The sequence below is a fragment of the Hirundo rustica genome, chromosome 9, assembly GCF_015227805.2.
Source record: "Hirundo rustica isolate bHirRus1 chromosome 9, bHirRus1.pri.v3, whole genome shotgun sequence".
NCBI classification, from domain to species: Eukaryota; Metazoa; Chordata; class Aves; order Passeriformes; family Hirundinidae; genus Hirundo; species Hirundo rustica.
In genome coordinates this window covers 22,748,579-23,036,936 of record NC_053458.1, presented here as the reverse complement: position 1 = coordinate 23,036,936, position 288,358 = coordinate 22,748,579, and the positions used below count along the sequence as shown (strand labels likewise).

At 37.8% G+C, this 288,358-nt stretch overlaps 2 protein-coding genes across 12 annotated transcripts; one reads left to right on the top strand and one right to left on the bottom strand.

Annotated features, from left to right (window-relative positions):
- Positions 1 to 81,665: 81,665 nt before the first annotated feature.
- LOC120756762 (beta-1,3-galactosyltransferase 2-like) lies at positions 81,666 to 161,675 on the top strand. 8 transcript variants are annotated; one of them, XM_058421822.1, is made up of 9 exons: positions 81,682 to 81,770; positions 130,954 to 131,011; positions 145,193 to 145,262; positions 150,192 to 150,293; positions 153,801 to 153,932; positions 154,854 to 155,133; positions 156,035 to 156,125; positions 159,350 to 159,442; positions 160,406 to 161,675. In XM_058421822.1, exon 9 carries the CDS (start codon positions 160,541 to 160,543, stop codon positions 161,627 to 161,629), a length of 1,089 nt encoding a protein of 362 aa, XP_058277805.1. In that variant the 5' UTR covers positions 81,682 to 81,770; positions 130,954 to 131,011; positions 145,193 to 145,262; positions 150,192 to 150,293; positions 153,801 to 153,932; positions 154,854 to 155,133; positions 156,035 to 156,125; positions 159,350 to 159,442; positions 160,406 to 160,540; the 3' UTR covers positions 161,630 to 161,675. The 8 variants fall into 8 exon arrangements, with proteins under 8 accessions (XP_058277807.1, XP_058277808.1, XP_058277805.1 ...); XM_040073405.2 differs by lacking the exons at positions 81,682 to 81,770; positions 130,954 to 131,011 and adding exons at positions 137,273 to 137,466; positions 140,582 to 140,732; XM_058421824.1 differs by lacking the exon at positions 130,954 to 131,011 and having other exon boundaries at positions 81,666 to 81,770.
- A 5,059-nt stretch (positions 161,676 to 166,734) lies between these two features.
- On the bottom strand, positions 166,735 to 286,685 carry KCNT2 (potassium sodium-activated channel subfamily T member 2). 4 transcript variants are annotated; one of them, XM_040072695.2, is made up of 31 exons: positions 286,556 to 286,685; positions 258,454 to 258,533; positions 252,843 to 252,942; positions 250,039 to 250,095; positions 249,304 to 249,352; positions 247,971 to 248,030; positions 244,741 to 244,815; positions 244,168 to 244,251; positions 243,502 to 243,596; positions 223,377 to 223,557; positions 221,104 to 221,268; positions 219,370 to 219,506; positions 217,490 to 217,553; positions 209,735 to 209,843; positions 204,340 to 204,448; positions 202,055 to 202,111; positions 200,849 to 200,998; positions 199,459 to 199,688; positions 198,011 to 198,221; positions 196,642 to 196,747; positions 196,247 to 196,419; positions 194,547 to 194,618; positions 191,266 to 191,400; positions 187,012 to 187,123; positions 183,188 to 183,289; positions 180,414 to 180,497; positions 178,965 to 179,093; positions 176,674 to 176,694; positions 172,302 to 172,602; positions 170,356 to 170,440; positions 166,735 to 170,007 (listed from the first exon to the last, which is right to left on the bottom strand). In XM_040072695.2, the coding sequence occupies exons 1-31, from the start codon at positions 286,648 to 286,650 to the stop codon at positions 169,896 to 169,898; spliced, it is 3,540 nt and encodes a 1,179-aa protein (XP_039928629.2). In that variant the 5' UTR covers positions 286,651 to 286,685; the 3' UTR covers positions 166,735 to 169,895. The 4 variants fall into 4 exon arrangements, with proteins under 4 accessions (XP_039928629.2, XP_039928630.2, XP_039928631.2 ...); XM_040072696.2 differs by lacking the exon at positions 176,674 to 176,694; XM_040072697.2 differs by lacking the exon at positions 194,547 to 194,618.
- Between the last annotated feature and the right edge of the window lie 1,673 nt (positions 286,686 to 288,358).

Below are 288,358 nucleotides of genomic sequence, written 5' to 3'. Positions count from 1 at the left end.
GGCTAGCATTGGGTGTTCTCTGCCAATCTCATTGCATGCAGCTCATGAGTGTAATTAACATATTAATTTATATGCAGATATCCATCTAAATGCCAAAACAGTTTTATACAGCAAGCTCCTTTCTACTCTCAAATTGGTATTGGGGAAAAAAAATGTGAAAGAAGCTTGGTGGGGTCAGAATCAGAATGGGAGGCATTGAGACTCTCATGAATAACACTTTTTTTGACTGTTCTTAGTAGATGCACTTTCAGCTGTCTCAATTTTCAGGATGCTCTGTAGAAAAAAATGCAGATTTAAAAAAAGAAAAACTATGTTTGGAATTTTTTTTTTGCCAGTTCTTCCAACAAAAAATACTTCTCTCAGATATTAGTAGACTTATTTTTGTGTTTGAATAAGGCATTGCTCTTTGTTCTTACCTGAGCCATTCTGTGATTCTGCAATATTATCTCTAAATACCCTTTAAAAGTAATCCCCTGTAAGTGAAACCTGGAAATCTGACTCCAGGCCTTGTACTGTAATGGCAACTGGGGAGCAAAACTTGAATCAGAAAATGCTTTGGGGTTCTATTTATTTTTTAATTAAAATACTAAGTTATCTGCTGATTTCCTTGGAGCTTGTTCAGAAAAGTGGCATCAAGGAACTGCATGTAACCTTTTTGGGAGTTGATTGGGAACGTCTGCCAAATCTGTGGGGTCCAGTTAATACCAGTGGAAAGTGCACCTCTCAGGAATGTATTCCTGGCCATGGAATCTGGCATAGCTGATGATACCTCAGCCTTTTACAGACAAACCAGCTCCAGGAGAGTTACATCAATCCACTTTGCTTTTCTTTAACATGGAAAGACACAGCAGAACATCAACAATCAATGAGAAACTGGGACTAAATGCTTTTGCATTTTTGTTTTAACCAGCATAAGAAAGTTCTGTCATGGGAGGTGAGAGAAAGAACTGGTGAAGAAATTGAAGGTTATGTAAGAGAATTAGTTGTCCTAGTTCCTGAACAAACACTCTTTCTCTCAGAAGATCGATGACCACAGTGAACCAGAGCCGTTTCCCAGGGTGACCTGTTTCCTAAATGTGGGTTATTCAGAATCAGTTTATTACTGAACCTAATGAACTTACTGTACTACTTTTGGGGTTTCTTGGCTGGTTGCTTAGTTATTTTTTTCCTCATCTTTACTACACTGAGTCTGAAATGCAGTATTTTGTTCCACTCAGTAAGTATTTTCCAAAAGCATTTAGTGGATAATATCGAAGAATAAGTAAGTTTGAGCTGCTCAGAGAGCTAATCATTAGCTGCTCCAGAGAGTTCCCAAATGGAAAAGAAATTTGCATTAGAAAGGGAAGATCCAATCATAAAAGTTATGTAATCCAATTATAAACACTTTGTGATTCTGGAGTTCATGGACTGTTTGCCTTATTTACTAATGAGCCTAATTAAAAAAATCCCTGAAGCCAAAAATAATGGAGATGACAACTGTTAAAACACCATACAGTTGCCAAAAAGAAGTGTTAAGCTCCACTTCAAGTCTGCAATTCTGGAAATAGTCCTGACTTTTAGGATCTACTATTCCAGAAGGAGAGTAGTTGCACATTTATGCACCCAGTCTTTATTTCCAGAAGTTTGGAGTTACTGTGATTCTAAACAAATGACAGCAATTTCTTGCTGTCTTGATTTAGCTAAATCAAATGGGTGACTTCATAACTTTGTGACTCTTTACTCTTTAGCCCTTTACGGTTATTAGTTCTTCCTCATCATCATAGTTATATGCCTTGGATTTTTCAATAATTGTTTTTTCACTGTTTTTGACCAGTTCAACCACAGTTAGAATTTTTCCTATTAAGATCAGGGGATATTATTTTTATTAACTCTGTTAAGGGCAATATCCATCATTAAGCAGTGAAGTTTTCTTTTTCATTTTTTTTTTTTTACAGAGAAAAGATCTCTCTCTCTCTCTCTCTCTCTGTCTCTTTCTCTGATATGTAGATTTGTCTATCTGACCCACAGACTGGATAATTTGGGGTCTCACTCTCAGTTCCAGAGAATGGGCATTTAAGTAGTGAATTGTCAGTCAGAATTGAGATCACTATGTGGAATATCAACAGATAAGTTATAGTTGAGTAGCTCAATGACCCTAAGTATAATTACTAAATGTCTGAAAACTAGGGATGCAGTTTCATTTATAGTGTTAAGTTAGAAATCCTATGAATTCCTGAATGTTAGGACTAAAAAATAGTTATCAATAGTTTAGAAACTGCCTTAGGCAGGGCTGGATATAGCCTTGGGCAAAGAAAAAGAGTATTTTCTCCAAAGAGTGTGTTGTAGCAAAAAAAAGAATAATGGATGGTTTTATCTGACTCTGCTCATTTTATTCTTTCACTGTATCTGAAGAAGCTGTGGTGCCTGCAGTCTCACTAATTTAAGGTTCTTATCTATTCCTGCCAAATCTTATCACGGGATAGGATTGAAAAAAAGTATGTGGTAAACGTTGTACTCATTAAATGGATGTGTTAAAAAGCTGATATTTTTAACTTGTCATTCCAAATAAATTTAGGGTTAAAGGAATGAAATAAAAGACCCAGAAGTTGTATAATGATGTACATATGACAGTCAAAGCACCATCAAATTACTGAAAGTGAACACTTCAATATACTCTTTTGGTTTTATTTTATTTTAAAATTTATTTTAATTTTTTTATTATTATTATTCTTTTCCTTTAGATTGCCATGGATTCAGTTTGGTAAATTGATTTGTATGATATATGGGTCTGTAGGATCTATGAGCAAACTCTGGCTTGATGTACAAATCATTCTCAAGCCTGAATTATGAAACAACACTGAATACTGGGCTCATCACTCAGTCTGACACAGCATTGCTGCCCTTTTTTTATTTCCTTGCCATTCCATCCAGAATAATACTGAGAGAAGAAAAGCACTTCATTTCACTGTGCTAAATACAAGCAGATTTTTACTTTATCTCTGTCTACTGAGAAATTAGACTATAGTTCTACAGAATCAACCAGAGAGTTAAATTTCTGAAATGGATATGATTTCCTCTGAATATGTATTTCAGCTCTTTTTTTTCTATAAAGGATTAGAGCAAGGTGGATGAATTTCATTCACTGTTTGCAGTGTTGTCCCAATGTACATGCTTAGAGAAACCTTGAAATTTATTAATCTGTTATAGAAATATTTGTATAAAACTTGTTTCTTCCTGAAAGTGCTGCTAGAGCAAGAAAAAGGGTAATCCTCTTAGGTAGCAATGTGCATTTGAATGGCTTTCCCCGGAAACTGGGTGCCAACAGAGATATATAACTAAATGGCAGAGGTAGTACACATTTTTAAAGATATGTTCAAATTGCCATGCTCTACACTTGGGAGATTTCTGCAAGTTGTCTTCAGAAATCTTTGGTAATGACACTTTTAGAACTGGGGACATTTGCCCTTTATTCCAAGTTGTAATATGAAGACAAAACTCCTGCAGCAGAAACTGTAAATAAAGTTATACTCCTTATTAGTAGAATTAGATTGCTTGAGTAGCATTCCGTGAAGATGCTCAGCATCCAGGGCTCAATACTTGGTGTTCAGGCATCAGTTGGATTTGTATTTGGCACAGTAGAGTGGTTTTCCTTGGGTCAGGGTTATTTGCAGGTTCCAGTACAAACCCTGCTGATGGCACATGTGCTGAGAGCTCTGTGCCATTCTGCTCTGAGAGCACTGGGATCCGAGTGGGGCCCAATCACTCTGTTCTCTAAGGTGCAAATCACCACTCATCTCAATGCTTAGAGTCTTTCATGATTTTGATCAATACTGTGAGAGCTGGAATTGTAAACTCTCTCTTGCTGAAGGATACAAAGTTCCTGAGATGAAGCTCAAGCTTTTATAACCAGAATGGAGCAGCAGTATGGAACGAGCCTGCTGAGTTCAGTTCTAAATACAATATAGAGCTCCACAGTGAAATGCATCTTACAGGCATTATAAATCAATTTGGGTAATGGAAAACAAACTACAGGCAGCTGCTATTTGGAATTTATGCCTTTTTATTCTTTTTGTTGCTGTCTTTACAAACATAATGGGAAAGTCAGAAAAACACATTATGTCAAGAAAACAACACTGAGAGCCTGCAGGGAAGTCATAAAGGTGTTTAAATAACCATCTTGAGTGGTGATTAGTAGAAATAAGTAAAAAAATAGATTGTACTTGTTCTGTGAATGCACTCAAACAAAACTTCTCATCAATCAATATGGCCATTAGTTTTCCGTTCCTAATCTCATTAATATCAGTGAACTGGAAAAACTATTGACATACCCTAATTCTGGCTTTACACTGTGACAGATTCTGTGCCTTTTACCTACAAGCTTTACCATTAGTCTGCAATTTGTGACCCAACTGAATTTCCTTCAGAATTTACAACACTCAGATGTTTGGTATTACTGCTTCTCATTCACATCACGTGAAAGAGAACTGTGTACAAACGCAAACTTTATTTCATCTACTGACTTCACATTTTCAAGAAAAGCTTTCATTGTTATTAAATTTAAATGTGAAATACATATCTGTAGATTATATTTCTCCTTTTCAGGAGAAATAAATTATTGTATTACAGTAGCTGGCTGTATAAGCTACTACATGGTAGGAGGAGGCAAAATGTTCCTAAGTGTCTCTAAAATAAGATATGCTCCCTTATATTATTTTTTTAAGCATTTTCTTGATGCGGGCATTTGATACGAGTAGGACATGGTACAGGAGGGTCTTTAATTTCAGGATTAAGTTCTAAATGCAAGAAAAAGGTAGAGCACACAGATACTAAACAAACAAGGGAGTAGGAAATAGGAAAGAATGTTTTTACAAAATTTCAGTTGTGAAAGGTACTCGTGAACAGACCATCACGTGTACTTCTGCATAAATGCTGCATTCCTACAGGCTGTTCTTGAATGACTGAATTTCACTGTGCATTGAAACAAGCACAGTGATAGAATCATCATCTTGATAGGAATGCTTGACCAAATAGTTCCAAAATAGATGTTTGGTTGTACCTTTATGGTGGATTTTACAATTCATGGTGGGCATGATATGTCAAAACAGAGAGTTAGATCAGAGAGTTAAGGTGACTCTTGCAGCTGTACCACAGAGTCTCTGTGGATTTAAATGTAATGGCCAGTTTCAGAGAGAATCACTTCAGGTTTGTACTCTCTCCATGCAATGATGGTAAGGGAGAAAGAACAGGAAGTACAAAATATTAAAAAGACTGCAAAGTACAGTAATAATGGGAAGCTTCAACTACCTTCATAAATCTTGAATAAATGTCATATCAGGACAGAGCGCTTGCTTTTGACATATCTAGATTTTGAGTCAGTCCTTTTTGGAGAAATCAGGAAATCTTCAAAAGTAGATGTAGCACTCAGTTATTTAGATCTGGCTCAAGGTGTACTAGAAATCATAAGGGACCTACATTTAACTTCTCTATGTAAGAGTGGCATCCAGGAAATTTCATTCCTAAAGCATTTTTAAAGACAAGAAGCTGCTTAAAGGAAAATAGGAAGAAAGAGATAAAAGGTTAACCTGGTTAACCGGGTTATGATTCTGTACGTGAAAGAGCTGTTTTAGAGTAAAGTATTTGACATAATATTGGAGTTAATGTGTACCACAATTTAGCAAAAAATGCTAGAGGGGTGATAGGCCAGAAAAATTCATCCAGCAGCTTAAGGAGAATTTTAAGGCCAAGCTAAGAGAGTGAAAATCATTTGTGGAAAATACGAACAAATCCAGCAGGTTCAAAACAGTCCCAACAGATTATTGAACACTGGTTTTGAGGTTGAAGATGTTAAAGTCATAGCATTTTTTAACAGCAAGTGTTCTAAACAGCAGGAACTCTGCTTGAGGTTTGTGGTGGACACAAACATATTCACAAGTTAAATGTATAACATACGTAATGTAGTAACCTATGTGAGAGAGTTATGAGAGATATAATTTGTTATATATTATGTGTTATATGTTAGATACATAATATATTGCAATTGTTATAAATATGATGTATATAACTATATATAGCATGTTACAGCTACATAAAGCATATATGTAATATATCTAACAGATCCACTGCATGTAGTTCTAGATTATACATTCTAAATTATCTCTAACAATGCTAACGTTAGAAGCCTGTGGCAAGTGCACACAGTTCCTGTGCTTAATCTTGATTGAACTGTTCTGAGCCATTAAGGGCTCAAAAGGGTTCTTTTCAGCTTCAATTCTCATCTATACCTTTTTTAATATTAATAACTTTTTACTTAAGTGAGTAGAGAATCAGATTCTTTATAAGGAAATTGAGATATTCCATTTCTAGAGGATAATCTGAATTTTTTTCATTCTTTGTCATAGAATTTTATACCTTAAGCTTAAGAAGATCCTATTCAATGCCAGTGTATCACCCCATATTTGTTTTATAAGCATCTTTCCATTTTCTGTGTGCTGTATAAACATAATGTCACAGGGAGCAAATAGAAGTCAGAGGAACAGTTATGTAAAGTAATGGGCAGATAGTATTTGCAATCACGGGAGGGATTGCTTGGAACTTCTCCAGAAACTGCTACAATCTTCAGTCATTATTTTTAAAAGCACCAGTTGTTGTTGAATAGTTTTTTTCCTCTTCAACCCACCAAAATCAGCTTTTTTTAATGTATTATTATGATTTTGCATTCAACAACAACCAATACAATCGTTTGAAAAGAGATGAGCCAAAAGAGAGAGAATGAAGAGAAAATGAGAATGAAGAGAGAATGAGAATGAAGAAAACCAAGAATTGTTATCTCAGAGAATGATTTGTGAGGTAACATTAAGAAGATAAATACATGCAATCTGAATAAGTGATGTCTGAGAAAGAGCAACAAGCTGAGAGCAAGGGTGAACTTGGATAAGATGAAATATATTCACAAGAAATGTAATGGCATAATAGAGCAATGGCAGGTAGTGGAATTTTAGTCTGGCTCTTATTGTATTTCTTTGCACACTTCTTTGATAGAATAAAAAATGATGACTTGATTTAGCAATCTCAGGGAGTTCGAGCTGGAAAAGTAATGACCTGCTTTTGTCGACGTCTGAGTTTAGAATGAGTTCTCTAAGTAGTTCCAGAACCTTGGGGTTTTTTCAATTTTTACTGCTATATTTCTTACCACATGTTAAAAACTCCCCACCTGTTATATATTCTTCCCTATGAAGTAAGTAGTTTTCAAAATAACTGGCTCACTATAAATAAGCTTGAAGAATTTGAAAATATTAGTATTTCATTTTAAGATGTCAGTTTTAATTTTTAGAATGATCTGTAAAATTTCAGATTCATATTCTGTTAGAGTGAAGATGGATGGCCACAAGGGACAGTGATAACAGCTCAACCTGGCTTTTGCAGAAAGTATAATACCAGTAGCTTTCTGTACCCTGTTTCTTGCACAAGCCTGATAAGCCCCCCAAAAATACTAAACTAAATTTGAGATTTGTGGTGCACACAAACAAACACACACAAGTTAAATGTATAACATGTGTAATGTAGTAACCTATGTTATATGTTATGAGAGATATAATTTGTTACATAAATTTAGGTTTGTATGTCAGATTAAAAAAAAAAAAAAATATATATATATATATATCTCTGAATCTGTTAGAGCAGGTCCAGAGGTGGCCACAAAGATGCTCAGAGGGCTGGAGCTCCTCTCCTACAGAGACAGGCTGGGGTTGTTCAGCCTGAGGAAGAGAAGGCTCCGGGGAGACCTCAATGACTTCATTTCTTCCAGTACTTAAAGGGCAAAGTGGCTTTTGATGTGGGCAGGCAGTGACAGGACAAGGCAGAATGGTTTCAAACAAAAGCCAAGAAATTTAGGTTAGATGTTGGGAAGAAGTTCTTGGGAAGAGTATGGTGAGGTCCTGGCACAGGTTGCCCAGAGAAGTCGTGGATAACCCATCTCTGGAAGTGTTCACGGCCAGGTTGGATATGGCTCTGGTGGAAGGTGTCCCTGCCCATGGAGGAAGGGTCTGGTGGAATGAGATGATCCTTAAGGTCCCTTCCAACACAGGCCTTTCTATGATTTGTGCACTGAGAATTGTGAGAAAGTGAAAAATTGACTTTTAATCCTGGAAGTAACATGAAGAGAAACTTGCTCAGCATTCCTGTGTATGCATGGGGTTTTGTGATTAAAATCAAAATGGAACAAAAATGTTTCTTTGGAATATTTGCTTTCCCTTTTTCAGTGAGATTGAACACTCTTGTCTAGAAAATCTCCTTACATGCCTTTTTCTGTAGTCAATTTTTACTTAATTATTTATTTACTTATAATGAATACTTTTATTTAATTATGCTTAGTCAGAGCCTCATAAGGCCATTGCAGAGTTTAAGTCACTGTTTGCATATGCTGAGTGATACCTGAAAGAGAATTAGTATGGGTATGCAAAATATTATCATCATACTTTCTAGTATTCCTAGGGTTTGAGTTAGCATATCTTCAGCTAATTTCAGTATGCCTTGAAAAAAATCAGTCTGCTGGGAATTTTTTCCTACTTGTTGTAGGCTGTAAGTAGTCCTTTGCTGTCAGTTGTAGTCTAATTGTTCCAATACCTCTTGTCATTTACCTAAGAGATGCTGGAATTTAAAATTAGTTTTGCAATTGTTTTCAAAAACAATTGGGTGTCAGGTTCATTGCCAGATTTGTAATTAGATCAAAAATGCTCCATTTAGTATATTTAAACTATGGAGCCTCATGCTCTGCTGGGGAAGCGTGGGAAAGACTTGCTCATAATTTATTCTACATTTTGTTTTAAACATAAAATACTAAACCAACTGAACCATAAGCCTTAGGTGAATAGATTTCCCTCCTTGTGGTATTTACAGCTTGGATAAATTAGGTGTACATAATAACCAGCTGTCGACCTCCAGATGCAGTACAGTCAGGCTGCGTAAATTCTGCAGTCCCAGGGACTGTGACTTCCCCTGATGTAGGACATGGAGGGCTGCTGTAAATAATTTCATACTGTGTAACCTAATTTCATGCCAGCTTTGTTTTTATTTTTACTTTTTCTAGTAATTTAATGGAAAGCATGTATGAGTATCAAAGTCTGATCGCAGTGAAACTGTTGGAACTCTACTATTTTAGAACAGGGAAGCAGAAGAACCAGAGAACGTGACATTTCAACTGCAACACCTGCAGCACATGACAGAAAATTAATGACTGTAGAGCCCTCATTTTTAGGAAAATGCTTGCTTATAGTTCCAATATTACAGCACCAGTAACATAGTCTGGGCTGTTCTCCCTTTAATTTTGTTCAGGGTAATGGTGGAGTAAGGTCTTTAATTTCAAAGCTGGTGAATAAATTGGAGTATTTGACTGACTATCAAAACAGCTGTTGTTCTCTAATGAGAAAGTTTCAAAAGCCTGATTTCTGAATAGGTCAAAAATCCCTTAATATGTCACTCATGGGTTTCCATATGTTCTTTGGCAGATTATTTCCTTGTGGTGTCATACTCCCTACATGCCATTCTCCTATGAACTATTTTCCTACTACATGTACTATTGTTCATGTAATGAGTCATTCATTTTCAAGATTTTCATATCTTTCAGGCCTGATGTTGTCTAATTTGGACCTCACTTGTCATTTAATCATGTAGATTTTTGGGCTTCCTCTCTAGACACCTTTCATACTTTTGATTTCTCTTCTACTTCTTATGAAAAAGATTGATCTTATATAAAAAATATTTTATCTTAAGTTCTGGTTAGACTTTAAAACATAGATTAAATACTTTTATTAAAAACTAATTACCATGTAATCTACTAGCGCTTAAGAAAAGCCCGCCAAAGACATTTGTCCTTACCTTGTGCTTCCAAATTTCTTATTACAATCAAATATGATATTTGTTAGTCTAAAACAGCAGTATTGAATCTCTGATTCACTTTCCAAGTAATCAAGTTAGGATTGTGTTCACTCATCTTCATGTCTTAGCCACTTTAAATTTATTACTGTTTTTCAATCTGTCCGTAGTTGTTGTGGAAATAAATGAGGAATTAATTACTGATTTTTAACGGTGCTTGCCCTATTATGTTGTAATGTCTCCAGGTTCTCAAGGGAAGGGGTTTGCTTCTGTGAGTCCCACTTCTCTAAAATGTTTAATTTGATGTATCACTCTTTGCATTTTGCTCTGCAGTTTTTCTAGAGAACTTGTGATCAAGCCTGACTATTCAACATTTTGAAGTAAGACAAGAGTATAAATTCCAACTGGTTGTCAGAGTGATACTAAAATATTGTGGGGAAGAAATTACAGTAAGCATTCTAGAAATCTCTTTTGAAACCTGCTTTTATTGTAAATGCTGTTGATACCACTGGGCTGTAGCCACGCAGTGGCTGTATTGCAGAAGTGAACCAGCATTGATCCATTTTTACAAAAGCCTGTACAGAGTTTACAGTATGAAACTGTGTGAATTCTTAGACTCTTGAGCTGAAACACAAAGATAAGCCAATGCTGGCAGTGTAACCTCACAGCCCACAGTGCTGCAGTTTTACTGTCAGAGCTGGCAAGTAGTACATTTGTATGAAATCCTTTGGTTTGCAGCACATACATGAGCTGGAGTTTCTCATTAACTTCTGGAATGATGCAAATTGCTATGTGCTTCATTCTCTCTGACAAATGGCTCTTCATAACCTCTACATGCTTCACATTTGGAATTGAATCCATCATAATTCTGTGTAAGCTAAAGGGGCTTCAGAAACCTTCGATATACCAGATGTAGTCTGTTTCCTGACAGAAATTTACTGATGCAGCTTCAGTTAGAAGTTTGAAATGAAAGGTATTACTCTAAGTGTTTTGTGCTTTTCTTTCAGATGTTTCTGTGCATTAACAGAAAATTGATCAACAGCTTGCATGCACATGTAACTATGCATACTGGAATAAATTAAGTGTTGTTACATACATGATGATATGATAATAAGTAATCAGTGAGTCTGAAGCTGCTCTGTATTAGACACTCCCTGGGTTTCTTCCATCCAAGGAACCTGGCTCAGTTACTTACATTTGGTAACAATACAGATTCATAACTCTTGTTCTTCTCTAGGTGAAGTAGCAAACATAAAGCTTCTGCAAAGCTGTAGTAGAAAGCTGTGCCACTTGTTGGTGTTTCACATTCTTCTCTGTTCTTAGGTATCCTTGGGTGAACTCATTTCATATTCATTAACCTCTGCCACTGTTTCACTCCAAGGCATTATGTCTTCATGTAATAAGGGACTATTGATTCTTTTTCCCAGTCTAATGAAACAGCAGAGATGAAAAAATATTGTCCCTGTGTCACAATACTTAAAATTGTGTTAGAGATGGATTTCAGTAAGCAGCTGACCAAAAGCACTCAGCAAGTAATGAAAACCTACATTAAGAAGGAAAAAAAATCACTGTTTTTCAAAGAGATAAGATACACACAAAATATTTATAGGATTTTTAAAAACTATATGTATTATCGAAGCCAAAACTCTGTTTTAGCACAACTTTTTGTGTCACAGATTCTGGTCAGCAGGTAGTAGTAAAGTTGTTTTAGGTGAGTAAAGTTAAAATAGTGATGCATAACAGGAGTGCATAGAAAGATAATTTTGAGAACTCAGCAGTATTTCTTGTATTCCTAAAGTTAATCAAGAACCAAAAACAAAAATTGAGTTGTTTTTTTTTTGTTTTGGTTTTTTTTTTTTTTTTTTTTTTTTTTTTTTTTTTGGTATTACGTATTTGATATAACCAGAGGAAATTTCCCCTCCTTTCAGTCTGAGACTGGACAAGGCTGGAAGGTTTATAAGTGTTGTGTACATCTAGACTTAAATTTCAGTTCAACATGGTACATAAGAGGTTTATGAGTGACCCCTTCTCCTGAAGTTGAGAAAATATTTAAATATTTTACTTAACTTTGTTGCATTACCAGGTGCTGTACACCATAAGCGCTGAACAGATCTATGACAGGACCAGCATTCAAATACACTTTGGAGTGGGAAGCAGGCCTTAAGAGCAAACCTCTTGCTTCTCTTATAATACATCCATTAGGTCTGCACCATTAGTTTTATGCAGACTTCTGGCTTTTGGGAGTGTTTTTCACATAACAATATCAGGAAGAGCTGGCTATTAAAGACCTAATCAGCCCCAGTCTTCACACAAGCAGAATGGTCATTGTGCTCCAGCTGTTTTGATTCTATAGCAGCACAGAGCAGATACAAAATCCATTGAATTGGTTAGTTAAATAGATTTATAGTTGTTTGGCAGTGTCAGAATGATGGTATGTGTTCTGCAACACCTGAATACATACTGAAAAGTTCCTTTTCCTGTTTTTGAATTTATTCTGAATTTGACTCCTAATTGATTCTTTCACATGTTTGCAAATCCAGATAGGATTCTTTCAGTGACGACAAAACATTGGTATTTCTGGATTAATTTTAGCTAGTATTTTTGGTTTTGGTGACTTTCAAAGACATTTCACCTTGAAATATAAACTGGTTTTGATCATTTAAGTTTCTGGTTCATTTGGATCATTTAAGTTACTTTGGTTTCTGCTCTGAAAGTCATGTGGGTAGGTCTCAGAGAGTCACTTTAAACCATTATTTGTAGCCCTGTTAAGCAGCAGGAAAGAGGAGAAAGAAGATTAGTAATTGGTCTCTGTCCAGCACAAACTGTTGGAATTGATTTGGCTTCAGGCTGTGAGGTAAAAGCAGCTGATGCATTAGAGAGATGGATCTATGGCACATTGTGTTAACAGACACCAGTGGCTCTTTGTCTTCCCTATTTCACACTCAGCTTTAACCCCCATGATTCTTTTCTAGCAGATTTTTTTAGCATCCTGATTCTTTTCTAGCATATTCCAGTGCACACCAGTGATGGCCCCAGTGCACCCACACGGTTATCAAAGCCCTGCTGCCAGTGATTGTGGCTTGGCAGTCAGGACAGCTAACTGGGATCTTTGCCCCTTTTATACATCTGCAAAGAGGACAGGAAATCCTCTCGGATTTGCACTCATCAGCGAAGAATTCTCTGCTGTTAGTGGACTGTGTCCTTCACAGTGGTTGCAATAAAACAGACAGAGGTTCCTCTTAATATAAAGATGCCATTTAGTCTTACATGAAACAGTAATTTATGGCTGCTAGTCTTGCTCCAATGAAAGTGCTAAAGGCTTTTTAATATGTATTTTAAAACCCATGAAGTCTGGGTTACTTCTGATGGTTGGATCCTTGTGGTCTTCTCTTGGTTTCTGATTGGATCTGGTCAAGCATCCTGTCTGACACATCTCCAGGTATCATTTATGTTTGGCAAATATTTTAAGCTTCTATATTGAGTACACACACTGTCATTACACACAGGGAAAATATCTAGGTTTGATTCAGAGATAAGCTTGTCTGTAGAGCAACCTGTTCCATGAGCTGTATTTTAGTCCAATTGCTTGTTCTGTGCTCTGTCAGACTTCTGTCAGATAAATGTGTCCTGAAACCTCTCACGGAGTCGTGCTGAAGCTGAGATCTGTACTACGTGCCTGCAGCAGAATGAGCAAACACATAGAACAAGAGCTGTCTAACAGTCGCATCCCATTCAACACACCTTGGGTTCCTCTAAATAAGGGATCTGGAGTATTAGAGGCCACATAGTCACTTCAGTAGGGTGTTTTCACCAAACTGATAATACCTGTTTTGTCAGCTCAGAGGAATCCTTCTGTTGTTGAGGTACAGCTGTTTATAACAGGATAGGGTTAGATAGTCCCTGAAGAAAGTTTCAGCTCCCTTAAAGTCTTTCTTCATTCTTGACCATGTGCTCCTTCCTTCCACTTCCCTCCCTTTGTCTGGTCCTCTCCTTGGTGAGCCAAACGAGGGTGTTTGAATGGCAGAAAGCAAACTCCAAGAACAAAATAAAAGTGCTAAGAGAGGGAGAGAAGAAGAGGGGATAAAAGAAAGGGATTACTTCTTTTAAAGGGCAGGGATTATTACATCAATTTAGCTATTTAATCCTTATTAATGTTTATGACTTAAGTTCCAAGACACAAACAGGCTGAAAAAAACCCCAAAATGATTGTGTAGAGCATTTAAACCTTACCATTGATTTTAAGAATTGGATTAGAAGAAGTTACATCCCAGTGAACATTCTGAATAGAGACTTCCTTACCTCTCACAGTGCTCTTTTCCCCTGTATGAGATTATATGGTAATTTCCCAGGGTTCATGGAGACAGGGTTTTCCCCTTAAGATTGTGTTATATGTAGATGCCCACTTGTTCAAGCTGCTGAAGAAGGCTAGAAAGGGTTTCCTCACTGAAGAGCCTCCATCAATTATCACATATATTTTACAGGTAACTTTATGGCCAGAGTGAGCTGACAATGGTCCTCAATCCCAGTTCTTAACATTTTAGAATAACTACAGGTTCAGTGAAACTGCTTTAAATCAGTGACCAGGGATTATCAGCCTTATGGCAAACCATGTGGTGGCTGCTGTTTGTTGCCCTTCTCATTTCACTGCAAACTTTGCCTGTGCTTTGGCTTTGGCCACCTTTTGTTCACGTCATTTGTGACATAACGAAAATTCTGGCTGAATTGTTAATGTTTTACCTTTGGGCAGTAAGATGGATTTGTCTGACAACAGCTTCCTTGCAGCTTTCAGACATTGGTTCCCCATTGCCACTCCCATGGCGTTAAAAGCCATGTTATTAAATATTAATAATATTTAAATCATTTTACAAGTGGTTCAGACATTGCTCAAACACTCCGCTGTCAAAAATCCTTTCCTGTTTGCACATCTCTACAATCTCCTCTTAACCAGCTCATCTTCCACTTTCTAATTAGCTTTAATAAACTTCAAATTCTTCTCCAAGGAGCTCAGCTGGATGAGTTGTCACAATCTCACACAGATGAAGATTGGGTGCTTTTCTATCTAGCTTCCTTGCCCTTCAAGATGGACACAGTATTTGTATCCCAAAACCAGCAAACTCTTTTACTGAAGCAGCAAAGAGTAGAATTTGCAAAGATTTTTCCTTCTCAAGGTCAGGTTAGAGAAAAGAGAAGACAGCAGCTCTTGGTTTTGCACAAGGTAGTTTTTGATCCTGAGACATGTATATTTTACAGGTGCCTGAAGAAGAGTAAAATAAATCATAATGAAATCATACAGAAAACTTCTTGTGTTAGAACAAAGAGCTTTCTGTTAAAACAGTGCCAAATACAACAAGATGAAAATTAAGTAACACGGTCTCTAACTGGCTACTACGAGTTGGAAGTTGTAGGATTAAAGTTGTTAATATATTTGGCAGTATTCATAAAGTTGCATGATTTTAGAACAAGAAGCATGTTATCTACACACTCTTCAAAAAGCAATGTGAGTGAAGAAAAATGGTCCAGAAAACAACAGAGATAATACAAATATTGCCCACACCTGAAATAAATTAACTTTATACTGCCAACTTTATTTGTGTTGGTATCATATAATACAATTTCACTGGTAGATTATCTACTTCTTTTGAAAGTTTGGACATGTCAGACAACTGCAAATAAGAAATAAGAAATCTGGTGATGCTTTTACGGTGCCTGTGGATAAACAACCTGTCTTTGTGCTCCTGCAGTGCTGTATAGCAAGAGAGGGCAGTTCTCTCTTGTCCTCAAAACTCATATTCAAACCATTGCATAAGTGATTTAGTTTCACATTTATTAATCTCATTAGAAATTGTGTGGAATCAAATTGACTCTTTATTTACATGTTCATCCAAATTAATTTCCACTACAGGTGTCTTAATTTCATTGCTTTTAAATCAGATATGTTCTTTCACTCAGAACACTGGGACTGCATCAGAGTGCAGGATTCTTTTATGGACCTTCACTGTCTCATTGGGTCAAGTGTCCTTTTGTAACATTTGGCCAAGATAGAACTGCTTTTGATAACACAACTCAGCAGAGTTTTAAAAACAACATTTTCCAGTATAATTTTGGTAACTGCTTGGACTTCGTGGCATAGTGGGTAATGAATTTGTTAAAAAAAGAAATGGCATCAGATGATTGCTGCTCAGAAACCTGTTTATTAATTGATATTTTATACTTATTTTTTATCTGCAACAAGTCTAGGTACAGGAATATCTTGCTTATGCAGGTTTGTTTAAGTAGTACAACAAGTATGCAATTAATTAATTTCTTAATTTAGGAGAAGAGATTAAAAAAAAAGCTTGCATAGCTGAAAGTTTCAGGGAAACTTGGCAGGAACATGATGAACATGCAGAACTAAAATTAAAGACAGAACTTATGACTTCTCCCAAATGGTTATCCTTTTTCAATGAAAAAAACTATATTTTAGTAAAGAAAGTTTATATAGAGTTTGTGCCCATTTATCAAAACAGCTTAGCACAAGTGAGGATTGTATTATAGAGATCTCTGAATGCAGAGTATTTTAATGTTACACCTCTGCCATTAGTTTAAAATAAGTTCCTCTGGATTTGTTTTTTACAGTTTTACACTTCATCAGACTAAATAAGAAACTTATTGCAAATTAATCATGCTTTACTGTCAAAGAAAAAGGCTGAATTTATTGATTATAAAATAAAAGTACAAGAGAAAGTACAAATACGTGGTAGAAGTGTTTCAATTTTTTCTGGGAGTGTATTTAAGTTCCCCCTCGATTGCACTGGGAATAATTTTCAGATAAGCAAGTGCTTTAAAGGCAGTACATTCCAGAATGTACTGAAACTGTTATTCAAATGCTTTGTCTACATAATAGCTTAGCTATTCTTAATTTGCAATATATGGATCAATTTTGATATAACTACTAACATTTTTAAATGCTGTTTTATTTTTCAGGGGGATGTCCATGTCAGCAGCCTCAGTATTCCAAGGTCAGCTCATGCTCTAAAAGAAATTATTAACTATGGCAGAGATAAAAATAGGATTCACTATTTGATTTTTAGATGAGCTTTTGTTAGGAATAACCTTTTCAGTCATACCCACAGTTGTTCTCTGACAGCATCGCCTTTTCTTGATGAACATGAACAAACTTTTCCTGTCTGCAAGGTAGAATAAAGTTTAGATCTTAATGCAGGATAATACTGAATAACTAAGATCCTACTGAGCTCAAAATGAACATGACTGACCATTTTTAATCTCTGTAGTTGTGTGAAGCACTGCTATTGTTAAGGGTGAGAAGAATGGCATGTTTTAATACCATGCTTCCCAATCCTTGCCATTTTGCTTATTTTAGAAATACTGATGCTTTAAGTACCAAAAGCATCTTCCTTCTGACCTGCTCTAAATTTGCTCAGACCAGGCTTGTCCTTTACCCAGGCAAAGCTGAACAAATCTTGCAGAGCAATTATAATCAGCACAAAGTCATAATCTAAACCAGTAAACTGACTGCCAGCCTGGAATACATTAAACATCACTGGCCAACGCTGTGAAATGTTTGACAGTTTTGTTTCTGGAGGTGCTGTTAGGATGCTGTGGCAAATATGTCACCATCTGAGATGTTTGAGATTCCTTTATTATGTGGAAGAACATAAAATATTTTTAAAAAATAAATATCTTACCATAATCAGCTATAATAAATGGTTTAGCTCTTTAACTTCAAAACAAAGCAGAATAAGAACAGATAAAGATTATCAGAATTTGGATGACTGTATCAAAATATTAAAAGTTTATGTATTAAAGTGGATCATGAAGAGGAAGGATCCTGGGGAGAGAAAATCACTGCTGTGAGGTCAGTCTGGGTGTGCATTTAGAGCCTGTTGTTGGAACCTGCAGTCACAGTCTAGCCAGGTAAAAGCCTGCAGTCAGAGTCTGCAAACTGATCCCTGCAGTCAGAGTTTAGCAGGCAATAACCAGCAGTCAGAGGCTGCCAGGGAAACCTACAGCAGGAGCTCGCTGCAGCCAGGGTCAGTGAATGGTTGGAATCAGGATGGCTGAGCTGTAAAGAGGAAGAAATCAGGACCCTTTTCATGCTGTGGCAAATGAGTTCTGTGTCTCAGCTCATTTCTACCCTCTAACTAGAGGGCTACTGCAACATATAGAGACCTTGGATAAGATGCTGTGTGTGTTAAAATCAATTACACCCATCCACGCTCCCAGCTTTTATCTATAAGGTTAGCTGAGTTACTAATTCTGGCACCCTCAATGCTGTGAGCATAACAAGATACATCTGCTGAGGCTTTCACCCCATGGGCCAAGGGCTCCAAGTGAGTGAAACAGAGCTAAACTTTTAACTAGCTCAGCAAAGGGTGCTTGTTTCTTGAAACAATTAGGAAGCTTACAAAACACCTTATTCCAAGAAATTCACTAATACTAACCCTGCTGAGATAAACACAGGAGTTTAAACAGTAATGGTTTTTATAGTGTTGTGATACTTTGGTGAAATGAGAATGAGAATGAGAATGAGATCTCTTTCTGTATTTGCTTCACATTGTGTGTGATAGGAAATGTTCAGGGTTTCCAGTCTCAGATATTTTCACAAATAAGGAATATGAGCATGCAGCATGAATTAGAGGCTGTCCCACTGAAACGGGAAAATATTTTCACTGAAGTGTGAAAACCAGTATATATGAAGTGGGATTATGCTTTGAGTAACAAAAAAAAAATCTTTCCAAAGAGGCTGTTCCCTTGCAGATAAATATTTTAATTATATTATACTCAGTTAAACATGGGGCAATCTTGCTACCCATTTTCTGTAGTTGTTCCAAATCTTTAGCAACTGACCTCTTAAATATTGTTGTTGAAGAATTTTGCTTTTAACAATTGTACAGTGACTTGGTAATATGAGCTGTGCTGCCAGTAAGCTAAGCACATCGGTGAAGCAATAACTTTCTCCTGGATCACTTCTCTTTCCCTATAAGTAGGTTAGGAATAGATCTGTGTAGAATTTGGTGATGTAAAATATTTTGGATTCGCTTGTTTTGCTTTGTTGTTGTTGGGCTTGTTCACATTTGCTTGGGTTGCCTTTTGTGTTGAAAGAGGTCCAGACAGGATGACTCTAGATATATATTGCTGTTAAGGCCTTTTTTCTAGACAGGTACGTGCTTGTTCTCCCCTTTCCGAAATAGGATGAAAGCTGTGTCTCTACAACTCCAAATGTAAATCCCATGCATTCTGTTTCATTCTGGCATAATTTAACAGGGATCTGGTGCTGTTCTGTCCACGTATCCTTAGTCGCCGCTATTTTTGGATTTTAGACAAACTGAGGATATATGAGGCTGTAGTGTAGTACAAGGTATGACAAAATCCCCCCTGACAGCTCTGCCTCTGACAGTTTTTCCTTGCTTCCTCTCACAGAGAAGGTAGAACTTACTAAACTTTGCTATGCAGGCTATTTCTGATAAATCTATTTTCTATTTAAACTGCATTTTTAATAACAGTATCAGTGTACATCCTTGACATTCATGACATAAAGTGAGCAGTAGATGAATGGCATTATCAAAATTTAGTTTTTCATTGCATATGACTGGATTTATCTCTATTTTGCTGTAACTTTAACGTAAATTCTGTCAGGAAAAAATAAACGTATTTCCATAATACTTTGATGATTTAGGGTCATATGTGACTCAGTGAAGGTCGGATGTTCCTGAGTCAATCAGGTGGGTTGCAGGTATGAATTTTTGAAGGAAAACACAGGAGCAAATCCAGTGCTTGCTCACAGTGTGTCTTCTTAATCTGTGTTGATAGGTTGTTCTAACTGTGTACTAGCATTGTTTTTTGACTGCTGATCTTGTGTTGTCTTAATTGATTTCCTTTTGACTTCTCTGCTTGTTTAACTGTTACTCACTGCTGAAAAGAGAAGTGGGGATTAAAAATATTCTTTTAATCTTTAAAATAGTTGCAAGACTAAATAAGTTACCATATCTACAGATGAAGAAAAGGAAAAACAAAAACCAAAACCAAACAAAAAAAAACCACCACCAAAAAACCAAAAGCCAACAACAACAAAAAACCACTAAATCACTAACATTCTTCAAGAAGGATTAACTGTCCTCCTCTACCTCACAGGAACATTGGTGCATTGATAGAACCATGACTTGCCACTAACAAATGAAAGCTTTAGAGAGCTTTTAGTGTTACCTTTAAAATCAAGAGCTGTTAAGTGGAAATCATTTGCTACCACACGTGAACAAGCAATTTGACAAAACAACGCACATTTTTAGAATAAGGGTTTTTTAGGTGAAATGCTTGGTTCTTTGCTACTGTTCTTAGTGCTGCCTAAGGTTCAGAACCATGAAGAACCAGGATAGCCTCAGTAAACTGAAATAAAGTCTAAAACCAATTGTTAGGTAAATATTTATTCTCATTTTAACATATGTAACTCTTTAGCACTTTCTTTCAATGAAACAAAATGGTTGCAAAGTTTTGGAAATGTGTTCTGGTTTATGACTAGAAGAATATTTGCTGTGAAAATTGTGCTAAATGTAATTCTGTGTTGGTAAGGAGAGTTTTAGAAACCGTAGGGGGAGTATTGATAAATGCAGGCTCATCTGATAGAAATGTATGTTCCAACAAGTATAAAAACTCATGCTTCAATGTTTGATTCTTAAATTTCACTCTGCCTTGCTTTATTTAACAAATATTCTTAATTTAAAAAAAAAGTCAGACCTTGTATATATTTATATGTTAATTACTGATAAAAAATAGTGATTTTCATCACTGCACATTAACTTGATCCCCAATAAAAACACAGTGCATCCTAAACTGTGTTAAATCTCCAAAGTGCATTTAGATACCATTCTCTTCTACAGGTTATATTCAAAGAGAAAAAATTAGCAGCATCACGTAAGAGCACAGATTTGTTTGATATGTGCCATCTTTCAGTGCTGCAAAGAGTGCCAGGAGTAAATATCTGCTTGACGTAGTGCTGGCTCAGTGTGTCCCTCTTTGATCTTTGAATGACGTTTGCTAGCAACCAGTTGTGCTGAATTTAGAAAGGAACTCCCAGGAGGTCTGTTAGGAAGATAGATGTAGAATATTTTCTGACTTAAGATCTCCTTAAAGAAAGGAATAAACTCCACAAGATTTTTATGTTGCAAAACCTAGCTAGGAAACAAATTTGAAATGGCAGTTTTCTAATACAGTCAACTCCAGAATGAAATATGTCCATATATATTCATGTGCATAAAGTAAAGCATTTTTTTATAACTCAAAGGATCCTGTTTGTTGTGTTCGGGTTTTTTACATACACTGAAAGTTGTGAGAAAATACGTTTATGAAACCTCCCGTGTCATACAGCTAGAACTCTTTATATCTACCACACTCGCATTAATAAATAATACTACAGATCTTATTACATGATATCAAATATTAAGCATCTGATTTGGCAGCTCTATCAGGTGGCTGAGGCAGCAAGACAGAAACAGAACACCAATAGAACATATTAAATTAATTAATTTTAAAAGGAAAAAGTAAAATGGCAAATGAACTTCTGTTAGGAAGTTAATTCTTTGTTCGAAATTCCTGCTTGAAAATAAATCTTTCACAAGTTTCTTTTAAAAATTTATTTAGACTGCAGAAATGAAAATATTTGCCTCCAGGGATGAAGGTGTGATAAGAGATCACTAGAACAGCATTCATCTGGGTGCTGCCTGACTTTGGTTCAAATGCTCCTGCTGGGAGAAATGGCTGCACTCCTTGAGCAATGCCAAGGAAATCGTGCTCTGTGAAGGAATGTCTGAATAATTTAACAGCGTGCAGGCAAGTGAGATATCTTAGCCCCACCATTTCCCAGCTCTGAATTTCTTGCTTTTGTGCAGTCGTGGCCTGCTGTTACCCCCAAATGGCACCCAGGTTTCCTCAAATCCCCTGTTCCGTTTATATCCCATCATTCTCCATGTGAGGAACGGCTGGTGGGGCTGCCTCTTCTTGCTGTAGTGAATAAAGGTCCAGTTCTGCGTTATTCTGGGAAGAGATGACTGTGATAATTTCACTGATTAGTCAGGTGTCTCTTCTACTTATCTTTCCAAACCCCGAGCAGTTTCCTGGCAGCCAGTGGCTAACTTCAGGGCTGTAGGGGACTCACAATTTTGTCCTGCAGCAGAAAGGCAACTGGGTCTATTTCTGCCTCTGTTTCTAGAAGCACCAGTTCCATCACATAATAAACCATTTCTGGGCAGAACCCTCCTGTTGTCATCTTTGGAAAAAACATTGTCTCCAGCTGTGTAATCATGTCCTTTAAGGTGTGCTTTACAGGCTTTTCACCATATTAAACAAAAATTAAGGAGTGCCTCATTTTTCAAGAGTTCATTTATCAGATCAGAGTGATTAGCATTGAGCTGGGTAAATGCAGCAGACACAAAAGTAAGAGGAACCTCCCCCCAGTATCAGTATATGTGTGTAATTTTAGTAGTGCTTGCCAAGAAATAGTAATTCAGCAGCTTGATTTCTATAAATCATAAAGATATAGTTTATAGGGAAAAGTGATGGGGGTAGTAGAAGAATATGTGTAGATTTATTTTAGTAAATATTGATTCATCTAAAGACAGAATTACAACATAACCTGATTTATAAGTGGAAATAAACTAAAAATAGTAAATATAAAAGTATATTAATATACTTGCCCTTTTCTATTTCAGAGCAACAGCTCTATTTATTCTGTGACTTCCCTTTCCCCTCTCTACTTTGGAGCTCCTTTTCTTTTTCCTTTGAAGTTTTTGAAAATATTCCCATTGGACTAAATTAAATATTACTATTTAAGAATCCTCTAAACCAAATTAAGCATTTACTCATTTAGACTTCTAAATTACAGAGGAGTCACTTTGAAATGCACACATGTAAAATGCCATGGAATTATTGATATGGACAGCTCAGTAGAATTCCCTTGTTTTCCTCCAAGGGAAAAAAAAAAAAAAAAAAGATAATATTTTAGATCTTATACAAATATGTCCCTTTCGCGAAATTCCACAAGCAGCTTGGACAAAGCGCAATGGGACCGCAGATGTTGTTTTGGTGCTTATATGTGCCACTGACACAATTACTTTTTGGAGTTTTGCCTCCCCGCTGCAGGGTTAAATTCTTGTTTTATGGATGCACTGGGACACGGGCCTGCACTGCCTTTCTTCCACCGTTATTAGACAGGGATGGAAAATGCAGTGGTCTGGATCTAACACTGTATTTTCCTGATAGAATTGTTGGCTCAAATCTGCTGGCTGTTAACTGGTGGAAAAGATGCCTCCTTCTTGTCTGTTTGTATAGGAATAAAAATTTAGAACAGCCTCCTTTTCCTCATTTGGTCTGCAAATGGACATTTCTGATCCACACTTGGCTAGTTTTATACAGCAAAATGCATTCTCCAGTAGGATGTGATGTAGACAAGAGACCTTGCTCTTCATGCTGATATCATATGTAAATAATTTAGACTGAAATGATATAAAAATAAATATAATAGTATGGGAACTGTGCATTTTTGTATATATTTTCATCAGTCCTAGCACTTGACACACTGAAGATCCTACAGAAGTCAATGGACGTACCTAGCATAGGGGTGCAGCACGTGATAGAGTGATCCCTCAATCTCTGTTCATATCAAACACAAAATACAGAAATGTCTGTATTACAAATGAGAATATGCACAGGTGTAGTTGAATTGACCCAGTGAGATATCCTAGATAATTAATACTGCAGTAATTAATTTCTATGACTAGCTTGTTTCTGGTTCAGTGGAATTGCATAGACAGGCTTCTCACTGAATTAAGGAAATCTAGACTGATCTTGTATCCTAGATAAGGCATTTGAAAGCTTCATGACTGTTAATTATCTACTAACCCTTTATCCTAAGAGATAAGGAAATATCATTTCTCTTGCAGACATACGATTAAGTAAGATATAAAAAATACTACTGCAGGGTCATGTAACTGATCAGGTAGAGGCCAGAAAATTGAAAATGGGTTTCAAATATATTAGCAAAAAATATTGTCATTGCATCAGTTAATCCAAATAGACTGTGTTCTGAAATGTGGCTTGCCTATGAAATTACAGACATATCTAATTTAAACTTTTATTAACTACAACAGGATGGCTGGAAGGCAGGGAAACAAAAATCTGCTGTGTAATGTGCTGGATAAACAGGATACCAAAGAGCCTTTAAATTGGCTACAAAGATCTGCAAAAGAACTGATTTTCTGACTTGTACAACATCAGCTCCTGTAAAATCAGGGGTCAATGAAAAGCTGACTTTGTTACAAATCAAAGTTTGGGGTTTTTTTTCTTTTTCTCAAAGCGAAAGCAATCTTCAGTGGGTTTTAGCATTTTGGTTTGGTTGCTGTTTTTGGGGTTTTTTTTTTCATTTCCCCTAAGGAAGAAAGAAATACAGGTTGTAATCTCTCACATGCACAGAATGTGTGTGACTGAAGGAGTGCTAGTGAAACTTAAAATGAAAGCTTGACTGCATATGTTTTTATTGGTTTTCCCTAATTTTTCTGTATTATTACTGTATGGTTAAAAATATGTTAATTGTGGCTTTCTCAGTTCTAAACAAGCTACCATCTTTCTATTTGACATAATTATTTATGCCCACAGAATGCCTTTTAGTAAACAAAACTTCATACAATACTTTGAAAGCTTTACTTCAATAGGTTTATAGAAGGATCACTTGGTATCAAAGTCTGATTTATCTGAATGATGATGCAAGAAGTTTGTTAATTGTGTAAAATTTCCTGAATTAACTGGTAATTTTGAGTTCATTCCAGTAAAAATGCATTTTTATTTTCCTAACTTTCAGGTGTCAGGACATAAAAGGGATATAAATTTAGAAATAACTGTTGACTTCTAGTAGAGAACAGCAGGCGTTAATTAGGTGCTGCTGAGGATAATTGGGACATAAATGGTTCTGAAATATGAGGTACCATGAGGGGTGTTTACAACTGTTGCTCTGAGCAGATAATCAAAATTGTGAACAGAGCATGTCTTTGCTTCCATTTGTTTATGATTCCCTAAACCATTGACTGCATGTAAGATGTTACACTCAAAATCTCATTTAGAGGCGAAGGGAAATATGCATTATATATGATATAATATATATGAAAAGAGAGGTGTGAGCAAAATTGGTGGTAAACACTCAATTAGAGAAACTTGTTACAGCTGCACCAAATGAAGCCCAGACAGGGCACACCTGAGAAGCATCTGTTAGGAGGCCTTGCAACTCTCCATACTGAGCTTACAGAAAATTCTGGGGCTTGCACCTGGCACCACCTTGGGCTTCATGGGGATACTGAGCAGGGAGTCTAAGTGGATGAGATCAACAAAACGGTATTGCACTGCCTCTGAACAGGACTAGGATTTGAGTGGTGATTTGCTATTGCATTCACAAGCTTAACAGAAAGTGAATTCATGTAAGTATTTTGGCATAGTTTTATTCATTTAAATGAACAGTGGAAGGTTTTGTTGTTGTTTTGGTTTGGTTTGGTTTTTTTGTGTGTGTGTCTGTGTGTTTTTGCTGTCAGTGACTGCTTCTCCCTCTTTTAGCTAAGAATATGTGTGATCCCTGCAGAGGAGAAATACAGCCGTGTCCACTGCACGTGATCGGATCTGCCACATATTACGTTTGGTTGTAGGTTGGGGACAGACACATGACTCAAGGCACTGAGGACCATGTGACAAACAGCCTGGGTTATTGTTTGGGGTCCCCTTTCATTGGGGGTTCAGACTTCCTGGGTTTAGACAACTGATTATTCAGGGTCCCAGCACCACCCAGCTCCTTGGCCAGTGATGTGTCTGCATTCAGGATTGAATGGGATTGGCTGGGAGCCCTGTTTGGGTTAAAATTCATCCTGTCATTGCTCACACAAGGACTTGTTTACTTCTAGGATGGTCGAGTTTGGGGGTCTGTTATGGCCAAATTTATCTTTGCAGCTACAGACCAGCTGCAGCTGTGACAGACAAATATGTCTCTGTTGCAGCCTGCCTTTCTCCCACAGGAGCTTTTAGCACACGGTCACTAAGGGGAATCCTGGGCAGAGCTCAGCACCATGATCCTGTAGGGTTGCTTTGTGATGTAGTTCATGCCCTGTCACAGGTGCAAGGGTTTCTGTCAGAAACAGAGTGGCCTCCCTTCTTGGTCTGAAAGGTGCCTTGCACTCTGTCCTGGTTCCTTTACTAAACCCTAGACTGAGCACTCAGACTTTGATGTAGCCTTGGGGGTACACTGACCCATTCTGCAAAACTGCTTTCCATCTTCCATATTTTGCTCTTTTCTTTGCTGTTCCACCTCTCCTCCTCCTGTTTTTCCTCATTATCCTTTCCTTTGGCAGCCTTCTCTGCCCCCTTTTCCAGCTGAACCAGTGAAAATAAGTAAGTAATGCAGAGATCTCTAATGTGCATTAAAGCTCTTCATTTTGATTCTGAGCACCAGAATACCAGGCTTTTGGTTGGATGTTTTGGAACCTGAGCATTTGGGAGTGTTTGTCTGGATAGGGTTGCAACACTTGGTATTTTTTTCTTAATATTAAAAAAAACCCTCCCAAAAACACAGAGGTAATTTTAATGTATGTAAGAATAGAAGATTAATCTTAGTTTCTCCAACTAAGCATCCCCTAGCTCAGTGGTCTTTCTCAGGTAAGTACTACTAATGATTTCCCAGTGAAAAACCTAAGGCCATGGATACATACATTCTTTCTTTTCAGCTTTGTTCCTGCTTTCTAGAGACAGTAAACAGCTCACTTTTTCTGTTTTTATGTTAGGTCTGGGTGGGTTATGCTTCAATATTTGTTTGGAAAACTCTTTGAAGCCATCTAAGCTTTCAGCATTCACAACCTTCTGGTTTTGTTCTTTCTCCTGAGTGGGAGGGACTAAATAATCTTTACGATCTTTTTCACAGCCATTTCTGATTTTATTTCTTCAAGCTGTGTTATGCTGTTCTGTCAGACATTTTTTTCCCAGGCTAATTTATTTCATTTTTTGCTGCACATGGCACTGATTTCCTGCCACTGAGCCTCCACGCCTTTTCTCTTTAGAGCTTCGTTTTCACTGTTTGCCATGTGAGAATCAGAGCCGCCACAGCAGGCAGAATCCAAGTGCTCCGTGGGTTTGCATTATGACATTATTGCACCTAATCTCTTGCCTTTGCTTCTCTGTAAGGAGTGTCAGTGAGTAGTGCTTGGTTTGCTTTCTGAACATGACTGAGATCACTCATTTTCCCCAGTAGAACTATGTATTTCAACTCCTGAGTCTCATTTTTGAATGTTAATGTTCAGGCATCGTGTTCAGGCATAAATTGCCACTATCTTTTTTCTGCATGCATCACCTTAAAATATTCAATTACAGTCAATTTTTTTTCTGTTTTTGTCACCAAATAATTTGTTGTTGTGAAGACCCTGGTGGTCTCTACGAACTTTTTCAAGTCCATTATGTTCCCAATCAAGAAACTGAGTCAGGAACAAAACACAGGGATATGAGCAGATAACATTATCTCCTCTTGCCTTGAACTTTGCATGTGTAAAGTGAGCTAGTCACAATTTGTCTTTCCGTATAATCTGCTCTGTACCTCAATGAACCTTCCTCAGTCCTGTTAAAGCAGTGGTAACTAAAACTTGCCAAGTAAAATAATTGTATGAGCTTGCATGGTGGACTTCTGAGCAGAGTGTCTTCCATCTCTCTCCTGAATGCCTAAAATCCAGAAAGTACAACATTTGTTAACACATTGTAAATTAGCCTGTCATTGCAAATCAGATTCTTAAATGTTGTAGTTTGCTCTAATAGCCAATTGCTGACTGAATAAAAGCTGTGAGACAGACTGAGATATGAAATTCTTCCCACTTGGTCATTAATTTAATAGTATTTCTTCTGGTTTTATACAGAATTGGTGTAAAAATATCCATGTAAATAGAGCTATCTTCAAGAATGTCTCCATCAGCTTTTTATAAAACCTGGAAATTTATAATAGGAAATACCAGCGTGGGTAACTGTGTAAACCACTTGACATCTGTCCATATTTATAAACGCAGTTTTCATTTGCTGCAGTTTATTTACTCTTGGCACGTACAAATGAAATGTGACAGACACCCTATGGCTTCTATTGATGAGAGGATTAATAAAGCTGGTACTTTCATTACGACATCCTAAGCCATCAAGCATGAAGACTTCAACAGTCATTATTGAACATTGACACATATTGCATCAGTAACCAGAAATGACAGAAGACAAGAAGCAGGCAGAAACAGGACTTTCAGCTCGCTCTCAGGAATAGGATTTAATATGGCCTTAATGTATAGCCATACACAGTTGCAAACTCATTTTTAGCTATATTCATTGTTCTTTAAAGGCGTGTTATAAAAAAAATCTGTGTGCCCATTTTACTGAGAGGAAAGTAGTGCATAACACCAACATGTTAATGCAAACCATCAGGGCATTGCATGCTGGAGAGTCTTTTATGGATTTATTCTGGTGTGGAGACTTCATTAAATACCCTTGGCAGGCCTCTATCTTTTCCTGCATGCTAACAAGGAAAATTATAGGAACTTCAGGCAAAGCCCTGTAGAGTTCCACTTACTGATGTGAAGCTGGTGTGTCTCATATGGAGTCTGTGGAATGATTCAAATGTCCTCTCTAGGTCATGTGGAGGTAAGGACTGAACCAAAGCTCAGGAATATTTTAGCATTTAGCCCAGGTGTTGGATTTTCCTTGTTCTGTAGACGAAAGGTTTGGGCAGTATATAGAGGGTTAAAATCCAGCTTTTTCCAGAGTTCTCATCATGGTACTGTCAATATACCTTCATTGTGGCTTTAGTGGCACATATTACATCTCTTTGCAAGGAAGATATCGAGCAATTTTGAACTGTGGAAACAGGGATAGAGTTCTGGAGACTTCTGTTTATGGTCTACATTGTATTTCTCATCTACTGCTGGTTGGTAGTTAGTCTTGTCCAAACCAGTTCACCTCTCTGAGCAGCAAATCCATTCTGTTTTGAACAAACCTCCAAATTAACAGCTTTGAAGCAAATAAGCAAATAAATGAAAGAAAACTAAATAAAGTTTCAAGGGTCAGCTTTCTTAGGAAAAAAAAAAAGGCAGTCCTGTCTCTGTTTAACTCTGTAGAACTTCTGCTACTTTTGTCTATGATTTCTCCTAAAAATGTTTAGATAAATGCAGTTTGTTAAAAGAATCTTAATGAAATAAATGTTATACCAAGGCTTCCTAGTGGCTGTGCAGGGTGTAATTTCTTACAACTTTTAAGAACCATGGAAAAGCTGGAAAAGCTGAAAAGTTACTTTTAATGAATTTCTTCATTTACACAAACCGATGTAGCTGTTCTGAGGTGCTAGCTTTTCATCTTGCGGCTATTCTTCAGTTTCAGTCTTGTGCAGTTTCTATTGCCAACAAGTTTTTTTCTTCTTGAACTTTCTTCTTCTTCTTCTTTTTTTTTTTTTTTTTTTTTTTTTTTTGTTTTTTTGTGCTGTGTCTTCTTGCTTGTAGAGAAACAGGGACTGGGACAGAATTGTTTCAGCCTGTCTTTGGTTTAGCCACTTAGCTTTCTGTGGGCTTTTTTTTTTCCCTTTGATAGGCATTTTTTCCCCTTGGAATATTGACTTCTGCACCTGAGAACAATATCTGTTCAGTTTGTACTGTTTTGTTGGCATGGCAAGGTTTTCCACAGGAGTGGGCAATAAAGCAGTCAAAGCAATCTGTCTTTGGTAGATACGGCTTAGGGGAGGAGGTGTTGGAAAAGCATCGCCGACAAATGCCAGCTGCAATTTAACCTGGATTGAGGGTAGGAAAATAGATGTGACTCAGAGCAGGTTTACAGCCTTTTTCTGCCCTGTGAGGCTGCAAACAGATTGCAAAAGCTGGACATAGGTATACACCTTCAAGTGATGGTCGAATCAGTGACAATGAAGGGTTTTGCTGGAAGATTGAGGCTGCTTGCTCCAAGTGTTTGCTGGGGGATGAGCTGCCAAATTATAGCTGTGTGAAATAATCTGAGCCCTGAGTCTAACATTTCTGAACTGAGGCTTCTTTCCTGAATATAACTACTCTGTTTGCAAATGTCTAGTCCCTAAGTGTCCAAGTTTTCTGAAACAAATCCACACGCACTGTCTGAGAAGTAAATATCTTTGTGCTGTATAAAGGGAGATGAGATTCGCCTCCTCAGCAAGGAAGGGAGGAAAAATAGTATGTGGAAGCTCTCTCTCTCCCAAACACACACAAAAAAAACCCCAATAGCCAAAATGAGGAAAAACTCTATTACATACTTGCTCAAATTACATTGTCTCCAAGTTCTCTCATGCTACCAGATGCTGAAATTTGTTGACTACCTACTTGAATGGCTGCTAAATGATTTCCACTTAGGTACAGCCCATTTTTATAGGTGCTACACATCCTTGTGGTGTGATGGTAGCAGGGCACAATATTACCAATTTCTTCCCAAAGATCATTAAAGAATGCTTCATAATCTGGGAGTTCCTCTGTAAGGGGTGAAGGATGTTCCAGTGAGGTTAAGCTATCCCTCTGTTAAGGTTAAATGTTTTACTCTCAGGAGCTTAATGCAAGGAACTGTCTCTTGTGTCTCTTGGAATGATTTGCTCAGTGAAATACAGATGTATGTGCAGTCTAATCCTATAAATCTGAGGACTTTTATAAGTATAACAAATATTATAATTAATCAAAAATATGGCACTGTTTATTTGATAATGTCCTGTAAATTTTGGGAACCTCTCTGTTCCTCAACCCCTACTTCCCCACCATGCCACTGGCCCTCGATTTTTGAAGGACATGACACTATTTCTGGGAAGAGAAATGGAGGCAAATAGGCAGGGGCTGAGAGACAAAGTAGTGGAGGAAGCTCCTTCTCTGCCTTTGGGTAAACAGTGCAGCTGGCATGGCTCTTGCCTGTTATTGCACAGATGCCTGTAGGATGGAGAACAAGTACTAAGAATTAAAGAACGAAACAGGAATTGAGTATATGTACTGTTGCAAATCTGGATTCCAGCTCTAATTCTAATCCTTGTTTAAATTCATGAATATCACTAATGTGCTAGGAAAAAAAAGTTACTATTTTGTATCAAACTCTGGAGGTTAGGTAATTCTATGGGTGTATCATCTGTGAAACTGGGCTTAAGGAATCAAACAATGCTGAGTTGGAATGATTCTTGCTCTCTAATGAAACAAACTACACTGGAGCTGCTTGTGATACCTTAATAAGTTTGTGTATAAGCAACTCCTGCTCTTCTTTTACATTTCCCCTTTCTGCATGTTTAGTGGTTTACATGTTATAGATAAATGTTATGAAAACTTATTCCTGTTGTATCATTTGTTAGCTCAATCTGAAACTGGTTCTGTTTGTCAGTAGTGTAGTGTTTTCCAAAAATGTGTCCATGTACACAATCATAAATGTAGCTGTACTGAATTTTCCTTTTAATCACATCAACAAGGTATTTTTTGTCATCAGTGGCTGATCAAAGTGAGGTTTCTTTATAGCTGGGTCAAGCTATCCTTCAGTATCTAGTAAGTGTATAAGGAGCTTTTTTGTTCCAGTAATGCACCACAAAGAGTGAAGCCCCTTGCTTCCCTGCAGTTTAAAGTTACCAGAATTGTTCCTTGAAGTTCAATGGAATTTAAATGCAGAGCTCTAATGAATGGCATATCTGGAGGATCTCCTCTTCTGAAGATTATGTTCATAAATCTCTATCTGTTTGCTCGTTTTCATGATTGTTTATTCAATATCTTCTGCAGGGTTTTGTCAGACAAGCACTGAACTTGACAAATGACAAGAGGAGGCCTCACAGGGCTCAGATAGGTTATTACAGCATTCAAAACTGAATTAAGACCAAAATTCGTATGAAGGGATAATACAGGGTGCTATCAGATGCACTTGTCTTTATCTCATTCTTCTTAATTAAGGCTGAATCAATTGAAAATGGGCAGATTTGTTTGCTCTTGCCCTGGTTAATCTCTTCTTGAAGAGTAGAATAAATGCTCAGCTGATGTCAGTCACTGCCATTCTTGTTAAGGTTCACTGAAATCTTCTGGACTCTTGCCAGTGCTTTTGCCTTGCCTTCCTGAGTTGGTGCTGCAAAAATCCAGCAACAGATCAAGTGATTTTATTATTTATATATTTTTGTTGTCTTTTGTTTCTTGGGCAAAAATGGTTCTATTACCAAGCTTTACTTACGAATACTTAAAAGGAGGAAAACGTCAGATGAAAACGGATGGTCTGCATTTGTAGGTGCTTGCCTTGCACTCTGACATGAAGGAGAAAGAAAAAGAATATTTCATTGTTGGCATGTGCTGTCATTGTATAGAATAAATTACACTGAAATATTTTAGCAAGGGATAAGCAAAGGGGTTTCATCATATAAGAGAATCAGGTTTTAAAGATCCTGGCCATTCCTATCTGCACCACAGATTAGAATTCCAGAAAAAGATCAGGTTGAGATTTTTTTTTAATTATTATTTTTTTAATTTTTATTTTTAATTTATGGAACTTTTTTCTGAAACAAATAGTTTGAAATGGAACCAAGGGAAATGCCTTAAGATTTGAAAGTTGATGTGTATGTATTTATAGCACACTCGGGCCAGGTGTCTTTAAACAGGGCAAGTCTATTCACCGTTGTGGGTAGGTTATCTACCAAACAGCTCAGTATCTTCTTTACAGGACAAAGTATCACTGACAGTGACTGGGGCAAGGAGTGTGACTGATCATATTCAGATGCTGTTTATTAAATAAGGTATAGGAGGTAAACTTGGGCTTCTGAGCGCAATCAAGGCTTTGCTGGAGTTATGTTTTAGTTGTTTATGAAGGACTGATACGTCCAATCACTTGATCTTTTAGCAATTGCAGCTCTTGGAACAGAAATTTAGCACAAGAGTGATGGAGTTTGTGTAGGAGAGTTGCATATGAAATAAGCTATTATGAGTTACAGTAATGCACTTTGCTTTTATACCTTGACTAGTCTTACCAAGTATTGAAAGAATCTCTCTTTTGATCACAACAGACTAACCCAGGTAAGATTATTGCTGAGGCAGAGTAGGACAGTCCCTCCCAGGGAAAGCCAGAATGAAGTTGGGTGGTAGAACCCAAGTGCTGTTTTGTTGTGGAGGTAATTCCCAAAGGGACCAAAGAGGGTCTCAGCCAGCTCTTGGCCAGTTTGTGTTTGTCTTGTGTTATTTCAGTGATATTATCAAATTATTTGGGTGGACGTAGACTGTTCAGAGCAGCACTAGAACTTTCAAGGTTCTTTTGTAAACAGTCTTCATGACACTGCTGAGCTTTTTTTGTTTCAAAATACATTGATTGTAAATACAATCAGCAATAAATCATATGTAATGACACTAATATTTCTTTACAATGCAGGTAGCTAAAGTGTCAGTTTATGTCTTGGCGAAAAGTTTAGGATGTGGCCATAGCCACAGTTAACCCTACAAGATTTACATTTAGCTTACCTGTTGAAATCAAATGGGCAGAGAAAAAGTTGTCATTTGCACAGTCACCAAATACATTCTGCGTTAGAGCCACTGATTTCTGTTTATTTTGGGTCAAAAATAACATTTTAGTTATAGCCCGTGATATCTGTGGTTCACCTCTAGTTTTCAAAGACCTTCCATATTCTATTGCTCTCTGTGTCAGTATATTCCTCAGTCTTTGCTTCTTTGTTAAGGTTCAGATTTTTGAAATACAAATCCGATGTGAGCGAGATCAGTTGTCCCCTAATATAGTTCTGTTTTGAATATAAGTGAATGATGATGGTACAGGTTATCAATATTTGATAAACAGTTTCATTCTGGTGTGTCAATGGCTGAGTGTTTTGACAAACACTCACTAAATGATCCTGAGAGTAACCTTTAGACTTGAATGACTTGAATTGATTTTATGCTGCTGCAACGCAATCCTTCCAGAATCACCTTATGCATTATTCTGAGTTCTCTTGTCTCTAGTTCTTGTTAATTTTGATTGTTATAGTCTTTAGGTTGGTATTTTAGTAGTGCTCAAAGTTTTGGTCAAACATTTATGTGTGGGGGGGTAGCTGAGGTCATAAATGCCTGCAGAACAAGCATTCTGTTAACTAATTTCTAATCTGAGGGAAGCACCTCCTCAGCTAATGGCAAGTGAAATCACTGAACAGGGCCATTTCATTTCACCACAAGTCTGAATGGACCCTTTTCTGCACAGCTTTCCATTAAGTGTGTGACAGAAGTACCACTGCCAGCCCCGAATTAACAATACAGCGCTGCAGCAGCTCTGTGCGAGCCTTAATGAGCCTGAGACGTGTTCACAGCAGCACCACTCGAGTCCCGAGGCTGCGTTTACAGTACTTAGGCAGTACAGATTGTTAAAGGGGAAGATTTTGCTCCAGTGCATTGCCAGTCCTTTTGTTGCAGGGGAACTGCACTGCAGTAGGGCCTTCTTGCTGATGATGGAGGAAATTCAGTTGTCAGCCACGCTCAAGTGGCTGTTTTGTACAGTCCATGGGGTTTTTAAAAGCAGCCTTTAATCAGGTGACATAAAATGACAGGTCTATAGCTTAGGATAGCTCTATTGCTGACTGACTGCTTGGAACTGGAGAATATGGTGCTAACACAGAGGCCCTGGGCTGCAGTGAACATTAAAAATGGGATAATTCGGAGGCCTTAGGGTTATTGCTGTGACAACAGAGCCAAGTATAATGTCTGCATCTGAGCTTCCCTGAGTCCATTCAGCATCCGAACTCACTGTCATTGAAAGCACATATAGGAAAATATGAAGTAATCTACAGCTGTAGAATGAGAAAAAAAAACAAGTCCTAATGTGCAGATTGGGTAATGCAGTAAAGAGGAATCAAGAATACCTTACACAGTATTTTTAGGTTTGTGAATGGAGGGTAGACTGCATGAGTTTTGTTGCTATACAAAGCAAAGTTGCAAAAAAACCTGGATTTTGATAGATGTCTAAATATCATTACACACACACAAAAAAGATGAATACTGGAGAGCAGTACAGGCATGAAAAAGACTGAGATTGGGGGACAAAAAAGGTGCACTAGCTGAATGAAGAAAGTAGTTCAGATTAGAGGAAGAGGGATTGGTAAATCATTACATGCAGATACTGCTCAGCTGGGTAGTTATAATTTCTAAGTACACAGACAAGTAGTGACATTTACAATGATTTTAGCTTTCATGTTAAGCATCAAAACAAGTTCCTGAGGATTTCATAATATTTCATAAATGCACCATAGAAATCTAACATCTTAATTAGCAAAACGATTATTTGCCCATTTTCCTTACAAACTCAAGTCCTTGTCTCTTCCATAATACAATCAAAAAAATCTGAAGGCTGAGAGGCGATACCGCTTTTGGGAGGGCTTCTAAGGTGATGAAACCACTGAAGTTGTGAACACCTGGTGGAAGTAAAATGCCTTGAAATACTTTTTCAGCCAGTAGAGTGCTAAATACAGAATTACATCTTTGGAAGGCACAGTAAATTTATTTAAAATGCCAACCCCCCAAAAGCTTCTGGGAATATTTCTTTGGGCTTGCATATATTTGTGTTCTCCACTCTGCGTGGGAGAGGGCAATGAATACGTGATTATTTTCTTAACTTCTTAGTAATATTTAATTCATTGAAAATGTATGTTAGCTTGAACTATGTCTCAACCCCCCACCCCCAAAGTAATATAAAAAATAGCACTTGTCTTTTGAAAGGTATAATTCCAGTGTCTGTAGGACTGAGGCCCATCCTTGCATTGTGCCAGTGAAGTACATACGTGAAAACTGTGACTGAATAAGAAAGTAGATGAGTAGAGGACTAAGAGGAAAACTTGATGTACAGTATGAGAAACGACCAGTTGAAAAAGATGGTTTAAAAAAAAATCTGTACTGTTTACTGTGTCTTTTACAAATACATATAGGAAACAGTGATACAGCAAAGAAATTAAAACATCTGTTATTTTGTATATTGAAAATGCATAGAGATGGTAGAAAAAGGCAGTTGTAGTTTTATACTTGAGTTTGAAACAAATAATTTAAAACTCTACAACCTGAGCAATTTTTTTTAATGATAAAAGTTGTAAAAAAAATTATAAAAATAGCAGAACAGGATGCAGAGTGGGAGAGTTCATGCAGTTTTCCAGTTAACAGACTTCCCCTCAAACTTGTCTGGCTTTTATGCACAGTCTTCATGCTGCACAAATTTATTTTTGTCTCCTAATTTATTCTAACTTTCTCATTATCTAGCCTGTCCTTGCAACACTTTTGAGAAATTATTAAACCCTGTGAAGCACAGACTAGACTCCTAGATCAGGTTATTTTACGGCTTTATTAGACAATCCCATTAGAACCTCACCAGTGGCAAAGGACGGAAATATGATGCCATCAGCACCCTTAGAGTGCTGCACTCTCCTAAAGTTACTGGCATTAGTAAACTCATCTTACTGCCAAAACCTTTTAAAACAGTCTACAAGCTAATTTCATTGACTTATAAAACTATTCTTACTGAGCAATTCATTTTATGTTCTGCATTGAGGAACAAATACCACCTTGGGTTTAAGTTGACCATGTTGCTGAGATACCACCCTGAGCTAACTTTGTATTTTTATGTCCCTGAAGGATTTCATTAAGGTAGTAGAGCAGTCTCTATCAAATATTCATGACCCCTTGTAAACTGAAATCATATCTTCCTATTCATTGCAGTTTGACACTGACACGTGTTTGTAGCTGATAGTTCTTGCACAGATACACAAATTGAGTTTTTGCCCATTGGAGCTCTGCTTCATAATATCGTACATGTTGTTTTTGTTTTCTGAATTTTTGATCAATGTAAATATTCTGCTTTGTTAAAATGAGCATCCTGCCAGACCTGAAGCATCTGATAATTCTTATTCATATATAATTTTTGCAGTTAGCTAGTTTGGGTGTTTTTCTCCCGCCAAGATCTTTGTGGAAATGTAATGTCGTATTACACCAGCTCTAACTCAGGCTGATTCATTACTCAGGAGAAGTCTATGATCTGAGAGGTCCAGAAATGTGCAAATGAAGTGCTTGTAAGAAATAACACTAAATAACCTTGCCTGGGACTGAAGTATAAGGATTTCACATGGCCATAAAGTGTGTGTAATTCCGTTCTGAACCCAGCTACTTTCCAAATACACTTTCAGAAGATATTCTTTGAAGTAGTTGTATCTGATTCTCATTTGCATTTTTATGTAAAGGTGCCATAATGCAAATAAATTGAGCTGGCCTACTTAGATGTTTGAAGTTATGCATGTATTCCTGCATCTTGCTGAATAAGATCCTGACTCTGCAGTTCATTGACTTCAAAGCCTTTCTTCTGAGTCACTGAGTTTTTTCAGCTTTCGTACTGTTTTCAGCTGGAGCTGTCAGATACTCTTTTTTAACTGACCACCAATTGTGAATAACAATAGGCTTTTGGCTTTTGTTCTCTCTTATGTGTGACGTCTCTAATGTTACTTCATTATCATTTTACGTCTTTAATTTATGTCTGTTACACAAAGTAGGAAAGATGGGATTTTCTGGCTCTTACAAGAGGTGGAGCGGAACTTTCTACGAAGTTAGACCTTTTGTGCTACTGCAGTGATTCCATGAAAACAGCAAAAGGGGTGGTTGAAAACAGCCTGAAATGAAAAAAACATGATGCAGCTTTGCTTCCTCAGGTGTAATTGTGGGTTATGCTGTACAAGTGGGTGAAATAGGAAAGAAAAGGAATATTTGAGAATCATGCAGCTGGGAGAGAACACAGACTCTAAATATCTTGTGAGCAGCATGGCAGTTTTGAACAAATAGTACTGACCCTGTTAAGCTTTACCTGCCATGACTCAATGAAAAACATCTGCTGCACCTTGCTGGAATGGCAAGGATATTGCAGGCACGGGATATTGCCCTTGGGTTCAGGATGCTGGGTTGAACAGATGTAACCCGCTATGTGAACTGCTGGCTGAGGGGCTTGCAAGGAGGACTGGCTCGTGAGCAGCAATTCCAGCATTCCAAAGGACCATCAAATCCAGCCAAGCAAACCTGACTTGATATTGATGGAGGGAGGTCAGCCTCAGGGGCCTCCAGTGGATGTGAAATCCATCATCGCCCAACCCTGAGGATCAGGTCTGGCTGGTGATTGATACCAACAGTGGTATGACGGCAGCTGCAGGCTCCTGTCTGAACTGGGGCTCTTGAGTGCCTGGGGCAGGGCTGAGTTTCTGTGCATTGGGCAGAGGTTCTGGGTATGTGCAGTTCTACAAACTCTGCGTAAGTTATGGGGAGTAACTCGACAAGTTAGTTTCATAGTTCCTCAGTTTACCTTTGCGTACTTTATAGATGGTGATTTTTGGCAATTGGATGGTATTTTCATTAATGTAAACCTTTAAGGCAATTGTAGAATCTCCTGCAAGTTTCCAGAAGACTTCCAGTGAAGCCATAACAGGTCTTAAAAGCAGCATGCTGGCCCCACAGTTGCATACAGACATTTATCTCAGGTAATTATGAAATCACTGCCAAGCACCTTTCAGAGAAAAAAGCCTCTGATGCTGAGCTCCTTTGGGAGCTGACTTAACAGCTGAATAGTGCAAATGAGCCGCTAATCCCACTTACAGGAAAAGATCCCTTCTGGAGGGAGCTGGGAGGGCAGTGATGAGGGGTGGCTGTGAGCCTTTGCTGGTGGACGCCACACATTCCAGTTTAACTTCCTCCAGAGCGAGTGTTTTCTTTCAAACCTTGGTTTCCACTGGTCTTCCTTGTGCACTTTCGGCAGCATAAATCACACAGTTTCATCACCACATTTTTCAGGCTGATTGTAAAATCCATATGGAATTTTTTTACAAATATGTTAAATAGATGCATGGGAATTCCTTGACTGCTTTCTTCAGACATGTTTTACTCTGGAGGGTAATGCCAGAAACTGATCTTGTAACGAGTAAGCTAAATAAGATCATAGCTCTTTTCCTGTTCTAATTTCAAAGCAGGGTATCTGCTACAAGTATATCAGTTAGTTAATGTGAGTGTAGGAAAAAATGTGTTCAACTGTTAGAAGATTGGCTTGGATAACTTCTCTGAAAATCCACAGGAAGTTGCAGGATTGGACATCTTCTGAGTTACAGAAATTTAATTTCATTCTGTGAGAGGCAGGAAAGGGAGATGGATCCATTTGACATGATTTTAAAGCACTAGAAATTACTTCCAAATGTGTGACCAGCTGAACAAACAACTGTTGTATTTGAAAAACCGATTCAAATTCTGATTTCAGTTACTGTGATGTGAACTCACAAAAATTGCAGTGTGTTAGAATTGCTCTGGATCAAAAACAGAGTAGGAAAACATTTATCTGACCTGCTTTGTGCGGTGTCCTTTTTAAAGGTAAATGTTATTTTGAAAACTGCTGGAGAAAAAACCCATTTATCATGTGGATGTTAAATGCATGAAAATACTTTGCTCCATTGCTAATAGTAATATTATAAATAATAAATAGTTGTTATCTTATAGATGGAGAATATGGTGGAGGGAAAGGTGAATTCAAACAACCTATCAACAAGCAGACAAAATGTAATTTAGTTCATAATTTCTATGATTACAGAATCCTATTCTACTTATGTGACAAATAAATGCAGAGAGTCTCTCAAAAACTGACAGTACTGTGAATGCCACTGTCCTTATGTTGCCAGATTCCTAAACAAGAATAAATACATTTTTCTGATTTGAATACAAATGATATTTGCCAGATATAATCTGAATTGTAATTACATTCCATCAGGTTTTTGTTGTGACTGAGCTGAACTCCAAATCATGCTAGCACAGAAGTTGAATAAGAAGGGTGAGTGCAGACCATACATTGTCTAAAGAGGTGCTCTGAAATTTTTCGGAGTTTTATATACCATAGCATCCATATCGCAGAAATTCATGATATCATAATTTATATGCACTGATGTTTCCTAATAGCCTTTAGGCTTTTCAAAATTAGGAGTAATAATTTCTTAAATGAGAACTGTGTTGCACCTCAGGCCAGAATCTCAGCTTGGTTTTGTTTGTTGAAGAGATTTTTGTAGGGGAATGATAGGATAACTAGCATCAAGAGAATTTTGTTCCCAAGGATTAATGAAGTTTTTATGTTTTAATAATTCTTAGGTCTCTCTATAACTAATTTACTCTATCTGTTCAAAACCCTGGAGCTGAAACGTAACTCTGGAAATGGTCCAGTAGTCTCTTTCAAGTTACCCAGGAGACCAGTAGTAAAAGTGAAAGAATTCATGGAGGAAGAAGGATTACATGTGTCCTAAGTCATAACAAGCACTACAGTGTCCAAAGAACCTTGGTGCCTGTTAATAGAGGTGTACTTCTAAGCTGTGCTTGTCTTGAGTCCAAGTTGTCAGCATGGAGACTAAGTGGAGCTGATGTCAGAAGGTTTTGATGTCAGGCACAACAATGAAATAACTTCCCTGCTCTGCGAGGGAGGTGCTGTGCTTTGGGAGAAGGCTCCAGTGGGTCAGTACAGTGGTTCCAGCTGTGCTGCACAAAGACAGATGCTCCAGGGCTGTGGGGTACATTCTGGTTCTACTCAGGTGCTCAGGGTCTCTCCCAAAGTTTCTCCTGACCACATTCAGTATAGGATTAGGTAGAAAATGCTGAATACTAACTTGTTCATTCTGAAACTCCCCAGATCTCACTCAAAACCTCTGGCTTGGAGACCTGAGACCTCACTGACAGAGATGGAGATAGTGTTGTTTGTTTAGGTGACATATCTCTGCTAGAAAACAAACCCTCAAACCAACCAATAAAACCCCCAAACTGAGGCAGCGTAAGTGAATTGATCTATCTGGATAATTTCTTGTTCTCACAGGGTCTGTTTCCTTATTTTCTGCCTTGTTCTACACCTTGCCTAAATCCAAACCACTTCAAACCAGCACAGAATTCATAGTTCTGAGTAAACAGTGGAGCCATTTTCAGAGTGCAGCTTTCTGTTTTATGCTGAATTATGAGGTCCTTACCTGAGAAAATGCCTTTTATTTCTCTCAGAAATCAATATTTGGGGAACTTTGCAGAGGACAGTGCTCTCCCTGGTGGGAAGCACAGCTGAAGAGCAGTCAGGCAATGACAGCTGGCACAGTTCTTTCGTGGGTTCTGTCCACTCATCAGCAAACTGCATCATAGTCCTTTTCACAAACTAAAATAGATGGCTTTTTTTTTCCTACTAGCTGTCATATAACTCAAAATGTGTTTTTAAGTATTACAATATTTTTCCTGGTTTCCACCTTGTTTACTCCTACCTGATTTACATGCTCTGATCTTGATTTATGTTCTTTGTCACATAGTTCTCCCTATGTTCCACAGGTTTTGTTCCCTGTATTTCAATACCATCACTTTGCCTCCCTGGATGAAGTAGAATCTTTTTTCCCTTTTCACTTAAGTTCATTACTCTCAGTTCTATTTACTTTTGTTTTCCTCAGCAGCTCATCTGTCTTTATTACTTTTTGGAGAGGAATTCACAGTTCATGTTGCTGAAATACTTGTAAATGTCCTTATTTTTTTTTTTTTATTTTATTTTATTTTTCCCTAAATGGGGTTTATGAAGAAGTATGTTTGCAAGGGGGATTTTTGGTGCTAAAATATATAAATATATTATTATGGGCCAGGGAAATACTTTTTTTCTTGGAACTCACTCCAAGTGGTCTCTGCCATCACTGATTCTTAGAGCCAGAAAATGGGATTAGCAAGGTCTTCTGAGTCTGAACACTGCTAGAAGCTCATTAGGGGCTTTAAATACAAGTCCATATGTTATATTTGAAATGCAGCACATAATTTCCTAAAGCATCCTCATGATTCTCTTCTTTTAAAATCACGGTTATTTGGAATATCTACTGCTTTAATTCTGGTCATTATGATGTCTCATGCTGTTTATTAAACATATTGTGTGTGTAAACAAGACCTGACTGCACAGTGAATTAGAAAATGCTCTGTGGTTGGGCAACACAGCTTTATCTGAAAGTGGGATATGTGCTCTGGCCTTCAGACTCCTTACATTAACAAGAAATCACATTATGTATACATATGTGTGTGTGTGTGTATATATGTATGTATATATGTATGTGTGTGTGTATATATATATATATGAGATACAGAGCAGCTTAGGAGGCCTTCCATAGTACCTTCATTTCACCCTGGCATAGGGGAGAATTAGGAGCATGTAGCAGTGGATCCTGGCATTTCCTCAGGGGTGCAGTGAGTCTGAGTCGCTGTGCAGAAAAGAGAGAGCAGCAGGGTTGATCCTGCAGTGACTTAGTTGGGAGCTGGAATCAGGGCTTGGGCTGGAGGTGTGCTGCTGCAGTGCAGCTGAGAAATGGCTGCACTGCTGCCCCACGGCACGGGAGGAGGAACCTGGCAGAAATAGGGATGGCTTGGATGTTTGGATGAATGAGGACTATATGTGAGGCTATACAAATATCTGAGTGACGCCAAGGAAATAGTCGTGTAGGATATGTGCAATGTGAGGATTTATAAGTGAGATAACTGGAACAGCACGCAGAGGATCAGAATTTACGCTGGACGGGTCTGTGGTACTCAGGAGATCTTTGTGCTGTTGACACCCTGAGTTATGGGGAGGCTTTGTTGATCTAGGCTAAAACCCCACAGCTTTGTGTTCTGTGCCGTAATGCTGGGTTTAATGTGATCTGTTTAAAACACACATGGAAATAATTTCTTTTTGCTTTGAGATTCATTTCAGAAGGATTAAGTCAGAAGTGTGTTTTGTACTGAGTTGTTAGGCTGCTTTTGACCCTCACATCGCTGTGCTCAGGAGGGCGCTGGAGCTGGACCCAGCGCGCTGGCACTGGGTGCGTCCTGCAGAGACATCTCCATTCTGTATCTTGCTACAATGGATCAGTGCTCTCAGTCCAAAGTAGCCCCTAAGTCTGATTCAGCTGGAGATTGGTTTGGTATTCCCACCTCTACTGAAATGAAAACATCCATTTTTGCTTTGTTTCATGGTTTGTTTACTTTGGGCTTTTAAATTGTATTTGTTGTTTTGCATTCATCTTTGTTTTTAAAAGAAAAAAAAGGCAGCAGTAACTTTTTATGCTTTCTTTCCCTAATTTTCCCTTTATCTACTTTTCATAATCTACCACACAAGAAGCTCATCAACAGAGGAAAAAGGTGGAGGAAAATCATGTGTAATGTATATAAAACATTTAAAAGAAAAGCCAATATTTAGCTATGATCCATTAAATTTGCATCTAAATCTGTCGAGAGGTTTACTGGTTTAATTTATATTGATATGCTGTATAAATCAAATAAGTAGTCTGACCCCTTCCCCAACCATTAAAATATTTCATATAATTTCTTTCTCCAGATCAACTAAAAAGAATAGGAGGCACATTATTAATGACTTAAATACTCATACAAGTTGAATTAGAATACTCAGAGTTTCTTATTAGAAACATCTTTCCAAAAGAAGTTCTTATTACTTTCCATCTCTATTATTCCTTAATATTTCTTCCTATTTGAGACAGTAATTTGGTTAGTGCTGTATTATTACATACATTGCTTGTTCAGGTTCTGTTATACTTAAGAGTATTCTTTTTTTGCCAAATATTGTTTATAAGAAAATTTCAGATTCATTCTAATGCTTTACAAGTGAAAACAGTTGTTTCTGTAACATTTCCCCATTTAATTGCTTTTAAGGGACTGCTCAATCCATTGGTGAGGTACAAATTGAGAGGAATTGCAAGAGAAAAGGCAGGATTTATTTTTTTTTTAATACTGCAGTTCAAATTAAAACGTTTTTTTAAATTTAATAGTTGGATTGGAAAAGCATCAGTATAACTTCTTGTGCTATGCCATATTTGCAAAGTAAAAAGATTAATATAACAGTTATTTTTCATGTCTAGTGTACACATTATTGCACTGCTGTTTATGAAGCTACAAATTTAGCTCTCTGTTAATCAACATGTTGAAAAAAAATCAGGTAAATAAATTATTGCTGCTATGAATAATGAAATTTCAATAAGGATATAATATAGAGTGTTATAAGTGTTCTTACATTTAGAATATTTCTAAATTGGCTACATCTATGACATTTAATAATGTTTAGAAACAGGAGAATTACATCATAGACTGCTGTGGGGAAAAAATTGAAACACACAATCATACACTTTAACATGGAAGTTACTAAGTAGTAGGATTTAAATATGAGAAGAAAATGTTTGCTTCTTCTAATAAAATGTTAAACACAACTATTCTAGTGAATATTCTCCCATTCTAGTAACTATGGATATTCTACTCCAGTAAATGTTGTCCTATTCTATTTTTGTGCCATAGCCACAAAAAACCCCTGAGCTGTTGTGGCTTTTGCCCCACCCCTGCCCAGGCTGGGGTTGACCTCAAGACTGGAATGGTGAAAAAGGGATTTCACGTGATAGACCAGTCTGGATCAAAGGGGCTTGAGCCCCAGTTTGTCAGGTTTATTTGTGGAATTTCTTGATGAGTTCATGAAACCAAGTTTAAATCACAGAGTACATTGTCATGTGAATCTGAGATGCAAATGGACCGTGACAGCTTTTCCTGGAAAACAAACAAAAAGAGTGTATTTTTTGGCAGGTTGTCCTTATTGTCAAATTTGTAATAAGACAGGATAATTAAACTCAGTAGGATTCATGTTCTAATTAAAATAGGGCAAGGATTTATTCTGTTATCCCATGATGCTTTTGTGAAATTGCCTTTTAGTTTCATTGAATTTTTCATTAAACAAACAGAAGCCAGAAAACAAAAAAGCAACTGAAGGAAATTTAAAGATGCCAAAATTTGAGAGCCTCCGATAAGATGGAGACATGAGACTGCATTCTAGCAAGGAGTTTTGGAATGAGTTGTTCTGACCCACCTTGGTTTTATTTTTATACTGAAGAGAGGACGAACAGGAAGGCTGGTAAAACAGGCAGCTTGTGATGGAGGAATGAGCACACACATGGTATCAGCAGTGAGGAGCTCTTTGTACGTCATATTTTGGTAGCAAACAAGTTTAGAGAGACAGAGTTTGAAAACAAAACTGGTCTTCAGGATAAAGGTGCAAAAGGTAATGCATAAAATTAAGAGATAAGAGGCTAAATCTTTGGCACATTTATTTGTTTATGCCATGCTTTGTCTGATTTTCACAGGCTTGAACTTTGTTTGTTAAATATTCCCATCTATCTGTGACATGAAAGGCACTGGATCTTGGATTCAGGCAAGAAGTGAGAAAGGAGTAAAAATTAATTTCCCTTGCTATATAAAAATTTAGGTGTAGAAATAGATGTTGGTTGAGGATAGTTGTGTGCAATGCTTCCCACACATCATCTTCCCTGGAGTGATTCAGAAGGAATAGAGCTTAGATCTTAGCTGCTTTTCCTAGCTGGAATAAGTAAATCAGACTGGTGGGGTAGAGCAGAGTTTATAAGTTCCTGTATAAAGGAGAAGGAAGCTGAGAAGGAATGGAGTAGCACGGCTGAACTGCTCTGCTGTGAGAGGGACATGTTTGTAGGCAATGAAAAACAAAGAGAGTGTGAGGAGGACACACTTCCCTTCCCCCCCCCCCCCCCCCCCCCCCCCCCTTCTATTTTCTCTCTTCTGTCACAAGTTTAGGAGTTATAGGGAAGAATAAGGAATAATCTCTCAATCTTTCTGCAGAAAAAGATCTGTAATGTAAAGGCTGCCATCATTAGCACATGGGAGAAAATACCCATGATTGCCAGGAGAAACTGTTTAATTATGGTCAAGTTTCTTTCCTTCTCATTTGGGAGAACAATAATGCTTTCTCTCAGCAGTTTTACATACCTAGAACTGTATATATTTAGATTTCTGGAAGATGAGCAAAATGAATACAATAGTATGTGTGCTTGTTCTTTAGAAGGCTCAAACTGATTAGCAGTGTAATTGTAGTGAAGTCACTCCGTAATACACCTCATTATTACATATATTGGCCATCTTATAAGTATTTTCCAGCCAAAATGTTTCTCTTCTTTCTTAAATAACTGTTGTTCAGTGAGCTGTAATGTTCCACACAGTGACTGAAATACAGTGGAAGAAGTCCAGCTCTGGGGTGAGTATAACAGCAAGAACAGAACTATGTACTCACCTTGTGACGTATCTTACTGCTGGGTGTCCTCTCTGTCCCCATGCACGGGAGGTACTCAGGAATAACAGTGAGGAGAGACATGGAGTGCTGTGCGTGAGAGGTGCATCAGCAGTGACACAGATGTGCCTTGAATAGGACTGAGTCACTAGCAGAAATAACACAGCTGAGCCTTCCTTTGGAAATGAAGGCAATGAAGAAATCTGTATTTCAGAAGGTATAAATCAATCAGGGAATACAGCAGTACAAGGTTAACACTTTTAGTCTCCAGAGTTTCAGCACATGAAATACTCACCTGCCTAAGCACAGCAGTGCTAGTGGGAGAAGGAAAGGTGGCTTCATTGCACCTTGAGGATTGCTTTTGCCATCTTCCATTTAATTTTTTTTCTATGGTATCTTCTATGTTTGTTCCTGCAGCACCAAATGGTGCTAAAACTATAGTCACTTTGAAGACCATCTGAGAGATCAGAATGGTGAAAACAATTTCATAAAAATACGAGTCACTGTTGCAGGAAAATTCCTTCCAGATTACTTTTCAAGAGGTGTGTTTGGAGCAACATCGCAGCTCCCAAACAAGAATGGAACTTGCCATGCACTTTGCCCCTCGTCTCCCCTGCCGTATCTCCCAGTGGCTGGAAATGGTTGGCTTCTTTGGGAAGGTGGCAGTAGGAGTTCCACCTGTTCTGTTTCCAGTGCAGGCTCTTATTACTGATTGAATTGCACTGCAAGGAGCTGTAAAACCAACAGCTTATTCTTCCTTGTCTCCATCAGCATCCCCCTGTGGAAAAATGAGACAGAAAAGGAACAAAGGCAACAGCATGAGACCGTGTGTCAGTTGTACTTTTCCATTCATTGTTACAAGTTTTCCCAAATGTTGTTTTGAAAGGCAGTTGCTGATTATGTAAACTGAGTATAAGCATTTAGGTTTAAAATGCTAGAAATATTTTTTTCCAGTCAGAACTTTGTGTTATGAATTTCAAAATTATCCAAGACAGCCACAGTGAATTCCTTTTCAGTATATTTTCTTCAACACAATCCTACAGAGCCTCCAGAATCACTGGCTTGCTCCAAATCATCTTTAGCATCTGTGGTGCTCAGGTGTTTAACCTAAGTAGTGAGATGCAGCTGTTGTTTTGTTAGCAAACCTCCTGCCCTATACCTTCAGGAATCACATCTCCCAAGCACATGAAGGCCTGTGCAGCCTCAGCTCATCAAAATTAAGTGATGCAGCTCTGTAATTGCTTTAGTCTTAACCCTGTTTGAGGAAAGTGAAGGCAGATTTGTTGCCTATAAGGAAAACAGACAAGCAGATTGTTAATATGCTGTGCTGCCATCTAAAGACCCCAGCAGGTTGTAAAGTATGTTGACACCTTGGAGATTGACTCTGCCTCTGGAAAGCTGAAATCTATAATTTGATAATTCCTATTCTATAGCATGCTCTGATTCCTTTAGGAGCAATAAACAGCATATGAATTCCTATGGCTTAAAGAAAGAAGTACAAACCCCTCAATTTTCCTCCTCTTTTACAAGATACTCAGGACTTAATTTAGCAAATTGTTCTTCCTGGACATGTGAGTCTCCCAAAACGATCATCAGCTCTAGTTATTGCCCTGTATTTTTCCTATATTTTCATTAAAATAGCCTTTTCTATGGTTGTTATAGCTGCACCATGCATAGCTGCAAGATTATGGTACTCATCTCTCTCCCTGGACCAAGCAATTGGCACTTGCAGCACAGTGTCCAGGAGACACCTGTGAGTGGTCCAGCCACCCATGGAGTCTGTGCTTTGTCTTTAGGAGGCTCAGGGCTGATTTGCAGTGTATTTGTAGTGAAGTCACTCTGTAATACACCTCATTATTACATATATGCTTTTATCCCTGCACAAAGTCTCCAATATTATTTTGCTTGTGCACTAATCAGAGAATACCAGGGTGCTTTAATGCAAAGAAGGTAATAATAATGATATAATAGTAGTAATCCCTTTAATTATAGTGTTCTGTCACTGTGCTGACTCTATTCTGAAGACTTGAGACTATCCTCTGGAAAAGACTTGCCAAGTACTTTGTGTATGCAGAAACATCATAGAAGACTCAGAAAACATTTTTTAAATACTTACGATTTTCCTTTACCTTGTGTGTAACCTCTGGCTTTGGTTTGACTCCCAGGGTTTTAGTGTACTTTCTTCCAACTTTTTGTGAAAAACTCAAAAAGGGAACAAAAATCCCTAACATATATAATTCATGGGACTGTATAGTATAGTTATGAGCCAATGAAAGTGGTGATATTCCCTTTACTGTTCTCTCATTATCTTTGCATAATTACATAGTCTTTTACAAAGTTATTTTCCTGGGAAAGCTGTTGGACACAGAAAATGCAACAGAATACTAGAAACTCAGCTGGTATACACTGAGCACCTTTAGCATCCAGTGTAGCTGCTGAAGATGATTTGAATTTGTATCCATTGGAGAAAAATGCTGACTTTGTTCCCTTTAACCTAATTTATATAAAAACTTCATCCACAGTGATTCTTTAAATTCCCTGAGGAATTGTTGCTCATTTGCTACCAGGCGCAGTAAATAGGTTATTTTCCCCCTGTATGTTCCTACACAGTGTGACCCTCCCTGCAGTTCTTGTTGAGATATCCTTTACACTTAGGATGTTACTGGATGTTTGTAAGGCGTTCTGCATGTGAAAGCCACACAATTGCACCATCCAGGAGTATCTGCTATTATCAGCTGCCACTGCCCAGAGAATTATACACTTAAAAAAGCCCCAGACCAAATAATCTAGTTTATTCTTAACACTGAAGTATTTTTCGATAATCACTCTATGTGATGGTACAGAATAGATTGTGTGTCTTTATTGTAATTAATTAAACAGTCTTATTACTTAAACATGACTATATGTAATCTATCCAGACTTGCTCACATAAGTGATTTGTACAGGCCTTTTTAGATAAGACATCTCTGGATAAAAATAAATGTCATTGACTTTTTAAAAAGAAAAAGCTCAGGAAAAAAGTCCACTGATGCTCTTCTGTATTTTACTAAGGTGGTATGGAAGGTACTTTTGCATTCAAATAGGATTGTAGTCTTCTGGCTCTGTGCAGTAATTGATTTAATAACACCAAGTTGTAGTGAGAACAATCGTATTTTGAAGTTGACTGTAAAGAAGTTACCAGTCAAAAGAAATGTCTATTTGTTCAGGTAATTGTAGTATATATTATAAATGCAACCCGAGTTCTTCTGAACTCATCTATTGCAAACAGACTGGATTTATTTGTTTTCCACAGAGGAAAAGTGCAATATAAATAACCCTTAAAAATGCTTGTTGCTTAGACTATGTCTTAGGAGTCATGCTAATACTTCATTTTAAATAGTGCTAATTATGTCACTGCAATTAATCCATTGAAAAACACATTTCCCTAGATGCTTCATGCCTTCTTTAGTGTTAATTGCATCTGAGCATTGGAAAAAAAGGCTATAGTGCAGCAGGTGCCACAAAAAATATTTTAAAGTGACTGGTTTTTCAACAAGTATTGTAATGTTTGAATGGATTTGGGCATTATTAGTAATAAATTTTAACTGAGATGCTAAAAGCATAAGTTATTGATAACAAAGATCAAATTCTGTCTTGAATTACATGTTCATTTACATCTTTACACATCATTTACACATACATATTATTACATATCTTTACATATCTACATCATACACTTTTATTTTTATTCAGGTCTATTTGTTTTATAATAGTACAATTATTATTGCTAGAGATTAGTTTGATTGTAACAAATGAGACCCAGCACCAAAAACCTCCTCCTTCACTACTGACCTCACTGATGTAGGATTGAATCCAGTGTTTGTTAAACAGGGCAAATCTCTTAATTAAACACCATTTTACAATGAACTACCGTATAGGTTTTGCACAGCCTGTTTTTTTGGTAGTGGGGGGCCTTCTCTGTGGGCCCTGTGAGAAGCTGCTGGAAGCTTCCACCATGTCCAGCAGAGCCGATCTGCTGGCTCTGAAGCTGGACGTGCTGCTGGCCAAGGCTGGGCCACTGAGGAGGTTGGTAACACCTCCGAGTGTCCCAGCGAGGACACAGAGGGTTTTGTCTGGGACAAAGCTTTAGGGTCTCCTGACTTCAGGGCACAGGGTGGCAAGAAAATAATAAGGACTGGGAATGACGGTTGGCACCAGAAAAAGAACACTTTAATAACAGATAAAAGAAAATAGGGATGGTGCCCCCAAACTGTGCACAGTATCCAGGAGAACCCCGAGAGAACAACCAAAGACCCGGAATTGCGGAAACATGATGATATATAGGGCAGGTCTGAGGGTAAGGGTCCAGTCAGAAACTCAAACTGGGAACATAACCATATTTGTACAACATAGGTGACCAATCATAAAAATGTAACCCTCTGTGGAACAGCTTCATTAACAGGCAAACTCCCAGGAACCTTTACTACTCACCACAACTAGAAAGGGGTTTCCCACAGCCTTAGCTTTAGAGTTGCTTCAGGTTGGCCAACTCCCACATCTGAGCATTGAAATATATCGCTTTTATACAATTACAGTTCATTTACAATCTCACAGTTTTCCTCAAACCATGGGCAGACTCATCAGATACATTATTTTAATAGATTTTTCTATGGGCTAGAAAAATAAAGTTCTGTTCTTTGTTTTCCTTACTAAATGTGGATGTAGTTTAGACCTTGGAAAGTGCAAAAGAATCTGAGAATTTTCATGCGTGGGAAATGGCTGGAACTGCAAGGATAAATATTAGAGATAAATACAATGCAAGCTCTAATTTGGGTAAATTATTCTTAAATGAGACTGCTTTTAGCTGAAACAACTCAGAGACACGTAAATATACAATGCACTAAAGAGACTAATCGAAGGGAGAGCAAAGACATAGATTAGGTGTCTCGAGTATTGTGCCTTTATGCAATATTTTATAGCCAGCTCTCTGCTTTACTTGCCAAAATCATTGCAGGAGATCGTCACAATATTTCATTTTAAGATATACAGGCGTGACTTTTGATGTTTTCAAAAATATACTCCCTACAGTTCAGGTAGGTTTCTTTCATTTGTTCATCTCAGTCTGATTTTGCTTTCAATTTGTTGGATACATTTCAACTGGTCTCTTTTCACATCGGGCATTACAGAACAAAAAAAGAAAAAGCAGAGAATTTTGTGAACGTTCCCCGCCTATTTAATCTGCAAACTTCAATACGGACATTTTTACAAACCTTTTTCAGACGTGGTCTAATTTTCCTCCTTTAAGCTGGGAAGTGCAAAAGCTGTACCGTTTAGCACGTCACAATATTCTCCAGCAGCACTGAAACAGTCTGTCATACACACTGTCCATATTCCCAGCTCTGAAGGAGTTGCTTATACATTCCCTGTGTTTGTGGCTTTATTGATCTTTTGTCATTCCTACGGAGTGAAACTGATATTTTCTAACAAAATGTAATTTGCTGGAACAAACAAGCAGTCAAGTGCTAATGAAAAGGACTCAAGGAAATGGCCACTGTGCCTCCACAGGAGTTATGTGGGCCAGTTCTGCCTCCTTGATGTCTGCTTTGCATGCACTTTGTCATGCTCACGGTCCTTATTAGCACTCTGCCTTTTAATTAAAAATTACTGCATTTTCACTTATTAGCCTCAGTGTTCCCAAGCTCATTAACTGGAATTTTCCAGAGTTCTGATAGGAATTAGTCATCTAACTTCTACTGAATTTTAATGCCATTTTGATGCATGCTTGCAGCAATAAAATATTTCCTGAAAGAGCCTGTTGGCCAAGGTAGCTGTTTGTGTGCAAGTTTGGTGCTGTGCTAAGGAAACTGGGTTTTCAGAACTGCCCTCAAGACAAAACCTAAACAAATATAAGAGAAGAACATTAATATTATTTTTGATCCTTTGGGGTGTTTCTATTAATCATATTACCATGTTTTGTTTCACCATGTCTTCTACTTCTCAGTCTTTTTGAGACATCTTTGGCATTATTGGTTTCATTTGTGGTGACTCTTGTTTTCTGTTATATTCATATTGCCTTTTTGGTATTTAGCATGAAACACCTGGGATTTTTAGAAATGGCAACTGAGTGGTTCCCCTACTATTTCTTTTCCTTTGTTCTCTTTCAAATCTAACAATATTCTTGTCTCTCTTAAAGGAGTTGAAAGTCTGACAGCAGAAATAAGGCCATTAAGCCTAATCTGTTTGTAACTGCTAGGAAGCTGCTGTAATTGATTAGAAGCCTTGACTTCATGTTAGTTACTCATTAATCTAAGATTAAAGAAGCGATTTTGAACAGGCAAATTCAAGGCTCATTCTACTCAGTAAATTTATAAACTGACTGCTGTCTTCATTTATCACTCTTAGAACTCTATACAATGCTGGAAAAAAAATCTTACTGGGGTGTTTTCTTTTGGTGAGTCTGGGAGACATCTGAGAGAGGTCATTCAGGCTCTTGTTTAAACACAGCCTGTACCCTCTTCTTCCCTCCTGCAGCCATTGCTTTACCTCTCTAAGGGTATGAAGCTAAGACTAAATTCTAGGATTTCTCTCTGTCTGATGTCTTTGTCCCAAGTCCTCCACTGTGATGCTTTGTGTTTACAAAACAAGGCAAAACGTGGAGCTGTTTCTTGCACCGCCCTAAATTGAAAATTCATGAGACGGTATTACTCCATACCAAATAAAAACTAAATAGAAAAGTCTATATTTTTTCATTCTCTCCCTTCTTCAGTTAATATTTATGTTTATGTACTTGTACATGTACGCTGGCAAATAGACATACAGAGTGTTTCCTTAGGAAAAGGTGTTTGGGAAGAGCAATGGAATGAGCTTGTGTTCTTTTCCTATAGATAAATGCATGATTTAAAAATAGGAGACAAACTCCTGACTAAAACAAACTTAGTATTTTGTGAGAACAAGGGCTATGAGACACTTTTTTACCTGATCTTGAATATTTAGATGCTGTCTTTCCTCACTGCATAGACATGTACCATTTAATTTCATACTGTTTGGACATACAGGTAATATTTAGGTTTCTCTGGGACCCCAGATATAAATGGGAACATAAAAATGAAATAACTGCTCATTTGTCTTAGGTAATGTATTCCCAAATTTCCTTAATTTAGATATATATATAGATATAGATATATATTGTTCCAAAGCAGACCGCGAGGGGTTTTTTTGCAATATTCTGATATATTTCTGCAGATTTCTGTATTTGACATGTGAGTTAGACACCATTGCTTCCAAGAAACAAACACACCGTCAGGCAAACTGCAGCAGGAAGAAAAATATCAGCTATGACTTGATTCGATTTTGGGCTTAAGCTAAAAGCTGGAATTTGATTGGCTCCCAGCAGAGCCAACTCAAATCACACAAGGAAAATGTAAAGATTTGGTTGAGTTTTTAGATAAGTGTTATTCACGCAGAAGTGATTTTAATAATCCTCCTTCTCAGAGGTTAAAAGAGTTTTCATTATGCACACACAAAGTGCTCAGAAATGATCTGTGACTATTTACTGTAAAGCCTAATGTCATTCTGTGTGTCAAGTGTGGCTTGTCCAGGCATAAATATTGTCCTCAGTGAGTTCTCCATTAAAGGTGTAGTGGTGTCACTGGGGCATCCCGTCTCTTTCAAAATTTTCAGTCTTGTCTTTACTTCTTAGTTGTGCTTTTTGTGGAATCCAGCCCTCTTGTAGGCTCAACTAACATACAGTATTGATGTATTTACTCAGATCTGAAGTTTAGAATAATAAAAATTAAAAAGCAGAACCAAAAAACCCAAACATCTCAACAATTAAATCAAATTTAGGATTTCTGTCTATGTTGTAATTAAGAATTTCAGGAAAGAGGACAACTGTTTGGTCTGACTTAACAAATGAAGGCAGCAATTTGCCACAGTGATTGTGCTGTGAGATGAAGTAAAATAACACCCAAGAATCATATTGCCAAGATGTGGATAAGAATCATATTGCCAAGACGTGGATAGGCAGTTTTTTGGTGTAAAGCAAAGAGGAAATCGACCATAGCACCTGCTTAATTGCATTTTTAGCAGTATTTTTAAGTTAAGATTATGATTCTGATTTTGAAGTAAAGATGAATAACAGATTAAAAATAATCCAAACCCACCAAAACAAAAAAAAACCCAGAATACCACAGACTTTCAGTAAACCCAAGTTTGAAGAAACTGCTTCAATTGGAGTTTTCTTTAGACTTCTATGAAGCCATCAGTTCATCTTTAACCTTTTTTTTAGGAGAACTCTACAAATGTTCTCAAGTAAGCTCTCTTCCCAGGCTTGTCTTTTGTCCCTAGCTTAAGTGTAGGGAAGTGTGAAGAAAGCAGAGTGAGGGCACAAGGTCTGACTGGAGGATGTGGAGAAAGTGTTCAATAGGAGGAGCCTGAAGGAAATACTTGAGAACAAGAGATGGAATGTTTTATCAGCACCCAGGTCACAAAGGGACAAGGTTCAGTAAAAGCTGTCTGAGTTTTGTGTTGTTCCAGCTTTTCTTGGCCAGAGAGGTTGTTGATTCAGTGAAGGATTTTTTGATAGTATGTTACAAATCCATTAAATTCTCTGCAGGAATTATATCAATGTATTAGATAGGGAGCTCTGTAGGTTTGTTTGTTGTTTGTTTGGTGGTGGGTTGGGGGTTTTTGTTTGTTTGTTTTTGTTTTGGTCTTTGGGGTTTTGTTTGTTTTGCTTTGTGAGTTGTTTTGTTTTGGTTTTTTGTGATGACTACAGATCCAAACTTACTTTTGTTGCTTTGTACAACATCACTTTATTAGGTTCTTCAGCCATCTGCTGTAGGACAGTAATGTCTAAAAACCGTCAGCAAAAAGAGCAGGGTATTGGCTTTGGCATGTTTATGAATTGCAAACACGTGTTCAACTTCAAAGTGGTCAGAAGTTATCTTTTGCAAAGTTAATTAAAAAAAAAAAAAAAAAAAAGCATGCTCCCTAATGAATATGACACAAACCATTAAAGCATTAAATTAAATTTGCATACTTTGTCACAGCTGGCATTCTCCAGACAAGAAGGTGAAGACCAGCATGTGTCTGGAAAGATCCTGACGAGTCTGTCAGCCTGGGCAGGAACAGTTTATACACGGCAGCTTTTGCTGTTCCTGGGTGCAACACCGCTAAACACAGACAAATGAAGTTGTTTGCATCCAGAGCAGTTGGAGTGAAGTCCAAGGTAGTCAGCTAAACTCTCCTCTTGTTAAAGACAGAGAGTACCCTTGGAGCACAATCCCTGCTGGAATTGTGATGGCACGGAGACACTGAAAATGTCATCAAATGAGGTTTTTTCCCCTCTTGTCCTGAGAGAAGGAGCACCCTTGCCAAAAGCCTACCCAGCTAACGTGAACAGAAAAGAAAAATAAGTTTTATTCCAATGTATTAAACAACAACATCAAAACAAGCCTTTTGGGGGGGGGGGGGGGGGGGAAATGTCATTATGCTGTACTTTACCATCAACCCCCAGTACAGATCTGGTTAGCTACATAATAATACAGCTTTGTATGCAATAGGTCTTAATTTTAGAAAATATCTCCAAGTCCCCAAGCCGTTACATCATTCTAGATATTACTTTTTATTGATTTTTTTTTTTTATTTTTTTTTTTATTTTTTTTTTTGGCGGGGCAATATTGTGTCTAATATTTTTGTCATAACACTTTTTTCAACAGTTCAGTGCTTTCTGTATGAACCATTATCTGTTCAGAGCTTAATCTATTTCACTTAGAATACGAAGGAAAAAGAAAAAAAGACTGAAAATTCTAGCTTATCAGTACAGCTTTACAGCCAGAGGAAGGACTAAATCTCCTTAATAAAAAATTGTGTTAGTTAATGCTTGAAATGGTACTTCCTATAAAGGCCGTAGATAATTTGATTGTGTGGGAATGGTTTCTATTTATACACACATACTCAGTGATATTTAGAAAAAAAAAGAGAAAAGCAAAATTGAAGAAGACGGAGTAAATAGAAGAAATTTGTTAGCATATATGCCTTAATATGCATCAAGTTTGCCCCCTATGGAAATGTTGGATGCAGCTGATTAGAAAAGGTTTTGAATATTGGAGGCTTATACAACTGGTGTTTCTGCACTTTGTGTTAGAATTCACAACAGCAGCATCAGCACAAGGATTTCTTGGGGAAGTGGCTGGGTGGTTTCCAATCCTGCGTGCAACAGAGGAAGTGCAGGGATGATGTTGCTTTGAGCAGTATCAGAAAACAGGAGCAATGCCCTAGTGAATCAGCAGCTTGTTCTCTTCGATCCACACATGGGGGTGTCCACTCAATTAAGCACACATTCCTTCAGCAGAAATTTGCAATATCTGAACAGTCCCAATGAAGGTTTGATTAAAAATAGCTTGCTGTTCAATGTAATACATTTAAACCTTTATTTAAACTATACAAACTATATCTTATACTTGAAATATATACAGGTTTTTGTTTATAGTTTAAAACTTGTAATTTTTTTGGTGTGGAATGCAAAGCACCCCATACACTGGTATTACTCATTTGCCTAAGTTAATTGTCTGTTGTTTACTCTTTTGCTTAAGTTGGAATTTTATTTACTTTTTTTTTTTAAAAAAAAAGTTAATTATCAGCATTCTTAATGCTGATTTGTCAGATAGTATTTTTAATGGGGCCTAGATTTTAAAGCACTTGTCAGTCCATGTATTTGGCAGCTTAATGGCTGTTCCTTTGGAATTCTTCATTGAGGTGTAAGATATCAAATATACTTCTCCAAATTTGAATTATAATAATGATATTAGAAATCTGAGTTCAGGTTTCTTAATTATCAAGGTGTGTCATTTACATTCTCAATTTGTGACTGAAAAAACTCCACTCAAAGTGCTTGCAGGATAATTTTCTTCACATTGTAGAGTGAGTTTCCAATGTATGATTGAGCGCCTTACAATGAGAGAGATTTAATTATGAAAATCTGATGAAATGCACTTTCACAGATTTTATAAAAGAATGCCATTAAAAAACCCTATCTTTGAATAGGAATGATTTAGGTAAACCATTTTATCATCTATTGTCAAGCCTTTAATATTCCCTTTTGTTATCTGACTGGAAAAAAATTTCCTTTTTTCCTTGTGATATTCATGAGCCTTACTAAATGTTGGGTCACCCAGGGCAGAACCTTTTTCTGCACTTTGAAGCAAGGATATGAATGCTTTTTTACATGTAATATAGGTAATGATAAAGAGAGAGCTTTATGCCAAAACCTGCAACCCTGCCTTCATAAAAGATGTATGCATTTTTTATAAAGCTGTGACTTTGAGCAAGTTCCTGAGTTTAAACCCATGGAAGTGTGCTACTGTTCCAGGGATTTTCAATCAGCAAAAGCTGCTGTCCTGAAAAAGGTTTCAATTCATTACATTAATGCAAAGAGTATCATAATGATATGATTTCCATATTTCTTTTCCAGAAAAAAAAAAAAAACAACCCAACACCAAACCTGGGCTGTATATTTATATTTTATTGCCTTTAAAATAATAAAAAGATTCTCAGTATTTTTAAGAAACCCACACTTCCCTTTGCATGACTGTGTTGTGCTACATCACATGAATACACATGAAGTGACACCTGGGACAAGTGGGTGATGGAACTATGAAAGTTGTGTAGCATCTCTGTAGCATATTGTGCTGGTATATCAAGATATTAGGGTATGGGTTCATTTGTAACTTATGCAGGAAGGGCTGTAGTTCTAAAAAATAAAAAATATTGTGACTTTGACATTATTTTGACATCTAAAAATGTAATTTCTGTATTGAAATACTTTTTTAAAAGGAATTTTTCAGTGACAGTGGAACAATATCCTGAATTCATAGGTGAAAATGCCCCAAGGCCTCTAATTTCTATGAATACAAGTAAACAGGAAGCTGTCGTTTAAATTTACTCTTTCCTGATTAGTTCCAACAGAAATTATGAAAGACTCCAGGTTTCATGTTGGTTTAGCATTTCGTTAAGCACAGGAATAAGTTCATTGTGTGATGTGTTTCAGAGCCAGCAGCCTGTCCTTTACCCTGCTCTTGATGCTCTCATTTGAGGAGAGCTGAAATCTGTTGGTTATCCTACAGCCAAAACTCTTTAAAGGGTCTGGAAACACAGATGTCATCAAAAAAATTTGGCTTTCCAGCAGAATTTTAAACACATGTGTAGCCCTTTATGAGATTGGTTTGACTATGTTAGTATTATTTATGGGGAAAAAAGGTTCTTGTTAATCCTGATGTAGTGGAACCATGTTCCATTGAACTAAAAGCATGAATTAATTTCTGTTCTTTTTAATTATTACGTGAGTTATATGTTTGATACCATTTTATGTGTTTTACTCCTCTCAAAAAATGGCTTTAATCTGCTTTTCCATTGATGGTTTGGGTTTCAAATCAGCATTTCAATTAATGTATTTACTGGGTTTAGCTGACATCACATCAGTGATAGAAACTCAGCAGTCAATGCAAACACGGTGGCCTAGGCCTAGAGGAATGAGTCCCCCAGAACAACTCATCTAAGGAACAGAGAGATTCTTCAAAACAGATATATTTGGTAAAATTACAAGTGGATAATACATGAAGGCTTCTCTGCACAGAGCCTTTTTGGGTTTTTATGGGTCAAAATGTACAAGATATCGTTTATCTGTATTCATGCACAGAAGAACCGGAAATGGAAAAATATCTATTCCTAAAGCTTAAAAAGTACATCTAATATTTTTCTCCTTAGTTTTGTAGATGGAAAATCCAGTGTAAATCAGCTGATTTCTGTTAATACAATTAAGGTGTTGATTCCTCAAATAATTAAAGGGAAGCATGGGGAAATACTATGATCATTTTACATGGAGGGAGAGATGAGGTGTTGTTTTAGCTGGCAGGATATAAAGTAATTTCTAAAGTTTAAAGGGAAAACAACTTTCACAAGATGAACTTTTTGGTCTGGAAAAACGAGCAATACCATTTAATACCAATCCTGTATTAAATGAGCACATCCCAATGTTGAGATCAGCAATGCTGAGCGTGATACCCCATTTTCTCATGTCCACAGCTCTGGTTTCAGAGAAATGAGATGCCCTGCAGGTTTTGCAGTTCCTCTAGGCTGTGCCTGCATGTGACAGCCCCCAGCAAACAGCTGGAGGTGCTTATGGCGCAGCAGTGCCTTTGCTCTCAAGTTGAGGCTGGAGCCATTTGCTGTTCCTGTGCAAACTGGGCATTTCTCTGTGCCAGGAACATCACCAGCAGTTTGCAACGGGCTGACCGGCTGCTTGTGTGGTAGCAACTCTGCAAAGCTGAGTTCAGTCAAAAGACTGAATGTGTCAGCAGGTCCAGTCTTCCATAGCACTAAAAGTTGTCTCCATTATGTCAGTCTTAGGCGTATGAGTCCTTAAACACCTGCTTACACTGTGGAGCACTCTAGGTTTGAATCCCTTGAGAAAGGATTGAGTGTTAACTCAGCTTTTTGCAGACTTTCACACTTGCTTTGTATTCTCTAATCCACATATGTCTTTTTTATTATCTTAAGGCTCTTAAATTAAAGTGGAGGTGGGGGAAGCCTCTACCTACAGGAAATCAGCTTTTAGACAGCTTGGTAGCATGAGCTTTGTCCTTGAGAGCGGCTGAGGGTTTTTGCAGTGCAAAGGCAGAATTACCTGTAAGGAAGTATTATTTTTAAACACATGTTATTGCAAGGCAGACAGCTGCTCACGGCTGGAGTCCTCCCCTCACCGCTGTGCTCAGCAGCTACCTCGCGCTTCTCAAAGGCAGCAGGGCGTGGAAGGGAGCCTTCAACAAGCTGGCTTTCTATTCCTTCCTCTACACTCAGTGCTATCAAAGTGGCTGTCTTCTGAGAGCAGGAAAATGATAGACGACCCAACAGAATGTAACTGAGTTGAAGTTTAACCTCCAGGAAAACATTCTTAAATTAATGTTAATGTAAAACACAGGGAAATAAAACTCTGAGGGTACTATCTGGAACAAGTACGACCAATTATCTATGGTATGAAATTTTTCCTTTTTTTACCTTGAGTAGTGTCTTCTCTTCTTGAAACTGCTTTTTTGGTTCTGGGGAATGCCAGTGTCTTATTGTAATAATCACTAGTAGATAATTATTTTCAGCAGAATTCCAGCTTAAAATATCTCTGGGTTAACAAGACAAAAGAATTAAATAATTTATATAATAAATTTATATAAATAATGCAAAATATTATTTTTAAATTAAATAGAAAGAAACTTTTAAATGTTAATTTATAAGTTTACCACATACTTATGTAAGCTACTATGCACTCACGAAATATTGTTAAACTGCAGAGGTTAGCAGTCATTTATAATTTCATTCAAAAATCAGAGGTTAAAATTGATTGTAAAAGCATTATCTCAAGGCAGTATTGTTTCCATCTGATCACCTTGCAACATCCACCGTGGTACCATTCAAAAATGTCTCTTATTATCTGTCAGACTGTTGAACTGCATGCTACTCTTCAAGCCTTACACTTGATCACCCAGTTACTAAGTTTGCCAGTTATTTATATTTCTTTGTTTTGTCTTACATCTTCCCTTCAGAAAATTTAATAGATTTTTCAATGCATAAAATAATTCTATAATCAACATGATATTCTAAAATCTACATAAATATTCATGTAATAAATTCTGACTAAGAAGCATGAAAAATTTTTAAGTAATTCATTCCCCAAATGCTGATCTAATGATTCAAAGTTTGAGAAAAGTTTCAATCATTCTGGCAATCCAGAATAGAATTATATCATCTCCCATAAATAAAGATTTATAGCATTATTTCATTAGGTAGAATGGTCTCTTCAAGCTTGTTTATTACAGAAAAACAAACTAATTCTAAACTTTCAAAGACATTTTGTCTCTTAACAGACAAGGAAGAAATGTTGAAAAAATCAGCATCTTTTAAGATTTTTCTTATGCCATCGACTCAGCTTCTGAGATCCTTTCAAACACTTCTGAGGAAATATTAACTTGTTTCTCTTTCCATTTTAGTAGTAATTTTCTGATTGACTAGTACAGAGTGTTCATTAGTAGTGTCTATTAGTCTGTACAGCTTCTCAAGGAAAAGCCAAGCTCAAGAAATTACTTGTTTGCATTTGGTGGTTTCTGCAGTCACTCCTAGGTCTTATGAAATACATGTTATTTTTGCCGACTTTTCATCTCTTTGTGTTTCCTATAAATATTCCATAAAAAGAAGCAGTTCGATAAGTCCCATGGGGTTATGCCTACCAGGAGCTCCTGTTCACACAAAGAGGGAATATTTAGTCTTGCTCAACCCTCTCTAGGAGAGCTGCTTGAGGAGGAGGTTTGGACAGGATGAGCTTTAAAGGTCCCTTCTAACCTCAGCTCTTCTGATTTTGTGATTTTCTATAGAATCCTAGGATAGTTTGGGTTGGAAGGCACCTTTAAAGGTGATACAGTTCAACCCCATGCAATCAACCGGGACATCTTCAACTAGACCTGGTGGCTCAGAGCCCAGTGTCTGATCTGCCCTTTAATGTTTTCAGGAATGGGAAATCTACCACCTCTCTGGGAAATCTTTCAGTGTTTCACCACTCTACATGTAAACAAATGTCCTTTTTCTATCTAGTCTGAATCTACCACTACCCCATGTCCTATTTCCACGGGTACTGCTGAGCTATCTCCATCTGTGTTACAAGCCCCCTTTGAGTATTGGAAATGCTGCATTAAGGTCTTCCCAGAGGCTTCTCCTCTCCAGGCTGAACAACCCCAGCTCTCTCAGCCTGTCCTCATAGGAGAGATGCTCCAGCCCTTGGAGCATCTTTATGGTCCTGCTCTGCAGCCCTCTAACAGATCCATGTCTGTCCCGTACCGAGGACTCCAGGTGGGCTGGAGTGGAGTGGAGGGGAGTAGCTAAAGAGACTTTGGGACAATTTCTGGGGTCACCTCTCCATCAGACAGAGCCCACACTGGAGAAAGGAGCAGCCCAGTGATTCTCCAGGGTGTTTGGTCATCTGATGTGTTCTGATGTAGCAAATGGCTGCAGTGAAAGAGGTGAGATAACCAGCCCCATTCTTATGTGGGCACAAACAGTATGTTCTTCTAGTAATGGGACTTGCCCATGCATTATAAGGAGAGCTCTCTTTAGCCCTGCTTCTCAGGATACAAATTCCCTGTCCCCACAATCTATTCCTGTGTTTCATAGCTTTGTTTATCCCAATAAGACCATGAAGCTTTGGGAGCCTGCACCATCTGTTTCGCACTGTGGAACGCACTGGTGCCAGCAGAAGACAGTGTGGATATAGCCAGAGATAATTATCCCTCCCTAAAGGATAACCAGTCCTTTCCAAGCAATTTGATACAGATTGTTGACTTCCTCTCATTTTTAAATCTACTTTCCTACATCTCCTTTTCTAAATCATAGGATAGGATGTGAAGATTTACAGCACATGCCCTCTTAGCAATGATTTAATGTCTTTCCCTTTAATGATGGTCCTTGTCAAAAGAGAAAAGCAGTTAAATACCTGTTTCATAGTCTGTTTCCTATACTTCTTGCATCATTGTCAGCTGACTGTGCTTCACTTGTCTTTTGTCAATATGTCTTCGGGAAAAGTAAAATAAAAAGCTTAGCTGTGTTCCATTAAAAGGATTTTTTTTCCTCTATGTGTCATTTATAAACTATGGCTTTCATAGATAAAGTCACAAAGAAAATTACAGGGTATCAAATAACAAATTTAAAATAGCAAAAGATCAAAAGTATACGTAAGCGATGCTTATCTAGTACATAAATTTATGAAAGCCTTGTTTATCAATTGCAATAATGGGACTTTTCAAAACCACAGTCAGTGTTTTTAGAAAGCTGCAGGGCAGACAGAGGTTCTTTCCCTGATGTCCAACTCGTAATGCTCTTACCAAATGCTTTTTTTGCTTCGGATTGTGTCTTGTGATGCACTGAAAATACACCGTGCAAGTTGTTTAATGTTTAATGTAACTCTCTCAGGAAAAATCCAGATTTTGCTTGGTTGTCCCCCCCCACAGTAAAGCAGTTACTTTCTTCTCCATTCTACTATTCAAACTGCTCGTGTCTTATTGAATCTCCCTGTTTACGTCTTAGTAGGAGGCTCACATGAGTTGCTTTTCTTCCTTAGACACTGGAATAACGAAGTCTCTCATTCAATAACTGTACTTAGGTTCTGATTCACTTTACAACAGTTACTCTTTTTTTTTTTTTTTTTTTTCCTGATGTTCTTCTGCAATGAGGCAGACATTTCATTTGAAATGAAGAATATTAAATTTGAATATTTAAAGTAAATCATCTGTACTTACAACAGTAAAAATGCAATACACTAAAATGCATTTCTTTGATTCTTCTATTCTTATAATAATGTGAGCTAAATAGTATTTATATGTTCTTAACTTTTTATGCCTGGAGTACAAAGGTTGGACGGGTACTACAAAGAATTGAGCTGGTTGACAATGAAGTTAGATCATGAATCTTGTTTATGTCGAGTAAGCTCAACACTAAAGAAAACATAGAGAATTACTCTTTTCCATTTCTGTGTTTTGACTTTTGGGAGACTGTGAAGTATTTTCTTTACAGAAATTAGAAAAAAAAATCACAGCTTTTACTGTCTCCAAAGTGGAAACCTGAATTGACAGTTAAGGTTGTGTGTATTTTGGAAGTGGCAGATGAAATCTTCAGCTGACCAAGTGCTGTGCACAGCTTGCTCACTGAATAACTGTGAGCAGTGGAAAAGGAGAACAGAACTCTGAAGCCTGGAAAGCTTCAAGCAAGCAATTTGAAATATAAATGTGTTTGGGTTTTGCAAGTAGGAATATGCTTTTTGAGGGTTTTTGTGGGGGTTTTTTGAGTGTGAGATTAATTGGACAATTGAGATTTTAAAGGTAGTCTAAAAACTATAGAAATCTCTAAGCCTCCCCATAATTATACCTAATGATTTTAATTGATGTCATTAAGGGAGTGCTCTCAAAAATACTGATAGTCACCATTTAGAATTCTTTGAAGTTGGACTGATGCACTAGTGAAAAACAGAAGATAATGAATTTTGAGCAGTGAAAGAAAAAATAATTTTGCTAGTTTGTCATAATTTGGCAGTCAGGTTTTACTTTTTTTTTTTTTTTCTGTAGGCTTTATTAATACTAATTGAACTTGATGAATGTTAATAACGACCCCACTCTTAAGTATTTGGTGCTTGCATAACTTCAATTAAAGAACACATCCTCCCCACCCAATAAACAGGCACTCTTATAGCATGTCTTTGAAGTCTAAACACTTGTGAAATTATAAACGAGGTGTAAACTGTCCTTCGCTTATCCTCCTTCTCTTCTCCAAATCACTGTATCTCCAGACTTTTGCAGTGTGAAATTCTTCCAGGCACCTTTCAAGCATCACAGAGTATATTACTTTGAAAAGAGAATCCTTCTCTCACCTTCATCTATAATAGTTTTTGCTTTTACAATTCACTTTGAAATAATTCTTTTTTCTTTGTTTAGTTTCTTTTTTCTAGACCTGTTACCAGCTTCTGTAGACTCATGTCCATATCAGTGTCACAATTTAACTTACTTTTTAACAATTCTTAGTTTGACTAGCGAGGCTGGCATTGACTTTGGGCTAGAAACCAACCATTTTCTGCTTCTCAAGTGTTTGTTTCCATGGCAGGTGTAATGCTCTTGTGCACTGTTTATCTCAGCTCCAGGCTTCCACCTTCCAGGTTTATATAGCATCAGCTTTAAATAACTCTATTTTTTTTTGTGAAACCTATAAAAACTCTATTCTATAGTTGTTCAGTAAGTTCTCTCAACTCCTTTTTTTCCACTGTGAATAATTACTTTTCAGATTCCCATATACATTGACATACATAGATTTTTGTACATAGTACAAATTATGTATTTGCTGCTATCCAATTCACCATCAATGAATGGAGTGATTTAGTGAGGAATAAGTCATGTGATGTTTACAACTACCTTTGGTCAGAACATTGCAAAAGAGTTTGAAGATTCTCAGGAGAACCCAAAACTTCTCAAGGGCTGATTTTATTGAACTCACAGAGTGGGAACTTGTTAAAATAAGAAGTTTATTAGATGTTATGGGCAATTAATAGCCAATTTAATATAAAGTAATTTTATTTTGCCATTTTAAAAATAATGACAATCTGAAATAGCCACAATAAAAGAGACAACTTTGATCCCGGGTTATCAAAGTTGGGTGAACGTAGAGATGGTCACGGATGAACCAGTTCTCCCTCGTTCACGATTGCCTAGACCCAGTGGGCAGGTTTTATACAGTTTTTCTACCCCGAGGCAGTTTTATTGTTAGTTCGTGTCTGCAACACATATTCATGTGTTTTCTTTCTCTGGCCGCTTGGTTCTGAACGCTTCTTCCCGGCAGAATCGGGCACCTGAATGGAGTTCCGAGAAGTCGACATTGGGATACTGATAGCGACATCTCTGTGTCTTCCTCTTCTAGATTGGTACCACGTGTTAATCCCCAGAGGAGGCAGGTGGCTCTTCCTTGATGGATCGGACATCTCCGGCTTGGCCATTCCTTTTGGTTGCCAATCTGGGCTTCGCCCTGCTATTGTCTGGAGTCTCTATGACTGCAAATCAGTCTTGGCAAACAGGAGAGTTTCCACAGTTTGGTGGGAACCCTCTGCTTGTAATACAATTTATAGTTTATAACATATAGAACATGAATTTATCTCAAAATACCCATCACATTAGATAATCTTATGATCCTGGTATGGTGACTTCAGATGGATTGAGCTAAGACTCACTGGACGATTTGTTGTTCTGCTGAATTCTTGTATCCAGCTGGCCTGTGGTTCTGCCTGATGACTGCAATTTATGTGTGATGTTTCCTTCAATTATTTTAGGTTCTGTGCAAAACATCACACTGTTTCACCAGAAGAGAGCCATATGGGACAATTCTTCCATCTGCAGGAGGTCTTTTCTGACAAAGTGTCTTCTCTACTGAAAAAGGGTAGAATTTTGCTTTTAAACCAGGAGCTACCTGAGAAAGCTGCTAAGATACCCCTGTCCTTCTCTCTGATGTCAGAATATTGAAGGATTCAGGAGTGCCTGTCAGGTGGGAAATGTTGAATGTAAGGTGTAAAAGCACAGGCTGCCTGAGGGAATCTGGGAGTGGCTGAAGGTCTCACCTGGAGAATTCCTGTAACAATCGTGCTGTGAAGTCAATTACGGTTTCAGTTAATCACCTCCTCTCAAGCTGTTCCATTTCCTCCCATGGAGGTGGGCTGCTAAACTTCCTAGGTAATATCCTTAATTCCCATGTGTTTGCTGATGGCATTTTCTAGTGCTAGCTCTAGTATTACCTAGTACATTATGGAGTTCTCAAAAACAAACACAAAAAAGCATAAAGAATAATTGTTTACTGCATTGGGATATCGTGTTTCTCTGTGCTTGGATGTGATTCTTTTCACACATACATGCAATGTTGCCATCTGTCACAATATTTTAAGGGGTGATTGATGTCCTTCTCTAATTGAAACAGCTTTACATTCCTCAGCCCACAAAAACGTAGGTAAAAGCAGAAATATTTAATAACATGCTACTGTATTCATTTCTGCTTAGCTGTTCTAAATGAGAAAAAAATAGTGTAGAATGCAAATTCATAGGCTTGCCTGCCTATAGGATTTGGAATTGCTTAATGTGAAAACTGCCATTTTATACTCCATAATCTGAGTTTGTCATCTAATATTACCAGAAAACCCCCATGCAATTATGGATTCCAGGTAAAAAACTGTTTTTAATAATGTATTGAAAGTTTCAGAAAAATCAAACAAAAGTGAGCTGAAAGAAATTGAACTAGCAGGAAATCCTTCAAAGCAAACCAAATAAGGAGATAGGAAAAAAAACCTAAAACATTGTCACTTGGAGTTCTGAAAGTATTTTTAATTTCCAATTGACTTAAAATTTAATGCTTTGAAAAATGAGCTGAATAACCTGAAGAGAAAATGAAACTCTCCCTGTAGTTCAAAACAAAAAATTTCAATTCGGGACTCTTATCAGCACTGGAGATGTTTCCGAACAGACTGTTAGTAAACAACTGCCATGTTTATGATCTATATCGGTAAGGAAACAATGCAATGGTTGGTTCTAAACTGTTTCCAGTCAGTGTTTCTGATTAAATGAATTTCTTTAGTAGGTATTTAGCAGACTTCTCCAAGCATTGGAGTTCTGCAATGCAGCTCTTGCAGCACAGCTCCCAGGCAGGATGCAGCCATCAGGCCGATGAGTGTTTCTCTGGGTGCTCCGTGCCTCAGAGCGCTGCATAGTCACTTTTGGAACTGCTTGATTGTGCGTTTTCTCTGCATGGGGAGGGTGCCTGCCAGAGCAGGGAAATGGAACGTATTTCCTTCACACAGCTGTGTTTGGAGTTGTTTGGATGTGAATCAGAGCATGCTGAGTTGTTGAGATTTGAGTTTTAGTCTTTACAGCTCTGATTGTAAGCTCATGATTTTAATTAATTGCTTCTCTTTTCCTCGTAATTAATTCTTTCTTTTGCTTTTATGATCCCTCAGCCTCATCCTCTATTTTTGGTTTCTGTAATGCACATATCGTTGTATTTTCAGCCTGCATACGCAGTTTGTGATTTTGGTTCTTGTCCAAACCCTCAATTAGGTAAGCCATATGTTCAGAAAAGCAGCTTCAGAGCACAACAGATCAAGAAATCAGAGCCCTGAACTAACGTTCAGCTAACGCATTCATCACTGCCTACCTTCCCTGGTTTGAATATGATCAAGAGCAGAGCATTTGGGGTACCTGATAAACTCTTCTTTGCAGTCCAGAAACTTTAACCATTGGTGAAACTGGTCACTGAGCCAATAAGGATTTCTTGTGCAAATTGTTTTGTTCCTCTTGCAATCCTGAGCCAGTACTCTTTGTGGCCCCCCAATTTTCCATAATGCTTTATGACAATATTAAGCCAGGAGATGAATAAAGGTCTAACTTTAGCCCATAAGAAAGCCAAATGTCTGTCAGGGTTGTGCAGCTGTGGGAGGTAATGTAGATCTTGATTCTAGGAAGAGGAACTGTGATCCTCAGCTACTAATTAGTGTGGTGGGCTGAAGGCAGCTCATACTACCAAAGGAGAACTTTGTTTTCCCAGTGATATCCAGGTCTGAAAAGTGGAATTAATCCATTGCTGCTTCTGTGTGAATAAGTACAATAAAGATCAACTGCACATATGCTAAAAGCTGTTCAGCAATCTGCATCTGTTTGAGCATCATTCCATCAGGTGTACTTTCTCTTAAAAAAAAAAAAAATTAGTAAAGAAAAATTGGGTTGCTCAATGAAAATATGTAGCTAATGGGAGATTTGTAAAATCTCACAGTTAAATAATTGCAGTTCTGGCATAAAGACACACAGAAGTGCAAGAATCAGCTCCCTGGGGTTACCAGTGAAGTAATTTTTAAATTAAAGGCTACATGATTAGCATTCTTAAATAGACAAAGGGGATCAATAAAGGCTATACAAAATATTACAGGACATTTAATTAATAAGGAAATTAGGAGATCTTTAAAGGATCGTTGGTGCATTGAAATACAGCAGGAAAACCTCAGAAAAAGGAACGGAAGTGGACCCCCTCAAGGGGAAACACTCTTAATTTTCCCCCTGGAGTATTGTGGCTGATAATTGCTCTGGGAAATGTCTGAATTATGACAAGAACAAAAAATTAATTTCATTAAAAATATTTTTCTTTTATAATTTTTCCCAGTTTTGTAATAAAAGACTCTAGCTACTCTTGGCTAGAATATAGTAAATTTGTGAGAGATTAAGATGACTGTACAATGTTTGCTATAGTTATGCATCTGCTTCTCTAGAAAATGTCACTAAAGCAATGGGGTTAAAGTAAACTTGGGCAGCCTAAAGCCCACAGCTGTCTTGGAAATCTTATGAAGAGGGAGAAGTGGGTGTGAAGGGCAAAATTTATCAGCAAAGTTGATTTGGGGAATTATAGTCATGAAGTGCCTGGACATAGAAGTATTCTGGTTTTACTTGTCAGTTTTACATCGGTTATTAGGGGAAATATCTTCACCTAGGGGGTGATGTAGCACTGGAACAGGTTTTCCCAGGAGGAGGTTTAGTCACCACTCCTAGAGGTTTTTGAGAGGTTCAGGTGTGGCGCTTAGGGACAAGGTTCAGTGGTGTGTTACGAATGGATGTGGGGGTTTAGAGAAGCCCTTGCCTTTTGCCCAGGCCTCTGGCAGCAGGCAGGAGCTTTGTTGAGGTGGCCAGCGAGCCAAAACCCACTCTCATTCACGAGTCCTTTAATAATGGCTGATTTGGTTTATTATAGCATGAATTATTTATTTAATAGGCACAAAACTAACACACGTAAGACTTAAAACAAACCAATGTTACACGGGAGTAAGGACAAAAAGAAACTACTAGTAAACAAATGCAGCGTGGGGTTAAAGGAACCTATTAATGTTACAGCTAGTGAAGAAATAATATAACTTAGGATTCCATCTTACCATCCAGTTGTTTGTTGGCAGGGCACACATAGAGATCCTTTCCCCCAATCTCCAGGGGAGTAACCACGGAATTTGTGTCCAAACTCAAATGCTTGTTAGGGTGTAAGAGGCTTCTGCCTTTGTGATAACTCAGGTGTCTTTTATAGTTTGTAGAACAGTGTCTCTCAGCCAAGAATATTTCTTTCATCTCTTCCCACATCTGCTCTCCAGACTGAGACGTTGATTCTTAGCTGAGGTCTGAGCCCTTTTGGCACCAGAGATGCCCCTTTTCTGGCCTTTTAGCGCCTGGGATCTCTCTTTATTCACCAATATAGGGTTGGGGTAGACGTCCTGCCACACTGTGCTGGCTTAGCGGTTGGAAGTTGAACTCGATCTTAAGGGGTTTTACAAGCCAAATGATTCTGTGTTTCCCTTCTGTAGGGTCGCAGTCATTGAGTCAGCACAGGATTTTTGTTAGTTGTTGTAATTTGTCTTCTGGGGAATATCCTGCACTGGGCTTGCAATCTGTGTGAATATGACGTTTACGATTGAAGATTTCAACAAACAGGTGTGAGATTCTTCCCAGTACAGCTGGAGAGAGAAGGTTATACAAGATCTTCTTTGTCTAAACAAATAAGTTTTATTTTCCCAGGGAGGTGGGGGGAAAAAGGTTAAAAAGAAGAAATTTTCCCAAAGTTTAGCTCATAGCAGCAAGCCAGAAAAGCTAGAAAGACAGGAGGTTAACTTCTTTATAACACCGAGCACTTCATATTAACTTTTTTTACATCTCTGTAAATTATGCGCTATAAATGATCTATCAAATGATTTTTTTTCAGAAACAGTATTTTATATGTCTTGTTATAATTCGTACCTCTTTTAACCTCATTAAAATCCAAAGAGATCTATTTTTTATGGCCGAGGAAATAGTGAAGGACAAAGTCATGTCTGCCTTTTTAATACAGGAAAGCAAAAGAGTTCTGCAAGTCATTTCTACTGAGAGATATAATTTGTGTAGAGTAAGTCTCATAAATTACCGTTGTTTTGAGAACTAAAGGACATTGGATCAGCCAATTGGGACTTTAAAAAAGTCTTCCTTATATAGCAACCCCAAGAATTAATTAGAAAAATATCTACATGATAATGTTACACCAGTATATTTACAGAGCTTCATTTCATTTGCTTCATTTTTCTTTCTGCTTTCACAGCAAAACTGACAATTTCCTTTTATCCACGCACATGTTGGTGTAGGCTTGTGTGCTGTATTTGAGAAGGGTATATTTTACTGTTAAATTTACTGTTAAAGTTACCAAATGGTAACTTTTATTGTGAAATTATATCCATTGTTAGAGGGGGATTAGCGTTAAGTCACCTAAAGTTCCTCCTGTCCTGGTTCCACTAAAAATGTTTTTGAGCATTAAAGATATATGTGGTAAGGAACTGTGCTTTGGCTTAATTTTTGTATCTGATCACATTATTAAAATTAAACTTTGAATGTGCTCCTGCAGAATTCAAACTGTTATGTCTCTTCTATTTCCTTCATAAAGAACCTATTATTGATAAAAATAAAGCTGCAAGAGAGTTAAAAGTTGCTGAGTGAAAACAGTAACTCTTTTGCAACACATAAGAACTTAAATGCAAGATAATCTTCCATGATCCATTTTTCTTATCAGGTGTCAGGGTGAATACTTTAACAAAGCACAGCAATCTTAACTTCGGCTTGCATTTTGCCACAGTTGTTTATATCATTTTAATACAAGTACGTGGTGTTTGTGGGGTTTTTTTGTAAATGGACTAGTTAGGAAAAGTCAAAGATTCCACTCACATGGGGGTGTGGGGAAAAAAGAGTTTATAAGTTTCTTCAAGAAATTATAAGTGCAGTACTCAGTGTGTCTAATTTTAAGTAGGGGAGAAATAATATATTGAAAATTCCATTTAATGCTTAGGACTATGTCATTGTGTGCTTTTGTAATTTTTTTAGAACAGTTTTTGGATGATTTTTGTGCTGTCAGTATAGCCTGTGATGAATAACGAAAGTGCTATACTTTATTGTATGTCTAAATTGCATTGGTAGTGTAAGAATTATGCATTTAAATGTTAGGAGTATCAGGTTTGTGTTTTTCATGTGCGTGGTGAAGGATTTAAGATGTCAGTAATTTCTCATCTCCTTGCTTTTAAGCATATATGTTTTGTAAATTGTGTTACCTAAATTACTGTCACTAAGTGGCTTTTACTGATTTTTAAAGTGATTTTTTTATTTAGATTTTTTTCAAAATTCTATGGTATTTTATTAGATTGCGTTTGTAGGTTTGGGGCTTTTAGTGGGATTTTGGCTTTTGTTGAGGTTTTTTTCTTGTTTGTTTTTGTAGTGTGTCTTTGGATTTGGAGATTAGATAAACATCTATTAATTAGATTTGTAATGACTGATCAGCAGAGTATCTAAATTTAAATTTGTCTGTCTATATTTAAATCAATGCAGAAGAGAGAGAACAAGAAAAGATTTACTTTATCTGCAGGAAATAGCCAATTTTTGATCTTAAAGGAAGGAACAGATTTTAAACCTTAGTTTTGTACATCAATTTGGTTTGGCATTATTACGGATACTTGACGTGTTATCTTAAAACCATCTAAAGACAAAGTTGCTGCAGAACTTAGTGGCTTTCTTTCCACTAGGTAAGATTACAATTTTGAAGACCTTTAGAAATAGGGAGCAGAACTCAAAATGTATTAAGGGTCTTTTGAAAACTCAGTGCTGAATATATACCCCGAGCAAAAATTAGTATTTTGGGTGTTGGGTTTTTTCTAAACTTTTGATGTTGATCTGGTTTTCTCTGATGGTCCTTGCCTGCCCCTGCTCTCAAATCTGTTTTTATGCTCTTGTCCATAAAGGTATCAAGTGATCCCCAGTGTTCACTCTAAGTTTGAAGAGAGCCGTGAACAAGTTAAGCTCAGGTATTTAACAGCCTCCAGGAAAAGCTTTTGGCTAAGGCAGGTAGTGCCGGATTGGTGATGGCAGCAGTTGTTGAGACTGAGAGAGCATCTCTTGGAATAAATGAGAGAAGCTGATGGGAGCAGTAAAATGAAAGTGCGGACAGTTGTGCTCTGCTCTTGTCGTCATCATCACCTTCCTAAAACACCTCTAGCTTATTAACTTTTATGTCAATTTTAACAGAGAATTCCTGATTTTATTTGTTTCCAGGATTTTTTCTGCTGTGCTCTCAAAGACTATGGCTGCCTGGCCTGCAGGCAGGAGGTGCCTCAGGATTGTCCTCCCTGTGTGACCCCGGATCACTGCGGAGCTGCTGGAAGGCTCAGTGGGATGGGTGAGTGAAGGCAGAAGAGAGGGGAGCTCTCAGTGTGAGGGGCAGCATCTGCTAAAATTGCAGAGAAACCCTGACACATCTCAGATGTGGCTAAACAGGACCGTCCCAGGTTCTTGGACACACTACACTGTTCTGCAGTTCCAGTGTCAAGGAGAAAATCTGAAGGGAAAGTCCTGTTCCATGGCTGCAACACGTTGAGGATGTGCCTCTCCCTTCCCATTTTTGTTTCAAGTTATTTTCTCTAGTCCGTGGTTCATGTCTCTAGTCTGTCATGATGAAACTTAAGCTTTAGATTTTCAGCTTTTGTGGGTCTGATGTCTGTAAGGAAAAAAGTAAAGGCAGAGATATACCAAAGCTGGGGATTGCTGAAGGTTGCATCAGAGAGACTTTCTCTCAAACTGGAAGTAGTCTGGGTGACAGTCTGGCAGACAGGGAGGACTGGAAGCTCTCTTTCTTTGCATAGCTCTGCATATCAGCAAACTGAAACTTGAAAATTGACTGTGTCCACATGGAAAATATTTTAATTCACTTAAAACTTCCAGTAGCTTTATTCAGTAGTTGAGTTTTAATCTTTCTGGAATATTTGGTTAGTGTCAAGCCCAGATTCGAATTCTTTATGGAGTTACAACTGGAGAAAATAATCTGGAGTCTCGAATAGGAACTGAACTGTAGTCAAATCTTGTTCACGTGACAGACAAGTAAATGACTTCTGCCATTCCCTTCAGTATCTGTGACAAATTAAATGAACTGCAAAATAACTTTTCCATCTGTGAGAAGGAAAACAGGTCTATAGCTATTTTTAAAGTTTGTGAGTACTAAAGTAAATTGACTAAATTAGTTTTAAGCATTTGCACAACAGATTAAAATTTTTGCTATCAAATATTCTGGTGATAACTGATAAGGAAATAAATGTCATATGACTGATTCAGAATCAGCTGTTTGGAAGACAATAAAGAAGCAGGAATTGCTTTTTAAAAGCAAGTTGCTCAGTTTCCTGCTACATCATTCTCATGTTAGTGCCAAAGAAGCAAAGTTACTAGGTAGGTATTGCCACACTAACTGTTTTTTCTTGTCAAACTGCTTAAGTCAGATCACCTTGTAAAATCAGCTATTATACTATCAGTTGTGCCTGCCTACTCCACAATGAATCACCTTTCAGGGGATCTTAACAGTGTTGTCAGCAACTCCTTTTCTGTCATCAGGCAGGTTCTGTGTTACGGCATGCTGATACAACCTGTGGAGAAAAGTTGTGCTTAGAATTAAGGACACTCTTTTGCTCCACTTTGAAACTTCTATAATTTCATGGAATAATCTCTAGTTTTTCTAGAGTGACATTTTCATAGTGTCAGAAAAGATGGAGTATTCACTGTTCAGTTTTAACTGGAAACAAGGGCCATTTGTAAATCATCATTTTTACCCCTCCTTCTACCATCTTCCTGGAATACTCATAAGACTTGTGTTGTATTAGGGTGAGTAGCAGCATAGAGGAGGAACACATGTTTTTGGTTAACCAATAAATAAGAATTTCAGTTGGTTTTAGTGTGTATGAAGGGTTTTATCAGCTGCTACACTAAATAAACTTCCTTTTGATGTAGTCCCAATAGCCTTTATTAAAGATTCCAGAACAGTCCTTGCCACTTGCCAGTTGCTCTACCATTATGTTTAAAGAATATTTTCAGGTGATTAAGTGTCCTCCTAATTAATGATCAGTTTGCTCATACATTTAATTTTTATTTTATAACTGGATTAATCTTCTTGCAAATTACCTAGAGTTGTGTTTTTCTGCCTTCCCTTGAAAAAATGTTTTATTTGGTTCTGTTTTCAATGTGTAGATTTACAGAATCAATCTAGGGTGTTAAACTGTGACCTCAGTCCAAAAGTAGAGTCATGCACTTAATTTTAACTGTGTAAGTATGTTTTTAGACTTCAGTGGTAATGAATAGTTGTTTAAAGTTTGCAGTTGGGAATAATTGATGTGGTGTGGTATACGGTTTAAATCTGAGTCAGAAACACATAAATATTATGCGTCTTGAATAAGCAGAAGTTAATTTAACAAAAAAAAAAATCATAGTCAGGAAATTGATTTTGGGGTGTGCTTTATTTATATGTTAAAGCTTATATCAGGGAACCTTACAAAGTATAAAGACTAATATAGTCCAGAAACATGGTGTGGATGAGTTTGGTAAGTAGGAGAAAGAAAAGAAGAAAACAGAAAAATACACTCTCACTTTTGCTGGGGATTAGATTTGTTCCTTTCTGTCTTAAGGAATTTTTCCCTATAAGTTACTAGGAAAGAAAGGGAGACGATCACAGGAAGTTTGGGGGATGGAAAAAGGACAGGGCTGGGGGGAGATGGGTTTCTTTTTCCTGCTCTCAGCATCAGAGAAGCACGGTTGCTAGCTGCATGAGGAGTCCCCTGTTAACGGAGGGTCCAGTCCTGGAAATTCTACCACCATCCATCATCGGCTGGAGTGCCCAGGAATTCGGAGCTCCTTGCCTGCCCTGCTGGAGCTGGGCCAGCCCTGTCCGGCCATCACAGCTCTTCAGCACTGCTCACTTTGCCGGGACACCCCCCCCTTGCCTGCCAGGACACCCCCCTGCCTGCTGGGGACCCCCGCCGGTCCAGCTACCAGCCCGGGAGTTTTCCACTGTTCCAAGTTGGTGCTCTCAGGGTCCCAAGGGATCAGACTGCCCCAGGCTTTGTGAAACAAAGCCCCTCGAGGTTCCTGGTTCTGTTTATTATTAATGCTGTAGTTCTTGTTGTTTGTTCGCCTTGTTATACTTACTAGTAAAGAACTGTTATTCCTTTCCCCATAGCTCTGACTGAAAAGCCCCTTTAATCTTCTAAATTATAATAACTTGGAGGGAAGGGATGGGAATTCCCCATTCCTAGAGAGGCCCTGCCCCTCCCTAGCAGATACCTGTCTTTCAAACCGAGACAACTATTAAGTCCATTAAGCAGACTAAATACCCATAGCTTTCTCACTGGCTCCTTTATTCTAGTTGGTTTATTTTTTTTAATTATTTTTTAAAATTTATCTCCAAGCCTTGTGCTATGGGATTAGTGCCTCTTTCAAATAGAGGTTTACAGCCTAGGCTCTGTCCTGTCTCTTTGAACATTCTCTGCGGTTGGGTCTTTTATTCCAAGCCATTGACTTTGTATTCCAGCAAACGCTTTTTGTTTTAGATGCAGAGCTTTGTTTTGAACATTCTCACTAAATGTTGGTCTCTGCCTTTGCACCAGGCTTGTGTCTCAGCCCTTTGCCAGGTCTTGCTGTAGCTATAGCATCCCACTCTTTGTGACAGTGTGGCCCTGAGCCAAGCTGCAAGCCTCTCCTTGTTCCAAAACTGCTCTCATGACTAAAGGTGACACCCCAAATTTTCTTTGAGTATTATTTCTCAGTCCTTATTAGGCCATTTGTTCTAACATTTCTCCCTGTTGTTTTAAAAGCTAAAACCATCAAAGGTGTTTTTAGGAGTCCAGCGTTCCTGCCTGCCCTTTGAGAGGCAGTTATTCTCTAAGAATCATCCATGCATTTGATTTCTCACAGGACAAAAGGAGTCAATGATCATCTTTAATGGTTCAAGAAATACAAAGCATGACAGCCTCTGAGACCTAAGAAAAGCCCTGTATCAGAGAAACTTGCTATTTTTCAGTTGTGTCGTAGGCATAAAACTTCCTTTTTGTTTGCTGTTTTCGACGTGACCGTGTGTTTGGTGTGTTCTGAAATGCGCAGCAGTTTTTTGCAATAATGCAATGGATGGGGTTTTTTTGCCATCTGGTTTATAAAAGGATTACTGTATGTTCTGTGTGCAGGCTGCCTGTGTTCACAGAATGCTGTAAGAAATTCCAACATTTACTCTCCTGGCAGCTCACTGCTCTGTCACTTGGTGTCAGCTCAGGAGCCATTTTGTGCGCTTGTGACAATTTCATCTGTAATGTTTCACTCGGCAAGAAGTCTTGCTGGGCCCCGTCAATTCCCTTGTGCGTCACCTTGTCATCTTAGAGTACCACATCATAATGTAGCTCTCCACGTTCTTTTCCCCTGACAGCAACTGAAAGTGCCTTTCTTCTGAAACATGACTTCTGCAGTACAAATGGACATCTTAGTCAACAAAACAATCCACGTTTCCTGCAACATCTGGGTTTTTTTCCTACTAATTTAAAAATTATTTTGTGACTTGGCTGGGAGAGTAACACTTAATGGTTTAAAAGGTTTAAACAGTCTCTACCAGAGAACCATATTTTAAGTAAATTCACCAGTTTACATTTGACTGTACCAAAGCAGTCTTGTTCAGTAATACAAGATATTATGCACTGCTTACAAATAAATGCAGGATCTTTAAAGTTTGGAAGCCTCTCCAGGTATCTGTGTAGAGCCTATGGAATGTGCTTCTGGACCCTTTGTGTACAAAAGGAAAGGAGAGCATTGAAGATTAATCTAAGTTGTTCTCAAGCCTAGATATGACAATATGTGATAGTTTGGGGCTGGGTTCTTTTGGTTTGGGTATTTTTTGGTTTTCTTTTGGGGTTTTTTTTGGGTTTTGGGTTTGGGTTTTTTTTGTGGTTGTTGTTGTTATTGTTTTTTTTGATGTCAACAAGTAAAGATTCCAGTGGATAATCTGCAAGTAATATTTAACAGATGGTCATGAGCTTTTAAATTGCTTGATGCTGGAACATCATAGTATTCTTATATCTGGATTAGTATCTAGGGACAAAGGAGGCTCATTTGGTCAGGAAATGCGTCTTCAGATAAAACCAAATTACACTCAACTTGGCTGCTTGAATGCCAGTAACATATGAAACAAAAGACAACAATAATAGATTATTTCTGCACATATTTTTGGTGGATAAGGGAGAAGGTGACAGTCTTGGAATTGTTTTTCATTTTCAGGGTTTCTTTAGCTAAGTGGAAAGCAAAATGAAGTATGGTTTTAAGATAGACTTTGTATTTACTGGTAAAAAATTTATTGAAGATGATCAGACAAAAAGTGCTCATCAAGACATGCAGTTTGTAGGAGAAATGTCCTATACCATTGTATAATGAGTAGTGGGTGGGTTTTTTGTTTGTTTCTTTCTTTTTGTTTGTTTGTTTGTTTATTTCATAAATAAATGTAAATCCAGGTACCAATAACCCTCTGTATTACATTACCCTTCTCTGTCCTAGATACAGGTTCTAGGAAAGAAATTTTTGTAATTTCCCAATTAAGAATTAGGATACAGTGAGGGGAGAGAACAGTGACTTCTCTCCCCTGCCGTAATCACAAAGAAATCACTGTTTTCTTCTCTCAAATGTGAATGTACTGAGACACAGAGGATAATGAATGACACAGTGACATCAAAATTTTTCAGAATTAGTTTAAATTAGTTAAAAATGGAGATTCCTTGAGTTGAGCACCAAATTCTCGCACATTACAACCCAATTGACCAAATAGACCATAATAGCCTTGGCTGTTACTCTGGATTGTTGCAATCAGATCTTAAAATCCCTGAATACTCCTTAGATCTGATACAGATGTGATTTATTGAATGCCTTAACAAGGTTGCAGATTTACATGATAGGCTGTATTAGAGCTAAAGGAGATATTATAGAAAAAATATTTTTTAAGATTGGTAAATAATAATTTCCTCTATAATTGAATGACTGACTATGGTACAAAAAAAGCCAATGTGCCCTGCATATAAAACTTGAAACAAAATCGGGGAAATGAAAGGAACTTTTCTTGTGGGGCTTCAGGCCTTTTAGCTCTGAAACAATATAGAACATTCTGGGTGTGGTTATTTCACAAAATAAACCATGCATAAGCCATTGCCCACCCAGCCCTGAGCTGTCGGGTTTCTTAAGAAGTGACTGCTGTCATGAGCAGAGTCCTCCCTTTCCCAGGGTTCAGAGAGAAAGCAGCCTGGTAGAGCGCATGCTTTCCTCAAAACACATGTAGTGAACCCTGAAGGAGGAAGAAAATACAAGCAGATATATAATGGTTAGGTATGCCCATAACAGAGCACCAATTTTATCAAATTGTACGGTAGTTTCATTCCCTGCATTGCTGTGCACTTGACATTGAGAGGAGATAAAACATCATTTACTTGTTGCCTCAGGCAAATTCATCTAAGCACCGTATCAAGTAAAAATTCAGTACAATATTGCTGTTCATGTGTTTAAAATGTGATGGAATATATTCACCGCTCAGAGTTCCTGTGTGACAGACGAAGTCAACTCAACATTTTCTGTGAAGCTGATGATGCACTGCAAGCATCCATTTCAACAAGCAAGAATTACGGCATACAACATTTTCCCATCCTGTTGAGGCTTTTTCATTTAATATTTACCTATTTCAGTGTATGGATTTTCCTTGATTTTGCCCAGGAGGGGGAAAAATATTTCCACAGTAACTAATGGCTGCTGGTTTTTGTAATTCTACTCAAACTGATGTTTTCTTCAGATTGAAGTAACAAGAAGGACAGGTATTGACAATAGCTACTGGAAAGTAAGACTACGAAAAAGGCAGAAATACGAAGAGAAATAGCACTGATCAAATGAGATCACCTGTTTCTTTCAGGAACAGAGCTAGATTCTAGGGAGTTATGAAAGATGTTCATAAGAATTTTGGGTGTGACCAAGAAAACTTGGCCAAAGTAGGGAGGCAGATGAACTGGTTTGGTTTGGGGAAATAATCCCTCTGAAGTACTGGAATTAGTGGGGGAGATGGGATGTTGTGAACATTGGGGTAAATCTGAGAATAATTTTATGGTTAGAAAATCATTTTCTCATTGTAGTTTTGTCAAGGTTAGGGCGTGTTTCCCTGGCAATGAAAAATATGGTTGCAACCAAAAGGGCAATTTTCACTTTTTTAACTTCTGATGAAATGCTCAACCTCAATTTTCTTAATATCTCTACACAGAAAATAACAAAACAATATAAGTTACCTTGAAGTTGGCTGTTCCCAATGTTCTTAGATTCTCAACTTTCATTTGGGCTATACCACTCTGGGACAATTCATTTAGATCACCAAATACAGTAGCCTGCTCTCTTCTTTCTTCTGCCATAGCACTTTCCAGACTAATTAAACTAAAGATTTGTGAGGGGATAGCTGTTTGTGCTGGTTTTGTGTTAATTGATTTTTGGTGAGGAGGGAAGGAGCCAGCCACGGAAGTGGTTTCCTAAGAGAAGCTGCTAGCAGCTTCCTCCGTGCCTGGCAAAACCGACAGCGGCCAGCTCTGAGAATTGGCGCATTGTGAAACCACTAAGGAAGCTGAATGCACCTCTGTGAACACACATGTTAAAGATGAACAATCCCATGGAATCTCTCTCTTGCTTCAGGCCTTGAACAGGTAATCAGCTGTACTTCACAAGTGGGAGGTGCTGGTTTGTAATCTGAGGATGAATCCATGGCAGAGATTCCAGATCAGCTTCAGCACAGGAAGGCAACTTTGGCAGGCAAGGGATCCCTTGGGGACACTGATCCCTTGGTGGCTGCTGCCATGCATTGAGGAGTCCTGAGGGTTTTCTACCTTGTAAGAAAGACCCTTTGAAGGGGGTTGGTCCACTTAGGTGTCATTTAGGCAAGGAACTCTAATAATAAACAGGAGAGTTCCCTTTCCGGCTTGCGGTACCCAGTGTGTTTTTCACTATGACTTAGATGCAAGAAAGCAATATAGACACCAAGGTAAAGATGCATTTTTCTGTAGTTTATAGTGATTCACGTTTTAAAATGGTGAAAAGACTAGTAAATGAGGGGAATCAGCTGATAGAGACTGCGGGACAAAAGTGCTTAGCAGTATTTCTAGAGTAAGGACAAGGGTGTCAGCAATGTCATTGAGTCATTAAAAAAAATTGCCGCCTTTAATATCAGGGTGTGGGGAAACATGTAAATATACGACTCTAGAATATGATCAGAACCATTGGATTGATAATTCATTTTTTATTCACCAAAGAACATTAATTTCTCTTTTGCAAGGAAAAGCAAGACCTGTTAGTATTGGAAAAACACTAGGGATTATTGAAGTAATGAGAAAAAAATCCTCCTTTTAATCACAAAATCCTCGTTCCTGTAAGAAAAGTCCTTAATGCTGCACAGATCATAATACCTTATCTCTCTTATCGGCAGTGCTGGAACTTTGTGGTCATTGACAGGAAAAGGACTTCCAACACATCTTTATGTTCAAATTAGTATGCCTCAGATCAGCTTGCATACAACCAGCACTGATTCACCCTATCTTTCCCAATCCTGCCTGATTTTTTTTTCTGTTGCTGCTTCTACTGCTCAGCTTAGGAGTATCTTTTGGTCTTTTAAATAATTAGTTTTCTTCAAAAGGTGAACTGTGAATCCAAGGCCCAAAACTCAGGGATTGTTTTCATACCTTGCAGGAGTAAATTTAAAGAAGATTTCTTTGTTACCCATGTACCCTGAATAATGCTCAAGTACAATGAGATCTAAATTAAAATAAGCAGAAGGGAAATAAACATACCTTTGAAATGGAATATATTAATTTGATAACAGTAAATGTCATTTCTAAAGATGTATTTGCAGCAGCCTGAAGAAGGTATCTTTCAAAGGGATCTGGCTACCTTATGTTTGTATTTTTTTCAAAAATAGTATTAATATTGACTTCAAAAGTAGTTTTGATATATTGAGGATATTTAGCTATGAAAACAAATATATATATGTGTGTGTGTATGTATATATATGTATGGGAAGTCAGAGCTAGTGCTGAAGGCAACCTTGCCCCTGATATATTGCAGCTGTGTTAATTACAGAGGGTGGGAACAGCCCTGCCCTCCCAGCTGTGGGTGTGATTAAAGAGTGAGTTAGCTGCTAGGGGCCAGCTGGGGTCTGCTGGCGGTGCTGTGAGGAGGAAGGGACAGGAGGTTGTGTGAGGGACAGACAGGGTCAGGTGGCCATGCTAGGGACAGGAAGGAGCAAGCCAGAACTGCAGAAGGAGGAGAGAAGGAGAGAAACAGCTGCCCATGGGAGGCTGCATAGAAAAGGTATGAGAGACTTTTAGTTAACAAGGTGCTGATGCTTGAAACCTTGTTTGGTGTCAGTTGTATCTCTTCTGTTAAAGCTCAGGGAGGTTATACCTAATCACCTTTTGTATTTTGTTTGTAGATGTGGTTTGAATAATTATTTTTCTTAATAGAAGCAAGCTTTAGCAAATAGGAAGAGAGAAAAGTACTTTCTTTTCTTGTATTTTAGTTTTGTGAGCCGGTTGTTGAAATGCGTTTGTGATCTACAGCATTTGTTGTGGTGGGAAATATTTTATATGAAATGCAAAACACAAAAGTCTCATTATTTTTGAAGCACTCTCAGTGCAGTTCTTAAAGAAGAACCATGGAGGCATAAAGGTTGTCTTTGCATCAAGGTCACTACAGCTACTCTGTGTGAAGGGAAACTTTAGAGAGTCTGTTGACACTGGGAACCTACTAAAGATGTGGTCCAGGAAAGAGGGCAATTGAAAACTGATTTGAAGGCAAAAAAGCAATGAAAGAGAACTCGGATGTGAAGAGTAATAAAGGATTAAATAGAAAATGAATGCTTTACAATTGAACTTCCACAGGAGATGCATAGAAGATTGTGATGAAAGTGGGGTGAGAGAGACTCTGTCAGGATAAAGCAGAGGAACAAGAGTGTTTTTGGAGCCTAGAGTATTTTTGGAGTAAGGACAGAAGAAAAATTATATTTTGAGGGCTTTGGATAATCAGCAGGTGATGGGGATTTTAGTTGGTTGGCTTTGAGGCTGAAAATTCCTGTGTTGCTCAGTCATCATTCCTTGTATCTTAAGCAACGATTTAATGTTATCCCTTTTCTAATATGTCTTCAGACATGTTCAGTCATTTTATTCTGAAAAGAGACTACTAAAATTTTGTTTTGCTCATGGTTTCATCTTGTGTAATATTCAAAGTAGATATGTTCCTGACTGGTACACCCATTTTGTAGCTAAGTTGAAATCAGGTGACGAGCCACAGCTGATTTCAACTGAATGCCTCAGGAGGAAGTGAGCAAGGCAAATAAAAGGATATTGATATGAAAAGTGGCAGTTTAACTGCAAGGGGAAAAATGAGAAGGGTATATTTGCCTTTAATATCTGAAAAGCAAGTTTTAATTTACCTGTTTAATGTTCTTGGGGTTCTTTTGGCCTTATTTAATGTCTCCAGATTTCAGAAAGGCAACTTTCAGAGCATTCAATCCTGGAAGAAGGAAGGTACTGTACTTAGGTTTGGTTCATAAATCTCTGATGAAGAAATATTCTTCAAATGATTAGGAACAAAAAAAGAGAGTTGGAATTGGGGGTTTGGGTGCTTTTTTTCTCCTTCGAAAATGATAATAAATAACTAATGCAGAAAAATACTAATTTCTCAAATAGTTTCTATGTAGGTATGGTAATGGAAATATTTTTTTATTGGATTTTCCTGTTTTGTAAATTCTTTATTTTCTTCATGTTCTTAAAATTCCAGGGTACTCCTGAGAATTAAGTTACAACATCTTAATAAACAAAGAGCATCTGTGACCCAGAAATGATTATAACAAAGAATCTAAGATAATATTTCTTTAAATTATTCATTGTACAGTGAATATTTTACTAATATTTTCTTAATCTATGAGTATTCAGTCTATTACTCCTAGTTTCTATAAATATATTCATTAATTCATGAGGCAATTTGGACAAACATCAGTATAAGATACCCCTGTTACCATTTTCCTCAGCCATCAGTTACCTGTGGCACAAAACTGGGCAGCTGAATCAGGGGATATTGTTCATATAAGCTAAGTAAAAGGCTGATTAGATTTTTAGGAGAATAAAAAAAAAGCCCATGTGTTACATTTAGCAGAGAATTTCCAGATTATGTTATTTATTTGGATAACTGAAAATATTTAAGATGGGAAATTTTTTCAGCTACTGAACAAGACAGTAGTTTTATAGCAAATGCTCTGTTCCCACAATGGTATGCAGCTACGTCTACTGAAGATATTGTTAAAATTGTACTACTTTTCACTAATGAAATCAAAAGTTTAAAAATATCCTGCAACTAATCTCTGCTATCAGCTGAGGAAGGTTAGAAGGTTTTTCCACTGCTTTCTGTTGCCAAGTTTTTTATGCAGTTGTCTGTGAGTGCTATTTCACAATCACTCGGGTGCTGTTCCCTCTGCAGTGGATAATGGTGGATAGCCCAGTTTTCTGCTAAGTTTTCAAGCCAGAGGCAGGAGCAAGGTTGGACTTGCAGGATGTCTTGCTGAAAATAGGATATTTTGCATTGTAAAAAGTGCACTCAAAACAGAGTACTTTGCACAAAGCCGGGAAAGGAAGAGAGGTTTCCAGTAGGCTTCTCTTAAGGAAAAGGGGATTTCTTAGAGGTAAAATTTGAATACATTTATACATATATATTTATATATTTGGAATTTAAATCAATTGTATAAAGATAGACATCTGACCAGGAAACAATGACAAAATATATTGGATTCCATCACAGTGCAGGATTCTTTTTCGCTCTGAAGCAAATCTGTGTTCATCATCATTCAATTTGCTGCTATTTTATTCATGAAAAATAGTAGTGTCTTATGATGAGTCTCAACATTTTGCTGGCTGCACTCTCTGCGTGTCCGCATAATCAGGCAGAGTAGTTACTGAGTGTGCCTAAGCAGATGGAACATTAAAATAATTGCGAGGTTTTGTTGCACATGATTGTAGAAAAAAGGACTCAAATGGACATAAAATCTGATGTGGCTGTAGAGCATTCTACATGGGGCTGAACTTCTTTCTTGGACTGTTATCTCTGGAAGCCTTTAGAGGGTTTTGAGTGATACATTCAGTGCTATAGCGGCTTAAAAATATTTTTTTGTTATTATTATTTTCTAGTAGCTTTCTGCTCCATTCAAAGGCTTGCCTTCTGTGAGTTCTCTCAAAATATATTCTATTTAAAAACAAAAAATGCTACAGTTTTGGCTAAACTGTGGATGCTAGTATTGGTACAAGTTCTCTGCAGCCTGTCTGACCACAGGTGGTTCATATTTGCTCACCTGTCTTGCTTGTGGTGTCTGTGGCTATCACACAGCTGTGTGCTCTGAAGCACTGAAGAGCTTGGAAGAGCCAGAGAGAAAAATTCAGCAACTTCTCCTGTCCTTACAAATGGCCACCAGCTGTATAAACAGATCATCATTTCTGCAAGTAGGACAACCTGAAAGCAAAGATTAAAGTCTGAGTTTGAAGAAGCAGAGGTTCACTAGAGGGGGGGGGGAGGAAAAAAAGCTCAAAAGAGTATATCTTTATCTGGTTTTTTTGTAGTTAGTATTGGAATCATCTGGAAAAGACTCACTCTTGTTGAGAATGCAGATTGTCAAGGATTTTATGTACTGCTTAATTCATGATTCAAAGCTAAGCAACAGTAAGTGCACCATCTGGATAGCTAATGATCTGAGCTCTCTTACATGCTTCCCAGAGTGTATTTTTCTCATTTATGCACCTTTGTCAGTGTTAAATCTGACCAGTCATGTGGTTATTTAGGATTTCATTTTGGTGAGGAATATTATAGATAATGCTGCTTGCAGCAAATTTGATGCTGTGTCTCTTCCATGCACTTTTAACACTTCAGTTTGTGACACTCTAGGTTTTCTAAGGTATTCCAAAAAGTATTGTGAAAATAACTGGGCAACCTATGACTCTTTTGTTGAAAGTAATGGAAATGAGCCATGAGGATTCTGGTGCTGGCTTATGATCCATTGTGTTATGTTCACTTAGTTCAGTTGCAGCGATCTCTCTCTAATTCTCCAGGAGGAAGGGAGAGCTTGTAAATGAGTGAGCACAGCATGCAGAGCATGATGAATTCTGACAGGTTTTCCTTGGCTGGTGGCAGGTTAAACTGGTCTCTCAGCAATGAGAAACAATGCAAGCAGCACAAGTGCCACCCTGAGGAGGTGGGGAGTGTGTAAAGCACAGGTGGAGGAGGAAAAGGTGGCATCTTTACCAGTGCATAAAATAGATCTGGAAGATGAGGTCCATGACTTCTGGATGCTGCATCCATGGCTTTTTGACATTCACAGCTTAAAGTTCCTGAGAAAATCAACCAAAGCGTGCAGAGAAATTGATTGGAACCACAGGTAGAAATTAGTGTGAGGACTTAGGTTCAAGGATTGTCCCAGAGTCAGTTCACATTTAAAGACTTCCTGAAAATGGAATTCTGAAAGCAGGAGTTTTATTTATTTTGCATAGAGAATTTTGTTCTGAGCTGACCTGAGCAAGCCACTGACAGAGTCATTTGGGGAGTCTCTTTTAACTTTCCTTGATTTTAATTTGAGGACTATTTGTGATCTGTTTGTGAGGCATTTTGGCTGCTGTGCAGACATGGAGAATTTCTCATATACAGACTTATTGCACATTACTTGTACACATGGGATTCTGTTGGTCTTTGCTGATTATATGTTTGTGTGTTGCAAACTTTCCTCAATCTCTGCAATGCTTTTACTTGTGTAGTGGATCAGTCTCATAATTCAGGAATTTATGCACCTGAGGATTCAAGAGAATTTAATAGAGAGAAAGGTCTGAGAGTTTGTGTAGTTTTAGCTGGCAGGAAAGCAGCTTGCTCTGTCATTTCAGACCATTAAATAATTTGGATGTTACCTCCGTAGACACTCAAATGGTTTGGATCTGAAAGACTGGAAAAATAAAAGACTCCCTCTGCCTACCAAGAGTAATTTGCTTAGTCTCAACTAAGCCAACTTCATTCAACATTTGAGCTCTCTTTTTATTGTCTGGAAAGAGTCACACATGGAATAATGGATTATCACGGTTTAAAAAAGTAATTCTTTAGCCAACTATCCTTTTACAAAGTGAATACCCTGAATTTGAAACATCAAAGGGTACCTAGTACTTTCAGCATTAATTACTGTTATAGTTTACAGGTCAATAGTTTTCTAGCAGTATCTGATTGGTAAATTGGTAAATATTTATTTCATCTCCTATATCTGTGAACATCATTAAAAAATATGTAAGACCATGAAACATGGAGGGTGTTGTGGAATGAGAGTCTCTCACTGTGTACTGGGCAGTATATATATATATGTACATATACACAGCATTCTGAAGCGTGCCACACCACAGTGAAAAGTCAAGTTTACTTTATGAAAGCCTGAAATGCTGTATCATTTTAGATATTGGAATAGAATTAAATACTATCAAATGTGATCCCCTTAGTTCTGACAGCAAAAATTTGGGTTGTTGGTTAACTGGACAAAACAGATGGTGATTGAGTGTGTCAGCCTTATGTGAGATTTAAACTACTTAGTCATTTTTGTAGCTTGTGTAGTTGGCCTTGCAGGTCTCTGAGGGGAATAGCTAAATCAAAGCCAGACTGAATGAAGTCCATGGAAATATTCTTGTATTGCTGCCATCCCAGACTTGTATAAAAGATAGTTTTATAAGCAAGCTTTCCCCCGGCTCTGAAGAGAGAGAAGCATTGTCCAAACCTGTGTGGATGACCTTGCTTTTCCAATTAAAACCGGTTGTCTTTGTTTGTCCAAACCATTTGACAGCCAGCCTGAGACATCCGCTGCTTTGAATGATTCTTATACTAGTTCCCCTTTGCCTTTAATGTGAAAAAACCTGTCAAAGCTGTTCAAAATAGTAAGTGCTCTTAGAATCGCTGATAAAGATTTCTTTCCACCTAATGGTGTATGCTGTGCAGGCTTAAGCTTGTGAGTGAGGAGATTGCGCGGTGCCATGAGTTACTGAAAGCAGGAACCAGGATCAGGGAAGGGAGGCTATCAGCAGACAGGACAATAGTTTATGTGGCAGACAAGGAGGATGTGGATGTGTACATACATTAAATATATATATGAACAACTGCAAGATTGTTTGGGGTTTTGTTTGGTTTTGGGTTTTTTATGTTAACATGTTCTTGTGTTCCTCCTTTCCTTCTCAGGACCCTCTCCTCCTAGCTAAGTGGCCTTACATAAGTTCAGGATTGAAAACTATCCCAGCCAAGGATCATCATGTCCTCTATACAGCTGTATTCAGGGTTGGCCTTGCCCTTTAGCTTTTAATTTATTTAAATAATTTAATTTATTTAAATAATTTAGCTTTTAATTTATTTAATTTAAAGGTATACATTTAATTCCTTTGTCAAATCTGTACTTCACTACTAATGGGTCTAATTCTCAATTCTTTTGATTAACAAATCAAATCTGTCAGTGATGTCATTATCTCTACTTTGCCTTGCACTTAATAACAAATAATCCTAATTAGTAGCTAAATATTTTTAATTAATGGATGTATAGCCTTTGATTTTGGGTTTTTTTATTTTTTCCTCACCATTTGTGAGCTTTCCTGTGAGGCAGATCATTCTTACCTCTGAGCACACCTACAACTCCTTTATTCTTATCACACACTTAAATTTTCTGTGTTCACATTTCTGCAGACACAGAAATCCAAATAGAGGCCAAAGAAATCAAGCAGATGTTGCAGATGCATTAGATTTGAAAAGTATTCCTAGCAAGGATGCAACTGCTGTACCCCTTTTACTAATAAGTACATTTGGAACCCATCATGGGTTTGTCTCAGCAATATGATTTTTCTTGAAAGAACTACAGCAACTGAATTGTCAATTCCTTGTTCATCTAGGTATGGAACATGGTATATGAGCACCATGTGACCCAGCATCTAAAATATAAAACATGTCTTGAGGCCAAGAATAAAAGCAAAGTAGACTGCAGAAAAAAAGTAGCAGGATTGTATTCGTGGGGTAAATATTACCCTAAAATATGTCCTGATTCCTCACTGGACAGCTCTGACACCAACTGAATTTGGGGCAACAGACACATGCAATTGATTGAAGTGGTGACATACTGAAAACCTAAATTAATTTTGTGATGGTGAAACACGTAGATCGAATTTCTTCAAATGGTGGCGTTCTGATTATGTTCAAACTGCCAGTACATTTTAGCAGTGTTTTCTGTTGTATTTCTGAGCTGCATTCTTCTTTTTGGTGTTGTGTTTATTCCAGAGAAAACTGCTCTAGATTGAGAAGAGGCTTCTTAGGATGCAAAGGCCTGTTGACAGAGGGTAACAGGAGATAGGATGCCGCTCCTGAATAAATCTTGGTAAAATTACTCCAAGGGTCTTAGCAGCCTGATTCAAATGACATGTGAACCATTTGAAATGCCTCCATGAAGTAATTAATGGATTCTGTTGGTTGTGCACTTAGTGAATAGTGCCGTAAGTTTGATTTGCTGTTTTCTGTTGGATGTTTTGGAATGATCTGTGGGGTAAAGACAAATGGAAACACTAAAGGTGGTCTAGAGCATGTCTTAATTTAATGAAATAAGCATAATTTAGTAAATGGAAAAGTTCTGCTGTTTGATAAAACTGACAGTTATTGGAGTAAAGCCATTCAGTTGGGAAAAATCAAATAGTCTATGGTTGCCTCCAGCATTTTTTGTACTGAATTGAAATGGTTCCTCAGAAAATTGTGAAATATATTAATGCATAGAAATGACCACACACAGAAACTGTTTCCCTTGGCATGCTGTTTACAGCCTGAGAAAAAAAGCAAATAATGAGTTTGGTGAGCTAAGTGAACATCTGTATTTTAAATATTGCTAGTTTTGTAATTTTTTTTCACCTGCCACATTCCTTTGTTGCTTAAGAGAAAACAGAAATGAAATACTAATTAGGGGGCTAGTGAATATTTATGTGTACTATTTTTTTCCTTTTAAATCAGCTTTGTAGTTTTTTCTTTCAAGTGTGACACTTTTTCAGAGTGCCTTCTATTGTTTATTCACTAAATAAGTATGGGTGGGAGTTTTTTGACAGTACCTGGCTTAAAAACATGTGTTGTCCTAATGAGCCTCTTAAGCCTTCTTTTATTAGAAGATATTTTATCCTCTGATGGATAGTTGAAGGATCTTAAAACAAACAAAAAAGATCCCAAATCTATATGAGAAATTTGTAAGAAATTCTGTAGTGACAAAGGAAGGGCAACACATTTGGATGAGGTTAATCAACTTCACAGACACAGGGTGGGAAAGAACAACCTAGATAGTTCCGTGTGGGTTTTGGACTCTTCTCAGTAAGAAAAGCCTAAAACATCATAGCAGCTATCACAATGAAAAGAGAGGATAACAGTTTCCATAGTAGTGCAATAGCTGAATTTTGTGTTAATATTTTCATTACAAAACCTGTTTTAAAGATATATTCAGCCATGAAAATATCTTCTACATGCCCTCAGCCTAATAGTATTTAAATTAAAAAATACTAAAAATATCCGTTTAGCAGTATTGAATGTTGTTTCTATAAAGCCACAACAATAATCAAAAGCTCTATTGTAGTATGCACTCAGTGATGTTCCAACATGACTTTGTTAGAGGTTTAATAGTCTGTGAAATAATCTGCTTGGAAGAATGGGGTTCATAGAATTATCCATTTCTGTGCATTCCCGTGGACAAGTGGATTTTTTTGTGCACACTGGCTGCTGAATGAGACTCGTGCAGTATGACAGTAGGAAGGAAGCTGCTGACAGACACACCAAGGTGCAGAAATGAGCTGCTGAGGATCTTGTTCTCTTTAACCTGGGTGGGTGGGAAAATGGAAGAACATCAGCACAGCTTAGAAAGGGCCTAAAACTGCTTTGAGCATTTGGGCCTTCTAATTTTGGTAGTTTGTGATACGTGCCAGAGACGCACAGGTCAGGTTCTGGGGGCTTTCCTCCGTGCCTCCTTTATGAATGAAAGGGAAAAGGGGCCATTCCTCCTTTGATGGAGGCCATTCCTCCTTTCAGATGAAGGGTGATCAGTGTCTATCTCCATTCTGATGTACAGAACTGTGACAGGCAGGGTTGGGGTTATGGTGACCAATAATCACTTTCGAATGCAAGGTAAAATATTAGCATTGACTAATATTCTTATCAGCAATCAAAAAAATTAATTTGAAATAAGGAGGGCTGTTCTTGCCTGATATAGCAGTTATTGCTTGTTTTTAAACTGTGGGATGGGAAAGTTGCAAGTTTTTCTTTAAGAAACAGAAAAAAATAGTGGTGTTGATTCAGTAAATATATTTTGTAGTTGCTGCTTGGCATTTCTCATTGTACCATTGGTACTGGAAATCTTTAATGTTAGCTTTTCCCATTAATTTCTTAAGATATATTTCTGAAGTATTGAAAGCACAGTTTAAGAGACTGGAATCCCAGGACATCTTCATGTATTTTGTCTCACATTAGGACACAGTCTCATATTAAAAGTGACAATTAATGTGGGATTTAACTATTAATTTGCAATCTGCTGCATTAAAAGATCAAGATCAACCACTCTTTTGGTTTTGTTCTGTTTAAAAGGGTGATTATTATTTTTTTTTCCTGCCTACCTTCAATTACATTTTTTTAAACTGAAAATGGAGCTTGAGGATGAACCAAAGTTATTTTTTAGTGGAACCAAATGGTCTGAGATGATAGATACAGTTACACCTTGTATAGTGGAGTTTCACAATTCCCAAAATCTTATCTTTGCAATACAGGGGAATTCAAATTAATTGGCAGAGTTTGAAAAACAAATCCTCAGTATTTTTATCAGCTTGCAGAAGCAAATTTGCAAAAAATACTGGATATGTCACAAAAACCTATTTTGAACAGTGCACAAAAATATTAATTCATACATTTAAATTTAGTCCGACAGATTTTTTTTACGTCAACGATCATATCTAGTACTTTGCACGACCATGCTGAGCAACTAGAGAATGTTTTAAGCTGTTATGTGCAGTTGCATAATATCTTATTGTGACAAAAATAATTATGTTCTACTGTTAAAAAAAGGACTGGAAAGGTGAGTGGTCCTAGTGATAAGATTAAACTGAAAAAGCAAGAAATGTTATAAGCTAAATAATAGTGTTATGCTGTAAAGCACACAGTGTATCCTACAAAATCCTAGGAATACTCCCTGGAAGAAATCAATGACTCTTGAATTATAATCCAGGAAATAATTTAAAATTTGGATGCTTTGGGTTAAGGTTTGGAGGTGTTACAGCTATGGGTAGTTCCTATCGCAATTTTTCTGGTTTCTTTCCACAGGCAGAAAGCCAGGTTTGAGTAAGTCTGTTGGAATGCATTTTTAACTCATGAAAGCAGCATTAAAAGTCACCATGAAGAACTAAATAAACATAGCTTGACTTTCAGTGGGATATATAAATAGAAGCTTTGATGGTCATCATATCTGAACCTCAAGTTCTTTCACTGAAGTGTTTGTAGTGTCCGATGTATAAATTCCCAACAACCTTGGCAGAGGCAAGTGGGGAAATCTGAGCAGGGCAGCCTTGGTCTGCTGTGGGTCCCTGCTTAATTATAGCTCCTAATGAGGATCCCCCACACTGGTTGGTAGGATGTGATAGAGTCTTTTAAAAGTTTGGAATCACACCCTGGGTTGCTGTCACTCCCCGGGGGGACTGAGGGTTTGCGTTAGAACCCTGCAGTTTGAAAGGTTTTATCCATGAATAATCCATCCTTGTCAGACAACAACACGGAGCAAAAGCAAAATGTTGTAAAACTGACTTTAAACCAGACAGGAGCAGCATTATGTGGAGCTGCTGTGCATGTGCTACATCAGCCATGGAGGCCATGTAGAGTGCAGGGTAGAATCAACTCTTCTTCAGGGCAAACTCCCAAGCTTTTTTCTTTCATTGGGTGGTTTTGCTTTGGTTGCCTTAGTTTGGTGGTGTTTTTTGGTTTGTTTCTTTTTTTGGTGGTAGTTATTGCTAATGCTATTGTAGTGCAATACTTATCTCCTTAACCCATGTTCCTCAGTCTATCTTGGTAGTTTAGTTCATCTTAATTTTTTTAAAACAAGTTTATGGATGCCCACTGAGATGCAGTCCTCCCCCGTGAGTCCTTATAAACTCTTACCCTCACAAATAACAATATTGTTTTTTTGCTTTGCTTATGCCAATAAACCTTATCTTATTTTTTTTTAATTTTGCGAAAAATCTGTATCAATTTTTCCTATCTTTTCCCTCAGAAGCTCCTTTCATGCTGATTAAGACCTTGAGATTTTAAACTGTGATGCATTTTTTCATGATGAAGAAGTGTATATTCTCTGTTGATCGCCTTCTTTCTTTGCTGGCAGTTATCAGTAACTGTGGGCTGTTCCCATGAGACGGGGGATTTAGGCTGATAAGAAAAGCTGGTGCTGTAATACTTGCTTAGCTCTTGAAAATAAATGAAGAAAAATTTCAATCACTTCTGTGCTGAAGAGATTCTGTATTCATGTGTATTAATAAAATTGAAAATCAAAAAACATTAAAGCTACTAGGTTTTGTTTTCAGGGTAGGAAAAAAACACTTGAAACTGCATTAGTAGTTATGCAAATCTGAAAGTTTCTTCAGGATGGTGAGCTAATACTAATTTTTCTAGAATGTACAACAAATTCTGTGGAGAAAAGTAACACATTCATTTTCCTGACCAACCAAAAGACTGTTTGGTCATCACACTTGAGAGGAACAGTTCTAAGTTATCTTATCCTTGGCACCATTTTTCTCATTGTGGGCAGTGTCATTTTACCTCACTCCCATCTCTCTGCTCCACAGCGACCCCATAACGATGAAGTTCCACACTGAGGATGATGCTGTGAGCAGTTATTATCCAGGGTCCAGTCGTGTAGCCCTTTGAACATATGGAGCTTTCTTTGCTTCGTGACCAGACTCTCCAGGCTGGTCTCAGTGCAGTTCTCAGGGGAGAGGTGTCTGCAGCTTGGAAATAGCAGTGATAGGGCTTAATAAGCTATCACAACAAATAAAAGTGTTCTTCTTCAGCAAGAAGACTTTATTTAAGACAGATGATGTATTGATTAGTTTGTAGAAACTCAGATGCAATCTTATGATTGTGCTTGATTTGTCCTTTAACTAGGCTTTTTAATTTCCATTTGGGTTTTTCTCATTCCTCTGCAATAACTTTCAGTTTAACCTCTTAATTGGCAGTTGCTTTGCATTTTCAGGACTCAAGAACTTTAAATTAGATAGTGTATGAAACTTTTTAAGATTCTTGTTTTCATGTCATGTGTGAAAGGTGTCTCTTAAAAATGTCTTTCCTTGAAATAAAATTGATTATGAGTATACTCCTCCCCCTACATACACCAACACTAAAATGCGGCATAAACTATTTATATGCCATTGTTCAATGCCTTTAACACCTTGATGGAGGAAAAAAGCACAGGCACAATAATTTTAAAGGTTTTGTGCATATACTTCTCCCCATTTTAGTGATGTGATTCAGTATAGTCTCTACAAATAGTTGCTGGATGTGTGCAATGCTTTGTTCATAATTTTGTGTGTGTATTCAGAAGCACATCTCAGTATTAGTCTGCGACAGATGTCCTCTACAAACAGAAATAGTTTTCTGATTTTAAAGACCATCTCAAATTCATGTGCGAAATATTTTTGATTATTGCTATTATTGTTTAGTGCTCTCAATTTAATTGTTCTGTAGCTTTCCTACTTCAAAAACTGAAATTACTCATACTTTTACGTAAGTGTTCTTATTAAAATCAGTGGGACTTTGAAGATCAAGCTTTTAATTTCTAATGTGTAGAGTAATCAGGTGTGTGATTAAATGTTTGGAAGATGAAATATTGCAATATAAAAAGCTTATCTTGAAAGGGGCTGAAAGTATAAGTTTTCCTAATAAAAAGTATCATTTTAAAATCCTTTATTTCATCCCCAAAAGCAGAATTTTTCTCCTAAAACCATTGTCTAGAGTCATGTAGAGTTTTGGTGTTAGATACTTGCTTTTAAGCAATGCTTTGAAAGTTTGTCCCTGGAGAGTGAAACTGGAATAAAACCCAGTCTTTGTACTGATCAGAAAACCACTGAGGAAGTCTTCATAATTTTGTACTTTCATTTTGAAATGCACTCTGAACCCAGCAGGGTGGCATCTGTTTCCAGCCAAATTTTCAGAGATGTGTCGTGTCACCTGGAACTGACACCTAAAAGCAAGTTTGTTCTTTGAAGGGACTGTAGAAAAGTTACTCTCTTAAGCAATGTGTTTGAAACTTCTCTATGAGATATTGGAGATCAGTTGAACGGCAGTTTTCATCTCTTATGGCTATACACTTTTGAAAAGGGAAAAAATACCCTTCTTTGAGATGGACAGGAAGGAAGTGTACAGTCACAAGTTTTAAATCTAGAGCCTCGTGTTTAAAACCATACCCTGAGAAGTTGCAGAGCTTTGTCCCTATCCCACCTTATTGGATGTTTTATTTAGTGATTGTCTGATGTGAAATACATTGGAAAAAATTGCTATGAGGGGAACCAAATCACAATGTCCTGTCAAAGGTGGGAGCTCGACCTACTGATGCAAAAGAGTCACGAGTGCCTATATTCACCTACTGTCACAACTGCTGTTGATGCTTACAGAAAATGGAGAATGCTTAGGATACACTCATTATTACCCTTGGAGATGTGTGTTTTTCTACACTTCTGCATTGGGGTATATGCATGAATTAGAGGTACTGAGTCCTATTTATTTTGTAGAGTAGATGTGTGAAACAAACAGCTTTTGCCTTGTTCTTTATCTTCCCTTCCTATCCCCAAACTGTGCAATCCTGAGAAAGATTTGAGCACAAGAAAATGCTTGAGCAATTAAGTAATTCTGGAGCTGTTCACTATGATAGGTTGATAGAACCTTGACAGATCTTAAGTGCTGAGTTACTTGCCCATGTCAACATTTAAAAGTTTCCAAAAGGTACTGAGAAAAATTTAATCTGCCAGCAGATATTTAAGGCACATTTCTCAACTAACTAGTTTAGGTATCTCTATGGCTTAAGCAGGAACTTGCAATTTTGTATTTAAGAGTTTAAATTCACTTTTTAAGTGCTAAAATCCCCTTATTGCTTTTAGCAGAATATCTAGATAAGGGCTTCTGTAATGTCTAGTTCTTACATTTATGCATTAACTGTAAAAGTAGTAAAGCAATGATGACTGCATCCCATTCTGCTGGTTGGATAATTTGTCCTTGAGCTGGAAACTATTGGCTTCTTGCTCTAGTAGAAAAAATAATTTGCTTCATTTTTATGGCCCTTTTTTTTTTTTCCCACCAAACTGTGTTCTATTTGTGAAAGCAGAAATCTTGATAATACAGAAATTTATATTCAGTATGTATGATTTAAAATCCAGGGAGGGGGTTTTCATTTGACTTCTGCTGATTGCTTTTGATCTGGTGCCACTCTTAGAAAACACTAACATTAATCAGGATTACATATTGGCAGCATTGAATTTGATAGGATTAGGCTGGTAATCCTAAAACATAAACTGCCAGTTAGGAGATACAGTGTAATGTACAAATTCTCAGCTGAGGGTGACTGTATCAGGCCAACTGCAACAGCACAGGGCACAGCAATATAAATTAGCTCATAATGAGTTTCATGTTGCTCTGACCAGTTTATTGTCAGTGCCTGAAGTAAATAATTGAAAATGTGCTTTCGGTTAAAGCTTCTCTGTGGTTTGCCTGGGTCCCACTGATAATATCTACAACAGACTCACTTGAATTTCTTGAAAAATGCATTTTAAAATACTCTCCCCCAAAATGCTTTGAGTGTGCAGTGTTCAATTCTGGGCCATCTCTGGGAGTTTTGAGGCTCAGCAGTATCGTTTCTGTAGCTGGCACATAAATGGCTATGGCAATTACTTATAGTAAGAATACCCTGACTTTCTCTTCTGCTCTCTCCACACCCAAACTTCTTTAAGTCAGTTCCTTTAATTATTTTTACTATTTGTTCCACTTGATATGTGATACTTGATGTAGGATTTTTTTTACTCCTATGATGCCATTTTTGGGAGGACAAAAAAAATTACAAAAAATGCATTTCTTGCACTGAATTATTTACACCATTTGTCCTGTTTCTTACCCCCTCTTTTGGTTTTTGGTCCCTGGTGGTTGTTCTCACTCTCAGTGACAAAACAAATGCTGATAGCAAGGAGAAAGCATATTCTCTGTTGCCAGTGCTGAAAAGTAATTACACAGCTAAATCAGCAGAGATGAAAACTACAATGTAAAGAATTCTGAAGAATAAGTAGTTCATTAACTATTTGGAACATTGATTATGTGTAAATGCCAGTTTGGGCTCGCTGAGGTACTGGCAGGCTGTGATTGCAGTCTGATTTATAGCAGTGTAAATCAGGAGTAGCTGTGATGCCGGAGTTGGTGGCACTGCAGGAGTGTAAAACAAATGGAACTCGCGTCTGCGCTTTGGGTTATTCCCAGCTTTACCATTAGTCCCACACGACCACGAGTCAGAGCAATCAAAGCAGGATTCTCTGCAGCTGAGGCTTACAGCCCTGCAGACAGCAGCACTGGCTGCCACAGCTGCGCTTCCTATTGCATCACGATGCTGAGGGTGAGAGTAGACCTGCACCCAAATTTTAGCTATTAGCAAGGTAAAACCAAGAGTAAAGATGTAAAACTGAAGGTACCAGGAAAGTATAGTTTTGAAAGAAAGCTACATTCGATGTGGAGGGATAAATACTAAGGTGTTAAAATATCTTGTTGAAAAGGCAATTGTTTAGAGCTTATGGCTTTTAAACTTTAAGGGCTTACGATGAGAGTCAAGCACAGAAAATTGTGAGGGGACAATTATTTAAATGCTATTCCTGTGATTAATTGTACCAGGCTTAGTAACATCACTTACAGTAGAATAAAGGATAAAAGTAACAAATTCACACACATATCAGTTACATAGAAAAATAGTTATTTGACACCTAGGTAATTTTCCTTTTGTTTTTCTTTATAATTACTGGGTTCCTGTAGCTTCCGGAGCTAAATCCCCCTGAAACAGTGTTTTTTCTCACCTTTCTCACCCTGCCCGATGTCAGAGTTTCTTTTCTTGGCAGGCATTTCTGTATTGCGGTGGTTTTTATGTGTACCATGACTCTCTGGTGGTGTACAAGAGATTGCAGCTTGAACCATGTTAAGTGATTATGAGCTCACTGTATTTAGTTGTTCGTACCCCCTCTCTAGCTTTGGAACTAGAAATACTTTGTTCATGGCAGCGTTTATGGAATTCCTGTTTGGTTAAGTTTTTTTTCAGTTGGAGAAGCTTCTCTTGGTTTGCCTGTGGGGATTCACTGGGTACATAAGCTGTACATAACTCTACATTATCAACACCACCAAAATAAAGATGTGAGATGCTTTCTTTTGAAAGTACATACGACTGTATTTTTGTGCTTAAGTGCAACTTTGTTCTCATTAAAATCAGTAGCAATATTTTTTATTATTAGCTAATAATTTCCTTTTATTGCATGCAGTATGTGCACATGCATGCTCAGTTATAAAGACCATAGGCCTCAGTAGCTGTTTTTACCATCATTGATGACCTGAAGCATCAATGCACCAGTTGACTGCTGAGGGCTCTGTTGGATAACATTCCCTGTCCCAGTGTAGTTAAAGTTTAATGCTTTACTGGATCCAATTCAGCAAGAGTTGTTTCATTGGCTGTGTAGAAGCAGATGATTAATTTGTGTTTTAGATCTTGCTGGTGGTTTTTTTCCTAAGGTTATTTTCAGTATCATTCTATAAAAACAACTTACAGCCTTGAACTCTCACACTTTGTTTGCATTTGTTGAGGAGGTGGAAACGTTAGTGCAAACCTCAGGATTGGAATTCAGTTTCAGAAATTGTTCAAACACATGATGCTTACAACTGCAATTAAAGTTATAACCTGAGATTCCATTAAATACAACAAAAGCCTTTCATTTAACCTCAGCCTACCAGCAAAACTTCTCTTTAGGCTCTTTAGGCTGAACCAATTCCCAGCAGGGCTTATGCTGCTAATTTATGAAGAGTGTCCTTTTGAAACCAGAGTAAAATTTTTGTGCTCATTCACTCATGTCCAATTCCATAACAGTCAGGACTTGAAAAGCTTAAACTAATGAAATTCATGTTATCAATTTAAAAGCAGAAAAATAGAATAAAAATGGAGTAACCTGCAGGCATTACTGGCTCTCCTAGTATTTGTCTTTAGCACTATGAACAGGGAAAAAGAACCTACCTGTATTAAGATTTCTTTTAATTTCTTATCTTCTTGTATCTATAAGTCTCATTTGAGGAAGAAAATTAATTAATTCATGTCATAAAATGCCATAGAAGCATGAATAGTTATAGCACTTGACCACAGAAATTGCAGAGGCTTTTCCAAATTCATTATCTTCATAAACAATATTCTATGAGATATTCAATATTCAGGATACAGTGGAAGTATATCTAATATGCCTGTCTTTGAATACTCTCCATTTATCGTAGTTTTCAAAAAGTTGGCGCAATATGGGTGTCATCTGAAATGAGTATTTTCATCTAAAAGCTCGTATTAAAATTCTTATTAATCTGTCATGGAGAGAAGGGAGGCAGAATAAAAAGTGTTGCAAAAGTGCTGGAATTCTGAAGCTGCCTGGGCTTCTGAGGTCATTTTTATAAGTGCAGGCATTACACATCATCTTCCATACATGGGAAATAACTTTTAGGGTTTTTTTCTTCTTTTCATGTAACTTTGATGTCTATGAATGTTTTGTATGTCTTCTCAATGGTGAGAATAACTTTAGATACCACCATTTAATTTAAAATATTATCATGCTCAATTTCATTTGGCATTGCACTTGTAAAATGCTTTATTTTACTTTAGATAATAGCCTCCAATATTTGATTTTTTATTGGAAGGTTACAGTATTTGATTGTTGTTTTAATGGAGGCTTTGGAAGTCCTCTTTAACATGCTTGTGGATTTACCCAGGAAGTAACTTGTAAACAGTGAAAATTTTCTTTTTGATGTTTGGAATGGTTCCAGAACAAATCAGTGCAGTTTTATGAGTAAGAAATTTTTATTTTAAGTGAAGGGTCTGTAAAGATTTTTTGTATATGGAAATGGAGCCAAATTCTCCACTTGCTGTATGAAGAATTTAGAAAATCCTCATCTCCTGAAATAACTGTGAATTTGTCATTAAAATATGTGTAGTGGAAGCTCACCTGCCCTGTAGAACATGATAATATTTGCACAATCCTCGAGATAAAGCTTCCCTTGGTGGGCCTTGTGAACAAAGAAACAAACATAAAAAGAAAATTCCATTTAATGAGCCTTAAGTTTGTGGGTTTTTTGTTGTTGTGGGGGTTTGTTTTGTTTTGTGGTTTTTTTTTTTTAAAGAAAACTATAAAATGGGAACTACATCTGCAAATCCTTGTTGACTGCTGGCATGGTACTGATTCCTTAGACCTGTGAGTTCTCAGTCTGTAACAATATCAGATTGCCAGGCCAACTTTCTTCTTGCCTTTCATTCTTTTGGTTTGTCTGGGCCTGTGAAGATTGGGGAATTCTCCCTGTTTAGAACCTTGTTTATTTTGAGAAGACTTTAGTCAGGTGTCTCTTGCCCTCTCATTTTGTAGAATGAAGTGAGTTGTCTCTGTTGTGCCATAATGCTGCCTGCTGCTCCAAGTGATACATTAAGGCTTTTCTTTCGGTTTGTTTTGATCTTTGCCAACAAATTAAGTGTTTAGTCTCTGTAAGAAGTAAGTGGGATTTTGGCCTGTTTACAAGAATGCAATAGAGGAAGTCTGACAAGATGCATTTTCCACTTTTCTATCTTCTTTATAAGTGGATCAAGATAAATTTAAACTGCAGTGAGGGGGGAAAAAAATGCCTGGAGCTTTTCACGTGACATGAACAGGAGTCAAACTGTTCTCAGGTTTGTAAGAGATGCTGGGAAACCAGAAACTGAACTGTAGACATTGAGCATCATTAGGAACTGACTTCCTCAGATGTAAACACTTAACTAAATTCTTATTTATTGCAACAACAGTGTTGGTCAAGTTCTTCCCCTGGCACTTTGCAGGTTGACATAAGCTGGTGTGTAAAAGATAGACTCACTGTAATAAACCACTTATCCAAAGACACAGCTCCCAGAGATGTCATTTATTTGAGTAGTCCAATAGGGAAAAAACAGAAGGCAATTTTTAATGTTCAGCTGTCCTATTTGTTCCAGCTCTCCCTGTTTCACAGACAAGAAGTTCCAGCCAGGCAGATCCTGGTGTGCCTGGCTAAGAAATGCTTCCACAGGAGGGGATTCACCTCCATCAGGGGAGGAGAAGGACCACTGGGCAGCTGTACAGAGTATTTGTACAAAGAATTGTGTTGGAGAGTCTCCCTGAAGTTCTCTCCTTTTCTTTTGGGTGCCGGTGCTTTGTTTTTCATTCAGTGACAGACTTTTTGGAGCGTGTCTTGACTGGCTATGGAGTTTCTATTAAGATGCAGGTGCTTGTGATTTAAAATACTGGTGCTAGTTGTTATTGGGAATATATTGGGATGATAATTTTGGAATGAGAATGTGTTTTGGCTGTGATTTCCATGTCTGCAGGGCATCATACATTATTTTTAATTCCTAGTTTTGGCAAAGGTGACAATAGAAGGTAAAACTGAGCAATGCTCCCCTTCTGTACAAATGCTGAACCTTTGAAATCCAGTTTTGTAGAGAGCAGCAGTGCATTTTGACTTTTGCCTGTTCATTTTTAGATACCATGAACTTACCTAATTTTGGAAGCAAATTTTAACTGTGAATTATTTTCTTACTTGCTAATGTTTTCAGTTATTCATTTTCTCCTTCTGAGCTTTCCTTCACATGGTGTTTACGTGAGAAAGCATTTTCAAGTAGTCATGTTTTTAAACCCTTTCACTTTCTGGGATGCTGTGGGTCTTTGCTTCCATAGCCTTGAAAATCCTGCATGCTTTGATCATTTCATTTCCCTGCAGGAACATATGAAATGTCTGTTAAGCTCTTTATGACGCTACTGACAAAGGAAGAGAACCCTGGGTCCCCCAGCCTCTTCACACAGGATTTTGTTTGTTAGATTTTTTAAAATTTGTTAAATGTATAATTTAGTTTCAAAAATTGAAGAGGGTGGAATGATGAGCAGTCATTAGAGTAGAAAGGGTCCTTTGACTTAAAGGCGGCTAAGATCTCAATTTTGTTTCTTTTAAGATAACAGCTGCCTGAGTGTCTAGGAAAATGAGATCTGATCTCAGAGCACCCAGTTTTATCATTGTTAGAATGACAGATGTGCCAGAATCTATAGTCTATTAGCTCTGAGATTTTGAAGCTGAAAGTAATTTTTTTTCTGAGACAGACACAATCTGTGCAATTTTTAGAACCTGAGGAAGGTAGATCGCACTGAAACAAAAATGTTACCATCTTTAGACCTTGCAAAACCCTCAAAGTTCAACCTAAATCTATTTTTAGCTGAGTGACTATTGCTTCTGCATTGCTCATCTCCTAGAACCTCAGTTTTGGTTTTGCCATTGATGGGGGGATATGGATAATTATGGTCAGATAATGATTTTGCTGTAGTCACCAGCTCTGCCAGTCTTCCTGAATGCATGCACGCACACAAATAATTAAAAGAAAGTTTCTCAGTGTTTTAATCCCTTCAGAAAAATGTTGTGCTCTCATCTTAATTCCTGATACCGGAAAACTTGGAAAGTAATTTGAAGCATTGAAATTTATGAAAAGTATATAAATCAAACTAAATAACGAGAAAAAAAATTATGTCAATTAAGTATCAATATCTAACATTGCTTTTTAGGATTTGTAGCATAATATTATAATGAACATGAAGTAATGACAGTAATTGTGCTGCTGTTTTAGAGCACTAAATTAGTATTTGTGGTTAGCTCATTATTTCACATCTCTGGTATAACAATAGGTTTGCTTGTCTACCATCAGAAGAAACCTGCAGGGTACAAAATGAAAAAGCTGAATAAACACTGATTGTGCTGACTAGTTTTAAATGCCTTCAGGAGTTGTACTTACTGTGGTGAAATAATTCAGTTTATGGAGGGGTTGTGTGTTAGAAGCAATTCCTGGCTGTGATAGTCTACTAGTTCCTGCTAAGTGCATTGCTTTCCAGTACTGTACTGTACAGATTCCTGCCAGAATTTCCTCTGTTTTAGGACATGGCTATGGCTCAGCTATTTGCTACTCGAGTATCAAATGCTGATAGGTGTGAGAAGCTGGATGCACCAAGTCTGGTTCTCTTTGCTGTTTCTCTGATGAGTACCTTGTAGAGAGCTGTGCTCTGCAAGGGGCAGTTCTGTGGTCAGGATGATACAATGGCAAATCTCTTGTTTTGCTGCTGAAACAGCAGGAAATGGACTTGTGGGTAGCTATAAAAGCCTGACTCTGTGTGGGCCGTCAACTTACTGCTCTTGTGTGCTGCTGATTTAGCCCCTGTCTCATGTGTGCTAAACGTATCGCGGCTAATCCCATTCCTGCTCCTGACACTCTGGGGTGCACCTGCAGTGGCAGCAAGACCCAAACTGCTTTGAAACTCTTTAATACTTAGCCGGCAAAACCTTTTCTGCTCTGGGCACAGTGCAGTGGCCTGTCAGCAGCATCCAGTGCCATTTCAACAGCGCTAGGTTCCTGCTGCACAAGGGCGCGTTCCTGTCGTGTCTGTGAGCTGCACACAGACATCTTTGAGCCCCAAGGCAGTGCTCAGTGCTCGTGTGTGACAGCTGTACCCTGACCCCTGCAGCATCAGGGTTTAGCTGACAAAACGGTGTGCCTGCTTCAGATCGCTTTTGACTGGCGTCTGTGTGACTGAGAACAGCTCTGCATTGCCCCGCTGAGCGTCGGAGCAGCCTGGAAGATTCGTAGCAGAGCAGAATGCATTGGCATGCCATGAGCTGTGCCATGAAAGTAATGTATACACACATGCACCTCCTGCATCTGAGCCAAAAACCAGTGACTCTCAACTGTGCAAGATGGCTTGAATTCTTTACACAACTCTCTTGCTGTACAGTTCAGAAACACACTTTCAGAAAATCTGTGTGCTTGGTTGTGCCCTGGTACTGTCTGGCAGCAGTGAGGTGCATACCTGTCAGCTCCAGAGGAGTTTCCAGCATTAATTAATCCCTTATTTCCTACCACAGAATAGCAAAACTGTTGATGGCTTTCCAATACTGTTTTTGGAGGGACAGCTTCTTTTTGAGATTTAAACGACTTTCTCTTTTTTTGGTTTTTAATTTCATATGAGGACATTCTTAAAAAATTCAACAATGTTACATCAAATTTGTGTTCGTCAACTTCCATGTTGAGGTGCCTTTTTTTTAATAGAGCAAAACCATAGTTTACTTTCTATTTTGTATAGGTTTCATATTCATTCAACCTAAGAACATTTTATTTAAACAATACCAATCAATTTTGTACACAGAATGCCCAATCTAAGGTTATCTTGCCCTTGATAAAGATAGTATAGATCTTAAAGTGGCTTATTTCTGTAGGGCATTCCAATGTCATGTAATTTAAGATCCTTTTGGTTAACTTATTGATTTGGGAGAACAAAGGGTAAACTATTTTTCATTTTCTTGTCTGTTTTTTTTCTGTGAGTTTGCTTTCTTCTTGCAAATAAAAGTAGAAAAAAGAAATTTTCAACATAATTTTTTGCCACTGCTATTAATAGTTGAATGGAGGGGTTTTTTTTTCCTCACCAGCTAAAAATCTTTGGGTAATAACAAATTAGTGAATCCTTAAAAAGCCAGCAAATTAAGTCAATAGAAGTGTTCTTCATAAATACTGAGAATACACAAGCATTGTGCTGTATCAAATATTTTAATGATCTGTTACCAGAAATTATAGATTTTACTCAGAAACAACCCAGTGTTACAGACTTAAGGGTTTTTTAACACGCTGCTGAAAAGCCTCTAATGAAAAGAACTGTTGTATTCCTTTATTTTCTATGGAGAGTACCTCAGTAGGTGGCATTACTGAAAACCAGGGGAGCACTTCAAAGACTGGAGAAACTGTTCAAAATCCTGGCTCAGGATGTGACAGGATTTGTTGTATTAAAATTAATTTTGTAGGGTCCAGACTCCTAGAAAATCTATGATGATAGCTCTGTGTTTTAAACACCATCTTCACAGTTTCTGGATATTGTAACTTCGCTGTAGCACAGATAAATTGCATTAATTTAGCAACTTCATGGAACCTGGAGCAATACAATACAGTAATATTTTATTGTAATTGTTTAATCTGAAGATTGTTTCCCCATACAAAAATTATAATTCAGAATACACTCAGAGTACATCCCAACCAAAGCACTGTTACAGTAGAATATATATGCATAATGATTAACAAGCAGAATAAATATTTCTCAAAGGTTACACTTAACAAAAATTTCCCTGATCATCAGCATACAACAATATAATTCTACTACCCATAACCATGAAAAAACGTGGCATAAATGTGTATAGAAAACAAAGTATTTAAACAAACAAAATAAAGAGTGGGGAGGGGGGTTGTTTTGTTTTAGACAGGACAAACATAAAGTAATTTCTCTAAGGAAGATGGGAGCAGATGTAGGAATGGGCAGCAGTCATTTGTCAACATAAGACAACCATAATGGTAGCATCAAGAAGAAAATTATGCTAATAAAAAAAGTCATGCCTCATGGTACCATTATTAGCTGCCTGTGATACATGAATGATAATGAGAATTACATCACTTCTTGAATTTCTAAATTGCTCTGCAACCTGTTTGTTTATATGTTACATTTTGCTTCACAGTTGGCTGATCATCAGCATTTTCCCAAGATTTTAGATTGTAACATTGTACCTCCTTTGGCTTAATTATACGTGCAGATATTATTTCACATTTCCATAAAACTTATGAACTTTCCCTGAGATTTATCCCCATTTGCTCAGCCACAGGGACTAGGAAACCCACTATTTCTGTGCTTTGGTGTTCATCCTCTGGGAGCCCAGAACTGGCATTTTCTTTCATTTAAATCACAGCAGAAGTAGTGATAAGAGACACGCTTCAAAGCCAGCCTTATAATTCCAAAACTGCACACAAATTATTTTATTTAATCTGACTCAAATCTGTACATTTTCCCACAAAAGTTCCTCTGGATTGTACCACGTGATCCTAAATTTTTGAAGATGACCTGAACAAAAAATAACATTTTGAAAACTGACAGATCCCAAATAAGCACCTGTTTGCTTTAATATGGTAATAATAAACCTTCAGATTTGTTCTATGACCAAATACCTTAATTTAGACTACTTGACTAAGTTCTAGATTTATTTTTAAAATATTTTTTCATTTTAGTTAATCTGCTCCTTAACACTTAGAATACGTACATTGTAGGAGAAAGGCATCCAGGTGACCTTGCCCCTGATAAGTAACAGCTGTGTTAATTACCGAATAGCCTCACCTCTGATGAATCACAGATGTATCCAATAAAGAGATGTGTGATAAAAGGGAGTGCCTTAGCTGCTGAGGGAGGATTATGGAAGAGGAGGAATCTTGAGGAAGAATGAATGAAAGGATCATGAAGGATCCTGGGGAGGGAGAATCACCGCTGTGAGGTCAGTCTGGGTCTGCAGTCAGTGCCTGTTGTTGGAACCCGCAGTCACAGTCTGGCCAGGTAAAAGCCTGCAGTCAGAGTCTGCAAACTGATCCCTGCAGTCAGAGTTTAGCAGGCAATAACCAGCAGTCAGAGGCTGCAAGGGAAACCTACAGCAGGAGCTTGCTGCAGCCAGGGTCAGTGAATGGTTGGAGTCAGGATGGCTGAGCTGTCTTTACAGGACCCTTTTCATGCTGTGCCAAACAAGAAGCCTGTGTCTCAGCTCATTTTGCCCTCTAACAAGAGAGCTGTTGTAGCATGAACGTACCTGACGTAATTCCAGTGAGGTAATTTTAATAATTCACTGTAAATTTAGAGTAGCTGAAGTTCATTTGTAGCATGTCATATGGCATTCCTGGCAATTCCAGAATGAAAGACTTGAGGTGATTTACTCTTTTTCTCCGAAACTGATTTTACAGGGTTGGGGGGAGGGGATGTTAGGTTATTTGGTTGTGTTTTTTTCGTTTCTTTGTTTAGGGTTTTCTTTGTTTCCTTTTCAAGCTATTTTTGTTACCTGCTGGGTGTAGTTCCCATTGCTCTTTCCCCACCCAAGCTGATTCTGACTTGAAGTTATTCCATTACTTTAGTTCCACATTACTGTTTTGCTTTGTTAGTGCTGTCTTTGAAAAATAACATCACTTCAAACTGAATCAATGTCTGTGTTCTGGATTAATGGGGCTGTATCTTGGAGATCTTTGATTTTCTTAATCTGGTGCTTCAGAATCCTGACAAAACTAAAAACCTTTCACACTGAAACTAATCAAATGGTTAATTTCAGTTTTGAATAGTTCATCTCAAATGTATTTAGCATATGCAAACCCTGCCTTAAAACAGGTAAAGTAGTTACTAAACCAAAAGCCTTAAAATGGTTTCTATATGGCTGAGAAATGATAGTATCAAATAGAGGTGACAAGGGAGATTCTTCTCCTGTATGAATTGGCACCGGCCCATTTAGAGTCAGCACAAATTGACTGTAGGTGTCTCATTACCCAAATTTGTGGAAAGCCCTGGACTTGAAACAGTGATTTGGTAATAGGCAGAAAAATACATCCATGTGAGATGGATATACTCAGTTGCAATGAAGGAAGCATCTTAATTTTAAATATACTTTTCCTTATGTTTTTCAAATTATGACATGTTCTTACTAGGACATGCTGCGGATCATGAGGTAACTCCTTTGTTTTCTGTTCCAATGCACAAATTCAGAGAGAAACTTTCTGAGTAATTAGAGTAACTTTGGAACTCTAGATCAAGTGGAGAACTGATTATGAACTGTATGGTTGGCTGTACAGAGTGAACTGTGAAATTAGCATTCACTGCGTGCTCCTCAGTGGTCCCTAGGAAATACTTTGAGTTTTCACCAGGAGTGCATTCCTGTGCTGCAGCTGTCTGCATGAGTGAAGTTAGTTAGTGTGTTCCTAATCCACAGCCTGGCTTGTCCATAGCAAGACAGCCCATGACAAGTCCTGATTTTTATTTTCCCTTTAAAGAACTTTCATCAGTTTGAAAAGAGAAGTCAAACCACTGGACTCTACTGCTGAACATTTTGCAATAAATAATGTCCTTTATCAACCTGATTTATGGATTTCTGTCGTTCAGCTGTGTACAGTTAAGATGATTCCATAAAACACAAATAGAAAAGATTTCTTCTGAGTCACCCTCATGTTAGTTGTAGGCAAAAGCCATATTCAGAAAAATGTTGGTTTTGAAAGAACTTGCCTGTCTTGACGGTGCATGTGAAAGAGTATGTACAACTGTTCAGTTTAATTTAAATTATGAACAGCGAACTTGTCATTACAGCTTTATAAATCTGCAATGTCCTGTTAATTATGTTTTGTGGATCTCTTAGGTATTTCATAATCTTTGCTGCAGCACAATATATTTTTCTTTATTACAATATGTTGCTTAGTAATGCATAAATCTCTCTTAAAAGTGCAGCTGCTTGTGATTTTGATGGGTGTGTGTCTCTGCTTAGAGGATGGCAGCAGTGATGTGCCTGCCCCTCTCTCTGTGATGCACTGAGGGCTGTGGTTTCATATCCTGCCTGTCAAAGTTGCCATCATTTAAAGGGTGATTGCTCTCGTTATGTCTTTTCAGACACTGGGAATTTTTAATTTTAAAAAGCCAATATACACACAGAGAGAGGGGGAGTATTCACATATTATAGGGGGGCACAGGAAATAAAAGAGCAGAGGGCAATCTGCATCTGTCTTTAATGCTTCAGCCACACTTTCAGGCCAACCTCTGGCATTCCAGGATGCAGTTTCCTAGATGGAGCAAAGCTCTGGGTATCAGCAAGCCAAACCCATTAGGGGGATGAGAAAGGACTGTTAGGGTTTTAGAGCTGCTCAGTTCATAGTAAGATTGCTATTTTAAGAAGTCCTGTTAAAGAATGCAAATTATTGCATAAAGCATTATGTGATTTTTGGTTTTTTAGGCCCTTATGAAAAAGTGAAACACAAGCAACACTATCCATGTACAAGCTACTTATGGGAATTGTGGGTGACACTGCTTTTACCTGTACAAATTTACCCATTTTCTTCAAGCTTCTTGAGCTCTTACCTTCTCACTGTCCCAGCATATTGTAATTAGCACCTGCATTGTAGGGGAAATCCAGTTCTTTTGAGGCATAGTCAAACCAGCCATTAACAGGTGAGAACCAGCTCAGCTTTTGAGAATGGGTTTGCATCATCATAACAGTAACTTATGTTTTAAGAATAATATCCCCCTTTGTTCACCTGCTGTTAAATCACACTTGTTACCTTAAACAGAGGTGCTGCAAAATTTCTCAGCCCAGCTGTTTTTCCTAATATTTGCACTTAGAAATTTAGATTGTGGCTGAGAAGGAACAGTGTTTCCAGAACAGTGCTAGAAATCTGTATGGTAGTTTATTGCATAAAATAAAGTTTGATTCTGCTAACAGGTTTGTGACACAAACTTTCCCGTCTGACTGCTGTCACCGAAGCCGTGGTTTACTTCAGTGTAAGAACTGAATTGCTGCTGCTCTGAGTATTTTCTGCAGCAGGGCTGGAGCTCAGTGTGCCACTAGCTTGAAACTCAACTTTTAAGCAAAGTTTGTTGGAAAGGAGCAAAGAATGTAAAAAATTATGGCAAGTTGTGGGAGGAAGGTTGCTGAAATTTGGGATTAGGATAGAGAGCATAAAAGGAAAGGTCTTGAGTTGCTTTGCTCTTTCTCAGGGCAGGTGTAACAGCATGACTGGTCTGTGAAGTTTCTGTGAGGAGGGTCACTATTCCTTGCACCTCCTGACCTGCTCCTGGAGAGTTGTTGTACAAACTATTCATGTCTGAGGAGTTTATGAGGAAAACCATATTTAAAGTTTAGTCGCAGCTCGTAAGAGACTTTGAGAGCAAATACTTGCAGGCAAAGGCCTGAGTTCTAACGGTGATAAGCACCTTTTGGCCTTCACAAAAGGGGAAATATTTCCTTTGTGTCTTGTCAGCTCAAGAAAAGCAAAGATGGTATTTTTGTGCTTCATTCAGTAGTGCAGTATGAGTAGGAACTTGAAACGAATGGATCAAATCTTCTATGCAGAAATACTCAAAGTTTGAAGAGAATCTGTGAACCTGTTCAGACTTTTGGGTTTGTAATGAGATCCATGAAGGTTTGGAGCAGTAGTTTTGTAGTCCTGGTATGCTTTATCCAGTCACAGGCTGCTTTCAGGTGGTCTTCTATGTGAAGTTTGTTTCCAGGATATTTGACGGCAGCATGAACACCGCCACATCTTCTGAGTGTCCTTGCTCCTGGGTAGAGTCATGGAGCGTCACAGAGCTCCATCAGCAAACAGCCCTTTGTAGCCTGCAGAAGCATTTTTAGGACACAGGCCCATGATGCCCAGGGAATGCACAAAACCTTCCCACAGCTGGGGGTTTTCTGCTTTCTCCTCTTTGCAATGAGTAAAACCACATCTCTTGTCTAGTCATGAGCAAGAGAAGAAACGGGTGACAAAAGAAATGTTTCATAATAAAAGACTGTGTTTGAAATGGCTCCCCATTTGCAGGGGTGCAGATTTTGTCCTCCATATGGTAAAAAGAGGGATTACTATTTAAATATTCCTTGAATAAAATTCTATGAAAAATTTACAGAAACCCATATTTTTTCCTTTATAGTTTTTGTATTCATTGGTGAAAATACAAGTAATTAAATGGGAATAATTAAGTTGAATTGAATCACAGGGATTTTTTTCTCTGCTTTGCTTGCAAAAGTGAAGGATTGAGTTTATTTATCCCAAGGAGGATAATAGCAAGAGGAAATCTTCAATTTGGTGCATATTTCTGTAATAATTGCCTGTGTTTGAGAGTAATCTGTGCCTTTCTGTTCATAGGATAAATATTTTCAGACAGAAATGAAACTATTATCTGGAACTTAGAAAATCTTGTTGCCTGTCCTATAGTTTTTTATAAAAATGTGTCTTCTCATGTAGTGTGACAGACTACCTCAAATTCCTCTTTGGGCTAAAATGTTACTTAAAACCAATTACACACACTGATTGCAGTGTGTGTCAGGTGCCATATTTAATTTCAAAACCATTAGAATTATAGGTGATTGTTAATAATTAAAATAACCAGCAGAAAAGCATTGGACCATTTTGAAATTACCTCCTGATGTAAGAAAGCACAAAATTAAATCAATCTCTTTTCACCTTTAAAATTCAGAATAAAAAATATGCAAAATACTTTTAAATCATGTTTAGATGAATTCATGTTGTAGCTCAGTGCAGGCTACAGGCTAAATTGCTAGAACTACATCAAGTTAATTGATATTGAATGAAGGCTCGTTACCTGTTCTCAAAGCCTTTGCATTTACACAGTTCCAATTTGTGCAGCTCAACTTAAATTTGAAAGGACATTATTGTAATTATGAAAAATATTTTCATTTTTAAAGAGTATTTTTTTTAAAAGAGCTATATCCATGGAGTACAGTAACTCTCCAAATTTATGTAATAAAAGTTTTCTCCTCCTACTCCACTGTCATAGTATATGGGAACTGTTAATAGTTTGAGAAGCAGTTTCTGTTCTTTTCTGCCCTACATGAATATTTTATGTTTGACTTCTGTAAAACGGGATTTATTGTGAACCTGTGTATGCAGTTGTTAATGAATGTAGATCACTGTTAATGCAGTTAATAAATTGGGTGAAAACATGAGAAATATATCCAATGAAATTTACTTTTTTTCCTCCTCAACTATAAGGGGGTTTTTTACTGTCTACAAAAAGATTTGCTAAAATGTGTTGGGTTTTGTTGTTGTGGAGGTCGTTTTGAAGTTTTTTAGATGCCTAAAAGCTCAAGATGATTTCTGTCTTGCTCTTCACCACAAACCCTCCTGTACGGCTTGAACACAGTGGTGGGCTTAAAGCACAGCTGAGTGAGAGAACATGACCAGGATAACTGACTTCACTGTTGGAAAGACACCTTGGATAAATTGTTACCAAAATCCTTCTTGGACTCTTCAGTACCTTCTTGGTGTTGCTCTTTGTCCATGAAGTAATTACTGAAGAGTATCTGGCATAAAACCACATTGATGGTAGGGAAGGCAGCTTGAATTAAGATAATGAGGAAAAGGTATCACGTTTTTACACAGTTAGAAGTGTTTGTCACCAAAAATACATATAAAGAGAAGTTATCACTTTCTGCTCTGAGTAAATCACCTGACTCTTTTCAAGGAGGGCCTTGTAATACATTGTCTTTAAATTTGAGAGAAATAATCTATTGGTGTGCAAGTTGGCCAAGGTTTGTTGTCTGTTCCTCTTTCTGTGCATATTATGCTCTTTCTTAAATGTATCTTATTTTCTTTTGTTTACTTTTTAAAAATTCTACTCATACCAAAAGACAACATTTTAAAGATTTCTTTCAGATTCTGGAAATAAGTCTTTCTGCTAGTGACATGTAATGAAAATATCCACAGTAGTGCACCTGATGATTGGTCGCTGTATGGTGAATAGCAAAAATTTATCAGAAGAGATTAATTATGGGAACAAAGATCTCCTCTGATGCCCTAAAAACTCTAGCTTTGTTTGCATTTGATAGTTAATGTTGAGTAATCTGAAGGATAGAAAACTGGCACAAACATTATATTTCTTACACACAAATGCTGATCTGTAGTACAATGAGAGTCTTTTTTTCTAATTATAGATACTTTGTCTAGGTTTTTGGCATATCATGCTGGAGCCAAACTTGTTTAGATTTAAATTCAGCTATTTAAATTTAGATACAGCTGATATAAAGGAAAATCTTGACATTCAGAGGAACTTAACAAATTTATAGCAGGTGAAACTTTGCTCTTCTGCTGGGCACACCACCATATAGAACTTTTTCTGTTAAAAAAGCCTATGTGCTGCTGAACACTATGGTCATTTAGAAGAAGGAATTTTTCAGCTGTTGTGAGTTGAACAAAACAAAATTTTTTTAAAGAGCACTTATGAAGGGAAGGTTGTTGATTTTAGATTTCTTCCTTTCTTTTTGTCTGCTAAAGAAGTTTAAGATACGTATCACTGCAGCGACCTCTCCAAAGTGAAATTTCATCTTGGTAGCTTTCTACCTATACAATGTGTCTTTCTTCGTGGTGATGTAAAGGTGTTCCTTTTTGATCCCAAATTGTCAGGCAGCAGTGCTGTCACAAATAATTGTGATTTTGCATTAATTGCTCCTGGGTCAAATTTCCTTTTTTGTTTAAGTCCATGGGGAAATTGCTACATGGGAGAAGTCTTATCTAAAGAGTGGGATGAGGAAAGGAAGGGAAAAGGTAATCCTTGAGCATTTGAAAGAGTTAGGTTGATACAGGTACAGACTCTGTAGCCCCACTTTGTTATGCTTTTCTGATTCCAAAAGCAGGAGGTTCACCCATGAGATATTTTGCAGCTCCTCCTTCCTCGGAAAGCCTGAACTGTCTGTTCTGCCCTGGCACTGTCAGAGGGAAGATCCGGTCTGAAGTGCACAGGTCACAATCCTCAGCTCCAGATCTTGTGGCAGTCCAGGATCTCCTTTGAGTACTCACCCAGTGCCGGCAGCAGGAGAGGGAGGAACAGATTGCCCACAAAAGGATCAGCTTAGCTTTGGAATATGTAAATACCATCTTTCTTACGGCTTTTCTTATAGCAAGTCAGAACAGCAGGAGATGGAACTGTTGAAAATTGCTTCTGATGAATTCTGGAGAAGGATAAAAAGTAAAATGAACAGCACATTTACTTTGTTGCTTCCCCTTCCATTACATGCTCTCTTATCCAACATTTTTAGGTTTTTCAAAAAATATTCCAAGTAAATCTGAGATCTTCTACTCTTTAGGGAAAAGCTATTTGTTTTTAATAGGATTCAATATTTCTTACACTCACCAAAAGAAATTAGTCATAAATTATAACTTTTCAAAGTAGCCACAGAGAAATCACTTCAGAAGATGTTGGAGCTGCTAAGATCACATCAGAGGAAGTGAGCAAATGGCTGTTAGCCTTTTGTCCTCTTATCCACAGAGCAGCGTGACTGCACTTCATCAGATGAACAAAAGCATAATTGTTTTCCACTAAAAATTGTTTGTTTTCTTCACAGCATTGTGATCTAGGATAATTTTTAAATGAAAATATAGTTTTGAATGCTGCTCAGCTCTGTTTTTCTAAGCTCCAAACTATAAACCTTGGACATGTGTTCGCTATTGCCATAGGTCTCAGTGAATAAAATGCTTTAGGTACATATGAGGGTTTCTGAGGTGTTTGACTAGAAAGACTCAGGGTTTTCTCCAAACCTGAGTCAAATATGGTGGGGTTTTTTTTAGTTTATATCTATTCTTTTTTATTTATCAGTACAAAGCAGAGAAGTGCAAGACCTCTCAAAATCCTAGACTGTTTTTCCATCCTTCCATGAAAGTAAATTCTTGCTTTAGCCAAAGTGACTGAACTTAGGTTCAATATCTGGTGTATTTTAGCTCCAGGATAGTCCCTCAGTTCTTAATGGGAGTTGAACAACCAGTGTGTTTTGCATGATGTTTTAGCATGGGAATATCCAATAATAATGCTTCATTTTCAGCTTCAATAGAAACTTCTAAAATATTTCTAAAATATAATGATTCTTTTTTAATGTAGTGGTAGAACACCATAAATACTTTGGACGCAGGAAAAAAATATTAATTTTATTACTACTCTGCTGATTTTGAAGTAGAATTTGTATTTACAATGAACTCCTGCTACCTAAAATAGTGATCTTAAAAAGTGTATATATTAGAATGCTAATTTCTTAATTTAACATTTTTATATATTAGAACTGTGCACTGCAAGAGCTCTCATTTTTCTAAATAACAGAAAGCCTCTGCTTGCCACCATGTGAAATATAGTTCACAATAAATAATGTCAGAGGTGGTAAGGATTGTGTACTCTGTTAAGTTATCCTTATTCTGTCTCTCAGCAAGTGAGGAATGTGTTTCAGGCTAGTTTCTAGGCCACATCCCACCACATTGGTTAATGGCATAATAAAAACCTTCAGTAACAAGTTTCTCATGTGTTTTCTGAAATTGTACATCAGTTCAGTAGAGGGATTTTAACAGTGCAGTCCAGATCTGAGGTAATAATTAGTATATGCAGCATTTTTAAGGTGCAAGAAGGAATTTTCTTGTGAGGACATGAGGAGTGCTACGCTTAGATATGAGGTATTAGTTAAAGTCTGAGATTACAGGATTAAGGGGCAAAGTGAAATCTAATAAAACAATGTTGGTGTTTTAAGATTAAAGAACTCTAAGAAATGAAAGCATGGTTCAGTCAATAGTGTTTAAGAAGCTGCTTGCTCCAAAGCTTTGAGCAATGATAAGGCTGAGGAAGTGATGGGTAGAAGAGGAGATATGGATGGGGTCTCTGTCCCAGAACTGGAGGAGACTAAACTTTGTAAAGGCTAAAATTTAATTTCCACTTAGAGTAGTGCCAGATGCAACATAATTACAATGAGTTTGTGAGTTGCTGACCTTCCTGTTTGAGATAGGCAGTTGTGTGTGTTTGTTGTGTGATATATAGGTACTTTCATAGACATGCCATTGCAATTGCGTTGCTTCCTGAGAGTATGGGGTTGGGGTATTTCCTCAATTTACAGGCTAATTTTGCAAATCGTCACCTTAATGTATTCCTATTTGTTTCAATGAGATTTGGAGCAAGATATGGGGGGGAAAAACCCACTTTTACTGTTTTTTTTCATTGTCTGTGCTGGAGTAAGTATGAAACATTGATGACCACAGGTTTTCTTGTTACATATGGAGTGCTTCCTCAAAAGACAGCAGAAATCTGATCACTTCTAGGAAAAGATATTTTAGCCTATAAATTTCCTTCTAAAATATGAATTGTTACGGTGGCTGATTGTGAAAACAGATTACTATCTATAGCACGAATAGATTATTTTATGCCCTAAAACATCTTTTGTCTGCATTTTTTTGCTTTTTTGGCAAGTCAGTCCTGCAAGTTTCAAGAAGTCTTAGTTCTAACTCTATTTTAATGTATTTGCACATGTGGTGATGAACCAGATCCAGGCATGCACACTCAATCTGTGACTATTTGGTAGAATTCTTTGTTATTCTACTGTACCCTTCAAGGGTCTTAACTGGTCATGTGCTATAAATCCAGATTAAAAAAAAAACCAAACGAGCAAGTATTTCAATTTATTTTACATCCAGGTATGACATCTCACACTTGTTACAGTGTGTTACAATATCTGAAGTTTTCAAAGCAAATTATCACATGAAAGATCAAGTTATGGAAAATTCAGTAACTTCTAAAGCAAAAATCCTTCTTAGTTTCAGTGGCTAAAGTTGGATAAGTAATGTTATGGCATCATTTCAACTAGAGAGGGTGTTGGGTTGTTTTTTTGTTTTGAAGAGTATTAAGGTATTTGTTACAGATGAGATTTCCAGGTTCAAATTTCTGTATTCCACTTTTGGTAATCCAGATACCTAAACATCTACCTTCCAAGGAAATGCATCTGCCATGTATTCAGTAATGTGGCACACTACAAAAGCCTTTGAAATTCAAAATAAAAAGTCATTATAGTGTAACCTGCTATCATTGCATATGTAAGCAGGTTTTGTAATTGTTCATGAAGCCTTCAGACAGATAACCCTTCAGGAGCTGTGAATTTCAGCAGAGTGTGTGATATTGTTTATTCAGGCTACATATCAGCATTCTTTACACCATTACTTCTTTAAGCATCTGGGACATTGTATAATTGCTTCTGTAAATTTATTTCATTTGTCAGTAAACTTACTTCACTTGCCACGTGGAAATGGTTCTCTTTAATGTATTGCCACATCTCACTATGGGCCGAAGTGGTTGTACAATGCCAGTTTCCTGTGGTTCACACAAGTTTACCTTTGCCATTGCCAGCATGGAAAGTCAGCTTGAAATTCTGAGTGCCAGGAGGGAAGTTCAAACTTACTTTGCTGAGGAAGGTTCTGCTGTTTCAGTGATCGGAAAAGTCCTGTGCATCCCTTGGTGGTTTCACCTAGCACTGAAGTTTGAACACACCCAACTTTATCCTTTCACTTTGTCCTAGGGTGACTTTATGATGTTTGTATCCCCAGCTGTCTTTTCTGTTTATGCTGGATATTAAGGTCTGCACCTTTAAGACTGGTTCTGAGGGTGAAGGAGGGAGAAGAAGTGCACAGATTGTTTCCAGAGCCTGCACTCTCTCCCCTGCATTCCTGCTCCCGAACTCTCCTGTCTGCAGCATGGACAGTGGGGAGAGCTCTCCTTTGCTTTTAAGTAATTTCTGGCTAGCTGAGGCAATGAAGTTCCCCAGACTGTGGCTTTTCTTTTTCTTGGAACTGATGGGCGCTGCTCTGGACTAAAAAAACCAGATAAACTCCAGGAGCTCACACCTGTGGCCTGCCTGGGCCTGGCATTTGCTGAAGCAGGAGAGACTGATCTGAGCTGAGCTACACCCCATGACAAGGTGTCTGTCTCTCTCTCTCTACACTTGCCATCTCTTCAGAGCAGTGAGAGGTTCCATTGTTTAATATGATTAATTTTTTATGCTTGTGGATAATTTGCTTGTTAGACAAACAGGTTTTTTTCCACTTTTCTCCAAGGGAATCTTTTCCCAAACCAGTTGGGAGAGGGGCCACTTGAATCTGCTTTCTAAAGAGACCCCTTCGCGAGCTTTCTCCCAGATTTGCCCTAAACCATGACACATGTAGTAAGAAAATGTTCTAGTGGTCAAGAGTGATTCCCCATCTTTTTAAAGGTTGATGCTGTCAAGTTACTTGTCACCTGTCTTTTGACTGCTTGTAGTTCCCAGCTTTGGAATGATTTTTCTCTTGAAGAAAAAAGGTTGGGTTTTTTTCTTAAAAGCAGTTTACTCAGTTTTTGACCTCTGGAAAGAAATTCACATCTGACAGGCTGTTTATTAAGGACTTTGCATCCCACATGGTAACTCACAAGGAAAAAAAGTGTGCGAGTTTATCTAGATTCAGAAGGTGTCAATTTTAACTTTGAGCATTGTATTTTGAATAAAACTGAATGTGGCACCAACTGGCATGATTATCATGAGGTAATTTGGACCCAAGGGATAAGAAGCATTTGGCTATGTGTACCTGCACAACCCAGAATGTAAATTATAATAATTACTTCACAATAGAAGTCTGCAAAGCTGCACCTTATTTCCCAAGTAGCTTGAAGTTAGCAGAATGCTTTTGGATACTTTCAGCAATTTAATTTCCTTCATGCCCTAAGGTTACTTCTATTAACGTCAGTTTGATGAAGGTGTGAAATGAACAAATGCAAATGTAAATTAATTTGGTTCTACAGATTCAGTGCTGGTTTGTAAAGAAAATGTTTATGCCCAGTGTTGTTTAAATATTTCTATTTTTTTCAAAACTGATTCTGCAGATGCCTTCTGCAAGTGTGCAATTTTTATTATCTGTAAAGTCATATTTCACTGAGAATTTTAAGCAAGCCAAAGGATTTTGATACATTATGGTCAGCAGATGAAGAGGATAGGAGGAATCTACAAGATAGCTTTAAACACTTCAGTCTTTTTGCTGAGCTTTACGTATCTTAGATATTTTACTGTGGTTGATATTCCTCTGCTTGTCATACCAATGTAGCCTCAAGTGCTGACGGCAACGCTTTCTGCACTAGAAGGTCCTCCCATCACTCAGACTGGCCAAATGTGTGGTAGCCTGAAAAGGGAAAGGGGAAAACCTCCAGGGTCATAAAAAATGAGAAGGGTGGTTCATAGCTTATGTGGTGAAGCAGACGGTTCTAGCACTGTTTACATGGTCTAGGAGAAGAAATTAGCAGGTTAAAACTTTGCATATGTTCTCTTCCTTATATCAGAGCTTCCACAGTAGGGAGTTAAGGGGCAAGTGTCTTTAACCTGTATTCAGCTCATAGTTGGTAAGGACTTATGTGTAAGTTCTCTGCATCTTTGGGGCCTAAAATTTTCATTTGTTTTCTGTTAACAAGCAAACTTTAACTCTTTGATTACCCAGAGTGAAAATGAAGAGGCTGCTGTCCCATGGATTGTATGAGTTTGTAAACTGCATCTTCGAGCTGATTTGCCTTTTACTTGTGTGGCCTAGGCTTAGTTAATGTGCAAATCCCAAGCATTTTTTATCTGCAAGTGGTTTGGGGTTTTTTTGTGGTTATTAATTGAAGTATTTCACTTGTTAAGTCATTGGAAAAGTTAGATGCCTGGATTCATACTTCCCTGAGATTTAAGGTTTTGGTGGAGTAAATTATCCTGCTACTGGTGGGGAGGGAAGAAGGGGGGAAAAAAACCCTCCAAACCTTTGATCGTTGTGTTTTCTCTTTGTTTCTTTTAAAGTACTTAAGAACAGCTTCATCCAGTTAATCTCCTTCACAGGGTGCTGTTCAGTTCAGTAGGTGATGGCACAGTTCTGCAGTGGGAGTGTTGAGTGAAGGTACTTCTCTACCTTCATCTTTTCTCTGAAATTAAATACTTCTCTGGCTGTGCTTCTTTATGACTAAAGAAGTAACTGAACCTAATTCTGAAACACATCTGAAAAATAAAAGGGTTTTTTTCTGCCCAGGTATAAAGCCTGTGAATATGCAGGAACTGGAGAGAAGCTTTCTTTGCTACTTTCTGAAAATGTAGGTTGAATTTGACTTAGTCTAACACTTAGCTATGCGTAAAACCGAACAGTGTTTGTCAGTGCAGTGCTAGCCAAAGTTTGCGCTGTCATTAATTATTTCCACCACAGAAATATATTATGCTATTAGAAAAAAAGCAGGCTATCTTTGTAACTCCAGGAAATCAAACATCAGCCACCCAAAAGTAATAGCCTGTCATTACATTTCTGTTTATCAGAGAACAATTTTTTTTTTCTTGCTGACTTGAGAAAGATCCCTGGAGTAAATGCTTCCATAACATACATAAATCATGTTCCCTATCAAGTAACCTAATGATGTTTTGGGGGTGCCATCATTAGTTTTACACACAATATTTTGCCTGACAAGGGATGAAAACTCTGTTCTAATTATCCAGGAGCTGAATAACAGGGGCAAATAAATAATATTGAATTAGATTTTTTTTAATCTTTTCAGGAAAAACAATGAAAAAAACCAAACACCTTTCTGGGGTCTAATTTTTACTAAAACCCCTGTGTCAAGGACAGTGCTCTCATTTTCAGTAAAACTAGATCTAGATTTTTTTTTTTTTCTTTTTTTTTTTTGCTTGCCATTCTTACTGTTTGTTTACAGATAGGGTGGGTAAAATACTTGGGGTATTGTCATTGTGGGTAGACTACTGATTTGTCTTAATGCTTCTCAAAAAACTGTTCAGGATGTTGATCAAAATCTAATTGATTTTGTGTTTACTGTATCTTCAATTTTGTTTCCCCCAAAAAAATCTTGTCTAGGTGAATATGCCCCATCTTTCTTTTAAGAAATTCAGCAAGACACATTCTTTCCATATTTCACCTTTTGTGCTTTGATTTAATTAACTTAAATGCTTTTAAAACCACTAGAACTGCTAATCTGTATAAAATGTATTAATCACATTTATAGTAACCAACTGGTATATAAGTACTACTATGAGAGAACATAAACTAAATTTTGGATGTCATAGAATATGGTACTGTTATCTGTGCCACGGAATTATGCTTACTGGTCTTGCTATTTCTGCTCTAGCAAGAGAGAAGAGTTAAATGTCCCTTGATCACTTTAGGTTGTCCCATTGTGTAGGGGAGGGAATATTTTCTTGTAGGAAGGGTGACTGTGACTTCTGTATCCTTTAAGATCTCCATAGAATCTACCTGCAACTGGAATCCAATGTCCTGTGAAAATAATGACCGAAATACCCATCTTAAGAAAGGAAAAATATGAACAAGTGCATGCCACTGTTTTTCTGACACCACTTTGTATAAGCAGACTGACTCCCTCACATGGAGAAGGTGAAGTTCAGGAAAGATGCAAAGTTTGGACTACTGATAGGAATTTCGTGTCTGAATTGTTAATCTCTAAATTTAATGAATTAGTTTGTCGTTTATGGTCTTCCAAGTTGACCCTAATGTTTCCATTGCTGAATCATATTTCTGCTTGACTGTAGTATCATTGTGAATTTTTGACTCATCGTTTTAATGCCTTGAAGTGCACCCCATGCTTTCCTTTCAGGGTTTGTACAAGCTGAGCATTCTTATTTTCTAAAGTAGATTTTGGATTAAAGTCCTTCTAAAGGCACATGAGGCACTTGCATTGTCATGATAAATCTTTGTGTCCTATCCATAAACCACGGAGTTCAGGCAGCAGAGTCAATAATCACAATATCATGAATCATTTTCTACAGTGGGCCCGACTGGGATGATTTGTGGGTGTTGATAACTTGTACACACGTGTTGCTGTGATTCTGCATGTACCTCAAAACCAACCAGTTTTACAGAATTTTACAGAACCACCCTAGCTCTCTATCAGCCCCTAATGACAGCCATTCATGCTTTGTTACCCTCTGCTCTGCCAGCTCTCAATCTTCTGCTAGAAAATTAATGAAATTGCTGACATTTAAATGTCTTCTCATCCATACTCCAGATAATTACCTGTATATACTTTAATGATTTCCCCACGCACTTCATGCAATTAAAGACACAAGCAATTTGTCTTTCTTCTAAAACACTTTGAGGGAGCATACATCTTGGGGCTATTGGTGTCAAGATATTATTGTCCCCTCTCATTTAGAAAAAATTCCTAATATCTTTAAAATATCTGTGACTAATTTAGCCACTTAAAATATCCAAATGGCTTAAATTTGTCTAATTTAAAATAAATAAGTTAATTAAATTTATAGTAAAACTAAGAAAAGTTTTCTTTTGAATGCTGTTTTTCCTTGAAGCTGCTCATCTATATCAACACAGTGCATATCTTTTCAGGCCTAGAAGAAAAAATTTTGATGCTTGTTGAGAGAAAGTAATTTGATGGATTTTTAGTTACCTTCACCTAGATTTTAGTATTAAATAGAAGTTGGTTAGATATTTTGAGGACTGTAACTTCAGCTATGAGTGGCTGTTCTGCCAGAAAGCAGACATTTTCATGCATTTCTTGTGTGTGGCTCTCTGAGCTCTCTGGACTGACAGACTACCTTGTTATAATTTTATAACTTTCTCCGTTGAGTATCCAGGTTTTATTCATTGCATAGCTCACCCTATTTGTGCTCTTTGTCTTGGCTGTTACTTGCACTCCTCTCTTGCCGTACAAGAGTGGCCATGCGGAAGCAATTCTCATCATAGATGACCACATGATTAAACTATGCCCAAAGTCAGGATAAAGTTTAACTTCCTGTGCTACTGTTTGTCCTTAATATCGGATAGAGCAGTGGCTGTTCTACTGCAGTACTTGGTAATACCATTTCTGTAATAACACTGTTTGGTTTTCATTTCTTCTAGAGAGATGGAGGATCCAGTCTCTAAGAGTCATTAAATCAGATTCAATTTTTTGTCACACTTCTACTTTTGATGGACCATTGTGACTAGGCAGGAATCCAAGTAGATCAAAATGTTTTTGCTTTCATCACAATTTTTTTTTTTTTTCTACAACTTAAGGCTCATGGTTGATAGTCAAAATTGTTAACAGTTTGGGTGTTTTTTCTGGTGAATGCTGTGCAGTAAATTTCATTCCACTGCAAAGAGAAAGCTACGAGTTCTTATTTTATAATTAGTTTTATTTTTAAGTCTTATAAATCAAACCATTGCATATGGTTATACATATATATTTTTGGGTTTTATTTCAAATTTAAATCTCTTTAAACCTGTGTCCATTCTATTAAAAATCAGAACAGGACAAGTGGTAACCAGGTTGTGATATTTAGAAGGAAGAACTGTCTGTTTTCCATCATAAATCAATAGCTAACACCTATTCATTTCACACAGTCCATCAAAGAGCCGCTGCATGATTGTAATGTTTTTCCCTATGAATTTTAAGTAGTGGACTGAACATTTTACATTGAAAATACCTTCACTAGTCCCAGCTTCCTTACGCAAAACAAGTTTTAGTGTCATCCTGTGTTTTGCTACCTGTGTTTGAGTGCCAGCTGACAAACTTTTAAAGCTGGTCAGTTTTCTTGCTCCTTCAAAAGTTGAAGGGATTTGCTTATTCTCAGATATTGGCAGGTATCACAGCAAAGTCCCCCGCTTCCCATTCACATTTGGTTGGCTCACACAGTGCCTTCTGCTAATGCTTCTGAAGTACTTTGGAGTTATAAGATGTTCTCCAAGTGTGTTTGAGCAGGTGGCAAACGCCAGCTGTTTTATCCTGAGGAGCTGGTTTGTACCAGGACAGGCTGGAAGCATGGGCCAAGGTCCGCTCTATCGAGTTCAACGAGACCAAGCACCTGGTCCTGCACCTGGGTCACAACAACCCCATGTGTTGGTCTCCCAGATTTCTGCACCAAAAGGGTCGTAAGCATTGGAGCAGGCTGCCCAGGGATGTGCTGGAGTCACCATCCTGGAGGAGTTGGAAAGAGGCGCAGCTGTGGCACTGAGGAACATGGTTTGATGGGATAATGGTTGGCCTCAATGACCTTAAAGTTCTTTTCTGACCTAAATGTTCCTGTGTTTCTGTGATAGTGTGAGTGAGTCTCACACTAGAGACAATAACACAGCTTTCACTTGGTGAACAGCAGAGTCAAGGTTACAGGATTCCACATCAAAGTCTTTCTATTAATTTGAGAACCAGCAGACCCACATAATGCTGTGCAGCTGGAGCTGCAGCATTTCCTAGCCTGGAGATGTAATGAGCCATTAGCATACTACACTGACTGGAAATTGTTTTTATACTTCAAAAGGAAAATGCAGATGAAAAAGCACGGAGATGAAACACAAGTTTTCCCTATTCCTCAGTTGTTGAAAATACAAAAGGTCACAACTGAAAGCTAAACTTAGGTTGGTTCCTGGTGAGGAAAGGCTGTTTCATCTCTTCTGTCTTAGAGAAGCTTAGATATTTAGGAAAACATTCTGGTACCATCTGGAGCACCAAGTGGGTGAGTGGCAAGCTGTTAAGAAAAGATGTGGATTTCTGTTTTAATGTACGTACATCACTGTTGAAGTTCAGGGAGCCATGCCAAAAGTATTTTGATATAAACATAATGTATTTTTTAAACATTAAATCCTCACTTATTTCAAAAGCAAATTTCCTAGCCATTTGTATAATAAGTTTTTGTTGTTTGTTTTTTTTTCCTGTGTCTTAATCTAAACCTTTAAACACAGGATAACTCAGTTTCCTGTTGCTTGACAGGTTTTAGAAATGTTTGCTGTCCTAAATGAGCATGTTGTGTCAGAAATTTCCATAAACACATGACTATGAGGTAACTTTTTAGTCTATGAAAATAGATGTCAGTTAGGTCTAACTGGGAGACTGCATCAAAATTCAAAGGCAGAAATCCTCACTTTTCCAGATTAAATCAATCTGGCGTTTCAGGCTTTGTTCTGGTTCTGTTCTTATTGCAATTTTTGGGGACCATGTGACAAGAAAATCTAAGTTCAGGTTCTAATTACATCTGGTTATTTGAGACTTAAATATTTAATTTTGTCTTTATGTTGCTTAACTGTTGTATATAACTCTGACTTGGGCATTTCATGGATATGCAGATGGGGATTTTTGAAACAACATGTGATAAGAGCCTACCCTTGGAAATAGGGGACATCTGCAATGAAATAGAATTTTTGAATGGTCTCATTATCCTAAAGATTTTTTTCCTTACTCAGGCCTATGGGAATATGTAATGTAGTAAATGTAATGAAGACACTTATTTTTCATAACCCTATGGCTACATAATAAATGCAAAATGTTGTTGTCCCCTTAGAACAGCAAATCTGGTTTACCTCTCCACAGTTTGCAGGAAACCACTTCATTTCACATTTTGGAAGCGAGATGTTAAGAGGAGTTTTTCTACAATACCTGGGCCTTTGGCTACTGCTTCTCTGAGGTTTTGATATCCACAGTGTGTAAGTTGTTAGGCCTAACTTCATAACATTGTCCTAAGGTCAGTCCTTGGCTGCAGTTAGGGGCAAAAGTTGTAATGCTGAATTTCAGGTGCCCAGAGCTTTAACTTTGGGGGGAGGGGGGTAATTCCCCCCTCACAACAGCCAATAATGCTTTAGACATGTCTTCTGTAGCGCCCAAGTGCACAGTGATGGTCAGAAATGTGTTTATACTTGAACATTTTGTTCTTTGATGAGGATACGGAGCCTGACCCTTCCCCTGTCAGTTAGAAAAAAACAACATTCTTACAAAGCAAGCTAAAATACCAGGAGGATGACATTTGGGAGCTGTGTAATTAATTGGTTCTTGCTCATCCTGGTGTACAGGTTTGCTTTAGCATGTTGTCCTCAGAATTACTTCTAGTGTTTGTCTGAGTTATAAAATTATCTCGTTCAGGAAACAGTTGGGTGAGATGAGCTTAGGTGAAATCTGCTGCAAAGATCCTAAAGTCTTCAGCAGGCTTACAAGTGTAGAGGCTTGCAGGACTGATGCTTTATCATCTGTGTAAAGCATGTGAGATTCAACCTGAAACCTGCTCCAGCTGACCCTGCTTGTGCAGGGGGTTCTTCCAACCTCAACTCTTCTCCAGTTCTGTGTCCTCTTACTGTATTGAGCTTTCTTCCCTTTTTTAAAACTAATAATTCTGTGTAGCTAGTGAGAACGGGCAGTACCAGACTTGGTTCGCTACATTTCTTTCATTACATTTCTTGTGAATTCTGCCTGGGTTCTGAGGAAAACCTTCCTAAACCGTGTTCAGCCACAGCATTAGCTCAAGTCCTTAGAGGAGACAAGCACTAAAAGGAGAAGTTGCTGCTTTCATTCTGTGTCCTTTGTACTATGCAGAAAAGCCTGATTTCCTACAGGGGTGTTTAGCTGTACTGCTGGGAATGTCTGGCTGGAGAGCCTCATATGATCCCTTGGAAAGTGGCGGATTAACAGTGCTGGAGAGGGGTTAAAGAGCTCAGAAATGGCAAAGGCTCTCATTTTACAGACCCTGTCCTTTAACAATGATTAAAGGCCACGTGAGGGAGGGCAAAAAGCTTCTTTAAAACTGACTAAACACATTGAGGCCTGAGGAAACTGTGATTCACCTTTTAGCAGTAAAGTAGAAAATCCAAGAGTATCCCACACAAAGCACTTACAGGCAAATTAAGAGCCTGCAGAATTCGAGTATAAGTGCACGATGCTGTAAATACTAAGTGCTATCACTTAACTCGGCTATTAGGTCTAATTAACTTGACGCAGACTATTTGGTAATAATAACTTAATATTCCTTTGAAATGGAGCATGGCAACATTACACCTCTGTTGATAAAAATGACAGAATTATGTTCAATTACTTGTGGGGAGATACAGTTTTTATTAAATCCTGCTATCTATGAAATGCAAACTCACATGCGTCCTTAGAAATAAATTGCTTCATCAATAACAGCCTCACTGCCCTGTTAGAGCAAGGCTGCTGTGTGTGCTGAGTTGGGTCTTTGCCTTACTTTGATTTTAACGTAACAGATGTGCTGCTTCATCTTATTGTACACAGAGAAATTCCAGAAACCGCTTGATTTTCCTGCTGATAGATAATTTCCACGCTCCTCCAGTTTCAAGTGGACTGCTGAAAAGTCTTCCCTTTTTCTAAACTAGGTGAGATCGAATTCATAGCAAGTATTTGAAAAGAAAGCATTTTTTCAAAATGCCGTGTTCAGACTGTGGGTTTGGTTGTGTTGGATGCAGTGACACAGGCAGAATTACGCTGCTTGCCACTAATAAAGTTGCAAAATAAATTTGCCAAAATGCAAAGATTTAGGGGCAAAGATTTAAGTGTCTTCCAATTTGTGAAACTGCACTTAGTTTGCCCTCTCAGTGATAACAGGTTTGTTGTACACAGCAGAAACTGCGATGGAAATCACATATCACAAAATCATGCTGTGCTTGATAAAATCGACAGTAGTAAATTAAAATTACATGTTGGTGAAGTTGCAGTTATCTATTGCTGTATAAAGATAGCTCTGGTGAAAATCAATTTTTTGCCATCTTTAATTAGCCTTGTTCTATATTATAAATGTAATTAAAATGCCATTAGTGGCATATTTCTAAAGAAATCAATTCTATTCATAAAATATTTCTTACAGGAAAAAAACAAAAACTAAACAAAACAAAAACCCAAGCTAAAAAAACAAACCAGAAAATAACTGCATGAGGTGGATTTTAGGAGGTTATGCTTTGAAATACAATCGTATTCTCCCATTTTTTTTTCTATTTTTCGAGTTAGTTTAGAAATGTCAGAAGGCTATCAGAGCTGTTTGAATGCCTAATCAAAATAGAGCTGAATTTCTACATTAAAAAGAAGATGCAAACTGTTTTTCATTATATCCTTTATCTTTCTCAGTTCTTGCTCAATTAGATTCTTATTGCCTAGCTGAACCTAATCTTTCAGGTTTTCTAGGTAGGATTTTTTTTTTTTTTTAATTGGGAGATTTTCATACCAGCACCTAGAAAAACAGACTCTAAAGAGGTGATCTGAATTATAGCCACTTATGCATGTAGAATTCCAATAATGCTACTGGAACTGCTCAGATAAAGGCTGCTCATAGGGCTGCTGGGAACATCAGCCTGTGTTTTGTGGGGAGATTAAAAATATCACTTTGTCAGGGTTGCTTAATATGTAAACCACATTATGCAAACCCCAGTGCTCGGGGAAAGAGCGTACATTTTGCTTCTGTATTCCCGTTATGCCAGGAGCTTTGCGAACTCATAAGAGAAAATACTATTTTCTATGTTCTTTGAATGTAAAACAGGCAGTAGACATGAAAAAAAAAGCGTCTCTAGAGTTGTGTGTCCTATTATGTTGAGTGTTTTAATTAATGAAAGAATTTGTGAAAGGCAAAAGAATCCTCCATTCCTCTTAAGGCTGGACATCTTTATTAGGATCTGGAATGTCTGAGATTTCTTTTGCATTCAGAACTGGTGATTCAGTTAGTTTTCCTGACCCACTCCAGATCTGTGATGCTGTATTCAGAAATAAAATTGCATTGGTGAAAAATAAGGTGGTATTTTCACAGTCAGATCACTGGGACCTGATTAGCAAGAGAGAGAAAATGAATGGGGAAAAAGATCCAGAAAGTAGCATTTCCCGCCTCTTTCATCTTCTGAATGTATAAAACTACAGATAAAAAAGATGCATATCTATGGACATGCATATAAAGGAGTTTATATATCCACAAATATACTCGAGCCTGATTTACAGTTTGTTGAAACTGATGAGAATTTTTTTTCAATTATCTGTGGATCATTGCTAGGAGATTTGTTGTTCTGAATCCAGATTTATGGACTTTGGGTTTTCTACCACCATTTTAAAATATTCTTTAGATAAGGATATGAAAATTAAGGTTCTTGTTGTTTAATACTAATAAATTTCCTCTGTCATGGATCTCATGTTCTTTCAACCTTAAACTTTGTGGTACAGTATGAAGAATTCTCAGTGGATTGTGAAAGATCCAAAGAAACTGAATTTGTTTTATCTCACCTGGGGTTTTGTAAGTCTGCAAGTGCACAACTGGACAGTTATGTGGCCTTAGGTCTAAAATCTCAATATTCAGTGACATGCAATATAAAGTTTGTTTGCACTCCAGAATGAAAACAGCAATTCCTGCTTTATGGCACTCCCTTATCACAGAATTTTTAGTATTACCATCAGTCTTGCTTTTCTATCTGACCAGTTTCTTTCTGGAGTTGTTTGGGGTGGTTTTTTGTTTGTTTTGTGAGTTTGGGTTGTTGGTTGGTTGGGTTGTTTTGTTTTGTTTTTCCCTACTCTGAGCTTTTTGTGTTTTGGGTGGGGTTTTGTTGGTTGTTTGTTTTTAAAGCAATCCAAAGATGCTATTGTGATTGTGTGAAACCAGTAGTTTTCCTCTCAGGGTTGTCAGATGTGAGTTAAGCAGTGTTTGGATGCTGAGGGACGCAGCACTCATGGAATGGTCACACGGTATTTTGGTGTTAAGCTGACTAAATATGATATGAAGCCAGTTAGTGACCAAGTCACTGCAGCAGGGGGCTGTCAGTGCTAGGCTTGGCCCATCAGGAACACAGAGCAGGTTTTCGTGGCAGCACCACTTTAAACTCTGGTCTCCACTTAGTTAAATCCCTTCCCACATTGGTGTAGTTCTGTTTGTATCTCTGTAGGTGTTGGTGGGGGTTAGGAACCTATCCCATGAAGTCACAGACAGAGTCAGCATTACTGAAAAACATCCAACACTAATACCCATATTTTAAAAATGGGCCTCATGGTTTCTTTTGTAGTTAAAGGTTTGGGGTTTGCTTTAATGTTTGGCTGATAGGCAAAGTTTTCACTCCTTGTCCTATATTGATTGTAATTCCTTGTAAGTGTGCTATGTCTTAAAAAATTAATATCAGCACTGCCCTGTATAAAAGCAGCTGTTGGCAGTGCTGGAGCTTGGTCTGAGGCAAGGATAGCTGTTGCGTGGGACTCCTTTCCCCAGCTTTCAGCAATTCACTGTTCCCCACTCCCTCCCATTTGGAATGGTGGTGCTCGGTTTTTTCACTCCCTCACTGGCAGATGCTCCTCGTGCTGGGGACAGTGGGGTGCACTCCTCTGCTGCAGCTTTGCTGCTCAGATTAGAAGATCCAGTGCTTGTCCTCAACTTTACTACCCTGTAAAACACTCCTGTAGAGCACTAGCAGTGCAAGAGTGGGAATCCACCGGGGTGTGCTGTTACTCTGGGTTTCCCTTCCTGGGCTTTCTGTTCAGCTCCTTACCCTATTTTCTCTGAAATTTGCATGGAGTCTTTTTTTATGACAGTGACTCGTCTTGTGGAAACCCTTGGCTCTGAGTATTCCAAGCAGCACTGAATCCTTGCTGCTTTGTACTCTGGAATATTTATAATGCAAAAAAAATATTCCTGTCTGGAAACAAAGGGGGTTCCTGCCTTGGAAGCTGCTATCATGAACCCTTCTAAAAGAACAGGATTCTTTTATTGTGTTTTATGTCTGTTCACATTGTATCTGACGAAGCCCATGTATCAGTTGTTAATATGTTTTCTAGTGCTTCTGGTAGTGAATGGCAGTGTGTTCACCCCACCTTCCTGTTTAGAGGAAGAAAGAAAATCTAAGCCTGACTCGGGTACTACTATGTGCCAAATTATACCACTAAAAACAAAGTCATCGTACTGCTGTACTTTATCCTCCATGCTTCCCAGGCTAGTGGGTGTTTCTCTACATTACACACTTTTCTGTTAATTTTTAAAAGCTCTCTCTGTTCTAACGTACAAAAATACTTCAGTCTCTTACTTGTTGGGATTTGAAGAGAATGGCAGGTTCTGAAGCTCTTGCCTGTTGAGATGCTGAAGTCTTAGTGATGCCTTTGACTTGTGGATGTGAGTTGCAGCTCAGCTGCTTTTTTTTTCTCAAGGAACTGTTTGCATTCAACTGTCTTTTAAAACAAGGTCACACAGTTAATTATCCAGGCAGGAGGTGGAAAAGTTGTGGATGGAACCCAGTCCATCCTGTCAGCTAAAGGATCATGAAATAGTGGCATGTTTTCCCTTGACTGTCTCATTAATTTTTTCCAATACTGCATTGCATAATGTGGTAAATTACAGAAATAATAACTGAATCCTGCATGATCCAGTGTGGGGGGAAAGAAATCCTTTTATGTTATAACGCTTCTCATGGAAGGATCCTCAAATATTATTTGCATCTCAGAAGAGTTAATATGGCTCAGCTGGGACAGAGCTGACCTACCTCAGCCATGAAGGACTTGTTTCACTTCTATAGTTTCTGATTATATGTGATATTTGAATCAATTACATAGAAACATAACGAGGGATGTGACACTAGTTTGCAGATTTCACATTAGCTATGTCTAATGCACATTAGGAAAAAAGAATTTTTTTTTAAAAAAGACTTTATTGAACACAATTTTACATAATGCAATAACCCTTGTGAATTTTTTTGTGGAAGTGGTGACCAGGAAAGGAAACAGCAAAATTCCCTCCACTGCTATGAACAATTAACACTGTGCCCTCATGATGTGCTAAATATATCATACAGCTTTCAGCTGTGGAGAGTCTGTATACTAATGAGTTGGTTTGACAGAAAGTTTTGGGGTTTGATTTCAAAGTGAAAAGAGTTTACAAAATTTCCAAGTGCTGCTCTTGCAAGTGTCTGGTATAAGAGGAAGTAGGGGGAGAGATGGCATTTAATGTGTTGTGATGTTAGGCACTGGTTAGTGTTCAAAAAATACTTCTAAGAAGCTTCTGCAACTGTTTCATTTGTTTTCCAAATGTTTTTCAGGTTCTTGTTTGATAATAGAAGTGAGGAATGGCTTCTCCGCTGCGTTGGCTCAGCAAAGGTAGTTCAACTGGGGAACAAAGTGAACTGGAGTCTCTTTCAGCCTGTGCATCAAAGGCTTGCCAGTGTGAGGTGTAGTTCTAAAGTTCTGGTCAAGGTCATTACCTTTGATATGATTTAACCAGAATATTCTTCAGTTTTGTAGGCACTTGTAAAATAATTTGACATGATTACACTGATTAACTCATGAGCACAGCCTGCTTGAGGCCAAATTCATCTGTAGGGCACAGATAAGGTCTCTGCTTGCTAAATGAGGAGTACTGCATATAAAAGGGGGACCTACAGTATTCAGCTTTGAATTTTAAACTTGCAAAACCCAGACTTTTTATGACAGCAGCTGGTTTGAGCTATTTATTTTTTTTTAAGTCACTAGCTAGGTGTAAAGTCCCATGACTCTTCAACAAAGTGGTAGAAAATGTTTTTCTCTATGACTGCATATTTGTAGAAAGTGGTAGTAGTAGAGCTTATAAGGCACAGGAAGTGTCTTTCTGTTGGAATCTGCCTCGAATAGTCAGCAATTAATAATGCTGCATCATTCAGACATAACCTTTCCACATCCTGCCTTGACATGCTCTCTAATTTTAGAACACATTACTCATTATATGTAGTAGGTCAGAGGATAATGTTACACTCTAAATCAGCTTCTTCTCTAATCTTTCTAAACCTTTAATGCCTTCTTTCACACAGAAATGCAGTTGTCAGCCATTCAGTGTCACGATCTGCAGCAACAGGATGAGCAGTATATTTTCACCCTTTTTCCTTGTAATCATGAAAGAAGAAGCACCTGTTACCATTCTTTTTCCCAGTGAGAAGTGAGGGATGGATGTTGGGACCTCATTAGAACTGCTTCCAACAACTGCACTTTTCTTAGCACCAGCTTCTTAAGGACAGAGGTTCATTAGCAGCTTTCATCTGTGGATCTTTAAGAGGTTTAATAACTTAGTAATAGTTATGCATTAAATTAATTAGTTAACCCACATTAGATACATTTGAGAAAGACCCAAAACATTTTTCATCTTAGATAGGGAGAAATACTGTCAGAGAGATTGCCATTATCTCACAAAGCATGTATGATCAACTGAGACAGGGGCACTGCAGACAACTGACCTGATTTTCATGGATGTTGTGTATGTGAAATCTAAATTGGTGGTCTAATTTAATGACTTGGAGAAGGCTGCTCTAAATGATTTGCCCACAGCTACTCAATGACCCTGATCATTTAACTCAGTCCCATGCCTTAATGATACAGCATGCTTTGCTCTAATGTGAAAAAAATATGGTTTTCATTGCCATTAAGACATTTTTGTCACATAGAGAAGAATCCAGCAGTTCTCTTTGTAGAAGAGAATCCACCAATATTTGGATAGAAAATCCTGTGTATCATGTTTCATTCGTGAAAATTAATGAATATAATGTAAATTTTTTAAAGTATGACTTTTAAATGCTGGAAAACATATTGTTGGAAGAGAATGAGCCAAATGACAGGAAAAGGAACTGGTTTTTTTCAAGTCTTTCTCAGTTAAAATAGAGGTGAATTTGGCAGGTTATTTCAGTAAAATCTGCTTTAGAATAAAAGCACTGCCACTGAAGCTAAATGAAAAAACCCTCATATTTTCACCAGAGCTAATGAAAAACCCTTTAACTCAGTCAGTGTGCTCTTATTTTATCTGCAGTTTTTGCACAGTGTTTGTACTACTTTATCTGTGGTTTTCCCACTTTTTTTTGTGTTTTTCTTTTCCTGTAAAAGAAAGGGTTGACAAATGGCTGCACCTGTAAGATCTTGAGCAGATGACACAGAGAGGCATGGCTGATACTGGTGGTAGTATCAACCCAGGGCAGCTCGCTCTGTTAATTATTGGGCCTGGCTTACAGGAGAAAATCTCTTACCATATCTTGAGAGGCCTTTTCAGTAATAGATAATGAATTAACTTAGAGGGAGGTTAACAAAATAGTACACAGCAAAACATAAACCTCTTCCATTAAGCACCAACTGCATGAATTGCCCCGTCTCTTTTTCTTTTAGAGATAAGAATAGATTCATTAAAGTAGTTCTAAATATTTTATCGCCTTTAATGTACTCCTACAGACAAGATTTTGTGATACAGCCTCAGACATAATTCCTAAATGAGCTCTCTCCTTCATAAAACCTCTCATTAATCTGTCTAAAAGAAGATGTGTGTCTGTCTGCTCAATACAACCACTGTCAAACCTGTGATGTGTTGGTTTATGTGTAATAAAATAAAGCAGCCTAAACTCTGTAGATAAAAAAACCATTAATGACAGGATTATAATTCCTGAGGCTTGCCTTGTTTTCTGTGGAGAAATAAGATTCTTGGGGTTTTGAAGCAATGAGTGCCTCTCATAATTAAGATGAGTGGTCATGGAGTGCACTTGTCCTTCTGAAATAGAGGGAAATTCTCCTCCCAAGCAGTGGAAAACTGGACCTTTTTAAAACCATTCTGAATTTGCCTGATGTAAGTGATCAGCCAGGATGTAAGTGATGAGCCATTCTCTTTGGAGTGCCTAATCATTTAATGTTTAGATTACAGGTGTTACCTTGATAACTGAAAGCAATCTTCACTTTGGCAGGACTCCTCACGTTGTGAAATCTTGTGGAACAAATCATTCCTAGTACAGTTGGTTGCATCTTCTACCCAGCAAATGGCTTCTGTTTTGTGACAGACGTGAGGATGCCACACAGAGAGACCTGTTTCAAAGGGTCCTAATCTTTCACTTTGGGACAGCACTACAGTATCAAAACTTGTTCTCATGGCATAACAGAGCACTTTGCAAAAATCCAAGATGTTTCAGGCAGAATGGAGAACATTCCCAAAGTTCAGTGCAGCAGCCAAATGAAAAAGCACCTTTTATTTCTGGAGAAGGGGTAGACAGGCATGTGAGGAAAATTACATGGACAGATGGAAGTGCACTATGTAGAAATAGGGATTTTAATGAAAGAAAAAATGTCTTGGAAGAACAGTGGAAGTAGAGAATGTGACCCTGGGACTAAAATTCTCATCTTTATCAGAAGCCCGTGCATGGAAACATAGTATCCTCTATTTCCAAGCTGTTGTGGATAAAGAAGTAAACATTTAAAAGCTGTCAAGAGGAGCTGTACCTTTATAAACTGTCTCCATTCTCTTTAGTGTCCCATTATAAATCTTTACTTTATGTGAAGGGTTGTGAAGGAACGAAAGGTTTTCCTGATTTATGGTAGAATCTCCAAGTATTTAACGTTTCCAGGATGGTTCTTATCCTCTCCTGGTGTAAAGATTTTGCCCTAAGAAGCAGAAAAACTGATAGTACCCAAGTTCCAATGTCTTAAGAAAAACCAAAGCAGTAAAATAATTAAGCTGGATTTCCTGTTGGCACTCCGTGCATGGCCAGCTGCAGACTGGCCTGAAGCAGGGCACGAGGTCACTGCTGCAATTTGTAAGGTTTGGTGTATGGCACTGAGAGAACTGTGATCTTGAAATATTCCCATGGGCAGGTTGCACATAGTTAGTGAGCAGTTCCTGGAAGAAGGAGGATGCTTAATCATTATTGGGGGAAGGGGGAAATAGGGTGGTTGTTGTTTTATTCCAAATTTGTAACTTTTCACAATTCCCTTCCCATGTATAATTCTAAGGCGAACAGATGAGTGTGTTATTGCACAGAACATGCATTTTATTTCCCTGTGTTGTTGGATAAGGGCCTGAGCTGGTGCTTTTGCACAGAACCAAACTCTGTTTCATACAGTCCTTTTTTCTGAACTACTGAGTTTGCACAAGGTTTGCAAATAAATAAAGAGTGTAGCATACCTGAATGCAGTGGTGGTGGAGCACAGTAAATAAATATCAGTGTATATACATCACTGTCTGATGCTCCCTGAATAACAGTCAAAGGATCCAAATGCTTTTTGAAAGGGTAAGTATAGATATTTTTAGAATATCTAGTTTATATATAAATATTGATAACAAAACATTAGAAATGCTTTAAATGCATTAAGATATCTCACTGAAAAGCCATTCCCACTATCAATACCTTGGTGCTGGCTATGCTTTTGTATTAGGACAAACAAGGAACTTTGTGAGGGAGATGGACTTGTCACTTGTGATATTTGAAACAGGAAGGACTTTAGGTGATTTCCAAAACAGAGGAAATTGGGGGGGGTGGGAAATCAGTGTCATAACAGCATTGTGTGGAATAGACAAACGTTTTTCTTGTTGCACTTTGCTTTGACATTCACACAGTGATACCTTCAGAATATTTAAGAGTCACTGGGAAGAACTAACAGTAACTTTGTCCGCGTGAAGCTTGTCAGGCTGGTTCTGAAATCCTCTCCCATACTTGGGAATTCTTGCGGGACATCTGAATTCAGCCAGAGTTTAGCCACCAAAGAATGAGGGGTTTTTTTAAGGTTACACCCAGGTTTCCCATAGGAAATCTGGAAATCAGCCCAATCTGGCAGGGGACAACTGCACCTCTGGTGTCTGTACAGGACACCCTGAACTGGGCACTGCACCAAGCCCAAAGTGGCAAGAGTTCCTCACTGAGGCAGGTAGGAAATGCATCACAGCTGCTTCTGTGAGGCTCAAATCAAAATCCTCAATGAAAAGCAGGAGTTTACTCTTAGAAATGTGTTTCAAGAAAAAATAAACATCTGAAAATAGGAGAAGGGCCTGGAAACCTTAATTATTCTATGTTAAAACATGTTACAAACAGTATAACATTTTTTAGAATAAGTTTTGATTTTAATTTTTTAGCTTATAATACCAATATTATATGTTTGCTATATTATATATATATTATAATATTATGTAAGATATATTTGGTGTTATAATATGAAATATAAAGTTAAAAAATAATCTGCTTGGAGCAAATCAAATTGTCTTTGGGTACATGTATTTCCTTTATGGAGTTTATAGTGTTTTCTTTTAGAATCAGAGCAAAACCTTATTTTAAATTCTCAGAATCTTAGTCAAGTAGAATTCTTGTCCTGCAAACAGCTCTGAGGAAAAATCTGGAAATATGAATTATCATTTGGAGAGGAAGATGGGATACAGCTCTTAAAGTAATCATGAGAAAGACAAAGGTGCTCCTCCAGAAAAAAAAAAAGTTTGCTGCCAGAAATTGAAAACTCTTAACCAAAGGCTGAGGCTTTTTAAAAATCTTTATATTGATTTGGGATTTTTTTTTTTTTTCAATCTCTGAATATCATTCAAAAAGTAATTGTTGCAAATGTTTAGCAGTAATGGCTGTTTCAGTGCTGCATCTGAGACTGAGTAATTTCAGTGTTTTAGACAAAATGTGTACTGAAGTGCCTGTTGCATCTAGGAGACAGTGAAAGCTCTTTCTTTCATAAATTATGAGTAAGCTGAGAATGAAGCTATGTGCCAGGAGAATGTCTGCTCCTTGCATAACTTTTTTCCATAGGTTTGTATTGATGAGTTTATGGAGCTGAACACACAGGTATTTTTGTTCTAGTTGGAGGAAAATGGGAAGAAATGCAAAATAACTTTTTTCATCTTTTAAAACTTTACATTTAAAAATTTTTAAATGAAAATTTTAGTGTCAGTTACTCATGATGGTTTTTATAATAAAGTGGATTGAAAGCCTTACAATATTACAAAAAGAACCTTTATTTTGAGCAGATAGTTTAAGCAGTTGTTTTTTAATTTCCTTCAATTTTATATCTGGACAAGTACGTGGTACCAAGTGGAGGCCAATCTGAACTGCTTTGGATTGTTTAATGTAACAAAAAGGTAGAAAATGGAACAGAAAATAAAAATAACTTGATTATAAACATTCCCTTGCACCTGGACAGGACAGCAGCACACATTTCCCTGCCTAGAACTACTCTTCTAAATATTTACATGTCTTTTGCAGAAATTAGAAACTTCCAAGAGAAGTAACTTAATTACATCTACACCACAGATTGGAGAGTGGATTTAAATCTGTGATTTGGTGTAAGGACAGAGTAGATTTGGAGAGGAAAGGCAGCACCACCTCTGAGGAGGCTTTGATGTGTCAGACTTGTCCCTGGAGCCCAGGTACGTGCTGTTTGTGGAGCGATCCCTATTCCACAGGCTTGGTAAATGGGAACCGGGGGTCGCTGTCAGCCAAGTAGGCTGAAGTTTATTTGATCATCCTGTAGCAGGCCACAGAGGACACCTTTTTTTTAAAGGATTTCTTGAGGAAGGAATCCAAAGCGCATCCCTTCTTCCTTGGTTGTGTTTCCTACAGCCCTAGCTCGAGGTACTGCAGCCAGAAGTGTCACTGAAGTGACTTCCAGGGGATATTCCCCCCGCTGGATCCCTTGGCAGCTGGCTTCTGCCTCGTTCGCAATAAAAAACCCCAAACCTCTCATGTACTGGGCAATCAAACCATTAACTCCTAGAAACCACAGGAACTTTTTGAAATTATCCTCAAAGATGATCAGTGAACCAGTGAAGGATTTAATGGATCAGTGAGGAGGTAAGCAGAGATTTCCACTTCCATCCACAGCCCCCTGAAACAGGAGCCCTAATAGGAGCTGTGCTATCAGACCTCCATCTCCCCACCTTAAGATCACTCAGTGGCTCACAGGGAAAACTCAGCTCTCCCTGTTGCTGCTTCAGAGCAGTGCTTTGCTGTTGCAGCAAATCTTTACAAGATTTTCTCAAGAATGAGAACAAGGTATACAAGGTATATTTTTCCCCTCGCTATTGCCGCAGCTATGATGAAATACCTTGAGCAGATCCTCTTGCTAGTGAATCTTGAATAGAGAATTCCAGTTTCCTGACCCCTGCCCCTTACAAAGTTAATTTCCTTCAGGGTTTGTATAGGAATTCATCATTTTCTCTCTTTGCAAAAAAAAAAAAAAAAGTATCCAAACACAGAATGAAATTCAGTCTCTGAGGATTTTTTTGAAGAATATAATTCCTTCTGCTTGAAATCTTTATCAGGCCATCTCATTAGGTGGCTCAATCTACTGCTGAACTTATCTTTAACCAGCTGCTACACAGACTGAGGGAGCGCATTGCAAGATTTCAAACGCTTTGCTTAATCATGTCTCGTAATGAGTGCTTAATGATGGAAGAGGGAAGCAGAGAGGCATTCATATTCTATTTCCTCTTTGAAATTGTTTCACCTGACCTTTCCTAAATGACGCTCAGATTAGGTTCCTAATAACTTCTAATTAATACTTTCCAGATGCTGCTCTACGTAGGAAATCTGCTGTCTTAGTCCTTTCCAACGCCCAGCAATTCTTGTATTCGGTCACAACCGTGACGCGGTCTTGACATTGGCAGTGTCTGTGAGGTCATACCAAACTAATTTTTTTAGGATGTGCAATACAGGTGCAAAATATGACTCTAGAAAAAATTATAAATTGATGTTAGATGTGCGAAGTGTATTTAAAATATTCTTTTCTACGACAGAATAATTTTTAGCAGATTTTTGTTGGAGAGAATTAAAGGTTATTATGAATGAGTCACGCTGCAAAATCTGTAGGGATAAATCTCATGCTGTCTTTCATAATCATTGCATGTTGAGTAAAAAAAAAGCTTTTTTTTACATTGGCAAAGCCTGTATTATTTATCAGTAGTAATGCTGTTTATTCTACAGTCATAATCATAATTTTGTCTAGATTTTACATCTAAAAGAAGGTAACTATAATAGCAAATTTCTTTTTCAAGGTTTAAGAAAGAGATCCTCATATCTGGGTATAAAAGGGGCTTTTCCCTGAAATTATTTTATGTGAGTGCAAGAGTTCCCTTCTTAACAGGCAAATCTATGATTTCATCTACTCTTTTTCTGATGAATCTTTTATTCTGCAATCCATTATATATGTAAGTAGTGGATGGCTGAGATGTAGTGATAGATCATTTTCCTGAGATCCAAGAAGCAATGACATGCAGAAGCCTTCTCAGCAAGAACTGTGTCTTTGGACCAAAAAAAAAAAAAAGACACTAGACTTCATAAATTTGAAAGTGTGAGCTGCAAAAAAGTGACACTCATAAAATGTGAATAGAGAAGGACTTAGAAGAGGAATTTTTAGCATGGTGAGAGATTTTACAGAAATTCCTTCCTACAATTCAGGCATTAGGAGATTATAGTTCATGACACAGGGAGCTGGTAAGTTTGGCTTTGTGATAAATGTTACAAAATGGTACCGCTACAATTCAGGGACAGCCATAGTAAGGCAATGGTTACCTTTTTCGGCAACATTTACAGGATGCATTAATTCACCAAAACACTAAAATTTCTCTACAGAATTACCCAGTGGCCTGCTACTGAGATGTTCCTCCATGTGCTAAAAATACTTCTGAGGTTTTTGTAATATTTATTTTTGAACTGATTTCACTGTTCTTATCTAAATGCAGCACGACTTTGAGAGTTCAGGGACCCCCAGCGCTCACCACCGTTAACGCTTATATCTCATTGGAGCTATAAATGGCGAACTGCTCAAAGGCTTCCTTTCCTCTTGCAAAATTATCAGTATTATATTGGTGCTCCTAGGTGTGTGTGCCAGTAGTGTCACAATTCACACCATTCCAGCAGCAAGCTGCTGTGTTCCTTGCATGACAGTAATGAACAGATGGCAGTCTCTGCAACAAAGTGCTGACTTCAGACTTTGATCAAACAACTCATTTCACCACTTATCAATTGTTGGGAGTTTTTAAATTGTGATCAAGATGCCTTAGGAGCTGAGTGAAGTCATTTAAACCTTAGGTTGAGGCAAGTGTAAATTACTTTCTTGTTCTATGTTCTGTATTGCCCCTTTTTTCTGGAAGTGAGGAATTAATCTATTGAGTCATGAATGGAGTAGGAAGGAGCTGTGCATCCAGGCAAGAAAATATCTTTTTTATGTTTTTGCAGAAACTCAGTGACTTAAACCACAACTCTCACATGAGCTCACACTGAAGTGATTGTCTGGGACAGGTTCTGAGTGTATTTCAGACTTCCTAGGATATACTTATCCAAAGACATAATTTGTTTTCTCATCCTAGGAGTATTAAAACACAAGTTGTGAGTTTAAGACCATTTGAACAAAATTAAAACTGTCCTGTGGCAGTGAGCTGTCAGTCACTTTTTCCAGTGTCACCAGTTCTCTATGAAATTTTATGTTGTTGCAACAAATGTGTCTCACATACATTAGATACCTTTTCTGGGATTAGTAATGCTTCATTTTGGAAGAAGCTGTCCACTGTCTCTTGTACTACCTATAATAAAGTTTTCATCCCCACAACTTCCCAGAGGATGGCTGGTTCTTCCTGCTTTTATTTCAAATGCAGCACACAGAAAAACTGTGACTGTTCTTGCCTTTGTGGCACTATCACTGCAGTTAAGTCTGCACTGCCTTGACTTACTTTATCAAGTACCTACATGTAATATGCTAGTTTTTATTTCTCTTTTTTCTACTCATGGTGATTTGTTGGCTAACTATTAATTGTTTAGCTGGTTTTTAGTTCTACTGCTTCTGGTTATTGTAGCTTCACGTATCATGCATCTTTAGATGGAATTGTTTTAGTGGTGAGGAATGGTTTAGTATCTGTCTTACTAGAAAATCTAAAGACCTTGACATTCTGTGTCCAATTCCAATTTCTAGGCAGTATAAACTAAACTGGTGCATTCTCCTCAATTCTTGAAGTCTGGGGATTAAAACTGCGTGATTCTGCTGGGATACAAATGCATAGGCTCATGAGAAAAGGAAGAGGTATTCTTTCTAGAGGAGGATCCTTCCTCAAATTTCATGACAGGTAGGTTAAGATAGCACCTTCAAATGTCAAAACACCTCTTGAAGTTATGATAGAATTCAAATGTCTTCAAAGTGATTCTGGTAATCTTTTTTAAATATCAGCAAAATCCATTTTTCTCTAGCTGTGTTTTGGGAATGGTTCATTAAATGCCAATGTGTACCTGTGAAGATATACCAGAAATACTGTTGTGGAAATATTCACAAAATCTACTTCCTAGGCAAAAACCCTAATAGTGGGAAAGCCTTTAGGTTTGTCAGTACAAACAGATTCAGTTCCAAATAATAATGAAAATTTCCACATTTTCAGTTTAAGCTGTTTATCGTTTGTTGCTAAAGTAGGTCATTAGCAAAATCAAATCCCAAGCATCAGGTTAGAAAAGGAATGATATTTCTGAGTCCGACTCACAGACAGAAAATCTGTGACCTTTGAAGTCTTCAATTACTTCCTAGAACCTGAATTTTCACCTCCAAATTTCTTTACTGAGCTTACTAAAGAACTTAGAGCAATCCCTCAGCTAAAGGTCACGGTGTTGTGTGGTGTTACCTGGGGTTTTATTATTTCCTCATAAACTATGACATTTATAAAATGTCAGGAGCTGAAGAAATCAGGGCTATATGAACATGGAGGAAGAGGGGAAAAAAACCCAAAAAAACAAAAACAAACCAAACTTGTTTACTTTGGCAATTCCATTAGTAATGGTTCAGAGTTATGAATGTAATCAAAACAATTAATACTGTTTACAGATGCTAGTTACAGTCTTGGCTTGCCAGACATTCACATTGGTACACTTAGGAATAAAAATTAGGTCATATCATACTTTATTTAATAGAGTGCTTGTGCCGTTTTCAGCAGCCACATAAAGCTCTCTCCTGTCAGAACTAACAGCACATTCCACTTTCTAATCCAGCCACAACCAGGCTACTCATTAGGAGAAAAGTAGATCTTCCTCGTATTCAGGTAACGCAGAGATTATTTTGGGGTACAAGAGTGATAGTCATAGTGACAGATGCAAATAATGAAGATAGCAGGGGGCAGTCTGTGAGATGATAAAAAAGAGACAGCAGAGGGGGAGCACTCCAACTGCAGCGAGCTGCTTCTTTTTCTTCCTGCTGTCATCAGTTCCCCTGGGGCTCTCACCCTACTGACCTGTGGGGGCCAAGGGCCAGCCAGCTCTTGCTTATGTGAGTCAGGAATAAATTCAAGGCCAGGGGGATCCTTCCTTGAAGTTAGGTTGTTATGTTAATTAGCCAAAGTTCTGTTTTCCTTTTGGCCAGTTGTGTTCCTTATATGGCTGTGGAGCTAGGATGTTCCTTCCCTAAGGTTTTGTGTATTGCTGTACCCTCCATTGTTCTGGCCTTTGGTTGGTTACTCCCGTGGAGTTCTCCTGGATCCTGTGCATGGCTTTGGGACGCTGTCCCTACCTTCTTTTATCCGTTATTAAAGTGTTCTTTTTCTGGTGCCAACCGTCATTCCCACTCCTAATTATTTTCTCGCCGCCCTCTGCCCTGAAGTCAGGGGACCTAAAGATTTGCCACAGATAGTCTCACTGCAGCATTGACCATCCCTCCCAAATGCCAAATTATGTTTCTGTGAGGTGAAACAAAACCCTTGTGTTTCCCAGTCTCTGTACATATCTCCGTAGGCATGAAGTGATCACACACTGTGATACCAGTGAGGCACTGAGTGCTTGAGGCCAAATCCACCCCTGTACAGCAATGGAAATCCTCTGTCTTCAGTTTTATTTGTTTGGTTTGATTTACAGCAAGATTTGGATCAGCTCAGGTAACAAGCCTGTAACTGGTTTTCGTACTTCAACCTGGTTAATTTACAGTAATGCTTTGTTGTGAATCCTTTAACACCTGATAAATACCTGCTGAAATCAGAGGGATAGAGGGAAAAAAAAAGTATATTTTTAAATTTTTTATAATCAGTGTTTAATCACTGCAGTGAGCCAGGGCAAGGAACAGCAGTTTTATATCCATAGTCCTTATTTCTGGATTTTGGATAGAGGCACTGTCTGCATGCCTCGAGCAAGGCAGGAGGATAAAAGGCTTTGTTTAGAACCAGGCAGAGACCTGGGCACAGCTGAGGGGAAGCTCCTGACAGAAAGATTTACATTTCCTTGAAACTATTGATTTTCATGTTTTTCTGTTGAAGTTACAAGTGAAATCTGGCAGCCCCCCTTGTAAGAGCAGGTACACTCCTTCCCCCAGGTGCATTCCGTGCCAGGCAGGAGGAGACACAATCCTGGGGTATCTGATTTGAAATTTTGGAAAGAGATTTGTAATCTGATTGAGAATCAAGAGTTTCTAGTGGCCTTTACCAGAGGCAGAAGCTGATTAAAAATTAGGAGACAGAGTGGATAAAAAGGTGGAAGGGCAAAAAGGTAGCTGATAGTAGGGATGGGGAAGTTGAAAAGTAGAGGAGGGAAAATGAGGGGTTACAGGAATCCTACGGGGCAAATGTGGCCACTGTCTGATAATGATTCAGCTAGCAGAAATGGAATTCAAACAAATCAGGATTAGGCTTGTTGGAGCATCTGGAGTCCTATTGGCACCAGGGTTTTTGGTGGACTGGGGGTTATCTAGCTAGCTGAAAAACCCAAGGACTTGTGATGCATTTTCAAACAATTTTTTTTTTTTTTTTTTTTAATACATAGGATTCTTCTGTCACCTACAATTCAAGTAATAACTAATAATAACTAGAAAAAAACCACAGACCTTAGGCTTATCCTCCTGTAAGTTTTTTGATGACTCGTCTGTTACTTGAATTCCAAAGAATTTTTCTGTTCACATATGTTCATTATGCATATATATGTGTAAGTTCCTTCTGGTCTCGCCCTCCCCCCAAAAATTATCATATTGATAAACAAAAAAAATTCCTCTATAACTCAACTATTTTCAGTTAAAATCAGACCTGTGCCTTACATGCAGCAATGTAACTGATACTTCAGTGGTATTAATGCAATTTAACATCTCAGTGGACATTCTTGCTTATTTCTGGGTATCACTGTGTTATATGGAATTAAACTGTTACTTGACATTAAATAAAAGGTGGAAGTATGGTCATTAAAAAGGATGGAAATATTTAAGTATTTATTACTAATACCTATGATCACAGCCTTTTTTATTAATCTGGTTGCACTATTCTTGAATTTGCAGTTTACATCTGTAAACCCTCTTAGGGTCCAAAGTCAGGCGTAACCTATAGGATCAAGGGCTGATTTTGTGTTATGTAGTTCATAGCATTCATCATACAATGCTGGTTTTGCTCTCTGCTTCAGAACTTTTAAAACTGGAAAATAATATAATATTCAGCAATTCATGACACTTTGAAGAGATGATTTATATCACCAGGTTTAAACATTCATTACATAATTCTATAAATCACACTAAAAAAGATTGGTTCACTGAGTCAACCCTTGTCAAATGCTCTTTGAACTGAGAATAAAGGGTTAGAAAAATAAAACCTTCGTGGCCTCACAAAGAAAAAAATGAATTAATATCAGTTTTGTGCCTTCAGCTGTACTGTCCCTTCATTCCTAGGAAGTTGTACAGCTGCCTCTGTCAGCACTTTTTCATCTGTGTCCCATTCTTGCTCACACTGCTTCACCTGTGAGCTGAATACTCATGAGCATGGTGTTAAAGGACTAATTTCTGCAAAGGCAGAAACACTTTGAGATCTGTTTGTCCAGCTTTTTAAAAACAGGCAAATATTTATTAGCTTTTTTCAAACTTTGTCAAGTGTCACTGAAATAATTCTTTGATTCATCTGGATGCTGCTGGAATTTGCTAAGATAGAGAAAGTCATCCCAGATAAATGCAGTGTCACAGAATGATCAGGAAATTACAAAAAAAAATTACATTGAAGTCAAAAGTTTTGGAGCATAGACTATGTTGTGGGCACAGCCCTTTTCTCAAGACAAGAAATGCATCCTATTAAGTATGAATCATATGAAAGTCAATATAATAACACGATCACCTTCCCATGAAAAATAATCAAATAAGACTTGACTGAATCCAAAAGAGGGTGCAACTAAGAAGATGAAGCAGTGTTTGTACAAGCTAAGTCTCCACTTTCAGAGCTCCACTTTCATTATAAAACTGCATCTTAGCTAGAAGATGAAGCTAAGATGCAGCTTTGTAATGAAAGTGGAACTTTGAAAAGGGAAGTGAGAGTAGGCAGCCAGCTGAACGCTTTGAGTCAGACTGACTTTCCCCCAGAACATCATAAGCTTGGTATGATTAAAGAAAATGACAGGTGAAGTTTGGCTTTCAACAATGTGCCAAAAGAGGACATGTACTAAGTTTTTGGAATTAATTCTTACTGTGCTGTTTGAAACCTTTTACACAGCCCTAGACTTTCCTCAGCCCTCTACGAAGGTAAATTGTGAATATCTTTTTATGATTTTCATTAATGAAAGGCACAATCCCTCATATACCTGTTTCCCTCTCTTCCAGGATGGTACTTGAACAGAATACTGTTACCACAGGCTCAGAAGAGAGGCAGAGGAGATCAGCCCAGGTCAAGGTAGTCGTGGACTTGAATTCTCTTTCTTTCCCCTCTCCTGCCTCATCACTCCTTGTAGCTTACCCCAAACCTGTGTTGCTGTTCTTTGGGCATAGCCTATGTGACAAAGCCTTGGATATAAAATACTATTTTCAGCCTCCTTTTGGCTACTTCATCAATTATTGTATTATTCATATTATGTCGCTGCTGTTACACCAGTCATTGATATCGTTACATAAATTATTTCAAACATGGGTTTTTTTCCTTTTCCAAACTTGAGCAATAGAGACGAAATCTAGTGCTTCTTGAAGACAGAGTCCCTCTTGACATCATTCCTTATCCCTGCTGACCTCCAGCACACTTAAGCCTGTAAAGTGCAAATAACAGCATAACACTGACCACTGTCCCCATAGCAAGGGAGAAATAAACAGTGGCAGCAACACTCAAACCCAGCGACCTACTGTGAATTCAAGTGGAATTGTTTTGGACCCTATGATCCCTCTGTCCTTAGGTGTTGGGAGAGGGATGCCTTTGATATATAGCTCTGATAAGAGGCTTATTCCATTAAGCTGTAGTGATTCTCACTTTCATGCATCGTTTGACAGGGAAAATGAGAATTTGCAGAAATAATAGCTAATGTAAAGTATATCATGTTGCAATGCAGTTAGACAGGTAGGAAATAAAGTTTATGTATTATTTTATAGAGTGATTTGCACATTTTATCGTATGTGCACGGAAGAGATCCTTTGGGGTTGTTTTTGTTCCACACCAAATTTAAAACTAAGAACATTTGGTTTGGATCAGGATGTATCCTCTTAACAGAGGCTAGGGTTTCAGTTTCACATAAATATTCTTACACAAGTCATAAAGGTTAAATTGAAACTGGATGTAGAAGAGGGAAGCTGGAAACAGAAGCATGAGGAAAATAAAATGGTGGTTGGCTTAAATAACAGCTTCATAGTTCCACAGCCCACCTTGTATCTTCAGACACACACAGCCACCACCTTGAAGCTGAAGTAACGTTTCTGTGGCATTTTCTGGGGGCTATTTCAAAAGCTTCTCAAACTAGCTCTCACCCTGCTCGCTGAAGTTCACACTGAAGAGGGATTTCTTCTCCATGCATTTCTACTTATAGGAGGGAAGGCATTGTAAATATCAAGAAAGTAAATTTTAATCAATGCCTTTGATTCTCAAGAACAGATTGGCAATGGTTAAATCATTTGTTGCACAGTGAGTTGTGAAAGTCACTTGCAGTGGCAAAATATATCACAGCCTACTAAAATATTCAAGATTTTTGGACACATCATAAGCTCTAAGGTGGTAGATATTTTATTCCTGCTGCACTTTAGTGCATCCATAACTTGATGGCCCTTGTGAGCAATAATCTGAATTGCCTAGCAGAAGAACCATTTACTGTTATTTACAAAAAAGGGAATAAATAACTTATGATGTAACTGTTTCTATAAGGAAATGAAGTGACTATGGCAGCTTCTGTAATGAAGGAAATCACAAGCACTATTTTAAATTGTGGTAGTTGCACAGTTGTGCCTAAGAAATTAGGGGAATTTGATTATTTCCCACACTTCAGGAACAAGATATGAAAGAAAGGAGGGACAAAAGCTGCATTCCTGCACACCATGCTCTTAAGGAAGGAAATTTAGCTTAACAGCATTTCATGAACACATCTCAAGTATTTTTCTAATGCTGACAGTTTCCTGGAAACATTTCCTATACTCAGAATGTTTTAACTCCACAAATAAACAATCAAAACCTTTTAAATTTATTTGAAATTTGATAGTTTTCCCCTCTGCAGCCTTTAAGTAGGAGATGTAAAGGAGAAAAAATTAGGACTGTGTGTATATTGGTTCAGTAAGTGAAGCAACATCCTGGGATGTGTGAAACCCAGGTGCATTTCACTGGTCCGTTTGGTTTGAAGGGAAAAGTTCTTTTCTAAGACCATGGAGATAGCACCAAGACAGGCAAATGAAGAGACTCTCTTACATGCACTGGCCAAGTGAACAGCCAGCTTGTAAAAAGGACATGCTTTATTAATCAAAATTTAGTTAGGAGCTTCCAACTGATTGTTATTTTTGCCATCTATAAAACAACAGAATACTTTATTACTTCTATAAGGCTTTCTTTACCTCAATCCTAAAGAATCCTAATTCATAAAGAATTAGCAAGTTTATATTAAAATATCTTCAGATTTTCCAAAGATCTTGCACCTTTGTTTATGATGACCTGCTTATTTTGACGTGATATGTTTTGTTATAGCTTTCAATTCTCTGTTCCCCTTCCTAGTACCATGCTCTGTTATATTTCAGATAGTCATGCACGGGCTGAAAATATCTCATTGCTTTCACAGTAAGAACGAAATTTGTGAGTGGTCACGGAGTTCTAGAGTTGGAGCCTTTGCTTTTAGATGACTCGATCCTCTGAGGATAGCAGACAGCAGCTGTTCTTTCTCCCTTTGGAAGCTTTTGATTATGAGAGAAATACCGAACAAAGTGCTGTTCTGAGAACTGGGAAAGTCTCTGTGAAGAATCACTAATTTTCCTTCCCACTGCCTTGCTGCTGACTGTAGCTTTCCTTTTTCTGCTGCTTCCATATTATGACAAATAACTCCTACATTTCAAAACTATGGCTCTCATTATATGGCAGTGATCTGCAGTACAAAACTGATTTATAGACCATGTAAACAAAATACAGGAGCTCAAGATGTGAAGAGCATTAGAACTCAGTGAAAAAAAAATAATATGAATGTTTAAATACTTCTTCCTGTACTTGACTTGAGGCAATTTTTAACTACTTTTTTTCAGCTACTACATTATTTGGTATAGCAGAAACCACTAAGAGAAATAGGGAGAGAATAACTGAAGAAGAATGCAAGTCATCAGAGAAGTCATAGGTTTTTACTCCTTTGTATACTAATTTTAGAACATGGCAGACATCATTGCCTTCCTAGGTCAGCCATATACATCAAATATGCTGTAATAATTTTTTCATAACTTCCAGTTCTGTTTCTTACATAATTTCCTAGTAGCCATCACAATCTTGTCTCTAAAACACAGCAGTATAATCCAGAACTGTGATGAAAATGTTCCGGGTCTTTAACAGGGAAGTAACAGTTTAACTTCATGTTTGAAAGTGAAATATTTGTAGTGGCTCATCTGATCTTTTTTTACAGTGTTTGAGAAAACTATAGATTAAACCCATTGTAGACAAATTACGTGAACTAACTCTGCTTGTACAGACAAGTTGACACAGTTCCTGTGACGTGAGTTCCAATCCAGTCAAGAGGATCTGTGCTAGGAACCTACTCCATTGTAAATACCATGACATAAGGAAAAAGGTATATATTATCCTTCATGTCAGAATCCAGCCTGAGAGGTGGAGATGATCAAAGAACTGAAAAATATCTCCTTATGTTAAGTACAATGGACTGAATACAGTCTTGATAAAGGTTCAGTCTATTCCTGCGCTCTCCTTAATGACCAGAAAAGTGCACTTTCTTCAAGCTTTGTAGAAGTGATTTTGAAAATTGAGTTTTCTAACTCAGGAACTCTGTACCCAGCAAGTGAAACTTCTCTTGAATCAGAAATGCCCATTAAATCATTTCAATGCAATCAGCTCAGTCATCACAACCCATTGCTTAATACAGAAGACATGCATTTTTCTTGGAACAGTTTACACATAAATTCATTCTAAACTAATGAAGTTTATTGGTAAATACTCCAAATTTATTTTCTTGTTCTGCTTTTGATGTTTAAAGTACTACAAAAGTATGTACTGTAAAGACTGCATGATACGTTCTAAGAACTTGTAGCTGCAAGGCCACCTTTTAAAAGATAAAAGTAATGTTTGTTTAGGCACCAGATTAAAAAGACTTTTTTTTTTTTTTTTTTTTTTTTTTTTTTTTTTTTTTTTTTTTTTTTTTTTTTCCCTACAGGAATATAAAAAATCTCTTATTTTATTACAGTGGAGCAATCTGTTTGAGGAAATAATGATTTGGCTGTTGTAGACAATGAGAAAGCAAACTCACATGCTGTAAACCAGACATTTTTCCAGTAAAACCTGAACTGGTACTACCAGCTGGTTTTATGGAGGCTGATAACATGGATTTTATGACTGCTCTGTAACGTGAGCTGGGTATTGGCCAGTGACAAAAGTGAATATCAGTAGTCTGCTATTATTATCAGTGATGTTACAGCACCATCTATAGGTCCAGCTAAGACTAAGCCACCAGCGACGCCCACAGACTCGCTTTAATTCCTCTTCGAACTAGTGCATGCAAATACTTTAAACTAGTTATGTATAACCAAGGTACAGCTTGAAGAGCATTTCATCCCAGTGAAAACTCTTCTTGCTACTGTGTAACCTCAACATTTGCATGAGTATCAGAAAAGTGAGTCCTGTTTATGCTCACCCTTCAGTCCAGTATGATTAATATGATCATTTCAGTGCATATTTATTTTTAGCCTAATGGAGGATTTAAGACATAGTACAAAACCTTATTTCCCCTTGCAATGTAAAGTCAAAATATAAGGAAAATCTTCCTTCCCAGGATTTCTTAAACAAATCAGCTCAGAAGGCATTTGGGGTTTAAGAATACTTGTGAGAAGTTCCTGTTTTGAAGTACCTTTTGCCTATCAAAATATTGCCCTTTTTTACAACCTATTTTGCTGAAAGCTGTCCAAATGAGACACTGCTACTGTCTGACAAATGGCAAATAGATGGTAACTTGCTAAATATCTCCTTAATGAGTCAATGAATTCTTCTTGACTGTCGGGACTGAGGGTAAATCCCTGGGGGTCTAGCAGAAAAGTGGAGGGTTTGTCAGCAAGGGTATAGTTTAGAGGAAGGCTATAGTTTAGATACTCTCACTCAAGAAAGTAAAAGTGCTTTTAAACTTTATTCAACTCTGCTCTTTTCATATTCTCTTTATTTTAGAAATGGAACACGATGGTGTGGTTTTGAAATAGTTATGCCAGAGGACCAAACACCTTCACATCTGGATTTACAAAAGCCTTTTGCCAAGTTTGATGATGAGAGGTAAGTAGATCACTATGCTGGTATTTCTTTGGAATTGTCTAAAAATGAGGATTTAATCTGTGGGGAATTCATGGTATAGTTCGCTCAGTAAGATATAATTCTTCGCGTATTTTTTTACAAGCCCTGAATGAAGAGGATTTCTCCCCTCATTTACGGCAGCTTATCTTTAAATGTTTAGAAAAGAACCCCAAACCTAAAAATAGATGGTAAAACCTGTGTCTGGATCAGGTTGCTTTCAACAGCCCTGGGAGCTCCAGTGGTCAGCATCACCTTAGGTCTCCTTGAAATATAGTGTAGCTTTAGACAGTGAAATTATTTACCAAAGACAACAGCGCATGGGCTGGAATTCAGATGTATGCAGTTAAAACTGAAAGTCTCAACTGAACTCCAACCTATCCCCACAGCACCCAAAAACCCACTGGTGCCTGTGTTTTCACTGGTAGGATTTCTCAGGGTCTCAGCGTAGTGCCTCTGCACATGCTCACAGTGGCAACTGTGCGGGGAAAGGCTGCCAGCTTCTCCCCATCTCCCCATAAACTCACCTCTGAGTCAGAATAGTCAATCGAGGTGACATTTTGATTTCATCTTCTGGAGGTCTGAGGGGCATTCATTGCCCATGCCTGGTGCGTAAGAGTGACATTAAAATACGTAGCAGCAACCACAGGGAGATGAAGGTAGCACTCTATCCAGGAGAGAGAGTTGGTTGAGCGCCTTTCCCAGCCAGGGAGGGTTCTGGTTTTCCTCTCCTGTCTTTTGACTTCCTGTGGTGAGTCCATGCATGGAGGAACATGAGACCCACGCAGTTCCACTGGTGAAGGAACATTCCCGGTCCCTGCAGTGAACAAGCCCATGGAATTATTGCCAGTGGCAGGATGAACGAAAACACCTGGGACTTTTCATATGCATATCCCCTGTGGAGACAAAACTAGGAGCTCATGTTCTGGCAAATAATGAAGCTTTATAAATGTAATTTTTAACTGAATTAAATTACACAAGTTCATGTTTAACCAAGAGATGAGGCAAGAAAGGCTTCAGCATCCTGCAGCTTTTATAGGACTCTGCATAAGGCATTAGGAGACACTAATCCTAATGCAGACTAGTTGTTTATGAATTACCCACACATAAACATCCATAATTAAATTTATGTTAATTTTTGTTGTAACCGATCTAAGTAACTCCTTTTTGGCAGAATTTTAATTATAGAATATAAATTATCTGAACAGTCTAATGCAAATAGCTATTCTAATTTATCCCAATTCCAATAAAAACCTAGCCAAGTACTAAAGTTAAGAAAAGTGATGCAGTCCTGGTTCTCGTGCCCATGATAAATTTAGTTAAGAATCCAGACACAGCTGCAGCAAACAAATATTGAATCTCATGTTTCCAGCATCTGTCTGTGCTACTTTTTTTTTGTTCATGTTAAAATATAAACTCTCTCCTTGCTGATTCCAGACCTTAAACTGAATTTTTCACACTGCCCTATCTACATGTTAATTACAGTAAAATGCAGATACTTAAGGTGGCTATGTATAGTGAAATTATATCCTTGCAAAGTGTCAGATCCGCTAATACAAGCGGAGGGGTCGTGATGCTTCGCTTAGTGATCTCAGAGTACAAAAGACACAGCAGGGGACAACAGCAGTTTACTCAACAGCAATGCGCTTTTATTGAGTGCCATCACGGTATGCATAGAGGGAGAGGGAGAGAGAAGAGGGGGTTATAGCTACCAGCAAAGAGGAACGGAGTCCTCCTGGCGATGCCAAGAGACGTGTCTTCCCGTGGGGTGATCATGAGTTGGTTAACTTCAGGAGTCTTCTTTATAGTCTTTTCCAAAGCGACAGGCAATTGGCCAAAGGGTGGGGAGATCCTTTGAGAGAACAGGTGCAGGACAGACCAGTCCTCTGCAGCAAGCACAGCCAGTCCACAGTGACCTGCCCATTGTTCCTGCACAGGTTCCCATGGGAATGCGTACCAGTTTTTTGGTTCAGCAAACACTCCTGCAGGCAACACTTGGCAGACATCCCACCTCAGCCAGGCCAGAGCTCCTGTGTTGGAGTTTCAGGGTTTCAATCTCTGTCCTTGGTGACGGTCGTGAGGCAGGTGAAGGATCTTCAGACCATCTCTTACACAAAGTCCCACTTTTTCTGTTAAAATGGTATGTTTAATTCCTAAATAAATCTGGATAGAAGGTTCTGTATGAGGTATATTTTTCAAAGAAAATTCTAGAGCCAGTTCCATTTATGCAGCAACCCCTGAGTTTGTGGGGGTTTTAATACTCATAAGCGATGGGAAGTTGTGTTTGGCACCTTCTGTTTGGATTATCTGTTGAAGATCCATGTGATGAAAACCTAACCATGGGGAAACAGTTTTGGGTCAAGCAAAGAAATGGGACAAAAGCTGGTATGTGATGCCATCAGTTTGGTGTGCTGACACTGTCCACTCACTGCCTGAGCCTAAAGTAGCTAAAATGAAACATTGCTCTGTTTGTACACAGCATCATTTCGGCCATGATCCCAGGACAGCATCATTACAAAACCCTTCCCATCAACTCCCCCCCCCCCCCTTCATCTATGTTTCCTTTGCTTAGATGTAGAAGATTTATAGCTTAGAATACAAGCACCTCTTTCTGCCTTTAAATTATTACAAGCAAATAATTTAATTAAGCTATTTAATTATTACATTATGATTTAATTAATGCACTTCTAAAAATCTTTCAAGAGTCAAATATCTTCAGTGATGTAGTATATAGATAAGAAATAATTCAACAGGGTGGTCAGAGCTCTGTCTGCAGTGATAATGGCTGACACAGTGGTTATACAGCTTTCTAAAGCCAAACTTAGGAAAGGGGTTAAAGTAATTTTAATGGAAAGTACAACAGTTCCAAAATCTATGTAAAAGGCAGTGTAAGCTCACTGAAGCTGCTTATTGCTTTGCCAGAAATAAGAGGATCAACATAACAGTACTGACATTTTTGGACAAGTAGCCAAGGATCTGATGATAGGGTGCTTGTTGCAGTGGGGCAGAATCCCTGGCTAAGGAGCTACAGTGCAGATGAAACTGCCACAAGGGGATTGTAAAAATGTCTGAAAGCCGGAGTCAGAGACTGCCTGGCACTGGCTTCTTATGAACATGGAATTCTGTATTGACCAGGGCTTTCCAAGGTGCTTTGAATCATGCACTAAAGAAATGAGGTGGTGAATGGGCAGGGAAAATGGAAATTGCCGGAGACAATGATAAACAAAGGCAGTCTGTTGGCTAAGCTGGCCAGCCATGTGGAAGTGTATCTCAGTATGGAGCAGGTCATGAGTGCTACTGGTTACTGATACAGCAGATCATGTGGATCAACATCTAATAGTTAAAAAAAAAATAAAATAAAAATAAAGGTCTCTCGAAGTGTACAAACAGGGAGAAAGCCTGGAGAAGAAAAGTAATCCTTCTAGTCTCCTTCCATTCTCCTCCCCCAACAGAGAAAGGCAATGAGACAATGAGTGCCCTTTGTCCTTTCAGGGAGATAAGAATCCACTGGAGAGAATTGAGAAGGAGGAATGAGAGTGGTTGGAGTGGTTCAGCAAACATGTCAAGTAATGTCTGAGAAGGGACAAGAGAAAAGTTATCACAGAGAAAACTATTCTTCAAGAGGTAATTAATTCAAGTAGTGTGGAATATCAGTTTGGATTCAGGAAAGAGTAATGAGGCATTTCATTAAATAGATGCTTTGGAAGGTCGGGTCACAGGGCTTAAATTATTTAAATACAGATTAGAAAGGTACATGCAGCCATTTGTCAGAAATGATATGGTTAAAACTGATACTGTTTTGGGGTGACTTGTGGCCTAAAAGGCATGCTAAGGTCTCTATGTAGCTCTCTACAGACAGCTGTAGACTGTCCAACAGTTCAGCAAACTTTCATTCTCAATCTTACACTTTGCTTATCTAGATGAATACTTATATTCTGTATATGCATCTGCCAAACAACCTAAAACTGTGGAGGATGTCTTCCCTCAGAATTACTGGTCCACAATGCTCAGTGTCTTTGCTGGTAGAAAACAGTGTCACTCTAGTGCCTCTAGAATGGCATTTTCAGAATGTAATTTTCTAAGGCAGACTGATCAGAATGGCATTTTCTAAGGCACCTTTCCTAAATTCCCCTGTGACCCCTTAGATACAAATCAATGCAAACACAAACTCAGATACAAGGCAGCAAATTGATATAGCATTATTAGATTATTCTCTGTACTATGCTCCCAAGCACTCCTCTTTTTCATGTAGACACTGTGATCACATCAGTTAACAAGATAGGAGCTGGAATTTTTTTCTACCTCTAAACCTGGAACAGCAAACTGTGTAGTGAATTAGTTCCTGCTATTCAAGTACTTTGCACTTTGGCTTTCCACAACCATGTGGCCCAACACCTGCTAGTTATTTGTCTTTATTTCTGCAGCAAATAGCTATTTCTGTTGAGTACGTTTTTATGGCCCTGAAATAGAAGTATAGAGAAATGTAGATATGGTATGACAATTGAGGAAAAGTGTGATCAGTAACTAATTACTCTTTGCTGTGAGAATGCACTGTTGGCAGCTGGATAAAGCCGGGTTCAGTCACAGTCATACAGTCAAAGAACACAAGAAGGAAATACCCAAAGTCAACACAGCACATGTAGGAAGATCAGGCTTCACATGAAGCTGAAAACCAAGAAGGAAAGAGGAAAGTGTTGGCTTGCAAAACACATGGAAATGTGTCACAATGGTGATCGGCCATAAACTCCTCTCCTTGTCCATCTCCTTCTTGAGAAAAGCTGCTGCCACTGACTCATAGGACCCCAGCACAGGAGCATTAAAGAAGGTAAATGTGACATGAGAGAAGAGAGAGGGGATAGCAGGGACTGTGTGTAGAACTGTTTTCCCTTCTTCACTCCCCCTTCTGCTGATTACAAATTAAACTAGTAACTATTTTCTGATAGGACGCTTTTGTTAAACTAACAAAACTAACTAATTCTTGGCTCCTTGCAGACAGTGTGCTCCCCTTCTGTCCATGATAAATTTTATTGCACTTCCCTTCCATTAAAACAGAGGGAATTGTGCTGTTTATCTGCGATTAATTATTTGGCAGCCATATTTCTGTATGTACTTTAAGAAAAAAAATTATATAGCAGCTAACTAGGGATGAGCAAATTCTAGGATAGCTGTTGCTGTTCACTTCTCTTTGGAGAATATTTTTAAATCCAAAATGCACTTATGTAAAGAAAAAACCCCAAAACTAAAACTCTTCTTCAATTTTTCACATATTTCTGGCTTTTCAAAAAAAAAAAAGAAAAAAAAATTCCAGTGAAAAAGAAAAACAAAAAGTACTATTCTGTGTAGAATTAGCATTTTGATTAGATTAGCTCAGTCTAGGCATCATTTAAATATCAGAAAAGGACATATACAAAGATTTTACAGAAACCTAGCAGATAAATACTTTATATATTTCTTAAATGAATTCCATATGCTCCTTAAATATGTGTAATTATTATTAATATCCTTCTTCAGTGCTTTATGCAAAGTGCTTAATTCTCTTTGTAGTTAATTAAGCCCTTTGCTGTTCAAATTTCTGTAATCATTGTAGCAGACAGTGGTTTTATGGATCACGTATCACGTCTTCTACTCATAAAAAAAAACTTGTTTCAAATTTTGAGAAACTGCATGTAGATCTTTCCAACAATACATATCAAGATAATTTTATTTCCTCGCTCTCTTCTGTCCAGCCCTGCTCCATGTCACACCTCAGCAGCACCTGTTTAGATGAGCTTCCACGGAAGGGTTGCCTGTGTTCTCTGGGAAGCCAAGTGTTGCAAGGTAAGAGGGAGACCAAGGTGCTCCACCTGCTTCTTAAGATAGCTTTTGTTCACTTGTAACCCAATAACAAACTAGTACAGACAGAAACTGCAATATCTCTGCTTCTCTTTGCAACCACCGAGAGCAAGTGTCACTGAGATGCCCGAGTTCATCCTCCAAATACTGTGGCACGTGGGATTGAAATTCAATAGCAGTTTCAAAAATGAGGGCTGGAGCAGTTATTGGTCCATCTCACTGACTCCAGGGCCACCCCTGGGAGCTCCCACAGAGCCAGCAGGAGGTGGGGCTGGGACATAGTACAGTTCTTCCCAAGGGACTGGTGAGTCCGTGCTGAGCCGCCAGGGCTGCAGGACACGGCAGAGCCCTGACGGAGCTTCTCTCCAGGAGACACTGCCTTTAGTCTAGGTGGGTGCATCTCCTGCTCTTCCCTCGCTTCCCAGCTCATCCTTTTATGGACATTTAGCCAACATGCCTAAGAGCCGGCTTACCTAAGCCAAGGCTAAGCAGCAGAGACGCTGTGATATCTTTGCCAGCTGGCAGTTTGGGATCAAATCAACCCTACCTCGTGCTGTATGGCAGCCTTCAAACACAGAAGAAAATTGCCATTTGTAGGAGCGCCCTCAATGGCCTGCACTTCAAAACTCATTACTTCAAAAGTTGGGAAAATATCAAAGCATTGCTACAATGTGATAGGTTGGTTTTCTAAGTTTCATGTCCTTCCAAAATCTGTGATGGGATAGGGTAGAACTGGAACACGGTAAGGTAGATTTTCACTCATTAGCTCTCAAATCTGATTTTTTTTTTCCTAATAAATAAGGAAAAGAACATAAACAGGAGTGTAGAGAAACAGTACCATATTAATTTTACCTTTTTGATAATTCTTTTCCTGCTTTTCTCTACTCCTTTGCAGTAATCTTCTTCCTTTTTATTATTTTAATAAGGTCTAATTATGGGGGGGGAGGGAAGTTTAGCACATATGAAGTAATTTTAAAATCTGAATGTAGTTAAATGCATGTGCATCTGAATAATCAGTGTATCCTAAGGCAACCTAATATACACTGCATTTTTCTACACAGTTTGTTTTAGAAAAATAATTTTCATAATTATAATTGTTTTGGTTTAATGATATGGGCAACTGTCAGGGATAAGCGTTTATTTCTAAAGTATTTTTAGTTTTTTCTGTGAAAAAATTAATAAAAAGGGAGTATTGTATTTTGAGAGCTTCTTGGCATTTTAGAAAGTCATAAGCAAGATAAACTATAATTATTTTTGAAGACATAAGTACTCTTTGCTCTTTAGCAGCAAGAATTTTCTACTAATCTTGTAATAACTCAATCAATGTGAAACAATAAATATTCTAGCTGCCTTTCTTAGAAGTTTCTGTTTTTTCCACAGTTGGAACCAGGATTTCATCTAATGGAATTTCACTGTCAAAACTAAAAGCAGTCAAAAACTTTGACAAAATATTATTAGCTTCACTGAGAAAACTGCAGCACAGAAGTACACTTAGAACATTGAAAATTACCTTCTGTTCTTTTATTTTCATGTGCTGAAATCCCTATATTTCAATTAACAGTAAAGCAGTTAATGGGTGCAGAAATGTCTCTCGACTTCTGATGTCATAGCAACTTTGTTTTTTCTTACGTTACTTTGTTTTTTTGGATCCTGGATGTTTAATATGCTATGATGCCAAAATATACAGTTTCTAAAGAGCTAAAAATGCAAGCATGAAGATTGCTAGAGCTAAGCTATTATTTGCTGTGTTCTTAATCTTGTATATAGGTGCGTGGTACACGTGATCTGCATTAAACTACTGACCAGTTTATAACAGAATATCCTTATGCCCTTTTTCTCTCAACTCCAGCAGCTGGATATTCCCTGCAGGTACTGTGGCCCTTGGAGAGCTCTCACTGGAGCAGATTTTTTTTAAGAGGAATAGGGAGGGACCTTAATCCCCAAGCCCCTTCTGCTGCTGAAGGGGCAGGAAAAGAAGTTGAGTTGAGCCCAGGAAAAGATGGAGAGGAACTACTGGGTTTTATTTTTGTTTCTGTTTCTCACTATCTTGGCTAGCTCTGTTCTGTCCTAGATGGTATCCAGTAAGTGATCTTCCTGTCCTTTACCTTGACACATGAACGCCTTCATCCTATTTTCTCCCCTTGTCCTCCTGAGGGGAAGTGGAGTGAGCATGTGGGTGAGTGTTTGGATGCTGGCCTGTCAGTGTCCAATTAATTCCTTTAGTTGCCCTGGAGGGTCAGAGACTTGGACAGGGGGGTCTGGGACCCTGGTACAGAGCCCAGAAAGACACTGGCTTTGATCCCAGTCCATGGGAGAGGCTTCCTACATTGCAAGATGAATTACAGGCCACAAGAGTGTGAAAGATAGTAGTTTAGCTTATCACAGGGTGAAAAATCCTAGTTTTGGGTTCTTCAGTATGGAAGTGGATGGGAGAAAGATGGAGGACTTTGGGCATTGTCTCTTGCTTCTTCTTTCTTCTTCATTCACTCCATTTTCTGCAGTGACAGTGGCACAAAGTAGTTCAAGGAGATTGGGTCAAAGTACAGATGACCTGTTTAGTATAGGTAGTAGGTATTGGCGAATAACTATAAATAAAGAACACACAACAATTAGTATAAGAGGCAGCGACAGCCCAGTGCGGGAGGAATGGCCAGATGCCCAAGCAGCTGCACAGACCTTTGCTGGGCACAGAAAGAATTGTCAGATGAGAAATAAGAAACAAAGTGTGCAACCTTGAAAAATCAGAACCTGAAGACTCAGTCTCTTTCTTGCGTCTGGCTCAGGGCTTTTCAGAAGGCAAAGGACTCTAAAACCACCTGAATCTCAAGACAAAAAACCAAGACTGGCAAAGGGTTACCCACCACACATTTTCATTTAGCTTAAACAATATCTATTTTATCCAGATTAAATTATAGTTGACCATAAATTAATTTCTTACTTTGCATATTCTATTTCATATTCTAAAATTAATAAATCCAATCTCTTTTTATAGACTCTCTTCATTGCTACACGTGACAGAGTATTTTTACCTTGTCAAATAGAAAGGTGAATGTCCTGCTGCACTTTCCTTCGTGTTAATACACAATTCCTCTGGAAAAAAACTTAAAACAGAAAGTCAGGGACCTGTGAGCTTTTCCTCAGGTTCTCCATGGGACAGAGCTAGGATTCCCGATTATTTCAGTCCTCCTATGTCTGTCATTTCTTTGTAGAGCAAGAAACTACTAAAGAAGAAACTACTAAAGAATCCACCAAAAAAATACCACGGTTGTATGACTGGGATGAATGTAGTTTCAAAGATGATGGTAAGAAGTGTTCAATTTTGCTGTGTGATTGTGAGCTACACACTGCATCTGCTAAACAGTGTTTTGGCGCAAAAACTCTGAAAAAATCCTGATTTACTATATTTTTCATCTCCTTTTCAAATACATGTAGAGAACCCTTCAGAGACCAGAAAAACACTTTAGCACAGTTAACTTGCCCTTTTCTCCAGTGGCATTCTTGGGTGTTTTCAGTTCATGGTGTGAGGGATACACGTGATTATCTTCTCCCTGCAAACTGTGGAGCACCTCCAAGGCTTAGATAAATTTCTGTATTGTTTCATTGAAGAAAGCCAAAATCTGAAACTGGCTACTAAGAAAATCACAAAGAACTACCCAAAGCTACAGCATGTGCACAGTACCAGTATTGATACTTTACCTGTCTGCAGTCTGGGAGGATGGGTTCCTTCAGGTGAAGCTATTTGAAATGCATGGATCTAGATTAAGACAGTTGTTTCAAGCATTCTTTACAGAGGTAGTTGCTGGCCGGGGGCACTTCATCCCAAAGTCTGTCTGCATTAATGCTTTATAGAGCCTAGACAATCACTTTCAGCCATGCATCAAATTTTTGATTTATTGTAATAGCCTCCAATGCTATGAATCCATAATCATTCATAATATTTCATTAGCTTTGGATGATTCAATTATGCGATAAATTATAATATAGGCTTTTTGTAAAGCCTATAGGAAGTTAAGCTGTCTTTGTATTTTACATGTACTTCAACATTTAAATATAGATCTGAATAATTTCTGCTCTCTCTGATGAAATTTTAACTTTTAATAGTTTATTTATCTTCATTTACTTCTTAGTGTTTCTATCATACTTTATTTCTCTTAAGAAGAAAAGCCTGAAAATTTAAAAAGAATTTTTCAGGGTTTTTTTTTGTCTGTGATAAAAATTTTTGCAACTGATTCTAAATTGAAATAACAGGATTCTTTTAACAATAGCAAAATGAAAGGAATCCTGAAGAATCGGAAGCCTGAAGGCAGCTTTTATCTTCCTGTGTCACAGAAGAAAACAATTACAAATTAGCTGCTCTTCTGACATCTGTGCTTCCTGTGCATCCTCTCACGGCTGCCAACATGAGCTACTGTAGTGGATTCTTCTCTCCTACAGAATGCACCAAGAGACATTTTTTTCTGGTTTCCACCATCTCTTTTACAGCAATATATTTGATTTCCTATTTTTATACTTCTTATTACCTTGCTGCTCTACCTAAAAGTGATGATCCTCACGTGGAAAGTGAAAAGAGTTTACTTGGCAAAATATTAACAAATTTCAAACAACTCTCAGGGAAAGAAAATGGAGAACTACCACCTGAAAATGAGCAATCAGGGAATAAAACACCCGCACCTACTACAACACAGTCATTTACGTTCATTATTAACGAAGAAGAGAAGTGTAAAGATAAAACCCCTTTCCTGGTATTGCTGATATCAACAACAGCAGCTGAACTGCAGCACAGAAATGCCATCCGAAAGAGCTGGGGGAACGAAACTGCGGTTCCAGGCGCTGACATTGTTCGGCTGTTCATGCTTGGCATCGAGACCAAGGGTGCCAACGAGGGCGTGCTGCTGAGAGAAAGCGAGCAGTATCGCGATATTATCCAACAGGACTTCCTGGACACTTACAACAACTTAACTCTTAAAACTATGATGGGCATGAGGTGGGTGGCCTCTTACTGCAGTGGCACGAGGTTTGCTATGAAGACAGACAGCGATGTTTTTGTCAACACGATGTACCTGATTGAAAAGCTCCTCAGGCCTCTCCCACCTCCCACACAGAATTATTTCACAGGCCATTTAATGAAAGGGCACAGCCCTATTCGGAATAAAGGCAGTAAATGGTACATATCAGAAGAAGAATTCCCAGGTAACAAATTCCACCCTTTCTGTTCAGGAACTGGCTATGTCTTTTCTGGAGACCTGGCTGCAAAAATTGTCAATGCCTCTTTAATGATTAAATATATACACTTGGAGGATGTTTACGTAGGGTTTTGCCTTAATGCAAAGGGAGTAGAAATAGTACCACCTCCTGATTCACTGTTTAACATACACAAGGTCCCATTTTCTCCTTGTGTGTACAATCGTATTATTACATCTCATCACATTCAGCCACATGAGCACATATTCTATTGGGAAATACTTCAGGAGAAGAAACACACATGTTAGAAAGAGAAAGGTCCATCCTGGAACATCCTAGGAACTTTCTCTAACAATGGGCAAAGCAGCAGATGTTTTCTTAGTAGGAACAGAATATCTGTGTAATAACTTTCAAGGTCCATGGACATCCTGAATCAGATGTCTAGGTTTTGTATTTGGTTGAATTCAAAGAATTTTTCTTCCATAAAGAAGCCTTTCTCTGTTGAGTGAATACTGATTGGCATCTTGTTTAGATTTGGATGAAGCATCAATTAATTTTTAAAGTGTTTTAAAATACGGCAAGAGACCATATCAACCCTACTAAAGAAAAAGCAAAGACGATGCAATGAAACTTGTTCTTTCATTAACAACTAATAGGTTAATGTGTTAATTTTGTAATACTTGGATGTAATTTGCCCATGTACCACTAAATGTACTTGTGTGGCATTCCAGTGTGACTGAAGAAGAATGCATATGTGATATCCTGTGCTGGGGAATTAGCGCCAGAAATGTGGTCAGAAACTGCCTCTTCAGAAAATCTAACATTAGCATTTCCCAGATCTCAGTTAGTGCCCACAGTGGCTACTACTCTCTGTGGTCACATATACAAAGAACACCTCACACACAAGAACTTATAATTTTTATTATATCTCCATGATAACTTATTTGTTATCATGGAAATGTAATAAAAAGAGGAAAATGAAATGCTGATAGACTGTTCTGCTAGCGATATATTAAATTATGTTTTTGAGTATTCAGCTGTGTACAAAATATCCTCATAGTTAAGTGAAAAGTAAGATGATGCTTACTAACCTCAGAAGATAAAAGTTTCCGTCCGAATCTATATCAGATGCACATGGGAATCAAAATGTCAATCACATGAACACCAAACACTTCAGCTGAAGGTGAAGTGGGAAAGTGAGTATACGTTATACACATCCCTGATGATGTTTTATAAACGTGCATTATGGTGTTTAGTAAAGAAACCCCTGATTCCTGCAGTGCAATCTTTCTGTGCTCTGTGCAGCTCCATTCCACCCAGGATGGACAGGTAGTGGGAACCTGTGCTGCAGCCACTGAACGCAATGCATTTCTCCCTTACGGGAATTTGGTCTTAAACCTTTTGATTAAGGAATATTATTACTCCTCTAATACCTACACAGGACACTTTTTCTATCTCAAGTGGGTACCTGTTGTAATGCATTTTCTCTGTATCATGTGGTCTGTCCTCGCCCAGCAGTGCCCTTCCCCCACACTGAAATGTAACCTAACTCTCTTCCCCTCCCGCTTCTCCCTTACTGGGTGGTGCCTTGTCCCTGCCTCTGGGCCCTGCCCCCTGGGGAAAAGGCCCCCACACGGGCATAGCCAGCTCTCTGTGGCACCAGGGAGCCATCAGGACAGGCTCCCGCCAAGCAAGGCAGGACTCGAGAATAAAAGCTGCAATATCCCGCCCAGTGAGAGAGAGCAGGCTCTTTTCCTTTTGCCATCAGCGGTCATCTAGTCTTGTAAAGAAATACAACAGGTACCTGTTAACCTGCAATTTCCAGACCTTTTTGCATGTACCTCAGGAAAGATTCAGCTAACAAGGGCAACACTTCCTCAGGGCTTTCCTGGGTCTCCCAATATTTTCTAAAATTTTAAAAGTTTCACAGGATGTTGCGTTTTGAAAATGGGTCTTCTTGGACATAATATTTTGATTACTTCATAGTAGCCATGACATGTTGTATAGCTGACACCTTTACCTTACATTAAACAATGCAGTGAGCTCATCTCTGGAGTCTTTTCCCTTTACCTGGGTGGGGAACACCATGTCATGCATGGTTGTGCCGGAACAACCCATGAAGGTGAGTAAAACCAAACAAACTCGACCCTCATCACGTGTTCTCCTATTACTTGGATAGTAATAAAGTTCTCCAGGTTATTCAGGAATTCCTGAAGATGGGGGCCTGGCAGAAAATGACCTGGGGGTGCTGGCTGACAGTGGCAGACTAGCGTTGTGGCCAAGAAGGCCAAGGGCACCTGTGGGAATACACAGGACAGAGAGTAAGACAGACTTAATTAGCATGGCTAGTTTTGATAACTAAGATGCCATGGCAGGAACAAGCAGAGCCTTGAGGATTACAGAAGAGGGGATTCAATCAAAACATGCAAGCAAATGCAAGCAAAACATGTTGTAAATGTATGAGTTGTAGTGGAAAATTATTAACCTTCCTGAAATAGTATATAAGCTTTTGGGAAACCTGAGTAAAATTGAATTCTGATCACTGAATCAGTCTTCCCATCTCTCCATCAATTGTTAATAGGCACCCTGGCTTTTATTAGGGGTAGTGTGGCCAGTAGGACCAGGGAAGGACTTGTCCCATTGTACCCAGCACTGGTGAGGCCTTACCTCAAATCCTGTGCTCAGTTCTGAGCCCCCTAGTCCAAGGAAGACTTCAAGGTGCTGTAGTGAGACCAGAGAAAGACAACCAAGCTGGTGAAGGGCCTGGAGCACAGGTCTGATGAGGAGTCTGGAGGAAAGGAGGCTCAGGGGAGACCTCATCACACTCTACAGCTGCCTAGAAGGAGGTTATAGAAAGGTGCTTGGTTTCTTCTCCCAGGCAGCTAGAGACAGGATGAGAGGAAATGGCCTCAAGCTACAGCAGGGGAGGTTCAGGTTGACCATCAGGAAGAATTTCTTCATTAAAAGAGCTGTGAAGCTTTTGAACAGGCTGTCCAGGGAAGTCATGGAGTCACTGTTGCTGGACGTGTCCCAAGAAATGACAGGACATGGCACTCACTGCTGTGGTTTAGTTGACATGGAGGTGCTTGGTAAAAGCTTGGACTAAATGATCTTAGAGGCATTTTCCAACCCTAATGATTCCATAATTGTATAAAATAGGGTATTGAAGGCTTCACCACAGCCTGAAGCTGAGTGCACAACAACGCTATTGGTTGCATTGATACTTGCCAGCTGTACAAATAAGAGGCTGTAAAGATACTAATTCCTTGCTTTTGTTTGGAGTCTGGAACCTGCCACACCACTGTACAGTTATGGAAGAAGTGAGAGTTTATAACTCCTAGTGGGAATAAATACCAAAGCTAGAACTATTAAAAGCTATAGACTTGCCAGCAAAGTGAACCAGTTCATTAGTGTCTTGGTTTGGAAGACAGGTATTTGCAAGGGCGGGGTGGGGCCTCTCTAGGAATGGGGAATTCCAATCCCCTTCCCCCAAGTTATTATAATTTAGAAAATTAAAGGGGGCTTTTCAGTCAGAGCTGTGGGGAAAGGAATAACAGTTCTTTACTAGTATGTATAACAAGGCAAACAAACAGCAACAACTGCAGCAATAATAATAAACAGAACCAGGAACTCTGAGGGGCTTTGTTTCACAAAGCCTGGGGCAGTCTGATCCCTTGGGACCCTAAGAGCACCAAGCTGGAGCCATGGAAATGCCGGGCTGGTGGCTGGAAAGGCAGGATGTCCCCATCAGGCAGGGGATGATGTCCCGGCAGGCAAGGGGGTGCGGGGCTACAGTGTAGCACAAAGAGCAGCGCAGAAGAAGCTGCGACTCCTGGGCAGGGCTGGCCCAGCTCCTGCAGGGCAGGTAAAGGAGCTCAGAATTCCTGGGCACACGAGAGCAGATAGATGATGGTAGATCTCCCGGGACCGGACTTTCTGCTGATTGTGGACTTCTCCCGCGGCAAAGAGCAACCTGATCGTCCTCTCCAATGCCCAGAGCAAGCAGAACACGCAGCTCCCCCAGCCCTGTCCTTCTCCCTCCCCCAAAACTCGTGTGATCTTCCCCCTCCTGACTTTTGGCCACCTCTTTTGTGTTGGTGAAGCACCATCTAAGCACCAGCACTTAGTCTCTTAGCAGCTTATGGGGAAAAATTCTTTAAGACAAAAAGGAACAAACCTAAGCCCCAACAATCAGCCAGCTAATACTGGTAAAAGGATAAAAGAAATAGGAAGTGATCCAGAAAAGTTTCCTTATTAGTAGTAATTGGTAGTGTGGGTATTAGTGATTAGTCAAGTCATTAATATTGTACCTGTGTGCTTTAAAGGTACCGGAGCCCTGTGCAGAACCCCATTCAGGATGCCCCAATTTGTCTGAGTTACCTCATGCACATGAAATAGTATTTACTCTTTCATTTCCAAACTTTGCCTCCCAGTTTCTCTCCTGGTTGGCATGGGCCAGTTCCAAACCATAACAGTTTAAAATCTATATTTTGTAGCAAATTTAGTTGGCAGGAATGTCAAATGCTTGTTTTTAACATAATGAAGTAGAAATATTTGCCTTTTTACGCTTCTCGGGAGTTCATACTTCTGTTGAATTATCATTACTGACATCCTTGCATTGCCAGTGGAGGCAATAATTAAGTATACAACAACATTATCATTAATATTTTCAATTAGCTTCAAGAAGCAAAGTCTGGGTCATCTCTCATAACTTAATATGAATAATTAACATTTTTCCTGTATCCCTGCAGGATGTATTCTGTACCAAGCACAAAGAACAGTGGCTGAAACTTTGAAGTGCCACTCTTCAGACATTTATTCATTGTACATCTGTTTCAAGGTGGGTAGGGTTGCTTCTAATAGCATATTAAGAATATGCAACCATATTTTATGCATATTGCTTTGTTTTATAAATTCTACATTTATAGCCCTGCCTTGAAGAAGTATTTTTCTAACCTTGATGTACAAATTGATGTGCGTGCATAGAGCTGCGTCATGTTATTAATTCATTTCCAGATTTTAGTGGCTGGTTTCCATTGGATATCAAACAGAATTCAATGCTAAAAAAATCTCATATCAGTGTTCCAAAATTACAGAATGGTTGCTCCCAGCCCTAATTCTCTAGAAACTAGAGAACTGTGTGTTACCTCTGCTGCATTTGATGTCATTTCAGTTTTCCTCCACTGCTGGAGCCTAAAATTTATTTGTTCTTTAGCTTTTTGGTGCATCAGTAAGTAAAGATGTGTAATATTCAGTAATATGTATTTGTATACTTGAAGTTGTTGAAGCATAGTTGTGGTATAAAGTTGTTAGTGAGAGAGAAAATATTAATGCTGGGAAATAACAGCTCTTTTAATTTCTGAGACAAAATGTCACAACTTCCCTAATTCATTCCACTGCAGGTTTTAAAAACTCAAGAACTTTATGCTTTTTACGTAGTATGTGAATTCACATGTCTTGTGGAATTGGAGTGAAAGTTAAGGGAACACGCTGTATGCCATTGAAAGAGTTCTTGTGACTTTTTTATTGCAGATTGGGTAACACATTTTCATAGGGAGGTCTTGGTTTGCTGGACACTTCCTTGAGAATGAAGCAATTATTATCAGCTAGCACTTCCCTCTCTGGGTCTGTGACTCTGGGTACCAAACTGGCTGTGCTAAGGCAGTGTTGGGGAAGAGCAGGATCTTTGGGCTGTTGATAGAAGTGAGCCAGGAGGAAAAATACATACAGTTAAGCACAGATAGAAATATTCTTTTTTTTCACAGCTCCATATTTCTCTCTTCACTGCGTGAACTGTTGCCTGCTCAAACTCCTCTGTTCAACAGTCATTTGACCTTGCTCATTCTAGAACTACATCATCCCTTCTCCAGCACTGGGCCTTGAGATTCCTGTTCCTCAGTCTGGTCTCCGGTCTAGTTAGGTTTGTGCTACATTTCTGATAATCATGATGAGAAGAAAGTATGTGAACATAAGATTGCCTGTAGGATGACTATTAAAGAATCACCTCTCTGGTCATTGAGGGACTGTGCATGCTGTCTCATTCAGGGTTAATGTATGGTGCTTATGCTGGTCTTGGAAGATCAAAATCCCACTAGAAGTAAGTCTGTATGTGAAGAAATTGCAGAGAAAGTAAACCTGTTCTGCTTTCAACATGAAAGACAGCATTATTCCGAATAGCTGAACTTTGTGGTATATTATTCATGGGTTATTAGAACTTCTGCTTCATCAGAAGCTGTTGTTAGTTTTTACTACCTTGCTTGTCTTCCAGCAGATTTTGAAGAGAGCTAAGTGTTTTGTTCACAAAGATTGACTTGCATTCATTTTAGGGACTCCAAGTGCTTCCAGCTGTCTTTGTGTTTGTTTTAGCAAATCTTCTGGGGCTAATGAGCAATTAGAAATTCATTAAGCCTGGAGAAATACCAGGTCACATTAGATGCTATTATTCCAATCTAGCTAAGCAGCAGTTCTGCTGAGTTAAGTGGGCAAATGGACACACCTCACTGCTTGTTTCTGCTGCTTTATGGGCTGTTAAATGGGAGGACTCAAGCCCTTGAGCTATGGATCCTTTTGCCAGAGAGTCCTTAAATCAGTGTGTGCTACACAGAGGGAATTCCTGTGAACTGTGACCCACACTAAAAGCAGAGTATCCAGCGTGCCTGCTGAAGGATAGCCATGGGTCTGGAAGCCTCTCTGCCTCTCTGAGACTCCATTAGAGAAGCCTTCAGTATGAAACAACAGATCCTCCTAATATTTTGGAATGAACATTTTTAAGAAACTTGTATTTAAAAAAAAAAAAAATCAACTGGAATAGAGTTTTCTCCTTGAAGGTATTAAAAATAGGAAAGTTATTCACACTGTATATGCGAATCTGGGTAACTTCTATGATAGGTCTTGGACAAGATCCCGTACCATATACTGTTTTGAATAAATGTAGACTTCAGTCTGTGTAGCTGTTTCAATTGTTCCTTTGTTTCCCACAGAGCCCATTTAAAGTACTTTACCTGTGAATAAACTCATGAGTGACTTAAGTGTGGAAAAGCACTGAGCAATAATGGACTCTAAGCAGAATCACTGAATTGTTAAACCTTGGAATCATTAAGAGGAAGACAGGAAGTAAAAGCAGATTGGCTGTCATTCCTAATGCGGGTGTGACCTGATTTCAGTATCCTTACAATGCTGATAAACACACTCACATCCTGAGCTGCTTACTGGGCAACCTGGTTGTGCTTTCTGTTTCAGAAATAGAATGTACTTCTACCAATTAATATAGAAGAGAATATAAACAGTTTTGAGTGATTTTTTTGTACAAGTAGGGAGTTCAGAGAATAATCAATTTTTCCATATCAGACTACCTGCAAAATTACTTGTACTAGTTCCATGTAGATACATACACAAGGGGGTTTAAAATCTTGGGTATGTTCTTCCCCATTTGTGACAGTGATCTTGGAAGATCATGTCAGAAGACAGACATGCTTAATTCTGTAGAAAGCTTTACCAATTGTAGTTGTTTCTTACAAAAGCAGATGCTTTCTTGTGTACATCATGCCAAAGCAGAGGTTTTAGATCCATAATGCTTTTTCACACCATGTAGAACTACATTCGTTTTGAGAAATGGGTTATAAATTTCTTTAATTTTCAATGAGATACATAATTTCATGTGAAAATGTATCACTTTTGGGTAATGTGGATCACTAGGCATGAAATGCTTTGGACATCTGTAGTTCTAGCATACTCATGAAAATATGAAGAGCTTGTTGTAGGAATCATTCCCTAGAGGGATGCTCTCGCTATTGTGTTGTAATCTACTCGGGCTTCTATAGACAAACTCACCAAGGCTCAAAGGGTTATGTTTCACCTGAGCTACCATTGTATGCAGCTTCACACAGTAACTTCCCAGTTTTTTGCCACTATGGGGGGCCTGCCTGTGTGAGATGAGAGGGACTTTCCTGCAGCTGGGCTCTTCTTTCATTGATATGTCTCAGCCTCTGCGGTGTGATGAGGTTGCTACGTTCAGCCTGATCTGTGTAAGCCCAAGAAACAAAACCCCAGGTCCTGAAGGCTAAAATGGGACTGAAATTAATCTCTACTAATAAAAATGGGTGACAGGCTGAGATTGAAAATTATTTCAAAGACTGAATTCTTGACATGAAAAGCCTTGTTGTCAGCTTTAGATATTAACGTATTTGCTACTACAAATCGGGCGTTGTCTCTCTATGGGCATCAGATAATCTAATGTTGGTCAGGAGCTCAGTCACTGACATGCTGCCAGCTGCATAAATACGCTTAGGAGCATCTAAGCAAACCGTGGTGGAATCTGACATTTGTTCATATGGGTTAAATAGCAATGGGTGTCATCGTTCTGTTACGCTGACAAAGTTCAACTACCATACTGAACAGGCCACATACCTGACAATCCCTGAAATCAGAGGTTCTAGGCACCACATTTCTGCATTTGGTCACTTACTGTCATTTTGTTTCCAAAATCTGAATAAAATGTACCCCTCAGTTTGCAAAACAGTTAGTGGAAACAACATGCATATAAAATTGTCTCTGAATTTTGTGGTGAGTTATATATCAAAGTTGTGTCTCCTCCCTGGTGTCCTGTCCCACTGTATTGCAGAAGCTGTCCTTTCGGCTGGGTCCAGCATTTGGAACATAAGTCAATGGATCAGGTCGGATCAAGTATCTACAAAAAGAAATTACAGCTGTTACAAAAACAACGTGCTGCAAGCCAAGGTAAGTGCAGAGAGTTGTAATGTTGAAAAGACCTAAGCAAGACTTAGAGACTTACTTTGAAGGTTCTTGGTTTAGTTCCCATGGTAGCATTGATTAAGTTTTTTTCAATTTAAAATACAAAGTAAGGGGAGTTTACAAACAGGTTTGTAACATTACAAATTTATGCATTATATATTTATATGTGTATTTTCAGTCTATATATATATAGTCTAATTAGATGTCTCTTTAAATGGAAGTCTCTTTTTTTTTTTTTTTAACAGATTTGTGACTATTTTTTAATATGTGTGCTTTAACTTACACTATATCATTCAGCTCTAATCTTGTATCTGGAGAAGGGTTGATCAGGATGTAAGAAAGGGTGTTCTGATGATCATTCATTTCATCTAGAGGACAGGGGAAAAAAAGTACCAAATAAATTACATATACAAATTAACTGTGAGAAGTATTACTTCTGACATATTAATTTGATGAAATTTCATAGAGCTGCAAAAAAGCGTCTGGTGTCAGAGTGATTTCACGTAAGTTTAGCAATTTCTTTTCAAATGTACTCATATTGAAACTACCTGATGTTATTATCTTTTGAGTTGTCAGCTCTAAAAACATCCTGTTTTCAAATGTAATGTTTTAAAAACCTTCTGGTTTTTTTCAGTCATAGCAATTTGAATGTAACCCCATTTCAGTGGATTTACCAATCTGTCCTGCAGCTTTGGGAAGTTGGTGTTGAGCAAGGACTCCTGCTGGCTGGCATCAAGTTCAAATGATGACCAAGATTAAATGCAGGTGTATGGCATTCTCATCCATTTTCAGATTTGGTCAAAATAAACCTTTTTTTTTCCTTTTTCTATTTATCCAGGAAGAACTTCCCTTTTATCACCTATGCTAAGGGCTTTAAATATGAAGGCTGTATAAATGGAAATCGGTATGTCTCTTGCATTCTTAAGTGTTCTCCTAATGATGGGTTGAAATGAAGGCTGATAATTTTAAGGTTTAAGCTACACTTTTGTAGCTGCCATTGCAGTATCTTTTGTATCATTTTTTCTTGGCACACTCCTTGGGCTGCTGCAGTAAGACTGGTTTTAATCTTATCAGACTGAAGAGGAGAGGCAAAAGGAGAGGTAGTGCATCTGTGTTAAATCCTCTTTAGCTTTTTAGGAAAACGTATAACTCGGAATTAGATAAATATAATCAGGTAAAGCATTTAACAACCAAGATTTTCCTGCTTTGTAGATGGTATCTTACAGTCCTAAATTTGAGTAATGAAATGAATATTTACTTTTGGCTTTTAACTAGGATTTGAAAAGAATAGCAGGAATACAACAAAGTATTCTTGTTACTAATATTAATTAAATTTACAAAACATTTTTGTGTTTGATCCAATGATCAAACACATTGTGGCCTGTGAAACCCCTGGAAGTATTTAACCCTGAATCTTTCTGCAAAGACTTGTATAGAAACATCTAAGAAAGAAGGCACAGAAATTATCCAGATGGGGTGTGGAATAAAGAGCCTGTATTTACATATTTAGAAATTCCTGGTGTTTCTAGGAAATTAGAACCCATAGCCCCAGGGCTTCCACCCAACATGCTACAGGGCCAAGGCCAGAGAAAGGCAACCTAGCCAGCTGTGGTTCATGTGTTAGAAAGTGTTACGGAGCTCTTGTCCATAGCTTAAAAACCCAAAACAATCCTACAGACTAAAAAGCAACCTGACATCAGCCTTGCTGGAGAATGATTTGATGGATAAAAATGGCATCTAAAGACCTAGTAAAACATGCCTTCTAAAAATGACTTTCATGTGATACTTGGGCGTTATTTTTGAAAATTGCGGGGAAAAGGCAATATCCTTCACATATAAACAACTCCCTGCCTTGACATATGAGTGAACTTCGCAACAGCCCTGTCTTCATCTTTATTTCAAGAGGTTTGTGGAAATATGGTGCAGCTCTTCAATGTTTATAAATGCAGCATACACATTTAATCTACTAAATATAAATGTGACTGACATGCTGCCTTCTGAGCCTTCCATCTCAGCATAGGAATGATTGATAATGGAATGCATTAAAAACGCTCCAAGTTACTCTTGGTAAATGAAAACAAAAAACAACAAACAACCCAAACCTAAACCAACAACAAAAAAAAGCATTATCATAAACTTAGTATTTTGTTTTAGGCTCCTTAATTTCTTACAAATAAGTCCACTTCACACCATGCTAATGTTGCTACTCAAGTACTGTAATAGTGGTACCATATCCTGCTGGAGAAAGGCCCAGGTGCTTCATTCTGTTCTTCACGAGTTCAGCAAGCTCCTGCCTTTCTGACCTCCTGTAGAGGTTCATTCTCTGCTGGTTGATCTTCTCAGCAGTTTTAGCAGAGTGCCTAGGGGCCCTCCTGCTCAGGCGCCGTGCCCATTGCATGCTCTTCCTCCGCAGCAGCGGGTGGTCGGATTGGTCACTGGATGTGGAGTTCCGGTGATTACCGCGGCAGCTGAGCTGCTCTTTGGTGTCTTTGGTGTCCTCCCATTCCTCCACGCTGATGGAGATTTGAGACTTGAAAGAAAAATGACAAGAGAGATGAAGAGCTGTATTAAAAGGAGGCAGATGAAGACGTTCTCTCCTCCTTCCAACAGTGCCGTTGGACATGGGGTTTGCCTCCGATGGAGCTGAGGGGATTGCTGAGCTTTGTACTTAGCAAGTGTTCCTGAACTGGGCACCCTTTACTACACTTTGACTTTTCATGTAAAAAGCTCATTTATAGTATGAATACTTTTATCAAATGCAAAAGCAGGTAAGTGTTATTTTGTGCCCAATTGCACTGGGATTCTGAGAAGAACAAATTTTAGCCTTCTGATATTGCCCTTCCTGAATCTAGGAATCAGTTCTGAACGACTTCTCCACTTTCTTCCCCCTCTGCATACTTTCAGAAATCTAAGCTGTGTAACTGCTTTTAACATGAGTGTTCATTAAGTAATGGTTCAACTTTGGCTGTACTTCAGTACGCTCTTGAGACCACAGGTAGAACACACCTGTTAACTATATCTCAAATTCTCAGGTCTTCTCGACCTTCCAGCATGCTTGAAATTAGGAAGCAGTAACCTTCAGTGTCATTTAGGGCACCTCTTGTGAAAGTGGTAATTGATTCCTACCTTAAAGAATAGTGATAGAATAGTTACTCATATAGTGACACCCCTGCCCCCCCCCCATAATTATGAGACAAAATCTGTTGCTCTGTTGCTGTGTTTACCTTATGCCAAATAACACCCATGGTATGTGCATGTACGAGTACTGAAATAACACAGGTGGATGGACTACAGGTGCATTTCTAACATACAAAAGTTACTAGAGAATATAAGAGGAAGCATTTCAAAAGATGACTTTCATTAAGATAAATTGTTTCAATGTGTATTTTAGACTTAATGAGCAGTTTTAGTTTCTAGTTTCAAAACTACTTGCTTAACAATCCTGAGTTCCTCTTGTGCTATTTGAACGTCTTTTACTGACATTGAAATAGCGAAGCCCTTGCTGTACCTGCACATCAGTACCTGCACATCACCAAGTTACTGGTCACAGATTTCAGTGCAGTGAGTGTTTAAAATAAATACATGAAGTATAAAACAAAGATGATGTAAATGAACAGGCTGAGTTTGTGTGAATCCTCTCAAACAGACTATGCTGGTAATGATCAGCAAACAAAGCAAATTTAATGGAGGATATACTAACATGAAATCTGAAAGCAAGATTCTGTTGACCTCATCAACACCTTTCTGTAAGGGGCTCACCACAGAATCTGTGAGGTTTCTGGAGTCCATAAAATAGTATTTGATATGAGTAAGCTGGATACAGTGTAAAAGATACTTATATTTTTCACTTTTGCACAAATTAGATTTTATCTGTGTAAAACAAAAAAGCAACAAACCAACCCAATCAAAGAGCAAAACAATCAAACGCCATAATTAAAAAGAACGCTACTGTTAATGTTGTAGCACTTCAAATGTTAATGTTGTAGCACTTCAAATAAAATCACATTTTTAATATTCTAGACTAGGATCTTGCAATAAGCCTCAAGTAAAGACCAGCTAATTTATTGAGGCTCTTCAGCTTACTCTGCAATAGAAAAAGGGGGTTTGGTTTTGGGGTGTTTGTTTGTTTGTTTGTTTTTGTGTGTGTGGTTTTGTTGTTGTTGTTTTGGGGGGTTTTTTGTTTGTTTGGCTTGTTTTTGTTTTGTTTGTGTGTTTGGTGGGGGTTTTTTGGGTTTTTTTTTTGGTTTTTTTTTTTCTTCCTTAACAACCTGATTTTTTGAAGGTTTGTTACTTACTGCTGATGTTAGGGCAGAAGAGAGAACCTGGATCCCTTTGAACAAGAATGCAATTTGATTTTGTTTTTTGTTAGACTGTCATTTTGGGTTTGTGTGCATTTTACAGCAAGGACTAAAGTAGGCAGAGTACATTCCACAGGAAAAGGTGCTATTTATGGGTTGAAAGGAGCCGTTTGGTAAGAACGAATCTGATACTAACTGAGTGTAGAGGGTGGTCTTGTTTTGCCTTTCTTCCTGCCTGCATTGGCAGCTCTCCTTGTCAAGCTCTTGACAAAACAAATACCCAGACCTGCTGACAGCAGAAGTGTAAAGGCAGAGACCAATCATCATCACTGCAGGAGGGTTAGTCACTTTTTGAGCCACGGACTAAATGGAGAGGCCAAGTGAAAGAACAAGTTTTTTGTTTCTGTTAATGTGTAAATCCTTGAAGTTTTTAAAAACTGGCATAAGTGAGCTGAAAGCATAAAGGAAGGTCATAAAGCTAAATATTTACTTCAGCAATGAGGAAGTTTTTATCATGCCTTGTTGATAAAGCTGTGCAGAATGGCCCTTTGCTGTATGCAAGAGGAAAAAAATCAGCTTTAAAAACAAAGCGACATCAAAGCCCAAAATCTCTTTCAAAAGCAGCACAAAAGTGTGTCTGCCAGTGGCAGCTGTTAAACACACAGAAGATAAAACTCCAGTGCAAAGTACTGTGTGTTCCCCTCTGTTTTAACCAGTCTTGAACTTCATTTAAAATACTTTTGTATTGTAACTATCATTATTTTGAAGTTTGATTGTTTTCATTGAATTTCAATTCCTAGTTCCTAATTCCTAGAAGGTAAATCTGTTACATGAGAAGCGTAACTGATGACCTGGTGTCATTCCTGTGCCACACAGTGAAGAAATATTTGCCTTTAGATCCTTGGTTTTGTTTGCTTTTTGTTTTTTAAAGGCAGGTTCCTGTCCCACATATCCCACTGTGTACCCTGAAGGGTGTGATTGCTCACTTGTGCTGCTAGACAGCTGTGACCTACTCAAGCATGGTGTTCTAATAGAATGTTTCATGCCCTAAATCTAAACATTAGGCTGGTCTACACATGGCAGGAATGGGAATGTAGTCATGGACACACCAGTGTGCATATTTGAGATGATGGTGACTGAGATATCTGTGGTGATAACGCCAGACATTGATTAACTTTAGATTTTTGCTCCCTTGCCTTGCTGCTCCCTGGGAGCTGTGTAAAAGGTGAAATAGTTTGAAGGTGTAGTTTCATCTGTTCCATTCTGAAGCAGTGCCTTATTTTTTATCTTACTGCAAGTTCTACACTAACTAAATTTTACTGCTCTGCCTACCAAGAATGATACTTGCATCCAGGGTTCTAGAAATGCTTTTCTGCTCCAAAAACTGTCTAAACCACTGCTAAGTACAACCACATTTTCCTTTTGCGATAAGCTTGGGGATTTTGTTCCACTGGCATTTAATATGTTTAACCTTAAGGCTTTCAGCGGATGATCTTTTCACTGTAAAGATGATTTGTTACCTTCAGAATTTAACAGGAGTAGGCCCAAAAATGAACCAGAATTCCACTGGGCTTCTTTGAAATTCCCAGTCTGTCAGCTTTCAGATTTTTAGCAAGCTGTTTGTGTCCAGAACAATGTTGCTTTAAGATCCATTTACTCAAGGATGATCCATTGCATAGTTCCATTTTCTGTGAGGATTTTACTCCCACCATGGAACGGAACATACAGTTTCTGGCTGGGATTGAGTTACACTTCTTCACAGCAGCCTGTATGGGACTATGTTTTGGATTTGTGATGATAATGGGGATGTTTTCATTACTGCTGTGTGGTGCTGACACTGACCTAAGGCATTTTCTGCTTCACATCCAGCCCAGCAGCAAGTGGGCTGGGGGAGAGCACAAGAAGTTGAGCGGGGACACAGCCAGGATGCCTGATCCCAACTGACCAAAGTGATATCCCTTATCCATGGTGCTGTGCTCCACAGGAACAGCTGCAGGAAGCTGAAGGAATGAGAGGACTTAAGACATTTGTCTTCCTAGCTGTGCTTGATGGAGCCCTGCATTCCTGGAGATGGCCAAACACCCCCTGCCCATCAGACGTATGAGCAAACTCTTTGCTTTGCTTTCACACAGCTTTTGCTTAAGTAATTGAACTGCTTTTACCATAGGCCAAGAGATTTCTCCCTTTCAGCCTTTCAGTTTTCTCCCCATCCCACCTTGGGGGAAGCAAGCAAGCCAGCAGCTGTGTGGGGCTTGCTTCAGCCAGGACACCCAGAAAAAGGCAGACAGTGAGCAAATACTTACTTGTGAAGCCATTTCTCGTGACTGACAAAGAAAGGGAAAAAGAAAACAAAAGACAATTTAAACAGAACTGAATCTAAAGAAACAATTATGGACTATTAAACAGGAGCCACAGAAAAGCAGCCATACAGGTAATGAAAAAAGATTTCATATCTCTCTTTTATATTTTTGGAGTGCAGTGGAAATAGTTTGGGTCATAGGTGTGATAGTCATTGAGAGGCAGGCTAGATTCACTTGTTATTTAGTTACTGGGTCACTGAAAACTTGCTTTATTTTTAAAGAAATTATGAGTATCTGTCAGTGACATGAGGGCTTCTCATTTGCATAGTGAAAAAGGGAGTGCCAAAGGATAAAGTTTACATATTAAATATTGGCATATTTTGTTCTCATGACTCAAGTTACCCATCTTACTACCTGACAACACCCAGGTATGTGCAGTACAAATTTAGTTTCTTATGTCTGTTTAAACTCAAGTTAATAACCATGTTGAAGGTTCTCTGAGTTATAAACCTTCAAATTTATGGTTAGAAGTTCATAGTTCCTGAGTAAAGAGTGAACTTCTTTTATCTTATTTTCATTTTAAAGATCTTACCAAGGACATTTTTCTGGTTTAATGAATTGAAAATCTAAAATGATAACCCATGCTAATATTTCATTAGTGAAATAAGTAAAAAAATCAATTAACTTCAAAATAAACATTTGCAGAAAGATTAGAGCTTTCAGCATCTCTGTGTCTGTAGCTCTCTATCCATAAAGGCCACAGATGCAGAGCTAGATGTTGCTCTTTTGTATTCTGGGGAAGAGGTAGGTGAGGGGAGATTTCCCTGTCTCTCTCTAGCTGGGAAAGGTTGTACAAATTCGAAGTCACTAAACAAGAAATTGCAAAAGTCTTTGTGTGAAAAAAACACTGGGGGCCTGCATTCAGAGCCTTCAGCTTAAAAAGAACAACAACTACTTTTTCTTCACTTAATAAAGGAGGAGTGCCATTCTCCCACATTTGTCCAACACCTGACAACTTGAAAATTTAACTAGGAGGTTTCTCCTTCCTTAATCCTCTACCTGATTTATCTCAAATTCTTTGTGAGATTACCTGTGAATGTTGGTAGGAAGTAATAGCAGAACTACTCATTCTCTTTTTTTGGACCTGAAGTTAAATAACGAATGTGAGAATAAAGCATTGCCATGAATTTTATCTTATCCTTATTTAATGAATTCTTAAAATCCTGTATGTCTTCACTTTTGTGGAAAGTTGTGACAGACCTTTTTTTCATATTAGCAATGAGGCTGACTACATTCTTCTCCAAGGAATGATTTTGATGGTTTATTTTAAGGCTTCTATAGTTCAAAAGACATTACTGCCGTGACAAGACTCCACTGGCTAAGCTGTAAAAGCCACCTGCAGAGATAGCACTGGTCCACAAAGATATATTCCCATATATCTCTTGGAATCTTGCACGGTTTTTTGTCACCCTTTTTTAAAAATTAACTTCAGCTGAATGTACTTCCTCAAGAGCAAATCTTGCCTTTAAGCATTATATGCCTGAATGTATTCTGATATTTTTCTGAAATATGGAAAAGAAAATATAAATCACCTATCTTGGAAACAGTGTAAGCTATGAGTATTTCAGAAGAAAGGAGGAGAGAGTTGCTCACTTTTGCATTGTAAAACCATGGTTTAATGAGATGGTAGTGTTAATGGCCACGTAAACAAATGGATAATACATGACAGAAATAAAGCTGCCCAAACAACAAAAGTATGTTAAATAGTCAGGAAAAAGTATATTTTTGCCAGTTTTTAAAACAGAGAAATGGAGAACAGAGAATGTGGCAAGCACAGAAATACACATACAAAATATTACCACTGTTCGGCAGCTAAATTTAGAGAGATCCCACAATACTCGGAATAACACTAACAAGAAATGGGCAACAAGAGAATGAATCAGAAGTTCATGGGAGCACTGAAATGCTGCCTGCTTTGAGACACAATGCTGGCATTGTTGACACAAGTGCCAGAGGGCTTGGTTTTACAGGGTTTGTTACAAACACTGCCCTTAGTGAGCACAGCGAGGCAGGAGCAGGGCTCACTCCAGAGCCCTGGCCGTGCCTGGCTGCCCCTTGTTTCCATCCATCCATTCCCTGCAGGCCAGCACAGGAATCACAGGCCAGGTGTCCACTGGCTGCGGGCACTGCTGGAGCTCAGGGCTCAGCCTGGGCTAGTGTGACCAGCCACGGTCAGCAGAGGCTTCGTGCACTCTGCAGTCAAACCCACAGAAAGGCACGCTGAACTGACCCACCTCAGACGTCGTGAGCTTCTGGGATTCTGTCCTGTACACTCCAATTGGAATGTCTCCTGTAGAGGAACAAAGCTTCTGATACAGTCTGGCATATGTCCTAATCCACAGATCCTCTTCCGTGATTTTCATCTGTACAAATAATAATAGGAGGGGAGGGCTTTTAACTCCTGAGGGTTTATCACTTGTTCACTATGCTACTCATGAAAACAAAACAAACAAAAAACCCCCAAAAAACTAAACACTAGCTGGTAATTATCCCTTTGTAGTGGAGCACCTTTGCTCCACAACAAATCTGCAACTTGTACTGAATTTGTCAGACTGTTTCTTTTGCTTTCTCCCTGTGTGGAAGCAGTTTAGCATTATGAACTCCTGGTCTTGGTTTAAGATTACTTAAAATTTACATGGCAGCCTTCACCCAGTGTCTATATTTGACTAAAATACAAATGACTAAACTAAATATTGTCATCAGTAAGAAGCTGGTGTGGACAGACTGGAGTACATGAGTATTTTGAATTTGAATTGTGTCCACCAGACTGCAGGCTGACTATGTGGGGAGGAAGTAATACATTAAGCATGAGTGGCATAAGAAGTCTTACACAAAGCTCACTTATTTCATCACTAGCTTTATTTTGAGATGTATATGATCCTTTTTAGAGATTTAATTGTACTTTCAAATTCTTATATTTACTGTAATGAAGCTTAATGATTGACCAAGAAATCCATAATTTTTATTTAAACATTTAAAACCATCATACCTCACAACTGTTCTTTATAGATCCCGACAAAGCAACTTTTAATAACTCAACCTGTAATGATCTGTTTGCTACCCAGGGTATGATGGGTGTGGGAGAAAACAAAAAGGTGGGGTTTATTTTAGTAAAAATTACTGCAGTTGTTTAAGGTTTTATGTGTGTTTACACACAGTTCAACTGCATTGGAGAATACTGACATATATAACAACAAGATGACTTCTTAACTCTAACTCCTAGTCATTTAATACATCTGATCTTTATGTATAAACTACTTATGCACTTTATTGCCCATAGGAATGGGGACTGGGAGATATTCCTGGCTAGGCTGCACAATGCAGGTTGCACTTCCTGGTTTTTGTATACTTAATTTTTAAATTGGTTGCTGAACTGCCATTGGTATTTCATATAAAATGTGCTATTCCTGTGTTTTCCAAACTTTCCAATTTTCTGCTGAATAGAATGCATTGTGTTTTCTTGGGGAGATGTTTTTTTGCTATGGAACTAAAAATGGGCATGTTTTCTGTTTCATTTCCTCATCTTCTCCCTGATGAAAAAGGAAACAGATGGCCTTCCTTGAACTTTCACAAAAGGAAATGCCATACAAAGAAAGTTGAAGTATTTTGCAGACAGTACAGAATCTTCTCTGGTACTCTGTACTGATTTTTTTTTTTTTTTTTTTTTTTTTTAAATAACTTACAGAACAAAGAAATCCAGATCCTGGTGTGGTGTCAAGTCCCAGCAGAAGTCTTGTGATAGAAATCATATAATCCTTCACAAATGACTGCAAGATTTTTTAACATGACAGACAGAAAAGAAAGAAAAAAGCTTTAATGAACAAGTGAGTAGGCAGCCATTAGCACACCATGTGTGAATTTCAAAGAAATTATACATCTGTGTTTACAGTCCATCTCTTTAAGTATCTCAGTCACTGTACGAATATCGATCCCTTTTTTTTTTTGCTGAATTTACTTATATAAAGTAAGTTTTTCTAAACTGGTTCTGCATGTTCATGCAATGTACGTACCAGATTCAAGGGACTAAGGCATACCAAGGCACAGTAAAAGCAAAGATGGATGTGTCAGTGGAAGCGAGGTGTTAGCCCTACCAGGTGTGAAATTATAATGAACTCTTCTGTGCAAAAGAAATGCTGGCATATGTTAGATGGGTCTGCAGTCCTCACTGGGTCCCTCTGAGGTGAAACTGCTACTATTTTTTCAAATGAGTAATCTGAAGTGCTTTTAAGGGTTGATATGCCTTGTTGCTCTGCTGAACAGTGTGTTGCTATTGGTTAAAAGGTAAGTGTAGACTAAGGCCAGGAACAGACTGAAATTACATCAGCTAAAATCACAAACATTTCTCCTCCTGGGTTGGGCTGCTGGAATGAGAGAGCCATGTGGATGCTTTTCTAGCTGTTCTTTGAGCTGTTCTTTGCCACCTGTACTCAGGTGTAGCAGGGCAGCATTGCAGTCCTTGGAACACAGCACACACCACAGCTCTGCTGGCTTCATGCTAATGCATGGCTAACCAAAAGGCTTTCACAAAGAAATACCTCACAAAAGTATTACAGAAATCCTTTAGAGCTATAGAAATCTGGATTTGTCCAAACTCAGAAGCTAGATGGATTTCATTTGATACATTGGTAATTCAGCTATTTTAATTTTTGTGTTGGTACTCTTCCAGTTGTGATGGGCTAAATGCCAAGGAGCATCTCGAATAAAATTTGTTTGCAAATTAAACCTATTTGTTATCTTGGCTGCATCCTTTCTACCATGGAGTTTTCATTAGATTAAGGGGTTTATTCAGCAGGAATTGCAAGACCAAGTTTTCATTTTTCAGTCACTGTCCTGAAGATAATTCAAATACCTCTCATTCAGCCTGCAATGGGAAACACCAGCTGAACCCCAATGTTCCCCATGTCATTTGTTCTGCTTCTTATAGAAGAAGAAGACAGAAAATGGGACCATGAAAAAGAACAAAGAGCTGCTATTACAGAATTTCTACCTTGGAGTAAGAAAGGTAATTCTGGAAAAATGACAGTTCACCTACGAGCAGTAGCAGTTCAAAGGAAGGACAGGTGGAATTAGAGTGAGAATGAGCATGTGAGGCTTTTTGTTTTAAACACTTTCTGGTGAATGGTGGTACTCTGTCAAGTCATAGCATGATTATTCATGTCTAGGAGCAAACATAAAATATCAAAGTTAGCTATGTGCTGGCAGGAGCTGTTGATGATTGACAGATCTGTTTCTATATATGTGTTTTTGGTATTTTTATTTATTTTTAATATTGTGGTATGCGATGCTGATATTTTGGGGCACGATTATGAAGATGTTTTATATACAAATACATTTATTTCTAGAACCTTAAAATTTATATGTCCATATACATGACTGGTTTACATATTAATGACTTCTTGAGACAAGTTTAGCTCCAGGAATTTTTCTATTGATTGGATTTGCTTTCAGGAAATTTATTTGGAAGTAGAATTGCGATGAAAGAACACCTTTCATGCACCAAATTACCAAGTAAATTAATTTCCCTGCAAGGAAGCTTTCCACCTGAGTACTAAAGCATCCACAGGCTATCCCTGGGTAGAGACAAAGCAGGAGGCTGCTCAGGTGAGTGGATGATGTGGGCCATGGTGATGTTCCTGCTTATGCTGTGTGCCTTGATCCTTGAAGGGTGGCGCTGGGGGCTGCTCCTTGGGCATCCCTGTGTGTCAGAGCGTGCAGAAACACAAGCACTGCTGAAGAGTGAGCAATATTGGCCTATTTTCCACCCCGAAGCTAGCAACTACTGCCTCCATTTGCCCTGACTGTATTTTCTGATATTTTTTCTTCAACTCTCTGAAGCTGTGCTCTTCCCTGATTCTGTGTCATCACTACTTCCTGGCTTCTGAGCCACAAGGTTGAATTGCTCCCTTTTCCTCCCCCACTGGCTCTTTGTAACCACTGAATGCATTCCTTTCAAGGGCAAGCATGGCATACTTTACAATGTTATGATTGGGCCTCTGTAGGTCTGGTTAACATGAGTGAGAGGAGGGGACACTATGAAGTAATCGAAGCCTTTATCAGCAAATGCAGGAGATTAATAAATTACATATGAAAGTAATTCTGTTCTTTTCTGTTAGGACATGATGCCATGGGAATGGGCACTGCCTTTTTTGTTGCAGAGTACAAGCATTACAATTCTGTATAACCTGTAATTTATGTAGGCCTTATTGAAGCTATTTGTGGAGAGGTACAAAAACTGTATTAAATTATGTAACATCAGATTTTGTGCAGTCACAGGGTGCTTTTGAGATTGATACCTCAACTAACACATGGAGCACGCTCCGTTATCTTTTGCCATTGATTGGTCCCAGTATAGATGCACTTTACTGGATCCTGTGTCAGAAAATAGGGTCATCCAGCAATTAAGCACAATAAAATGAGTGGCAATATTTGTGTTAAGTCACATTACTATTCACAGTACCTGATAAAGCAGTGTGTCCAACATGCTGATGCTGAAAACCCTGCCAGCAGCAAAGGGCAGTCGAAACATAAATGCCAGATTAGATCCCTTCTCCCGCTCTTTCTGTTAAGGAATTAAAAAATAGAAAACATTTTTAATGCTGGTTTTGAAAGTAACAAAACATGTAACAAAAACATGAAATAGTTATTATCCTGTAAGAAATTAAAAGTGTAAAGCCCCTTTCCTCTCAACATAGTTTCTTCCTACAAGTATGGAGAGCATTTTTGTTCAGCAGGTACAGTTTTTCAGTTTGAAAGACATTGATCAATGCATATGTTCTTTCAGTCATCACATCCCAAACTGCACGGGCATATTCCACTAGATCAGTTTTAAAGAGATGGAGCGATATTAACTGTGCTTAGCTCCTGTTAACCTGCTCCAGTTCCTTGGTGCTGGCAGTGGACTGTCATCCTGGTCCAGGAAGTCTCCTAGGAACAGGAAAGGTGAACACAATCTGGTACAGAAGAGAAGAAATGGCACAGGGGTCAATCAGTGCCCTGGTGCTGCTGGCCACACACGCTGGCTTAGGCTGCACACCAGCACCCCCAGCCTTGAGCAGCTTTCCAGCCTCTCAGGTGATTGGGACCCGAGGGCAGGACCCAGCCCCTGACCTTGCTGACCCTCATCCAACTGGACCAGGCCAGTTTAGCTTCCTTCCACCTCATCTGCAGCCTTGCTTTCCCTTTATTCTTGCTTCAAAGAGATCTGTGAGAAATATAATCCTACTTTCTTGGCAAGAACAAATTAATTTTCTGGTGTTGATCTGGAACAACTTCCTTAAAACCTGTCAGTTCAACAGCCAAATTTGTATGCTAATTGCTTGTACAATTTTAGAATTTATGTAAATTGTTAGAGATCTGTATAAAAAAAGACACCAATAATAAGAGGTACCAATCTCTTTTTGTAACTCATATGTCATTATTGTTTTTTATTGCTTAATGTTAATTCAAATCTGCTTAATACCTGAATTATATTAAAGGAAAAAAAGATGGAGACAGGAAATAAGAGGCCCCATCCTGAAGGTTAAAAAAGCAGCCTAGCCCTGTGTAAATCACTGTAAATATACTGGGCCATCCCAGATAGATTTCTGCTCACCTAACATCTGTGTGCTTATCCATGGAAGATGCAAAACCACAGGATTTGGTTCGATTAAAAGAGAAAGGAATTTGTACTTATTTCAAAATCATCACTTACAGCTTTAAACTTTTTATCAATAACATCTACAATATTTACTTGGAAAAAAAACATAGCAAACTAAAGTCTGACTCCTATCTAAAGCATTAGAAACCCTCTCTTTCAAGAAAGAGGGAGTGGTTACCTCATTTGTTTTCTTATGCAAGACAAATGGAGAACACAGATTTTAAGTTTAAAGCGTGGGTGTTTTGTTTTTCCTTTTCTCTGTTGCATAAAGGCCACTGCTTTCTCCTATGTCAGTGCTGAGTTTACTGTCAGATTTATTTATCTCTAAAATGAGAAAAGTTGCAGCTGCAACAGCAGATGGACATCTGATTTGTGTATCTGTCTTCTGCAGCCCATTAGGCTGAAAAGCCAATTTTGCAAGTGTGTTTCACTGCTACCTCAAGGCAACTTGCCTGACATTCTCAGTCTTTCTGAAAATGAGGTGCTTAATGCAGAAATAACAAGCAACTGTATGTTTGACTGCTTTAGGTAATTTTTACTGGAGTTTTTAATTGCCTTTCATTTTGCATGAGGGAGTTCTGAAACATCAAATGAACTACTGCACCACCTGTGAAGTCCCCCCTGCAAATGTTAAGGTGAAGTAACTGGGAAATATCAACAGCAGGCAACTGCAAGAGCAATGAAGAAAATGTTCTTTCTTTAAGACAACATTTCTTCATCTTATCTCTGTTTCAGCAGAGCGTAGTTTGGATAGGAAGTTCATTAAATGTTCAGCTTCCAACCTATCTTCACAACTTTTGCACAATAGAGTAATAAAGATAGTCAAGGAGTTAAAATATTTTAAAGTATTTCTAGAATATTAGCTTGAAAAATTAAGGAGCATATGTAAATAAAGAAAGAACTGAGATAAAAATCCTGGTTTCACTGCATGGAAGTAGACAGCCCAAAGAGAATTCCAGAATCCAACTGGAATCAGAATAAGGGAATATGTGAACAACTAATTTCAAAAACCGTATCTGTCATAGTACACCAAGACATTAAATTAGGTTGAGCCACAGTGCTGAAGGCCCCAGCCAGCTGTTGGCCCTTGTTGCCCTGGAAGAACGGGCGATGCAGATTCCACCCAGTTTTAGCTTATCCTTCATGGATTTACCGAAGGGGGAGGAAGTGCCACAATGGAGGAGCCATAGGTGCAAGCACTAAAGAGTAGTGGGGGTGATGAGCTTCCTGCTGCACACAGTTCCTCTCTTGGTGAAACAACTTTTGTCTGGCTTCCTCACAGCTCTCCAGGTTGTGTCTCTGTCAGAACACCAGCTAAGTAGAAGCTCAAGCCTTCATGCTGCTACAGGCAAACATAACAAGTCACTAAAGGCCACGCAGATATTTACATCTCGTGGTCGACATGTGAGTGTGATATTCAGGAGTAACAGATTTACTTCTGGTCCTTATCCTGTCTCATCCACACAGGCTGAATTTTTGCAGCATTCAATTCCTCTGTAAGAAACCAGACTGGAAAGGTAAGTTGCTATGGAAAGGCTCTTTTCCATTACGTACCTATTAAAATGACCTGCCTGAGTATTATACAGTAAATAGTGAACTCTGAAATCCTCAAAATCTAGGAAATTTACGGTACAACTAGGAAATGGAAATTATGTGTTAAATCTGTATAATGGTAATGATGTTGGCATGAATTCAAATTCACCAAGATATGTAAGATATCTGAGGTGCACCGATTGGGAGGGTACATGAGAAAACCCGGCAGTCATGCTGATTGATAGACTGATGGGGAGAAAGAGAAGAATGTAGTGAAGGATTTCTGCCCTTGAAGACTGTCAAAGTGATATTATTTGTCTCACAAACTCAGAATATGGCCTGAAAGATCAGGAAGGTAATACTAATACTGTAAAATTTGGGGAGTGTCGAGGTGGGCAGGTCAGATCACCAATGAAGGTTTGTGAGAAAGAGGATTGTCCTTGAGTTTACTGAGTTAAACAGATGCACAGAATTACTTGCCATGCTCCACCTGTTTTAAGTAGCAGATTAAATTTATTTCCATACAGCCACAGTTCCACAGTTTGAAAATGCCAAATATACATATAGAATACGAAGGTTTAATCTAACATTTAAGTAGCGTTGCTGTCCCTCTCATCATTCTGACAGAGAACAATTGCTTTTCTCAAACTGTCCCAGTAATGCCATTATCCCCCACAAATACAGAGAAATGTGTACAGAAGACATGATTATAGTGCCTTTAAAATGAAGTGGAATTAAAAAATACATGATAATGAAAACTGTATGTTTTAAGCATTTAGTCAGTTAAAAGACGTGCTATGTTAATTGCCTGTGTCCGCCTCTTGGACAACTACATTAGCTCAAAATATTTAATTATCCAAGAATATTTCATTTTCCTTGAGCAAATTCCACCAGAGAGTTGGTTGATTAATAGTATATTGCAAATTGATTAAATCAAATCAAACTTTCTACTTAAATGAGGGTAGAATTTTGAAAAAAAATCTTTTACACTAGCTCTACAACCATAAATCATTTCACTGTTTTGACTGTTTTGAAATCATCGTTACAAAACGGGAAAAAGTAATAAAAATCTAACATTTAAACTGAGAGTGAAGGGAGGCAAATCTCCTTACCTTTTCCAATTTGGACAAAGCAAGAGAATAGCAGTCTTTGGCTCTGAACTGCATGAATCTCATGTTGGCTGGGTGAGTTAGTTCTGTGATGATGCTTAGGCTGGAGAACAACCTGCATTTTAAAAGAATGTGGTGGTTATACTTCTAATTATAACATTTCTAATTCACAAATATAAGGCTCTACATAAAGCTACAGCTTGTGCTCATGTCCATGTTTATAATGAAGTCTTGAAACCTGTAGTGTGCCTGGGCCCAGTGAAATGCTGGTCCAGCAGCAGAGGAAACTACAACACATTCTCTGTAGAATTCACAAAGAAGCACACACTGAGCTCACAAAATACTTAAATGCTCGGAAGAAACAATTTTATTATCAAAGGTTGTATTTAATGATTGGTACAATATCACAAATCTGCAGGAAACAACAAAAAAATGCAAAAGTTTAAAGCTTGTGCTTAGTACCTGGTTGCATGTAAAGTACTACTGATTTATGCACCCTTTCCAGTTGGTTTTTCTTTCTTGAGGTCTGTTTGCATGCTGTGACTACAGTCTGAGCAATATAGATGAAAAGTGACACTTGTGGGAGTTGCTGAGAAAATGTATGTTTATGTATACTTATGTTCTCACTTTGAAGTATTTACATATACAAAATATTTATGACTTCACACCAATTCAGGCTTCCAGTCAGTAAAAGCAGTGAAGAAAGCTCAACCATGAACTGGCTGAATTACACAGATATTCTAGCATCAGGCTAAAGAGCCCCTCCTCAGCACTCAGGGCTCCAAGAAACAGAAAGAAAACCATAGTTTATGCTCTTTAAATACTAAACAAGTAGGAATAGAACACATATTATTATTTAAATCTTTCCCCTACAGATTCATGTCAGAAAATGAGATTACATTTGTAGCCTCTTTCACTGATCCTGAGGCTGCTTATCTACACTTAACAATAGGTAATTGTACTAATTACATCATTGATGTGGCTTTTGTCTCGCTTTTCATGGAAGGGGATTTGTAAATTAGTCAAATGGAATTCAATGCACCTTTTTGCAAGTCTTGTCGTTTTCCCTCACTTTTGCAGGGAGAAACATCACTGAAATGGCAGTTCAAGCAGAGCCTAAATGTGGGGAAATGTATAACCAGACTATCTGCCAATATGTGTTAATCCCACATTGTATTTGAAAACTAACACTATAGAATTCAGAATTAGGAGTAATAGGAAAGTAAAAGCTGATCTCATGATAAAATACACACAGCAGGAAAAAATGCAGGCTGCTATGTTTCTCTTAAAGGTGGTGTAGTTTATCACCAAGATTTTTATTAGGAAATCAGTTTCAAAATTGGCATTGGTAAAATATTTTACTTACGAGTGCATTTTAGCCAAATTAGGGGAAATTACTCTCCAGGTAGTCAGAGACAGATTGCATCTTGCCCTGGGTGTAAGGCACGCTGCCTGCCAGCTTTTAGCACTGGAGCAGGCTTCTTCTGGGCAAAGATTCCTCTCTTCTACCCCATCCTAATGAGAAAGGACTGGATGGGGAAGAGAAAGCCCCCACCAGCCTGATGGAAGGCATGGCTTGCTGTTGAACTCGTATTTGGAAATCAGACAACCAAGAGAGACCTGTAGTTCTTTCCCAAACCACAGTGATAAACCCAGAAAATAATGCACTGCCATCATAGCACCTCATTTGGTTTATCTCTAAACTGGCACTGAGAGCTAGGTACCAGCAAAAACACTGATCTGTTACGTGCACTGCTGGCAATAGGCATCCTGCAGGATTTGAAACACAGCCTTGAAGAGGTTAACTAATAAAACTTTACAGCAGTACAGATCTACTGCCTGAGAAAATGCGCTGTTTTTTCTGAGGTGGGTGTCTACAAGTTGGTGTCTACAAGGACTCAGTTGTTGGCTTCCTATTTAATTTCAAAAAAGTGAAAAGCACCTTAAGGTATAGTCCAAGACTGTTAATTTCCCCTTTTATTTTTAAGCTGTGATAACTTGTTCTTTCTTAGTGTGCCCATTTGAGTCACACTTCTGTACTCCCTCTACGTCAGGTAAGTCAGTGCCGCATCAGTTTTAATTGGTGGCACAGCTTCTAGCCCTAAAGGTGCTAATAATAACCCTGTCCTTATAAACAATGCATCTGCCTTCCAGGCTGGGGAGCACACTCTCCTGGCAAAGCAGGATTGCTAGTTTATGTAAATCGGGGAATAATGACCCAACTGGTGTATGAGAACTGCCAGCCTAGGCTGAACGCTGCTGCAGCACCCTCACATGGCGTTTTCAGGCCTGAGGAACTCCCAGCAGGGGCGTTCAGATCAGCCTGTATCCTCTGAACGGTTCCACCTGGTGAGACTAAAGTGGAATCTTCGTCAGTGATGTGATAGCATTGAAAACAGCATGTGAAATCCAATGGTTTAAAATCCCTTTTTATCACAACAGTTGGCATTGAGTGATATTGCTCTCTACCGTGTCTAGTCTTTTCTTCATTACTTTCTGATATTATTAGCTATTAATAAGTAACAAAAAAGCTTTCAATACATTTTAAAAAATATATTGAAATATATTTACAAAACTATTTACCTTAGTGCAATGAATGTAGAACAGGTAAATGCTACTATCTTATGCCTCTTCCTAAATCTTACTGATTTCTACAGCTTCTATATAATATAAAAATGCAGTGAAATTATTATAAGTGTTCTAGGGGGAAAAATAGGGAAAAAAATTATATAATACACTACTTGTGAAAGTTTACAAAGTTTTATGAAAAAGTGTTGTTAACACTTAAACCAAGGTATTTATTTTAATTTACTTGGATTGTAACTATGCAGTGTTAAAACAATACTGAACAAGACACAAAATTTGTAAATTAGTTAAAGCTGCCATCTAGCTGCAAACAATGTGCAACACAACTGAAGGAGTGTACAGTAAGATCTAATGGTATATGTATCGTATGTAGTTTCGCTTTTACAAAGTAGAACACAGCTAGAGGAAAAAACAATTGGGATTTTGCAAGTTTTTCTTTTGATACTGCTCTTTTTTCCATCTGGGGGTAAACTGTATTTCTGAAAAACTGATGTATGTAAAAGACCTCAGTGAGATGCCCTAGCACTGTACGGTTAGGAGTAGATCTGAGCGATGGATAGAAAAAGCTCAATTAGAGTTTCAACCCAAATTTCATAGGTGTGAGTATGAAACATACACCTGTGCAAGTATCAGGTACCAATTCAGAAACTAAAATGTTAGAAAAAGACAGAATTAACGATTTTTGTGCAGTGCAGATTTTGCTTCCTTTGAGCACATGAGGAAATGCAAAGAGCATTTAACTGCATTCTCACAGAGCTGCATTTACCAAAAAAAAAAGCTCCACTGTATTTTAAGGAGTTCAGTTTTCAAAACCACTGAAGGGATGCAAAAAACTTTCACTATGCATTTCTCTCTGGTCTTTTGCGGAAGGTTTGACACAGAAAACAGGTAATTGCAACAAAAATATTAGAATGAACACTAGGAAGTGCTAGGCTTAAGCCCCAAATCAGGGAGGCGCTTCATAGCTGACCGTGTAGTGTGTTTTGTTTTGTGTGAGATTTTTTGGGTGTTTTTATTAAGCAAACAATATTTTTCTTAGCTCAAAGCAACACGTTTTTTCATACCTATTGAACACAAAGGCTTTAACGCAGAGAGTTCTCAAAAGGAACAGCAAATCTCAGTGTTTTGCTTTTCATCACAGCTTCCTTACTAGACTGATTGTATTATACTCATGACACTTGCCATGTTGCTGTCATATGTAACCTTGTATATATGTGCTTAAAACCTAAGTTTTGTGCAAAACTAGATACACAAAATGTGAACACTTACTACTAACTTCATAGTGATGCACTGCTTACCTTTCAGAATTAGAAGCATCTGCTTTTCATCATATGGGCTTTAGCATTATCGTGAATTTTCTTTTCTCAACTATCTTTCATCCTAAGTCTTCAAGAGTAACTTTAACTTCCTTCCTGTAAACATGACAGCTAACTTTCTAAATTATTATCTGACTTTGGGATGCAAAGTATTTCATCTGAGCTTTCAGGAGAATACCTCAGGATTCTAAGTGAATTGCTGAGCAGGGTGGGAAAAAGTTTGCCCATGTAAGACACAAATTCATGCAAGGGAAAAATTAAGTAAAATAAAAAAAAGAGTAAGTTCCTGGCACAAGAGGCATCAAGTATTTCACAATTAATGAGGATGTGTAGATAGACTGCAAAAATGCCTTACCTGAAGAGGGTTTGAACATTCACAATAGTCTTGGCATCTGCCATGTAGTCTTCCTCAGCACTCATCGTGCTCTCTTTGTCCACCACCACCATATTAGCTGCAAAGGTGACCCCACACCTTAATAAGTCATCTAGGCTTTTGTGAAGAGAAAGAGGGAGAAAGAAACAAGCAACTTAAATATGGAACACCTGAAAGAATAGCCATGGTTGGCATCTGCAGATCGGCTACATAACAACTTCTGATATCATCTAGGATAACATCTCAATTCATTGGTAGAATAGAAGGTAGAATCTACTTCAGTAGGTTGTCACAGTCCCTATCTTTTGTTAATGATAATTTCAATTTTTTTTTAATAAGTCTTTAACAGTTACTTGGAAAGATTTTGGTCTTATCCACTGCAACAACTTGCTCCATTGCAGTTACTTCTGACAAGAGAAAAACTCAAATAAATGCTCCAGGTTGCTCCTTCCCCCAGTTTTATTTTGGTTTCAAAATGTTAATAAGTGAGCCGGAGTGTTCTCAGGATGCTTTTAGGAGCAGCTGCAGAGCAGCAGAACTCTGTGCACAGCTGGACAATGTTTGTGTGAAGCCCAACCACAGAAAACACTCACAGACAGCTGAGTTACAGTTCTCATCATGCCTTGTAGCTTTGTCTCCAAAATGAAGCATGTTTCAGCTGTTTTAACAACATTTTGCATAGATCCTAAGCACTTTTTGACAAATGTGGTGAGTTTTTTAAACAACTTATTTTGGAAAAATATATATCACTACTTTTGAAATTGCAATATCACTGATGGTTGACTACAACAAAAGAAAAACTGATTTTATGTGATCTTTGAACAATTTGCAGTGCACAAGTGGAAGTCCATACATTTCTTCTGAGTAACTTGTATTTCTGCTTTTTTAGACTTTCAGTTGATCCCTGAAAATAGCAGCATATTCTGAAATACCCAGATTTTCTGCATTTCAGTGTTTCATAATCTCAACAGCTATTCTTATTTTAGCAGTTACATTCAGCTGGCTTGTGGAGAATTTCAAAAATGCTAATGTTGGAAGTATTCTAATTCTAGTTCTCAGGTACCTCTAGCTAAAGGTTTCTCAAGATTGACTAGATTTCTACACAGCTGTGAAATCTGTTCAGTTACAGATCTTAAATCCTACCTGAGGACTGGAGGACAGGTATCTACTACTTGACATATTTTGACAAAGTGCATCTCTGCTATGAATTTTGGTAAAGCTGTTTTACTGTGAGCCATCTACTTTTATCAAAAAAAAAAAAAAAAAGCTAAATGAAATTAATTCCTTTGGTGGTTTTCTGTCTGAGATGATGACACTTCATTGATGGTGAACATATGATAAATATTTTAGATACTTATTGATAGTAGGTGGTACTTAGAAAACATATTTTATACCCTTAAATAAGGGAAAATTTATATATTTTACAATGTATTTCTTATCTACAGATGATCAGATCTATTAGTTGTACATGATTTAAAAACATGGTGAGGAAAACACAGGGAATATGTAGGAACTGTATTTTTTAAAGAATTCTTATTGATGCTAACAGATGTCAAAAAACTTCTCAACAAACTCTAGTTGCTTATTGCACCAGGAATTAAAGGGATTTTAGTGTCAGAAAAGATGCAGAAGTTCAGGCTGGTATTACTGTGACATTCTGAATTCTGAATAATCTCTTATTCCAAAGACTACGTGCATCATTTATTTAAAAATGCATTTAATTCTGAAAGAACAATAAAAGACCATTAGGGAGGGACTTGGCAATTTCCATTTTGGAATAAACTCAGTAAATTTAAACAAAGTTTAATTTTCTACATTAGTAAAACAGGTTAAGATCCGAGTTATTAATTACTTTGAATACTTCAAGTATTCCTTATTGAGTATACATTTTGATGCCATTTGGGTTTTGCCTGTTTCCTTTTATCTGTATCCTTCACACGTCTATTTTAGCTCTGTAGCCTGTTGTATTAGTAATTAGTTTTCCCAGTAATTTTCCATGGCCTCTCCCTAGGCAGAAAATCAAAACAAATTCCAGAGCTCCAAGCCCCAGGAGGTACAAGACCCCAACGCTATCTTGGTTCTTCCTGGGAAGCAAGGCTGAGAATCACTCTTCCAGATACATCCTCATGGACAAAGCACAGCTAGTGCTGAGGAGGGGACTCCAGAGAAGGGGCTTGACCTGGGGGGATATCGCATCACCACTTCTCCTCCTAACTGGTGCTTTTTATCAATTATGCTAATTTCCTAAAAGCTATAAAATTGTATTCACTCCTGGATGAGTGGGCTTTTTTGGACATGTTTCCATAACTGCCTCTGAAGGCCTTCAAATGAAGATCCCCTTTTATATTAGCTCCTTACTAAAATTACCTCGAGTTCCAGGTTGGGAAAAGGCAACAATTTAATTATTCTGCCATTATGAGTTGTTTTTATAACTATTATGTAATTAAGAGTTAAGAAAGTCGTAGATATTAATAACCTATGAACTTTTCTTCCTTTATAGGAAAATGTGAAGTACACAATATTTCTGTGGGCTTTTTGTTAACATCGCAAGGATTCGGTATCACCAAGGTAAATCTGTAACTGTATCACTATTATAAGCAGGAAATAAGTTTTTTGATTTTTACAGGGGGAATTAATATTGTGGGCTTGTAGCTGCAATTCAGTATTCACTATGTAGTGAAGCAAACAGTTTTCTTTAAATTTACAATCTACACAAATGAGTTTTCTAAAATGAGTCCTCGCTCTTCTCTTGTTTCTGCCTGATTTTCACATTAAAGTTCTGTTGCTAAACCTATATCCATAAATATATATTAGCAGAGGTGAAGACAGAAATGTAGGAGTAAGTGGTAATTTAAGTAGTGGAAGATGAAGACTTTTGGACACATTCAAGACTGTTTACATTCTGTAGCTATCTTTACAAAACCTGAGTCAATGAATTCCAACAAATTATAACTCAGTACAGACCGACACTAGAATCAGGGATATAATCTGTTTATTTGTAGAAACATATGAACTCACATAAATAAGTGTTAATCTTATGTTTTTGAAAATACTAGCTTGTGCTCCCTGTCGTGCTTTTCAATAATGAGCTCCTTTACAAATCAGAAATGTGAAATCCCAAATTACAGCACACAGACACAGACAATGCATGCAAAAAGCTCATCTCCAACTACAACACGCACACACTGAAACATGCAATGACGATACACACAACAAACCACTGAGACTACAAAGGTAAGTTTTCTAACAGTTATTTCACCTACTTGTCGATAGAGCCCACCATGTAGTAAACCATTGGAAACCAACAGATTGCATCCAGAAAATGCATATCTGGCCTAAGCAGCAGATGGAATTACAAAATGAAACACAGTATCACAACAGCAGCATCTCTTCAAAAATATTTCAATCAACTGGTAGTTTGGGGTTGTTTAAAAACGTAACTTTCTTAAACTTTGGCATTATAATGTCAGTTTAAGCAGGAAATAGGTTTTCAGAAAGCTGTTAATCAACAGTTTGCTGTGATCATAAAGAATGATCAGAATTAACATGCTTCTATTAATAAATGCACCTCTAAAATCAGAACTGTTATGGCACAGGACAAATCCAAATATAAGAACGAAATCAGTGATGTCAAAGACACACTACCAAGTTATACTCCAATGTATGTCTTAGGAGGACTTAAAATAAGCATCAACAATTCTTAATTAAAATGTAAAGTGGAAATCAAATCATCCTTTGGGTTTAGTGACACCTACTGCTTTCAAGCCTACTCCCACAGAGAGAGACAACACTAAGGGTGTTGATTTAATTAGCAAGCAGAGCTTTTACTTCACATTAATCAATCAAAAGTGGGTTTAGCTAAAGTGTCACAGCAGCACTGAAGTGTGTGAAGTTGGGCACTGTGATGGCAAAAGGAGGTGGCACTAGAGGGCCCCCTGTGCCCACAGCTCTCATACTGCCAGTGGAAGTGATTTAGCTTCATTTAGGCTTCTCAATTTGTGTAATTCACTGAATGCCATAGTACCTACATAAAAACCTGCTGTTTTGCAAACACAGGTGACTAAGAAGATGCCTGAGTGAAAGTGGGACACTTCACAGCAGGCTTTTGTAGGAAAAAAAAAAAAAAAATCACTTAAACTGCAACAGATCTACGCGAAGGGAAGTATCAGCCCTGGAATCACAATCTACAAGACATTTTTGCTTTCTTAGCTTGTTCTACTTTTCTGTGTACAGCTAACCTCCATTTCTGTGTCTTTCAAACTGTGATTTTAAGTAGCTGAGCTGTACCAAAGTGTTGCAAAAAACCCCCCCCAAAAACTAATTCATTATCAGATTATAAATGAACCAGTCTTGACACAGGCAAATTTATCTGAAATATTAAAAGCAAGAAATGCAAAAAATTCCAGCAGTCACCAGAGAGATATAAAAGTAACAACAATACTGCAGATTTTAATTTTCATCCATGGCTTTAAATAATTTTAGATAAAGTGTGTCTGTGGGTGTCCTTTTGGCTCAAAGAACTGTTTATTTTTGAGTGCAGAGTTATTAAAAGTATACCTAACTGGTCCAGGTCAATAAGTGCATTGTGTTAAGTAGGTTAGTGCTGTCACATAACTGTGAAACTGTTACACAGCTTGCTTTTTACAGTGTTTATTAAGCTATTTAATTTTAGAAGTAACGTTCACATTTTGGGGGGTAATTTTAAGAAAAACTTATCTAAAACATTGGCCAGGAAGAACAAGAACATTTAAGTTTACTGTGGCTGTTAACAGTCAATAAAAGGTCAATTTTGTATATGATAGTAAACATCGAGTATGATTTTTGTCACTAACTTTTCTCAAAGGTGAGTGTGCCATAATATTTTTGATTTTCAGCTGGCCACATGAAAAGGGGTCACCTCTTGAAGTAATGGTAAAATGATTTAAAAACTTATGAGAAAGGGGGAAAAGAAAAGTCTCCTTACGGGTTATCCAGCAGTAATACAATGGGGTTAAGTTCTTTCTTTGGTCGGTAATAAGCTCTGAGTGGGACAATAAAGTTATATAAGCCATTTCCAGCAGTTTCTGCTGCAACTATAATCAATTTATTTTTGAATCCATAGGCTTTGGCATCTTCATAGTAGTTATGCTGGCATCCCTAAAATCAAAGTGAGAAATAAGTTCAGTGCATGTCAATATTGTATCAGATGACCCAACAGAGATCTCGTTAGACATAAACACTTGGTGATGAAAAAGAGGAGAAAATACAGTATTATAGTAAACACTGCACAAACTTCATCTCAAAGGAGGAGCCAGAATTTCGCTCTGCTCAGAGACAAATGAGAATGCAGGGTTATCTAGTAAGAGAAACCCCCTTTACCTTATCTAGTCTTAGACAACAGAAGGGTACTTTTTCATGCAGAAGATGACAAAAGGTGGGAGAACTTCCAATATAAGGTGAGTATGGAGGATAGCCTTTGGCATACCTAAAATAGAAAAAAAACATCTTTCAGTACAGCAAATTACCAAAACACAGCTGCCTACACAAGTGTTTAATGGGATGTTTATATCCATATGTCCAAGTTTTACAGTCAAGTCCACAAAATTAACTGTACAGTAGAGGTCAAAAGAATGCATTTTGCAGCCAGTTCAATAGAACTTAGTGAAAGCTACCATGCTTTTGGGGACTGAAAGAGTTTTGCTTGGGTTTTTGAAAATACTCTGTTGTATCATAGTGTGCAATCATAGCATTTTGGACTGGAAACTTCTAAGTTAAGAAAGGAAGGAAAGAAAACAGAAATAACTGTACTTCTGCTCTTCCTTCTCCAATTTTTTTTTCAAACGTTTACCAAGAATGACTGAAGTCACTACCTTTTAGCTTTAATAATGTACTTTCAAAATAGCTGAAATAAATTCTAAATGGCAAATCCCCTTTCAGATGAGGTGAAATATCTAATTGGCCTTAGTGGTTTTTTACAAGAGGCCTTTTAAATCCTGGTGCTTCAGTCTGCACATTTAAGATGACTTGTCCTACTAATTTTTTCTCTGGAGCTTGATAATCTTCTCTGGGGCTTCTCATGCTTGCCACTGGTGGAGATGGGAAACTCTGCCAGTTGAGGCACTGGCTTAATTGTGTATTTCAGTTTTAACACCCCTGTCAGCAGTCCCAGTAGATATAATTGCTCATCTGCACAGCAGGATTGAATCGTCTCGGTTTTTCTGAGTGATGCATGTGTTTGCTTTCAGTAACACACTAACAAGCATTTTGAATTTAATATGATAATTTGTCCCATACTGCTTTTTTGTCATTCCTGCATTTTGAAGTCACACACCAAGCCCCAGCATTGAAAAGCCTGTTGGATGATCTGATTATCACTGCATTCTCATGACAGGAATACTTATCTGTTTACAAATTTGCTGAGTGGTCACTTAGTAATTATAGAAAGTAAAAAAAAACAAAAACAAAACCAAAAAACAACCCCCTAAAATATGCTATGAATGCATTGCAATACGACTACAACTTTTATAACTGCAAAGAAAGAACCTCCAGCAAATAGAAGAGTTAATCTTTTGGGCGGTTTTGTATTTCAAAGTAGGCTAGCATTTCCCCAGTGGCAATAATTCCATAATTGGGCTTCATGGGACTTGTTTCCTAGAAGTCCTCAGACTGATCTGCATTTCAAGAAAGATTATCGATGCTTTTTATATTGTATTCACTCTTCACTTCATTTTACACTTAATATACGTACTCTAAACCTGCAGAGACTTCATCATCCGATGGGGTGGTTTCATCCTCTGACTGGTCACTGAGCAGGTCACAGGTGTGGAGGGAGGAGGAGTCTGCAACCTCCAGCACTGGGGCGATGCTGGGCCTCCTGCCCTCCTTGCCGCCCTCGGCAGGAAGGGCCAGGGTGGCCCCGCTGCGGCACCCCGTGTCCTGTAAATCGATGGCCACGGTCCCTAGGGGCAGGGAAAACATCTCCTCAGTGCTTCCTTTGAACGAGATACCCGGATTCAGTGGGGATTGACAGCAACACTACGCTGATTGTGTTTATTCCATTAAAATAAAACAAATATTTAAAGTGTACTCAAGGAAAGTAACACTTCCTGACAATTATTCTGTGTTTTCTTGTTGACTATCTCTTTAAAATCATATCTTACAAAATCAGTCCATATTGATATGCATCAGCAACCTGCAGATTTTACTTAAGGTGTTTTTTAAATTGGAGAAGCTCATGAAAACTTCTTACAAACAATCAGGTATGAATGACAAAGAAGTACTCATATGCTTTACCCCCTTGTTTCACTTTGCATACTGTCCTAGGTTACAATGTAAGATGTGCCCAAAATATGTACTCTATCACCATCTACATGAGATGTTGAAACCAGGTCGGGCAGTGTTTCCCTTGCCCCTTCCCTCCAGACTATCTTCTGTTGATGGCCCATCAGTGCCCTGCTGCATGACTCATAGGTAACTCCCTCCAGGAGCTGTCTGTGATTAATGGGCAATCAAGGACCCATTGCAAGACTCATAGAATGATATCAACCCATTGTGAGATGCTCCGCCCAGGGGGAGGAGCCAAGCATTCCCACCTGGATATAATCTGGGATTTGGGACAGCACAGGCAGCCTTACCCACTGGATTCCCAGAGGACAAGAGCTGCCAGACCTTTCTGTGGGATCACTGCTTCAACAAGACCACTTCATCTGGACTGCTACCACCATGGTGTCAGGTTGTATTCTGACTCTGTCAGTGATCTTTTGTACCATTGCATGTGTTTTATTTTATTTTATTTTACTTTTTTTTTCCCCTCCTATTAAATTGTTTTTTCTGACTTGGATTCTCTTGCTGGTTTTGCCTTCAAGACAGCACACATACTCTTCATTATTACTTTTTTATACCACAGTCTTAAGTAGTTGAATTCCTTATTGTCAAAGAGATTCAAATTCCATTTGTTTGTTTGGGGGTTTTGGTTTGCCTGCTTGTTTGTTTTTGTCTGGGTTTTTCTTTGGTTTGGTTTTTGTTGTTTATTTGTCTGTGGGTTTTTTTAAAATATGAGGGTAAATGTTTAAAGTTCTTATATTAATTCTTTCTATTCATATTTATAGTTTCTTAAAAGTTTAGAAAGATGTTTTAAAATGTAATACTAAATAAATAAGAATATGTTGTGGTGCTTTGTTTTGTTTTTTTACTTACCCATGCTGGCTATTATACTGTGTACTGGTAACCTAGAAGCTCCATGATAAGATAATTTTGATTCATGGTTTTTTCTATGCTTTTCTTGCTTCTTAAAAGCAGAATTCTCTTCTTTGGTGATATTTATATAAAAGCATATATCAGTAGAACTCATGATATATCGAGGACCTGGATTCAGCAAAATGTTTTTGTTATCTTCCTTTCTAACACCAATCAGACAGACTCCAAACCTTAATTAGAAAAGGAAAGGCATGGTTCATTTTGCATAGTCCTGAAAACACCAGAATTTCCATTGTCAAAAATGAACCTCAGGTATATTTTTATTCTTTGCACATTATGAATATTTGCAGCTTTCTGGATGACAAAGATGTTTGAAAAATGTGTTCTGCTAAATAGGCCACATCAAATCAAGCAGATTTTATGAGCTCATGAATTCCTAGGCAGTTCAGTGTTTTTCATATTGCCCATAATATTCTCCTAATGTTGTTCTAGTTGATTTTTTCTGTCAGACGAATAGTTCTTTTTGGGAAAATATTGGTAGAAAAATGGATACATTATATGAAAAATTACTAATCATGTTAAATTGTTCCATTATTTGTAGGTAATGGAAACCATTTTCGTAATTCATTTTTACAATTCAGTCTTAAAAATGTATTTGATTAGTGATAGAAAATAAGGATTTACAGAAAAAAACCCTCTTTCTCTCCTTCATTAAATATGAGAATAAAGCCAGCATTAAGGGTTTGATAAATGCTTATTTTATCAAATATATACAAAGATACATAATTTGTGTTTATTTTGCATGTTTATCTCACAGAGCAGCACTGGAAAAGTGATGCATTATCTGGACCTTAAAGTAGGTATGTTATCATCTCACAGAAAGAAGAGTTTTATGTTTGAACAATCACCAGAATGTACCATGTGACATGTACCATGACACCTTTAAATAGAACATTTTCCATAATATGAACATGCCACAAAAGAAGCCAGATTTCCAGCTGAGTCCTTTAAAAAAAAAAACAAAAAAAAACCACCGAACAAGAAACTCCCACCCTTCCACCCATTCGTTTCTAGATTGTTTTGGACTTGGAAAAGGATTGGTGTTCTTGAAAAACCTTTGAAAGGTGCCTTTCTTTTCTGGTTGTCTAGCTTATCCTTTATATCTTTCACGTTCTATTCTCTTAGGCTGATATGGGCTGTACAGAATGAACATAAGCTTTTACCTGACCAGCTCCAACTCACAGAAATATATCCATATTAGTGGCCAGATACTTAAAACCAGGAAAAGATTAACATGCAGTCCTGTGCCTGTAGTGCAGAGCTATGTTGCAGGCAAAACAAATTACTATTTCTTTGAACTTTTGATAGTTGATAAGAAAAAGAAACATACTTTTTATGTGCATGGAAAGAAGCATATGTGAAGCTCTTCCCCTCATACTCTGCAAAAAATGTACTTTCTTCCAGGTTAATGTGATATACTTCATTACCAGAGCATCTGCCATACATTTTCTGCCATTGTTCTGGTGATTGCTGACTCTCCCTGAAACATAAAGAGAATAATTTAACATTTAGTGCAAAATTCTTCTTAATCAGAATGGTATTTCATGTCAATAGAAACTACAAATGTCTACTGAAAAGATCCAACAGGCTAATCTGAAAGGAGTATCTCAGATCAAATCTTGGTAATATTTTAAGTACAGAGATTATTTTAATGTATTAAAGAGCATTTTCTGCTAAGTAATAGACATATAAGGGTATGTATTTTAATATCAGGAGAGAGGTGGCTCAATTACTTTAAAATCACACCATAATAACTAGATCCGTGGCAATTTGAAGGTGACAGGTAAAACCAGCAGCATTCTCATTATATTCATAAAGACCGTTTCTGCACATGCTTTGTGGCAGACTCTCTGGTTCCTGTCTGAATATCATTAATAACAATTTATGTAGGAAAGAGTCATTTGTCGTCATTTGATCTGGAAGAGAGATTTTTCTGCATTTGCTTATCAGTGATCTTCACCCCCTGGGCATTTTTGGTTCCTGTGTCTTGTAGACTATTACAAGTTCTTTTATTACAGACTATTACAGCTTCTTTTCTCTAGTGCAAGAAAGTAAACGACAAAGCAGATAGTCCTTCACGCTATGCAGCTGCTGCCCTTAATGCAAACAGTTTAGTGGAAATGTTCCAGACCTCAGCAACCCCAACACTTGTAGGCCTGGAGCTCCTGGGAACTTCTAGATTAAGTTTCACGTGGAAACAAGGTTCTGCCTGCATGATCTTTGCTGGAGGTAACTGATGCAGATACCTGCAGACAGGTCATGAAACCGACAAGTGTGCTCTGTGTTTCAACACTTGGAGAGAAGATCTCAGGATACTGGGACATGCTCCTTTTATGCTCATTTGCACACTTTTTCTTCAATTTATTGTGTTTCTTCATTCTCATCATGAAAACATTGTGTTTCAAGACGAAAAGTAGTAAAGCATTTTTGTTGCAACACCATAAATAGTGTACTAGGTACAGAACAGCAGAACTAGCAATGTTATTTCAGAACATTTTCCCTTATTTCACTTTTCCCCCTAAAATAAAATGGTCACCTGTTTAATGTCTGCTTGGTTCCAGTGAGTTGTCTGAAAGCTTCCCATGGGGCTGTACTGTAAAGATCACATTAACTTCGAGTCAGAAAAGTTATTTTCTTCCAGTATTTTGTATCATCAAACCAACCCTAATAGAGTTGTATTACTAGTTTAGATAATCAGATAACAGTTAAAGATAAATGCTAAGATTATTAATTAAGATTGATAATGAGATTCAAAGTAGAATTTGTGTCTCACAGACTAAGTTTTGAATTCCATAAACAGCTGAGAAGACAACTGGATGATTTATACCTCCTTAACAGGTATCTAAAACTCGAGTCCTACATAAGGTTTAATGCAGGTGTTAATAGCAACCATGATAATAAAAGGGTAATTAAACAGGAATTAATTTAAAGGAAAGCAGTTCACTATTAACATTGGAAGTCTATTTAACAAATTATTTTCATTATGTAGATCTAATTTAGTATTTGGTTTGGTTTATAAATACAGGTCTATGAATATTTTATTTGTAGTTTAAATAATCTGCTTTCACCTAATCTTTTTACCTAGCCAAACTCAACTGCTTATCTGATTTCATCTTTCATATTCATAAATAAAGGTAATTTCACCTATTTTAACAACCAGTAGTTAATCTACCTCTTGCTCAACAACAGAAAACATCTAGAAAAGCAAAAAAAACCCCTCTGAACTATAAACTGGTCAAATCTGAAGCAGTTTTATGTCTGCAGTACAATGAAAAATGTTCGTATTTTGGAGTCTGTCTGAGAAGAAATGCTCTGAAGAGTGCTGACTACAGATAAATATTAACTAGACATTTTCACTTTTTCAGTCTTTCTGTGTAAATACAGAAGAGCATTCTTACAGTAACATATAGTGTACACTGTTACAGAAACACACATTTATTTAATCCTTCTGGATTCAAAGTAATGCTACAGGTATTTGTGGAAAAAAAAAAAAAAAAAAAAAAAAATTTTTTTTTTTTTCCTAGTATATACAATGACCAGACTAGAAAACAGTTACTTTTATTATGATGGTTGCATCTATTAATTCTAATTGCAAAATAAACCTTAAGCACTTTTGAATTCTGTGACAGATGCAAATCTGTAAATGATCAATGTGACTGTGTTAAACAATGAAATGCTGACATTCCTCAGAAAACCTTTCCATTTTGTGTGTTTGGTTTTGTGCTGATGGAAAATTCCTGGCAGCTGTTAGGAACACTGCTCTTCTTTTACGTGCATACAATATGAAATACCTGGAAAAGGCTCTGGATTCTGTGCACGTCACAGAATGAAAGGTAAGCAGATAAAAAATGTATAAAGAATGTATTTCACCATGGTGCTCAGCAGGTATCAAAACAGTGTTTTGTTGTCTTCCTACTAGGAGATTCTAGTGCAGACAGTGCCATTAAAATCTTGACATTCATTGTTCTCAGTAGTAACAGTTCCAGGAAGAATTTCTGTTTTCCCCATTCTGAGCAAAGGGGAACACTAGATATGCCTTACAGAAGGTTAAATAACTCTGCTTATAAATATTTATCTACTGGGTTCATGGTTACTTGAAAAAGAAGTTAGCATGTTACAAGATTTACGTAGTGCATATGCAGCTATTCCATTTCTACAAATATATTTAGAGATTCACTCTTTATTGCATCTGTGTGCCCACAGCATTTCAATCAAGAACACCTTATTATTCCAAGAATACAGCATAAAAGAGATGCACCAGATGTGGTAAAATTATTTTAGTAAATTCAGAGTTGTTCTACTGTGACGATGCAGTCTTCAGAGACACCATAATTCTGCACCCCTTCCAGCAGTGTGGTCATGTTAAAAATTGTTTGTTTGTTTGCCCCTTAACATACACACACAGAAGAGCATATGTCATAAAAACCCCCATATTTTTTAGTTCATTGAAACAGAGCATCAAATTAACCTGTTAGAATAAGTATTCTTAGGAGTTTTTAGTGCTCCTAAGTAGAACCTTGTGACAGATAGAGGCACTTCTATCTACTAAACTAGAAATACAATTGTTTTGTATTTTATATTGTGGAAGTGGCACAACAGCATGCAACAAACTCTTAAATATGGGGGGAGGGGGAGGGTGTTCTCTTCAAAACTATACTGCCTTGAGTAAGGCATTTTGATGCTTTTATTGTGCAGAAAGTTCCATTTTCTTTTTTAAAACTTAATAGTTGTGTGGGAATTCAGGGTAAGCTGTTTTCCAAAAAATATCAGCTATGACTTTTCCAAGTTGTTTGGGCATTTTTTATGGTAGAATATACTTACTGTCCCCTAGATGTATGGACCAGCAGAGTGATTAATGTAGAAGTAGCTGGACATATACAATTTAGAGCTAGCATAGCATATTTGAATTCCTCTTCACATACAACATGATCTGTAGGTGGGGGAAAAAAGAGGATACAAATTGTTTTACAAAAATACTTTCAATGGAACAAAATTATCACTTCCTTCTCTAGGAAAATGGTGAAGATGGATCAATCAAAAGTTGGCCCAAGATCTTCATCTTCTGCCTGAACCATGGAAATCAGCTGTGTATGATTTTCCTTATCTGTGCTATCTAACATGGATTGCTACTGTTTTAAATCCAGATCAGTTAAATGTTCTACACTGCTTGCTGGTGACATGAAAAGGAAATAAAAATTATTCTTTAATGTAATTCCCATATACCTGTGACAGTATTGAAATGGCTGTAAAAAGGGACAAATACAAAACTTCTTGTCAGAAAAGAAACATAAAAGTCAGAGAGGTTTTTTTAAATCATGAAGGCATTTAATACTAAGTCAGTTTTTTCCCATCAGATTTTAGTGTTTGGGTTTTTTTTCAATGGGAGCAGAATTTGCTTCTAATCAGAAAGAGTATTACAAGTAGTACAGCTGACAATCAAAATACAGACACATGAAAATTGCTGAGTGAAGGTAGGAAAATAACCTCCCCACCCAGACCTGAACTATGTGCATCTGCTTCTGGTTTTGCCAACGCATCCCTGAAATCCTTAGAACCACCTTGGCTCTCTAAGCTGCTTTCCTGACAGAATTTATAGCTCAGCTATAAGCATGACACTTCCTGAAAATGAAAGTGAAGGCATATTTTGTGTGCCTACTCTGTTCCTTTTATTTTGAAATATCTAGAGGCTTTTCAGTAACAGAATCATTTACTACTGAATTGAGTAATTAATTCTCCCATCTTCTGAAGATCAGAGCCTATTTAAATGTCATAGGGAAGGGATGAATTTAGTTATATAAAGACTCTGTCAAATGTAGGACAAAATGAGATTTTTCTTCCTGTAAATATATTTCAGCTATGGCAATTAAATATTTCCTGAAGAAAATATTTCAGATATAAATACGTTCTTTTAGTTGTCCATATGCCATTAATAAACTTAACTTGAATTTCAAACCAGGGATTTTGAGAGGGCAAGGCATAGTCTGTGGCTTGAATGGAATATCTGCAGTCCATTACCATTGGTCAGATGGCAAAGATTTATGGAAGTGAATACCAACTGACACTGAAATAAAGAGAATTCTCCCTATTTTTTAATTTGTGCAGGATTTTGCCAAATAGCCTTCCCTTATTTCTTGTTTGAAATGCTGTCATATTATAGCTAAACATTTTGAAAATATGAGAAAGAAAAAATACACAGGATAATGATTTAATCATCTGTTATTTCAGATCTTGTCCTTGAACCCAATTTTACCTGCTGGCCTAAATATACACAAATGGAAGTTAATAAATCACGGATGGCGCAATGCAGATGAAAATTGTAGCTTAAATCCTCCAGATGCACTCCACTCTCTGACATATATGGTGAAATTTCTTGGTTTATGTAAAACATTACGTTACCAAAGAATACAGCATGCAGCAAACAGAGATTGCTGTCCTACAACAGCCTCTTAATCATATCAGGACAATCAGGAGCCTGGGAGCTGGACTTGTGGACTGTTTCTGTACCTGTTGGAGACTTTGACCTTCTGCAGTTAAGTTCCTGTATTAGACACAGACCAGGTCAAAAATGCCATGCTCATTTTTCTAATTATTTGACAGTTTATAGCTTTCTTATAACGTTACTGTGTTTTCTCTCTATTCTCAGGACTTGCATTGTGGAGGATTACGCAGAACTTTAGCTGCTGCTTGCTTTCTGAAGCGAGCAGGGAGGAAGCTGGATGACAGCTCTCCCACTCCTCAGGTCTGGGACATCAGTCATGTCCCCTTGACAGCAGGTATCAGAATCAGCAAATTACTCATCCAGTGTGACAGCAAAGCAACCCAGGAAACTGCAGTTTATCTTGAAGTGAATATTAAATATGTCACATCAGCTTCCCAGAAAAAGAAGTATTTTGACTGAGTTTACACTAAAGGAATACTACATTTAGAATTTCTGTAAGTTGCTGTTTCTGTTGAAAATATATTTTGACAGAAGTTTTGTTGCTAAGTCTGTCTCAAATGGATGTAGAAATGCAGTGGGGTGAATTATGGTTTCTGTGATGTTACTGAGGATAAAGCAGACTCAAAATACTGATTTATGCCTGTAGCAGCAGCCACGTGGTAAGAATGCCCTAGACCTGGCGCAATGATTCTGAGAAACCTTACTTTTGTCAATTTGATAAGTTAACGTGACCACTGCCAGATCTGATAGAGAAAAATGCCCATCCATTACCTCTAGACTATTTTTATCTGTAATTGGAGAGATTAATCATCTGATGCATTCAATATCCATTTCGGTGAATCTGGACTATGTTTCTTTGAAACAAACTACTGAAGCTTTGTTGTCAGACTTCAACAATCTGTGCTAATTCATGGGTGCATTTTGAATAAATAGAGAATGTCAAAATGTATCTCCATTTCCTGGAATTATAATTATATGTAATTTCAAAATAGTCAAAGTAAAGGGTATATATACATACATACACACATAAAAATTACAAAAGTTTGAAGTTCAGCTCAGAAAATATTGAATTTAGTAGTCTACGAATTACATAAATATATTGCTCTGCTGTGGAAAATCTTCACTTTATTTCCTATTTGTGCAAGGCCAGGAGCTTGCACCAAGGGTACACGGCCTTTAGCAGCCTTGTGTGATTGAAAGAAAAGTGGGAATATTAAGGATGTAACTGCCAGCATTATTGAAAGAAAAACTGGGCATGTCAAGGCATTTTTATATTGGAAAATACTAGGGAGAAAGCAAAGCATTCCAGCTTAAGAGAGCTGCCCATCTGATCACTGCAATGTTAAGAGTAGCTGTGTATTTAAAGTGTTCACACCTGAAACTTGCAAAGGGCTTTGCTGGGACAAGCATCTATGCCACTGTAGCAAGTAGGTTAATATTTTAATCAAAGTACTTAAAACCCACTGTAAAAAAAACATCAGAAGGCACAGAATGCAAGGATACGTGTATGTGTGGCATCAGGTGGAAAGTCAAGAAACCTGACTTTCTGACATGTCATGTGAGCCTGGCCAAGATGCCTCCATTTTCTTGCTTTGAGGATGAAAGTAAGTTCTCATTCTCTCATTAAAGACAGGAAGGATGTTTAAGTCTTGTTTACTGGATGGGAATACATTATAACAATTACTTTTCCCATATACTGTTTCTGCCTGAGACAGAAAGCCTCCAGGATGCAGAAAACCTCCAGGCAGAAAACCAGGCTTTTCCCTCCTACAGGAACACGCAGTCTGTGTCTCAATTTCAGGACTGCCTCATGCACTCTAGGAAGACTGATCAACCTAATATAAGCTAGTGAGAAACTGGGCTTCTAGTGCTTTATACATTTTCAGTGTAGTTAAAAGTTAAACTTTAGTTAGGAGGACTATTTGGTTGTATTTCTTCTAAATTCAAAAACTTCATTTTTAACAGCTGTATTCTCTAAACCTGTGTGTAAAGAAAAAAAAATAAATAAAAGGAAGAAGAAATCCTATTCCTGAATATTTCAAGTTCATAAAAATGCCCAGTATTGTTTTGGGAAACCTCTAGAAGAAGAGAGTCATTTTTTCAAGGAATATCAGATTTAAAAGAAGCTTTTACATTAAGGCAGTAATAAAGCCCTGAATCATAATAGGGAAAGCACTTAAAAGATGTTCCAGATGGTTGTGACAAATTTCACTTGTAAACACTCTGGACAGGTCTGTAGTCTGCAGCCCCCACTGGAGACATGTTTCAGGATGATGAAGTGTTGGATGATATTAATACCAAAGGGGGATCCTCTTAGGAAAATGTGTACCAACAAATATTGTTCTCATGGCTCCAGCAGTGTCTTAACCATTTACAGCAGGTGTGCAGCCAGTGGTGATGCTGAAGTTCAGTTGAAGGAAATTTTACCAAAAGAGGTTTTCTGGGGTTTTTGGTTGTTGTTTTGGGTTTTTTTTTTTAAAAAAAATCTCTAACACTTTGAACAGACACAAAAAATTGTTTCTGTTTTACAAGTCTAGTTATATATAAGCTCCTCCAGAGACAAGCCATTAGGAATAATGAAACTCTCTTAAAAACACAATTTGGAACAACAAATTAACACAGTTACTGATAAAGAAAAGCAGCCATAGCTAAGGGAGCAGGAATTATGTTTGTGCTGAGTGGTTTTAAGGGGAGATGAAAAAGTACCATCGTTCTCATCACAGCATGATGCCTTATTCCCCTCTGTGCCATCTCATAGCTTGAGATTATACTTTTATAACTTCAGAACTGCTACTGATGGGGTTTTTTCTTCTTCCTAACCCAGTGGTAAAATCTGTAGCTTTTAAAATTACAGAATTACAGCTTTAACTGTTGCTCTGGAGCCGTTCTACTGGAATTTTCTTTTTCATCCATTCTGGGATGATGGAGGAGACTAATATTTTTCCATAGTTTTTTTTTTGTTTGTTTGTTTGTTTTTTTTGTTTTTTTGCATGAATCAGCAATCTTTTTTCCTTGGAATATCATTCAAGAAAATTGAATTTTCAAAATTGCATCTGAAAAGGTAAGCTTCTATTCTACTTCAGAACTGTTTCTCCAAAAGTATTTGTGTCTTTTTGAACATGAGCATATGTATGTCTGTGTACTTACATATGTGACTGTTTGGGTATGGACAGAAAGAAAAACATATAATGCAGAGAAATAGTTTGTCATCTAAAAGATGGTAATCTCTTCTTATAGGAGTGTATTTTTTTCAGATTTCTTAACATTATTTAGCATTTTATGCCATGGTTTCTAAGGCACAAATTTTACTGGATATAGATAAATTATAAGTCTCTTTCCAAAATATTTGCAAGTAATTAAAATGTTTTCCATACCACTTGGTAAAAAAAAAATGTCCAATGAGAAGATTTTTCCCTCAGTCATTTGTTGAATTAAATCTGAATATATGCTCTTATACACCCCTTAGTAACTGTTTTAGTAGACAGAAATGACTTACAGACATGGGTACAGTAAGCTGGAGACCTACCTGGATCTGTAATTAAGGAGTAGTTATACATCAAATAATTTTACTCTCTATATTATGCAGCATAAGACTATTAATTCTTAAAAGTGCTTGCAAGTAAGTCTTTGCCATTGCTAGAATGTGTTTTATTTTACAAAACTGCACATTTAATCAGTTTCAAGTAGTAAATATGCCCAGGGATTCTCACTTTGTGTTCATGAAACGAACTGTCAAACACTAACGAGTGCTTCAAATGACTGCAATCTTCCACTTACCTGCAAACTTGATGTGGAATTTATTCTCAGGCTTCAGTATCTGAACATACAAAGGACAATTTGGAGCAAAGTCTTTAACTGCCCATGCTCTTAAAATGGTTTGGTGATCCTAGAAGAAAGAATACAACGGGATGCTAATAAAATACAAATAACTATGTCAGATTAGAAAAAGATTCTATTATCAGACTTGTTCCATTGAAGAAAACTCTTTTTAAGACCATGTGGCACCAGCTGGTATGGATGTTTATGTGCAAGTTATATAATTACTTATTATATTTTTTATATATATATAAAATTACTTAATAATTTCCAGAAATATTTCACTAATAAGGTATTTTGAACCTATCCTATCTTTCTGCAAATGCTAAGGATTGTGTCATTTGGAAAGGGGTAGTATTTGGATGTGGAATGATTGTGTGAAAACTTAAAATGGCAGTGATTAGTCATGTCTAATTAATCAAGAATTATGTAGCATAGATGTCCTTCCAAAGAGACTCCTAATTAAAATAGCATTAAATGATGACTTCAGGAACTAAGAGTTTAAAATTGTGGGACATTCTAAAAATATTAGTTTAATTAAAAGAAATCTGAATTTTTGTGGAACTAAAACATTTGCACAACTGATGTCAGGATTTAGCCAGCTATTAACCAAAGATTCCAAGAGATTTTTCAGGCTGTTAGTTTTTGTTCTTGTGGCAAGCACGAGTTAACTGCAGGGTGAATACTGCTGTCCATAAAAGTTATCTATGTGATAACACATTCATGTTCTGAATTTTGTAAAGTAAGACTAATTCTAGCGTATCATCTATCAGTTTTTATTTATTTCAAAACAAAAAGAAATATTTCAGAGCACTATCTAGGAAGCCATGCCTACACTGAAATGCCCTGCCTAGTCTTGAAATTGGTGGTATTTAAAGAGAAAATATAAAGAATGATTCATTACATTTGCAGCATCAGCAGTAAGGAAAGGTTTCAGACTCGTGAACACATGGGAAAGATCTCTGCCTGGAACAGAGTGTAACTGACATTTTCAAACCATAATATTTTATTGTCAATTGAGATGTTAGCAAGTACTTTTTCTACTAGAAAAACTAGAATGGAGTCATAAGAGGATGGCAAAGTATCTTATTCCACATTTTTCTTATTGGTAGTTTTATAGGTGTAGGATGGCTGTGCCCAGTCAGGAGATTTAAGAGCTTGGGTATAACCTGCTGTAGGTTTTCCTTGTATGTAGCCCTTTTTTTTTTTTTTTTTAACTTTTCTATGACATTTGGCAAATCACCTTCCTCAGGATTTTTGTGTGTGTGGTGTTGGGTTTTTTGCTCTTTTGTCTTAAGGTAATGACATGCCAACACAGCTTAGAAGCAGTAAATGATTGGGTAACGTGCTAGATGGCCATCACACAGATATGTTACATGCCTAGAAATATAGTTATCTCTATGTTGGATATTTTCTTGGATTTTTTTAAATTCTTATTTTGTCTAAAAATCGTGGTTTTATCAGAATGTGTAATGACTGTTAAATGTAAAAATGATGATTTCATTATAAAATGATTCAAATTACACTATTTTGTTAAAAACTCGAACAAACCTATACCAGTAGAAATAAGAGTTGTAAACCTAAAAGTATGAATCTCAAAATGAAATATTTTTAGTATTATTTTATAGAAAAGGGACTCTTTAAAATTAAAATCTCTTGATGATTATTTGGCACATTGGCAGTTTTAACACTGCAAAATATGCCTCACTTTCCATTTCCAGTTTTCCTTTAAACCAGCAGTCCACAAATATGTAATATATATATATGTATATATAATGAGTACTTAAATGCTCTAAAATAGCTTCATAAGATCAAATCAGTGGTATGCACTGTTAATCTAATAACCTTGCATTATTCTTTTTTTCTCTCTCCACTTGATATATCCATGTGTTTGTGTACAGAAGCTTAGTTATTCTCCCAAGTTCCACTCTGAAGAAGCACTCCAGAGGAGAGAAAGAAAAAACACAGGTAGGCACCTTAAGTGATTTCTCAGATTCAGTCTCTTCATACAGTATTGTTGCTCTCTGCTTTAAAAATGTCGTAATTTCTATGCTACACTGTAGTTACTTTAAAAAACCTTCACCCTTCTCCCAATATATGGTATATATGTATACACAACAAACAGAGGCAACAAAATTATATTTCTGTTCCCATTATTAAATATGTTTCTTTGGAAGGTGAGTGAAAGAATATATTCTCTCCCATGTGATCTCCACACAATGAACTGCAGTCAGTGATCAAAAAATTACCACACGTGATAGGTAAGTTCATATATGAAAAGCTGGAGGTTTGAAAATGTGTGTATTTAAATCATAAGAACTCAAGGAAATGCATTTAATGCATATTTTAAAGTAGTTCTGTTAACTGAATCTCTTTCTTGCTGCACTTAACTTGATAAAGCAGTCATATCCTGCTATGTATACATCCCTACTGTGATGCCGTTAAGGCAGTGTAATTTAGATTACCAGGACAGCAGAGTCACACGTTTTGATTCATGAAAAGGGGGGAAAAAAAGGTGCAAGCTTGAATTGGACCATCTCTGAATTTTCAGAAAGCCTCAGAACAAAGTTGTCAGTAACAGCAGAAGCGTTGTCACTAGAAGTTATTAACTAACAAAATAGCAAGCAATGAACAGCCAGGGGCATCCATGGCAAATGAGTAAATCCTCTGCTTGAGGATGGTAGCTGGGGGAATAAAGGCACTCATGGGCTTCAAAAAAATCACTTGAGTAACAACAGCTGCTCTGGTCAGGAATCTCCTCCTTTTATTTTGACAGCTGTCATGCATAGGAGAGGATCCAAAGTTCTTTTAGCAGTTTGTCAGCTTCTCAACAACAGCAGTGGAAAATCAGTGGTACTTATAAAGATTGATACTGGGATGACAGCTGAACTTCCTTCAGCCCAGTGACAAATGAACCTTCTCTATACTAATGTGGGGCCGGAGCAGTGTAGGAAATTCAATACATTTCATTTCACAGCCCTAGGGGGCAGCAAGACAAAATAGTTTTTAAAAAAATTAAGACTTTTCAACCTGCAGTATAAATAATTGCATTCTATGTGAATAGGTAATCTGACAGCAAAAGAGAAAACAAGGCAGAGAGGTGACACCTTGTTTAAAAGCTTCAGATCCCACTGACCCTGAGATATCATTGCGGCCCAGGGGAAGGTACCAGGAGAGTGTCTTTGGTGAGATGTGCCTGTTGGTGTGCTCCAGGTACAAAGAGAAATGAGATTTGATAAAAGTCTGTAGTGGTAGCTGAAGCGTGCCAGGTACTGCTTTGATGTTTCCTGAGTGCAGAAAGAAGAGCTGCAGTGGGCCATGGCTCCAGAGCCAAACCTGCACCGCACTGGCCACAATGGATGGGAGCTCCACGCAGAGTCCACTGCCTGCCCTACAGCACAGGCCAGCAGAGCTGAAAATTGTCTTTTGCTTGCAAAAATTCTGAAGCAGCTATGAGCAGAGATGAACAGAGATGACTGGTGGTGTTGCTGTCCTTAATGCTGCATAAACCTTCCCAGTGCAGTGTTAAGCCACACACTGATTTATGGGATTTTTCATTTGTAACCACTCTGCAACGCTCAAGTACATTATGTGAAATGAGATGTAGCCGATTAATTCTGAATTCATGGCTGATTTAGATAAGACACTTGGGCTATTTTGGAAATTTTCAGTCTCCCAGAAGTTACAGGTATTTTTCCAGATATTTGCAAGAACTCTTGCTTGTTCTTGCCTTTAAATACCCCAGACCCTCTGTAACTTCCGAGCAGTAGGTCCGCCTTGCTTGACTACTCTGGGGTTGTTTACTGCCAGTTCAGTGGCTTTCACTGCTGTATTTTCAGGAGCCTATTGCTGATGAATCAAATTCAAAGTCCTTAGCTCAGTAGGTTTAAATGTTATAGTAGGAGCACAGGTTTATTCCTCAGGGAGCTCAGTGACTTTCTGAAAGGGATGGGTCCAGAACAGGATCTTTAGCTAAGATCTTTTAACTAAGTTCTGATGGCAGATGAAGTAATAAGTGATAGCGAATATATTAAGTAATGCTACAGATATAATGCAAATCTCTCATTTCCCATTTTTTACTATATCTGTTTTCAACATTTAGAAAAATAATTCTGAGGTGCACGTACACTAATGTAGCACGGGTAACAAATGAGGAGCTGGAAGCCATGGCAGAGCAGAAAAGCTATGATGTAGTTGCCGTCATGGAAATGTGGTGGGATGAGTCACACAGCTGGAGCACTCACTTGATGGCTACAAGCTTTTCAGAAGAGACAGGAGAGGGAGAAGAGGTGGAGGGGCAGCTTTTGATGCCACAGGTATTGAAACTAATAACGATGAATCCCTATGGGTAAGAATTAAGGGGAAGGCCAACAAGGCTGACATCCTTCTAGGAGTCTGTTATTGTCCACCCAGCCAGGAAGAAGAGGTGGACAGCTTATTCTATAAGCAGCTGGAGAATGTTTCAGGATCATCAGCCCTTGCTCTTGTAGGGGACTTCAACCTGTCAGACAGAATACAGCAGAATAACACAGCAGAAAAGAGGCAGTCCAGGAAGTTCTTAGAGTGCATGGTGGAGGATAATTTTTTGTTGCAGCTGGAGGGTGAGCCCACCAGGGGAGGGGCTGTGTTAGACCTGCTGCTTGCAAGTAGAGAGGGGCTGGTGGGAGATGTGGTGGTTGGAGGCCGCTTGGGGCACAGTGATCATGAAATTATTATAGAGTTCTTGATATTTGGTGAAATTGGGAGGAACGTTAATATGACTCTTACATTGGGCTTCAGGAAGGCAGACTTTGGCCTGTTTAGGAGAGTTCCTTGGGACGCAGCTCTCAGAAACAAAGGAGTCCAGGAAAGGTGGGCGTGCTTCTAAACAGAGATCTTGAGGGCACAGGAACAGACTGGCCCTGTGTGCCAAAAGAGAATCAATGAGGCAAGCATCCAGCCTGAATGGGCAAGGAGGTTTTGAAGGAACTTAGGAATAAAAAGAAGATTTATCATCTTTGGAAGGAGGGTCAGGTCTTTCAGAAAGTATTTAAGGGGGTTGCTAGGGCATGTAGGAAAAAAAATAAGGGAGGCCAAAGCTCAGCTTGAACTTAATTTGGCAACTTCTGTAAAGGATAATAAAAAATGTTTTTACAAATATATTAATGGCAAAAGGAAGGATAAGGCCAACCTTAGTTCTCTACTGGATGTGGGAGGGAACTTAGTAACTGCAGGTGAGGAGAAGGTGGAAGTGCTTAATGCCTTCTTTGCCTCAGTCTTTAGTGGGAAGACGGCTTGTCCTCAGGACAGCTGTCCTCCTGGGCTGGTAGATGTGTCAGGGAGCAGATTGGTCCCCTGTTATCCAGGAAGAGGCAGTCAGAGAACTGCTGAGATGCTTGGATGTTCATAAATCTATGGAACCAAATGGGATCCATCCCAGGGTGATGAGGGAGCTGGAAGATGAGCTTGTGAAGGCTTCATCATTTGCCAACAGTCCTGGCTCACTGGTGAGGTTCCAGGTGACTGGAAGCTGGCCAGTGTGATGGCCATTCACAAAAAGGGTGGGAAGGAGGATCCTGGTAACTGTAGGGCAGTTAGCCTGACCTCAGTACCCTGTAAGGTCATGGAACAGTTTGTACTGAGTGTCATCACACAGAATTAACAGGATGGCCAGGGTCTCAGACCCAGCCAGCATGGATTCAGAAAGGGTAGGCCTGACCAACCTGGTCTCCTTTTATGACCAGGTGACCCACCTGGTGGATGCAGGAAGGGCTGTGGATGTTGTCTACCTGGATTTCAGCAAGGCTTTTGGCACTGTCTCCCACAGGACACTCCTGGAGAAGCTGGCAGCCCGTGGCGTGGACAGGAGCACCCTTTGCTGGTTAGGAACTGGCTGGATGGCCGGGCACAGAGAGGGTGGTGAGCGGTGCAGCATCCAGCTGGCAGCCAGGCACCAGTGGTGTCCCTCAGGGGTCTGTGCTGGGGCCAGCTCTGCTCAATGTTTTTATTGATGACATAGATGAGGGTATTGAATCTTTCATTAGTAAATTTGCAGATGACACTAAGTTAGGAGCGTGTGTCAATCTTTTGGAAGGTAGGAGGGTTCTGCAGAGAGACCTGTAATGGTTGGATGGACGGGCAGAGTCTAACAAGATGAAGTTTAATAAGTTGAAGTGCCAAGTCCTGCATTTTGGCCACAACAACCCCTGCAGTGCCACAGGCTGGGGACAGAGTGGCTGGACAGTGCCCAGGAGGAAAGGGACCTGGGGGTACAGGTGACAGCAGCTGAGCATGAGCCAGCAGCGTGCCCAGGTGGCCAAGAGGGCCAGTGGCATCCTGGCCTGGATCAGGAATGGTGTGGCCAGCAGGAGCAGGGAGGTCATTCTTCCCTGTACTGGGCACTGGTGAGGCCACACCTCGAGTGCTGTGTCCAGTTCTGGGCCCCTCAGTTTGGGAAGGACGTTGAGCGCGTCCAGAGGAGGCAACGAGGCTGGTGAAAGGCTTGGAACACAAACCCTGTGAGGAACGGCTGAGGGAGCTGGGGTTGTTTATTCTGGAGAAAAGGAGACTCAGAGGTGACCTCATCACTCTCTACAGCCTCATGGAAGGTGGCTGTAAAGCTGTAGTCAGCTGGGGGCTGGTCTCTTTCTCCAGGCAGCAACTGGCAGAACAAGAGGACATAGTCTCAAGCTGCACCAAAGGAAATATAGGTTGGAAATTAGGAAAAAGTTTTTTATGGAAATAGCGATAAAGTACTTGAATGGCCTACTCAGGAAGTGGTGGAGTCACCATCCCTGGCTGTGTTTAAAAAAAGACTGGATGTGCCACTTGGTGCCATGGTTTAGTTGAGGTGTTAGGGCTGGGTTGGACTTGATGATCTTGAAGGTCCTTTCCAACCTTGTGATTCTGTAATTGCTATTTCTTACAGTGTAGCACCAAAACAGTATTTTTAGTTGAGATCGCTTAACACATAATTACTGAATTATAAATACTGGTTGTCTTGTTAGGCAATTTGTAACCATCTTCAGGGATATTCTGACTAATACTGAACTCCTTTGAAGTTCAAGATTGAACTGAATGAAGCAAGACTGCAATAATTTTTTGTAGTGCACATGATGAAAAATTTTATGTTCATAAATCCATCCTCAGTAGACTTTTTTCTGGATATTTGTGATCAGTAGATAGTTTCATTATCTGGAAGAGTTCTAGTTCATACAGTTTTATTCTTTTATCACATGCGCACTGCACAGAGGTTTGTAATGTTAGCAGTGTTCCTTTGTGGACAGTAACTTACCTGACTGCAAATAATTACCAGTATGAGCAAACCCATAGAAACTTATTTAAAGATTCTTGCCGTTTTTGTTAAAATTGGCCAATATGAAAAATGGTCAAACAATCGCATATATATTGGTTACTTGTATTAGTCACAAACTTATTTATAAAGTTGAATTCAGGCTTTACTTAATTAGTTCTAAGTATACCAGTCAGCTGATACCTGTCTCTTTTCTGATTTAATAAATACAACTGATTAAACTGAATATCTAGAGCAGTTCAGGTACTTTGAATATTGACAGAATACCATTCTTGGAAGTGCTTAATGACCAATTATCAATGTATCTATAAGGTACTACGAGAGTACTTGTATGCTATTCTGTCCTTGTTGCATAAAAAAAGAACTGAGGGGGAGTAAGGGCAGTAAAACCTGTACATGCTCTTGTTTCTCCTTCCCCAACTTACAGCTGCTGTCCTGTCCACCTCACAGCGGCTGCTCAGGATGAAACAGGCTTCAGCATTGTCCATCCTGGAAGAGAGGAGACAAACCTGTCACACCCCAAGCAGGTACTCACTGGACTTGTGTCTCACAGTCTTGCACAGAGAAACAGAACACAGACAGAGTGTGTTCTCATTTCCTACCCTGGTAAAAGCTGTACCAAAGTAAGCAGAGTGGCCTCAAACTTAATTTGCAAAGTATTTATCTGCCATGAGTATGGAAGGCAAATAAATAGCACCAGTCTGCCTGCTGTGTAAGAGTGCAATATGTGCAAGTTATTACTGGTAAGAATGAAAATGAGGGGACAGATAATAGAATTGTCTTGCCTAGTGAGAGCAGAAAGTTGGGTGGATGTACAAGAATAATGTGTTTGGGATAAATAAGAGACATTTCTGTGCATATATGCATTAAATGAACTATTTCCAGTTCAGGGTGTCTTTGATTAGGAAGAAATCATGGGAGGTCTATGAGTAATTTCAGCTAAGCATGGGAGCAGTACAGGGAAGACTAGGTCTTTACCAAAGTTATAGAAAAGAAAATTCAGTTAAATTAGAAGAGATTTTTTTTTTGCAAAAATACAGTCTTTTGTTAATGGCTATTCACTACCGATGCAGTCACCCAAATTTGGTATTCCTTTACTTTTTGGTGTGACCTGTATCAATGTTATTCTGACATTGGGTTCACATATAATATATGGATAAATTTTGATAATGAGACCCTTCTTGATTATTTTGTTGGTGGTGATAACCACTACTTTATTTATTAGAAGAATTTTATCATGTGCCTTGTTATCTCCTCAGTACATTATGTTCTCATTAAAAAGAAATACACCAAACATCTTGGGTACTGGGTTATATTTCATACCAAATGTTCTATTAAATTCCCACTACGCTTCTTCCCTCAGGAGAGCTTGAAAATTATTCTGTGACAGGTACATTCAATTACATGTTCTGCAGGAAAAAGCACAGTTCCACAGTTGACTACCTCCAGGTTATTATAAGTTAAATTCAAGATTATATTTGGGGAACAGCCTAGTTTTAATTTTTGTAATGTGTAGAACAAATGTTAGCTGAATCCACACATGAATTCCTTCTTGAAATCAGCAAGAACACAAAAAAGAAAAAGAAAGAAAAAAGGATCTTTCCAAAAGAAAATTTCTAATCCTGAAAAAAGCTTTCTTGTCTTGTCAAATTTTAAACAGCTATAGAACTAGTTTCTTCAGTGGCAGAAGTCTGAGAAGATAACACTGATGAAGCTTCTCACAGATGAGACTCTTGGAAATAACTCCCCTCAGGTAAAGAAAGACACAAATAGCCAGACAGGTATTCGCTTAATTTTAGTTCTCTACAACACAGAGCAATGCAGATGAATTAAATCAGTTATTTGCTAAGAATCACCTTTCTCTCTCTTTGGAGAGTTTAAAGAGATGATCATTCTACATTAATTCCACTGTGAATTCCTTTGCAGCCCAGCTGACTGAGCACTGGGGGGAGGTGTGTGTGAGAAACTGTGCTTGACTGATGTGTTTAGATAAATGTCATTCACTATTAATTGGCAGAGAGCATCTCTTAGAAGTGGTGGAAGTATGTGGTAAGAGGAGGGCCCTGAAGAGTTCACGTATATACAGCAAAATAGTTGCTTAATGTTACCAGGCTGAACTTAAGAAAAAAAAACATACAGTGGGTTCAAAATTTCAGATACTAAGACAAACAAATAATATCAAAGAGCTTCTTTTAAATAAACATGACTTTCCTTCTAGCACAGCTTTTGTTGCTTGTTAAACTTATTTATCAATATAAGTATGAATGAAAAAAAAAGTAAAAAAGAATGGTCAATATTTGCCTACTTAGCTCTCAACAGATCTTGATCTTTTAAGGCTGAGCCTTGAAGGTAGATGACTCTTTGGGACCACATTGGGATTTGTAACACCCTTCGGACCTGAGCATCCATCTCCGTAGGACACAAAATAACCACGTAATAGTCCTGTCAAAATACGAAAAAAAAGGGGAAATAGTCATGGTTATTGTTGCTGGAGAGTGAGTCAACGGTGACTTGGGATGGCAAAATGTCTCACATAAGATGCTGACAGACAGAAGTCATTTCCTCAAAATTTTTTCCTTTGCATTAACGGGCGAATCCAAATTGCTTCCTGTACTACTTGGAAGAGGAAAAGTAAGGATGGTTTAAAGGATCCATAAGTGCACAAATGAAAAGGATGGATAAATGGAACATGGGAGAGGAGAGTGAGAGCTTAGGCCAGGCTGGTAATAGAAACCTTCCTTTCTGCAACACAGATTTTTGCAGAAAGCAAAACGGCATTGGATGCAGTGCACCATCTGCATCCTTCAGCTTCCCAGTGCACAGCATCATTAAGGTTGGAAAAGATCTCCAAGACCATTGAGTCCGACTCAATTTCAGCTATGAAGGGAATGTATATAAGCCCTTTTAAGCTACCTGTGTAGTGTTACAGCTTTTCTTCTTTGTCTCCAGCGTATCGCAGAGCTTGACTCATTCTTCAGCTTAGTTAACTAAATATTGTGTTTCAATTTGTGTTTGTATCTATAAAGAACTGGATTTCTTTGTACAATTGCTTATGCTTCTTACTAGCTAATTGTTTTGGGGAAGATTTGGGATTTGGCAAATTTCTGCTCAGCCATTTGAGGGTTGTATTTGCATGATTCTTGCACTAGGTAATGAAGCATGATACCACAGGTAACTTAGTAAAAGGCACAGAGAAGGTTTACTAAAAGGGAGAGTCTGTAGCAAAGGCAATGATAATAAATCTAAATTGATATCTCATGGAAATAAGCTTCTAGATGTTCCAAATAAGCCATATGACAAATTTGCATTACCTAGGGAATATGTGTACACTAACAAAATCTGTGTATTCTGTCAAGGTCTTTGTCCTTCAAAGTACATGTATTTATTTCTTAATTTCCACAATTCCAGAAGGATCTAATCTTTGCAATCCTGTAAAATGTGCTCTAGCATGACTCTGCCTGAGCAGGAAGGTTGGACCAGATGACCCTCAGTGGACCCTTCCAACTTGTCCCATTCTGTGATACTTAACACTGGCAAAAAACAAAGCAAAATGTGAAAACCAAAGGATGTTTTTACTTGTGAAGATGTTTGGATCCAGTCGCAAAACAATGGAAAAAATAAATTGAGTAGCTTTGATATATTTTCTGTTTTAGGGTAGAATGTAAGAATTTGCATGGAAATACCTGTTTCTAAAAAGACTAGCATAATTCAACAAGGCACTAATTCTACCTATTTAGTGTATTCACCTCAATAACTCAGTTTAAAATGCCTCCAAACTCTGCACCTCAGCTTCTTATTGCAGGCATAGCTTCCCAATTCGCCTATCTATTCCTCAAATCAGTTTTATGAATTAAAAACCATTTCAGGAACTTTTCTTAAAAAAACCCCACAAACCCAACAGAAAAAAAAAAAACAACAAAAAAAACCCAAAACCCAACAAACAAACTGTTTTGAGTGGGGTTTTTTGTTTGGTTGGGGGTTTTTGGGCGGGGGAGGCGGGGGGGATTTGGTTTTGGTTTTTTTTTCCCATTCTCAGTACCTGTAGTCTGGGGTGGGCATAGAATTCATTTAAGAAATCCATGAGTAAGTCAATCTTCAGAGAGCTCACACACAGCACAACGTGTTTTTCCGTCTGAGCTCTGTATCGACTGTAATTTCCTCCGGACTTTTGCCTCTCCATCCACAAATATGCCAGCTGTTCAAACTGCAAGAGATGCTGATTGTCAGTGAAGCAGAGACCAGCAGGTGAGCGCTACAACTTGGCAATGTTGCATCATTCATCTCAAGCCTCTATAAAAAGCTGCCCTTAGCCCACAGTATCTTTTAGTCTGTAAAATGTTCTCTAATTAGGTGATCACAAACCACGGCAATAGTGCCAGAATCTAACACAAACAGCAGTGAGAATTCATTAAAATACCATGAGAATACACTAAATCACAGGAGTTTAATAAAGAATGGAGGCTGGTACCTTATTCCCCTAAGTATTTTAATCCTCTAAGCGCTCTTTTTTCTAGTATTGTGACATAATTGCTTCCCTCGTATGAAAGGTTAAGTTTTCACACACAAACTGTGAATATACTTGGGGAGAGGCACCATTTTTTCTTAGTTTGGGCAGTAATTCTTCCCAGAGATTTTATAATGTTCTGAAGGTGATGTTCTGTAAACTCTCTTATCTGCTGTGCAATTTCAGATACATCTTAAATACACAGCAGCTGCTAATACAGCAAGTTTGCCTTTGTCAGCTGAACAATGCATGCAGATTAACAACTAACATTACTACTCTAAATCCTCCAGACCTATGAGAATACTGTAACAGTCTGTAAAGAAACATACAAATACCAGTTTAAAGCTTCTTGTAAGTAACATGTTTGACGCTGAGCTCAATTTAACTGTATGGCTGTGTGATAGTATCTTTTTCTAATCCACATTCCACTGATGGAGAGGCTGGATCGTCTATAATAACTAATAATAATTTCATTCCATTGCAGGGCAAAAGCTCAGGAGAGAATGCCTCCCACTCCATTATGTGTATGGAAGACTACATGAAGCCCCATTATCACTACAAAGGTATAAAACAAAGTAGCTAATAATAGGTAAATTTATGTGAAATTCCAGTAGATTCTAGGTTATTTACTGCTCCTGTGGAGCTCTCGGGCCTGAAGTATGTATCAGAACTACGTTAAGAATGAAATTTCTATTTCCTAGGAAATTCCAAATTTCTTAAACAGAGCATGTTCTAGTTTTCAACAGAATATGTATTTTACTAATTTTTCACTGAGTGAGAATATAATTGCATTAGTGCATACAGCTATGAATACATACACTCAATATTTAATTAGAGTGTTAAATTACTTCAAGAAAATTAATGCTAAAAGCTTGAGCTTCTACCCTCCCAGGGCTTGTATGTTGTCTGCCCACACTGAGCTTTAGTTCTCTGCCAAAGCAGCAGAGTCTGGAAACTATGGCTGTGTGAGAAACTTTGGAGCTTCATGGTCTAGCAGGTCTACTGTAAGGTTTGATAAAAACACAGTGTGTCCCCACATCCTCCTTTTTCTGGAACAAGGGCTGGGTGATCACCATGTGTGGAACAGTGAGCATCTTGGCAGGGTTTCCCATGTAACTTCGGGGTTTCTGTCATCCAGCCTCACCTAATGAGCTGGGAAACACTTGGTACAAATTAATAAAGCTGATCTGATTGACTCCCAGAAATACTTGGATTTTCATAAATTGCTCTTTCCTGTTGCAACTGTTAGAAGTCCTAAACTTAGGTAGACATGAAAAATTCCTAACTGTGCTGCTCGCTCTGTGTGCATGTGTTCCATACACAGCTGTGAACCCAATTTGCTTGAGCTGCAGATTTAATGAGATTTTTTTCAAGTTAGCACTGAGCTGGAAGAGTAAGAGAGGAAGTGGAGAGAACCAAGATTAGAAACAGGGAGAGCCTGCAGAGGAAAAGCTGTATTCATAAAGAAAGTGCTGGCTACTGTTGTGTGGGTTTTTTGTAATTGCTCCATTAATAACAAACCCATACCTTGGGATAAAGGAAGTCCTCTGCAGTACATGACTGGCACAGAAAACTTCCATCAGCACTTGAGAACTGTTATCAGTGCCCTGTTTTTTTAATACAAATCTAGAGTACAGGAGAACATACAGGAAAAAGGGGGAAAAAAAAAAAAAACCACAATAGGAGAGCTAGATGGTTCTTTTTTTCTGACATTTTCTGTGCAATAATAATAGTAATAATAAATTAGATTAGTTACTGTTCCTTCATTTCAAAAACAATTCTAAAGAGAAAAGAAAATCCACATTTACCTGTATGGGCAACACCACAAGAGCAACACAGATCATAATGACAACAAGCAGCTTTGAAGGCCATATCTTGGGTGTAACATCCCCAAAGCCCACAGTGGAAAATGTCACTATGCAGAAATAAAGGGAGTCAAAGAGAGTCAACCTGTTTCCTGCTCGTTCCAGATGCTGAATTCCACAAATACTACGTAGAAAAGAATGAATAAAGACATGAAAAATAAAAACTGTTCAAGCTTGATGATTATATGTGCAGAGAACTATTTTCAGAATTCATAAATTGCTTAGCAAAAACATTTTTTTAAAGAAAAGTAAAAATTAGTATCAAACCAGAAGTGCTATATTGTTACAATTTTCAAATGTCATTTGTCATAAAAGAAACACATTCTTATTATTCTAATATGACAGGCACAACTGTTGCTAGGTTTTGCTTAGTGGCTGTTGTGAAGGAGAGGTGGTATATAGAACATCATGGATTGATGCAATTCCTTTCTAAACCAGAACAAAACAGATGGTATAGAGCTGCCACCATTCAACATTTTTTATAGATATGTTTCAGCTTTTTCAGGGAGGGTTTGCTGCCGTGGCCAAGAAAACTGCACATACAGCTTCCTTTAAATCTGTGTCTCTTTGTGTTGGTCCCTGGCCCTTCCTGTGGAGAACGTTACTGATGTGAACCAGTTATGAGAGCACATGTTGCAAATTGGGAGGTTTCTGTTGGTACAAATGGGTACTGACTGCAATAAACTCAACGTGAAAACTGCAGACTACTGAATTATCAGAGGAAAGAGCACCCAGGGTCAGCCTTCAGGTAGGAAGTGGAAGATGGCAATTGGTAAGGTTCTGCTCACTAAAAGTACCCAGCAGAAGTACGGGGCTTGGCTGGGTCTGTAAGAGCAGAGCTAGTGGAGTTCACCCCTTCCAGTCACACATTCCTGAGGAGATGTAAATGGCAGCCCAAGTTAACTGGTAATTATTTTTCTTGGAATCAGCATCACATGCTTTTGGTTTTGAGGCTGTAACAGAATCCCTCCACAGGTCATTCTGCTATTTCAAACATTGCAGATTTCAAAAATATTTTACTTTGTAAATATATACCATGGCAAAGAGCTTCCTAAGCTTAAAATGTGATGTTCTCTAATACAGCAGAATTACTTGGATCAGTTTAGACTCTTAAATTATATTCACCTATATGAAAAAAAAAAAAAAAACCCAATGTGTGAACCACCCTGTACAGCGCTTTCTTCACCCTTGGAGCTAGCAGGATGATTTCTCCTCAGAGAATTAGATAAATAATTAATAAATCATATAATCTTCCTCAGTAATTATTCTGGAACATACTAAATATTATTTCTTCATGCATGGTATGCAGAAGCTAAGAGTCCCTTGTTAATATCTGCCACGGGAAGACCTTTGCATCACCAGGGAGACCCTGTGTTTATAACAGTGTTAGCAGTTGTTCTTCTGTTCTCTGTTCTGTTCTCCAAATATAATTTAGCTGTGGGCACTGGCATTTCCAGAACATATGGATCAAATTCCCAGTTTCCTTTTCACAGTTCTAGCATTTGTAGTTTTCACACATCTCAAAATGTTCTAAAAAGGGTGGGGTTTTTTCCCTGTTGTTTGCCTAAGTTTCATGCTTCAGTCAGAAATGGTATTTATATTCCTATCCAGTTCATCCCACATTTTTCACTGGAGTTGTAATCCAGATCTTCCATTATTTCACTATGTTCACAGTTTCTCTGGGGTTTTTATGGTTTTTTTTTAGTATAAAGATAATTATATTTTTGTCCCTGAAAATACTAACAGAAGGACTGTAAGTAATTATGCTAATGAAGCTTTCTTTTGGTCTCAGACAAGGAGGTTTCTCAGCTAAAGCCTTTTCTAGTTTTAATATGAAATAATGGAGGATATTGTAAAGGCACTGAAGCATGGAAAAAGAAGCTATTTTAATATCAATATTCACATACGTTACATGCAATTTTAAAAGCAGAATGGAGATGGATTTTTTCATTCTTTATTTTTATTATTCCTAATCACCTGTGTGCATTTTCTTCTCTCTAGTTACCTTCTGTGGATATATCCCAGAAACATTTAACTTTGATTTAAGGAATTAAGCTCATAATGGCCAGGAAAGCAACAGTTACAGTGAGCCAGGGATATGGTTCTCCTGTAACAGGACAATTACACCACTGCCCTCAGCAGATTAAATAGCTGCAGATGAGGCTGTATTGAATCATAATGCATGAGCCTATCATTGGTAGAAATGTATTTTTTCTGCTGCTCATGCCTGTGAAATTGTTTGGTGTTTGTAAATGCAAAAGGGTCAGTTTTACTCCTTGTATCTGACAGGATGGATTAAAACATAAAAATTTGGTACTGTCAGGCTGATTTTTTTCTCATTTTGAAGGAATTAGAATTGCTTATTTATTTCTTGCTCTTTTTGTAAAACCTTAACATTTTTTAATAGCTTCATGATAGGAAAACTCAGGCCTTGAATTATTATTGCTGTTGTTGGGATTTCTATAGCCAGCCCACCCAATCAAACTTCAGCTGAATTGCAGTAAGGTAATATACCATGAACCATTTCAGCCTATTCTAAGTGAACAGTAGAATTCCCATTGAATTTAGTGAGATCAAGATTTCATTTTATCAGCTCTAACCCCTTACAGTTCTATGTATTCCTGTTCCTTGAAGCCATCAAAATAATGTGTCTGATCCAAAAAGTTGTGGATTCGAGACGTTTCTCATGGAACTTAGTGGGAATGAGGCAGAGCTTCCCACATTTAGTTAACAGTATTAAAGTCAGTAAGACAAGGGAGCTGCTGCTTTGCTGAAGAAGAAATTCAGCCCTTCTAGCAACTTGTTGATCAAACTCATTTCTTTCCTCAAAATTATTTGCACCTCATTTGCAGTTCTACCAAATTGCACTTGAAGCCCTCACCCGGCACACAAGGGAATGATAAATCCAGAATCAGGTTACCAAGTCTGGGTGTTTTGGTGCTCTGCTGTTTGCTTTTACTGGAGCCAGAGAGCACAAAACTGCAGGAAAAAAAATTATTTTCTAAGAGACAGCTTTATGGGAGTCTAATTAAAAAATAAAATAATACCTCTGTGACTACTCCCCTAAGAATATTACACTTTCATCTCACCGACAGTGCCTTCAGAGAAATGTTACTCAGCATTGACAGCATATTCCCATCTGTCTGGGAATTACCTGATTACACTGCAGAGAGTGCAGTGGAACATCAGTGGATGCCCAAGAAGCCAAATCCAGGTGGATTATTATTCCATTCCCCACATCACTGACATCTTTCAATACATCCCAATTCCTTAGATTAAAAGTAGTATCAGATTTTTTTTTCAGAAATGAAGTGTTAATCATTACTTTTAGCATAAATTCTGCATGTAAAAACGCACATCTTCTTGTCTGCTTTCTTATGTTTCCTGACATAATGAAATGTGCAGTTATTCGGGCTTCATATTTTGCCTGTTTTGATATTTTTGGTGGTATTTTTATCTCCTTGTTTGCTTCCTCTTCCTCTTTCATCTCCTGAAGATTAAGTATTTTATTTAGTCATCCTTGGATAAACAAAATTATTTCAAGCAGGAAAGGAATGTACAGTAAAGGCAGTGCTAACACCTACTGGTTTTTGTGGAGAAAATAAACCACTGTAATAATCAGTACATAGAGAGTCCCTAGCTAAACATAAGGCAAATTCAGCACCTTCTATGCCAATTTTAAGACTCCTGAAAATTCAGGAAGACTGTCTTTTCATAGTGGAACTAAGGGAGGCAGTTACAACACAACAAAATTGTCTCAATGCAGAGGAGCTTTAGTATTTCTAAAAAACCCCACAGAAAGCCAAACTAAGTGGCTGCTGAAGCAAAAGTAGAGAAAATGTATTACAAACATCCAGAGGACAGAAGTATGATTCCAAACACTCTGCTACCACTGCACTAGAAAAACAAAAAGTAAAGAGAATAACATGTAATCCCTGAAGATTGGTAATGTTTGGTTTGGGTATTATTTGAACTTTTGAGAGTTCAGTCTCTGTTTTACTGGAAGCTTTCTTTCTAGTTCCAGGAATCTTTGTTTGCTTGAGCATCTCATGTGCCAAAACTAACTCCTGTTTGTAAATAAGCTGTCTCTACATGCACTACAGAAATAAATACTGCAGGCTAAAATAATCCCGAGACTGTCAGTTTATTATGATGCTACAGAAGCATGTCACAGAAATGGATGTAACAAGAATCATTTGGATAGTATTTTGCAATTAACTGTACATTAACTATCCTTATTTATGGCCAATTTTTTAGAGTCTCTTTGATATTAGTTTATATTTTCCTTAGTCAGTGTTGACAAATTAATCTGATTTCTACATTTTCACTTCTAGAGAAAATTATTGTTTACACATACAACCCGGTCTAATATTATGCACCAGAGGCTGAGCCAAAAGTCAGAGCTGCTTCAGTGTGCTGAGGATTAGGCAGCAATTACCAGCACTGTTTTTTTTGGACCTGTAACTTTGAGCTCCACCTTGTGTAATCATTTTGCCATGTTTACAGCATCTGGCTGAAGGGACTAGCTAATGAATGTATTGAAATCAGCATGGATTCATTTTATCAGATTCAATGTGATTCTGTGGCAAAGACTCAGTGCTTCTGTGCTACAGAAGTTACACCTGAAGTAACTCACAAGAGTAGCAATCCTGCTTAAGCAAATGTCCTCGGTAGTTTCTCACATCTGTAAGTCTTTACAGTTTCCTCATATCCTACCAGAGAAGGGTGATGCTAGAACAAATTAGAAATTAAACTCTCATCATTTGATTGTCCTATGCTGCCAATTGCTGTTCACGTTATTTTAACAATTTCTGAGCCTACTACCACAGATTTTTTTCTTTTTTCTTTATGAGAAAAATTGAAATGAACTATCAGTCAACAAAATTGTTGATAGACCCCTAACTGTAGCAAATATTCATGGGTAAAGTACAAATACAGTGAAATAGTAAAGAAAAGGATGATGTTGACTTTCCAGGAAATACAGATAAGCATTTGAGACATATTTTACCACTATAGTGACTGTAACTGTTTATGGAAACTCCCTCAATCTCTACACCAAAATAAAATGCACCTATAGAACAGTTTGTTCTTCAGTCTCATTCCAGATGTAATATCTCATAGAAGTCTGATAAAAGTATAGAGGCCTTGCTTAAAATTGGCAAACAGTGTTCACTACTTGCCAAAGATGTTAATATTAAGCTGGTGCCAGTCTTAATCGCTTGAAATGAAAGTGGTGTTGGGACTAATGCTGCATTTGGAGAATGCCCTGCTTTTTACAGAGAAAAACAGCTTTTCATACTAGAAATTGTCTCTGTGGGGTGTTCCGTCTTCTCTTAGAACGTCATGTAGAAGCAGATGTAGTTTTGTCCCATATTTTAAAATTAGACATTATGGAACTGCAATTCTCAGTGTGGAGAATTAGTATTCATATAATCATTAGATATGAAATTTTCAAAAACTCTGGGTTGAATACTAATATAACTGGAGTGCCTATATCAGATGCAAATGGAAATATTGTCTGTTGACTTCTGAGTGAGAATACATGCAGAATGTGAAGGTTTTGGTAATCATCCTACCTGTGACCTAAAAACCTGATGTTTTCTGACAGAAATTATGACTCATATAAATAATGAAGAGGCAAACAAAAAGAACAAGGGATGAGCAGAAACTGCAGCAAGTAAAAGAGCGAAGCAACAATCACAAAATACTGTGACCAATAATAAAATGTTAATCCCATCCAAAAGCCCTGAAGATGAGGTTTTAACTTGCTAGAAATGAAATGCTTCAATTTTTTCCAAGCCTTGTGCCTTTTCTCAGGTCTTTTCTAAAAACTGGATTTTTTTTCTAATTTATTTTCTAAAAGCAATTTTATATAAACAATGTTAAAATAGAAAAAAAAAATCCCTACTAGTTTAAGTAGATGTACAATTTTAATAAAGTTAACATGACAGAATCTGGTACAATATATCATGGAATGTATATCAAATTTAAGCATTATAAATGAGAAGATGCTATTTTCACCTTTCATACCACATAAAAGGGTTAAAAGCTGTAGGAATTACTGAATTTCAGGACACAGAAAATATTAATTGCATACAAGACGGTGAAAGAAATGAGGGAGAACTGCTGACTGGAAAGATGAAGGTTGTCATGCTGCCTTTAAAGTAAATCAGTAGAGAAATAACCTTGCTGTTCTTAGCTGGTGACAACTGATCTAAAATGCAGTACATAACTGCGAGGTACTCACTGACTGGACAAAACAGATACTGGACACTGTGGTTTCTTAATATTAAAGAACAAAAGTTGTAACAATCTCAGATGTTTTTGCAACTCTAATGTCACTTAATCAGACAGTTCAACACAAATCTTTCTATTTTTCCAGACAGTTTTTTTTCAGACCAGCATTTATGTTCATACAAAACTGTCCCTCTTTTTCTTTTTTTTTTTTTTTTTTTTTTTTTCCAGAATTACAACAGAGAAGGGGAAGACTTGGATTAATTCAATCGGCTTTGAACCAAACTTTTCAGTTCTGTGGGACTTTGAACACAAGTGGAGGTAAGGGCGATGAATTTGCTTTCACTACACAACAATGCCAACATGTCAGAAATTAATTTGGACCTTCTCTTCAAATGGAAAGGCAGTTTTTGTTTGTATTCCAATGTTATCTTCATCCCAAATGATGGTGTTTGATGATATGATTATTACTTACTCATGGTGTCCTTAATAAGCATTTTCCTTCCCCAAAGATTAGAACATTTATATGCAGCAAAAGAACATTCTTATATATAAATAAAAAAACCCCCAACATTTATATGATTGCAAAAGCTCAACTTATAAAAATAAACTCTTCCCATAGGAACTCATGTGACTTCCAGCAACTGCAGAACATCTTGTTAAGCAGAATAGGGTATTATGAAATGACCAAGTGTATATAAATATTTGTTGAATCTGAGTGAGAACCTTTCTACTCCTGCTGCTGCCTTTAGTGGGATAAGAAGTGGAGCTGCAATTAAAGAGCTGTGGTCATTGAGACTGCACAAGCAGGGTCCCTGTGTGGGCAGCCCTCGGCTCAGTGTGTTTCCACAGGCAGGTCTGTCCACACTTCAGCCTCTAAGCCCAAAGGACCACCTGTATTTGTGTGTGCTTTCAGTCTGCCCCAGAGCTTTGATGGTAAACAAAGTAAATTTTGGCAGCCCAGCTTCCGTGTGTCAACACTGTAGCACCCAAGATCCTGCTGGAGCCTGAGGTTTTGGACTGCTCACACCAGGAGACAGGAACTACTCAGGAAACAGAATCATGCAGTCACTACTTAACCACCAGATACTCCTCACCTGCAGGGTGCTGCAGAATTAGGTGACACTCTATACCTGTCCTTCCTTGGGAAGAATAATTAGGTAATCTATTTATAGTATTTAAGAATGATGTGTTGTGCTGGGAAATTCAAATGCAAACCTCTAATTTAATACACCCAATATGTTATGCTTTAGAACATCATGTTTAATGTTTCTTGCAATAGTTTTGAAACACTCTTAGGGTGTAACAGTTGTTATGCAAACCACCCACACTCCCTCAATCAAACTGAACTAACAATTGAAAGATTCATTATCTGAGTATTTGTTAAATGTGCATAAGAAAAAGCTAACCCAGCGTGCAGAATATTCTATTAGCTACTGACAGAAACCTTTTGTTAATTTTTAACCTAACTCGAGTCATGGCATATTTTAATGACAAATGAATTTAATTTTATTATTAAGTCAAAATTTTCTCCTTATCAGATTTTGCATTTTCACTTGATTTTTAAAGATATTCATGGATCTTCCTTACACTTACATCCATTTTTACATCTCCTTGACAGCCTTTCATCTGTCTGCACTTTGAATTTAACTTCTTTTTGCTGCTCTCATTGCTGCTATTGAAACGACTGCTTCAGGACAAGCTGAGTTACCTTACTCTAGTTGCAACACTTTATGGTTGCTAACGCCATAAACAAAAAAGAATTTCTTAGAAAGCAACAGATAAGTAATATTCAGGAAGAATGGACTTATCCTGCTGTGAAACTCAAACCAGTAACAAATACAGGCTAGAATGGTCTAAACCTTGCAAGTGACTCAAACCAAATGCCTCTTGTCTTTAACTGAAGCCGTGGGGCATGCAGCCCGTTGGAAAACTCACATGTGGTATTTTCCTTTCCAGCTTAAATTTCCATAGACTCTGGGTAATGGGAAACTTTCTATTGTCCTCCTTTCTGAAAAATGTAAGTATAGATTGTGTAAAATAAAAGGCTGTAGTCAGATCATATGAGGACAGTGGTGTACAACTCTTGCATTTCAAGCTGCCCTGTGAAAACACTGACTCATTAATGGTCTCTGTTCTCATGGTGAGTGTTTCCCTTCAATATTTTGGCTGTTATAGGCACATTTGCACAATTTTGGCATCACTTAAGCTTCTTTCATATGCATAGGTGTTGTAAGTGTTGGTACCTCTGTCAGTGAGGTCAGCTGTACAGGAAAGATCAAAGGCCACCAGTTACTGTCAGCTCTATAACCTCCCTGTCAATATAAGAAATAGAAAATCTGGCCAGTAATTACAGAGAGAGCTCTGCAGCTTGCCAGCAAGGTTTGCTGGATCTGGGCTACAAAAGTAAACCTTGTGCACATGCGTTTAGTTTGTCCTCAGTGTAGCTGATACATTCCATGACAGTGTCAAGGCAAAGACAGTTCCAACGGGCAGTGAGCTAAATGGAAGCATTTGCTGTGCTGCTGCTCTACAAGGGGAGCTGCTTAAAGGGGTGCCTACACGGGCAGACCCAAGAAGAGTGCACTGATACATCCAGTCTGTCTGTTTAGAACACTGTCTGCAGATTCATGATGAGCAGAAAGTTCACTGCAGAGTGCAAGATACAAAGGGGTGTATTGAAACTGCAACGTGATCTAAAATACAGCCTGGGGCTTTTTAAAATACTCTGTATGGTATGCTTTGGCTCTTTTGTTTCATAACAAATTGTTATTATAAAACCAATAGCACACGTGAAAATGTGTGCCACATAAATAAATTTTCCTTGTTTGTGTTCCTTCTGGAAAGGTAGTTTTACTTCAGAATCACCTCCTTGTGGACCTACAGTCTTAGCTAGAGATAACCTTTTGGACATTGACCAAGGAAACAACTGGCCTGTGAAAAAGATATAATTAAGCACCAGACTTAATGCTTAGGTTTGCTAAAACAACAGAAAGGGGGGAAGTGTTAAATAGAGGTTGTGTAATGGTGTGAAAATTACGGGAGTAATCTGTGAGGAGATAAAAGCAATATATTCTATCATGCATTACAGGATAGGCTGCTTTATGGTTTGAGGTCCTGCTTGGAAACCCGGGAATTTTTTTAGCTATGAGCCAGAGGGCTTGGATACCTTGAGCTCTCTGTGTATTGTTTGGGTTGATCGACAAGCTCTGGGATTTCATCTTCACCATCTTCCTCCTGCTTCTCACTACTGTTAACACTGGTTTCCATTGAACCCTGGTGATTTCAATGAAATGTTTTAGTTGAGTGAAAAATCCTGAACTTATAATACTTAAAGAGTTTTCTGAAAGTCAGAGAAATTTTCTTTGGGACACCTGTTTTGACAATGTGCTTGCTAAAACAAAAACTTTTACATCTAATAATGTCTTTGGCTGGAATTCAAATGGATCTGTACATACTACTCTTTTTAAAAATCTTTGAAATCCAGAACCTCACAGGACTCTTGAAATGTGAGATCTGACTGATTAGCAAACACAAGCATGTTTAGGAAAAAAAAATAGTGTAGATGATTAATACACATCATCTAAAGCAAGGGTGCAAGTGGTGTCATAATGACCAAAAAGCAGGAGACATGTGAGTGAAAAGGGGGACTTCCTCAAACAGCCAGGAAAATGGGATTAATGATCACAGCACCAGAGAGATGAAGGCAGCGAGGAAGAGGAAGGAAGATCACTGTGCCCACCACAACTGACAGCATATTCTGTAATCTCTGCGATGTTTTGTCTGGCATGTTTTCCCCTTGATTCCTTAGCCCATGAAGAATATTCAGTAAGATTTTATTCTTACTACACATGCACTATAACTTGTAAAATTAGACTTTCCCTTTGAATATTCAAGAGGAAGCATTTCATATTTGCCTTAAAGTTGGCTGAATATTTTGTGGGTTTTTTTTTTTCTTTTATAGTTTTAGAATATCAGTGACGTGAAGTGAACAAAAGAGATGAAGTGAAGGAGTACAGTTAAAAGATGACCGGCAATCATTCTTTTTGCCACAGGGGAAGTTAAAATAGATTTCTTTACTGAGGGTGTTTGGGCAGTGCAACAGGCTCCCCTAGGAAGTGGTCCTGGCACAAAGCCTGTCAGAGTTCAAGAACCATCTGGACAAAGCTTTTAGTCATATGATTTAGTTTTAGGTAAATCTGTTAGGAGCAGGGAGTTAGACTTGATGATGGGTTCCTTCCAACTTGAAATATTCAGTGATTTATCCAATTTTAGTAAATGCAAGTACATGCCCATATGTAGCTGTGCCCTCATATCAGTAACTTTATTTTTAACTTTTTTGCAGAAGATATTTGCATTTACTTGTTTTTCCTCTGCTCATCTCTAATGAAAAGAAACTTGCAAAATATAGGACTGTATTTAAACCAAAAAGCAGATTAAGTGCTCATTCTCAGCAGTTAGACTAAGGCTTGTCATGTACGAAAGCCAATGGTAATAATCACGTAAAATATAAAGAAAAACCGAAACGGAATGCCACAAAGAGTTTTGTTCTGAGCAATGCGCACAGTTACATCAGACCGTAATGTATTGGGTCTTTAAAGAGCCTTGTCTCTTGTGTGATCCCCTGCTCGCTCAGCACGAGTGAACACCCTGCCTGCTCTGCAGTGCCATTACTGCGGCGCTCCGTGCCCAAAGGAACTGACAATGGCATCTCATGCCTGTGGTTACCTTTGCAGCCTACAAAGTCATCCCATGGCTTGTTCTTCAGTTTGCACTAATGAACACTGATTATTTTTAGTTCCTTATCGCTGTGATTCAGGCACTTCCGCCCTGTATATATAATATACACTTATGCATGGCAGAAATGCACAACTTCCAGAAACGTAAAAAACTACAGCTGTGTTTGTGCAAAGAATGGGAGCATATGTTCAGCTTTAGGCATATATTTGAGTGCCTTTTTAAGGTCACAGTTAGCTGTTTTACTGAGGTTGAGATAACGCAACTCAAGTAATCTTCTACTTTTAATTTTTTTTAGATGGTTTTAATTGCCAATGGAAGTACAGAGCTCACTAATCAGAGTGCTGTTTATTTGGATTATACCCTAAAGGGTCTATATTTACAGACTACTGTTTTATGTGTATATCACCCAAGTGTGACACTCTATGGCTGACTGTGCCTCTACTCTTCTCTTCTTTGAAAAACATCTGTCTAAACATTATAGTAATTTCTAACGGAATACCAACTATATGGAATAGATTTTTTAATGAATTTTAGATGTGATTTTTTTTTTCTTTTAAAAACCATTTTAAGTGCACTAAAATACTCCTTTTAAGATGATCTTGTATCACAACCTGATCTCTGCCAAAGCCTCTGAGATGTGCTTTCAACATGCCAAAAAGTTACACTTAATACAGACACAGAGTGAGTGAATAGCTCCTGGAGGCTGGTGTCAAGTTCTGTTTGTATGGCCGAAGTTATATCAAACTTTTTAAACTCTTTACTTTCTGATTTGAGAAATATGAACTTTGCTAAAGTTCACGCCCTTAAAATATAGTTGAAATGTGAAACAGACAACAAAAGTGAACAAAGCACTGAAGAGTTATGCTGATCCCAAATCACCATACTGAGTTACTGCTCACTGGAAAACCTGATGGCATCAGATAATACAGTTAAATGTATTAGCACAAACCACCACAAACACCAAATCTTTGTAAAGTAAAATAAATGGTCTGTCAGCCTAATAAATCAGTCAATGAAAGATATATATATATTTTTTTTTAATCTGCATGCTAATGGCAACTTCATTTTTGAGCCAGGAATTGTGAGTGATGATGGTTTGATGCCAGCTACTGAATGGTGAAGTAACATTCTCAACATAGTTACTCACCATTGTTACACTTGGCATTCTATTTGCAACTGTCTAAAATGATAGAACATTTTCAAAGACAGCATGTGAGTATCAGGTTTTTCTTTTTACTGCAAAGACAAAATGAAGCTTGTGAAATGTAATGCTTTCCTGTAAAGAAAGAGACAGAAGACTGAGGGTTCTAACACTTTTTCGGTATATCAAATTGACCCTTTAAGGGGAACTTTACCCCCCTTGCTTTTATTTAAGTCTTCCCAAAACCAAACCAAAACCTAAGATTTATTTTGCCAGTATGATCACATCTGGCTGGATATTTCACATCCTGCAGACTTTGGTTACACTCCAGATCAACTTTCATTGCAGCATTTTATTTTCCTGAAGTTATTCTTGTCACCCTTGTTCTGAAGGTAACAAACATCTTTTGCATATGTAACATTTATATTTTCACACAAGGGATCTGCTTACAAGCCTATGTGTTTGTAAACCAAGAGAAAGCTTACTAGAAAACCTACATCCTAATAATCTGCATGCCTGCTCATTTCACTTCCCTGGCTCCCTACGTCAAATCTTTTTATCTGACTGCATTTTTCCTGTGAATCTTTGTCAAGTGTTGATAATTTTGAAGACATGCACGTTTCAAATGCATATTGCACATATTAAAATACTGTAATTGTTTGGGGGTTTTTTATGGAATATGGCATCCTATTTTTCTTTGTTATTCCTTATTTATCCTTGCTCTTTGGACAGTCGCTTCTAGATTTCTCCAAACCCCATTTTATGACACAGAAAGAACACTTTGTTAATTTAATTTTTTAATTTTACCAAGACATTACATATTCCTCACAGTCACTCTATTTTGTGCTTTGTTCCTGCAAAGGAACAAGGATACGAATGCATTTAGACCAAGTTTGAGGAATTTTGTATGTTGCTTTACATGTGTTGGCAAGCCATAATTAGCAATAAGCTTGATTTTATTATCTCTAACAAAATTCAAAACACGATTGCTGGAGAAAGGACACCATGGAGATGCAATCTTAGAATTGTATTTTCAACAGTCCAAATGTTATATGACTCAAAATCATTTGCTTTTTTTCCTCCATTTGTAATGGTAATTGGTCTCTGCTGCCAGAACAAGCTCTGCTTGTCATGGTATCTGGTAATATTATTACTCTATTGCAAGATGTCATGATAATAAAAGCTGAAATTCTCCCAATGGCATATTCTGAGTGCATAATGTTTTCCAAAATATACCTCCTAATATTCTCAATGCATCTTTAATGAAAAGTTGTTATTGATGTAAATATTAACAGCACTTGGTATTTGAGAGACATTTTTTACATCCCGTGGAAGTTATTGGGGAAAATATTGAGAAAGAATCTGAGTAACATTTTATCTCCTTCTTGGTCAGGGGTTTGGTTTTGAATATACGATTTGCACTCTCCTTAAATATGCATATTCTGATTACTGAAGTTTCAGTACCTTCACATGGCATTAAAAATTTGTTAGAAGATAAAAATGCTTCAGAGTTTAGAAGCGGGAACTTTCAGAATGGTAAGTAAGTACTTCAATCTCTAAACTAACCTTTCCTCTTGTCCCACCAAGAGGAAAGGCCTTGCAAGACAGGCTGAAAATTCTTCCCCATGTCAATTTAAAATATCGATTTATAGAATATAGTACTAGACTGTGAAATTGAAATCACACTAATTGTCAAAGGATGATTTACCTGACCTATAATGTAGAGGTACACACTGTATTGAAATACTGAAATATTGTGAGCTACAACAGAGAATAAAAAATGTGGATAAGTTAATTTTATCTTTCAAATTTATACAAACTTAACTATTTATACAAACTTAACTTGCCCACCTTTATCTACATTCAGTTTGGAACTACTGATTTTCAGATTAATAAATGGCCTGCAACCTGTGCTAGAAATCAGCAAAGTTGTAACTTGGAAAGATCAAAAGTAGATGAAGCTGACTCATTTTCCAGGATGAAATAAAAGAACAGAAATCTCTCAATCACACTGTTTAATTGCTTAATTTAATATTTCTACATATATTCCAAATAGGAGAATTGGATTATAAATAATGTTGTTGATACACCATTTTAGAGAGTCTTTGTGAAGGCAGCTTTCTGAGCTATCATTTAGTCTGATTATTTTTTATTTTAAGCAAACAAGATGACTCCAAATGTATCTCTCACACTAAGAAGATAATTGAGATTGAACCTTCTAACCTTTATTACTTTTTTCCACAGACCACAGTAAATAGACTATTCAAATTGTTATTAATTTTGTTGGTGTCTGTGTCTAGTTTTAAATATTCCATTACATCAGTAGCACAGAGAATTCCCTGCACGAGCCATGGGAAAGATGCTGACCTAATTATTTTAGAAATAACTATGTAGAAACATCTAAGAAGATTAACAAAGGAAATATTATGTCACTACCAAATTAATAACTAAAATAGCATGAAAATCTCTGTATAATTATCTGGGTTTCCATAGAAACTGTCTTTGATGGGTAGCCAAAAAGACTTCTGATTGAGCTTCAATACTTCTGCTCTTTCTATAATACAGATTTCTGATCTGCCTTTCACAAACTAACCAGCATACATCCTTATCCTACAATCTTTAAGCAACACTCCTCAACAGCACTGATCACCCACATGCTATTTTCAGAACTGAACTCTTGAACTTAAATATGCAAAAATATTTTTAAAGTGTATTATTACAAATACTGAGCTATCAACAAAGAAAATTGTATATGTTAATATTTCTGTGTTTTCATAAATCAATAGTTGCATAAAAATATGAAAAGGCATTAATCAAAGAAACAGTTGTGGGGTTTATTACATTTTTTCATGGTAATTTTCCATCACATTTGCTCATCTTTTGAAAAGTCTTGGCCATTTAAGTACTAATCATAGGCATGTAAGCAAATGGATCCCAGTTCTAGCAAAGGTGAAAGAAGTGTGGCTATCCCATAAATCTGTATTCCAGAAGAAACTCTAAGAGTTTTACCTGAAGTTGTTTCATTTAAATAATCTAAACTGGCAACTATTTTTAGCAATACTGTTTACACATGTGTCTTATATAGGAGATTTCAGCAAAGCCACCTTAGAAATTTCTGTACCTAAAAAAGTTAAACTCTGTATTCAATATGTGTTTCTCCTACCAAAGCTCATGAGAATGTTGGCCTTGAGTTCATGCACACAGTTTTTCCCAGAAGGAAGTATTTCACATAAACTGTAGTTGAATTTATAGATTATTTGCTCACAAATAATAAGTGGATATTTTAGGAAATGTTTTGCTGTTGACCTCCCAGGAGCCGCACAGCCTTTTCATCGTCCCCTCACTTAAGGAAGTGTTAAAACAGTATCTGAATTCAACCTCAATTTTCATTGCCCACATGCACAGAGAAAACACCCATCCACACTGCCCTGGTTCCAGGAATTTAGGAGCAGGACAAGGGGAGGGTGTGAGGTGGTACGGTGGATGTGGAAGGTACTGCATGTGCTACTGGCCTACTTCTAGATCTGCTTGCTGATGTCTGGAGAGCCCTGCACAGGAACAGTTCAAAACAGAAAACAGAGATCCCCTGTTTGAAACAAGCAGGTTCCTGACAGATCTGCTTTGTTTTAGAGAAAGAAAACTACCACTGCTATTACTTTAGTGCTTTGTGTGTGGGATTCTTGGAATAGCTGAATAATTTATTTTGTATTATTTACAGTTCCTTAGAACTTTCAATTATTGTTGAACAATATTCTGTCATTTAAATTCTGCAACTCTTCTTTATTCCACTAGCCCCTGAAACTTCACATCCTTTATTAGTATAATTGGATTCTAAAAGACAGAAGCACAGTCTTATCTTGTGCTGTCCTGGTATGCAGAAAATCTCTCTAAATCAAACTGAGATTGGTCCTGAACACTGAGACTGCTGTACAGTGAAACACAACATCACAGAAAGAACTGCAGGCCCAAAAATCCCCTTTTTATTTTACATTACATAATCCACTGACACTTTTCAACCTACTTAAGGCTAGGCATCTTTCTTGGATAACTGACATTGTAGGCTCCTGTGTAAATCAACACAGAAAGGTAAAATCAAGACCTCCATGGGATAATTTTGTTTCCTTCAGATCACGTTCTGGGGTGTTTATATCTACTTACTGATAATAAAGGGAACTGGAGCACTGAGATACCTTTTTCTCTCTAAAATTTTCTGTGATTAATCCTTTCTTTGTTGGGTGGGGTTTTTTTTCTCTGACACACTGCTCCAAATCATAAGGTCTTGTCTTGTCTTGTTTGGACTAGATCATCATTGGGATTTGTCTTCATCCTTTCAAGCAACTTACTCCTACTGCTTCCTCTGGATGAGAAGCGTGAGTGGATAATTGCCATTGAGGCTACGGTACTGGCATTCCACAGGTATTCTGTAAGTAACTGTGTGGAATCATCCTTATTTTCTGATGCTGAAAGCACTGAAGTGTAAAAAATGTCAAGATTGACCTCAGTGAGCTTTCCATGAAAGCATAAGCAAAGTTTGTGCAGGTTTGAGTACGAAAAAATAACTGTCCATCTCAAAGAATTAGTAGCCACCTCCTTCACAAGCTAGTTACTCTACACTGGTGATATATGACTAACACTGCTTTAAAATTCAAAATAACTTTTAATAGCTGATTCACTGTGTCACAGAAAGATGCCTGAAATACTCATTCACTGTTATTTGTCTTCTTGTACAGTTTACAGAAATAATTAGTATTCCATTTGACAAACAAGTGCAAACATCCATTAGCTTAATGACACAACACATATTATGATTAGGTCTGTACATCTCGCTAGAACTCTCTGACAGTAACTGCTGAACAGTCTGTCACATCGAAGCATGCATGTTTTAGTAGATGTAAAATTGCTCTGGTTACAAGGCCACTGAGAAGTTTAAAGAAAGAAGAATCACTGGACAGCCTTATCTGTCTTTGAAGTCTGAAAAAAGGGGGGAAAAAATATCCTTGTATGTACTCTATAAATTAGAGATACGTGAAAATGATCTTCCAGATTTACTGACCTGCAAAATGATTTCCACCCCCAGATCCATAAACAATTATCACCAAAGAGCAAAGAGTGGAGTAGAGCATAAATTTTGTTGTGATTACTGTTTGTTCTATAATAACATTGAAAATTGTCAGAAGGAGCCTTTTTCTACTATACTCTGAGTGCAAAAGACAGCCTTTGGTATCTAAAAAGTGTGAAATCAGCCAATCAGTTGTAACCTGAGATATTTTATTTTTTTACTTTTCATTGGAAAGCTTCCACCTGAGTTGTAAGACATACGCTTGAATGTGCCTGTGTAATCACCACTTATAAGATTCTGATGTGGAGATGTAAATGATGGCTTTACAGATGATGCACGAGGTAAAATTCATTTTCTGTGGGTTTCCTGCTAGTTATGGTGAAGTTATTTTGAAAATACTTATTATATGCAGACAGGAACAAAGCCAATGAGGAATCTTTCTGGGCTTCATACCATCTTGGACTTCCTACAAAATCGTGTAATTCCATAAAAAGCTCCATTCCATCTCTGCCTATGTGTCTGCCAAAAAAAAAAAACGGTGGCTTTGAACAGAAAACCCTGTGTTTTAAAGCTATATTAGCTTCCCAAGTGCTGATGTTGCTCTTGCAGCAGATGGCACAAGCCTGGAGCCAAGGGCGCTGTGTGGTTTCAACTGAACCCAGGGAGGCTCGATGAGAGCAGGTATCAGTGGTGCCAAGAGCACACCATGAGCATGTCCTCCATCCTCTAGGGGAAAGTGCTCTGCAGCTGAAGGCACTGCACTCAAGATATTAATCCAGGCTTAGTAATTTTGCTGTACTGAAGCCATGGTACTACATGGAGCTCGGCAGGGTTTCTAAATGGAACCAAAACAGGCTTAATGAAAACAGACTGGCGATGCCTGAAAAGTTTTGTGTGTTGTGCAAGTGCTGGCTCCCAAAAGTGTTTGGGCGTATTGACCTGGGTACTGCTTGCCTTTGCAGAAAACAGGAAAGATCAGTCTGGTGAAAGGCAGCCTTAAGTGGACAGAGTCCAGCTTGGAATGGTCTTGGGTCCTCCTTCAGCAGGAAGGAACTCATATAAACTCTAAATGATGTCTATAAAATAAAATGCACTCTTGAATTCGCCATAGATGTAACACAATCAAAGACGCTAAGTTAATTGATTTGAACTGTTGTTTGGACTGTTTTCTGGGGTATTTTAAATACATAATCAGTAGTATAAGGAAAGAATGTGTAAAAATGCCGTTATCTGTGTACACACAGACAAGAGTAACAATCAGTTGAACACAACTCTAGTCTTAGAGAAGCTGCAGATGTTTGAACTACTATTCTCAGTCAAAAAGTGCTTTTTTACTTAGTTACTGCATTTCTGGGTGTCTTCATCTTATTTAGCTTATTTTCAAGTCTAACAAGGTCAGTCCTAGGTCAGCAAATAATGAACTATAATGAAGTAGTATCTGCAGCTGTTGAGCCCAGCCTTAATTACAGGTGAGCTGGCCACTTCCTGCATATTTTACTGTCAGTTATCACAATGCCTGCTGGTGAGCAAGGTGCATAATTTGTGCAGCATTTCAGTAAAATATCGAAGTAGGTAGGTAAAAAAAAAAGTGAAGGAATATTTACTCATAGCACCTTGTACTGTAAAAAATTTAAAAGCACAATTAAAAATGTCCAAGTCCTTATCCATACAAAATTACATAATGTTCAACAGGAGATTAAATATCACAAAAATTCATTACTGTCTGGAACAGGCAGCGATTGTCATTACCAGTGTGTGGCCCGAAGACAGAATAAAATGGGACCATTCTTTTAGCCACTGACTAGAGCAAACTCCTCTTCTAAAAAGCCATGTGCTATGTTACACTTATTACCAAAAGGGTTAGGCAGCACATAACAGTGACTATCTGCAGTCACTCATACTAGAGACTATCAGAAAAGCAAGCTAGAGAAATAAAGTAAGAGAAAATCTAATTACTGTCTCCAAAATGACACACCAAACTTTATCAATGTGCTGACCTAATGGCATTTTGTCTGGCAAAACAAATATAGGTGATTTAGCCTTCCCACACAGAACCATCTTCTCTCTTCACTGTCCTCTTGTACACCAGCTTGTATCACACTGTACGTGGCTCTGTATTCCCCTGAGTATGATTCTCAATCCTCAGGCACTACTGATGAGAAAATTCTGTATGTTAAGTAAGCTACAGAGCTACTGTATAGCCAGATTAATCATGTAGTGTCCTTCAGCTGCCTCCAGCCCTGGCTAACACCATATTGTTCTGGCACAACACAAACATAGGGCAATCGAGTGGTGCTTCCTGTGGATGTAAATTTAAGTTTTTCAGGTCCTGCAGCAAAACATTCTTCAGAGTAATACATTTTGGTTGCTCGAACCTACCATCCAGCACTGCCAATACTCAAAATTAATACATTCTACACTGTATGTAATCTGTACTATTAACAGCTATCCCTGTAATCCTTAGGGGAACCTGACTCGGTCAAAGTCTTAAGGCTAAGATACTGCACATTCTTCTCTGTCCCAGCAGTCAGAGGAAGGTGACCTTGGTGTGGGTCAATATACTTCTTGGTGCTCTTCACATGTGAGTGACTTCTCTGCTGAGGTTGCACTCTTGGTACATATGCAAAGCTCCCCCTGCTTTATCCTGTGTTTTCGCATCATCTGTATTTCCTTTCTCAGAGTGAGAAGGATTCTTTTTCCCATGCATGCACATTCAGTTTCCAAACCCAGTGCATCCAGACCCCAGTAGTGCAGGTGCTAGTTAACACTTCCAATGAAGGGTTTCACCCTTCTTATTTCACTGTAGGGTTTCCACCAGGCCTGTTTTATCACCACGTAGAAGAGAAAGAGAAGCCAATGTGTATAATAAAAACAGAGGGGATTTGGCCACTTACCAAGTGAAGATGAGACATAATAAGGTAGATATTAAAATGAGGACTTGGTTAAACATTGCAGACTGTGTGCGCTGGATGGCTCGGTGAAGATCATTCTGTATCAATGGAAAATAGGTGTTATTTTTGGGTTTGAACCAATAATTCAGGATCTGATTCTGTAGAGGAATTATGCAGTACCCTGATAGCAATGCAGTCACTCGAATGCACTTATGAGTTTGCTGATAATATAGACGGTGCAGAAGCACCAGCTGTGATTCTGTGATTATTTAAGTAGTCCTTTGTTCATCCCAGCACAGTTCTGATCCTATTGCAAGCTGCCTTGAGGTCTGCTCATGTCTAGCTTACAAATTACATGCTGCAAGGCCCAATTATGGCCTAACAGTTGAGTTGCCTGCAATTGTGTATGAATGGCAGAGTAGCAAAAGAACCATCCACTGCCATTTCCTTTATTGGCACAGTAACAATTTATACTAATTGAGATCTCATGTCTTACTTTTTTCTAATTTTGATGCAGAAAGCAGTTTAGTAATGCTTGACCATTTGTATCATCTAAATACAGATCTGGTTAGCTTCCTATTAGGGTTGGACTATACTGCCAAAATCCCACTAAAGACAATATACTAAAAAAATACAACTCTAGAATATTTATTTCCTTTGCATACTTACAATCATATTTTCTAAAGCATGCTTTGCCAGCCAACAATTTAAAAACACAGGAATAAACAGGTTTCTTAGGACTGGCCAGAAAATCTGAAAGAAAAATTAACAAGTTCATTAGAAGCTTTTCTGATGAGGAATAGAGCTTTACTATTCAAGCAGCAATGAAATACTTGGGAAAAATACTTACTATTAATGTGTTCCTAGTGTGAGATTTGGCTTTAAATAACATTTTTGTCTTCCTTTGTGATTAACCACATGCAAAATAATTAGATAAAATAGGAACACAGTCAGTTTTCACTACAGACATGAGTGTTTCTTACATTTTTATAACCAGCTGGTTTATTTTATTGATTGTGCTGTAGTTGGAGGGGGTTGGGTTTGTTTTGTTCCATGGAAGATGAAGTGGAAAGTTACCTGTATGACTTCACTCTAGTACTATCATCTTACTGTTGGCAAATTTCTGTTCCCATAGTCACAAACTCAACATCCACATAAGAATAAAAATTACTTTAAAAAATAGGAGTATTTGTGCAGCTATAAAAGTGCAATGTGCAAATGTATTAATTCAAATATGATTACCGTGATGATGAAAGGAACAGCATTAATTATTTCCAGGAGAAAGGGTATTCTCAGGATTTGTTCCCAGATATTTCCCTTCAAAGAAAAGGAAAAAAAACCACCACAATGTCACAGCCAGCTTATAAACAGTTCTGACAAGAAATACATGTGATATTCCAATGAAACATAGGGAGTCTCTCCCATACCTGAAATTCAGGAATATCACTCATCTCAGATTTAAACATGTGACAAATGTGAATATAGACTATAGATCGCTCTGGATCCTTTTTCCTACAGTTTATCATAATGTACTTCCCAAGTAAAAGATATATACTTTCAAATCTCCTTCCTTTCATCCTTTGCATTAATCTTTTATCTTTACTTTGTATTTTTTCTTTCCTAACTGTTTTGGAGAGTGAAGTAAGGAAGAAGTCAAGTGTTTAATATTAGAATTAGGACTACAATATCAAGTTCTCTATTTCTACCACCAACACTTCAGAACACTTCAGGGCTTTCTGGAACTTGATCTTGCTTCCATGAAATAAGAGGTCTTCCCACATATTTCAGTGAAGTGGTATTGATCTTTTAATTTGCTTACTGCAAGCAACAGGATGGGGATAATTCTACTTTTTTTCCAAAACTGCGCATTCACTGGCTGTGAATGATTAAATGTTGAGATGAAAATCCACATATTAAAAAAGGAAGGTAGTTGAACTTCAGTGACTTACAGCTTTACTAATGCTGTGTATCAGGACTCCATCATAGGTAATGGAATAATAGTGTAGCACACACCATGGCAATATTTACAAGAATTTGCAGTAGAGCGTTATATTTTCAGTTACAGTGACATGTTCGTCTTCCCTGAAAAAATAACCACCTGATACACCCACCGAAAATTAAATACAAACTCCATATAATATAAAATTCTTTCTCCCGTTTTAACTCTACACATCTGGAAGCCACTATACCTCAGGGACAGGGATTACTGTCTGCTGTGTGGGAGTCAGACATACACTTGAAATTATGAGGCTGTAAACTGAGGGTGTTTTGTATGAAGAGAAAAATCAAAATCAAATCTGATTTTTCAAACTGAACCATTTTCTGATTTCACAAATGTCCTCATTTTTAACATTAGGAGTTTCCTCCTCTGTCTTATAGAGAAGAAATGTCACATAATTCACTTGTGCAGGCAAAATGCCGGTATGGATGGGCTCCAGGTAATTAGGGATGTGTGCAGCTGTAGGATTCTGGCTTCCACATGGAAATGCATCATGAGTTCTGCAAAACTGCCTTCTGCAGTGAGAAAGTATGGTGCCGCTCAAAGCCCTGAGAGTGTCTGAGCACCAGGATTGCCAGATGTCTGTGGCAAGTTTTGACAATGGAGATTTTTGATGTAGACATCTTTCAGAATTCTGGCCAAGGACAAACCCTCATGTAACACTTTAGGCTGTGAGAATGCAGACTGTAAACCTTCCATTCCTGGATCCAAGTGATCAGCACCACTACACAGTGCTACATCCTTTGCATTCCTCTCCATTTAAAAGCCATTAAAAAATGCAAATTCACGGTATTATAGTAGCATGATATGCTACTCTGCCCTCGCTATTCTGCATGTCGAATCATTTCTCATATGTCATGAACCAGGTATCAGAAAGGTCAATCTCTTGGAGTATTTTCTCAAGTGACTGCTTTATTCATTTTACAGGTTATTTGTGAAATCCTAGTAATGTGTACTCCAATGCAAACACAATCATCTTATTCTTGTTTTCTCACTCCCCAATTCCCTGACTTGTAGAAGTTACCTAAATTGTGAAAGTTTTGAAAATTATTCCATAAAATAATAAATAATAAAGTAATCTGTCACAGATTTACATGAACCAAAGCCCCTTTGGTCACCTTGGCTGTGCAGAAAAGCCTTACAGTGGGTGAGATAACACCATTCTTAGCTTCAAGAGAATGTTGTAAAACTAGGAAAATAGGACCAGAGGGAAGGAGGTGTTTGCATCAAGTGGACTGATGTGAGTGACAAATTTTGTTGTTCTTTAGATAAGTCCTTTAGTTCTTATGGGGAGTGGAATCACAAACTTGCCTCAACCTCTGTGACAGGTGTATGCAGCAAATCAGGGTAGTGGAGCTTTCCATCCATCACAAACTAATGAGTAATTTCTCATGGAAGCTGATTTGCCAAGAATTCATCTTTTGTACCCACTGAAATTGATGCAAATCACAAGCAGAATGGATGAGAATAAAATGCTGCCCAATAAACTGAGGAACAGCACAAACAATGATTGCCCTTTGCTGTTTTGCCACCAGGATATAAATTTTGGACTATTTCTGCCCATAACTGATTTGCACTTGTAACCCCCAAGCCTTAAATAATATATGCTCCAAGGATCAAGAATAATAATTTTTAGACAGCAGACAACTGCAAGCCTCTTAGCATTATTGGGCACTAAGGAAAACATTTATGCCATAATCACTCGATAAGCACACTAAAATACAAGTCTCTAAATTCAGTGGTGGCTCTGATAGCTACTGAATGTCAGTAATACAAAATTTAATACAAAAAAAAAAATTATCCCTCAAGATATTTTCAGCTTTAGAAACCAAATTTTTTTGTATTTTCTTTGGTAAATGATTTCAAATGCTTTTAGTATTTTTCTCCTAAAGATACTAATAATGCAGAGACAGAGCAGAACAAAATGGAATTAAGAAAACAGAACAATTACATTAGAATAACTTTTAAAGGAGAATGCAAATGCGAAAATACATTGTACTCACATCAAATGATTTCAAGACATTTTGAAAAGATATTCCAATAGCATCACACAAATGGATAACACAAGCAAGTAGATACATTTTTGTTGTTTTCTAAGTATTGTCTCGGTTTTTCTGTGCACAGTTTCAGAGGACTAAATCTTGAATTGTATGTATTGAGTAGCTACAGCTTTGACATCAATGACAATTGTGTCCAATACAACTGAAAAACCAGTGCAAAAAATCCAGGTCACTTTTGAGAATGTGTTTTCAAATTACGGTGTGCCAGTGGACAATGGAAAATAATGAGCATTTAATTGTCTGACTTCCACTCTTTAGAGATTAGTTTGCTCATATATTTGGGAAACAGGGCTGACTGTGTGACAATATGCCATGCCTGCACACCAGCATGGGCATGGGTACATAAACTTGATATTGAAATATTTATCGCAGTTTTTAATGAATTCTGCCTAAAACTAACAAAGAGTACTTACCTTGTAGCTTAGATAACTTAGCAGCAGAGTTTCAAAGAGACTTATAACTGCCACAGACACCTTAAGTGAAAAAATATGTGTATTAATACCAACTTCTAGAGAATAGATATTAACATTACAATGAAAATAAAAGATTATATAAAACAGCCTTTCCACAAATCCTCTGAAACCCTCTCAGCTAAGAGCACTTTGCTTGAAGCTTAGATATTGTTATTTTTCTGAGTTTCATTTATTCTTAAACAGTACCAAAATCTTCCCACATAACAGAGAGAAGGAAGCTGTAAATAAGTCAGTCAGCTCTTTATTTTCTTGTGAAGATGTTATGAATGTGTGGAAAAGCAAATGTTTTTCTTACTGTGTATAATGCAAAAAGTTAAAAGCAGCAAAAAATTATGCAGATGAATAATTATTGATTTTAAGATTTAAATGCAGCTGAGCTCGATTTACCAGCCTCCAATTAGATTATATGTAGTTAGTTTATGTATTAAATAGTTAAAAATATCTAAGTAGTCAAATAACAAAATAGTAAAACAAAATACTTAAATCTATATAGATATTTACTTAAGTCCTTTGCACAGAAAGTATTTGTATTTTAATGTGTATCATGGGACTATTCCATCAAGATGGATCCTATCAGGCTGGAGCTTGAAGTCAAACCTCAGGATTTTAAATTTTAAATTAATGCTCCTTACAGCTGAAAACTGAAGGGTGCACAGTGTCTTTACCTAGAAGTTAAAAGATGCTAAGAATTGGGAAATTATTAAAATATACAAAATTGTTAAAATCGGTAATCAAAATATATCTGCTTCTCCACATAATTATTACTTTCAGATAAACTCAGGCTTTATTTTCAAATAAATTCCTACCCTTACCAATAGATCTATTAGAAAAGGACTGTATCCATAGGCAAATAAATTTCTCAGTATTTTTAAATTAAATTTAAGAAAGTAACACAAGTGCTAGGTCAAAAATCATTCAAACTGCATATTCCAAAGGTATTTTCAAGGGCTTCTTCCCTTAGAAAATTGTGAATTATGTAGAAGTACAATCATTGCATTGGCATTGCAACAACCATGGTGAGACAATATAACGGGATAACCAATCTGGGAACTTAACTAGTAAGTTTTTTCTTAGTAAAAAAAACATTTCACAGAAAGAATCAGTACAGATCAGCTGATCTTTATGCTTTTGCTGTACTTGGTGTTCAAGATTTCCTTGCTGACATCAACATTTCCAAGTATCTTTTAATACTGCTGTACTTTACTGCTACTGTAAATCAGTATCATCTGCAGTTGTTACACGGAAATTATTGAATTGGACATTTACATATTACCTGTAATCCCCATAAAGGTAAGCTTCGATTCACCCAAATAATAGGGGACCTGTTCATTACAGTAAGGAAATAAATATGAAATTAATCATAATCTGGTGTTTCAAACAAACAAAAAGTTGCACATGTGAATGGAAATTAGAGCAGGCTTACTGAAAAAAAATCTCAGTAATAAAAACTTTAAATCAGTAGTTCTCTACTGAGTATTGACACGTCTAGTATTTCAGCAAATCATTAGGTTCCTGTGGGAAACTGACAATCCTTTTGTGTGAACATTTTGCTATCTGTCTAATGATATAAATGGTATCTAGCTCTTAGGGGTTGTCGTATCTTGGAAGAATCCTATCAATGCTAATAGGCACTTGACACAGCACCACTGGAATGGGACACTCTCAATGACACAATAATTTCCGGTTAATCGTTTACTGCCACTCAGATTTTTTTTTTTTTTTAAATTAAGGGTACCCTTTTTTATTTCTGCAAGGTATCAGCATTGATGGAACCCAGATCTCACACCAGCATCCAGTCCAGCAGTTCACTTTGCAATCAAGAGAAAGAATTAAAATATTAAATGCAGTTTGAACATTCAGAAATATAAATAATGGCTAGAGTTTTATAGAAACATCCCTACTATATGTCAAAATGCCACCATTCCAGATAGAAATGGATTTATCTTCCTGTCTTCCCTTCCCACCATTCTGTGGACTTCTGGTTTGCTGTTTTAATTTAGGAACTCACCAATCTATTGCACCAGGTGTGTAGTTTTGATTGGAACAACTCCGGTTTAATTCCTTACTGGTAGTTGCCACACCATCCATGTAAAGTCCATTTCCATTAGCAAATGTGTATGGGGACACAGTCATAAAAACATATGGGAGGAAAGGGATATTAATTAAATCATTAAGTGGTCCATGAAATGCATGCAATAGTTTGAAACCCAAGGTAATCAATACAGACATTTTTAAAGTAACTTTTAGAAAGCACTGCTGTATGTATTCCATATCTGTAGATAAAGGACTATGAAGCTTTCCAGGTTACATTTTTTTAAAGATTTCTTTTCAAATTCAAAAACAAGACAACTAAAAAGTTACTTTGTAAAGCTGAAGTAAGTACACAAAATATAAGTACACAACATATAGTGAAGATCGAGAGACCCCAGAAATCCTATCCCATGGATAGGCTGTGATACAAAGAGCACATCTCAACAGGACAGACTGCAGCAAACTACACTTGATAACCTCTTTTGAGGATGTGAGGAGGGCTTGAGATGCATGCAGCATTATTTCAAGTACAAAACTGGTGATACCCAAGTAAAAATATTGGCCATTATACACATGATGTTATCTTGCCTTTAATTGCTGGCACAAATCTTCCTTTTTAATGGTCATATAAGGATGTGGGAATATATAATCTGCAAATGATGACAAATATCCTTGCTCATCCTTGGCAAGCAAGGTCAGCAGAAAAGAAAGAGATCTGTAGCCCACAGATTAGCAACAACTGTATTTGTACTGTGAGTGGGACAGTGCTAAACTGTACCCATTAATACGGATGCGTTATGTCTTAAGCTCCTTCCTGTACACCCGCTGTGCCTGAAGGAGTAAATGAATGACACCAACTTGTGCAGGCATTTCTGAAAAACAGGAAAAAAATCGGACAAAAAGAATTCCTCCCAGATCTGTCACTTTAAAACCAACCAGGTGAAAACATTTTCTCAGCCATGCTCTCAGCACGCTGAGTAGTTTCTTTCATCGGGCTGTGACACTGTACCTAGAAATTATTTTTTCTTTCCTATCACCACATCTTTAAGAATGCATTCAAGCAGCAGTTTTGGTATCAAGCCCTCAGGATCTCTAGGGCATTAATGGGGTGCTATTTGTTTGTCTGGCACAACTTCTAAGATTAGGGCCTTAGTGAGTAGGCAGAAGGACTTACCTGAATCTTCTCAGGCAGACAAATGTTGTTCAGAGACAGAACACACCAACTACTCTCTTAGATGTACCACACCACCATGTAAGGGAATAACATGTATAGAAAATATAAATACACTCTCTGGTGAATTGTAAAACACTTGGATTGAAGAACATGCCAGGAAAGGTGCAAGGCATTCAGCTGTCTGCAGATGTATGTGAATATACATCTTTGCATATAAATACAGAAGTCTATTTGACACACGGTCTGATATTCTAACCTGTCCTGCACACCCAGACAGAACCATGCGGTACAATGCACTCATTTGTGCTCACTAGAGGTCTCATAATGAATGAATTGCAGCATGCCAGAAGCCATGATTATATGGAAAATGTTAAGTTGCTAATATGCCTAAATTTTTAAGGATGAGTTTCCTCTCCTCCACAACTTTTCATAAAAACATTCCTGCTTGTTTCCTCTTATTGAAGAGACATTCTAAGGTGTATGTAGAGCTAAAAGTAGCTTTTTATGGGTCTTGTTTTTCAGGGAAATTTCTTCATGGCCCTTTTCAGATCTTACAATTTCTCACGATAAATCTTGACAAAAAAAACCCCTCAAATGCATCTTCCGTACTTCCTATTCACGTATCCTTCTCTCACGCACTGCTGAACAAAGCAAATATTCTTTACCTCTCTTTGCTTTGGATTTTATTCTTGTAAAGTAGAGTATTTCTCCTAACTTTTTTTGGTCTTACTCTTACTAGATTTAACTGATATCCAAATATTAAAATTAGATATCCAACCCTGTGCCTTGCCTAACATTGTGTGAAGATTGCTGGTTCTGTCATCCTAAGCTTAGTATTTTATGTGCTTTGTTTCTTTCGGCATTTAAGGACAAAAGAATCAAATCAAGTGTAATGAAGTACATTAATAAAATGTGATGCTTATTAGCATTAAGAATTGAGGAGATTCAATATTCCCAGGATACAAATACAATAGAAGTACAGGATTAAATAAATTATAATTTCTTCTACATTTGGTGATTAATTGTGTAACACATTAAAAAAAAAAAAAATAAGGTCGTATAGAATACTATGCTGGCAATTCCAGGTGTGCTAAATCACACATTATATCCGTAAATCATTGTGAGTATAGAATGTACTTTTGGTCTCGTTCTTCTGAAGTGTTTAAAGAAAGCAGAAGGCTAGAAAACGATCATCAATATCATCTGCATGGAAGCTCAGTTTCATGTATTTATCTGTTTCTGGGACCTGGGGTATAAAGTAATATCGTTTAAGCAGAATCCAAAAAGAATTGTTGCATAAACTGGTAATCAGACATTTGCAATTTTACATAGAAATGTTATGTAATAATACATCTAAAATATATGTTCGCACAATTACATCTGATGCGCAGTATCCTAAGGAAAGAGCCAGAATTATTTTAGTGGTAAAGGAGAAAAATAATGTTATTTTAGTTCTTATTTCTATTCACAATGTAAGACCAGCTTTGTAATTCTTTCAAAATATCTGGAAGACATAAACCAAATCCTTCATGTATTCATTTATTTATTTCTTATAACTTAAATAATACTTTGAGAGCAGAAATGAGGAAAAAACCCTCAAAGGTTACCATCCAAGTCCTTGTGTAGGATCATCCAGGAGCACACGAACTATGTATAGGAAACAGCTTAGTAGCTTGAGAGAGAAATTGAATAATCGTATTCTCAGACCTAGTTTGAAAAGAAAAGAAAATACTGAAGTTCAGGGGTTTTAAAGTTTCACCAACCTTCAAGATAAAACTAAAAGAAACTAGAATAGTCATGTAGTAAAAAGAGAATGTTTATATATCCAGTCTGGGTTAAGACTCAGCTGTTTTAATGTAAAGAACCATGCAGTCACTTGTTTGGAAGCTATTCTATGCTGTTAATCCTTACTGATGCAATTCTTTGGGTCTTTGGTAGTTTGAAAAGTTCACTTTCTTGGGAGGGATACCAGAACTATGCAATGCTTTTTGAGATATAGGATACAGCAACATGAAAGCACATACTTTCAACCATAATGCAGTGGCAAGCATTTAAATATTAATATCTAAAAATGTCTTCATGCAGTAGCTTCACATACAGAATATATTACTAATACCCCAACTTTTAAAATATTAAACTAGAGTTATTTAATGCTGAAGCTGAATAACTATACATTCAAGAATCAGGACATCTAAAAGTCATGCTGAATGCACAACTGAATGGAATGAACAACTTGTTCTACAGACAATGTAAATATTCAGATGTTCTAGCTGAAGAGATATGCCCCAAATGCTATCACAAAGTATTACAATATTTCCCATACTAAACATAGGTTTAATGCACAAGGACAGGATTCCTTCAAAGGGATCCACATGGACATTTACGTCTATCACATGGGCAATTTATTTCACTGCCAACTGGAGTCATTATCTACTGAAGTGGAACTTTTTTGTATTTTTATGTGGGACTAAGGTTTAAATTTTCAGTACTGCTATTGAATTCAGCAGACTTTTTTGCTAGTGTGAATATTTGCATCTGACTCTTAGATGTAAGCATTCATTTACTAATGAAGTTAAAACTGTTAGCTGACTAATGTTAAGTGACTGGAGGTCACTTTAGCAATAACTTTTTTTTAGTATTGCAAACTAACAGTCCAGTTCTGCATGGCTGAGCCCTTCTATCCGAAACAGAACACTCTGAGTCTTACCCAGATGCGACTTCCCTTGCCCCAGTCACAGCAAGGACACTGTGCTTTGTTATTGTGTTGCAAATACTTCAGCAGGTCTGCTGAATTCAATGTAATTACTTCTGTTGTATAAGAACTACCCAAATAAAAGAGCTGTGTGCATAAATTTCCCTTCTAAGAAGAATAATTTTATGGTAATACTATTTTTTTTTTAACTTTACTCAGTCCTAAGTTCAAAATCAGCACCTTACAGATAAAACTGATAAATCAGTTTTTATGTCTTCTAGTTCTGATAAATCAGTTTTTATGTCTTCTAGTTCCTTTCCCATTAAAAGTCCATCTACTACAAACACAGAAAAATAGAAAATGGCTTCTTAAATATTTTACCATGCAATTTCTGAGCAAAATCTTTAGGTTTATTACATTAAAATGCTTATTACTTTTAAGTGTGAAGTTGCAGTTATCACATAAGAACTGGATGGACTTTTACAGCAACTTTTTTCTCTGAACTCAGGGTAAAAGATCCTGTGGTCCGTGAGAAGTCCCACAGCTGTTACTAGGCAATTGGGATTGAGAAACATTAACCTGAGGATTCCTGCTCCCCTAGCAAGAATAATTAGCCACAGACCTATTTATTCCCAATGGGAGAGAGGAAAGGAAAGCAAGGACAGAAATGAAAGGAAAGGAAAGGAAAGGAAAAGGAAAGGAAGGAAAAAATGACAGAAAGGAAATTCCATTGACCGTCACCTCCCTTAAGTTCCATGTCGCCGGCGCGTTAGCAAAGAACATGCAAGGTCGAAAGGAAAGGAGACAGGAGAAATGAAGAGGGAAAGCACAGGAAGGGTGAGTGCCTGTGTGTCATCCTATTAATTGACTTGGGCAAAACTATGATCCTCATCTGTAGCTTTTTTTAACTGTTGCTGACGAAACATGAATTATATTTTTTGTCCAAAGCCTCTGTAGAATATGCTGTAATAAATGAATGGTTGCCCCTAACAACCGGGCTATTACAACTAGAAAACGCAGATAATGGTTAAAAAAACCCTCTATTCTAAACAAACAAAAAAAGGCTTACTGATTTTGTATTGTCTAACTTTCTTGGACAAGTACAGAAGTCTGTTACTTTTCTCCTGCTTTTTAGCTTTGTAAATGTTATTCTCGGTGAGAAACACTTGTTTTCTGCATTGATAACAGCCTGGTTTCTAATCATCCTTTAAAATTATATGTTGGTTTAAATGTCAAAAAAACCCACTTCTTTTCTGATTAAAAGCTAAATCATAAAGCAGACTGATGCTCCAGCCTGCTGCCCTAAATCCTTAACTCTCGAATCCAGTCAGCATCTCTAGAGAGTGCACTTCGTGGCTGGGGTTGTTTATAAAGCAAGGCAAAGTACAGGTTCTGTAGCATAGGTGATTGGGCCAGTTATTAAAATATAAATATGGAAGAAGTCTATTCAAGTCTATCCTGGGTCACCTCTCCTTGTTCTGTGTGCCTCAGCCGTTAGTAACATACGCAGTCACCCTTGTTTGGATAATTAATGCAGCCTTACAGATGCCTTTTTTTTCTGGTAGAAAGATTCAGCAGCCTCCTAGCTGGGGATTCACGTGTGAGTTGGAAGCAATGCATGCATCATGGAGATGTAGGATTTCAAATGTGGGAAGGAGGGGCACAAACACAACAAGTTTTCAATTATTATTCTGGTACAGAGGAAGCATTTCATATTTGTTTGCTTCCTGCCTATTTTTGTTCTGCATTTCACATGCTGTCAATGGATCAACATGGTCTGCTTGACTTAATTTCTTGTTCTTCATTCAGAGCCAGATTGCTTAAGTAGCAAGGTCATTGGTGCACAGTATCTCTATGTTTTGAATACAAGTGGTGCCTGAAACTTGTATTCAGCTCCACTCAGTTACATACTGTTTAATGGGAATGGAATTTCACTGCGTCTATGTATTATATACTCTGTCTTATTTAAAAGAAGAATTGATAATAACATTTCAAAATCTATTTGTTTCGTGAACTAAATATAATTATGTCAAATCTTAACATTTCCTTCTCAGTTTAAACCAGTGTTTGCTATTTTTGCAGGCATTTTTAAGTATAGAGTGATACGTTATATTTTACCACTTCTGACTGTGACTTTCACTTTTATTACAAATTTTTGATGCTCTCCTTGCAAGCATTTTCGTAGATTAAGTGTCAGATTTAGAGAGTTGTTCTAAACAGAGTGACAGATACCAGGTGAGGATTTTAGAATTACCTCCCATTATTCCTTTCCCATAAATTACTAATATATTTTTGATTTTTAGCGAAATCATTTCAATGGCAGTTGGCTTTAGGAGCTGGACCAAAATATACTCTTAACAGTTTATATCCTAGTGATAGATATAACAGTTATCCTTTACTCTCTCCTCACTGACTTGAAACCTCACTTATTTTCTTCCTTTGAGACCTACTGTTGGCTGTGATAATGCAGTGCTTGGTCCTGGCAAGTACAAGCAAGTCATGCTTGTATGACTGTCATTTTTTCTTTCTCCCTTTTTCCCCTTTTCTTGGGGGAGGGTGCTGAGTGACACCTTTGTAAGATATTTTCTTATACGTTAAATTTGATTAGACATTTGCTTGCAGAAGATTGAGTGGAAACTAGGTTGACATGATACACAGATGAAGGCCTGTTTTATCAGTTTATCAGTTTAAAAAAGGATAATAATTAATAAAACAGTTAATATTTCAAGTTACTGGCCCATATGTGATTCAGATCAGGATAGTATTCTATAGAAAATCCTTATAAATTCTAGACCTGACTGCTCTGGTTGGTAAAACCATGTGATATTATCAAAAACTCTTTGGTGAACAGGTTTGATTGAGATACACTATGCAAAAAAAATTGCTGATCCTACTGATATTTTTTTTCTCAATGACAGCAATTCCATCTTTAATATATGAAGGAAGGATTTTAGTGCTCTTAGTGAATAGTGCCTAAAATCCATTATCTTTGTTTATCAGCTCCCTGGTACCTCTGGGCAAGAGACTCCTCCTGTTTCAACTGGGGGCATGTGACTGAGAGACAGGTAACTGTGTCAGCAGCAGCTTTTTGGACACTATTTTTGGGAAGATTCTGGTTCTGAGTATTTGGACAAGAACCAAGATCTGCATAAACAGAAGGAGTGCTTGAACTTCCTAATACTGACTGCTTTGGCTTAGGGATTTTTCTTGTTTAATTCAGTGCTCTGATTGCTATCCACATCATTCCTATGCTATTTAGGCACCTGAATTATGATGAATTTCCCATGTGTGTCTAGGTAAGTGTAGTAAGTAATGCATTCCCCATGGATAAACCTCCAGAAGCTTTGTTAAACCTGATTCTCTAGCTAAAAAACAGCAATTAATTCCAAAGCCCATACTGAAAATATCAGATATTCACAGCCCAGTGCCTTTTTTTATTTTTTCTTTCCTTTTAGAGGAATATTTTTCTTCCTACACTTGGAAAGTAAAAGAAGTTTAGCCAATAAAAATATCAAGTTCCGTGCTGTAAAGCTAGTATTTATTTAATTCTAGCTCTAACCAATACAAGATTTTTTGGTATGTCTTATTTTTATAAGTTTGATCTAGTCCACCCAAATTTGTTTGTCTGGGTATTTTCAGACTGGGACATCAAAAAATTTTTCTCTTCTTTTTTTCTGTCTTTTTCCAGACACAAAACCATGAAACAATTTCAGCTGTACAAAGGACAAAGTGTAGTCTCTGTAGTCTAAAAGCTTTATGTATAAAGCTATTGTAATGTTAGTTCTTTACATATGAAAGGCAAAGAGAACAGCCTGCTACACAGAAGAAAACTGAGGTCAGTTACTGCCCTTCTGACCTATGAACTCCACTGTTCTACCCAAGATTGGAAAAATATTCCATGTTTCCACCCCTGTGAACCAGCTGCATGGATGTATTTAAAAAGATTAATATCTTAGTTCCTTCACATTATTCTCTTCCATGATGGCTGACGACTTTAAGCACATATGTCAATGAAGATATATTTAGGTTAGACTATATTGTTAAGACTGTAAGTTAAGTTAGACTATGGGCAAATGACAAGGACTACATTTCTGAAGTACCATATCCCCAATAGTCTCTTTTCCAATTTTTTTTTTTTTTTTTTTTTTCGGTGCAGATAAAGTTTGAAATTTTAGGAATACTTAATGAAATAGAACACTTCAAAAACCTGGGTACTTTTGCAGATTTTTTCCTTTACCATGTTAAGTGCCTTTGCTCTCTAAGTCACAAGGTCACGACTTCTCAATGAGCATTGCTGCCAGGTCAATGCAAATTAGTCAACTTGATCATGGCACAGAAATAAAATATTTTATTTAACAACTCATGACATCACTAATTGTTTGATCCTGCACAAGCACATTATTTTCAAGTTTAAATATTTTAACTCAGAAGAAAATTAATAATAACTTCACTATTTCCTTCAACTGAATTTGATCTAACTTAAAGTATCACAAATATGCTTAACAGAAATTAATCCAACTGCTTACTTGATCTTTGGTTTTTGATGAAGAAGAGCTTGAGTCTCTCTTTAAATGTATTTTCATTCATATAGAATTCAACTTGCACCCTGAAATAATAAAAAAGAAAGTATTAGGATTGGCTCTGAAATGTAATAAATCAATATTTCTAAGTAATTTGTTTCTCTAATCATCTCTTCTTAATGGAGGGACTTACAGTGAGTATTCAGCCAAAAGCTCACTTGGCTTTGAATGACTAATGTTGAAAGTTTAAAAACAACCAAACGAACCAAACGAAAAAAACCCCACCACCAAGCAGACCTTTCATTGATCCCCTTTACATGTAGAATCATTTTCATATTACTTAGACAGTCTACATTGCAAAATAAGAAGGCCCTATGCTTTTGGCTGAATACTATTCTCCTATTTGCATGTCAGTAAGGAAGATTTCCTTGATGTCCACGTTAAGCGTCCCATCTCAGTTTAACTCCCTTCCTGTAAAAGAGACATTTTAATGTTCCTTCTTTTTTTTCTGTCTTGTTCACATTTCTGTTACATGTTCATGTCTCAGTCCACTTGTTTGTACTCACCTATAATCAAACACTCACATACCAAACAAAACCACCCTCTCTGAACTTGTTTTTGTCACCATGAAATACTGAGACATGAAAGCAAAATTGTGCTGCAATCACACAATATTGTACAGAAAATAACCCTCCTCCTGATTATATTAAAGCAACAGGGGCATCTTTCCTCCATTCCCTTAGATCTGTCTAGATGTATTTCATCTTTCTGTCCCTCAGTTCAGCCTGAGTACCACTCATGCAATACTTATACAGACTAGAAGAGAGAACTGTTGCAAGGGACTGGCCAGGAAGGAAGGTGTGTATTAGTTCTGCAGAAAAACTCAGGCTGTTCAGAGCTGTGCTTGCTGGAAGATGAGAGCACCATTAGTCCCATTCTCACTGAAGTCCCTGCTCTACCCAACTGACTGAATCTCCCTTCCCAATCCAGTTCTCCCCTAGCAATGAATGTCTACCCCAGCACATCTGTGCCTTCCTGAGAAGTCAGAGCTCAGCTGGAGAAGATCTATTATTGCTAAAGAATAAAGTAACACCACTTAAGTGAGTTACTTCCCTACATCTCCCTTTCTCTGTAGATCATCATGTTTTGCACAGCTGCATGTATGTTTTCTGTTCATAAGCATGCTTGAACTTTTTTTCAGCATTTCTTCTCAGCAGTCTTTCATCAAATAACTGTACTTCAACTACTTGGTTTTATATGTAGTCATAATTTTCTAGCAGAATCCTGACTAGTTTTTCGCTTTCTAAGCCTTTTGCTGAAACAATTTTTGTACAATACACTGTTATCTGTAGTGTCTCTCAAACAGTTGTCTACACCAGATATTTCCATACACTTATGGAATTGGAGCATTATTTTCTTATGGGCTTAGAATGGGTGGCATCTCAGGCAATGTGACTTTTCATGCCTGCCTATTACCAGAAGTTTAGGCATATCACTTTGTAGGACAGGGTCATAAAAAGAAGGCTATGTGATTCACTCAGTGAAGTCAGTCAACTTTAACTAGTCTTTGCCTTTGGTGTGTTTATTGTAGTATTCCTTGTAGGATGGGTAATTACACTATTTCCTATTCAGAGGAAGCACAAACATAACCTTATTTTTAAGAATCTATTTTCCAAGATACTTACTGTCATTAATGCAGTGACAGTTTTAGTGGGAAACATCTCCCATGGTTTGGCAGCTGCCACATGCTAAGTGTACATACTTAATCTTCAAGGATATATTTCAGGAGGTAAACAAAGTGGCACAAGCTATTGAAGTAAGGGATGTTATTGAAAGGATGCATGGTGGTTTGTTGTTAGGGGTTTTTTTTAACACATTCTGAATTAATCTATCAGAGTTTTGGTAAGAAAATGTCAGTAATCGCTTACCGTGAAAAAGCAACATGTTAACAGTGGGCCATGATTTACTGATAAAGAGGGAAGGGGATGTGGGAGCTAATCACCCTCCTATCACCAGCATTATGAATTGCTCTGATAGCCTTCTAACAGCTGTCTACTTGGCTTTTCTTAGAAACCTGTGCTCACAGCACACTGGGATTCCACAGTGCAGCAGTTTCCATGGCAAAATGGATTACGAATGCTGCTAATGCCACTTCAGTGGATCCTTCTCCTTCCCCTGACTTTTTTAAACTTTAGTAAAAGCTGTAGTGGCCTTCTATATTTGAAAAAATACATTATCGCACTCTCCTGATACTCTGGTTACCAGAGAATATTTCACTTTGTTTCTTGAAGGTTGCTATTTACTAGAGTAAAGTATGACTGGCTGAAGGAGCCCCTGGCAAGGACAGAAATTTCTAGATACTGCTCTTTCCCAAGACCGCTTTTTATTTCTAAGAACACTCATTCTACTTGAATGTTTCTCACAATCTTTTAATGGTTAATATTTTACCTCAAGTATTTGCTCTTCCCTGTATTTTTCCCACTATGAAGTGTAGCCTAGAAAAGGAGTTTTTTGGGAACCTACAAAAAATAAATTCTGATCCCCCACTGAAATACTGAGAGCATTTTGTAGTAGTAGTGGTAAAGGGCTTGAACAAGATTTTTCTGGGCTAAATTAGTACAAGTTATAAGGATATTTCAAGCGAGGGAGTGAAATTCTTGTGACACGCTTATATAAAACTTGACTACCTTGTTGCAGGACATTTGAAATTTGATTCCAAGCAAATGGTTTTGATAAAATGCCCACCATGCAGATCAGGGTGATAGTACACATACATGCAGATCACCTGGCCGACAGAACAGATTTGGGTTTATTCTGTGTTTATAGCGTAACTTGAAAGTGTAGTTTCAACAATCTGTGCTTCATGTTTATCTTTCTGTAAAAGACAGTTGCACCCTAACCAGAAAGAAGTCAAGTTGAAGGATTAAAATGCTATTCCTTGATGGTTACAGGGAGAGAAACGGTTGATGAATGTAAGGATTTTGTTTTTGCGGTCAGTTAATAGCTTCAGAGTGTTTTAGTGCATGTAGTTGGCATTGAATATTCCATGAAAAGCTGCTTTTGGAAGTGAAAAGAACAGGACTTGTGCTTTACTGACTCTTACTTCAGCTGCATTGAAAATGTACAAATACCTGATGCGCCTGTGGCAGCGTAACCACGGAAGCTGTATTACTGTCGTGAAAACACAGCGTGGTGTGTTAAAACTCAATACTATTGGTAGTAGTCTTCAGCAGTTTAAACCCAAAGAACAGTGACATTACTGAAATAATTTCAAATCTTTCAAACTGTAAGAATCATCTTGAATTACCCCAAGTCCAAGTACGCTGCATTGTTATCATTCAGTTAAGATGCAATTTGAGAAGTACATTTTAATGTAATACAAAGTATAGCAGGAAAATCCTAATTCCTGTCAAGGACAGTGATGCAGAGCACTGCTGGTGGCTGTAAAACACTGGGACCAACCTGGCTGCGCTCTAGCTACTTAATTCATTTTTCCTGCATTTTGCCATTGCTATTTACAATGTCATTCTAACCCCATAGCCACACTTTACTATAGTAACAGTATCATCTTGCACCCTCAAAGCTACAAATTGTCTTTCTTTCATGTTAAAAACCAGATTTGGCAGAAATAATCACTTCACAAATGAAAGTATGAGCTGGATTTCTCACTATGTGCGTGCCAAGAGCTGTAAATGTTTATACTTACTATTTATTGATGATGGAATCAAGAAAAGGTATTAAGTGTACAAACAGAGCCAGTCTGAAGAAAAACACATTTATTTAAATCCATCGTTTTAGAAAAGGACATCTCATATTTTTCCTACAAAGAAAGCCTTGTAACTGATAAAGAATATGGGGGGTTTTATTGGGATTTGCCAATTCAATAGATGTGAAATCCTGTTAGATTTCAGACCTCAAAGCCTATTATGTAGGGTATAGACGGGTGCTTAAAAATGAAGCACCTAAACTGCTAAAGTGAACTATTATCAGATCTTATTTTACTGCAATAAAAAAGGAAATAGGAATTTTTTTTCCTTTTAGCTTTCATTAAAAGGATTAGTATATTTTAAGGATGACTGTCATGGGTGACACTTCTATTTGAAGTTTTGCACGTTCTGAAACTCTCAGAACTCTGTTTTAAAAATACAGTAAGTGTGCTTACTGAAGATGTTTGCCATGCACTGTGCTGATGAAATCTAACTTTTGCAATATGGTCCAGCACTTTTCTTAAACATTATTCTAATAAACGCAGAGTACTTAAAACTGACAGGTATGAGGTCATTTTCTGATGGGGATTTTTACTTAGAATCTCCCTTTCATATCAGTGAATCTGAGTTAAACTCTTTAGTGATGTTTTTCCAGACATATCTATATTGACTTGATTATGTAATTGGATGTTAGCATAACTAATATAGATACCAGGTGTTACCAGTGTCACTGTAAATAATTCTCTGCATTAATGAAAGAGAAATAGCATAAGATGAGTTAATAACAAGCAGTAAAATAAAGGATTAAGGATGCATAAATAATCTTAAGAGATTGGAACTGTATCTTGTGCTCAAATCCTTTTTAGTGCCTCCTTTCCATATGTCCTGCTTTGATGGAAACAAAACTAAGACAGCATCAGAAAACTGGTGTAAGCAAATTTTCCAGGTTGCACGAAGTAAAAATTTGTATCTGCAACCACAAAAAAATACCTTCTATGTCAAGGCAAACTTTTCCTTTACTTAACTATTCAAACATCAAAATGCTAAAAAATTCAACGCTTAATTAAAATTATAATCCTTACACTTTAAATAGTATGTGTGTTTATATTTTTATGGATATAAATAGAAATGTATCTTAAAATCTGATTGTAGCCAGCTTCATGCTCCTTTTTGTAATCAGCTGGCCTCAGTTACGTAAAACTGTCGTTGTGAAACTGATACAGGTCTATGGCAGCAATTCTAATATTACAGCAACAGAAAGAGGGAATGACTTTATCAAATAATTCTGTGAAAAAAAATCATAATTTTTTTCATTCCTTTGAGGGAAAGATTTTTAAGAGAAAACTAATAGCAAGAGATGAGACTCAGCAGAAGGTACTATGCATGCTTTTCAATCTATTAATTTTTTTTTTTTATCTCTTATTCACAGACTTGCACATTCAAGTACAAGTAATAAAAAGAATTAATTTGCAAACTGTATTAACTGTCATTAGAAATTTTCTTAAAGAGTAGATACTTTACTATGGGAAAAAGAAATCTCTAAGTAGTTTCCCTCACACACTTGACTTTTTACTGCAAATATACTTTTCTGTTGCAAGTCTATTAGCTACGGTGAGAAAGTTAATAAAACAAATGTGAATGATGCATTAAGAAATAGTGCACTTTGAAGCTAAAGTTTGAAAGAAAACCATTGAAGGAAGATGCTTGATAAATTTAGTAGATTTTTTAAAAAAACTTTTTTTTCTCGTACAAGGTGAGGAAATGGATATTTTAAAATGTTTTTATTGCATGTAAAAATAGCTCTTTTTTAACTTCTGGGAAAAAATACTTCACATGTAGGATACATACAGCACAGAACTGCTGCAATGAAAATCGATTATGCAAGGCTTTTTTACTGGGTAAGTCTGAGTAATGGGATATGCTCCATGAGATTGATTCCAGGCACTGTTCAGTTTTATGGAGTTGTGCCAATTATCCAGACCTGAAGAGCAAGAAGGTTAATTTGTTGCTTTTTTCCTTTTTCTAATGGTGGCAACTACTTGTCAAAAAGAGACTTGAAAGGAACTCATGGAAATCAAGCTTTCTGCGGTAAGTCCTTTCTGTCAGCCCGCCTCTGTGTTAGGGCATTAGGATCAAAATACAAAGTAACCCATTGCTATTTTTTTTGTACTCTCTTCCGCTGCATCACAACTGCTTGCCCCTTATCAGTTGTTGATCCTTCCCCTGCAATTCCAGCGCTCTCCCTTGTCCCCTCAGTGGTAGGTGAGGCACACACGGGGTCAGGCAATTTCCATGAGCATCTCACACACGGAAATTGCTGTTCTTAAACTAACAACACGTCTCAAGTTGTTGATTTAAAACTTAACAGTACTTCTACTACAGGATTTAAATGCTGATCACCGCACACCTTTCATTTGAAGCTATTTATTTTTGCTTACCAAACTTCTGTATGTTGCAATGTTGCCAATTAATTATTACCTCAGTAAGACTCTTGCTCTATCAAAAAAAACCCCTTAGTTATTTTCCCAAGTGGACACACCTGTGTCTACCCTGAAGACAGTCTGCAGGGTCAGGGGTAGTTCAGGATTTTTTAGCCCTCCATCTATTTGCTTTCTTGCCCGCAGTCAGTCTTCGGTCCTCTGAAACCTTTTCCCTGCTCCTTCACCCATGCTATGTCCACAATTTACTGTCCAGGGTCCTCTCATTCCACCTCCTCCTTATTCCTGTTGTTTCATTCAAATTTTAAGAAAACTTCCAGTCCCTTCTTCTCCCCAGTTCCTTTTCTCTAGTTCCTTGCAGATTTCACCCTTTCTTCTTTCTTCCTCTGTGGAATACACAGTTTCACTATTTGACTTGAAACCATTGAGGAAATGGCTCATTGTCCCACCCATGGGGTTTTTTTCTTTGCTTTAATTCCCTACACAGACCTTTGCTTTTAATGTATCTTTCTTCTTTACATGCTCACCATCTGGACTTTACTACTTCTAAAGTTATCACTTCATGACTTTGAGAAACCTATCTTTTGAGATGTTTACCTTTTCTCTCCTCTTGAAGTATTCCATCAACTTTCAGTCTACTTCCACTACTGCATATTAGGGTGGCCAACAAATATCAAGGCTTTAATAAATAAACTCTGCAGAACTGCCTAAATACCACATGGGCATCTCAGTTTTGGTGCTATGGCCCTTAAAAATCCCTTTTCCCCAAACCCAACAGAAACTTAATGGTGACCAATTGTGAAAATATCCACTCTATGTCCAAAATGGATGGTAGTGATGGAGTTGAGTCACTCCTACCCGAACACTTAACACGTGATGTCATTTCTCTGTAGATTTTCTTTTAATAAGTTTTGATTCAATTTGCTCCCCATTTAACACTTTACTCTTACAAAGCAAGCAGTAAACATGATGAGGGACATTGTCATGGAGATTATCCAGATAAAGATAGAAACTGGTGTTCAGAGAAATAACAGCCTTAAACTCTTCTGGTAGATTTTGTTATGTCTAAAGAATTACATGAAAAAAAATGTTAAGAGACTCGTTGCTTACTTTAGATATAGCAGTTTACAAGCCCATACATCTTTCTTACTAATATAAAGAAATACCCACAAATGAAACGTGCCATCTTTGCTTGTTTTTTGGTTTGGTTGGTTTGAGGTTTTTTTTGGCGTAGACGTAATAGTCCAGAGCTTAAACCAGCAAAAGACACTGTGTGAACTTTGGTCTCCCATTAATGAGAGAAAGGATAAACCCATGTTTTGACCTTAAGGAAATGCTGAGCAAGCTCTTCTCTATTTCATCCCTTGCAAGTGACTTGAGTTAGCCCCTGATTACCACAGAAATTCAAATCACTATTTACTTAAACTCTAGTTCTAATCTCCCAATCTCTGTCTGTTCTCTTATTCTCTTCTGTATGTTATCTTTTACTTCTCATCTTTTCAAAAACACCAAGTAGGACAAGACTGAGAGCTTTGGTATCCTCACAGATTAGCTTTGGTATCCTCCCAGCTTTATTTTTACTTCAAAATTAAGAGATTTAATTTTCTGAAATTGCAGCAGAAGGAAGAAGTAAAAAAAGCAAATGGATATAAAAAATCAAAAAAGGAACAAAACCCCTTCGTGTGTGAATCCCAATCTGTCATTTTTTTGTGTCACATGATCAAGTGTAAAATATAATTTTCAATATGACTGGTTAATATGTTACCTGAAAACAGAACTAATAGAATTGATCCAAAGCACACTGAGATTAATGGAATATTCTATTCACTTAAAGCTGAGTAAAATAATCTAATACTAAAAATATTCAAGCTAGATATGACCCTATTGCTTTAAGCATTTAATTAGTATTTTTCTCTCAAAATAAAGGTAATTTTCCTTATATGTCAACTGTACAATGTATTTTACAAATAACTGGGAGGTCAGTGTGAGATTCAATAGAGCGTATCTATATATTGATTCTAATATAATTCCACAGCTTTTTATTGTCATCCTGTTCTATTATTACTTCTATTTGATAGCTTTTCTTCTTTTGTTCTTTTTTACTGTATTGTGCTAGTTATAATTGGCAGGTTTCAATTATAGACAACAATTTATTCAGTGTTTCCTGAAACAAATGCACAGTATAATTATACCAAGTCAGAAGAACAAATTTCAAAGGCTTTGGGGTTTTTTTCAAATGCAAATATTGGGATTTAGTAAGTTAATCTACATTTTTACCAATGAAATAGTAAATTATAGGGGAATATCACCTGCACCTACCCAAAAGGAAATGCAACTTTATGAAAAATTGTCTTAAACTACAGCATTCAATGTGAATTTACATGATATTATATGGAGACTTACTCACTGATTAACATTTCATAAGGAGAGAAGTTTCAGAAATGCAATGTTCTAAGATAGAAACGTCAACATGTCATGTCAAAAACATGTCCTTTTTCTCCCCTCTGAAAATTGTTTTGTTCAATAAGGTAATTATGTTTTATATTTTCTTTACTGTTCTTTAAGTAGAAAATAGACTCAATTTTTCCAAGGAAAATGCATTCATCAACTAAGGTATTGTTTTGTTTTCATTTCAATTTCATACTACCTAGGATTTTTGACCCAATTAAAACAGAATGTGCCTTCTCTATTTCCTGTGATGTGATAATAACAGGATGCCTCAAAACCTGACTCACATCATTCTCTCAAAAGCTATTCACTCTGCTGCAGGAAAAATCTTGCAGGTAAAGTTTATCTCTAGTGCAAGTTTGGTACTCAGTCTACAATTCACACATGCCCATTCTGCAAAGACAATCCAGGTATGAGCTAGATTTTCAGTAAGTGGGCTTACTGCCAAGTCACAGGGAAGTAGCAGTGAAATTCCTAAGACACAATAACCTTCACATATTTAGATTTGACTTAACCAGAATGAAGTTTTAGTCTTCAGTGAGTCAGTGCTCTCATCTGTAGTCTGTGTGTGCATCCCCACACCTGTGATACACACATCTTTGATTCCAATTATTTGGCCTCTTGGCTGTTTCCTTTAGCTCAGGAGATGCGAAGGAAGAAAAGTGTTCAATTTCACTCCCTGTTACCACATTTGCCACATATTCCTTTCCTCCCATCCCTAATCCTCACAACTTCCTCTTGCCACCCCCCAGCTGTCAGCACAGTGTGCTTTGTCACCTCATCCCCTCCGGAGAGGGATATGATGAGTGTGGAATAAGTGCCAAAGCTGTTCTCCAGGGCCCTCTGCAGCAGAGTCGCTCAGAGCAGCTCACATAGCACAAACGAGGCTGGCTGATATGTGCAAGGTAAATCCTTGTGCATATCTACCTTGCAATGTAAACATGTTTGTTTATATAGGACTGACATGATTATTGTACTTCCACAGAAATTGCCTGAAAACTGTGCTTGACAGGTGCCTTGTAGTGCAGCTAAGTGTAAATAAAAGTCTGATGGTCCAAATCACTATTGCAACAGTAATCCACAAAGGCCAAAATAATAGCACTTATTATTTCACCAGTTGCATCTAGTTGTGTCTTCAAAAAAAACCCCACAACTAGAAGATAAACAGACAGAAACATAAAAGCATGAGAAAAACTGTTACAAAGGAGTCACAGTAAGCAGCCACCACAAAAAGGCTTAAGCACAGGTTGGTGGAAGCAGTAGCAAAGCCTTATGATGTGGCAAATAAAAGCAGCTTCCCAGGATTTCAGTGTCTGTAACAGCAAGTACACAGTGTCATTGGGCTCAGGCTGCTGGAACAGAGGGGCACAAGGTTCCCTTTCTCTTGCAGCCCGCAGAGCAGCAAACAGCAGCCCTGAAAGGAGGACAGGGCCAAGCCTTGGGCTTTAGTTTTAGCTCACTATTAGAGAGCTGCTGCCAGAGTCTGGCAATGCAGAGGGGTTCGTGGTGTGAACATGAGGTGTATGACTGTTAAACTTGCAGTCAAGGGTATACAAAACTTGGGAAATACTTGTGTGTATGTGTTCAGCATGGACTCTTTTATAAGTGTAGATTTAGGATCTCTGCAGAAGCAGCAAAATCATTAAGGAATAGTCAGCTGCATGCCTTCATTTAATCATCTGTTTGATGCTTATCAGGCTTTCAGGACAGTCATCTAGGCAGTTTTTAGTTTACATTTGTTTGATTTACATTTGGAACTAGACAGTTGTTTATTTATGAACACGTAGTTCACTGCTCTCAACAATGCAATTGCTTGCCAGCTATCATTAAATCTATCAGTACAGACCAACCAACACTTGATTTGCTTATTACCAAATAAACCACCACTAGCGATTCATGTACAAACCAGATATAAATTCCAAACCACCCAAATCAGGTTGTGCTGACTGTTGGCAGACAGCAGTGGGCACATTGTCAGGTTAGGATGTTGTTTTATGACCAGTGGAAGAAGCTGCTATATGTACAAGTGAGGGAGGGTCTCTGCTCACACTCCTACAAATAGGTCAATACAACAACAACTACAAATAGTCAGACTAAATCAGTCTGACTGGGATTTTGCCGTAATCGGAGACTGTGTATATTCCTTCCTTTGGTGATTTTTAGTCAGATGAGTTTGTTGATCAGACGTATCTTCATCATTGTGATTCTTACACCTAATTCAAAGGTACAGCAGGAGGCACTCTGGGACAGTGGCAAAGCCAGGCTCCTACTGCACTTGCAGTGTTTGACTTACAGAGGTTGCAGTCACTTTGTATCAGTGTAAAAGACAGCAGAAATTTGCTGCCACAAGTTAATGGACCAATTCTTAGATGTCCAAGTGAACAAAATAATGGGAAGAAAGGATGGGTGGGGAGACAACAACCAAAAGCTTTGCTCTACGATTGTACAGGGTGACGTTCATTCCTAACTGTGATCACAGAGGTAGTTTATGCAGAACACATCACCTTGTTACTTGACCATGTAATAATCATCCATTCAAAGCCCTTTTCACAAACACAACTCCTGTCTGAGATGCTACAGATGCTTCTCTGAAACCTTTCCTTAATGACACTGCCTGTAAATGTTAACTAATAGAAAAGCCCCAGAGCACATTTTAGCACTTTAGAACACAGCATCTGGACCACTTGGGTGTCACTGGGAAAATGCTGAAGACTTGTTTCAATAATAACTATATTGATGGTAAGAACAAAATTAAGATAAAATGGAAATGTGTGGAAATGAGATAAGTGTTGATGGAGGGAAATGTTCAAAAAGGGAGTATACCAGAATGAGGCTATATTAAAATAAGCAACAGTGTGTTACTTGCTCTTACATTATTTCCTCTTATCACTTACCAATGTCTGCTAAATAAATGACCAGTTCATTCTGTTATGTAACAGACTAAGTCTGCCTTCATGCAGACTCTACAATTTTAAAAGAAACCTAATTGAGCAAAGACAAACATGGCCGGAAAAAAAAAAAAAAAAAAAAAATTGTAAGAGCTTTCAGCCTTTTAACAATGACATTTAGAAAACTTAGAATCTTAAATTTCAGCTGTGTAAATTTACAACATCAACTGAAACAGCATTATACACTGTTAGCTTACTAAAATAAAGCATTCTATAATTCTCTATTTCAACTCATAGTGTTTATAAAATCAAAATTGATCCTTTAACAGGCATAGTCAGAAGTGCAAGTCAGACGCACAAGTAAGAAGATGCACAAACACAGTATTCCCAAAAGGAGGCTTTTACAGGTCATATTTTTGTGCTAAACTGATTCTGGAGAAGCTGCTGTTACCCAGAGTCCATAGCTAAATCCCCTGTCCCACGTTACTGCACAAAAACAAATCTACACCTGAAGGCTATCGAGCCACTGTTCTGCCCAGAGGAAGGCTGTGTTCCATTTATTGCTGTAAACCTGGCCATTTTTCCTGCATTTATTCTTTCATTTTCATGTTTGCTGACTTCAAATGTCTTTCAAAAACCAAGCCAACCCCAAAACCCTCTAACAGTGTCTCTCAAGTGTCATATATCTTCCAGAGTATGGGTAGTTCAGTACCCTGAATTTTTCGTTGTTCAATTCATATTTGATCTATACATCCTGGTCCTGTGCTCCATCTACTCAGTGCACATGGCTTGACTTCTGCCTCACTCTTTTTGAGAGGGGAATCCTGTGCTGCTCTGTTTCTCTACAGTGACTAGGCTCCAATGCCAGACACCGAGTTGATGTATTTTGTAACCACAGTATTACAGATAAGAGTAATGTTAAAAATAGCAGGTAAATAAAACCACGGCAAAAGGCGAACCAAAATATTCTCATAATGTGCATCGAGAATGACAAAAATATAAGTACTAGTTAGCATGTCAACAAGAGATGAAAAAGGAATAAATGGCACCCATGCCAAGATCTACAAGTTGGATTAGCCTGGGAACAAACTAAGAATGAAGCAAATGACAGATATAAATAGACTGTGAGCTGTAGCACTCTGCTCCATTATGAGATAATTGGAAGAGATAGATAAGGGGGAAGTCTAAAGTGAACATCATGTACTAAAATTTTTATAAGGCATTTCAAAGGGTTCTCTAGAGATTGATACTGAAGGTAAAAAAATCACATGCTCATACAAAGGAAAAGAAGTAAACAACACAAAAAAGTAAAATAAACATGTTATGATATAAAGTGAGTGCCTATCCTCAGTAAAAATACCATAGAAACTGTAGAAACATACAATTTTTTTTCATATTTTTAATATAATAAATCAGCTTAAAAGTCACAGAGGAAAAGAACCTACTGAATAAGAAGGTAACAACTTGAAAAAAAAATATAGCACAAGCCCCTGTTTCATAAAGGAATGTACAGATAGAACAAAAAGCCTTCTAACAGAACAAAACAGGTAATTTCTTATTGACAGAGCAAAGCAGGGGCTAGTTGCACTTATAAAGCAGAAATAAAGCAAAGCAAAATTAATTTATTTGCCTTGAAACCAGACAATAAGAACACTAAATCAACAGCATTTACTATTTTTTCAAATTGTATACATCCACTTAATTGAACTCAAAGGAATTACAAATCCATATACTTTACTCTCTTTCTATGGTGTGGATATATTAATGTTTAGGTAAAAATGTCTTCATCAATATTTATTAACAAGACTGACCTCTGTGCATCTGGTCACAGAGATGCTAAAAAGACCCATATACATTTCCCCCCCTTAAGAAGACATATATCCTGCTCCAGTAAATGAGATTTTTGCTGTTTGTCTCACCACAGGCTAAGAATTCATCTTCATAAGCAGGAGCAGAGGTAAGAACTTTGATTCTTGCTCACTTTTCAATCTTCATCCCTTTGTTTTAAGGAAATTAGTCGACTTCAGTAACTTTTCAAGCTCAGGTTTCCTGATATTCTACTGCACGCACCCTTTCCTAGGATTTTATCTTGTAATGCAAGTGGAGGGTATATATATTTTAACAAGGAAAGGGAAAAGAAGTATGAACAATTTCCAGGATTTGCACAACTTGGAAAATCAAACAGTTCCAAGGCCTTTAATAATTTTACTTCCCTTTCTAATAGCTCTATCCATCTTCCCCTCCTGGTATCTCTGTGACTGAACTAAGGGTCTGAAATTGCATTGTTACAGCTGGGAGTCTGAAAAATTACCTGAAAGGCAATGCAAAGCTTAGGACCTGTAGTTTACCACCTTCACTTGCAGAGCACGAAGACCATGGTTATGCTGCTACCTACATTTTACACATCTAATCCACTCATTTCATCATAGGTACTAAGTGCAAACATGCCCTTCTCCTGCATGTCTTTGACTCAAATCCCTGCTGTAGACTGGGCTTCTCGCGTTGTCTGTGGTCACTTGCTTATTTCAGCACTCTACTCTTCAGCTCTAAAAGGTTTCCGCAAAAACTACAAATACATAAAAGTTATAAAATCCTGCTCTCATACCTCAGAGTGCTGTGAAATGTACATCATAATCACTAAAATGGGAATGAAACAGTCTCAGTTAAAATGATGGAGTGTAAAATGCCTTGTCTTCAAAACGCTCCGAATTCTTATCACTAATGAAGCCGTGCAATAATGGCTGACTTGGGGGAATTTGATGAGAAAGCTGTACCCAATTCAGTCTAGACTCAGAGATTAAATAAATTAGTCTACCTGGAGTTTTGGTTTTGTTTTTCTCAGAATACTTTTTTATTTTTCAATTCTGCACAGCTGAAAGGGAAATTAGCATAATTTATCAATAGAACAATTTTATTCCAGTTGACTGTATGGAACTATTTCTCCTCTGGAAATGGAAAAGTGTATCTCAGATATATTCAAATATACTGTTAAATAGCATTCCTACTGTATTTATGGAGTCTATTTATGCCAGTATTTCAGCATTTATCTAGCAATCCCACTTACGCTGCCATATAATAGGTGAGATGATCAAATACCAATGCAAAAGTTTCTATACCACTCTGGCTTCTCTCTATCATGCCTTTAAAAATCACCAATTTTTCAATGAAGCTACTGAATTCAGTTTAAACACATATGACTACATTTTTTTTATTCTGAAGATCAACTTGACACGTAACTTTACTTTTTATGCTTATCTATGTAACATCTTATCAAAATCTCAGCCAGACTTCAGAGTAAGATTTAGATCTTGTGTCTACGGTTAGAGAGCTATACAGCAAGTTATGAGAGGCTTCCTTGAATTACCACCTACTTAATTGCTGGCTTATCTCTGATGATAAATTACATTTTAAAGCAAAGCTTTACACACAAAAGAAAGAATATTTCAGTTTATTATTTGGCACTCTAAACTTCAGCCTGGGGTACTTTCCAAATTTAAATAAGTGAAATTAATGAAATACCGGTCATGCTTTGGTTCTTAATATAATTAGTTTCCCAGACTCCTGATTCTCCAAATTACCCAGTTTGCATTCTCCTGAAATAATACTTGAAATGGGACCTGATACTAAGATTTACAAGAAAGCCAAGTGCTACAGTACGCAGTGATCATTTTTGTAGCTGCTTGTTGTTTAGCATTGGACTTGTAGAGAAGTCGTATTTACAGAAGCACCCAAAGCATCTCCATCCTTAAAATACTGAATAACAACAAATTAGCATATTCTTTTCAACATTTTGACTGATACATGTCTTATCTGTGAACCTCTCGATCTCCTAGAATATTTTTAGAGTTTCAGACACTGGTTGCTAAGCTGTCACCTGAAATATTCTGTGTAGGAACTGACAGTATGCATTGCCATGCAAAACATATAAAATAAGAGCGGTACACTGGTGGAATGCTCCATGAATCTCAATATAGGGTAGCACAGGATGGTTTCCAACAATTACTAGTTACAGATACATCCCAACTCTGTAGGGGCTGAAAATGTAGTCATACATTTATCATGACTCACTTATCAAACTCAGACTTAAGAGAAATAAATTATCATTTCACATTTGATAGTGAAAAATTCAGCACAGAATTTACAGAATCAAAACTTTTGTTTTGATTGTGTTTCAATTTTACCTATTATGCCTATATTTATTCTAGTGGTAAGGACAATTGAAGCTAGCTTTGAGTTTTCCATATATTGGAAAATCTCTGCAGTTGTATTTGCTGCCTTAATAAGTTCCACTGGATCAAGGTGCAATAAATGAAGTCGATTAGAAGTCATGATACTGCACCAATGGAAAAAAACCTCTTCTACTAACACTGGGACCCATGAAATGAACTCCTTTTTATAAGAATCTGGTACTCAACACGAAAAGATGGAAATCTGCAAATTACTTAAAGAGAAGTTTATATGGGTCCCAATCCTCCATAACTGGAGGACCCTTTCAGGCTAACGTTCCTCATGGAGATTTAGTAGGTGTACAGTATTTAAATGACACGTAGGGAATACAACTCTGGCCAAAACAATAGCATATACTAGTGATGGAGAATTTGTACAAATGCACTTTAGGTGCAGATAAAACACTGGTGTTTGGCTTTTGGTTTTGGTATAGTTTCAACTATAAATCTGCTGGAGGTGGAGTGAATAGGAAAAGAGGAGAGCATGGCAAATAAGGAACAGAGCTGCTATTTGGGTTTTTTATTTATCTGTAAGGAAAAACAGCCAAAACAATACACAATGAAGCTTAATTTTTATAGCTCTTTCTTGATTCCAGTCATAACCAGCAGTATTCCCAAAGGGGAAATATCACTAGTTAATAATAGCACTCTTAAAGGTAATGATACTGTATTTTTACTATTTTTAAAGTTTTTAGTAACTAAAAATATTGCATCATTATCTTTTGGATCATATTCCAAAATTATGTACTGATCATTGTCACAAAACACACAGGAGCATGGAATAACATTACATTAGATCACTTAAATTTTTCTCCTGTGTTTATTTCTTCCCCAAGCTACATTTTTTCCTTCTAGTTGTAAAGGATTAGGTAGGATGCAAGACAATGACATCAAAGGCAAAAAAAAAGTTGAAGTTAAAAAAAATAAAGTTAGTTTAAAAGCTTATGTTTTGGGGTTTTTTTTCTGTACTCTGCTTGATTCTCTACCTGTCCTCAGGTTTACTTAGATTAACAATATTTGGTTATTACAGGCCACGAAATTATGGGAACCATGCCTGATCTTGAAGGGAGAAAGTCATAAGAAGTCAAATAAAATTTGTCAGGAACTTCCCACAGACACCTTAACAAGCCTAGAAAGAACTTTTCTGAGACTCCATTTATAGCTGAAGTGTTAAAAAGTGAAAAAGAAAAAAAAAATATACCACATATGCTTTTTACACATGCCCAGGAGCAGGGTAACTTTATAAAAAGGAGTGTCTTTTTAAAGTTACATATTGAGACAGTCCACATATGCAATCTGGAAACACTTAGACAACGCCCCAAAATATGGCATTAGAATGCCAACAACTCTGAGAAGTAATACAGGGCTGAACATCAAATTACAGCAATTTTCCTGAAATGATGGGAGCTGTGTACACTTGCAGTCTCCCACACGCATGTGTTTACCAGCTACACAAAAGGTGAGTATTTAACAGATAAATACAAGGAGAAGGAGCATTCAGGCACACTCAGGAAAAGACATAAACCAAAAGCCCAGTACTTGACAGGAGGTGTCTCTCCTGACGCTTCCCACAGAGGAATGGTTGTGGAGACTCCATTTCCTCTACCAAATCATCAGGAGAAGAGTGCTGATGATGTTTCCTGCTGATGACTCCTTCCAAAAAAATTGCACCTTGATACATATCTGTATTGAAGAAACTGTAATAGAATTTTCATTCTCTAGTATTATGCTTTGGCTCCAGTGATGACACCCAGGTGGAGGATAAAATATGTAGGATTTCTGAAGTAATAGTTGCAGCTTAACATACGTATACCCTGCAATATATCTTAACAGTGGATTGGAATTGAGTCCTTCCTTTCAAATGCAGCCTGATGCACAGATATGATTATTGTTTTACACAGAAAAAAAATTACAAAATTTTCATATAAATTATAAATGTCTCATTAAGGAGTGGCAATGATTCAAGAACTCTGAACGCATAATTGAACAAGTGCTTTAAAAGTCATTATTATCTCTAAAATGTCACCTGCCTGATACTGTTCTCTCCACAGCTAACAGGGTACGTATAATTACTGACTTCATATAAATCTTAGTCTCCTTACTCAGAGTGAGCTATTACACTTCCTGATTAATCATATGGCATGGTTTTAATTACCTCTTCATTACTTTAAGAAAAATTTAAAATATCAAATTTCACAATATTTTAGAAGTTTAATTCTGTCATCTTTATTCATATTAAATAACACTTAGTACTCTCTGAAGTAAAATGCTGTTCATCAGTTTTATAGCTGGCAGAATAGTTTGCCCAGTATTAAATTTTTCAGAATAATGACATTAAACTTTCAAAATGTGCCTTGTGTGTGCTTAGAAAATCATTTAGCAAGTGCCTACAGAATACTGGCCTAGTCAATGTAAATACTATTTTTCCTCCTTAAATATAACTTCTAAAATGAATGCATAAATTTCAGATTTTGATAGCTTTTTTGACAGTCAAGTTATTTAAAATCTCTTTAGCCAACTGCATCAGTGAGGTGGGTCAGGATGGGTGTTGTTGTGTCATCTTGTTTTCAGGTCTGACGTAAACCTTAGCACTGATCAGATTTAGGTGGGACATATGAATACAGTGCCAGGAAGTCTGATTCACCATTGTCCAGGGTGATACAAGAAAGCACAGTAATATTCCCAGTACTCCCAGCTCTCTCCATCTAGCCACTTTTGTCACTGTAAAGTGGCTCTGACATCTTAGAAAGGAAAAGAATTTCTAAATGCTCAGTTCAGCTTAGCCTGAAGTCAAGTAGCAGCAGGGTGTCCCCACTCATCTGCCCTAGAAGAAGACATTCACCTCATAACGATGATAATAGTGATCTTCTAACAGCTTGTTCTTATCTGAAATTAGGAGCAAAACCTGAGGTCTTCCACAACAGTCTCACACTAGCCCATACTATCCCAGCAGACTGCCTTTTAGAGGGTCCTGAAATTTTCCTCTCTCCTACACGCTCAGAGGAACTTCCTCCATACTCTGAAACATTCCCAGGAGCCAGCCTTGTTCTTCCTACATGAAATGCTCTGCCAACAACACTGAAATCCCAACATTCTGAATCACCAGTTGAGCTGGTCACAGTGACTGCCACAATTAATTGTCTTAAATGGATTCATTATGTCAGCATGAATTTAACTCACTTTGTTGTTCTTTTCTAAACTCACACTGTGATCTGTGAACTGCCAAAAAATAGAAGAAAATGAAGGAAAAGATAATCAAGACTTTAAAATTAATCCAGTGCACTCTGAATGTTGTTTATACCATTTTAGATAAATTGTAATTTTAATCCAATCTGCGGTCAGTGCCGGTACAAAAATAAATGATCATGTGGGTCACTGTTTGGATGCAGTCCTCGGTGTCAATGAGACACACAGTAACTGCAACAGCTCTTGTGAGATTAGCTTCTCTTTTATGGTAATTTTAGGTGGGTGAAAAATCTACTTAGATTTTGATGGTCTTCATAAAATCAGGTTGACTAATCAACATCTACACATTACAGAGTAGTTTGCTCCACTTTTTGTGTTTGTATTATGTTCTTTGAATTACTACTGAGAGAGCATAACAGTAATTAAAGACTGGAGATTATCTACAAAAATGGCTTTTTGAAAGATATTTGTTGAACTGAAACCCCTTTGAACAATATCAAATCTAGATCGCTGTACACAGTGAAAACATAGCTTGCTCACTTCTCAAAAGGGTACATACAGCTAAATATAGAGCTCGGCCTTTAGTCCTTCTGTTAGAGCTGTCTCTGCTCCATGGTGAGAACTACAGGGCAACAGTGGTTAAGTGACCAGTGCCCTCAGCTTCTTTTGAATTTGATGTGAAGATGAGAAACTAAATCCCATTCCAGGTTCAGGGAATGTTGTGTATCAACAGGTGTTATTCATAAGTGACAAACATAACCATAGTTTTCCTTTTGCAGCAGAGGTTGATGAGTTTTTTTTTCCCCTTGGCATTTGGTTCAGGTTAGGTTTGGTACCCTGGTTTTGTCTGTACTGCAGTTTTCTTGAGCCACGAGGGCAAGAGAAAACAAAGTGAGAAAAACATATCTCTAGAACATTTTTAGTTATTTGGAACAATAAATGAGCGAGGCTGTTTTATAATGTTTACTCCTTATTACATATTTTAACAATCACTATGCTGTGAAAGGAGCTCTGTAACTTTAAGCTACAAATACAGCAAATGCTATTAACTTTAACAACATAGAAAGCTAAAGGGCAAAACTCTTTTCTTTACAAAATGCCAAAGGGGTGTGACTCAGGGTACAGAAACTAGGAGGGAGGGCCAGGCTTTCCTGGCAGAGCTAACCCACAGTGATGACTTTTGCTCAAACTGCGTGTCATTGTCCCTACCAGGCACATGACTCTTGTGGTAGTGGCTGTTGGAGATGCAGTTAATAATGGCTAAATCTGGCAAGAGACTTGTCACACCCAGGCACAGAGGTAGGCAGTGTAGGAGAAGGGAATCCAGGTGACCGCACCCCTGATAAGTAACAGCTGTGTTAATTACCCAATAGCCTCACCCCTGATGAGTAACACCTACATCCCATAGGGATGAGTGAGATAAAAGAGAGGGGTGAGCTGATAAGTGGAGGATCATCATGGAAGAGGAACCTTGAGGAGTATGAAGGAAGGAATCATGAGGCAGGATCCTGGGGAGAGAGAATGATTTGCTGCAAGGTCAGTCTGGGTCTGCAGTTAGAGCCTGTTGTTGGAACCCACAGTCACAGTCTGGCTCAGTAAAAGCCTGCAGTCAGAGTTTAGCACGAAATAACCAGCAGTCAGAGGCTGCAAGGGAAACCTACAGCAGGAGCCTGCTGCAGCCAGAGTCAGTGAATAGTTGAAGTTAAGATGACCAGGCCATAAAGAGGAATAAATCAGGACCCTTTTTATGCTCTGTTTAACAAGAAGTCTGTCTTGGCTCTTTTTTTAACGTCTAATAAGAGGGCTGCTGCAACAGGCAGAGTCTTCTCTTTTTTGCTACCTCAGTAGGTAACTTGTACGGATCTTAACCTAATGCCTTCCTTCCACATCTCCCATAGCTTGGTACTTGCCAAGGCAGGCACAGAGGTGACGGATTTGGCAACCTGCTTTCCAGCACAAAAATATGGCATTTTCCACAAGGTATGTCTCTAAGTGGAGGTAGGATTTGTCCCTCAAGACACTTTTGAGTAAATAATAATATCACTGTTTTTATCTGTGAGGATAAACACTGGGTTTTGTCTCCTAATGTCTGTTTCTGTTTTATTGCTACTTCTCACCAGGAAGTTGACTGCTAACATAATTAGCAGATGATTGCATGGGGGAGGCTGAAATCTTTAACAGCTGTTTTAAGGCATTCTGCACTAAATCCTCCATGCTGCAGACCACCTCCAGCTCTTGAATAGCATTCTTTCCAATAGCACAGATTATGGGACCATGGAGTAGAGGCCTCCAGGAAGGACTGAACTTTTTCTTTTACTCAGGAAAAAAGGTGAAGAATCCACATTAAAAGTGTTTATGGGTTAGTATAAGCATTTGGGCGTACTGTGTCAGAATTCAGGTAAGATAAAGATGACCTTTGATTGTGAAGTCTAGAAACTGAATGTATACTGCAGAAATGGTTAGCAGATTTAACAGCTTTATTCTTTCTGTAAAAGAAAGTGCAGACATTTCTGATGCTCCAAGTGATCTATTTCTTTGTTACAGGATAAAGGGAAGACAATATGAAATATGCTACCATATGTTATAGGAGAGTCATTATGAAAGAAAGGCAGAGTGCAGCACAGAGCTTACTATTATAAAATAAATAGTCTTAATCATTGGATGTGATAGAATATTAATCATAAAATTAGGAGGGAAAGAACTGCTTTAACTCCCCATGGAGCATTATAGAGTCTGCCAGATGTAAAGTAGTATGTGTCAAGTTGTAGATGGAAAAATAAGAGCTTTAGCAATAAGTCTATAATTAAGTAATGACTGAAGTACCAAGTACATTTACAAACTGCGCATCATGTTGTCCCAGAGGAGGAAAACTAGGGTATTCCCTAGGGTCTGTGAGAGTTTTCAAGATGAGGTATTTAAGTGGTTTGTGCAGTATAAAACTTCTGCTGGGATGTGCTACCAGCATCTTCTTTGGCCAGATGCAGTCATAGCAGCACTGAAAATACTCTTTTCTTTCCATGTCCTTTCCCAATTGCACACTGTGTGCTAGTTTAAGCGGAATATAGAAACACAGAAACAACACATCTTGGCCTCTGTTGTTGCTAAAAAATATGGTAAAACACAAAATGAGGCTAATGGTACTGCCTACTACAAAAAATTACTTCCTCTCCCTTACACACAGGTGTTTTATCTGTAATAGGGATCCAGTCAAGACAAATTTAGGATGGTGAGTATGGAAATATATTAACAGTTTACTTTCCTGGGACTGTGCTCCTAAGCCTACCACAAGAACGTAAACTTGGGCCTCTTGCTGTGGTAAATGCAGCAGTTTTACAAATGACTTTTTTTTTTTTTTTTTTTTTTTAAAGCAGTGAGAAAGGGCTTGGCCTATACACACAGCAAGTTTTTTCAGGGTTTAAGGCAATTCAAACTTCTTAGTTACTACTATGCAGAGTCTCATGGCAAGACATGAAAACACTTGCTCTCAGAGAATTAGGCTGTTAAGATATTGAGCAATTTCAATCAACATCAAGTTTTTACATTAGAGTTCAGGCTTCTAAATCTCTTTATGGGTATTGAAAATTTAGTTACAAGGGCAAATCAAGATAAAGAAGACAATGTCTGCTGAAGTCCTTTTATTTGCAGCCTCTGTTAAATGAAAGAATTCATGTAAATTAACATGTTTTCTAAAATGAGGCCAAATTGACTGAAGTATTTCTTGAAGGAAAGAGGAGGATTATAACAAAGAAACTGTAATACAATTTTCTTTTGAGGAAATTATAATAGAATTTTTATACAAGTTGAATCTAGACTCAGTTATTTTAAATCACTTGAATCAGAAACATGCTGGCTTTTTATCCCCTTTTAGTTTAACAATCTCAGGTGATTTCCAAAAGGAAAGGCAAAGGGAGGGCTTTACACACTAATTCACACCATGACAAATGACTGTTAAAGTGCCTTCTGAGATTTGCAGTGGGGAGTTGTTCCTTGAAAGTCACCAGTCGACATGACAGCCAGCAGGATACAATTGTCCAAGTGATGTGTGGAGGTGTTCTGTATTATGTGAATCTCCTTCCTTTCCAGATAGGTGGTAATGTGCATTTATGCAGAAAGCACACCAGAATGGAGGGCTGATTTTAATTTAATCCTATAAGTACTCAATGTAATAACAGTTCTTTCACAAAGGTAAAATTTAGCTCTGTAGTTTTAAAATTAAAATATATACTGTAGCAAAATGACTCAAATTTTAATCTCAATACAGAAGCAGGATTTGAAATGAATTTCCAGTACCAGTTAGTGTTCTTGTTATATCTGTACAGAATAGAAAAAAAACCCCTACAGAATTGGAAAATGTAAATTTTTGTTCCATGACTGAAATTGTAAAAATATCTTGCAGCAGCATATAGAAAAGTTATGAAATCGGATGCTTTGAAGGTGGGGGTTGGACTACCCACAAGTTATCTGTTCATATTGCTTCCTTGGACACTCCAACTGCTGAACCATTCCTGCACAGTTCAAGACAACTTTGTCAGAGCATGCAGAGGGGAATTTGAATAGTTCATCAGAATAAGCAATCATGCTTCAATGGTGGAAAACATTCCTGTCTTGCTAGAATTCACTAAACCAAATGTAGTTTTTATCTCTTCAAAAGCTTCCTAAGAAAAGATTAAACGTCTGGACATAAATGATTTAAGAAACGTGATGTAAACTATGCTCTGCAAGATGCTTAAAGGCTTTAATAAAAAGGCACTAACATGGACAGAATGTAAATGCTTTTGAATTTTAACTCAAAATTCTTTCTTTACACCTCTAGTGTGCTGTGGTTTGGCTGTTTTGAAGCACATGGTAATTATCTATGTACACAAAAACCTCTTCATTGTAGCTTTCCCAAACTTAGATGGGAACCTAACATAAACATCCTCTTCTCTCCCTTCCTCTGCAGCAAATGATTTACCAACTTTGAACATGTCACCTCTTCACCAGGTAGGGTTTTTTCCTAATTTTATTTGTGTAGCTTTTCAACACAGCTAGTAAGAATAAGGACTGATGATCAGTAGTGTTATGAAACATTTAATTACATAGTTTACTATTACAATCAGAATTTAGTGAAATCTGGCTGAATTAGCAGGTGAATAATTGTGCTAATCACTGAGTTCCCCCTTTATTTCTGCTCACTTCCCAGCAGCCAAACCAAAAGGTAAATGGCATTATGATGGTCATTAAACATCTCAGAATATCTAGCAAATCAAAACAGTCTGTTTAATTTTCAGATACTTTCAATAATGAAAGCAAAATGTAAGATTCACAAAGGAATATTTACAGAACAAGTGAAAAAGTTAAGGATCCAATCTTCTCTTTACCCTCAGCCCAGTGCCTGGGATGTTCCCATGGCCAGAGGAAAGGAAACCCAATCCACTGCCCCATTTGCCACAGAATTCACCCACTTGACACACGCACGTGTTCTAACTGGGCTGATCTGTTACATGCTGCCTTGTAGAAGCACTCTCCATGTAAAATGAATGTAGTGTAAGCATCAAGCTTCATCTCCAGTTTTCAAAGGGAACCAGGTTCCTTTGAAAATCTAGTTTTGCAAAAACCAAAACTGGTTTTAATATCCCTTTTTGGGAGAAAAAACAAAAACAAAAAATACCACACCACAAACCACTCAGCAAATTCAAGAATGCCAATGAATTTTTTGAAGTCGCTTTCTTACTGAACAAAATCATTTGTCAAAGATTCAGCATATTCTTCTGCACACAGCAACTTCTTTTATGAAAAATAATATACAATCCAATTTGGCGGTTTGTAGAAAATGACAGCCCAGAATCCATCTGTTACTGAAGCCAACTGCAAGGCTGGCTATGAATCTAAGCTGTGAAAGCAGAATTTTTGAAGGGAGGGAAAAGAAATGCAAAAGCAGTGGGATGGATGCTACTGTTTTGGAGAAATACAGGTAAGGAATGGATCATGAACTAGATAGCAAAAAAAAAAAAGTCTGAGTGAGGCTCCACTATAGAAGTCACCAAGGGGTGGGGGGAGGGAAAATCTATCCTCAAACAGGTAGAGATTTAAGAACAAAATTCCTGAGAGTCCTGTTACAATCAGCTAAGCATTTCAGCACATGTTTATTTTATAAATTTACAGGAACATTTAAAAGAAATAGGTGACCAAACTCTCACCCTAAAGAAACATAAGGTTTCAAAATTGAACTTTGATTAGGTCAGAAATATATCTTTCAACAAAAAAGGAGAGGTCACGTAATTTCAGTCATATTTACTATTATATACTACCACATGACATATAATGCAAACTATGCTATTAAAACTGATTTGGTGACATAGAATCTTGGGTTGGTTGTGGCAGATGAGAGGAATAATTCCAACTCCTCTCCACTCTAAAAAAAACCAACAAGCATCTGAAAACCAGGAGATGGACCCTATCAGCAAAAAGCCAGCATTTTTCCAGAAAGGTTGTAAGGGAAGGAGAAAAGAGATCCCCCACGAATGAACAGACTGGGAAGGTTAAAAAGAGAATGGAATTAAGACAAGACAGAGTTTGGCTGGTAACAGACCTGAAGTTCACAGATCACACAGATGGAAAACCCTTGGTCTATATCACACTGCTGGAGTTGAGAGCAAGTGGAATTAAAAAGTTGCAGTGAACTGGAAATAGGCAGAAAAATATTTGCAACATCTCAGCCAAAGTCCAGTATGTAAAATGAGCTATCTTGATCATGTGCACCCAGCCTGTAAGGCTACTTTAACTGTGTTTCAATATTCAGATATTACATTCACGGTTAACATCCATTCAACAGAAGGGGTTACAAACAACACCTCCAGCAATATCTATCTGTATTTCACACTGCTTAGAATAGAATACAAAGGATGTACTTCACCAAAACCAACCAAGAACCATTTACCTGAGAGTGCAAAGACAAGACAATACAGCAGACAAAAATAAAACGTACTTGTGTAATACCAATCATTGCAAACTAATAAGAAGCTGTTCTCAGGGTCCCCATAGGTCTGCAGTCTTTCTCATTCAGTAGTTCCTGGATGTCTCATATTCTGCTTTACACTATTTCTATGCAGAGCATGCATGCTTTTTTAATAATGGATAGCAGCAATACTCCAGCAACATAGGAAGGAATGAATATTTCAGTATTACACATGATAGCCTCCATTCAGGAAAGTAAGAATCTGGACAAACAACAGATAATACTCAAGATCTTTGTAAGAATGGCTCTTGTTCAGTTACCGGAAAGCTGGTATCCAAAAACACTGCTATGGTAACTTGCAGAGCTGGAGGAGAGAGTGCTATCACAGCCTCGTGCAAAACACAATCTTGCTTGCATTGTGGGGAATCCCCTGCACACCTTCACACCACTGCGCAGCTGTGCCCAGCTTCAGCACAGGACAGTGCATAAAGATCTAGAAAGCCATTTACATTTTTATATTTCAAACTGTGCCAGAGATCTTTCCTGTAATGCTTGTTTGAATATTAATGAAATAATTAAAATAGACTAATATTTTTTCACCAGTTCTTTGCTGCAGTTTTCAAACAGTAACCATGCTCCGGAAGACTTTTGTGCTATAATTCTGCTATCAAGATTGTTTTAAGGATTATTTACTTTGATTTTGTTAAGTGCACATAGACCTGAAATAAACAAGAGCTAAAACAATGCTCTGGGTTGTGCCGTTAACACTATTTGCTATTTGAGACCAAATCATGCTTCATCTGTAGAAGATAACTTCATGAAGTGCAAGTCAACTGGCATCAGGGAAGTGCTTGACAGAAGTTTAAACTAGAGGTGGAAAAAGTGTTAAGCTGCAGAGTAACGCAAAAAGGTATACAAAGCATATTTTGTAAATTTTAGCCATCAACCCAAAACAAGCAAATAAAGTTGTTAAAATAAGAAAGGTTGTGGAGTTTTTTTCCTATTCCAGTAGGAAATAAGATGCAGGTATAAGATGCTAAGATGACATTTTCTAAAATATCAAAGAATCAGAAGTAATGACATTACAATATACTTAAATTTTTTTAAACAGTAAAACCGTGGTTTGATAAACATAGTATTTAACTCTCCATTATGTAGTTACAATGTTGTCATTTCCAATCAACAGCAGTCATTTCTTGTGGCTATATTAAGATGTCATTAACCCTTTCATAACTGTCTGAATAAACACCATTTGTTTACCTGCTTCAATGTAGAGCCTATTCTCCTAAACAAAGGTAATATTTAGTTACATATTTGCATGATCTTGTGATTATCAATCAATAAGGATCCATATTTCCTTGGGAAGGTAGTGAAAATCTGAACAATGTAGAACAGTATTAAAATCAAAGTTTCTGACTGCCAAGTTAAAGACATACTCTGACAGTGCAAATATTTTGAATTAAAATCTATACAAGATGTTGCTGATTTTGCTTTTCTGACATTTGACTGCAAGAGGGTGATAGTACAAAGTGGATATGACACATAATTTTGCAAGATGGGATCATGTAATAGTCTATCGAGGCTGCATGGTCCAGCACAGTAGAATGATGCTGGTGCTGTTCATGAACGCTGTTCATTCAACGTTTTGAAACTGAACACACATTCCTGGTTCGCTTGTTTCTTCTAATGTAAAGGGTTCTTTGTTTATGGTTTTTAAGGACAACATTTAAGGACAACATTTGACTTGAAACAAACAAATCTTTTTCTATCGGGTGTGATTAGAGGTGCTGACAGACTTGAAAGAATTCATAAAGGAATAAAATCATGGTAGTTGCGTCCACGCCTAGGATCCCAGCACGGAAAGAAACTGCATGTGAAGAAGCCTGGGTATAGGACAGCGAAAGCACACTGCAATTAGCCTTTGGACAAACGGGAAACGCACATTTTGTTTGGGACGTTCCCTCTGTGGACGTTATCACATGTGGGGAGACGATCTCTTACCTGTCCTGCTCCTGCCGTGCGGAGGGGCCGGGCAGGGCAGGGCTCCGCCGCCGGCGGGAGCGCTCCGGAGGCTGCGGGACGCCCCGCGCTCGCTCCGGGGCGCCGGCCCGGCTCGCCCCGGCTGCGGGCGGGGCGCGGCACCGCAGCCCCTCGCCGGCCCTCGCAGCCCATTCCCGGCAAAGTTTTCCCCGGGGCTGCGCTCCCGCGAGCGGAGGTGCCCTCGGGGAGAGCTGCCCGGCCCCGCGACCCCGCCGGGGACACCGCGCCCCGCGCTCACCTGTCATCGCTCTGCCAGCCCTGGTCGCCCAGCAGCAAGTCCCGAAAGCGGTACCGCGGGGGCAGCGGCGGAACCTCGCTGTCCAGGTCCACCATGCTGCCCGGAGCGGGAGGCAGGGGGCCGGCCAGGAGAGAGGGGAAGCCCCGCCGCGCTGACCCGCGGAGCGGCCGGACCCGCCCGGGCGCGTGGCGGGCAGAGCCCGGCGCGGCGGCAGCGGCGCGGAACCGGCGGGCCCCGCACAAAGGCGCGGCGGGGCCGTTCCCGCGGTCCCCGGCGGCTCGGAGGGAGCCTCTCGGCCCCGGGAGCCAAGTCCCGCCCCGGGGGGAGGCAGGTGCCGGCTGGCGGCGGCCGCGGCGCGACCGCCCCCCGCCCACGCCCACCCTCACAGCGAGCGGCGAGCGCGCCGCCGCGGCCCACAACAAAGGGCTGCGCCGCGGCCGGGCCGGCGGCTCTGTGCCGGGCTCTGCCGCCGCCTCGCCCCGCCGAGCAGCTCCCTGCCTCCTCCCCTCCTCCCGGGGCTGCCTCAGGGGTGCTTTTCTGTAGGCCCCGAAACGTGAGAAAAGGGTGTTTTACCATGGGGTAGCGACCGCACAGCCCCCTGTGTTAGTGGCGGCGGGACCATCCGAGCGCGGCTGGCGCTGCCGCAGCCTCGCCCGCTGCCCCGTGCTCGCCTGGCACACCTGGCCCCTGCCAGCCCCTCCGAAACGCCGCCTGTGCGCGGGCTGCGCTTCGGGCAGTTTCTGCGTCCTCTTAGTTGGGAACAGCGTAACTGCTCCTGGACGTAGCAGGTGGTGCAGGCCCTGAAAAAAACAAGAAACAAACAAACAACAACAAAAAGAGAAGTAGAACTACTCCCATGGTTGAGATTTGCAGGTAATGCCTGAAAGTGTGAGGCGCTCTAAAAGTATTTTAATTCCATGCTTGACTGATGAGGCACAAAATACCAATATGGTGATTTGATTGAATGCGCTGTCACTAAAAGAATAATGTTTTTAAAATTTGCCCTTAAAGGGTTACATTAATCTAGAATGTCATGCTAATCATCTAGTGTTCTACTAAACATTTCTAGAAAACAGTTTTAGTAAACACTGACATTATGGGCAATTTCTGCAGCCTGTCCTGATTTGCTTTCCTTGATCAACTCTTCACCTAAACTATTCAGTTGTAGCAGTTGTTTCCTAGAATTAAGTCATGCTTAACGCTGGTCAGGTTTTAGATTCAGATTTATATTCTGTTGGATCAGGAGCTAAGTGACAAACAAGAATTTATTTCCTAAATGTGGTTTAAACACCATATATTTAATAAGGGGCTTGCATGGATTCTATAGGTGCATTGAAGAGTGAATCTTTTATTTTCTGTTCAGGTGGATTTCTGTGTGGAAGGTAAGCTAGTTAAAAGCTAGACATGCAGGATGAGCTCAAGTATGGCAGCCTGGAGTGTGTCATGTAGCAGTGTGCCCTGCTGAGAATCCAGCTGTGAGCTCCATGCTGCTGCAAAGATTTCCTCAGGTTACCAACAGGTAGCTCAGTTCAGGACTCAGTTTATCTCTGCCGTTGTTGCAGTCATTGCATCTTTCCTTGCTTCTTTAGCACAGAGTTCTTAAGCACAGCTTTGGCGATTGCTGTTTCCTTAGAGAGCTGCAGTGTAGAGTCCCAGGTCCTACAAAATGCTGGGATCGCTGGAGTATGATGCTTACCCTTTTTCACAGCTTGCTGCACTCGGCATTTACAGTGTGCTTCTCAGAAAGCCTTGTTAGGTGAAGCAAAACTGATGCCCATATGTGGCAAGAGTTCAAAGGTAACT

Bases quoted from the DNA above. Each gene is read 5' to 3' on its own strand.
- LOC120756762 (XM_058421824.1), top strand. From the start codon at position 160,541: ATGAGCTACTGTAGTGGATTCTTCTCTCCTACAGAATGCACCAAGAGA.
- KCNT2 (XM_040072695.2), bottom strand. From the start codon at position 286,650: ATGGTGGACCTGGACAGCGAGGTTCCGCCGCTGCCCCCGCGGTACCGC. The intron at 199,689-200,848 runs GTATGTTTCTTT...TTTCTAATTAAG, and splicing joins TCTTTCCATGCACATAAAAA to GTTTGGAGTCTGTCTGATTG. The intron at 198,222-199,458 runs GTAAGTAAAAAA...CCCTGCCCCTAG, and splicing joins CAGTATAATAGCCAGCATGG to GGACCGTGGCCATCGATTTA.